This window comes from Staurois parvus, unplaced genomic scaffold, assembly GCF_062004578.1.
Source record: "Staurois parvus isolate SC_StPar_1 unplaced genomic scaffold, SC_StPar_1.0 ptg000610l, whole genome shotgun sequence".
Taxonomy (NCBI): domain Eukaryota; kingdom Metazoa; phylum Chordata; class Amphibia; order Anura; family Ranidae; genus Staurois; species Staurois parvus.
This window is the reverse complement of record NW_028318406.1, coordinates 711,314-999,671: the sequence shown is the minus strand read 5'-3', so window position 1 is coordinate 999,671 and position 288,358 is coordinate 711,314. Positions and strand designations below refer to the sequence as shown.

General features: G+C 45.5%; 2 protein-coding genes across 6 annotated transcripts; one reads left to right on the top strand and one right to left on the bottom strand.

Annotated features, from left to right (window-relative positions):
* The first annotated feature begins 56,667 nt into the window (after nt 1-56,667).
* LRRC71 (leucine rich repeat containing 71) lies at nt 56,668-195,332 on the top strand. Of its 5 annotated transcripts, none has more exons than XM_089693028.1 (18): nt 56,668-56,795; nt 73,127-73,218; nt 90,646-90,750; nt 110,084-110,119; nt 113,603-113,737; nt 120,963-121,097; nt 123,066-123,141; nt 123,904-123,978; nt 134,806-134,874; nt 136,678-136,837; nt 136,949-137,032; nt 137,112-137,201; nt 139,796-139,927; nt 144,951-145,065; nt 173,838-173,920; nt 180,302-180,410; nt 181,070-181,191; nt 185,185-195,332. In XM_089693028.1, exons 2-18 carry the CDS (start codon nt 73,146-73,148, stop codon nt 185,296-185,298), a joined length of 1,713 nt encoding a protein of 570 aa, XP_089549154.1. In that variant the 5' UTR covers nt 56,668-56,795; nt 73,127-73,145; the 3' UTR covers nt 185,299-195,332. The 5 variants fall into 5 exon arrangements, with proteins under 5 accessions (XP_089549154.1, XP_089549153.1, XP_089549156.1 ...); XM_089693027.1 differs by having other exon boundaries at nt 120,960-121,097; XM_089693030.1 differs by lacking the exon at nt 90,646-90,750 and having other exon boundaries at nt 120,960-121,097.
* SPINT1 (serine peptidase inhibitor, Kunitz type 1) lies at nt 193,781-263,973 on the bottom strand. The gene is made up of 10 exons (XM_089693033.1): nt 262,585-263,973; nt 230,779-230,933; nt 214,580-214,724; nt 209,814-209,984; nt 208,064-208,096; nt 206,831-206,956; nt 204,948-204,998; nt 203,469-203,639; nt 200,874-200,933; nt 193,781-196,301 (listed from the first exon to the last, which is right to left on the bottom strand). The coding sequence occupies exons 1-10, from the start codon at nt 262,979-262,981 to the stop codon at nt 196,102-196,104; spliced, it is 1,509 nt and encodes a 502-aa protein (XP_089549159.1). The 5' UTR covers nt 262,982-263,973; the 3' UTR covers nt 193,781-196,101.
* Between the last annotated feature and the right edge of the window lie 24,385 nt (nt 263,974-288,358).

Sequence of the window (288,358 nt, the reverse complement as noted above, 5' to 3'; positions counted from 1 at the left end):
AGTGCCCCATCGTGGGTGTCAGTGGGAGGAATAGTGCCCCATCGTGGGTGTCAGTGGGAGGAATAGTGCCCCATCGTGGGTGTCATTGGGAGGAATAGTGCCCCATCATTGGTATCAGTGGGAGGAATAGTGCCCCATCATTGGTATCAGTGGGAGGAATAGTGCCCCATCGTGGGTGTCAGTGGGAGGAATAGTGCCCCATCGTGGGTGTCAGTGGGAGGAATAGTGCCCCATCGTGGGAGTCAGTGGGAGGAATAGTGCCCCATCGTTGGTGTCATTGGGAGGAATAGTGCCTCATCATCGGTGTCAGTGGGAGGAATAGTGCCCCATCATTGGTGTCAGTGGGAGGACTAGTGCCCCATCATTGGTATCAGTGGGAGGAATAGTGCCCCATCGTTGGTGTCAGTGGGAGGAATAGTGCCCCATCGTTGGTGTCAGTGGGGGGAGGAATAGTGCCCCATCGTTGGTGTCAGTGGGGGGAGGAATAGTGCCCCATCGTTGGTGTCAGTGGGGGGAGGAATAGTGCCCCATCGTTGGTGTCTGTGGGGGGAGGAATAGTGCCCCATCGTTGGTGTCTGTGGGGGGAGGAATAGTGTCTCATCGTTGGTGTCAGTGGGGGGAGGAATAGTGCCCCATCGTTGGTATTAGTGACACAAATGATGGGGCACTATCCCTTCCACTGACACCAATGATACTTACCTTGCTGACTCCTGCTCCAGCCTGGGCTCGCTCTCTCCCTCTCCCATCTACAGCCTGCATACATGGCTGCAGCAGCAAAATTTGCACTTACCTGTCAGCTGTCTTCCTTCTCTGGCCTCTCTCTTCACTCGCTCCTGCAGCTCCCTCGATCTTCTTCGATCTCCGCGCGCTGCCGCTCGGCTCCTCCTCTCCAAGCTCCACCTCCTCGCCGGTGATTGGCCGCCTGTGTGCCTCTCCTGAGCTACAGTTCCGGTGGCCAATCAGCGGAGAGGAGGCGGAGCTGTTGAGTGATCCCGGAGGTGTGGCCAGGTTACAGGGGCAGCATATCATCCCGCCCACAGATCGCCTGAGACAGGAGCTGTGTCTCGGTTCCTAAGACCATCGGAAATATGTGTTTTCCGATGGTCTTAGGCGACCCCTGTGAAATGGTCGTTCGACCCCCAAAGGGGTCGCGACCCCCAGGTTGAGAACCGCTGGTCTATGGAATATTAGTTTTACTGAGGATTTCATCAAAGTCCCCATCTCCACAAACCCTTTTCATTATTTGAAGCAAATCACCCCAATTTGCATTGTAGCTTGCCTGGATGTCCAGAAGCTCTTTGGCAAATTTAATGGGATCAGTCCTTGGATGGGGGATAACGCTCAGAAATCCCTTCATCGCAGGAGTCCACGGTACATGATGTGTCATCTTTCCAGTGGAACTCCCACTGTTATCATAAACTACCTGTTCTCTTACAGGATATACAGATAGGTCATCTGAAAAAATATCAACTGTTGATTGGTCTTTTGGGGTTCTGTCACAGCATCCCAATAAGAATAGTGGTGATTGTTGCTGCCAGGTAGGGGCACTTTATCCAAGTGCAAAGTGCCCTAAAGGATGGCATTAACAGTCCCATGGTATACAGGTGTGCCCACGTTGGGTGTCATTTCCTTGTTAGAGTGACACCACACAGGTCCTTGCTGAGGGGTCCCAGTAATAAGTGCGAATGCTGTCGACTCCTTGCTCATAGGTGGATATACTATATGCACTCACCAGAAGGCGCATAATTTGCGCATTTGAGTTGTCAGACCACTCCTGGTACTAGAAGGCTGAGGCAATGTGGGTCATCTAGCAGGCTGTCACTCTGATGGAGATTCTCCTTCCTCTAACCAGCAGGGGGTCACCAGGCATCCAGCAACGGTTGTCATACAGCTAGTCAGGACTCCTCAGAGCAGGGCGCCCAAAATAGATATCCACCTTGAAAGGGGGGGGCTCAACCATACAGACCACCCCAAAAAAGCACTGATAGTGTAGTATGTACAGACGTTTTTTATTTGAACACAATGCAGTACACTCACATAGGGTAGCCCAGAAACAAAGATGGCCGCCAGCCTCCACGAGGTGCGGGGCGGCGTGACGTCACCGGCTAGGCTCTACCCTGACGCGTTTCGTGCGGAAGAGCACGTTATCAAAGGGAGCGCACACTAGCCGGATAAAGATATATATAGAAAATTCCGCGCATGCGCGGTAAACAATAAGTGCCGGTGACGCCATCTTGGCCCGCTCGCGCATGCGCAATGCATACGACCGTGGCCATTTTATTGGTTATCTCGGCTCAAGATAGACGGTGTCATGTCTCTACATAAAATAAATAGTCTCACATCTCCTCCTTGGCTAAAGCAATGTGCAAACCACAGGAAGCTAAAAAACATTGATTGATTCAATGGATAATTACAGTACAAACAGTAAATAATGAAGATATATTTTCTATATATATCTTTATCCGGCTAGTGCGTGCTACCTTTGATAATGTGCTGTTTGGAGTACAGCAGGCAGTAATTGAGGCACAACTATGTGCAGTATGGTTTGTAGCAGTTACAGTATACCGTATTTTTCGCTCCATAAGACGCACCTGACCATAAGACGCACCTAGGTTTTAGAGGAGAAAAACAAGAAAAAAAATATTCTGAACCACTGGACTGCAGACACAGTACAGGAGAAGACCAGAGACTGCGGACACAGTACAGGAGATTACCAGAGACTGCGGACATACTACAGGAGATGACCAGAGACTGCGGACACAGTACAGGAGATGACCAGAGACTGCGGACATAGTACAAGGGATGACCAGAGACTGCGGACAGTACAGGGGATGACCAGAGACAGCGGACACAGTACAGGGAATGACCAGAGACTGCGGACACAGTACAGAAGATGACCAGAGACTGCGGACACAGTACAGAAGATGACCAGAGACTGCGGACACAGTACAGAAGATGACCAGAGACTGCGGACACAGTACAGAAGATGACCAGAGACTGCGGACACAGTACAGGAGATGACCAGAGACTGTGGACACAGTACAGAAGATGACCAGAGACTGCGGACACAGTACAGGAGATGACCAGAGACTGCGGACACAGTACAGGAGATGACCAGAGACTGCGGACACAGTACAGGAGATGACAAGAGACTGCAGACACAGTACAGGAGATGACCACAGACTACGGACACAGTACAGGGGATGACCAGAGACAGCGGACACAGTACAGGGAATGACCAGAGACTGCGGACACAGTACAGAAGATGACCAGAGACTGTGGACACAGTACAGAAGATGACCAGAGACTGCGGACACAGTACAGAAGATGACCAGAGACTGCGGACACAGTACAGAAGATGACCAGAGACTGCGGACACAGTACAGGAGATGACCAGAGACTGTGGACACAGTACAGAAGATGACCAGAGACTGCGGACACAGTACAGGAGATGACCAGAGACTGCGGACACAGTACAGGAGATGACCAGAGATTGCGGACACAGTACAGGAGATGACAAGAGACTGCAGACACAGTACAGGAGATGACCACAGACTGCGGACACAGTACAGGGGATGACCAGAGACTGCGGACACAGTACAGGAGATGACCAGAGACTGCGGACACAGTACAGGAGATGAACAGAGACTGCGGACACAGTACAGGGGATGACCAGAGACTGCGGACTGTGGTGGTTTATGTAAGGATATATTTTATTTATAAAGGGCGTGTCCCTTTCCCTTAGATGAAATATTACAGTGCCTCCAGCCGTTAAAATACGGCAAATATTTAGTAAACCAATAATTTGGACACCTTGATAATTTGATCACCACTTATTATTATACCTTGAATTCTTTTAGCCAATATGATTTCGTACCATACACACAAAATTTGCCTTATAATAGATAAATATAAAAATTTATTTATGTACAAAAATTATATATATATTAACACAAAACGCAAAAGACTGGTGATAGATGAATATTGATACACACAATCAAAGATATATCCTACCAATGTAATACACAATACTAATGTTTCCAAATAATTAAATCAATATCACAATTTCTAAATGATCTGATTAAAAATTAAATTTATTAATAACTAATAATTTCGAGTATCTCAAAGGTTATATTCTCACAAGCCGTGGCCATAGGATTGTAAGAAGCTATTCCTTGATAAATTATACTCTGATTATTAATATTTAATAAATTATGAAATATGAAAAAAAATTATAATATGGCACCAAACAATTTTTAACAGTAAAACAGGATCTCTCTACATATATATATAACTATCCAATATTGTTGTGATACACTAAGGTAATTCTATGATTCCACACAACAGAGAAAATAGGTAATGCAAAATCAAATAAACAATCTCACCACACCCGGAATTCAGACTAGGAAACTCTCCCGTGGATTTAGCTGGCAATGGAACGCCTTCAGAATGATGACCACAGGGGAAAGTGAGATAGAGTTCAATAGTGTGGGAGAATGTAGGAAGTTAGAAGGACAGAGGTTTAGCAATTTAGTAAAGTTTGGAAGTTTGAAAGGATGGAAGAGGGGTTATAGAGAGGTCTCTTCAGATGTCTTCAGAATCAGGTCTTTCTTCAGTCAGGTTTTCTTTCTTTTGATCAGTTTTCTTTTGATGAGGTTTTTCTTTTGATGAGTTTTTTTCTCTTAAAGGTACAAGGGCTTTTATACCAACTAATCCATTGTTCTAAGATACCTTCCCACCAGGCTTCCTGATTGGCTAGTTGAGAAATGTGTGTACATAAGCTATTTCTCACCTGCCCGCCAAATGGCAGTCATGTATCATAGAACAATTTGAGTATTTGAGATGACTCATACCTCGGGTGGAATTTTAAGGTAATTACAGGGATTAAATATACGTCTTTCCAGATATATGAGTGATCATACCTATAATATTCTAAATAGGGACCATGGAATATTGGTGTATATTCAGTTATTCCTTCTTGAAATACCATCCTGTCTGTTTCCTGATAAGACATATAACTACTGCTAGTTTATAATACATCTTACTTTCCATCATCTCAATACTCAAGTTAGTGATATATAGTTCCCATTGCTGAATATTTGGTGGTGTGTTCTTTATAACATCTCTAGATACTATGTTTTTGTAGTTAGATACATTCAATTTTTAGTCTTAAATGTCCTGAATTTAACTTCTTTGTTTTAGAACCAACATTTTCTATGTGTAGGGAAAAACTCTCTGTTTGCCTGGCTCTTGTATTGGAGTCACAGTAAACAACTATTAATACTTTCACCCTTGGTGGACAATAGTATATTGTGATAGTTTCAGAGGTCTGTTGGTTTATCACCCTCTGCAAGGTTTGGGTAAACTTTCAGCCAGTTGAGTTCCCGTCTCATTATTGTTAAAATGTTTGAAAGTCGAAGTCCTATCTGGCTATCTGTTTGACTTTTTGTGTATGCATTCTTCTCAACCTCAATATACAAATAGTACTTGTTGACAGTCCAAACAGTCTTATTGTCTTGGAAAAGTCTCACTTCCCCCATTCTATCCATTTCTTAACTAGAGTCCTTCCAGGGTTCAACCAAGACAAAATTAACTCTTAGCATCCGGCTATACTGAGCTGCTTGTTATATAATGTTATGTCTTGATAAAGTCATGTTTTTGAGACATAATTCAAAAGGTCCACAACAAATCCCCCTTTTTTTGGGGTACAGGCACGTGTAGATGGGTGTCTGTGTCGCAAAACATGAGTGGGACTTTTGGCTAGAGTGATCATTCGTCTTCTCCGGTGAAGTGAATGAAATTCAAAAAAAAAAAAATTTTTTTTTTTTTTTTAATAATAAAATGGCAGCGGTGATGCTGGTTGGTCCTCAACTTGACTCGGCGTCTTTAGATGGACACTCCTGATGACGATCCTGGTCTTGTGATGAGGCCGGCCTGGCCTGGCACATCCACCTTGGGGTCCATGGGTCCTCCGCACGACAGGTCTCTTAGACGGTCTCCTAGGCGGGTCTTTTCCTCTGGACTGGCCCTTGGTGGCCTGGGACATCAGGTTATCGTCTCCGGATCGATCTCTGGCATCTGGTCTTTCCCACAGGACATTATAGCTTCCTTCTAGGGTCTGGTCATTGACACCTCCGATCGCCGGTCTAGTCATTGTCTGGGTCTTCCTTTCTAAATTATTAAAATGAACAGTTTAAGTATTGGATATACATAAAATTATATTACTGGATCCTGTAAGGAAAAAGATGAATTATATGTTCAAAGGAAATTTAATAATGATCTCAATATCTCCAGATAGGAACTGGTGGGTTAGTCTTCCAACAACTGCAATTGAGACTTTGGATGGCAAGCACGTAATTGGTTGATGTGCACCCATCTATCACTGATTTCACCATACCGGGTAACCTGCAATTTATATGCGACCGGAGAGATTTTATCAATGATAGAGAACGGACCTTTCCAAGATGGAAGGAATTTCCGTTCCTTGATCTGGTCTCTTGCAAAGTTGTATAGATAAACTTTGTCACCAATCTCATATTCCTTCTTGGAGGTTTTGAGATCATAGTATGTCTTAGCACTAGTTGCAGCTCTTTCCAAATTTCGCTGGGCAAAGGCAAAAGCATATTGCAGATGTTTACGTAAATCCTCTATGTACTGGTGTGTGGTGGTAGCATTGATCAAATTTTGATCTGTAGTGCGATACAATAAGTGCTGGGGCAGTACCATCCGTCTACCTGTCATCAGTTCAAAAGATGACATTTTTGTAACTGTATTCGGAGTAGCCCTCAACGCCATCAGGACCAGCGGGAGTTTGACATCCCAATCTTTGCCTGTTTCCTTAACAAATTTCTTAAGGATGTTAACGATGGTCTGATTGTATCGTTCTACACCACCACTAGAGGCTGGCCGATAGGCGATATGCAATTTCCTTTTAACCCCCAAAATTTTCCACAATTTGGCCATCACTTCGCTAGTGAAGTGCGATCCTCTATCAGACTCTATCCTCTGTGGTAGACCAAAACGTGAAAATACATGATTTATTAGCAATGCAGCACATGTCTCGGAGCTATTATTTGGTGCTGGTATACACTCGACATACTTGGTGAATAAACATGTAACTGTTAACATATACCGATTTCCTCGTGAAGATTTTGTTACGGGCCCAATAAAATCCATTTGAAGGTCTGACCAAGGCATACATATCCCCCTTTTCTGGAGAGGTGCTCTGTGAGTTGGCTTGGTAGGTTGAAATTGGGGACATATTAGGCAACCTTGGCAGTACTCCTTCACATCACGTAACATATGAGGCCAGTAGGCATAATCCCGCAGGATCTCATACGTGATCTTCTCTCCGCGATGACCGGAAGTAGGAGCATCATGGGCATGCTGTAGCATCAAACCTCTAAATTTAAGTGGGACGACCCATTGTTGTACGCCACCCTTTGAGGTTCGTATCAACAATCCCTGGTATAAAGAGAATTGGGATTTGGATTTCATTAAGATACGTAAATCCTCCTTCCCACTACATACTTCCTTATTTATGGGATTTTGGTTGGGATCTTCTATATGACTATAAAACAAGCCAATTATTGGGTCTTCTTTTTGGGCAGTAATTAAATCCTCACTAGGAGAATCGTGACTCCACTGTATTGCATTTGGATCACCAGCTGTTCTGGCCTGTTGCCTGGTGACAGCTTCAACCTGTACGGTACCTAAAAATTGATCAATGTCTAACAGTTCACCAGTGATTGCTCCTTCCTTGGCTAGAGAATCGGCCAGATCGTTCCCTTCTTTCTCGGCACCTAGAACCTTGAAGTGGCCTTTGGTCTTCTTGAAGTGCAGGGTGAGATCATTGGACCTTACCAGCTCATCGATGTGACAAAAGAGCTTACCATGTTTCACGGGTTTGTGATTACTCTTGTTCATGTTGTTTCGCTTCCACCTAGGAAAATACTCCACAAAACTATTCCTGACATAATTGGAATCGGTTATGATGGCACACTCTTTAATGTTGAATTCTATAGCCATCTCAACTGCTCTAAGAATTGCAGTAAGTTCAGCAACCTGACTGCTTTTTGGTCCAAGTTTGTATCCCACAGAAATTGGGGTGACACCTTGGGTCCAAACGATTCCAATACCTGCCACTAGTTGGAGCTGTTCCCCATCCTTGTGATGAAAAGCACAACCATCCACATATACACAGGGCAGCTGTTTACAGTATTCTTCATCATAAACCTTGTAGGGAGAGAACAGTTGTTCTTCCAGAAAGTCAGTGTCCGGGGCCTCCATAGCAGGCGTAGTTGCGGAACAATCATGGAGCTCGGCTAGGCCCTGGGCTACTGGACTTTCCTTGTTCTGTTTGTACCGAATTTCAAGAGGCCACCCTTGCAAAGACAAAGTCCAAGCAGTGATGCGGCTATTAGACACATTTCCTCCCTTGATACGTTCACTCTTTAAATACTGTAAAGGCTGGTGTGCCGTTTCAACAATGATTCTCTCTCCCTGAATGTAACTGCGGAAATTCTGTAATGCCCACACGGTGGACAATAGAGCTTTTTCACAGTCACTGAACTTTACTTCAACCGGGGACAAAGTTTTACTGGCATAGGCAATCACCTTACTGACATCATCACGTTTCTGGTAAAGAACGGAACTCATACTTACCTGCGTAAACCCTGTCTCTAGATAGAAATTTTTACCCCCTTCGGGATATCCGAGACACGGGGCTTGTGTAAGACGTTCTTTTAACTCCTTCATGGCGTCCTCCTGTTTCTTACCCCACGACCATCCGACATCTTTCTTCAGTAGGTGAAGCAACGGCTTGCTTATCTCGGCGTAATTATCAATAAACTTACGCGAGTAGTTTACCATACCTAGGAATGATCTCAATTCTTTAAGGTTAGTAGGGACTTTACAGTTCAGAACCGCCTCAACCTTCTTCTTTTGTGGGTTCAAACCTTCAGCAGTAACTTCATGGCCTAGGAAGTTTACCTTCGTGCGACACCACTGGGCTTTTTGTAAGGACAGTTTTACTCCTGCTGCTTTTAATTGGCCCAGGACATGCCGAAGTTCTGTAATGTGTTTGGCCATATCAGTACTTTTGATCATGATATCGTCCACATATGCCAACGTCCCCCTTTCAAAGGCGTCTGGCATGGCCTTGTGCATGAACACAGCAAATTCATGTCCGGAATTTATGAATCCGAAAGGCATTCTCACCCAACAATATTGTCGATTCCCAAAACTGAAAGCCAGTTTGTATTGGTCTTCCTCACTCACCTTAATGGTCCAATACCCTTGTGCACAATCCAAGGCTGTAAAAACTTGGGATCCTTGGAGCTGGGCTAGACACTGGTCTATGTATGGGACCGGCCATCCTGACATGTACACACGTTTGTTCAGCTGACAGAGGTCAGCGCACAAACGCCATTGTCCATTGGGTTTTAAAATACCCAGGATCGGGTGGTTGTAGAAGCTGTGGATGGGCCTAATTATACCCCTTTCATGTAACTTCCTGATAATCTCAGCTAGAGATTCATAGGAAGCTAATGGTAACCTATACTGTCTTACGAATACTGGTGGGGCATCTGGATCTGTTTGGATCCTAGCGATGTGTAGGTTGGTAGTCCCACAATCGTAAGAATCCTTGGCAAAGATCTCTTGGAATTCAAGGAGAAGCTCTCGGAGCAATTGTCGGTCGAGATCACTGGAACACGCATCGGCGAGGGCCACCATCTCTTCCACTAACTCCTTGAATCCAGGAAAGCTTTCCGGCTGACCTATCTCATATGCCTCTTCAAGTTTTGTGGTGAGGTCATTGGGTATGTGATGTGTGTGTGTGTTCTCTTGCCATCCAGGTTCTTTGGGGTACTCTTGTTCTTTGATTGGGTGATCAAAGACAATTGATGTCTCTTCGATTCGACAGGTGCCATCTTTAGAATCGAATGGATAAATGGACTCTATGGTGAAAATACCCTCTGGTAATGAATGGAATGTTTGTTCAATTAATTGTTCCTCCGACAAATATTCATCGGGGATGAGTCCAATCACCTGGTTAGTGACCCCAAAGGTGTAATATTCAGTCTCTACCGCTAGACCAATAAGGGTCTCTTTGGGTAAGACGATGTCCTGATTGGACAGATTATGTATGTAAATGTACATCGGGGATTGATGTGTGTTGACTAGGGGCGTGTGTGTAATGTTCAGTCCTTCCCCCTGCATTTTATGGGAGAGGCATACCAATGCATCTGACCCCTTCAGTCTATGTCCCTTTTTAACTTGGATGGGGAGTATGAAATTATTTATGCCCTTAGGAATTGTAATCTTTTGGGCTACCTGGACTTCAACAGCATAAGGCATCTGTTGCTGGGATTTTAAAGCTAAGTCCAGATTTTGGTATTTTTCGGGGTCCCCCTTTAGTCGACTCCATAAACAGTCATTAATTAGGTCGACTTGCATTGCAAATCGATGTAACACGTCGTTGCCAAAATAAATTTTAGTTTGGGGATTATCCAAGACTAGGAACACATGGGTGGCTGTTTTGTTTCCTACAGTGACGTTTAAGAGACACCTAGCCATTGAATTGTAATCATCAGAGTCATCAATGGAGTCTGAAATCCAATGACGCTGAGGTGTGGAGAAACGGATCATTTCCATTTCGGTCAGGTGTTTTATCAGCCCATGGCTTACAAAGCTGTGTTCCTGTCTCAAATCTAGTTTGGCATATTTTGACCTATTAAGACCATTTATCCGGATGGGGATAAACAAGTCGCTGTTAACCCTTTCAATACCTGTCAAGAATTGGGTGTGATCTCCCCCTTTTCTTGGTTTATCCTCCTGATGAAAAGATATCGTAAGGATGTCATCTTGGAGGGAAATATCTTTTATTTTATCTTGGGGAATTCTAAAAATGTGTTCCTCATCTCTTCTGATAGGGTTATAGTCATCAGGTTTGATAACCGTTACATCAGGAAGTTGGCTGTTCCTGAAATGGATTTCTAATGATCCAGGCCTTTCTTCCACCAGGTGGCAGTGTTGTCGGGAATGGGGAATTTTAAGTTTCCCATATTTAATCGGGGTATTTACCTGTGACCACAGTACTTGGTTCACACAGTCAACTATTGTGTTCAGCCTTTTTAGGAAGTCCATCCCAATTATCATGTGGTGCTGGGAGATGCTGGCAATGATGATGGGGTGTCTCAGTTCCTTATTACCCAGTTTCAATTTAAGCCAGGCGGTACCCATGACTTGTAAAGGGTCTCCACCTACACCAATCAATGAGCTGTCAAAACTTTTAAGTCTCGGCTTGGTGGGCATGACATTCGCCACTTTATCAAAATGTTCCTGTGACATGATGGTTGCTTGGGATCCAGTGTCTATTAGGCCGACAATAGAAAGATCACTGGCATCCTGCACCTGTACTGTGGCATAATATCTCCCATCAGATTCAGTCAGCTCACACATGAAATTGGTGTGGTTGAAGATCTGTGGGCCCTTCAATGACATATGACTGGCTCTTATCTCACCGCATGTGGTGGACACATCACCCTTATCCTCCCTGGTGGGATTCTTGGACTGTCTCAAGACAGAAGCACAACTAGAAGTTGGTGCTCCGTCTGGCTTGTCAATCCCGACGACTTCCGATGCCGCGACTATATTAGGGGCAATAGATGGACACTGAAAAATAGGAGAATCGTTAATAACCAACAAATGGTCCCCCTTTGCCTGAGAACTAGATTCTCTATTAGTAGGCGTGTCAGGGACGGGACACACATCTCCTGTCATTTGACTCAGTGTTCTCCCCTGTTGGTTTAAGGCTTGGTTGTCTGTTAATTCTGTGACCCTTGGTTGGTCACAGGAGCTGCTCCTAAAAAAGGATTGGATGAAAATTGAGTGACAAGCCTGTCCATTTGTTCAGCCATTTTGCTGACCTGTGCCTCTATTTGCCCAATACGCTCAGAGGAGTCATTTTGTTGATTCTCCCTCTTCCTATACTTACGCTTGTATTTTGGACGGGACTGGTAATGAGACTCAGAGTCAGAACTACTGCTCTGGTCCCGACGCCATTGTTCTCTCTGAGGTTTCGGGGTCTCCCTGTCATTAAAGGGAGCCTGGGGTACTGTATCCCCCCTTTGAGCTTGAGGGTGTTCTTGGCGTGGAGGAAATCTTTGGAAGTCGGAGTTCTTATTAAAATTGGGATTCTTATTGTAATTATGGTTCCTGTTGAAATTGGGGTTCCCATAAAAATTCCCATGTTGGTTTTGGCGAGGATAATAGAACCTCCGAGGATACCATTGACTCCTTTGATTCTCATCACTGTACTGACCCTTACCATACTTTTTATTCTTCTCACTTCCACTACTAGTTCCCTGGCTTTTGTCTATCCTTTCTCACCCACTGGTTTTTAGGTGCAAAGTTATGGACTTCCTTCACTTGCTGGGTTTGAGGTACAAATCTAGGGGAACCATTGGTTTTACCCCCACGGACTACTTCCGCATATGATTTCTTCTCTGCCTGCAAATTTGGATTTGGAGGGGAAACGGTAGTGGTTGCTACTATCTTGGGGCTATTTTTAGGTTCTCTTTTTATCCCGCCCTCACTGGACTGTTGGATCGAGAATAAATAGTCACTCTCTCTCACCAACCAATCAAGAGAGCATCCCTTTCTGTAATCCTTTGCAAGTCCCAATTTTATGTAAGCAGGTAATGCTTCATAGAATAGGGTTTTGAATTCTGGCTGGTTAGGATTGGGATCCTTTTCAGCCAGGAAATAGGCATTTCTGAGGACAGCCAGAAATTCTGCAGGGCTTTGGTGAGGACCACACTTTAAATTGTAGGCCGCAGCCTTGGCAGAGGTTACAGTTTTATAAGGCCCAAATTCCATGTGGCACTTATGTTTAACCTCTCTCCAGGACTGATTGGAATAGGCCCTCAAGGCCTCAAAGAATTGCCGGTATTTCTCTTCAAACACCCATGGCAGCAATTCTATTTTGGTGTAGTCATCTCTAATGCCCAGAATCTCTAACGTCTGTTCATATGTTTTCATGTGTTCGGTGATCTCAAGGGACCCTTTCTTAGAAAACATAGGAACAGTGTCCTTCAGGAACTTAATGACCTTTGGGGTGTCATATCTCCTGAATGACCCCTGGGATTTCCCTTCCTGCCTATATGAAACCTCATACTTTTCTTCTGAGCGCTCTGGAGTGTATCTTAAAAGCCTAGGAGGCGACCTATATTCTGACCCTGCCTCACTATCAGATACTTCGCTGTAATGCGGGTATCTCCGCTCATCAGCCTCCGGCTTGACTGGGTTGGTCCGGTTTTTGACCCCAGAATTTATTTGGGCCGTCAACCTCATAATCTGCTCCTCCAGAGTTTTCTGCTCAGATTTTATCAATGTAAGTTCTGACTGGTCATGCTTATCCCCTGGGTGAACTTTAATTTTGACAGGAGATAACCTCTGTGATCTGAAGTACTCCACCTCATCTTTTAAGTCCTGATACTTCTCTTGAAGTTGTTTTAATTCCTGAAAGTTTCTTTCATACAGGTCCTGAGCACTTCGAAAGTCTCTGACCAATCTATCATAATATTTCTGGGATTCGTCTAAACGAATACCGGCATGACCAAGCTTCCCTTTCAAAGACTCAATGTCCTGATTTTTGCTTTCTATCAAGAGGCGGGCCTCTGACAACTCTTCCCTTAAAGTCATGGTTCGCTGGGCAGCTCCAGCGGTCATGAACCATAACATGGGCCAAGCTTCTAGGAGAAGTCTGTCACGGCTTTTATCACTTTCTGCTCCAGCAAATGCTATTAAAAACCCAACAACCTGGCCCTTTTGGTTGAACAGGTCCTCAAAGGTGCTCATAGCCTGCCTTTTCTCGTCATCCACAAATTCATTATTGCTATCCCCCAGACCTAATCTCTTGCGGAGATAATCTATTACTCCACATTCAACATAATTCTGCCAAGCATTGACAGCTTTCCGGGCTGGCCTCGGAGTTTCCTCCCCAATGCCTTGAGCCGCCATATTTTCCTCGTTATGCTTGGAAGAGGTGGATCCGTGATTACTGGATGCCATTTTGATATAAAATATATGTTTGACAAAGTGTACAAATATACAATCACCAGTGCGTTTTGTATTATGGTACGATTTCTATGGATCTCAGCAGTGCCTCCAAATTTATCCTGTGGTGGTTTATGTAAGGATATATTTTATTTATAAAGAGCGTGTCCCTTTCCCTTAGATGAAATATTACAGTGCCTCCAGCCGTTAAAATACGGCAAATATTTAGTAAACCAATAATTTGGACACCTTGATAATTTGATCACCACTTATTATTATACCTTGAATTCTTTTAGCCAATATGATTTCGTACCATACACACAAAATTTGCCTTATAATAGATAAATATAAAAATTTATTTATGTACAAAAATTATATATATATTAACACAAAACGCAAAAGACTGGTGATAGATGAATATTGATACACACAATCAAAGATATATCCTACCAATGTAATACACAATACTAATGTTTCCAAATAATTAAATCAATATCACAATTTCTAAATGATCTGATTAAAAATTAAATTTATTAATAACTAATAATTTCGAGTATCTCAAAGGTTATATTCTCACAAGCCGTGGCCATAGGATTGTAAGAAGCTATTCCTTGATAAATTATACTCTGATTATTAATATTTAATAAATTATGAAATATGAAAAAAAATTATAATATGGCACCAAACAATTTTTAACAGTAAAACAGGATCTCTCTACATATATATATAACTATCCAATATTGTTGTGATACACTAAGGTAATTCTATGATTCCACACAACAGAGAAAATAGGTAATGCAAAATCAAATAAACAATCTCACCACACCCGGAATTCAGACTAGGAAACTCTCCCGTGGATTTAGCTGGCAATGGAACGCCTTCAGAATGATGACCACAGGGGAAAGTGAGATAGAGTTCAATAGTGTGGGAGAATGTAGGAAGTTAGAAGGACAGAGGTTTAGCAATTTAGTAAAGTTTGGAAGTTTGAAAGGATGGAAGAGGGGTTATAGAGAGGTCTCTTCAGATGTCTTCAGAATCAGGTCTTTCTTCAGTCAGGTTTTCTTTCTTTTGATCAGTTTTCTTTTGATGAGGTTTTTCTTTTGATGAGTTTTTTTCTCTTAAAGGTACAAGGGCTTTTATACCAACTAATCCATTGTTCTAAGATACCTTCCCACCAGGCTTCCTGATTGGCTAGTTGAGAAATGTGTGTACATAAGCTATTTCTCACCTGCCCGCCAGATGGCAGTCATGTATCATAGAACAATTTGAGTATTTGAGATGACTCATACCTCGGGTGGAATTTTAAGGTAATTACAGGGATTAAATATACGTCTTTCCAGATATATGAGTGATCATACCTATAATATTCTAAATAGGGACCATGGAATATTGGTGTATATTCAGTTATTCCTTCTTGAAATACCATCCTGTCTGTTTCCTGATAAGACATATAACTACTGCTAGTTTATAATACATCTTACTTTCCATCATCTCAATACTCAAGTTAGTGATATATAGTTCCCATTGCTGAATATTTGGTGGTGTGTTCTTTATAACATCTCTAGATACTATGTTTTTGTAGTTAGATACATTCAATTTTTAGTCTTAAATGTCCTGAATTTAACTTCTTTGTTTTAGAACCAACATTTTCTATGTGTAGGGAAAAACTCTCTGTTTGCCTGGCTCTTGTATTGGAGTCACAGTAAACAACTATTAATACTTTCACCCTTGGTGGACAATAGTATATTGTGATAGTTTCAGAGGTCTGTTGGTTTATCACCCTCTGCAAGGTTTGGGTAAACTTTCAGCTAGTTGAGTTCCCGTCTCATTATTGTTAAAATGTTTGAAAGTCGAAGTCCTATCTGGCTATCTGTTTGACTTTTTGTGTATGCATTCTTCTCAACCTCAATATACAAATAGTACTTGTTGACAGTCCAAACAGTCTTATTGTCTTGGAAAAGTCTCACTTCCCCCATTTTATCCATTTCTTAACTAGAGTCCTTCCAGGGTTCAACCAAGACAAAATTAACTCTTAGCATCCGGCTATACTGAGCTGCTTGTTATATAATGTTATGTCTTGATAAAGTCATGTTTTTGAGACATAATTCAAAAGGTCCACAACAGGACACAGTACAGGAGATGACCGGAGACTGTGGACACAGTACAGGGGATGACCGGAGACTGGGGACACAGTACAGGGAATGACCGGAGACTGCGGACACAGTACAGGGGATGACCGGAGACTGGGGACTCAGTACAGGGAATGACCGGAGACTGTGGACACAGTACAGGGAATGACCGGAGACTGCGGACACAGTACAGGGAATGACCGGAGATTGCGGACACAGTACAGGGAATGACCGGAGACTGCGGACACAGTACAGGAGATGACCGGAGACTGCGGACACAGTACAGGAGATGACCGGAGACTGCGGACACAGTACAGGGAATGACCAGAGACTATGGACATAGTACAGATGGCCAGAGACTGCAGACAGTGCAGGGGATGACCAGAGACTGCAGACAGTAAAGGAGATTACCAGAGACTGCGTACCTTTGGGGAGGGAGGGGGAACGGGTACCTGAATTTGACAGGTACCCGCTCCCACTTCCGCGGAGTCGTCCTTCCTTCTTCCCGCGGTGGCTTCTGTGACAGCCGGGTGCCCAATGCACATGCGCGAGAAGCGCTGCGCTTTGTGAATGGCCTTCTGGGACCTGTCATGTGTCCCAGAAGACACCGGACCATTCACAAAACACAGCGCTTCTCGCGCATGCGCAGTGGGCACCCGGCTGTCACGGAAGCCGCCGCGGGAAGACTGCAGCGCTGGAGCGAGGAACAGGTAAGGTCCTGCAGGAGAGATGAGCTGAGCGGCTGGCCCGGTATTCTGACATGGTGGCGGCAGAAATACCAGACCAGCCGCTTTACATTCGCTCCATAAGACGCACTGACACTTTCCCCCCTTTTTTGGGGGGAAAAAAGTGCGTCTTATGGAGCGAAAAATACGGTAGCTATTGTTCACAGGTCTAACTACACGCTTACAAACCCCAGTTAGTAAATTACAAAGGACAGATTTGTACACAACAAGATCATTCCATGTGATTTAGGCCCACAGATGCATTTCAATCACAAGGATTGGGAAGCATCTTGACCCAATCTCATTTGAGGGTCAACTGTAAACAGCTTTTAGGCAGAATGGCACAGATCCTATGTTTTCTTTCACTGCCTCTTAAGAGTCCAGTCAGAACCCTTTTCTTTCACACTCACACCCCGCTGCAATAGGCGCAACCGAGCAGTTAGGATGTTTCCTCATGCACTCTCGGTACAATTTTATTTCAATTATACTGTTCATAATCAGTCTCATCAAAAGTGTTAGTGCAGACAAAAAGGTTAAGAAAAAAAAAAAAAAACAATGTTTGAAGAAGCTTACTTGTCCAGGTGTTCAGACGGGGGAGACAGAGGTGAAAACATTCAAAAGGCATAAATAAATGCTTAACGTTCTGAAGTTAGAATTGCTTGGCTCAGCTCTGTCTTCCACACAAGAAGTACCAATCATCCAAACGTTGAGACTTCCTCACACGGGGCACCAAATGTTTTGGCAACTTTACTACCTCACTTAGAACCAAGGGAATATCTAAGATCATAAATGTAACAAGTGATTAACACCTTTTGTCCACATCAGAATCAGGCCTTGTTGAATCTCTCTCAGTTATAGATTATTATTAGAGATGAGCGAATCGAAGTAGCCGAAGTGGAATTCGAGTCGAATATCGGAAAAATTTCGATTCGCACCGAATCCGAAAAATAGCCTACTTCGGACGCGCGAATCGAAATTTTTCCGAAAATGGCGGCGGACATGTGCGGCGACGGAGCGGGGATGTCTGGGAAGGCGCGCAGACAAGGCGCGCTGACCCATAATGCATTCCTCAATGACATGTGATCGCATCAGCCAATCAGCAGCCAGCCAGCCAGCACTGTGTAATGGTCGAGCTATAAATAGCGGCCATTTTGGAATTCTTCATTTGCCTGCAGTCATTGAACAGAGGCAGACCGCTCTGTATTAGGGACAGAGTTAGGGCCACAGAAACGATACTTGGGGACAGAGAAACGTTACTTAGGGACAGAGAACCATTACTCAGGGACACAGAATTGTTAGTGAGGGCAACAGAATCGTTACTTAGGGACAAAGAAACGCTAGTTAGGGCCACAGAATTGTTACTCAGGGACAGACAGAATTGTTACTGAGTGCCAGAGAATTGTTACTTAGGGCCACAGAAACGTTATTAGGGCCACAGAATTGTTACTCAGGGACAGACAGAATTGTTACTGAGTGCCAGAGAATTGTTACTTAGGGCCACAGAAACTTTAGTTAGGGCCACAGAATTGTTACTCAGGGACAGACACAGAATTGTTACTGAGGGCCACAGAACTGTTACTTAGGGCCACAGAAACGTTATTAGGGCCACAGAATTGTTACTCAGGGACAGACAGAATTGTTACTGAGTGCCAGAGAATTGTTACTTAGGGCCACAGAAACTTTAGTTAGGGCCACAGAATTGTTACTCAGGGACAGACACAGAATTGTTACTGAGGGCCACAGAACTGTTACTTAGGGCCACAGAAACTTTAGTTAGGGCCACAGAATTGTTACTCAGGGACAGACACAGAATTGTTACTGAGGGCCACAGAACTGTTACTTAGGGCCACAGAATTGTTACTCGCACAGACACAGAATTGTTACTCAGGGACACAGAATTGTTACTGAGGGCCACAGAACCGTTACTTAGGGCCACAGAATTGTTACTCGCACAGACAGAATTGTTACACAGGGACACAGAATTGTTACTGAGGGCCACAGAACCGTTACTTAGGGCCACAGAATTGTTACTCAGGGACACAGAATTGTTACTGAGGGCCACAGAACTGTTACTTAGGGCCACAGAATTGTTACTCGCACAGACACAGAATTGTTACTCAGGGACACAGAACTGTTACTGAGGGCCACAGAACTGTTACTTAGGGCCACAGAATTGTTACTCGCACAGACACAGAATTGTTACACAGGGACACAGAACCGTTACTTAGGGCCACAGAATTGTTACTCAGGGACACAGAATTGTTACTGAGGGCCACAGAACTGTTACTTAGGGCCACAGAATTGTTACTCGCACAGACACAGAATTGTTACTCAGGGGCACAGAACTGTTACTGAGGGCCACAGAACTGTTACTTAGGGCCACAGAATTGTTACTCGCACAGACACAGAATTGTTACTCAGGGCCACAGAACTGTTACTTAGGGCCACAGAATTGTTACTCGCACAGACACAGAATTGTTACACAGGGACACAGAGTTGTTACTGAGGGCCACAGAACCGTTACTTAGGGCCACAGAATTGTTACTCGCACAGACACAGAATTGTTACTCAGGGACACAGAACTGTTACTGGGGGCCACAGAACTGTTACTTAGGGCCACAGAATTGTTACTCGCACAGACACAGAATTGTTACTCAGGGACACAGAATTGTTACTGAGGGCCACAGAACCGTTACTTAGGGCCACAGAATTGTTACTCGCACAGACACAGAATTGTTACACAGGGACACAGAACTGTTACTGAGGGCCACAGAACCGTTACTTAGGGCCACAGAATTGTTACTCAGGGACACAGAATTGTTACTGAGGGCCACAGAACTGTTACTTAGGGCCACAGAATTGTTACTCGGACAGACACAGAATTGTTACTCAGGGACACAGAATTGTTACTGAGGGCCACAGAACCGTTACTTAGTGCCACAGAAACGTTAATCAGGGACACAGAATTGTTACTGAGGGCCACAGAACCGTTACTTAGGGCCACAGAATTGTTACTCTCGGACAGACACAGAATTGTTTCTTGAGGGACACAGAATTTTTAATGAGGGCCACAGAACCGTGACTTAGGGCCACATAAACGTTAATCAGGGACACAGAATTGTTACTGAGGGCCACAGAACCGTTACTTAGGGCCACATAAACGTTAATCAGGGACAGAGAATTGTTACTGAGGGCCACAGAACCGTTACTTAGGGCCACAGAATTGTTACTCACGGACAGACACAGAATTGTTTTTTGAGGGACACAGAATTTTTACTGAGGGCCACAGAACCGTTACTTAGGGCCACAGAAACGTTAATCAGGGACACAGAATTGTTACTGAGGGCCACAGAACCGTTACTTAGGGCCACGTAAATGTTAATCAGGGACAGACACAGAATTGTTACTGAGGTACACAGAATTGTTACTGAGGGCCACAGAACCGTTACTTAGGGCCACGTAAACGTTAATCAGGGACAGACACAGAATTGTTACTGAGGTACACAGAATTGTTACTGAGGGCCACAGAACCGTTACTTAGGGCCACATAAACGTTAATCAGGGACACAGAATTGTTACTGAGGGCCACAGAACCGTTACTTAGGGCCACATAAACGTTAATCAGGGACACAGAATTGTTACTTAGGGCCACAGAACCGTTACTTAGGGCCACAGAATTGTTACTCACGGACAGACACAGAATTGTTTCTTGAGGGACACAGAATTTTTACTGAGGGCCACAGAACCGTTACTTAGGGCCACATAAACGTTAATCAGGGACACAGAATTGTTACTGAGGGCCACAGAACCGTTACTTACGGCCACGTAAACGTTAATCAGGGACAGACACAGAATTGTTACTGAGGTACACAGAATTGTTACTAAGGGCCACAGAACCGTTACTTAGGGCCACATAAACGTTAATCAGGGACACAGAATTGTTACTGAGGGCCACAGAACCGTTACTTAGGGCCACATAAACGTTAATCAGGGACACAGAATTGTTACTTAGGGCCACAGAATTGTTACTCACGGACAGACACAGAATTGTTTCTTGAGGGACACAGAATTTTTACTGAGGGCCACAGAACCGTTACTTAGGGCCACAGAAACGTTAATCAGGGACACAGAATTGTTACTGAGGGCCACAGAACCGTTACTTAGGGCCACGTAAACGTTAATCAGGGACAGACACAGAATTGTTACTGAGGTACACAGAATTGTTACTGAGGGCCACAGAACCGTTACTTAGGGCCACATAAACGTTAATCAGGGACACAGAATTGTTACTGAGGGCCACAGAACCGATACTTAGGGCCACATAAACGTTAATCAGGGACACAGAATTGTTACTTAGGGCCACAGAACCGTTACTTAGGGCCACAGAATTGTTACTCACGGACAGACACAGAATTGTTTCTTGAGGGACACAGAATTTTTACTGAGGGCCACAGAACCGTTACTTAGGGCCACAGAAACGTTAATCAGGGACACAGAATTGTTACTGAGGGCCACAGAACCGTTACTGAGGGCCACAGAACCGTTACTTAGGGCCACATAAACGTTAATCAGGGGGACACAGAATTGTTACTGAGGGCCACAGAAACGTTACTTAGGGCCACATAATTGTTACTCAGGGACAGACACAGAATTGTTACTGAGGGACACAGAATTGTTACTGAGGGACACAGAACCGTTACTTAGGGCCACAGAATTGTTACTCAGGGACAGACACAGAATTGTTACTCAGGGACACAGAATTGTTACTCAGGGACACAGAATCGTTGAATTAAAGAGTATGTCAGACAACATGCAGAGGAGTGGCAGAGGAGGCAATGTTTTAGGAGCGAGCAGACGTGGCAGCAGAGGAAGGGGTCGAGGCAGCACTATTCGCAGCCAGAGGCCAGTGCTCCCGGTGTCATCCAGCGGTCGTGTCTCCACCGACAACCCTGCCGTCATCGATTGGTTGGCTCGGTCGTCTTCCTCTTCCCAGGTCACCTCTGACACCTACAGCCAACGGTCGGTGGGTACGTCAGACACAACCGTTAGTTGGCATGGCCCGGGAGCAAGCCCACTGAAATCACGTGTCCTCTACCTGCCCCTGTCCTTTGGTGTTCCCTCACCAAGCGAAGTATCGCATGCTGTGGGCTCAGCCCCACTGTACAGTGAGGAAGAGCTAACAGAGGGCGGTCAGGAACGGGGGGAGACATCCGCCTTTTCAGCAGCCAGGCGAAGAAGTAGTGGCGAGGAGAGTGGCCCGGTAGCCGGTCTAGAGACAGGTCTGTCTCCTGACCCAGACGCAGCCGAGGGGGCTAGTAGTGAGGCGGAGACCCTACTTGATGATGAGGAGGTTGATCGCACTTGGCAGCCTCGTCGTCATCAGGCAATTTCTTCCGCATCATCAGGAGAAGAGGGTGGCAGCTTGGCAGTGAGCGAAACAGTCGTGGGTTGCCCAGGAGACAGCAGCAGGGTCGCAGCAGTGTCAGTGGAAGCAGTGTCAGTGGAGCCAAACGGCCACGGAGTAGAGCACCAGCTCCACTGCAGCCTACCACCACGGCCAGTAGTGGTGCCGGTGTGCACGGAGGAAGCAGCAGTCAGCCAGTGAGGAGTATCGGGGGCAAAGTTTCCTACTCGGCGGTGTGGCAATTTTTCGTCAAGCCGCCCGAGGAAGTAAACGTAGCCGTATGTCGACTATGTGGCCAGAAAGTCAAGCGTGGCCAGGGGGCCCATGTTGGGACTACAGCGTTGCGGCAGCATATGCAGCGTCGCCATTTGGTGGCCTGGGAAAACCGTGATAAAGATACGGCGGTTCTGCCCGCCCCAGCCCCCGCTCCATCACCCGCTCCGTTACTTGCTCCGTCACCCGACGTCAATCGCCCTCCATCAGCCAGTCAAGGCTCCAACACCTCTGCTGAGGGGAGTTGTCGCTCGTTGGCATCTTCCGCTCGTTCAGATGCTCCTTCTCCTGCTACTCCTCTTCACGGATTCCGTCAGCAGTCTTTCTTGGAATCCGTTTCCAAGAGACAACAGTTTGCGAGCACGCACCCGACGGTGCAAAAGCTGAACGTCCTCCTGTCCAAGTTGCTGGTGCTGCAGTCCCTCCCTTTCCAAGTGGTGGACTCAGCACCTTTCAGAGAAATGATGGCTTGTGCCGCACCGCGGTGGAGAGTGCCAAGCCGTCATTTCTTCGCCAAAAAGGCAGTGCCAGCCCTGCATTCACATGTAGAAGACATGGTGGGCCAGTCTTTGAGCATGTCGGTCTCTACCAAAGTGCGCGGCAGCGCCGACGTGTGGAGCTGTAACTACGGTCAGGGACAGTACATGTCATTTACGGCCCACTGGGTGAACGTGGTGCCGTCACAGCCGCACCAGCAACTTGGACAGGTCACACCGCTTTTGCCTCCACGTTTGCACGTCCTTGGTCCGGCAAAGATGTCCGCCTCTACCACCTCTTCTTCCGCCGTGTCTTCAGCCGCCACCCCCGTGCCAAGTCCCATTACCCGACCGGCATATCACATGTGCAGGGCGCAACGGTGTCACGCTGTTCTGCACCTGGTATGCCTTGGCGAACGTAGTCACACAGGGGAGGAACTTCTGAGTGTAATGAACAGAGAAATCGACAGATGGCTGTCTCCGCGCAAACTGAAAATCGGAACCATGTTGACCGACAACGGAAAGAACATGGTGTCTGCTCTGCGTCAAGGAAGGTTGTGCCATGCGCCATGCATGGCTCACGTGTTCAATCTGGTTGTCAAGCGGTTCCTAAAATCCACCATCCCACTGCAAGACATCCTTAAAATGTCACGTAAACTTTGCATGCATTTCAGCCATTCCTACACCGCAAAGCACACCCTCCTTGAGCTGCAGCGGCAGAACGGAATTCCACATCATCGCCTGATCTGCGACGTTGCAACAAGGTGGAATTCAACCCTACACATGTTAGACCGCCTTTACGAGCAGCGAAAGGCCATCACCGATTTCCTGATGTTACAAGCGGATAAAGGTACTCCCCTGTGTAACTTCGATGTCAGCCATTGGCAGCTCATGCGTGACACCTGCCGCTTGCTCAGGCCCTTTGAGGAGGCCACGCTATTCGTGAGTCGGCAGGACTATGGGATGAACGACGTCATTCCTCTGTTGCACGTCCTTGAACAAATGCTGTTAACAATGGCTGGTCAGGGTGCGGTAGACGTGGCGCACAGATCTCAACGCCACATGACCCCTGTGGGGGCAGGACAGGAAGAAGAGGAGGAGGTAGAGGAGGACATTTGTGCTCAGGAATTATTGAGTGAAATGGGTGGTTTTTCCACTCAGCGGACAGGAGTGGAGGAGCAGGAGCATCTGGTAGAGGAGGAGGAGGAGGAGACAGAGGACCCAGACGCACCGTGGCAGTATGCTGTGGAGATGGAGGCAGGGAGTCCCTCGCATTCCTTGGCACAAATGGCCCATAGCATGCTCGGTTGCTTGCGTAGCGACAGCCGAATAATAACCATCAGACAGAGGGATGACTTTTGGCTGTCCACCTTGTTGGACCCTCGCTACCGTTCAAAAATGGTGGCCTTTTTCACACCTGCTGAGAGGGAGGCCAAAATAACGTACTATAAAAACCACCTATGTAGTCAGTTGGTCTCTGCCTTTGTGCGCCAACGTCCATCCTCAGACACTGTGGGCCCTGTGCGCTCGCGTTCCGCTGCCATGGCAGCAGGGAAGGGGTGGGGTGGTAGGAGCAGTGGCAGGTCCACCAGCAGCGGCTGCCTCAGTCTGCAGTCGATGATGAGTAGCTTTCTTCACCAGCGCAGTGAGGAAACTACTAACCAGCCGCAGCAGCAGCAGCAGCAGCATCAGGTGGACCTGGAGCAGGAGCTCAAACAACAGGCTTGGGCCTACTTGGACAGCACCCTGCCAACCGAGGTAGACAATCCCCTTGACTACTGGGCAACGAAACTTGACCTTTGGCCCCAACTAGCTGAATTTGCCCTTGAAAGGCTGTCATGCCCGGCCAGTAGCGTGGCATCGGAGCGCGTGTTTAGTGCGGCAGGAGGTATTGTAACTCCGCGGAGGACACGACTGTCCACCCAAAGTGTGGAGAGACTCACGTTTGTGAAAATGAATCAGGCGTGGATTAGTCTGGATTTCAAACCACCAGTTCCTGACACAACTGACTAAATCCGCCATGAATCATGCCTCAAACATGTGCCACTTTCAGGTCTCCTCACACACTGCTGGTGTGTTCCATTTTTTGTCATAGGGTGCTGGCAGATTATGGGCCTCCCATAGCTGCTGCCAGGCCCCTAATCTGCCATAGGCCCCTATATACCGCCTCCTCATGCTGCTGCCAAGTCCAGAGTCTCTCATGGGTCCCTATACGGCCTCCCATTGCTGCTGTCTCCATCGCCACACTCTGCCATGTGCCACTTTCAGGTCTCCTCACACACTGCTGGTGTGTTGAATTTTTTGACATAGGGTGCTGGCAGATTATGGGCCTCCTATAGCTGCTGCCAGGCCCCTAATCTGCCATGGGCCCCTATATACCGCCTCCTCATGCTGCTGCCAAGTCCAGAGTCTCTCATGGGTCCCTATACGGCCTCCCATTGCTGCTGTCTCCATCGCCACACTCTGCCATGTGCCACATTCAGGTCTCTTCACACTGCTTGTGTTTTCAATTTTTTGACATAGGGTGCTGGCAGATTACGGGCCTCCCATAGCTGCTGCCAGGCCCCTAATCTGCCATGGGCCCCTATATACCGCCTCCTCATGCTGCTGCCAAGTCCAGAGTCTCTCATGGGTCCCTATACGGCCTCCCATTGCTGCTGTCTCCATCGCCACACTCTGCCATGTGCCACTTTCAGGTCTCCTCACACACTGCTGGTGTGTTGAATTTTTTGACATAGGGTGCTGGCAGATTACGGGCCTCCTATAGCTGCTGCCAGGCCCCTAATCTGCCATGGGCCCCTATATACCGCCTCCTCATGCTGCTGCCAGGTCCAGAGTCTCTCATGGGTCCCTGTACGGCCTCCCATTGCTGCTGTCTCCATCGCCACACTCTGCCATGTGCCACTTTCAGGTCTCCTCACACACTGCTGGTGTGTTGAATTTTTTGACATAGGGTGCTGGCAGATTACGGGCCTCCTATTGCTGCTTCCAGGCCCCTAATCTGCCATGGGCCCCTATATACCGCCTCCTCATGCTGCTGCCAAGTCCAGAGTCTCTCATGGGTCCCTATACGGCCTCCCATTGCTGCTGTCTCCATCGCCACACTCTGCCATGTGCCACATTCAGGTCTCTTCACACTGCTTGTGTTTTCAATTTTTTGACATAGGGTGCTGGCAGATTACGGGCCTCCCATAGCTGCTGCCAGGCCCCTAATCTGCCATGGGCCCCTATATACCGCCTCCTCATGCTGCTGCCAAGTCCAGAGTCTCTCATGGGTCCCTATACGGCCTCCCATTGCTGCTGTCTCCATCGCCACACTCTGCCATGTGCCACTTTCAGGTCTCCTCACACACTGCTGGTGTGTTGAATTTTTTGACATAGGGTGCTGGCAGATTACGGGCCTCCTATAGCTGCTGCCAGGCCCCTAATCTGCCATGGGCCCCTATATACCGCCTCCTCATGCTGCTGCCAGGTCCAGAGTCTCTCATGGGTCCCTGTACGGCCTCCCATTGCTGCTGTCTCCATCGCCACACTCTGCCATGTGCCACTTTCAGGTCTCCTCACACACTGCTGGTGTGTTGAATTTTTTGACATAGGGTGCTGGCAGATTACGGGCCTCCTATAGCTGCTGCCAGGCCCCTAATCTGCCATGGGCCCCTATATACCGCCTCCTCATGCTGCTGCCAAGTCCAGAGTCTCTCATGGGTCCCTATACGGCCTCCCATTGCTGCTGTCTCCATCGCCACACTCTGCCATGTGCCACATTCAGGTCTCTTCACACTGCTTGTGTTTTCAATTTTTTGACATAGGGTGCTGGCAGATTACGGGCCTCCCATAGCTGCTGCCAGGCCCCTAATCTGCCATGGGCCCCTATATACCGCCTCCTCATGCTGCTGCCAGGTCCAGAGTCTCTCATGGGTCCCTATACGGCCTCCCATTGCTGCTGTCTCCATCGCCACACTCTGCCATGTGCCACTTTCAGGTCTCCTCACACACTGCTGGTGTGTTGAATTTTTTGACATAGGGTGCTGGCAGATTACGGGCCTCCTATAGCTGCTGCCAGGCCCCTAATCTGCCATGGGCCCCTATATACCGCCTCCTCATGCTGCTGCCAGGTCCAGAGTCTCTCATGGATCCCTGTACGGCCTCCCATTGCTGCTGTCTCCATCGCCACACTCTGCCATGTGCCAATTTCAGGTCTCCTCACACACTGCTGGTGTGTTGAATTTTTTGACATAGGGTGCTGGCAGATTACGGGCCTCCTATAGCTGCTGCCAGGCCCCTAATCTGCCATGGGCCCCTATATACCGCCTCCTCATGCTGCTGCCAGGTCCAGAGTCTCTCATGGGTCCCTGTACGGCCTCCCATTGCTGCTGTCTCCATCGCCACACTCTGCCATGTGCCAATTTCAGGTCTCCTCACACACTGCTGGTGTGTTGAATTTTTTGACATAGGGTGCTGGCAGATTACGGGCCTCCTGTAGCTGCTGCCAGGCCCCTAATCTGCCATGGGCCCCTATATACCGCCTCCTCATGCTGCTGCCAGGTCCAGAGTCTCTCATGGGTCCCTGTACGGCCTCCCATTGCTGCTGTCTCCATCGCCACACTCTGCCATGTGCCACTTTCAGGTCTCCTCACACTGCTGGTGTGTAGAATTTTTTGACATAGGGTGCTGGCAGATTACGGGCCTCCTATAGCTGCTGCCAGGCCCCTAATCTGCCATGGGCCCCTATATACCGCCTCCTCATGCTGCTGCCAGGTCCAGAGTCTCTCAGGGGTCCCTGTACGGCCTCCCATTGCTGCTGTCTCCATCGCCACACTCTGCCATGTGCCACTTTCAGGTCTCCTCACACACTGCTGGTGTGTTGAATTTTTTGACATAGGGTGCTGGCAGATTACGGGCCTCCTATAGCTGCTGCCAGGCCCCTAATCTGCCATGGGCCCCTATATACCGCCTCCTCATGCTGCTGCCAGGTCCAGAGTCTCTCATGGGTCCCTGTACGGCCTCCCATTGCTGCTGTCTCCATCGCCACACTCTGCCATGTGCCACTTTCAGGTCTCCTCACACTGCTGGTGTGTAGGATTTTTTGACATAGGGTGCTGGCAGATTACGGGCCTCCTATAGCTGCTGCCAGGCCCCTAATCTGCCATGGGCCCCTATATACCGCCTCCTCATGCTGCTGCCAGGTCCAGAGTCTCTCATGGGTCCCTGTACGGCCTCCCATTGCTGCTGTCTCCATCGCCACACTCTGCCATGTGCCACTTTCAGGTCTCCTCACACACTGCTGGTGTGTTGAATTTTTTGACATAGGGTGCTGGCAGATTACGGGCCTCCTATAGCTGCTGCCAGGCCCCTAATCTGCCATGGGCCCCTATATACCGCCTCCTCATGCTGCTGCCAGGTCCAGAGTCTCTCATGGGTCCCTGTACGGCCTCCCATTGCTGCTGTCTCCATCGCCACACTCTGCCATGTGCCACTTTCAGGTCTCCTCACACACTGCTGGTGTGTTGAATTTTTTGACATAGGGTGCTGGCAGATTACGGGCCTCCTATAGCTGCTGCCAGGCCCCTAATCTGCCATGGGCCCCTATATACCGCCTCCTCATGCTGCTGCCAGGTCCAGAGTCTCTCATGGGTCCCTGTACGGCCTCCCATTGCTGCTGTCTCCATCGCCACACTCTGCCATGTGCCACTTTCAGGTCTCCTCACACTGCTGGTGTGTAGAATTTTTTGACATAGGGTGCTGGCAGATTACGGGCCTCCTATAGCTGCTGCCAGGCCCCTAATCTGCCATGGGCCCCTATATACCGCCTCCTCATGCTGCTGCCAGGTCCAGAGTCTCTCATGGGTCCCTGTACGGCCTCCCATTGCTGCTGTCTCCATCGCCACACTCTGCCATGTGCCACTTTCAGGTCTCCTCACACACTGCTGGTGTGTAGAATTTTTTGACATAGGGTGCTGGCAGATTACGGGCCTCCTATAGCTGCTGCCAGGCCCCTAATCTGCCATGGGCCCCTATATACCGCCTCCTCATGCTGCTGCCAGGTCCAGAGTCTCTCATGGGTCCCTGTACGGCCTCCCATTGCTGCTGTCTCCATCGCCACACTCTGCCATGTGCCACATACAGGTCTCTTCACACTGCTTGTGTTTTCAATTTTTTGACATAGGGTGCTGGCAGATTACGGGCCTCCCATAGCTGCTGCCAGGCCCCTAATCTGCCATGGGCCCCTATATACCGCCTCCTCATGCTGCTGCCAAGTCCAGAGTCTCTCATGGGTCCCTATACGGCCTCCCATTGCTGCTGTCTCCATCGCCACACTCTGCCATGTGCCACTTTCAGGTCTCCTCACACTGCTGGTGTGTTGAATTTTTTGACATAGGGTGCTGGCAGATTACGGGCCTCCTATAGCTGCTGCCAGGCCCCTAATCTGCCATGGGCCCCTATATACCGCCTCCTCATGCTGCTGCCAAGTCCAGAGTCTCTCATGGGTCCCTATACGGCCTCCCATTGCTGCTGTCTCCATCGCCACACTCTGCCATGTGCCACTTTCAGGTCTCCTCACACACTGCTGGTGTGTTGAATTTTTTGACATAGGGTGCTGGCAGATTACGGGCCTCCTATAGCTGCTGCCAGGCCCCTAATCTGCCATGGGCCCCTATATACCGCCTCCTCATGCTGCTGCCAGGTCCAGAGTCTCTCATGGGTCCCTGTACGGCCTCCCATTGCTGCTGTCTCCATCGCCACACTCTGCCATGTGCCACTTTCAGGTCTCCTCACACTGCTGGTGTGTTGAATTTTTTGACATAGGGTGCTGGCAGATTACGGGCCTCCTATAGCTGCTGCCAGGCCCCTAATCTGCCATGGGCCCCTATATACCGCCTCCTCATGCTGCTGCCAAGTCCAGAGTCTCTCATGGGTCCCTGTACGGCCTCCCATTGCTGCTGCCAGGAGGCAGCAGGGTCGCAGCAGTGTCAGTGGAGGCAAACGACCACGGAGTAGAGCACCAGCTCCACTGCAGCCTACCACCACGGCCAGTAGTGGTGCCGGTGTGCACGGAGGAAGCAGCAGTCAGCCAGTGAGGAGTAGCGGAGGCAAAGTTTCCTACTCTGCGGTGTGGCAATTTTTCGTCAAGCCGCCCGAGGAAGTAAACGTAGCCGTATGTCGACTATGTGGCCAGAAAGTCAAGCGTGGCCAGGGGGCCCATGTTGGGACTACAGCGTTGCGTCAGTATATGCAGCGTCGCCATTCGGTGGCCTGGGAAAACCGTGATAAAGATACGGCGGTTCTGCCTGCCCCAGCCCAGGGTTCCATTTTGTCATAGGGTGCTGGCAGATTACAGGCCTCCCATAGGTGCCGCCAGGCCCCAAATCGGCCATGGGCCCCCGTACCGCCTGGTCACGCTGCTGCTGAGCCCACAGTGTGACCTGGGTCCCTGTACGGCCTCCCATTGCTTCCACTCTGCCATGTGCCACTTTGAAATCTCCTCACACTCCTGCGGTTGTCCATTTTGTCATAGGTTGCTGGCAGATTACAGGCCTTCCATAGGTGCCACCAGGCCCCAAATCGGCCATGGGCCCCCGTACCGCCTGGTCACGCTGCTGCTGAGCCCACAGTGTGACCTGGGTCCCTGTACCGCCTCCCATTGCTCCCACTCTACCATGTGCCACTTTGAGGTCTCCTCACACTGCTGGTGTGTTCAATTTTTTGACATAGGGTGCTGGCAGATTACGGGCCTCCCATTGCTGCTGCCAGGCACGTAATCTGCCATGGGCCCCCGTACCGACTCCTCATGCTGTGACGTTGCAACAAGGTGGAATTCAACACTACATATGTTAGACCGCCTTTACGAACAGCGAAAGGCCATCACAGATTTCCTGATGTTAAAAGCGGATAAAGGTACTCCCTGTGTAACTTAGATGTCAGCCATTGTCAGCTCATGCGTGACACCTGCGCTTGCTCAGGCCCTTTGAGGAGGCCACGCTATTCGTGAGTCGGCAGGACTATGGGATGAACGAGGTCAAATCGGCCATGGGCCCCCGTACCGCCTGTTCACGCTGATGCTGGTCCCACAGTGTGACCTGGGTCCCTGTACCGCCTCCCATTGCTCCCACTCTGCCATGTGCCACTTTGAGGTCTCCTCACACTCCTGCGGTTTTCCATTTTGTCATAGGTTCCTGGCAGGTTACAGGCCTCCCATAGGTGCTGCCAGGCCCCAAATCTGCCATGGGCCCCCGTACCGCCTGGTCACGCTGCTGCTGGGCCCACAGTGTGACCTGGGTCCCTGTACCGCCTCCCATTGCTCCCACTCTGCCATGTGCCACTTTCAGGTCTCCTCACACTCCTGCTGGTTTCCATTTTGTCATAGGTTGCTGTATGGCCTCCCATTGCTGCTGCCTCCACCGCCACACTGTGGCTCCAAACACTGGTTTTGGCCCCGTGACTGGCCAAATGAGTGAAGTGTGCGGTGATTCTAAGATCGACGGCACTCATCTGCATGTCATACTGAGTGACAGTATTATTTCTCTTCCCCAGCAGACTCCAAGGGCATTTAAATTAAAGGTACAGTGTTCTGCACTAATATTAAGTCTCTCTGAAGCCTAGAAACACCCTTTTTTAAGTTAAATTCACAGCGAATTTATTCGACTCGAATCGAATATTGTCCACGAATTCGCCGAATCAGTCGAATCGAATTTTTCATTTCTTCGCTCACCTCTAATTATTATTAACCACTGTGCTGAATAAAAAGAATAAAATGAATAAAAAAAGAAAATAAAAATCTAATTTATTTACACAGAAGAAAAGTAGTTGTTAATAATATATATACTGAAATACAAAAGATAGGATACTACAAAAAAAAATTTGATGTTACAGTATACCAGTATATTACCAGTATAGAGAGATGACTATAGGAAAGAAAGTTACAGGAAAGAAACAGAGCAATGGTGGTACATTACATAGACATCCTGATGTCTGGAGGCCTGGGCTCCGACAGGGGACAAAGAGACAAAATGCCATACCTATTTACCCCCTCCCACTACATTCCAAGTAAAGACTTTGTTCTGTCTCTCCAAATTGAAAGCATTGAAAGTTTGATCTCGGTAACTTACAGTTGTGATGAGAGAACGATAACTCCAATCTCAGTTGGATACTACAGTCAGTAACTCAATCAAGATGATATCTTGTAGATCTTGTGAAGTTTATTCCATAAACTGAGAGAATCTTACAATGAACATCTGATAGGTCAAAAGATCATAATTAGAGATGAGCGAATTATTCAAAAATTCGATTCGGCTGATTCGGCGAATTCGCGGAATAAATTCGATTCGAGTCGAATATATTCGCTGCGAATTTAACTTATAAAAAGGGTGTTTCTAGGCTTCAGAGAGCCTTTATATTAGTGCAGAACACTGTACCTTTAATTTAAATGCCCTTGGAGTCTGCTGGGGAAGAGAAATAATACTGTCAGTCAGTATGACATGCAGATGAGTGCCGTCGATCTTAGAATCACCGCACACTTCACTCATTTGGGCAGTCACGGGGCCAAAACCAGAGTGTGGAGCCACAGTGTGGCGGTGGAGGCAGCAGCAATGGGAGGCCATACAGCACCCTATGAAAAAATGGAACCCACCAGCAGTATGAGGAGACCTGAAAGTGGCACATGGCAGAGTGTCGCGATGGAGACAGCAGCAATGGGAGGCCGTACAGGGACCCATGACACACTCTGGACCTGGCAGCAGCATGAGGAGGCGGTACAGGGGCCCATGACAGATTACGGGCCTGACAGCAGCATGAGGAGTCGGTACGGGGGCCCATGGCAGATTACGGGCCTGGCAGCAGCAATGGGAGGCCATACAGCACCCTATGACAAAATGGAACCCACCTGCAGTGTGAGGAGACCTGAAAGTGGCACATGGCAGAGTGTGGCGATGGAGACAGCAGCAATGGGAGGCCGTACAGGCACCCATGACACACTCTGGACCTGGCAGCAGCATGAGGAGGCGGTACAGGGACCCATGACAGATTACGGGCCTGGCAGCAGCATGAGGAGTCGGTACGGGGGCCCATGGCAGATTACGGGCCTGGCAGCAGCAATGGGAGGCCGTACAGGGACCCATGACACACTCTGGACCTGGCAGCAGCATGAGGAGCCGGTACAGGGGCCCATGACAGATTACGGGCCTGGCAGCAGCATGAGGAGTCGGTACGGGGGCCCATGGCAGATTACGGGCCTGGCAGCAGCAATGGGAGGCCCGTAATCTGCCAGCACCCTATGACAAAATGGAACCCACCAGCAGTGTGAGGAGACCTGAAAGTGGCACATGGCAGAGTGTGGCGATGGAGACAGCAGCAATGGGAGGCCGTACAGGCACCCATGACACACTCTGGACCTGGCAGCAGCATGAGGAGGCGGTACAGGGGCCCATGACAGATTACGGGCCTGGCAGCAGCATGAGGAGTCGGTACGGGGGCCCATGGCAGATTACGGGCCTGGCAGCAGCAATGGGAGGCCATACAGCACCCTATGACAAAATGGAACCCACCAGCAGTGTGAGGAGACCTGAAAGTGGCACATGGCAGAGTGTGGCGATGGAGACAGCAGCAATGGGAGGCCGTACAGGGACCCATGACACACTCTGGACCTGGCAGCAGCATGAGGAGGCGGTACAGGGGCCCATGACAGATTACGGGCCTGGCAGCAGCATGAGGAGTCGGTACGGGGGCCCATGGCAGATTACGGGCCTGGCAGCAGCAATGGGAGGCCCGTAATCTGCCAGCACCCTATGACAAAATGGAACCCACCAGCAGTGTGAGGAGACCTGAAAGTGGCACATGGCAGAGTGTGGCGATGGAGACAGCAGCAATGGGAGGCCGTACAGGGACCCATGACACACTCTGGACCTGGCAGCAGCAAGAGGAGGCGGTACAGGGGCCCATGGCAGAGTGGCGAAGCGTAAGCAGCTTAAATTGAAGGCCATACAGAGGCCTATGTTAAAAATAATAACATGTTTGGGGCATGATTCATGGCGGATTTAGTCAGTTGTGTCAGGAACTGGTGGTTTGAAATCCAGACTAATCCACGCCTGATTCATTTTCACAAACGTGAGTCTCTCCACACTTTGGGTGGACAGTCGTGTCCTCCGCGGAGTTACAATACCTCCTGCCGCACTAAACACGCGCTCCGATGCCACGCTACTGGCCGGGCATGACAGCCTTTTAAGGGCAAATTCAGCTAGTTGGGGCCAAAGGTCAAGTTTCGTTGCCCAGTAGTCAAGGGGATTGTCTACCTCGGTTGGCAGGGTGCTGTCCAAGTAGGCCCAAGCCTGTTGTTTGAGGTCCTGCTCCAGGTCCACCTGATGCTGCTGCTGCTGCGGCTGGTTAGTAGTTTCCTCACTGCGCTGGTGAAGAAAGCTACTCATCATCGACTGCAGACTGAGGCAGCCGCTGCTGGTAGAGCTGCCACTGCTCCTACCACCCCACCCCTCCCCTGCTGCCATGGCAGCGGAACGCGAGCGCACAGGGCCCACAGTGTCTGAGGATGGACGTTGGCGCAGAAAGGCAGAGACCAACTGACTACATAGGTGGTTTTTATAGTACGTTATTTTGGCCTCCCTCTCAGCAGGTGTGAAAAAGGCCACCATTTTTGAACGGTAGCGAGGGTCCAACAAGGTGGACAGCCAAAAGTCATCCCTCTGTCTGATGGTTATTATTCAGCATTTGTTCCAGGACGTGCAACAGAGGAATGACATCGTTCATCCCATAGTCCTGCCGACTCACGAATAGCGTGGCCTCCTCAAAGGGCCTGAGCAAGCGGCAGGTGTCACGCATGAGCTGCCAATGGCTGACATCTAAGTTACACAGGGGAGTACCTTTATCCGCTTGTAACATCAGGAAATCGGTGATGGCCTTTCGCTGTTCGTAAAGGCGGTCTAACATATGTAGGGTTGAATTCCACCTTGTTGCAACGTCGCAGATCAGGCGATGCTGTGGAATTCCGTTCTGCCGCTGCAGCTCAAGGAGGGTGTGCTTTGCGGTGTAGGAATGGCTGAAATGCATGCAAAGTTTACGTGACATTTTAAGGATGTCTTGCAGTGGGATGGTGGATTTTAGGAACCGCTTGACAACCAGATTGAACACGTGAGCCATGCATGGCGCATGGCACAACCTTCCTTGACGCAGAGCAGACACCATGTTCTTTCCGTTGTCGGTCAACATGGTTCCGATTTTCAGTTTGCGCGGAGACAGCCATCTGTCGATTTCTCTGTTCATTACACTCAGAAGTTCCTCCCCTGTGTGACTACGTTCGCCAAGGCATACCAGGTGCAGTACAGCGTGACACCGTTGCGCCCTGCACATGTGATATGCCGGTCGGGTAATGGGACTTGGCACGGGGGTGGCGGCTGAGGACACGGCGGAAGAAGAGGTGGTAGAGGCGGACATCTTTTCTGGACCAAGGACGTGCAAACGTGGAGGCAAAGGCGGCGTGACCTGTCCAAGTTGCTGGTGCGGCTGTGCCGTAAATGACATGTACTGTCCCTGACCGTAGTTACAGCTCCACACGTCGGCGCTGCCGTGCACTTTGGCAGAGACCGACATGCTCAAAGACTGGCCCACCATCTCTTCTACATGTGAATGCAGGGCTGGCACTGCCTTTTTGGCGAAGAAATGCCGGCTTGGCACTCTCCACCGCGGAGCGGCACAAGCCATCATTTCTCGGAAAGGTGCTGAGTCCACCACTTGGAAAGGGAGGGACTGCAGCACCAGCAACTTGGACAGGAGGACGTTCAGCTTTTGCACCGTCGGGTGCGTGCTCGCAAACTGTTGTCTCTTGGAAACGGATTCCAAGAAAGACTGCTGACGGAATCCGTGAAGAGGAGTAGCAGGAGCAGGAGCATCTGAACGAGCGGAAGATGCCAACGAGTGACAACTCCCCTCAGCAGAGGTGTTGGAGCCTTGACTGGCTGATAGAGGGCGATTGACGTCGGGTGACGGAGCAAGTAACGGAGCGGGTGATGGAGCGGGGGCTGGGGCAGGCAGAACCGCCGTATCTTTATCACGGTTTTCCCAGGCCACCGAATGGCGACGCTGCATATGCTGACGCAACGCTGTAGTCCCAACATGGGCCCCCTGGCCACGCTTGACTTTCTGGCCACATAGTCGACATATGGCTACGTTTACTTCCTCGGGCGGCTTGACGAAAAATTGCCACACCGCCGAGTAGGAAACTTTGCCCCCGCTACTCCTCACTGGCTGACTGCTACTTCCTCCGTGCACACCGGCACCACTACTGGCCGTGGTGGTAGGCTGCAGTGGAGCTGGTGCTCTACTCCGTGGCCGTTTGCCTCCACTGACACTGCTGCGACCCTGCTGCCTCCTGGCAACCCACCGACTGTTTTGCTCGCTGCCAAGCTGGCACCCTCTTCTCCTGATGATGCGGAAGCAATAGCCTGATGACGACGAGGCTGCCAAGTGCGATCAGCCTCATCATCATCAATTAGGGTCTCCGCCTCACTACTAGCCCCCTCGGCTGCGTGTGGGTCAGGAGACAGACCTGTCTCTAGACCGGCTACCGAGCCACTCTCCTCGCCAGTACTTCTTCGCCTGGCTGCTGAAGAGGCGGATGTCTCCCCCCGTTCCTGACCGCCCTCTGTTAGCTCTTCCTCACTGTACAGTGGGGCTGAGCCCACAGCATGCGATACTTCGCTTGGTGAGGGAACACCAAAGGACGGGGGCAGGTAGAGGACACGTGATTTCAGTGGGCTTGCTCCCGGGCCATGCCAACTAACGGTTGTGTCTGACGTACCCACCGACCGTTGGCTGTAGGTGTCAGAGGTGACCTGGGAAGAGGAAGACGACCGAGCCAACCAATCGATGACGGCAGGGTTGTCGGTGGAGACACGACCGCTGGATGACACCGGGAGCACTGGCCTCTGGCTGTGACTAGTGCTGCCTCGACCCCTTCCTCTGCTGCCATGTCTGCTCGCTCCTGAAACATTGCCTTCTCTGCCACTCCTCTGCGTGTTGTCTGACATACTCTTTAATACAACGATTCTGTGTCCCTGAGTAACGATTCTGTGTCCCTGAGTAACAATTCTGTGTCCCTGAGTAACAATTCTGTGTCCCTGAGTAACAATTCTGTGTCCCTCAGTAACGATTCTGTGTCCCTCAGTAACGATTCTGTGTCCCTGAGTAACAATTCTGTGTCCCTGAGTAACGATTCTGTGTCCCTGAGTAACGATTCTGTGTCCCTGAGTAACGATTCTGTGTCCCTCAGTAGCAATTCTGTGTCCCTGAGTAACGATTCTGTGTCCCTTAGTAACGATTCTGTGTCCCTCAGTAACGATTCTGTGTCCCTGAGTAACGATTCTGTGTCCCTGAGTAACAATTCTGTGTCCCTGAGTAACGATTCTGTATCCCTGAGTAACGATTCTGTGTCCCTGAGTAACGATTCTGTGTCCCTGAGTAACGATTCTGTGTCCCTGAGTAACGATTCTGTGTCCCTGAGTAACGATTCTGTGTCCCTGAGTAACGATTCTGTGTCCCTCAGTAACGATTCTGTGTCCCTGAGTAACGATTCTGTGTCCCTGAGTAACAATTCTGTGTCCCTGAGTAACAATTCTGTGTCCCTGCGTAACAATTCTGTGTCCCTCAGTAACGATTCCGTGTCCCTCAGTAACGATTCCGTGTCCCTGAGTAACAATTCTGTGTCCCTGAGTAACGATTCTGTGTCCCTGAGTAACGATTCTGTGTCCCTCAGTAACGATTCCGTGTCCCTGAGTAACGATTCTGTGTCCCTGAGTAACGATTCTGTGTCCCTGAGTAACGATTCTGTGTCCCTCAGTAACGATTCTGTGTCCCTGAGTAACAATTCTGTGTCCCTGAGTAACAATTCTGTGTCCCTGAGTAACGATTCTGTGTCCCTCAGTAACAATTCTGTGTCCCTGAGTAACAATTCTGTGTCCCTGAGTAACAATTCTGTGTCTGTCCCTGAGTAACAATTCTGTGTCCCTGAGTAACAATTCTGTGTCCCTGAGTAACGATTCTGTGTCCCTCAGTAACAATTCTGTGTCCCTGAGTAACAATTCTGTGTCCCTGAGTAACAATTCTGTGTCCCTGAGTAACAATTCTTTGTCCCTGAGTAACAATTCTTTGTCCCTGAGTAACAATTCTGTGTCCCTGAGTAACAATTCTGTGTCTGTCCCTGAGTAACAATTCTGTGTCCCTGAGTAACAATTCTGTGTCCCTCAGTAACAATTCTGTGTCCCTCAGTAACGATTCTGTGTCCCTCAGTAACAATTCTGTGTCCCTGAGTAACCATTCTGTGTCCCTGAGTAACCATTCTGTGTCCCTGAGTAACAATTCTGTGTCCCTGAGTAACAATTCTGTGTCCCTGAGTAACAATTCTGTGTCCCTGAGTAACGATTCTGTGTCCCTGAGTAACGATTCTGTGTCCCTCAGTAACGATTCTGTGTCCCTGAGTAACGATTCTGTGTCCCTCAGTAACAATTCTGTGTCCCTGAGTAACAATTCTGTGTCCCTGAGTAACAATTCTGTTTCTGTCCCTGAGTAACAATTCTGTGTCCCTGAGTAACAATTCTGTGTCCCTGAGTAACGATTCTGTGTCCCTGAGTAACAATTCTGTGTCCCTGAGTAACGATTCTGTGTCCCTCAGTAACAATTCTGTGTCCCTGAGTAACAATTCTGTGACTGTCCCTGAGTAACGATTCTGTGTCCCTGAGTAACAATTGTGTGTCCCTGAGTAACAATTCTGTGTCCCTGAGTAACGATTCTGTGTCCCTGAGTAACGATTCTGTGTCCCTAAGTAACGATTCTGTGTCCCTAAGTAACGATTCTGTGGCCCTAAAGTCTCTGTGACCCTAACTCTGTCACTAATACACAGAGGTCTGTCTCTCTTGAATGACCGGAGGCTAATGGAGAATTGTAAGATGGCCACAATTTATAGCTCCACCATTACACAGTGCTGGCTGGCTGCTGATTGGCTAATGCGATCACATGTCATGAATGAATGCATTATGGGTCAGCGCGCCTTGTCTGCGCGCCTTCCCAGAGATCCCCGCTCCGTCGCCACACATGTCGCCGCCATTTTTGGGAAAATTTGATTCGTGCATCCGAAGTTTGCTAATTTTCGGATTCGGCGCGAATCGAATTTTTCCTGATCTTCGAAACGAATTCCACTTCGCCATGTTCGATTCGCTCATCTCTAATCATAATGTGACCTACTTAATGACATGAGGCTAGAGCTGCAATGCATTTCTGGGAAAAAGGGTGGGCTATCTATACAGCATTAACTAAACCAGAGGAAAGGGAAGAGCAGAGACACTTAGGTAGAAACACTTAAAAGGCATATGACAGTCAATATGACAGTCATGTGAAACATGACAGGCACACCCTTCCACATATCTGGGCTCAGAGCACTGGTCAGTTTAGTAAAAAAAAAAAAAAAAAAAACACACAGGAATTCCCAGCTGCCTTCCTTCCCCCTCACCTCAATTGAGTCTTTTGAAGTGACATTCCCCACAGTTCAAAAGTTCACAATAATGTTCATGAAGGTGAAATTATAGGCCCAAGAAGTTGAAATTATAGGTGCAAAATAGCCATTACACTAGTCACTATAGGGCATTGCCACCAGATGTGACACAGTTCCCACCTGGCCGCAATGCCCGAAACAGGTGAGCGATGCGGACCGGTGCATTTTTTGCAGCCTGTGTAGGGACTAAGTACCATCATAGTAGTGTTTTATAGTTAGCTTCTATTAATTAGTTACATAGTTAGTCTGGCTGAAAAAAAAGTCAAAAGTCCATCCAGTTCAACCATAATAAAAAAAAAAAAAAAAAGAAGAAAAAAAAAAAGTTATAATCCTATACCCACAGTTGATCCAGAGGAAGGCAAAAAACCCCAGCAAAGCATGATCCTGCAGGGAAAAAAAATTCCTTCCTGATCCCCCGAGAGGCAATCGGATATTTCCTGGATCAATTTTACCTATAAATGTTAATATCCAGTTATATTCTGTGTATCTAAGAAATAATCCAGGCCTTTTTTAAAGCAATCCACGGAGCTGGCCAGAACCAACTCTTGAGGGAGTCTATTCCACATTTTCACAGCTCTCACTGTGAAGAAACCTTTCCGTCTTTCGAGATGAACGTTCTTTTCCTCCAGACGTAAAGAGCGCCCCCTTGTCCTCGGATGACCTCAGGGTGAATAGCTCTACACTGAGTTCACTATATGAACCACTGATGTATTTATAAATGTTGATCATATCCCCCCTTAAGCTCCTCTTCTCAAGAGAGAATAAATTAAGTTCCTCTAATCTTTCCTCATATCTGAGCTCCTCTGTAAGCCATGTACTGGGATGGGCTCCCCAGGATACAGTGAAGTCACGAACGAGGAAAGCAACCCCAACACCAGCTTTTGCCACAACAGAATTTTACTTAGATGTGGCAAGTAAACACAACCACAAATGCTTGGAACATACAATAAAGTTACATACACCCAGCCCAAAGGCTGAGACCCTTGTGCTGCACATCACGGCGCCTCCTGATGGATGAAGGTAGAGAGTGTAGTAATTTACCTACTGGCGGGCACAATTAAGCTGCCACACCTTACCCATTATTACCCTACGAGAGCAGGAATCAGTGTATGGGTGTATGGTATGGGCTAGCCTGCGGTGCAGCACAACAGCTTACAATCATACACAAATCTACGGTATTCCCCCTCCCATAACTGGTCCTGTAGCACGTGCCTGAGTATTCCTTCTGAGCAAAACGCCAGTCTGGCTTGAGTTTGTAGGATTTTATCAGCTCTCCAATGTGAAATGTCACTTTAAGTTGTGGAGTCCTTCCAATAATCGGTAACAACACTTGTGGCCGGACACAAACAGAGACCCTAACTATAGGCCTGGACTCAGTCTATAGGCGCCAATACTGAAATGAGGTGTGTGCACGATCTTACCGACCCGGGTCTGCTTTGCATCCGCTGGTGAGTCTGAACAGAACCAATGTCTCTCCAACAAGCTTGCGATATTGCAGTGTATGCTGCGTTGTTCCTCTGCTCTCATCAGCATTACTGGCAGCAATCTTCCTTTCTCTGAACAGGATCAGTGTCTTGGACACGATCAGCTTCACTTAGCCACAGCTCTGGCTCCCACACCTGGATGTCATCGGATTCTCAGCTCACATGGCCCCTTCATTCAGCACTGTTCCAAACATGGCTGCAGTCTCCTCTTCCTGTTCACTCCAACTCTGTGTGAAAACTCCACCTCTTCATGAATATACAAATATCTATGCAGTCTGAGGCTGTGTTAGAAAAACAGTGATATCTTGCGGCTAAACCGCAGAATGTCAGTCAAACATAATTTACTTCCACACAATCAGTGTTCAAACAATGAGAGCCGTTTCCCCATCTCACACCTCCATGCCTCTTATCAGTTTGGTTGCCCTTCTCTGTACTTTCTTCAGTTCCCCAATGTTCTTTTTATGAATTGGTGCCCAAAACTGAACGGCATATTCCAGATGAGGTCTTACTAATGATTTGTACAGGGGTAATATGATATCTCTCTCTCTGGAGTCTATACCTCTTTTAATACAAGAGAGGATTTTGCTCTCTTTAGAAACCGCAGCTTGGCATTGCATGCCATTATTAACCACTTGCCTACCAGGCACTTATACCCCCTTATTTACCAGGCCAATTTTCAGCTTTCAGCGCTGCCGCACTTTGATTGACAATTGCGCGGTCATGCAACATTGTACCCATATGAAATTTTGATCATTTTTTTCTCACAAATAGAGCTTTCTTTTGGTGGTATTTAATCGCCACTGGGCGCTTTACTTTTTGTGCTATAAATTAAAAAAGTGCAAAAAATTAAAAAAAAAAAAAAAAGTTTCTTTTTTCTATTATAAAATTTTTCAAACCGGTATTTTTTCTCCTTCACTGATGTGCGTTGATGAGGCAGCACTGATGGGCACTGATGGGCGGCACTGATGGGCACTGATAGGCAGCACTAAAGGGCACTGATAGGCAGTACTAATGAGGTGGCACGGATAGGCGGCACTGATAGACAGCACTAATGAGGTGTCACGGATAGGCGGCACTAATATGCAGCACTGATAGGCGGCACTGATAGGTGACACTGATGATGGGTACTGATAGACGGCACTGACTGGCATCACTGCTGGGCACTGACTGGCGGCACTGACTGGCACAACCCCTGGGCACTGACTGGTGGCACTGACTGGCAGCACTGCTGGGCTGCACTGGTGGGTGGCACTGGTGGGCAGCACTGGTGGGTGGGCACAGGTGGGTGGCACTGGTGGGCACAGGTGGGTGGGCACAGGTGGGTGGCACTGCTGGGCACAGGTAGGTGGCACTTCTGGGCACAGGTGTGTGACACTGCAGAGTGGCACAGGTGGGTGCACTGCTGGGCACAGGTGGGTGATCTGCTGGGCACAGGTGGGCGGAGCTAGTGGGCGCACTGCTGGGCACAGGTGGGCGGAACTTGCGGGTGGCATTGCTGGGCACCGATCATCAGGGCACTGATCATCAGTGCCCTGATGATCGGTGCCGATCCCCGCTCTGACAACTGCCGGTTCTCGGCAGTACTTTCCTCACGATCTGACAGCGTGAGGAAAGTGCAGCCGAGAACCGGCACTTGCATTTCCCTGTGATCAGCGTGTCACTGGACACCGCTGATCACGTGGTAAAAGGCCGGTACGATTGGCCTTTTACCACATCACGTGATCAGCTGTGTCCGTAGGACACAGCGATCACGGAGATCGCCGGGTGCGCGCCCCCTGGGGCACGCAGGAGAGCGCGTTCTGGGAGGACGTCATATGATGTCCACTCAGAACTGGCCGGCCGCAGTTTAGCCGTCATTCGGCTATCTGCGGTCGGCAACTAGTTAAGCTTGTGATCTACCAGAACTCAGAGATCCTTCTCCACCATTGATTCCCCCAGCTGTACTCCCCCTAGTATGTATGATGCATGCATATTCTTAGCCCCCAAGTGAATAACCTTACATTTATCAACATTAAACCTCATTTGCCACATAGTTGCCCAATTAAACAGTGCATTGAGGTCAGCTTGTAACTTGAAGACATCCTGTAAAGATGTTATTGCACTGCATAGCTTGGTGTCATCTGCAAAGACTGAAATTGTATTTTTAATCCCAGATCCTATATTGTTTATAAGTATATTAAAAAGTAAGGGTCCCAACACTGAACCTTAGGGTACACCACTGACAATCCTAGACCATTGAGAGTATGAATCATTAACCATTAATCTTTGAATACGATCTTTTAGCCAGTTTGCTATCTATTTACATATGGATTTGTCCAAGCCCATAGGCTTTACCTTACACATTAGCCATGCGTGGGGAACTGTGTCAAATGCTTTTGCAAAATCCAAGTATACAACGCCCACCGCCACCCCTCTGTCCAAGGTTTTGCTCACCTCCTCATAAAAAGAAATCAGATTTATTTGACAACTTCTGTCTTTCATGAACCCATGCTGTCTATTTAAAATATTTTTTTCCAGCAAGAACTCAGCTATGTGATCTTTTATTAAACTCTCCAGTATCTTCCCAACTATAGAAGTTAAACAGGTCTATAATTGCTTGGTGAAGATTTTGACCCCTTTTTAAAATATTGGCACCACATTGGCCTTGCGCCAATCCAGTGGTACTATGCCAGTCATTAAAGAGTCCCTAAAAATTAGAAACAATGGCTTTGAAATGACAGAGCTCAATTCTTTAACCTCTCTAGCAGCATGATTATGTCAGTATTTCTGTGCTCAAAGCTGTACATGGTTTTCAATGGAAATATTTTTTTTATTGTAGGCCTGTAATTCTTAGGAATAACTCACTGAAATCTGTTTAAACAAGAGTCTAGTAGACATTCTGAGCGCAATAAAGTTTAATAAATTAAATCATAAAATTATAATATAATAAATAGTTATAAAAAGAATATAATAAATTAAATAATGTAATAAAATCAAACACACGGAACTCTGCCCAAACAAGGGTGCAATATTATATAGACACTGCATATTGTTCTAGAAAACATCCCGGGTGTGGTATATCTTGAAATACGAGACTGCACAAAGTCTGACATCACAATCAGGACAGTGGAACCTCATTTCTTTGTGGATTTTTTTTCCACTCTCATCTCGCCGAGAGCAACATACCATGCACATTCGCGTAGGTGCTGCCTTTTTTTGAGTTGGTGGGATGTGGTCCATAAAGTGACGTCCAGTCAGGCGTTCTGGGTTGACAACTCCCACAGCACGTCATCTGGATCTACCTACAGACATTGATGGCGTTTGGTGTTTCAGGAAGATGGATTCCGCAACTTTCCAAATAAAGTCGGCATGAAGCACAGGCTTGTCACTGTTTTTGTGGAACAGAATGTAGGCATTCCACAAGCACTGTTCTAGAAGAATTGGAATATTTCCTCTGCTGCTTTCTCATTGATGGATAGAAAGTCATAGCTTGGTCAGCTCTGTTGACACCTCCCATGGTGTTATTGTAGTCAAAAACTACCTGCGGCTTCTGAATGTTTTTCCCACTTTGATTGTACCATCACTGTGAATGGTACTCATTAGGCACACATCCTTGTCCCACCATTTCAGTGCCATCATTTTGCCTGCCAGGCAACTATTTCTCCAGACTTCAGTTTGCTTTTTCCAAACATTGATGGCAGGTTGTGCCGGTTAGCCCTAACAGTTCCATAGGCATCCGTTTTGTGCATCAGAAGAACCTTGTAAAGTTCTGGAGAGGTGTAGAAATTGCCCATTGTTACACAGTAGCCTTGGTTTAGCAGAAGCTCAATTAGGTACAGAACAGAAGATGTTGCCATTCCATAGTTGCTGTACTTTGGATCAAATTTTGTTCCTTTGCCGGTGTAAATAATTGTGTTCCAGATGTAGGCAGTAGAGGATTCGCACAGCAGGTAGGATTTGACACCAAATCGTGCTCTCTTGGATGCGATGTACTGTACCCAGCTAAGCCTTCCCTTGTAGGCCATTAGACTTTCGTCTATACTGATGTCTCTCTTTGGAATGTAGCTCTGCTGGAAATTCCTGACAATTATTTGGGAGACTTCCCAAATTTTCTTTAGTTTGGGGGCCGGATGAGTCAATTCGTCAAAATCGTCATTGTTTGCGAAGTGCAAAAATTTCATGATGAGTGAAAAACAGTACTCCGACGTTACTGTGCTAAAGAATGGTGTGGCAAGCATTTTGTTGGTGGTCCAATACCACTTCTGCAGCGGTTTCCCCACCACTCCTTGAAGAATAATTAGGCAGAGAAACAGCCAAATGTCCTCTTTGGCCACAGGTTCCCACTTTCTGCTTCATGAAAACCTGCTGTATGGAGCAGCTAATTGTTTCGCTGCGTACCTGTTTGTACTGTCAGAATTATTTCAATAACCTCATCAGTCAGAAACAATTCTAAGTATGCCAAGGGGTTGTCACCTTCAATGTGGACTTTCATACCAGGTGTGCCAGTAAACGGGAATGTTGGCGGCGCTGGTGTACAGCAATCAATAGTACACCACGTTCGCAGATCACTGACGTCAATTTCAGATTCAGCGCTGTCTTTACTGTCGGTGTCTGAAGACAAATTTCCATATGAGTCACTATTGCTCAATTCAAGTAGCTCCTTCCTGTTCGCTAGCTCATCAAAAACAGCTTTGGCGCAAGCGAGACGCTTTTTGGAAGCCATGAGTGCAGAACTGTTTTTTCTCACAAACTGAAAAACTGCACTATGGATATATCTGATGTAATGATAAAATGTATTCACTTGAGTAACACTTTATTTTTACACAGGTCTAATTTTAATATTCCCACCGCCGCAGCGCGGCTGTGTCATGCTGATCACACAGATCAGCGTGAGACAGCTGGAAAAGAGACGGGATGGTCGGAGCGGATGGCTCGAGGCGGCTGCAGGACCCGGATCGCAGGACCAGGTATGAATTTTGCGGTGACCCAGAGTCTGGCTCAGGATTACCACTTTTGACAGCTAGATTTAACCCTGATCCAGACTTGGGAAAACCACTAGGGGGGTCACTAACCCATGGGTGTATGCCATCCGCTCTAGGTGCTTTATTCACCTTTATTCTGTCTAAATATGTTTGGATCATATCAATTGTGAGCCAATGTAGATCATCTGGAGCTGTGTCAATACCATACCAATTATGGACAAGAGCTCCCCCATACTCCTTTGTATACACAGAGCTGAAGAAGGTATTTAATAAATTTGCTTTCTCTTTGTCCCAAGTCACCCACTCTAAATTATTTTGTAAAGAGCCTACATGTTTGGACTGGACTTTTTTACTATTAATATATTTGTAGAATTTTTTGGGGTTTGTCCTGCTATCTTTTGCAATCTGTCGTTCCTTTTCAGTTTTTGCGGCCTTTATTTCCTTTTTGCATATTCTGTTATACAGTATTCTTTGTAATGTTTAAACAATGATAGCATTCCTTCATTTTTATATTTCATAAAAGCTCTTTTCTTATCTATAGCTTTTTTAACTTTTATCGTAAGCCACATAGGTTTCATTTTTAGCCTTTTAAACTTGTTGCCCATGGGAATATATTTTGCACTGTGTTCACATGCAGTCTTTTTGAAGAACTCCCATTTCTATGCTGTGTTCATTGATGCCAATATTCCCACCCAATCTAAGTCTTGGAGAGCAGATCTCAGCCTTGGAAAATTAGCTCTTTTAAAATTGAGCCTTTTTATTTTTCCCATATTTGCTCGCTGTTTACAGCTAACAATAAATGAAGTCATGTTATGGTCACTGCTACCCAGATGTTCTTTTATATGGACATTTGTAGTAAGCTCTGCATGGTTTGAGATTACCAGGTCCAGCAGAGCATCATTCCTAGTAGGGGCCTCTGTGAACTGTACCATAAAATTGTCCTGCAGCAGGATTAAAAAATTTTGCCCTTTAACTGTTCCTACAGTACTATTACTCTAGTCAATTTCCGGGTAGTTAAAGTCCCCCATTATTATCACTGTCCCAACCCTTTTGATCTGTGCAAGGAGCTGAGTCTCCACCTCCTCATTAACACCTTACGATTACCTTCGTAGTATACACCCCCATGGGTGCAGTTCTACCCATCATCACACTCTCCATCAACTAGGTCCTCTTTCACACTCGCTCTGAAATCACTTCTCACAGAGACAGACACCTCACCACCTTTCCTTTTTACCCTGTCTTTCCAAAAGAGAACATAGCCAGCAATATTAATGGCCCAGTCATGTGAAGAATGAAGCCAAGATTCAGCAATACCAATTACATCATAGTTCTCTTCATGCACCAAAGCTTCCAACTCACCTATTTTGCTTGGCAGACTTCTGGCATTGGTGAACAAATAATTTAATGCATTGACACCTTGTTCACATGTATTTTGCATATTTTTTATTTTCATACATATTGTACCAATTCCACTGGTTGTATGTAACATGGGAACCTTCTTATCTGCCATAGCCTTCCCCTCATCTTTACCCATTCTACCCACCAATAAGTACTGACCCCTGTCTGATCTGTCTACCCCATTACAATCTACTTCTCCCTCCCCCCTCAATCCTAGATTAAGTATTCCTCCAGCCTTCAAATAAATCTCTCCCCTAGCACAGCAGACCCCCTTCCATTTAGGTGCAAACCATCTCTGGCATGTAGGTTGCACCCCAATGAAACGTCAGCCCAGTGCTCTAGAAACCCAAATCCTTCCCTCTTACACCAGGTCTCCAGCCATGCATTGAGTTCTCTAATCTCCCCCTGTCTTTCCTGAGTTGCGCATGGCACAGGTAATATTTCAGAGAATATCACCTTGGAGGTCCTTCCCTTTAACTTGCAGCCTAGTTCTTTAAATTGATTCTTAAGGAGCCTTCCATGTATTTTGTCATTAGTTCCAACATGAACCAAGACAGCTGGGTTGTGCCCAGCCCCTCCCTGTAGTTTATCAACCCGGTCCACCACGTGCTGAACCCTGGCACCAGGGAGTCAGCAAACCATTCAGTTGAGGCGATCCTGGGGGCAAATTATTCCATCAGTCCTTCTGACTATAGAATCCCCTACTACCACCAGCTGTCTAGGCCTTCCTGCACTACCCTCACCACCCCTCCCAGATGGTCTGCCCTCCAAGTTGTTAGGGATAGCAGTGACATCCAGGGCTGCCACCCCTGTGCTTGCCACCCCATCATCTTCACCCAACTTGGCAAGTCTGTTTGGGTGTACAAACCCAGGGCCAGCCTTCTTTTTCTGTGAGCCCCTACCACTCCCTCTAGTTACAGTAACCCATCTTCCTACCTGTCGGTTCTGCCCGGTGTTGCAACTTGCCCTTCCAGATCTCTAACGCAAGTTTCCAGAAGGGCAACCCGCTCACATCTGTTGCAGTGGTATCCATCCTGTAGCTGTTGCTCCATACATGCGGCACACTGTGCACTGTACAAAACCTTCCTCTCTGTTAGCACACATTATCCCAGTTACAATATTAATAGGAAATATCAGTTGTCACTTACAGGTTAGTAGACTCCTGTTATAATCTCCGTTTTTTTAACTCCACTCATCAAAGGTCAAGCAAGCAAAATACAGGCAAGCTCAGAGTGAGCTCTACAGCAAGTTATATCGGACCTGTATCACCTGTGACCAATTAACCCCTCCCCTTAATAAGCAGACTGAAGGAAGACAAGGAAAGGAAGAAAAAAAATGCTATTTAAAAAGTGACAGAAAAAGGGATTTAAAAAAGTAAAAGCTTTTAGCAAGACCCAAAGAAGAAAATAAAACAACTACAAGCACCAGCATATCAAAACCTTTTCTTTCACCCTTCACCCCAAAACCTAATACCCTTCCTTTGCTTCAAAATATTCCAAATACAATTCAAAAATATCATTCAAAAATAATCACCAAATGTCCCAAATAAAGTTCAAAAATAAAGTCCAAAAGTAATCCGCCCAATGTCCACACTATTCAATCTTCCAAACGTAATACGATGTCCAATTTGTTATTCCAAATCCAAGATACCTCAAAAAATATAAACTAAATATAGTGCATTACCTCTCAAATATTATTCTGTGATACCATGCACACACTCGTGGAGAAAAAAAAAAAATGATAGAAATTAAATAAAAATACGAAATTCTATGTGACTATCAAATATGAATAAATAAAGTGAATAGAGTAAATCCCCCTATACACCCCCACTCGTGAAGTGGGTATAGTTCACAGCAACTGGACTAGTGATAATACACAATATTTGAAGATGTCATCACTCTAGCCAGGTGAAATACACAAAAACCACTCAAACTGTGATTAGTGCACCATTCCAAACAAGTGCCACCACACTAGTAGGATAACATACTATTACCCTCTTGCAGCTTACAAAAGCGTTTCCAACATTCCAGGATACAAAAAGAATATCCAACATTCCAGGGTACTATACACCTTTCCCCTTGTGGATCAATCCAATGGAGTCTTCCCCGCTCCTCATAAGGCAGAGAAGACAAGATTTAGTGGAGTGTACAAGTAAAAACACAGATTTTATTAACTGCTTACATTGAAAGCACGTCTCACTTCCCTTGAGAAGAAGTCGGAAGTGACGAAACGTGTCAGGGTCGTGACGTCAAGACGCATAACCGGAAGGAGCAATGCGGCCATCTTTGTTGTGGGACTTTGTATGAACTGATGGAACAGGATGGACGTGCTTTCAATGTAAGCAGTTAATAAAATCTGTGTTTTTACTTGTACACTCCACTAAATCTTGTCTTCTCTGCCTTATGAGGAGCGCGGAAGACTCCATTGGATTGATCCACAAGGGGAAAGGTGTATAGTACCCTGGAATGTTGGATATTCTTTTTGTATCCTGGAATGTTGGAAACGCTTTTGTAAGCTGCAAGAGGGTAATAGTATGTTATCCTACTAGTGTGGTGGCACTTGTTTGGAATGGTGCACTAATCACAGTTTGAGTGGTTTTTGTGTATTTCACCTGGCTAGAGTGATGACATCTTCAAACATTGTGTATTATCACTAGTCCAGTTGCTGTGAACTACAGTGAGGAACAGAAGTATTTGAACACCCTGCAATTTTGCAAGTTCTCCCACTTAGAGATCATGGAGGGGTCTGAAATTCACATTGTAGGTGCATTCCCACTCTGAGAGACAGAATTAAAAAAAAAATTCAGGAAATCACATTGTATGATTTTTAAAGAATTTATTTGTCTTGCACTGCTGAACATAAGTATTTGAACACCTAAGAAACAGCAAGAATTCTGGCTCTCAAAGACCTGTTACTGTGCCTTTAAAAAGTCCACCTCTACTCCACTCATTAATCTAACTTAGTAGCACCTGTCTGAGCTCTTTAAAGACACCTGTCCACCCCACAGTCAGTCAGACGCCAAATACTACCATGGGCAAGACCAAAGAGCTGTCAAAAGACACCAGAGATAAAATTGTGGACCTCCACAAGGCTGGAAAGGGCTACGGGGCAATTGCCAAGCAGCTTGGTGAAAATAGAGTAACTGTTGGAGCAATTGTTAGAAAATGGAAGAGGCTAAAGACGACTGTCAGTCTCCCTCGGACTGGGGCTCCATGCAAGATCTCACCTCGTGGGGTATCACTGATGATAAGAAAGGTGAGGAATCAGCCTAGAACTACAAGGGAGGAGCTGGTAAATGACATGAAAAGAGCTGGAACCACAGTTTCAAAGGTCACTGTCGGTAGAACACTATGCCGTCATGGTTTCAAATCATGCATTGCACGGAAGGTTCCCCTGCTCAAGTCATCACATGTCCAGGCCCGTCTGAAGTTTGCCAATGACCATCTGGATGATCCAGAGGAGGCATGGGAGAAAGTCATGTGGTCAGATGAAACCAAAGTAGAACTTTTTGGTCTAAACTTCACTCGTCGTGTTTGGAGGAAAAAGAAGGATGAGTTGCATCCCAAGAACACCATCCCTACTGTGAAGCATGGGGGTGGTAATATCATGCTTTGGGGATGCTTTTCTGCAAAGGGGACAGGATGACTGCACTTTATTAAGGAGAGGATGAATGGGGCCATTTATTGTGAGATTTTGAGCAACAACCTCCTTCCCTCAGTCAGAGCATTGAAGATGGGTCGTGGCTGGGTCTTCCAACATGACAACGACCCGAAGCACACAGCTGGGATAACCAAGGAGTGGCTCCGTAAGAAGCATATCAAGGTTCTAGAGTGGCCTAGCCAGTCTCCAGACCTAAATCCAATAGAACATCTTTGGAGGGAGCTGAAACTCTGTGTTGCTCAGTGACAGCCCTGAAACCTGACAGATCTAGAGGAGATCTGTGTGGAGGAGTGGGCCAAAATCCCTGTTGCAGTGTGTGCAAACCTGGTCAAGAACTACAGGAAAACGTCTGACCTCTGTACAGTTGCAAGAAAAAGTATGTGAACCCCTTGGGATTACGTGGAGTTTTGCATGAATTGGGCATAAAATGTGCTCTGAACATCATCTAAGTCACAACAATAGAAGAACACAGTCTGCTGAACATAATACTACACAAACATTAGATGTTGCCATGGTTTAATTGCACATAACATGTAAACATTCACAGTGCAGGGAGGAAAAAGTATGTGAGGCCCTAGCTTAATGACTTCTCCCAGAGCTAATTGGAGCCAGGAGTGAGCCAACCTTGACTCCAATCAGTGTGATGATATTGGATGTGTTGCTGACAGCTGTCCTGCCCTTAAAAAACACACACCTGTTTTGGGTTTACTGATTTCAAGAAGCACTGTCTGATGTGAACCATGCCTTGCAGAAAAGAGCTCTCAGAAGACCTACGATCAAGAATTGTTGACTTGCATGAAGCTGGAAAGGGTTACAAAAGTATCTCCAAAAGCCTTGATGTTCATGTGTCCACGGTAAGACAGACTGTCTACAAATGGAGAAAGTTTAGCACTGTTGCTACTCTCCCTAGGCGTGGTCGTCCTGTAAAAATGACTACAAGAGCACAGTGCAGAATGCTGCATGAGGTAAAGAAGAATCCCAGAGTGTCAGCTAAAGACCTACAGAAATCTCTGGCACATTCTAACATTTTTGTTGACACATCTACAATAAGGAAAACATTAAACAAGAATGGAGTACATGGGATGACACCACGGAGGAAGCCATTGCTGTCCAAAAAGAATATTGCAGCACGTTTGAAGTTTGCAAAAGAGCACCTGGATGTTCCACAGCACTATTGGCAAAATATACTGTTATACAGATGAAACCAAGATTGAGTTGTTTGGGAAGAACACACAACACTATGTGTGGAGAAAAAAAGGCACAGCACACCAACATCAAAACCTCATCCCCACTGTAAAACATGGCGGAGGGAGCATCATGGTTTGGGACTGCTTTGCTGCCTCAGGGCCTGGACGGATTGTTATCATTGATGGGAAAATGAATTCCAGAGTTTATCAAGACATTTTGCAGGAAAACGTACGACCATCTGTCCGCCAACTGAAGCTCCGCAGAGGATGGGTGATGCAACAGGACAATGACCCAAAGCATACAAGTAATTCAACAAAACAATGGCTGCAACAGCACAGAATACGCCTTCTGGAGTGGCCCAGTCAGAGTCCTGACCTCAACCCAATTGAAATGCTGTGGCATGACCTTAAGAGAGCGATTCACACCAGACATCCCAAGAATATTGCTACACTGAGACAGTTTTGTGAAGAGGAGTGGTCCAAAATTACTCCAGATGGTTGTGCAGGTCTGATCTGCAACTACAGGAAACGTTTGGTTGAGGTTATTGCTGCCAAAGGAGGGTCAACCAGTTATTAAGTCCAAAGGTTCACATACTTTTTCCTCCCTGCACTGTGAATGTTTACATGTTATGTGCAATTAAACCATGGCAACATCTAATGTTTGTGTAGTATTATGTTCAGCAGACTGTGTTCTTCTATTGTTGTGACTTAGATGACGTTCAGAGCACATTTTATGCCCAATTCATGCAAAACTCCACATAATCCCAAGGGGTTCACATACTTTTTCTTGCAACTGTAATTGCAAACAAAGGCTTCTGTACCAAATATTACCACTGATTTTCTCAGGTGTTCAAATACTTATGTTCAGCAGTGCAAGACAAATAAATTCTTTAAAAATCATACAATGTGATTTCCTGAATTTTTTTTTTTAATTCTGTCTCTCAGAGTGGGAATGCACCTACAATGTGAATTTCAGACCCCTCCATGATTTCTAAGTGGGAGAACTTGCAAAATCGCAGGGTGTTCAAATACTTCTGTTCTTCACTGTATACCCACTTCACGAGTGGGGGTGTATAGGGGGATTTACTCTATTCACTTTATTTATTCATATTTGATAGTCACATAGAATTTCGTATTTTTATTTAATTTATATAATTTTTTTTTTTCTCCACGAGTGTGTGCATGGTATCACAGAATATTATTTGAGAGGTAATGCACTATATATAGTTTATATTTTTTTGAGGTATCTTGGATTTGGAATAACAAATTGGACATCGTATCACGTTTGGAAGATTGAATAGTGTGGACATTGGGCGGATTACTTTTGGACTTTATTTTTGAACTTTATTTGGGACATTTGGTGAATATTTTTGAATGATATTTTTGAATTGTATTTGGAATATTTTGAAGTAAAGGAAGGGTATTAGGTTTTGGGGTGAAGGGTGAAAGAAAAGGTTTTGATATTTTGCACTTTCAAGGGTGAAAGATTTACTTTTCTTGGGAGATATACAGAGATTTTAGTTGAAATACAAGCACCAGCAGTCAAAAGTAAAACTTTTTCACTCTCCATTCAAATATCCCACTCTTTTTAACTATCATCCAGCAAAAAAATGCCAGACACAAATGTGTGCTCTACAGCAAGTTAAATAGGACCTGTATCACCTGTGACCAATTAACCCCTCCCCTTAATTAGCAGACTGAAGGAAGGAAGCTTTTTCACTCTCCACTCAAATTTCCCACTCTTTTTAGCTAACAGCCAGCAAAAAATGCCAGTCTGTATTAATAGACACTTTAGATAAACCACAAGCAAAATCTTGCCACTCAGACAAGTCAAAAGTAAGATTATTATTATACAGTATCTATAAAGCGCCGATAGTTCGCTCAGCGCTGTATATTACAAAGGGGGACAGAACATGTGGAAGAACAACAACAATACAATGCAAAACATGAGGGGATCGAGGGCCCTGCTCTTTGGAGCTTACAATCTAGGAGGGAGGGGATGGTGGTACAGGAGGAGATAGCTGTGGGGGATGGAGTGGTCGGAAGAATGGAGGAGGTCGGCAAGTTAGCAGGGGGTGGGGTAGGCTTCCCTGAAGAGATGGGTTTTCATGGTGCGCCTAAAGAGGAGGAGAGTAGGTGATAATCTGATGGGTTGGGGCAGGGAGTTCCAGAGGATGGGTGACACCCTGGAGAAATCCTGGAGGCGGGCATGGGAGGAGGAGACCAGGGAACTAGAGAGAAGGAGGTCTTGTGAGGAGCGGAGTATGCGTGCTGGGTGGTACTTGGATATTAGGTCAGTGATGTAGTTCGGGGCAGTGTGGTGGACGGCTTTGTACGTCAGTGTTAGGATTTTGAATTTGATCCGTTGCGCAATCGGAAGCCAGTGGAGGGATTGGCAGAGGGGGGGTGGCGGAGATGGAGCGGTTGGAAAGGTGAATGAGTCTGGCAGCCGTATTCAGGATCGACTGAAGCGGGGATAGCCAGCGGCGAGGCAGGCCAGTGAGGAGGGAGTTGCAGTTGTCCAGTTGTGATATGATGAGGGAGTGGATGAGCTGTTTAGTGGTTTCTGGGGTTAGGAACGTGCGGATTTTGGCGATGTTGCGGAGGTGGAGTCTGCACGAGTTAGTTAAAGATTGGACTTGGGGCTGGAAGGATAGATTGGAGTCCAGAATGACACCAAGTACTCTGGCCTGCAGGGCGGGTTTGATGGTGGCGTTGTTGGACATGATGAAGAAGTCAATGGGGGGTGGTGTCCGGGCTGGGGGGAAGACAAGAAACTCGGTCTTGGGGAGGTTCAGTTTAAGGAAGTGGAGCGACATCCAGTCAGATATGTCGCTCAGTAGGTGTGTGATTCGGGCGGAGACTGAGGGGGTGAGGTGGGGGGTTGAGAGATAGATGTGTGTGTCGTCGGCATATAGGTGTTAGTTGAAGCCGTGAGAGTATATGAGTTGGGCAAGGGAAAAGGTGTAGATGGAGAAGAGAAGGGGCCCGAGGACGGAGCCTTCAGGGACCCCAACAGAGAGGGGGAGTGAGGGGGAGGTGGTAGCGTTATAGGTATCGCTGAAAGAGCGTTGTGGCAGGTAAGATAAGAGCCAGGAGAGAGCAGAATCTCTGAGGCCAAGTGAGTGTAGTTTTTTGAGGAGGAGGGGCTGGTCGACTGTGTCGAAGGCCGCAGAGAGGTCAAGGAGTAGGAGCATTGAATAGTGGCCATTAGCTTTGGCAGTTAGCAGGTCGTTGGAGAGTTGGAGATTCAGGTCTCATTCCCATTAACTCATATAGGGAAGCTTGGAGGTTGGATCAGTGAGGGAGGTATATGGCGCAGATACTCATAGCCTCAAAAGGCCCCTGGATTGGCAAGAAAGTTCAAAAGTTGTAAGAGTTAGAGGTCCACCTAATAAATTGAATTTAGATTGTAGGAAGGTTTTGGTAAACCTAAAGGAAAATTGTACAAGCAAACTGCATAAAGTTTGGTCAGACTTACACAAACTTCTATGATTCCGTCAGTGTAGGGGTATTCATGGTAAATGGTGGGAAGGCATCCCATCTTCTTTCAACGTGCTTCACTAATACTACTTAGTTACTCTGCTTCATCAGGAGAAGACGGTGATAGATTACAAATATGAATATGTAAAAATACAACCAATTATTACATTCAGTATGTAAGTGAAAACAGAAAAAACAGTTCTAATGTGAAAAAAAGAAAGAAATGGTATCAGGGAGTGGTGACAAAAACATACTTTATTAAATCACATGATGGTATGATCTTGAATGCGAAAAAAAAGTCCTGCTATGGTAATAAAATGTCAGAGTGTTGTCACCCCCCCCCCAAAAAAAAAAAGTTTATGTGCTCCTAACACCAGTACAAATCAAGGATTGATAAATGAATGACATAAAATAAAGGAATACAGTGTGAGAGTTCTGAGTTGCTACAGACAATCAGCATGGCAATAAGAAGAGTACTGCAGTTTAAAAGAATGCAGAGAAAGGGCTTGTTCACACTTGCGCTTTGGGGGGGGAGGGGCACCACTCCTTGAGCCACGGTATTTACTGTCCCCCAATAGCTCCCCCTTTACCACTGGGACCACACTGCAACCGTGCGCATGTATTAACTATGTATCTCGCATTAACTATATATCGATGCTATTGCCAAAGGATTGCAAAGTTCAAAAAAACTTTTTGTGATATATATATATATATATATATATATATATATATATATAAAACGAAGTGCAGAAGATCAACCAGCAAAACCGATTCTGCAAATCACTGTATCAATCTGTATCAATGTACCTATCAGAGAGACACACCTGCACATGCGTAGTAAACAGTAGACGACTCAGCGCGCCATCTCCAGGAAGTAACACAGTGGCATTGGAACGCACTTTGCCCGGAAATTCCATGAGGCTGTGGAACGCACAACGGCTGTAAACAAAGCGTCTCCAGGCACCGCTTACATTACTTCTCAGAGCTCGGACAGCTGACAGTGAGAAGGTAATAAACATAAAAACTAATACTGACCATTATGAACAAATGAACGTTATTTCATGTTTATGTATGACGTCACCAGTGATTGCTTCCTTATTATTGGTCAATGATTGATTTGACCAGAACATTATGTATTGGTACACACAGGGATGAATATTCCATTAGATTATATAGAACTGTATAGATGATTTCAGTAGAACTAATGGACATGTTTCAGATGGTTGAGGTACATGCACATGGACAATTGCAGCTGTATGGTAAAACTCCCCCTATTTGTTGGCACCGGGGAGCCATTCGAGTTCATGGCTGTATGCTCTGCTACTCATGTAAATGGAAACGCTCTTTGACATGGAAGCTTCTGTGTGTGGGGAATACATTATATTTGAATGTGCAGATGCAAAAGAGCATTAGCGTTTACACGAGTACAAGCGCTTACCGCTACGCACTTCAATGGGCGGCTGTACACACCTGAGGATCCCTGACAACGGCAACCTGATGGGAGATCCTTTACACCTGCAAACATCCAGGTGCATGTATGGTATATACTTCATTTTATGCAACCGTATTTATTGAGTTATTATGTATTCTTATTTATGGATTATATTCTTATTTACATGAAGACATTTTTTGTTCACAGTTGGGTATAAGCAGTCATTTTTCTGTCATTTATTAAAAAAAAATAAAACTATTTGGAGAATTAATTTGTAACTTTACAATGTAGCGCTACCCCCTAAGGAGCTGCTGGATTTTGGGTCCCCCTTTGTCTGCACAGCCAGGAAACCTGCATTTCCACGTTGCATCCACAGTCAATAACCAATCCTTTGGTTTGTTTTTATGATTTATTGGGGATATATAAACTTGGATGGGGATAAAGGACTATGGGATGCCCAAACTGAGTTCAACAACAACTTGGAGGAAAACTTCTCTATGTACAACTTGCAGCAAAAATGGATCCTAGACTGTACTCCCTCCAGAATAATGTCAGTCCTTAATGGATGAGTAGCAAATATCCCATTTTTTTAGGAGCGCTACATCCCCTTAATAGAAGCAGCAAAGTCCCAACTGTATGCAAGAGCCCTATGTCCCCCTAGTAGAAAATGCCAGCGCACCTGGCCGAAACTGAGAATTCCCCAAGCAAGGGTGAGGGATAACAGTATGCTGTCCCTCTGAAAGCTAACTGAATATTGCACTCGGCTGCAATCTCCCTTGTAGGCTTTGGGGGGTGAAAAGTGTAGAAAAACTTTCAGGACTACTGTGCCTACACTGCCTTCTTAGCACAAAACTCCAGACTGTGTTTCTCGGGTAAATCACTTTCAACAAACTGGCAGAGCACGTCTGATACTAATCCCAGCACATCAGCACAAGATTTTCCCAAGCTGGGTTGAAGGTTGGCAGTAGCTGTCCTTCCCAGATGGCTAGCTGGGTGTTGCACCTGGCTGCCTCTCCCCTGTAGGCTTTTGGTGGTGAAAGTAGAGGTACTCACACTCTCCCTTGAAATCCTGCTGTTCGGTAAAGACTGCTGTTCATGCCTCCTGCTGTACAAGTCCTCTCTTTTAATACAGGGTGTCTCCTGGATGAGACTGAAGGGTGGTGAAGATACCTGTGATCAAACTGCTCCTTTCTTTCCTTCCTGAGCTCCTGCCTCTCCCAGGGTCCCCTCCAGGCTTAACAAACTTCAACTAAGCACTCCATCCTCTCAACCAGCAACAAACCCCTGCTGGCCAGGCTCTTAAATATTTATGGGCACAACTCACCACCTTGCCATGCCTCCTGCCTGGGGAGTGGTTAAACTCCCATGAATTTTCAGATCCCTGCCCCTGTACCCCCGCCCACTAGCTTCTAGACATTTCTGGAAGCATCCAAAACCAGGGGGAGGTGACTTGGTGAGGTGACCTGAGTTTGAACCCCACGGATATGCTCACTTTAGCTACTTGTGAGCCAATACTAAATTTACCCAACTGCGTATACTAGAGGGTGATACAATAACATAATGTAAGGACTGAAGAGGTATGTAATCTTACTAGTCTGCCAGTGTTCAGTATATGTATAAACAAATGATTGATGTATTTCATTTTCAATAAGCTAGTATGTTCCATTTGTAGTATCAATGCACCATACTTGATCAAGTGGTCAAGCAGCTATGAAAGTGTAATGCAGCGACCTGTTGCATCAAAGATAATTTACTACTTTCACAAGAAAAAAAACCCTAAAAAGGAGCACCTCAGCACATTAAAGTGATTGTAAACTTTTTTTTAAAATAAACTTGTCGTGCTTGCTTGCTCTGTGCAATGGTATTGCACAGAGTGGCCCCAATCCTCCTCTTCTGGGGTCCCCCACCATTACTCCTGGCTCCTTCTTTTAAGAGAGTACCCCCATAGGAAGCCATTTTATATGGAGGCACTTGTGTGGGTTAGATCATGAGATGTGTTGCCTGCATCTAAAGACACAGACATCACTGCTCTGCCCCCCCCCCACTTCCTCATCATAGAATTTGATTGACAACAATAGGAGCCAATGGCTGGGGCTGCTATCAGTCTGCCCAGTGGGGAAGGAGAGAGACGCTGCTCTAGGCTCTTGCGCTGGATCGAGATCGGGCTCAGGTAAGTATAAGGGAGGGCTGGGGGATCCTGCAGCACAGAAGGGTTTTTACCTTAATGCAGAGCGTGCATTAGGGTCAAAATCCTTAAGCCTTTAGAACCACCTTAAAGTATTTCAAGGGTGTCTTTTTTTTTCCTTCTACAACACAAGTTTTTGCTACTCTATCCATAACACTAAGAGTTTTGACAAGGTGTGAGAGCAACACACCCTATATCCACTCTGGCCCTTCCCCTGAAAAATCTGAACACTGGCTCCCTGCATTTGAAAGCTGGGAATTCTCAACTCTCCAGTGGGCAGTGAGTCCAAACTCTACTATCTTCCAGCGCTGCAATTGCTGGTAGAGTGTTTGAAAAGGTGGATGTGCGGCTGTGCCTGTTAGTCAGAGAGCATTGGTTAGGTTTGATGTCTAAACCTTGTCAGCTCAATGACAAAATGTTACCCACCCCCTCTCCAAAGAGGGCATTGGCCTTCACTGACAAATCTAAGTGAAATCTAAAAAAAAGAGTGCCATATGAATGGCTTAAAGAGTCCATAGTTATTTACTGCTCATAAAATTTAGATGACTGGAAGACACCCTTAAGATGACCTGCTAGTGCTCCTTTTTGTTATATTCTCTCCAGTAAATTGACATCAACCCTTCCAAGAGTGTCAAATTCCTGCATCACCAGCACACTGTGATTCTTTCCATCACCCGCCATTTCATTACAGAATCCTGTAGCTAAATGGGGGTCAAAGAATGAAATCACAGTGCATGGTGGGGGACCCAGTCATTCAACAGCACCATAACCGTTTCAAATTAAAGGTTTGCCAGTCTGCAGCACTGGAAGACAGCGCAGGTCAGACTCAACACCCTCCAGGGAAGTAAGTATTCACAGTCTTCTACAGCAGGGAGCTACTGTATAGTTTACTGCATTGTGGTGCCATTCATGTTAAATGGTACCCCAACACCCTAAACTCTATCTTGCATTGAAGCGCATTGCTAAAAAAGAGACAGGTGTGGTTTAAGGTTCGTTTGAAGCCCATTCAAAATTAATGGACTGCATTAACAAAACACACATCATAGCATCACATAATGTTAACACTCTGCATTTCACTGTGTGAAGTCCAAGCGTTTGTGTGCAGAAAGACACATTTTCTACATGTACGGGTATCAATTGATGAACACTGGTTTGAACACTTGTTTCAGTTGTCTTACGGAAATAAGTCTTTTGGTCTTTGCTGAAATGCAAAGAACTGAAAGAGCTTGACTGATCTACACTATCAGTATTACTCCGCAACTTAAGGCTGCCTGAAAACTATGTAAGTAGGACTGGTTGTTACAAAAAAAAAAACCCCAGAAGTTTTTCAGTATTTATTGTGGATTAGTGCATGACTGAATGCCAACTCACTCTACCTTTTTCCTTACTATCCCTGATATTTCTACTCAGTAATGTTGCAAATAAACACAAAATACTCAATTTGTTCGTAACCCAACTGTACTTTCAGTATCAGCTAAATACATTTCTGTTGCATCAAACAAGTGGTGTGCAAAGTCATACAGTTTGATTTCTTCAGCAAGCAGCATCAGCCTGAGTAGAAATGCCTCTCCCTTGTCAACAGGCTGTAGAGAAAGTCCCTTGCTCTTTGTGTGGAAGCAGTGGCTTCTATGCAGAGGAATGAAACATCCCCTGCTAAGTCACAGCTAGAGCTCCCCAATCATCAGGGAGTGTAAGCTCTGTACACCTATTGTTTTTTATGCACTTCTGCATAGTGTTTACATAGGACGTACAGTGACATATTGAGTGATGTCACTGCAGTTCAAGTCATTACAGATGCTTGGCCAGAGCTGTCTCAGCTCTGTCCAGCCTCTCCCTGCAGTAGTAGATCATTGGTATAGTGATCTATTGCTAGCTGATTGCAGTCAGCGATAGATCATTATTGTAGTGACTTGAGGCTGCATGTGGGGGTCTAGATTGCCAACCCAGATAACTGGCTTGTTCCAAAGTAGTCCAACTGAGGGGTGGGCAACACAGCAAACAAAATGCTAACAGGCCCACAAATGACAAAGCTAGGTGCAGCAAGGGAAATCTAAACCTCAGACTGGAAAACCTTCTTCTCAATCTACAAAGAATGTCTTTTGTTTCTTCCAGACCTCTTAAGTCAAAGGCCAAGAAAGGGACACAGTTTGCAAACCTTAGACTTCCAAACCTTCAAAACCTGCTAGTAAGTCCAACTTAAAGTGAAGGGGCACCCAATTTCTCACCGTGGGGGGACAACTGTTTTTGTGACTCCTTGGACCCAAAACATTTCCGATACATGGGTAAAAGATGTGGTATCCAGGAGCTACAAGCTAGAGTTTCAATCTGTGCCTCCTTCCTTCTTCATTTCATCAAATCTTCCAACCTTTCCGCAAAGAATAACAGGCCTCCATACTGCTCTGGCACAACTACTTTCTTAAAGCGGAGTTCCAGTTGTTTTTGTGTTTATTAAACGTTAGCGGCTACAAAAACTGTAGCTACTGACTTTTAATAAACACATAATCACCTGTCCCAGGATCCAGCAATGTGCTCACCCACGCCGTACCTTCTCTCCCTCTTCTCCCCCTGGCATCTCAACTGTAGGCACCCGGCTGTGACAGCTTGCGGCTTCACAACCGGGAGCCCACTGCGCATGTGTGGGTCGCGCTGCTCCTCCTGAATGGTCCGACAGTCTTCTGGGACCTGTGAAGTGTCCCGGAAGACTGTGGGGGGAAGGAGGGGGGCCAAACTTCATCTCAGTTCGCTGCGGTACCCGCTCCCCCCAAAAAGTGGCAAATGTGGCTGTGGAGGGGGGGGGGGAGGCAGACAAGTGGAGCTTTCCCTTTTGGGTGGAGCTCCACTTTAAGGAGTCGTTGCTATTGGTCAAGAGAAGGAAAGACTTTGGGTGCAAAATATTTGCATGTGGTCCACCAAGTAGGTCTTTGGTTCTCTCCGTCAGGGAGAATTTCTTGCCTCTGTGAACATCAAGGATGCGTTCTTGCATGCCCCTATCTTTCCAGCTCATCAGTGTCATCTACATTTTGCTGTGGGCACACAACACTACCAGTTTGTTGGCCTTCCCTTTGATCTTTCCACTGCACATCGAGTATTCACTAAGGTGCCTGCTCTGCTGCATTCACAGGGCATCCCTATCGTGGGATACCTGGACAACCTCCTTCTGAGAGAACAGTCAGCTCATATCCTATTGGTCAATATCCAAAGGACTACTCAGTCCAGGGTTTTTTTCTGTAGAACCAACTCCTGACTTTCCCCTTTCAAGTTTAGACAGTCCAGTAGCTGTCTATAATAATTCAAGGTCCTCCTGCGCTATGAGAGTGAAAGTATTCAACCTATTGACTAGCTGCCAGCACTCAAAACTGATACCAATCCACAGTGTCAATAAAACATAAAAAACAGTGCAGCACTCTAAGAAATTAAATAATAATAAATCAATAGCATAAATAAAATTAGTATATTAATAGTGCCAAAACACATATAAAAAATTAGTGCCAAACCATGATAGAGAAATAAAAATAAGGTGCCAGACCATAACCATATAAATGGTGTGTACACAATTAATAATAATAAATCACACTCCAAAAATACCATCCAATATAAAAAAACTTAGCAGTGCTCACATAGTGCCATAGTGTTGCATTCAATATCACTATTGCACGTCGCATGATTTATGTCATTTTGCACTAAAAGGACATTGGTCTGGATGCATTTATTTATGTATATTTTTTGTTTTTGTGGCACTATGTGAGCACTGCTAAGATTTATGTCATTTTTCACTAAAAGGACATTTGCTTTGGATGCATTTATTCATGTTCATTTTTGTGGCACTATGTGAGCACTGCTAAGTTTTTTTATATTGGATGGTATTTTTGGAGTGTGATTTATTATTATTAATTGTGTACACACCATTTATATGGTTATGGTCTGGCACCTTATTTTTATTTCTCTATCATGGTTTGGCACTAATTTTTTATATGGTTTTTGGCACTATTAATATACTAATTTTATTTATGCTATTGATTTATTATTATTTAATTTCTTAGAGCGCTGCACTGTTTTTTATGATCCAGTAGCTGTGTAACTGTCCACTTTTGCATTCAAGTTCCTCCCACATGCTCAATTCCGCATTTTGGTTGTTGAGTTGCAAAAGAGAGAAAAAAAAGTTTCTGGATTCATAGATTACCCTGACACCCAACACCAGGTTGTCTTGTTGGTTTTACATTCTCACAATGAATGTCCTTAATACCTCATCAGTGTGGGAGACTAGGACACTGGCGAAAGCTTTTCTCCTAATCAACAAACTGGAGCTGCAAGCCATACGGTTGAATGCTGGACTCTCGACTGCAGGGTCTTCCAATTCAGGTTCAGTCAGTCAATGCCACAGCAGTGGTATATATCAATCATCAGGGAGATACTAGAATTCTTGCAGCTCAAAAAGAAATATGACCAGATTCAGACTTAGGCAGAAGTTCACATTTTAGCTCTGTCCATTGTAAAAATTCCAGATGTGGAAAATTGGCAGGTGGAATTCCTCTGTTGACGGTGTCTGGACACTTCACTTAGTGATAATTCAAGACCTTTGCCACAGGTGGGGAGGGAACACCATACATGAATATCCTGGTTTTTAGATTCAACAGCAAGCTAAGTAAGTTGGTCTCCATGTCCAGGGATACTCTAGTCCAGTGTTTCTCAACCCGTTTGCCTTCGGGGAACCCTTGGCAACAGGTTTGAGATCTCTGAGAACCCCTGAAAAACAATTTCACATCTACAGTGCGTGGAACATTGGATCTGATCAGCGAGCTGTGGATATACCAGCAATTAAGAAACCGTATCAAATAATAGAATAGGTATTAAAAAACTTACCTCCTTAATGTGAAACTTGGGCTTGCTTTTTTCTGCACAGATGCTCAATTCTAGGTTGAACTTGAGATAAGCACACACGAATGTCATCTTCAGCTGAAGTTAAATGTTTCATTCCTTGCTCTTCATGCTTTTTAAATAGCTTGCTCACAAATGTAGTAAGTAGAAAACTGCAGCAAAACATTTAAAGCCTTTCTGTAAATGGCAGGATACTCTTCTTTGACTGAAATCCAAAATTTGTTCAAGGACACATCATCAAACCTCATCCTGAGGGTACGATCAGAATGCAGATCACACATTTCTTCCTGTTCTTTTAAACTCAAGTTATCTGACTGAACAGAAGACTCAGAGAAAGGGCTCCTCACCCAATCATACATTTGTGTTGAAAGAAAAGGAAAACAATATTCAATTTTTCTCTGCAGTACATCCAAGTGGCTTTCAATTAGACTTGAAACTTGCTGGTATCCTTCCTCACTTCCAAGGGCAAGCAACATAGGAAACATCTCCAGATTTCCTTTAACAACATTGCTTTTCCAAAGATTACATTTCCTTTTAAATCCAAGTATTTTGTCATTTGAAGTCAGGTAATTTTCTCCAGAACCTTGCAGAGACTTGTTCAGCAGGTTTATGTGGTTAAAAATGTCAGCTAAAGTATGCCAGTTTCTGCAGCCATTCTTCATCTTCTTTGCAGTCAGCAAAATCTGACATACTCATTTCTTGAAAGTACTCTATTGAGAACTCGTCCGATGCTAAGCCACCTGATTTCTGTATGTAGCAAGAGTTACATGGTCTTTCTTCATGCTTTCACAAAGGTTTTGAAACATTCTTGAGTGAACTTTGTTTAATAAAGTTCACCATTTCTGTTGCATCCTCCAGAACACTTTTCAGTTCAGAGCAGTGTGTTGTGACAACATTAGGGTTTTCTTTTTTTACAGGTTAGCCTTTTTATGGAGACAACAATTGATGGGGCAACATTAGTACAGATTCCAACACAACCATTCCAAGACAGGCCTTCTGATTCCAGATAGGCAGACAAAACATTAAATATATCTTGACCCCTGGTTGTTTTAGGCAGCTCTTTGCAGTATAAAACGTTTTCTTGAATTTTACCACTATTTTCAAAACGTACAAATGCTACAAGATGGCATGCATTGGTGATATCAGTGGACTTATCAACCTAGATAGAGAAGCAGTTTTCAGGATATCACACAAGACCTATTTCACATCATGTGACATGTCATCAATACGGCGACTTATTGTACTGTCTGAGAGTGGAACCTTTTCAATTTCTTTTACTGCTGCCGCATGTGATTTACAATAATTTTACATCCTGGCATTATCATATTCTCACCAACTGTGTGACTTTTTCTTTTTTGGGCAGTAATTTCTGTCTTTTTACTAATGGAGACTTTTTTTTTTTAACAAAAGCTGTACTTTGCTTGCTTTGAGATTCCAATAGCCGTTTAAAATAATCAGCACCAAATGGTTGTGGTTTGTAGTGTCTTTTCAGTTTTGTTGGAGTCATTGCTGTATTTGTAAGTTATTTGCCACAGATAAGGCACAGTGGACATGGACATTGGGTATCACCTGTCCATGAAAGACCCATAGTTAGGTAACTTTCACTGTAAAGGCAGACTTTTTGGGGGTCAAGTACTGCGCTGGTGCATGCAAAGGACTCAGAATGTTGTAATACCTCCTCACTAGCCTTATCAGAATTTTCTGTAGTACAAGGTGTACTATCCTCCTCTTGTACCTCACTCCTCCTCCTCACAAAATGCCACACTGGACCCTGAGCCATTTTGTTTTTAACACAACTGATAAAAAAACACAATGGGATACTTCTCTAAGGCAACCACACTATCACTAATATCAGCAACAGTGCATTATATAGCAAATGTCTTTCTGCACATTTTTTTTATTGCACATATCTGGTCCTCAGTGCTAAACCTACACTGCAGTGCAAAAATGTCAAACTCCACTTATCTCTACCTATCTCTGCAAGGGCACAAATGCAACTTTTTTTCTGTGTGCATAGGCACAGTACAATGTGGAGGTCATCAGGGTACAGTACAATGTGTGTCTGTTCAGAGCACAACACTGGTATCATGTATGCATTTTTTTCTGCACAGAAATCTTCAACCCATATGCATTTTTCTGATTAACCACTTCCCTCCAGAGGATTTACCCCCTTAATGACCAGGCCTCTTTTTGCTATTCGGTGCTGCAATAATTCAACTGATAATTGTGCGGTCATACAATGCTGTACCCAAACGAAATTTAGGTCCTTTTTTTCACACAATTAGAGCTTTCTTTCGATAGTATTTGATCACCTGTGCGCTTTTTATTTTTCGCGCTATAAACAATGAAAAAAAATAAAATTATGAAGAAAAACTATATTTTTTTACTTTCGGCTATAAAAAATATATAGTAAACTCAAAGTTACCTTGTGAGAAAATACTCACCTTGCTTCTTATCAAATTCCTTTGGGTGTCTACTTTCCAAAAAGGGGTCATTTGGGGGGGGGGGGGGGGGGGTTGGTGCCATCCTGGCATTTCAGGGCCTCCAAATCTGTGATAGGTAGTCAGGAAGTGTAATGAGGAAATAAAGCCCTTTGAAAACATGAAGGTGCTTATTGGATTTTGGGGTCCTATACTTGGCTAGACTGCCACAAAGTCTCTCACATGTGGTACCCCCCTACTCGGGAGAAGTAGCAGAATGTATTTTCGGGAGTAATTTCACATATACCCATGGCATGTGTGAGCAATAAATAATTTAAATGACAATTTTGTGAAAAAAAAAAAAAATATTTTTTTTTTGTCATTTTCCTAAAGCTTGTGGTAAAAAATAAATTCTTCTATTGACTCAACATGCCACACAGCAAATAGTTTGGGGTGTCTACTTTCCAAAAAGGGGTCGTTTTGGGTGATGGGGGCATTTTATGCCCAGCAGAAGAAGTTTATGCCATACTTTATTCAATCGTCTAACCACCTGAAGACCAAGCCTTTTCTGACATTTTTTGTTCCCATGAAAAAAATCTGTATTTTTTGCTAGGAAATTACTTTGAACCCCAAAACATTATATATTTTTTAAAGCAGACACCCTAGTAAATAAAATAGTGGGTGCTGCAATTTTTTATGTCACATAGTATTCGCGCAGTGATTTTTCAAACACAAATTTTTTTAGAAAAATACACTTTTTTTACTTTCAATGCACAAATACACAATATATTGGGCAATTATTTGGTAAAATATAAAAGATGATGGTATGCCAAGTAAATAGATACCAAACATGACATGCTTTAAAACTGAGCATGCTCCGTGCAATGGCGACAACCTGCATACATTTTTAATATCCATAGGTTGCCAAGCCTTTACAAACTACCATTTACAATTTAGATTTACAGAGGAGGTCTAGTGTTAGAATTACTGCCCTTGATCTGACGTTCACGACGATAGCTCACATGCATGGCGCAACTGCTGTTTACATACCGGCACAGGGTCAACACTTGTGTGTGCACGGGGGGGGGGAGAATGAGGGTGCTTTTTTTTAAGAATTTGATTTTTATAATTACATATAATTTTACACTGTCCCTTTCATTTTTTCAACACTTTTGTTGCTATCACAGGGAATGTAAATGTCCCCTATAACTTCAATAGGCATTGTGATATATTCTTCTTTGAGAAATCTGGGGTCTATTAGACTCTAGATCTCTCCTCTGCCCTTACATTATCTAATCTCACCAAGATCGGTGTGACCAGATACTTTCCCAATTTACAAATGGCGCTGCTTATATCCTGCGAAACGGAAGTGATGAAATGCTAGCAGCTTCAGATTTCTTAGATTATAGAGATGATTGGCACCAATCCGGTCTCCAATCAGCTCTATGGTCAGCTGGCAGTAACATCGGCTGCATTCTCAGGTTCCCCTGATGGCATGGGACTGCCCAAGAAGGCCATGGAAGGCAGCGGGGGAATGTGTTCATACCAGGACAGGAAGAGAGGTTTTTGTCAGGAATACCTGGTGAAAATTAAAAATAGGTGCACACACCTCATCTAATGCCTGTGTGCAAATTCTTAGTGGCTGTGGGATACTACTTATGCTTGCCACCGCACCAGCTTGTACTGCACTTATGGGACTCGCCACGTCACCAAATGATACTGCAGTGCTGGTATGGGAAAGACCAGGGTGTACTAGGCCGCTGGTGCTCGCCAGTTCACCAAAAGGTAGAGGGGCACTAGTACTGGCACTCTGCTGCATATGAGAGTCATCAAAATTTACCGGCAAGTGCTAACAGAGATCAGGCCTGATTCTGCGAACACTGCGGTTTTGTGTGCAATGTATCAAGTGACAGTGACCTACTGACACTGCACTTGCTGGGGGAGAAGGAGTGGGGGGGATAAGCATAGAGGCTAAACGCAGGTGCTGGGGCTGATCCCACGAACGCTGTGCTTTTGGGGACACTATAATGATGTGAACGCTAGTATAGTGCTGATCTGATCAAAGATATTGATCCGTTCAGACACTTTACTAGCAATGGAGGTTTATTGCGTATGTGAGAGTGTTACTGGCAATCAAGGGGTTATATATGATTACTGGTGTACTGACGGGCAATCTGAGGCTATCTGGGAGGGGCGTGAAAACTGCGGGAGCGCAAATCACGTATACAGTGGGGCAAAAAAGTATTTAGTCAGCCACCAATTGTGCAAGTTCTCCCACTTAAAAAGATGAGAGAGGCCTGTAATTGGCATCAAAAGGTAGACCTCAACTATGAGAGACAAAATGAGCAAAAAAATCCAGACAATCACATTGGCTGATTTGGAAAGAATTTATTTGCATATTATGGTGGAAAGTAAGTATTTGGTCACAAACAAGCAAGATTTCTGGCTCTCACAGACCTGTACCTTCTTCTTTAAGAGGCTCCTCTGTCCTGCACTCATTACCTGTATCAGTGGCACCTGTTTGAACTTGTTATCAGTATAAAAGACACCTGTCCACAACCTCAAACAGTCACACTCCAAACTCCACTATGGTGAAGACTAAAGAGCTGTCGAAGGACACCAGAAACAAAATTGTAGACCTGCACCAGGTTGGGAAGACTGAATCTGCAATAGGCAAGCATCTTGGTGTGAACAAATCAACTGTGGGAGCAATAATTAGAAAATGGAAGACATACAAGACCACTGATAATCACCCTCTATCTGGAGCTCCATGCAAGATCTCACCCCGTGGGGTGAAAATGATCACAAGAACGGTGAGCAAAAATCCCAGGACCACACGGGGGGACCTAGTGAATGACCTGCAGAGAGCTGGGACCAACGTAACAAAGGCTACCATCAGTAACGCATTACGCTGCCAGGGACTCAGATCCTGCAGTGCCAGACGTCCCCCTGCTTAAGCCAGTACATGTCCGGGCCCATCTGAAGTTTGCTAGAGAGCATTTGGATGATCCAGAAGAGGATTGGGAGAATGTCATATGGTCAGATGAAACCAAAATGGAACTGTTTAGTAGAAACACAACTCGTCGTGTTTGGAGGAGAGAGAATGCTGAGTTGCATCCAAAGAACACCATACCTACTGTGAAGCATGGGGGTGGCAACATCATACTTTGGGGCTGTTTCTCTGCAAAGGGACCAGGACGACTGATCCATGTACAGGACAGAATGAATGGGGCCATGTATCATGAGTTTTTGAGTGCAAACCTCCTTCCATCAGCAAGGGCATTGAAGATGAAACGTTGTGGGGTCTTCCAACATGACAATGATCCCAAACATACCACCCGGGCAATGAAGGAGTGGCTTCGTAAGAAGCATTTCAAGGTCCTGGAGTGGCCTAGCCAGTTTCCAGATCTCAACCCCATAGAAAACCTTTGGAGGGAGTTGAAAATCTGTGTTGCCCAGCGACAGCTCCAAAACATCACTGCTCTAGAGGAGATCTGCATGGAGGAATGGGCCAACACACCAGCAACAGTGTGTGCCAACCTTGTGAAGACTTACAGGAAACGTTTGACCTCTGTTATTGCCAACAAAGGATATGTAACAAAGTATTGAGATGAACTTTTGATATTGACCAAATACTTATTTTCCACCATAATTTGCAAATAAATTCTTTCCAAATCAGCCAATGTGATTGTCTGGATTTTTTTTCTCATTTTGTCTCTCATAGTTGAGGTCTACCTATGATGCCAATTACAGGCCTCTCTCATCTTTTTAAGTGGGAGAACTTGCACAATTGGTGGCTGACTAAATACCTTTTTGCCCCACTGTATATATATGTGATTTTGCACACCCGTGCTGCCCTGTAGCAGTTTTTCTGCTATAGGGTGGTCAGGAAGCAGTTAAAGAAGCGGTTTGCGTTATGACACCGCATTTACTTTAACTGACAATTGCGCGGTCATGCAATGCTGCACCCAAATTAAATTTACATCCTTTTTCCCCATGAATTGAGCTTTCTTTCGGTGGTAGGTATTTGATCACCTGTGCGTTTTTTATTTTATGTGCTATAAAAAAAAAGACCAGCAATTTTGAGAAAAAAAACTATATCTTGGACTTTTTGCTATTAAACATCTCCAGTAAAAAAATTTAAAAATCAACTTTAAAAACTCTTAAATTTAGGCCAAAATGTATTCTGCAACATGTCTTTGCTTAAAAAAATCCCAACATGTGTAAAGTAATTAGTTTACATGAAAGTTATAGCATTTACAAATGGCGGTATAGATACTGGAATTTTTTTTATACTAATAATGGTGATCAGGGAATTATGGCGGCAATCAGCGACTTATAGCGGGACTGCGGCGGATATTCTGACACTGGAGGGGAACTGACTTGGTGTCACTGACATTCCCAGTGACACCAATACAGTGAACAGTGCTAAAAAAAAGCACTGACACTGTACTAATGGCACTGGGCAGGAAGGGGTTAAGATTTGGGGGCGATCAAAGTGTTAACTAGGGGGTGGGGGTGTGTGCTTCACTGTAAGCAAACTGATGGGGATGGCTGTCCTCAGCCATCCCGAGCAGTGTGCCCAAACTGACAGGGGGGAGGGCTCACCAGGCACCGGCGGGTAATCACTGGTTGGGACCCAGTAATTGACACCCGGGACCGGGACCACTGTCGCGGGTAAGTCGGCTGCACGCCTTGTGCGTCCCCCCTACCAGGAGATGCAAAATCACGTATAATTACGTGATTTTGCACAGAGGGCCCACTCTGCAGCAGTAAATGTACTGTGGGCTGGCCTTAAGCAGTTAATGAATTTTAGTGCACGCAAAAACAATATAATGCCCATGTCACACTTTAAAATTGTATACATAGTTACATAGTTAATCTGGCTGAAAAAAGACAAAAGTCCATCCAGTACGTCCGTGGAACAGCACCAAACTGCATTCAGATTGCTCTTCAGAGAGCATTAACCTCCCTGGAGGTATTCCCGAGTGTAGCTCGGGGTAAAGTTTCAGTACCACAAGCGGTAACCCCGAGCTACACTCGGGCTTACCATGTGGCGCTGCTCCGGGATCTGTTCTTCTCTTACCTTGTCCTGCGCTCCCGCGATGTCCCTCCTGCAGTGTCCCTGGCAATGTTCTCCGGCGGATGCCGGCATCTGTCTTCAGGGTTCTGTCCCCTGCGAGCGTCGGGATGTACGGGGGACGGAACGGTGGGAAATTTGAAAATGACAAAAAGTGACATTCACTAAATTCACTAAAATCACATAGTAAAACTTTACTGTATCAAACCATTTCACATACATTTTGTCCCGAGTGCTTTGTCCTGTGCCCTGCCTGCATTTTTACTGTTCTTTCTGCCTGGAAACTGAGAAACGTCCATGGCATCCAAAAAGCATCCCTTTAGGTCAAAATCAGTTTTAGACCAGCTAGAGAACAGCGATAGTAAATCAGAACCACTTGCAGAATTGAGTGATAATGATTCGTGGGGAAATTCGTTATCAGACACTGAAAACGATTTTGCGACTTTGCTCAGTGTTGTGCGAACATGGCGCTATATTTCAAATTTCAGTGTTTTTGGTTTGATTATATTATTGAATTAAATTTATTATTATTATATTATTATTTTTTGTGATTATTTATTAAATTATAATTTATGATTTCGTGTTTCAAATTTTAACATACCCAGGATGTTTACTAGACTCTTGTTCGGACAGATTTCAGTGAGTTATTCCTAAAAATTACAGGCCTACAATAAAAAAAATACATATTTCCATGTAAAAAAATGTACCACTTTGAGCACAGAAATATGGACATAATCAGACCGCTAGGGAGGTTAAAAACAGTTTCAACACCATAAAAGCTGGTCTGCATTGTGCACAGTTATGTGGCAGTTACAGCAATGCCGGTTTTAACTTGAACCAGTTACAGCCAGTTGGAGGTAATAGGTTTGGGCATTCCCCCAACCAGAAGTGTAAACAAGCCCTTACACATTCACCACACCAGTGCAGCTAGTCATAGTGACCTTGAACACCAGTCCCAGTGGGACTGGTACAACTTTCATGCAATTTGAGTGCCATAGACTGCAATGTAAACCCTCAAAAGTTGTATGAAAGTTGCACCTGAAAGTTATACATGCAACAGTTAGCCATTATCATTAATTAATGCCAAAGTTGTACCCAAGCTGCACCCATCCAAAGTTGCATCAAACTTGCAGTCCAAAGTCATACGACTTTGGAGTAGCACAAGTGTGAATGAAACCTTAGTGAATGTTTTCATACCAGGACAGGAAGAGAGGTTTTTGTCAGGAATACCAGGTGAAAATTAAAAATAGGTGCACACACCTCATCTAATGCCTGGTAAGCTGTAATACATTACATTTTTGTTCTTGAGTTTGGATACACTTTAAATGCTTCCTATGCCACTTGCAGGATCATCAGAACTGTGGCCATGGGAAAGAAAGCCGAGAAGTTGCTGAAAGACAAGGCACTGAAAGAGAATGAGAATGACTCCCAAAGTGCAGGTACTACATTGAACCCCTTAAGTAATCAAGGGTTATTTGAATGTTAGTGTGCTGAACGAATATATTTTCCTTTTAGGCCAAAAGATAAATGTTGGGTGTTTGAGCACAATCAGCTATGGAAAGTTCAAATCGCAAACAGTAGATGCTTGCTGGTATTGAGCATGTGCACAGTATTGTACGACTGTGTGCTATAAATCTGCTGTATCTGCTGTAGTGTAGCAGGACTGATACAGGGCCATTGTTAGTAATAAAACTTTCAATCCCTCTGCTCAAGCCAGGGTACTAGGTGTAATCCTAGACTCTAATCTTCTTTTCAGCTCCAAATCCAGTCGCTGTCAAAATCTTGTAGGCTTCACCTCCATAACCAGGACACCAATCAGAAATTTTGGAGCCCCTTAAACAGCTTTAGGCCTGCGACCCTTCCCGGGCCTGGCCACCAACATCCGCAAGGACGGCCTTCTGGCTGTCCTACTGAATCTGCCCACTAGCCATCCCACCAAGTCCTTCAGTGCACCCACGTCTACAACTCTTACAACTTAACCACTTGCCCAGGGGCATATCTACCACAAGGCAGACAAGGCATTTGCCTAGTGCGGCATCTTTCAGGGGTGCGGCGCTGCCCCCCCAGAAGAAGGGACACACAGGTGTGAGTGGTCTTCAGAGCAGAGCAGCTTAGCAGCTCCCAAGTTCATTTTCCTGCAGGTCCACTGGCTCCTCTGGGCTGGACTACTGTCACAGCCAAGCTCCATCTCCCCTGAGGATGGCTGGCTCCGCTGCAGTCCTCGCACAGACTGTCATTCTTTGCCCTCGATCCATCTCTCTTTTTTCCTCTCTCCCTCCTGTCTGTGATCTGCTTGTTGTGGCAGCTCCGCTTCCCACTGTATAATCCACACCCCCCCCCTTCCTCACCCATAGTTACATAGTTAGTCTGGTTGAAAAAAAACAAAAGTCCATCCAGTTCAACCATTAAAAAAAAAAAGTTATAATCTTATACCCACAGTTGATCCAGCGGAAGGCAAAAAAACCCAGCAAAGTATGATCCAATTTGCTCCTGCAGGGAAAAAAATTCCTTCTTGATCCCCAGAGAGGCAATCAGATATTCCCTGGATCAACTTTACCTTTAAATGTTAGTATCCAGTTATATCCTGTATATCTAGGAAAGAATCCAGGCCTTTTTTAAAGCAATCCACGGAGCTGGCCAGAACCAACTCTTGAGGGAGTCTATTCCACATTTTCACAGCTCTCACTGTGAAGAAACCTTTCAGGAAAGGAGATATTTTATTAAAAATAAAATCTCGCAATCAGCATTTTTTTTTTACAAAAGTACAAAAATACAAAAGAATAAATACAAGACTTCATACAGCAATCAAATAACTGGAAAAAGGATACTGAATATACCTCCATACAGTTAGATTACACCAATAAAGATGGGAAACAAAAAACGTAGGCCCTTATGGCCCTAATATCTGGAAAAACAGCAATTTTGTGTATAAGGTCTACCTGACCCAACATCATCATCACAAAAAAATACAAACACAATAAAATAAGGGTAAAAATAAAAAACCTGCGGCTTCTACTGCCCCATAAATATACTTATTTTCGTTATAGTCCTTGTGGCCTCTATCAGCCACCAAAGGAACACACATAATGCTGGAAAAACAGAACATACTTAGGCCTTTAAGGCCTACTACTAGGCATTAGTTCAACATCCCTCTGTAGGGAAAACAAACAACGGCTTTTATAGCCTATAAGAAAAAACTCTACATATCTACTCAACCAAAACTAAGAAACCAGACCTTCAGGTGCACATAGCCATTCTTCAAAAGACCTTCCAACCAAAATCTAGGGGAGTGAAGGAAGAGGAAAAACAGGAAAGCAACCTCACCAAGAGATCAACAGTTCGCAGCTACAGGCCTGATATTCCTCCACGCCTCTATCCAGGCCCTTCACCCCAACCTGTCTTTCTCTAGACCCCGAATCTTCCCTACCTCACCAAGGATGTCACACACCACCACCTGGACAGGAAGGACTTTCTGCCGCAGGGAAACCTGACACCGTGCATTCCATATGTAGTAGTGGGTCACTAGACAAACAAGAAAAAGAGTGTTCAAACCAAAGCCAGTATGACTTTCCAATACCCCATATACCCACTCTGCATAAGACATGCAGTGCAGAAAGGGGATGTCTAGAGCCATCCCCACCTCTTTACACACTTCTATGTTGAAGGGACACCAAAACAAGAAGAGGTTCATAGATTCCACCTCGCCCCCACACTCTGTCCTCGGACAACCACGGTCATCCAGAGAATGGTACTTCAGGTTTCCCCTCACATAGAGCCTGCCATGGAACTCAAGCCAGGCCTGGTTCCTAAACTTCAAGGAAATCCTTTCCATATTTAACAAACATAGCCCTTCCCGCAAAATATGGCCTGGGCAATCCTTCAAGGCCAATGGTGCATGAAACGCAGAGGTCACGACCCTCTCCCTCAGGAGTCTCCCAGGGAGTGATCTGACCTCCTCTGCAGTCACACACCACCACATCAGTATCTTCAAGCACGAAGCGACATGAGCCGGGAGCTTACCATGCTTGACTCTCAAGCTTCTCAATGGCCCGCCTCTCTCCCAACGGTTCAGAAAAGGCTTAAACCAGACTTGGAAAAGGCCTACCCATGCAGTCGGTCTCTCTTTTAATATGCTACCAAGATTATGTTTAATAAACATCAGAGAGAAGAAAACAACTGGGTTGACCATACCTAGGCCACCCTCTCGCCTGGATCGATAAGTTACATCCAGCTTCACAAGGTTCAGTCTGTTCCCCCATAATAGCTGGAAGAAACAGCTGTAAACCCTTGTGTAGAGAGACTCTGGCAAGAGACAAACGAAACTGACGTACAAGAAAACAAGGACCAAGTAAGTCTTGATTGGGTCAACCCTTTCCCTTAGGGACAGCCGCCACCCCTTCAAGCATCTCACTTTAACATCAGCATCTGACAACCTGGACTCCCAGTTTGTTTTGCTGTAGTCATCAGGGCCAAATTCGATGCCTACCAATTTTATCTTCTGTCGGGGCTCAGGGAAGACATCCGGAAGCTCGAAGCCTTCACCTTCCCTGCCCATCCAGAAAACTTCACACTTGTCATGATTAATCTTGGAGCCTGATGCCTCCGCATACTGCTCCATCACCGAGACCACCTCCTGCGCCTCAGCGGTCCCAGAGATGAATACAGATACGTCATCGGCATAAGCCACGACCCTCAAAGGCGGCTCACCAGTAGTGCCCACCGGTACCCCACCCAACACCCCACCATCTAGCCTTCTAATGAAGGGGTCGATGGCAAAGGCATAGAACAGAGGGCTCAGCGGACACCCCTGGCGCACCCCCGAGCTGACCCCAAAGGGCCGCCCAATCCAACCATTGATCAACATGAAGCTCTCAGCCCCTTTGTACAAAGCCTGAAGCCATCCAATGAACCTCCCCTCTAGGCCATACCTGTTAAGGAGATGCCAGAGGTACTTGTGGTCAACCCGATAAAAAGCCTTAGCTTGATCCAACGCCAGCAAGTACTTCCCACAGCCATCAGCCCTGCACTGCTCCAGAGCCTCCCGAACAGCTAACACCGCTGAAAAAGTACTCCTGCCCTGGACCGAGCAGTGCTGCTGCTGTGAAAGTAGACCATCTGCCACTGAGGACAAGCGCCAGAAAAGGATCTTGGCCAGGATCTTTCTATCGACATTGAGCAGGCTAATGGGGCACCAATTCTCAATCATCGAAGGGTCCTTACCTTTTGACAGCAAGATCACAGCTGACTTCCTCATGGAGGGAGGGAGCGAACCCTCATCCACACAGCAGTTAAACACCTCCGCTAGGTGAGGTGCCAAGCTAGATTTGAAAGTCTTAAAAAAACTCAGCTGTCAAACCATCTGGCCCTGTTGTCTTTTTAATGGCCAGACTGTCGCTTTGGCAACCTTTTCAGCTGTGATCTCACTTGTCAAGCTTGCGGACAGGGTGTTATTCTCCAAACCTGGTGTAGAGTCCAGGAAGCTTGACATCCCTGCCTGGTCAAGGTGCTTCTCTTTCAAAAGATCCTCAAAAAAGGCCCTTGAGACCTCCAAGATCCCTGACCTGGATTTCGTCAGGGATCCCATACTATCCCTCAGACCGCTGATCGTCTTAATTGCTATGCTCTGTTTACAATTCTGGTAAGGGTAGGGTGAATGGTACTTCCCATAGTCCCTCTCCAGAACCAAAGAGGCACGCCGATCATACTGATACTTTTTCAGAAGAAGCTTAACCTCCGAGATTGCCCCAGAATCTCCACCCTCTGAGACAAGGCGATCAAGCTTCCTCCATAACTGCTGCTAGGCAATGTATTTATCAAGTTGCTTCCTCTTACCTAGCGCCTTGAAAAACTTGCCAATCCTTACTTTGGTAAGCTCCCACCATTATGACTTACTGCCGCAAAAATCCAGGATGGTCTCCTGAGCTCGAAGAAACTCCTCGAAGGATCGTCTCACCAGTTTGTCCTCCAGAAGAGCTGAATTCATCCTCCAGAAACCCCTTCCCTTCAGCGGCGTATCTGAAGCATTCAAAATCACAGTTAACATAAGGTGGTCGGAAAACTCCACCACCTGACACTCAGGTGCCGAGAAAGCGGAGTCCCCCTTTAAAAAAAAACTTCTCTCACTTCTACCTCTTCTAAAAGTGAACCCCGTGCTGTCTGGGCTGCACTTAACCAAGGCATCCTCCAGGGCAGCCTCCCTGATTATCGCATTTAGAAAAACGTTATATCCCGGCCTGTCATTGGAGCCTTTCGTGTCTTTGGGCCTAGTGATGGTGTTAAAATCACCTCCAAAGACAACTTTCCGGGATGTAAAAAGGAACGGCTTAATCCTTGTGAAAAGGCATTTTCTGTCCTACTTAGATTGAGGACCATAGATGTTTATTAAACGTAATTCTTGCCCCTTCACAATGACGTCCAGGACCATACACCTTCCAATCTCTACCTCAATGACCCGCCGACACGTCACCATGCCGGAAAAAAGTACGGCTACTCTGCTGTAAGGCTCAGCCGCAAGAGACCAAGGAAGGACCACACCTCCACTCCCTTTTTGCTAGATGGACATCAGCTAGGCTGTTAAGCCTGGTCTCTTGCAAAAATAAAATGTCAGCTCCAATACTGCTGAGCAAAAATAAGGCCGTACTCTCGGCCACATGCCTGATTCCCTGGCACAATGAACACTTCAAAACCTCACAGCTGCCACTAAGGTAGTTGAGATGAGCGTTTATTAACTTTGCTTTTCTCAGCTTTTGCAGGGGGCCTAGTCCTTTTAAGGGACCCCCCTGCCTCCTCATCTTCCATGGGGGAAGGAGACTCTCCAAAAAACCCCAAACTTGTTTTCAAGAGGCATTTCATCTACCTCTAATGAAGAAATCGAGGAAGAAGAAGACAATACTTCCCTATTTCCACCTCCCTTCCCCACCAAGGACCACCCTCCCTCCCTATCTTCCTTAACCAATCCATCCTCCCCAGGGGCCGAGCTCTCTTGCCCAACCTCCACCTGACCCTTAGATGCCACAGGGTCTCCTGTATGGCCCTTACGGCAATGCCATTTAAATTATGGAGTGCTTCAGGGCATTGATTGTAAGAATGCCCTAATAACTGACAGAGGTTGCACCTTATTTGGTTGCAATCTCGGGCCACATGCCCGATTCCCTGGCACAATGAACACTTCAAAACTTCACAGCTTGAGGCAAAGTGCCCCTTATTGCCACAACGGTGGCAGACTTTCGGCTGCCCAGCATAGAACACAATTAATCTGTCCTTCCCAAGGAAGGTCGAAGAGGGTAGATGCTTTACCATATTATGCTCAACTTGTAGCCTTACAGTCGCCAACCATCCCCCGGTCCAGATCCCGCGGTCGTCCTGGATCTTTCTAAGTGGGCCCAATACCTCCCCAAATCTTTTTAGCCATACTACAATATCCGCCTGGGGGATCGATTCGTTCGTGACAAGAATCGTAACGGCTTAGATAAGGGGCTGCCTTGACACGACTTTTGGGGTGAGGCCCTGCACCCGATGCTTGATTTCCTGTGTATGACCCCGGCTAGCCCTGACTACGCTTTTGTTCTGTATATGGATATATTGGGTGAAGGTTTTGGTTATTTGGTTTTTGTTTGCACTGTGCGTTTTTGTATACTGGTGTATTTCACAATAAATTATATTATCCACATCACTCCTGAAGCCTGATATTCCCTGTGTCAGTCCACACATCTCTGGTCATATCCAGATTACTGACAAAACCTTTCCATGTTTGGAGATTAAATTTCTTTTCTTCCAGACGTAAAGAGTGCCCCCTTGTCCTCTGTGATGACCTCAGGGTGAAGAACTCTACACCGAATTCACTATATGAACTACTGATGTATTTATACATGTTGATCATATCCCCCCTTAATCTCCTCTTCTCAAGAGGGAATACATTTAGTTCCTCTAATATTTCCTCATTGCTGAGCTCCTCCATGCCTCTTATCAGTTTGGTTGCTCTTCTCTGTACTTTCTCCAGTTCCCCAATGTTCTTGTTGTGAATTGGTACCCAAAACTGAACTGCATATTCCAGATGAGGTCTTACTAATGATTTGTACAGGGGTAATATGATATCCCTCTCTGTGGAGTCTATACCTCTTTTAATACAAGAGAGGATTTTGCTCTCTTTAGAAACCGCAGCTTGGCATTGCATTCCATTATTAAGCTTGTGATCTACCAGAACTCCCAGATCCTTCTCCACCATTGATTCCCCTAGTTGTATTCCCCCTAGTATGTATGATGCATGCATTTTCTTAGCCCCCCAAGTGCATAACCTTACATTTATCAACATTAAACCTCATTTGCCACATAGTTGCCCAATTAAACAGTGCATTGAGGTCGGCTTGTAAATTGAAGACATCCTGTAAGGACATTATTCCACTGCACAGCTTGATGTCATCTGCAAAGACTGAAATTGTATTTTTAATCCCAGACCCTATATTGTTTATAAATATATTAAAAAGTAAGGATCCCAACACTAAACCTTAGGGTACACCACTGACAACCCTAGACCATTCAGAGTATGAATCATTAACCACTACTCTTTGAATACGATCTTTTAGCCAGTTTTCTATCCATTTACATACGGATCTTACCAAGCCCATAGACTTTACCTTACACATTAGCCGTGTGTGTGAAACTGTGTCAAACGCTTTTGCAAAATCCAAGTATACCACGTCCACCGCCACCCCTCTGTCCAAGGTTTTTTTCACCTCTTCATAAAAAGAAACTGGATTTGTTTGACAACTTCTGTCTTTCATGAATCCATGCTGTCTGTTGCTTAAATTTTTTTTTCCAACAAGAACTCATCTATGTGGTCTTTTATTAAACTCTCCAGTATCTTCCCAACTATAGAAGTTAAACTAACAGGTCTATAATTACTTGGTAAAAATGGTGACCTCTTTTTAAATATTGGCACCACATTGGCCTTATGCCAATTCAGTGGTACTATGCCAGTCATTAACTGTCTCCCGCCCGCTATATAAGGTAATGATGGGAGCAAGGCGGTTCTCTTGTTCTGGGAGTACATCATGTGACGTCCTTCCACTCTAACTGCGTGTGCGCGCCCCCGGGGCGATCGGTGGTGCGCTGGGACACTGTGGATCACCGATGAACGGAAAGAGCTGAAGACGTCGGCTCTGTCATGTGATCAGCTGTGTCCAATCACAGCTGATCGCATGTAAATAAGGAAATTATTGGCATTCCTCTCCTCACGAGCTGTCACGCTGATGATCAGTGTGCCCTGATGATCAGTGTAGCCCCATCAGTGCCACCTGTCAGTGTCCATCAATGCCACCTGTCAGTGCCCATCAATGCCACCTGTCAGTGTCCATCAATGCCACATATGAGTGCCTACCAGTGCACATCAATGTTTTATCAGTGCCCATCTGAGCTGTCTATCAGTGCCAGTCAGTGCTGCCTAACAGTGCCAGTCAGTGCCACCTAACAGGGCCAGTCAGTACCTCCTATCAGTGCCAGTCAGTGCCACCTATCAGTGCCATATATGAGTGCTGCCTTTCAGTGCCCATCAGTGATGTCTGTCACTGCCCATCAGTGCCACCTACCAGTGCCTCCTCATCAGTGCCGCCTATCAGTGCCCACCAGTGAAGCCTATCAGTGCCCATCACTGCAGCCTCATTAGTGCACATCAGTGAAGGAGAAAAATCACTTATTTACAAAATTTAATAACAGAAACTAAGCATAAACTTTTTTTTTTCAAAATTCCCTGTTGTTTTTGGTTTGTTTAGCAAAAAATAAAAAACCCAGAGGTGATTAAATACCACCAAAAGAAAGCTCTATCTGTCTCAAAAAAATGATAAAAATGTTATGAGTACAGTGTTGCATGACCGTGCAATTGTCATACAAAGTGCGACAGCACTAAAAACTGAAAATTGGCCTGGACAGGAAGGGCGTATAAGTGCCCTGTAGGCAAGTGGTTAAAGAGTCCCTAAAAATTAGAAACAATGGCTTTGAAATGACAGAGCTCAATTCTTTAAGGACCCGTGGGTGTATGTCATCCAGTCCAGGTGCTTTATTCACCTTTATACTGTCTAAATATTTTTGGATCATATCAATTGTGAGTCAATGTGGATCAGTTGGAGCTGTGTCAATACCATGCCCATTATGGATAAGAGTCCTTTGTATACACAGAGCTGAAGAAGGTATTAATTAAATGTGCCTTCTCTTTGACCCCAGTCACCCACTCTAGATTATTTTTTAAAGGGGCTGCATGCTCGAAACCCATGCAAGTAATAAATCTGGAGTAACGTCAGGGACTAAAGCTGTGCGGAGCTCCACTGACACACACACTGTGCCGTTTAGACATGGTTGGCTCACTGTGTCTACTGCACTCCAGCTCTAGTAAGGAATTGAATGGGAGTGTGAGCACAGGGGGTTGTACAAGGTGTATGTGACTGTCGACACTGGGGCAACAAATAAGATCTGCAAAATACTCACGTGCCTCTTAGCAAATACCTTGGAGTGCCTACTTTCCAAAAAAGGGTCATGGGGGGTGGGTTGTGCTATTTTTGCATTTCAGGGCCTCTGAAACTGTGAAAGGTATTTAGGGAGTGCAATGAGGAAATAAAGCCCTTTAAAAGGTGCTTTATAGATTTGGGGTCCTGTACTTGGCTAGACAGCCAAAAAGTACCTCACATGTGGTACCACCATACGAGAGAAGTAGCAGAATATGTTTTTGTGTGTAATTCCACATGTATCCATGGTATGTGTGAGCAATATATCATTTAAGTGACAACTTTGTGTAAAAATGTTTCTTGTGTCCTTTTCAAAAACTTGCAGGAAGAAAAACATTCTTCTATTGACTCAACATGCCTCTCAGCAAATAGTTTGGGGTGTCAACATTCCAAAAAGGTGTCATTTGGGTGGGTCTTGTGCTATTCTGGCATTTTATGCCCAACATTAGCACACATCAACTACTCTTCCAACCACTTGAAGACCAAGGTTTTCTAATAATCTTGGGTCACATGAAAAAAATCATTATTTTTTGCTAGAAAAATATTAACCCCCAAACAGTATATATTTTTAATGCACAAAAACACAATGCAGAAAAACACAATGTACTGGCCAACTGGTGAAATGTAAAAGATGATGTTATGCCGAGTAAATAGATACCAAACATCACATGCTTTAAAACAATGGCGACAAACTACATACATTTATAATATTCATAGGCGACGCTTTAAAAGCCTTTACAGGCTACCACTTTAGATTTACAGAGGAGGTCTAGTGCTAGAATTACTGCCCTCAATCTGACATTCATGGCAATACCTCACATGCATGGTGCAACCGCTGTTTACATATTGACACAGGGTCAAAACTTACGTACACCTTTGCAAGTGAGCACAGGGGAACAAGGGTGCTTTAATTTTTTTTTTTAAGTATTTATTTTGCTGTTTTTTATTTTTACACTGTCCATTTTACTTATTTATTTGTATTTTTGATCACTTTTTTGTATTATCAATGGGAATGTAAATATCCCCTATGAAAGCAATAGGCAGTGATAGGTACTTTATTTGAGAAATATGGGGTCTGTTAGACTGTAGATTTCTCTTCTGTCCTTAAAGCATCTGATCATACCATGATTAATGTGATCAGATGCTTTCCTATTTTAAAAATGGCGCTGTTTATATTCGACAAAACCGAAGTGATAAAATGATCTGATCTTCTGGTTTCTTAGACCATAGAGTTGACTGGAGCTGTTTCCATCTCTGATCAGCCCTAAGGTTAGCAGGCAGAACCACCAGCTGTATTCTTGGGTTCCCTGGTGGGACAGGATAACCCAAGAAAGCCATAGAAGGTGGAGAGGAGGGGCATCCCCTCTCACTACTTGTAAAAGCAAGCCAGTGGCTAATTAGCTGCTCGGATTGCTTTTACATGAAAGCCGACCGTTGTCTGAAAAAAACAATACCAGAATGATGCCTGTAGCTGTTCTTTTTTTTCATGCAACCTGTGGGCTGAACGAAAAACAGAGAGCCTAATAGATTTCTCCATTCACATCGATCGATGTGGATAAAGAAGTCTTTGCTAGAAAAAGTGTGTGGTATGCCCACCATTAGAATATACCTCTCTGCATCCACTCACTTCTAATGTTGGGCATACATGTACATTTCTTTTACAGAACCTAAGAACCTAAGAAATTCCTCCATTCACATCAAGAGCCTAAGAGATTCCTCCATTCACATCGATCAATGTAGATGAAGAAATTTCTGCCAGAAAAAATTATAAATATATGCCGAAGCATAGGGGCAATCCTTCCACTGACCACTACAGGCCCCCATGCTTGGGTATATATGTTCTTTTTTTTACTGTAGATGAAAAATCTCATCCAGCAGCGCTGCACGCACTGATATATATTCTGAGAACAAGACCCTGTTGGTGTCAGAATAAACAGATCGGTGCTGCAGCTGAATGGTGTTTCTGCAAAGCAAACAACAATGGTTAACAATAAAACACAATACTAATAGAACATTAACTCAGTAAAACAACTGAATGGTGTTCCTGCAAAGCAACGTTTTTTTATTTATTTTAATTTACTTTTTTTATGGGGGGTTTTTTGTAACTTTTAAGATCAGCCTCTGATTTTATGGTCTCTCAAAATGCGATAGACAGTTTACTGACAAACATCTTTCGAGACCCTGTGTCACGTACCTGATTGGAGACTAAAATGACGAGGTCGGCCTCACTTGTGTCACTAGCCCTGACCCCACTGGAAGTGGAACAGAGGGTGTCTAGGGACCAAGGGGACAAGAGCGCCAGCAGATGTTATTTGCAGCTCTTGCAGTTGGAGACTTTGGAAGACTGATGAACCTCCGTTTCAGGCACAGTAGTAATATGCAGAGCTGGTATGGTAGATCGCCAGGTGTGCACCAGAGTAAGGCAGGAAGCAGGGATGGGAGACAGGAGCGGTGTCAAAGGAATAGCTAGGGTCATCAATGGGCAGACAGCGAGGTACCAAATCATAAGCAAGCCAAAGTCAGCAGCAGAGCCGAAGTTTGGAACCAGTATCAAGCAGGAGAGTAATCAGAGTCAGGTCAGGAATAAGCCGGGTCAGCAACAAGGAAATCACACAGGAAACAAGCAGGAAACTGGGAACAGCTGAAGACCAGTCAGCACAGGCACATTTTAAATAGTCCGTCTGGCGCCAATCTTCATCGCGCGTGATCGTGCATTTCTGTGCACATGCGCATGTCTATTCACCAGCCGTCTCACGGGAATTCCCTTACACCCTGTGTGAGAATGGTGAATATGTGTTGTAGACTGTGCCGTGCTGTACCCTAAACTAATACTCCACTAGTGTGTGGTAGTGATGGAAGCAGTCCTTGAGGCAGGGACCAGGTTGCCCAGGACAGGAGGGACAAAAAAAGCAGGTGTCAAGTCCTAATCCGTGTCTGCTACAGACACAACATTTTCTATGTGGTGACCTATGGGTTGGGGTACCAGAGAGGACATAATGAACATGCATCTCATGCAACCGGCTCACTGCGTCTGGATTTGGGAATTGGGCCATAGCACCTTCTGGATACAAAAAGGCCGTGATGATTTCTTCCTGAAATTTTAGGAAGGAACCACTTCACCCAGGTGCTTTATAGACACCTTTTTGTACCAATCTCAAACTTTGTGGGAAGCTAAATACGGATTCATCATTTGGTCGTTGAAGCCCACCCCTCCCATGTTAAGTTTATAGTCGTGGATACAGAGGAGTTTCTCAGCAATGCCAGGTGCCATGCTAATTTGGGTCATCGTGTCTGTGTGAATGGAAGACAGGACGAAAACATCCCGTTTGTCCTTCCAAGTCACTGCAAGCAATTCATCATTTCTCAATAAGTCTTTCTCCCCTTTTCTAAGTCAGGTGTTTACAAGCCTTTGGGGGAAGCGATTAGGTCGCACAGTGCCACATGAGCTAATTCCAAGATTGTACAAATTTCTAAGGTGGCATGCTTGTATAGAAAATGTCCACATATAAGTGGTACCCCTTGCGGAACAAACACAACACCAAGTCCCATAATATCTTGCCATTGCTCTCCATGTAGTCGTGCAGTTGGGGGGCTCTACTTCACTGTCTCTTCCCTCATAAATCCTAAAATTGTATGTATAGCCTGTTGCCCTGTTTGAATGCAAAGTGGCCAGTAAAGTGAATGAGGAACTTATCCACACATGTGTTTTGCTGGGGCGTATACACATCTGAAAATTTCTCATTTGGTTTATGAGGGGCCGAATTGTGTAGAGCCAGTCATGTTCAGGATCACCCCAAAGATAAAAGAGTGTGTTATCACTGAAATGCATGAAACCGCATTATCATCTCATATCTACGCCTGGGCATGGCAGCAGAGAACATGGGCATATGATGAATTGGGCCTGTCGACCGATACGACTGCAACTTATTCTTTTTTGTAATGCCCATGTTGAGGGTTAGGCCCAAAACATTTTCAAATTCAAAAACTGTAATAGGGTTCCATGCGAATGGTTTGGCAAGAGCTAAATTTGGGTTGGCAGCGATATATTGTTGTGCGTATAAATTGCAATGGCCCAGAATCAAATTATACAAATCTTCCGTGAAAAACAGCTCCAAAAAATCAAGGGGAGTAGTTATATTTGCTGTTTCCATCTGAATTCCTGGTTGGGCAGTAAATGGGGACGTACGGCAGCTGCATATCTGTGGTCTGCCAATCAGGATTTGCAACACGTCCGGAAAGACAGTATGGACTCTACAGGCCTATGTTTGAATTCCTGTTTGCTGTGGGACACTACTTGTGCTTACTACCTCACCAGCTTGTTCTGCACTTATGGGACTCGCCACATCACCAAGTCACCAAGGGATACTGCAGTGCTGGTATGAAAAAGACCAGGATATGGGGGAGTGTCCAAGATGGCGACCGGAGCGGACGTCTGTTCATGAGCTCCGGCGCCCTGAAGTTGAATCCGCTGCCATCCGGGTGACAGCGGGCCCTGCACCGGAGGCTCTGCGGACCCTGCCTGACATCTGAGGGGGGGTATCGGACGTTTTTGTCCCCCCTCTAGCCATTCGGAACGCCGGAAGAGTTGCGGCCTACCGCGGAGCGTGAAGCCGCAGTCTTTCCTGCTGCCGCGGCCAGAACGCGGTCGGGACGCTGCCGCGGCCGGGTCGGGATGCTGCCGCTCTGCCCTCCGACCCCCTGCTATAGGGCCAGCTGCTGGGACAGCCTGTGTGGGTCCCCCTGGCTTCTGTGTTGGTCCCCGGGACCGACACCAGGCCTACCTGGATTCCGATAGGGCTTGGAGGCCCATTGAAGTGGCTGAGCGGCCCTTGATAGGGGTGGAGGCTTTTCCCATCAGCCCCCCTTCCATAGAGGGTGAATCAGGGGCTTCTATGGCCCCCCCCCAGGCAGGCCTTCACTGTTCTTGACCACCTGGTTTGATTGGCACAGATCCTCGTGCCCCACTGGTGTCAGGGAGCGAGGAGCCAGACACACAAGGAGGTGCAATTAAAGGTAGGTTTATTAACCACTTCCAGACCGGACACTTTTACCCCCTTCCTGACCAGGGCAATTTTCAGCTTTCAGCGCTTTCACACTTTGAATGACAATTGCGCAGTCATGCAACACTGTACCCAAATAAATTTTTTACCATTTTTTTGAGACAGATAAAGCTTTATTTTGGTGGTATTTATTCACTGCTGGGATTTTAATTTTTTTTGCTATGTAAATGAAAAAGTCCAAAAATTTTGAACAAATATTTCATCATAAATCTTTGCCAAAATGTATCCATTATCTTTTTAGTAAAAAAACAAAAAAAACAAATTAGTTTAAACCAAAAATTATAATTTTTAAACATTTTCTTTTACATTTTTATTTTATTTTTTTATATTATTATTTTTTATTTATTTTTATTTTTTTACATACTGTAACCCTAGCAGTACAGTGTCACCTTGGTGACACTGTACTACTTGGGGTTGATGAAGATTTTTTTTTTTTTTTTACAATGATTGCTTTTACACCCATATAGGATGTAAAAGCAATCATTTCTCTTTCTCTCTGTGTGCATTCCTGCACTCATTGAGAAGTACTGAGTGAGCTGTGATTGGTCACAGCTTGTCACATGGTACAAGGCTGTTGTGAATAGCCTTGTACCATGTGACCTCTGTGATCATTCACAGATTTCACACGTAGTAAGCAGTGATGTCACAAGTGACATCTTGCTTACTACTTTGCATGTGATTACTGATTGGCCAATCAGTGATCACATGATCGGGACCTCGTACAGAGGTCCCGTCCGACGATCGGTGTTTCACTGTGTCCGGAGGACACAGCGGGCACCGGATCGCGGTGCTGCACGCTCCCAGGAAGTGCGCACAAGCAGGGTGCGGGGAGGCCGTTCATAAACGGCCACCCGACCCTGTACTGCCACCGTCCGGCCGTTTATATGCAACGGCCGGTCGGGAAGTGGTTAATATAAAAATAAGACAAGAGTCTATGCAAGTCCAACAGCGGAAATTGTAGCCAAAACCTGGGTCAAGAGCCAGGAAGAATCGTCGCCAGAGCCGGGATCAGGAGCCAGGAAGAATGGTCGTCAGAGCCAGGGTCAGAAGCCAGGAGGAGTCTTAGCCAAAGCCGAGTCGGTATCCAGGAAAGCAATGAGTAGCTAAACAGGAGCTTGCTGTTGTGCAACAGACAGGATACGAATGCAATGGACAGCCACAAACAGCAGACTTATATGTGATAAGCCGCCGCCTCCTAGGGGAGGAGCCGCAGAGGGCTGAAAGCATAAAGGATCCCACAATGCTTTGCAGACACCTAAGATGGATGCCAGCACATGGAGCAGCACAAGGTCTGAGTCAAGGTAGGACCTTGACAACCGGCTACTGAGATCTTAGGGCCTACGCTCGTTCCACCTGGGATTCCATCATCACTCTATAGAGGGTACCGCTACAGCTACATCAGCAGTCTGTTTCTACTCCTCCCTTCCCAGTGTAATAATCTTTTTTACAATTTATTGGCAGCAGCGGGACACATGATGTGTTCCGCAGTAATGGATCTTATGTGAAAGTAACCCCGTCCGGGAACACATACACATACTCGGGGAATATGATCAAGTGATCTCCCTGTGCCGTGCCACCGGAACATATCTCTCGGCAATTGGGCTTCTACACCCTGGCATATAATTCCAACCGGTTGAAGGTGTTTGTGAACTACCTGGACTTCTCCAACAATGCATCGTACCCCACGCACCAAACCCAAACACCGGGCCCAGCAGCAATCCCCTCCGCATAGCCACACTAGCAAGCTAACGCCCAGCCCCCCAGAGCCTGATGGCACAACGCAGCTTACAGGGAATCCTGAGTCAGATGGCGATAGTCAGCAACAGTTCCCATCTGGCCTGACCGGCCCTCTTGAACAAAACCCTGAAGCCTTGCTACACAAATTCCGCGCCATAGTGCGCGAGGAGATTACAGTTGCCTCTCGTAAATTATCTTCTGATCTGGTAAGAGGCCTAAAAGAATTGGGCCATCGTGCCCATCAACTAGAACAACGTATGGATCTGGCGTCCACGGTCTTGGAGGGCCATGAACAGGAGGTGGATGATTTGCATGCTGAGCTGGACACTTTAAAAGACAAATTGGAAGATGCTGAGAATAGAGCCCGCAGAGATAATCTCCGCATCCGCGGGATCCCTGAGGCAATCACCGATCTACAGGGTACTGCTACTGCTCTATTCCAGGAACTGGCTCCCGAGATCCCCTTGGGACGACTGGAGTTTGATCGTATGCATAGAGCTTTAGCTCCTAAGCCCACGGAGGGCCCTCCCAGGGACATTATCATTAAATTCCACTTTTACCGCACTAAAGAACGTCTATTACAGGAGGCTTGGAATCGTCCGGCTTTGGAATTCCAGGGTCACTTTGTTCAGCTGTTTGCGGATTTCTCCCAAGTCACGATTGCCAAACGTCGTACCCTGAGACCATACCTCCAGATTTTACAATCAGCTGATATTAAGTACAGATGGGGCTTTCCTTTCAAGCTCTCTTTCTCCTTCCAAGGTCGTCAGTTCCAATCTTCTTCACCAGCGGATCTTCGCCGCCACTTTCAGGAACTGAAATTGGAATTACCACACTCCCAGAACGAGGAAGCTACAGTTTCTACACGCCCTCGGAGTTCCCAGTCTTCATGTAAATCTTCTCCAAGTCAGACTAGCTCTCAGGCTCTTCGATCTCTACAGGCCCAGCGTTTCCAGGAGGTTTCTGAGACTTGACATTCTGTGCCCGGTTGGATTTTTCACATTTGTTTTTTTCTTACTCTTTGAGATGTGGGCGATGTCACCCATATGTGTTTCTATGCAGTTATGCCTTGTAGCACTTTCTCCACAGTGGCTAGTGCCTAAATAACCATGTTAGTTCTGTATAGAGACTTCTACTTATGTCATAGTTGATGGGCGGATCTCAGGCCGCAGGTCTGACCCTCCGGCTATTTTGGAGCTTCTTCATTTTTGAAGTTCGAGCCTACTGAGATTCATATTGCCTTACTAGCCATTTATAGGTTAATTGTTCCTGGGTTTATTAGCCTAAATTGTTTGTTTGGTATTTTCTTGCCTTAACTGAGTCGAGTAGTTCCGGTGGACTAAGGTGTCCCCCTTCAAGCTGGTTAGTGGACTGGATTGGTTTCCTGCCCGCTATCCAGCCTTTTTGTGGGTATTTCACCCACAGTGGATTATTAAAACTTGTTTGTGCTAATCTTACTGTTTCATATGAATATTGCTTGTATACCAGATGGTTTCTTGTTTTCTTCCTTTTTTCCTGTCTTTTTTTCTCTGTTTCTTGTCATGTGTGTTTTGTGTTTTTATACATTTTTTTTCAGGGCTCTTGGGGATTGTGGCGAAGATGATCTCTTTCCCTTCCGATTGCCATGTCGCTAAAGTGGTTATCCTTGAATGTTCAGGGCATGAACTCTCCGCAAAAACGGGTAAAGATTTTTAAGTTTCTCCGGGCTCGCCATGTCGACATTGCTTGTCTGCAGGAAACTCATTTTTCAAATACCTCTGCCCCTAAATATTTAGATGCACGCTACCCTCAGGTTTTTCAGGCTACTGGCCCTACTAAACAAAGGGGAGTCCTTGTTGCTTTTCATGGCAAAACCCCATTTGTTTGTGTGAAGCGTATTGCTGATCCAAGCGGCAGATATCTTTTATTACAGGGCACGATTCAGGGTATCGATGTTACAATACTGACCTATTATGCTCCTAATGTTAACCCTGGACCCTTTCTATCACATATCTGCTCCCTCCTGGCTGTCCATCAATGTCCATCTGTTGGCAGGAGATTCTAATTTAGTATTAAATCCATCCCTAGATAAATACCCTGCAGAAACTTCTAATTATTCCGCGTCGGCCAAATCTTTCAACCGTACGTTAAGTACCCATGACCAGGTAGATCTATGGTGTGTATTTCACCCCCGGGGAAAAGATTATACTTACTACTCTCGCCCTCATCATTCTCATTCAAGAATTGACCATGCTTTTGTGTTGCGTAAACATCTTCCCTCAGTACGCTCCGTCTCTATCCTCACAGTCCCATGGTCCGATCATGACCCCATTTTTGTGGTTTGTCGATCTCTCCTCTGTAAGCCATCCTACTCCTCTTGGATTATGAATGACTATCTACTTTCACTGAAGGAGATTCAGGCGGAACTAGTGCGTAAATCCCAAGAATATTTTCAGCTAAACTCGGGTTCTGTCTCTTCTTCGGTGACGTTGTGGGAAGCTTACAAGGCTGTTCTACGGTGTCATATTATTCAGATAGCTTTGAGGCGGAAGAGGGATAGACAACGTAAACAGAGTCAGCTGGAATCAAAGTTAGCTTCTGCATCGGCTCACTTTAAGCAGGTACCAACCCCATTGAACCGTAGGTTGTTAGATCAGGCTCGCCTGGAACTAGATCTCTGTTTGACTGATGAGGCTGAGCGTTCTTTGCGATGGACACGCCAGAAATGGTATAGTAAAGCAAATAAACCAGATTCCATGTTAGCACGTAGATTGCGCTCTTTCGCGCACCATCTTAAACCGATTTCTCTACGCACACGTCAGAATGTTCTCACCAGTAATCCTGTAGCGGTATTGGAGGAGTTCCAGCATCGACTAGCCAGACTTTATGCGGATCCTACACGGGATGATAATCAATCTATCTCTGACTTTCTAGCTCATTTGTCCTTACCTACTCTGACCCAGGCCCATAAAGACCTGATGTACCGTGACATTCAGGTATCGGAAGTTCTGCAATGCATTGCAGACCTGAAGATGGGCAAACGCCTAGGTCCAGATGGATACACGGCTTCATATTACAAAAAATTGGCTGATGTGCTTGCCCCTCACCTTGCTGCTATGTTCAATGCGGTGAAGAGAGGTGCAAACTGTTCCCCTGAGTCTTTGACTGCTAACGTGGTTATGATCCCCAAACCAGATTGGGACCATTCCTCCTGGGCAAATTACAGACCAGTTTCTCTTATTAACATTGACATGAAAATTCTCACTAAGATTTTAGCCACTCGTTTGAATTCTTTCCTTTCTCGCTTGATTAAGAAGGACCAGGTGAGTTTTGTCCCCCACAGACAAGCTGGAGATGCCATCAGACTTATTATACAGTTACAACATTTGGCCCATACTCGCAAAATTGATATGATGCTCCTATCTTTAGACATCAATAAGGCCTGGCCTTATCTGATGTCAGTCCTCCATCAATTTGGCTTTGGTCCCTCCTTCTTGCGTTGGATTTCCTTGCTATATACTTCCCCTCAAGCAAAACTCAAATATTATGGTTTTGAGTCTCTGTTTTCGATTGGCAGGGGAACTAGACAAGGTTGCCCACTTTCTCCCATACTATTTATGTTGGCTTTGGAACCGTTGGCGGAAGCCATTCGTATACATCCTGATATTAAGGGAATAGACGTAGCTGGTTCCCAACACAAGTTATCTATGTTCGCAGACAATATATTGTTATCGGTTACGAACCCGGGGTTTACTTTGCCAAACTTACTGGCGGTTTTGGATTCCTTTGCAGGTCTCTCAGGCCTCCAGGTTAACCCTGCCAAGTCCAAAGCTATGTGGATTACCCTCTCACCATCACTTTTGGAGACTCTGAAACATTTGTTTCCTTTTCAATGGCTTTCTGCCTTGCCGTATTTGGGAATCAAGCTTACTCTGACTTACAAAGGTCTTTACCGGGCTAATTTCCCCACTGTTTTTAATGACTTGAAGGAGTTGTTATCCTCCTGGTCTCATTATCCGCTTTCGTGGTTCGGTAGAATCAATGCGGTCTGCATGACTTACCTTCCCAAATTATAGTACGTGTTTCGAGTTTTACCAGTCCCTGTTCCTTCACATTGCGTATTCATCACGAAAACTCCTGTCTTTCATCTGGAGCTCCTCCCGACCCAGAATCAGTAATCAAATCTTTTTTGCTTGTAAGACCGAGGGTGGGTTATCTGTCCCAAACCTTCAGTCTTACTATCTGGTGGCCAATATTGCCCCCTTAGCCCACCTCCATGCATCTCACCATTTTCCCTTGTGAGCTACTGTAGACTTGATGGACTCCCACCCGATTCCGCTCTCTTCTTTACCATGGCTTCCTTCTAATCATTGACCCTCATCCCTTAGTCCGACGTTGATGCTAACGCTCCGTCCTTGGGACTCCATTAAATATTCTGCTGGACTTATTTCTGCCCATCTACCGTTACTACGGTTGCTACACAATCCATTATTTCCCCCAGGTCGTGACAATCCTGGACAGTTTGCTTGGTGGCAAGCAAATGGCTTCCATGATATTCATTCTATGCTCTCTCCCACTCGGATACTCACCTTTGAAACTCTGTGCTGTTCTTACAATATCCCGTTGCGGGAACATTTTGGATACCTTCACTTTATCAGTACTTTAATACAGACACGTTCGGGACCCTATAGGTTGACCCCCTTTGAAAGTCAATATAGACATAGACCCCATGCTCCGGGCTTAATTTCCCTGGTCTACTCTTCCATTATTTCCCATAGAACTCCTCAGGTCCGTTTTTATCATCAGTTTTGGCAGTCGGAACTTGGGGGCACTCTAGATCAGCAGGATTCGCGGATCATGACGCAACAATTATCTAAATGTTCTAGGAATGTTATCATTCTAGAAAATGCCTACAAGGTTCTTTATGGATGGTATTACACGCCTGCTCGTCTGGCTCATTTTATTCCCACATATTCCCCGACTTGTTTTCGAGGTTGTCAACAGACGGGTACCATGGTCCATATTTGGTGGTCTTGCCCCAAGGTGTGCAGATTGTGGATCAGAGTTTATGCCCTTCTTCGCACTATGTTTCACTCAGACATTAAACGCAACCCGTACGAAGCGCTGTTATTTAAACCATTATTATTATTATTACATCGAGTTTATATAGCGCCAAAGGGTTTGCTCAGCGCTGTACAATAGAGGGGGGGACAATACATGAAACAGTACAGCAACAACAACAGCACACAAGGGGTTAGAGGGCCCTACTCTTTCAAGCTTACAATCTAGGAGGGAGGGGGTAGTGGTACAGGAGGAAGTGGCTGTGGGGGATGGAGTGGTAGGAGGAATGAAGGAGAACGGCTGTTAGGTGAGGGTGGGGTAGGCTTCCCTGAAGAGGTGGGTTTTCAGGGAGCGCCTGAAGGTGAAAAGGGAAGGTGACAGTCTGATGGATTGGGGTAGTGAGTTCCAGAGGATGGGGGAGGACCTGGAGAAGTCTTGCAGTCGTGCGTGGGAGGAGGAGACCAGGGAGCAAGATAGAAGGAGGTCCTGTGAAGAGAGAAGGGTACGGGTAGGGTGGTACCTGGGAATCAGGTTGGTGAGGTAGTTAGGGGCAGTGTTGTGAATGGCTTTGTAGGTCAGAGTGAATAGTTTGAATTTGATGCGTTGGGCAATAGGGAGCCAGTGGAGGGATAGGCAGAGGGGGGTGGCAGAGGTGGAGCGGCTGGTGAGGTGGATGAGTCTGGCCGCTGAGTTCAGGATGGTCTGAAGTGGGGAGAGCTTGCACTGGGGTATGCCGGTGAGGAGGGAGTTGCAGTAGTCGAGGCGTGAGATAATCAGGGAGTGTACGAGTAGTTTAGTGGTGTCTGGGGTAAGGAAGGAGCGTATCTTGGCGATGTTGCGAAGGTGGAGCCTGCATGTGTTTGTAAGTGATTTGACATGAGGTTGGAAGGAAAGGTTTGAGTCCAGAATGACGCCAAGGACTTTGGCTTGCGGGGCGGGATTGATGGTGGTGTTGTTGGTAGTGATGGTTAGGATGGGGGGGGGGGGCACGGGGAGGGGGAAAGACGAGAAGCTCGGTTTTGGAGAGGTTAAGCTTGAGGAAATGGAGCGACATCCAGTCAGAGATGTCGTTTAGAAGGTGAGTGATGCGGGCGGAGAATGTGGGGGTGAGGTGAGGGGTGGAGAGGTAAATTTGAGTGTCATCAGCATAGAGGTGGTAGTTGAAGCCATGGGAGTGTATGAGTTTGCCAAGGGAGGAGGTGTAGATGGAGAAGAGAAGGGGTCCAAGGACAGAGCCCTGGGGGACCCCAACAGAGAGGGGGAGGGAAGGGGAGGTGGCATCGTTGTAGGAAACGCTGAAGGAGCGTCGGGATAGGTAAGAGGAGAACCAGGAGAGAGCGGTGTCTCTGATGCCAAGGGAGAGTAGTTTATTAAGGAGGAGGGGGTGGTCAACTGTGTCGAAGGCCGCGGAGAGGTCCAGGAGAAGGAGGACAGAGTAGTCGCCTTTGGCTTTGGCGGTTAGTAGGTCGTTGCTGATTTTGAGGAGGGTGGTTTCGGTGGAGTGTAGGGGACGGAAGCCGGACTGTAGTGGATCAAGGAGGTTGTTGTCAGTTAGGTGGACGCTTAGGCGATCGTAGACTAAGCGCTCGAGGAGCTTGGAAGTGAGTGGCAGCAGGGAGATGGGTCTGAGGTTGTTTGGGTCAGTGGGGTCCAGGGAGGGCTTTTTGAGTATGGGGGTGATGTGCGCATGCTTCAGAGGGGTGGGGAATACGCAGATAGAGAGGGAGAGATTGAAGATGTGGGTGAGGGAGCGGATGAGGGAAGAGGGGGGTGACCGGAGGAGTTGAGAGGGGATAGGGTCCAGGGGGCAGGTAGTGAGGCGGGCTTCTGAGAAGACTCTGGTGACTTCCTCAGTGGTAGTAGGGCTGAAGGAATGCAGTGCTGGGGGGGTTACGGTAAGCGGAGCCTTGGGTGTGGTGGGGGGCAGTGCGGTTGCGAGGTCAGAGGAGGGGAGAGATGAGGGGGTGATGGGGGGGGGGCTAGGTGGGGAGGTAGATTGCGAGTTGATTATGTCCTTACAGATTGCGTCAATCTTGTTGTGGAAATGAGTGGCAATCTTGTGGGCGGTAAGTGAGGTACTGAGTGGAGGAGGGGGGGGGGGGGGAGAGCAGGGAGTTGAAGGTGGAGAAGAATCGGCGAGGGCAGGTGGAGAGGGTGTTGATCAAGTTAACAAAGTAGGCCTGCTTGGCGGTGTGGAGGGAGGAGGTGTAGGTGAGGAAGGCAGATTTGTAGAGGGAGAACGCATGAGGGGACCTGGTTTTGCGCCATAGTCTCTCCAGTGCGCGACTGCGACGTTTGAGGCATTTAGTATGGTCGTTCTGCCATGGTTGGAGCGGTCTAGGTTTGATGTTGCGTGTGGTTAGGGGTGCCAGAGAGTCTAGGGTAGCTGATAGTGAGTCGTTGTACGCGGTGGTGGCTAGGTCAGGACATGACAGTGGAAGGATGCTGTCGTGTAGGCAGTCGGCAGTCGAGTGGAGGGGGGCCGGGTTCAGGTTGCGGAGGTTGTGGCTGGTGAGGGTTTGGCGCTCTGGGGGGGGGGGAGTTAAGGGAAGGGGAGATGGGGAACATGAGGAGGTGGTGGTCGGAGAGAGGTAAGGGGGTGTTAGTGAAATGGTTGAGGGTACAGAGGTGGGAGAAGACGAGGTCCAGGGTGTTCCCATTGATGTGGGTGGAGCACTGAGTGTACTGTGAGCGCGAAGGAGGAGGTTAGGTGGAGGAGTTGGGAAGTAGCCAGGTTGTTGTCGTTGATGGGGATATTGAAGTCCCCAAGGATGATGGTCGGTAGCTCAGAGGAGAGGAAGAAAGGAAGCCAGGCGGCGAAGTCATCCAGGAAGCAGGGTATGGATCCGGGGGGCCTGTAGATCACTGCGATCCTTAGGGGGGTGGGGGTGAAGAGCCGGATGCAGTGAGCCTCGAAGGAGGAGAAGGATAGGGAGGGGGGGTTAGGGAGGACCTGGAAGGTGCTCAGCGGTGATAGGAGCAAGCCGACACCACCACCTCTGTGACCGCTCAGTCTTGGTGAATGGGACCAGACGAGACCTCCATGGGAGAGTGCCGCAGGTGAGGTAGAGTCAGTGGCCTGTACCCAGGTTTCGGTGATGGCTAGGAGGTTGAGGGAGTGGGAGATAAAAAGGTCATGGATGGCGGTAAGCTTGTTGCAGACCGAGCGGGCGTTCAGGAGTGCAACCGAGAGAGGGGGGATGGATGCGGGGAGGAGGGGCACAGGTATGAGGTTGAGGGGGTTGCGGCTGCTGGCGAGAGCAGGGGGGACCCTAGAGGGGGGGTGAGGTGGTGAGGGGCCAGGATTCGGGGAGATGTCCCCAGCGAATAGAAGGAGAAGGGTGAGGAAGGTGGCATGGGAATGGGAAGTGCAGGAGCGTGTGGGTCTGATAGTGGTGGCACGTGGATCGATGGGGGAGTGGAGTAGCAGGAGAAGGTGGTGAGTGCCGTAGTGGGGAGAGGGGAGAAGTGAAGGGGCAATGTAGAGCTGTTTTGAGGGGGTAGGCGGGTAGAGGGAGGCGATTTTTGGGATGGAGGAGAGGAAAACGAGGAGGAGGAGTGCAGGTGGCATGTTGGGGTGAGTGGAGTGCTGGTCGGGTCGGTTCCTGGTGGTCAGGGATGGACTCAGGGCTAGTGAGGAGGGCCCTGGGGAGGCTGGCAGGTCAGTGGGGATCGGGGGACGGAGCGGCGGTGGCCCGGGCCAATTCCTGGCAATCCGGTTCGGCCGTGACTGAAATCGAGGCCGCGGCTTCGGGTGCGGGGTAGGCCGCAAGTCCCGGAGCTCTGGGAAAAAGGTCCAGTGGCCTTCCCTGGCCGACGAGCAGGGACTGGAGAGTCGTGAGGGCCCCGCTAGGGTCTGCTGCCGCCCAGATGGCAGCGGATTGGGGCCAGGGGCGCAGGAGCTCGCCGCCACACGTCCGGTCCGCCGGATGTCCGGAAATACTATTAGTGGGCCTACTTCATCCTGAATGGCAGTTAGCATCGCACTTGTTCATGGCCACCAAGCTGACGATTGCAAGAGCTTGGAAGACTCCCCTCCTCAGCTTCGAGGCTGTCAAAAACCGGATTAACTTTATAATGGTCAATGAAAAGTTGATAGCTATACTGTTAGACACCCATACAAAATTTTTACAGACATGGCATCCTTGGCTTGATATAGCTCAACCGTCAATATTCAACCAGTCCCTCTTGTCGATATAAAACTTATATATCAGCTTATTTTTTCACCTTTGGTATAATTCTTTTCTCTGCCGTGGTCCCCTGGAGCCCCCCCCTTTTTTGTTTTTTTGTTGTCTCTTTGTTTGTCTTCTTTCTCTTCTCTAGTCATCTCCTGTACTGTCTGCAGTCTCTGGTCATCCCCTGCACTGTCCACAGTCTCTTGGTCATCCTCTGTACTGTGTCCGCAGTCTCTGGTCATCCCCTGTACTGTCCGCAGTCTCTGGTCATCCCCTGTACTGTCCGCAGTCTCTGGTCATCCCCTGTACTGTCCACAGTCTCTGGTCATCCCCTATACTGTCCGCAGTCTCTTGGTCATCCCCTATACTGTCCGCAGTCTCTTGGTCATCTCCTGTACTATGTCCGCAGTCTCTGGTCATCTCCTGTACTATGTCCGCAGTCTCTGGTCATCTCCTGTACTGTCCACAGTCTCTGGTCATCTCCTGTACTATGTCCGCAGTCTCTGGGCACATCTCCTGTACTGTGTCTGCAGTCTCTGCTCATCTCCTGTACTATGTCTGCAGTCTATTGGTTCAGAATATTTTTTTTCTTGTTTTCCGCCTCTAAAATCTAGGTGCGTCTTATGGAGCGAAAAATACGGTATATAGCAAAGAGACAGCCCAATCCAGCAAAGAGACATCCCCATAAGTTCATCAAAGAGACAGCCCAATCCAGCAGATGGCCCAATCCAGCAGAGACATCCCCGAATATTGAGCAAAGAGACATCCCAGTTCAGCAGATACATCCCAATAGTTTTAGCAGAGACCTCCCCATATATTAAGCAAAGAGACGTCCCAATCAAGCAAAGAGAAATCCCCATATTTTCATCAAAGAGACATCCCCATATATTCAGCAAAAAGACAGCCCAGTCCAGCAAAAAAGACAGCCCAATCCAGCAGAGACATCCTCATATTTATAGCAAAGAGACATCCCCATTTAGCAAAGACACATCCTCATATATTCAGCAAAGAAACAGCCCAATCCAGCAGATGGCCCAATCCAACATAGACATTCCCATATATTCAGCAAAGAGACATCCCAATCCAGCAAATAGACAGCCCAATCCAGCAAAGAGACTTCCCCATATATTCAGCAAAGTGGCATCCTTGCATATTCAGCAAAGTCACATCCCAATCCAGATAAGAGACATCCCCATATACTCAGCAAACGGACATCCCCATATATTCAGCAAAGAGACAGACCAATCCAGCAAAGAAACAGCCCAATCCAGCAGATGGCTCAATCCAGCAGGGACATCTGCATATATACAACAAAGAGACAGCCCGATCCAGCAAAAAGACATCCCCATATATTCTGCAAAGAGACATCCCAATCCAGCAAATAGCCCAATCCAGCAAAGAGACTTCCCCATATATTCAGGAAAGAGACATCCCCATATATTCAGCAAAGGGATATGCCCATATATTCAGCAAAGACACATCCCAATCCAGCAAAGAAGCATCCTCATACAATCAACAAAGAGACATCCCCATATATTAAGCAAAGAGACAACCCAATCCAGTGAAAGGCCCGATCCAGCAGAGACATCCCTATATATATAGCAAAGAGACATCCCAATTGCAATTGTTTTCCCCCTGATGAAGCCACGTGACCCTGTGGCGTAACGCGTAGGGGAGGGGCTCTGACGTCACGACGCCGCGGTGGACGAGCGGCATTTACAAACACAGGATCTGGGCACAGCTCTGTTGGATACAGCTCTGTGGGAGACAGCACAATGTAAGTGGCAACTTATTCATAATAAAAGATTTAACCTCACAAAGGATAAGGCACTATTGTGGCTCTTTCTTACATGGTATCCCAATTTACTGGGAGGAGGAAATACTACTGATAACCATCCCTACTATCCATTGAGGCTCAGTGTGGAAGGAGGAAAAAGGGAGACCTCTGGTGGCAGGAAAAAGGCAATATAGATCCATGGCATGGATGGATATATATACATAATATGAAGATTACTACCTAGTCCTGAGAGGACAAAAAGCGCTGTTAGCCACTGTGTTTGGCTAAATAAGGAGGTGAGCGCACATCTATCTATAGAGCACGGGGAGTGTGGCACAGCACTGAATTTGTCACCGAATAAATTTAAAGTATAAAGAGGACTATTTTTTAGTATTGAATCAGTATTTATTTTGTTGAGCACTATATGTTGCACTGATTTGAAGCACAAAAAGTTTTTTCATAGCACTATTTATATGATCACTTGTATATATGGAGCGCGGCACCTGTATATGTATCTGAAGATATATATACACATTTTGTTATATATTACATGTTTCACACAGATAATGAGTATTGTGTAAAGTGTTGATGCACCATTTATTTGATTTAATAGTTTGGTAGATAATTTATTGCACAAGGGGAGTATCACATTTTGGCTCACGAGTATTACTATATATTCTGCACTATTTCAACTGGTAATTGCACTGTCATGCAATGCTGCACCCAAACAAAATTATGTCCTTTTTTCACACAAATAGAGCTTTCTTTTGGTGGTATTTGGTCACCTGTGCGCTTTTTATTTTTTTGCTATAACCAAAAAAAGACTGAAAATTATGAAAAAAAATGATAGTTTTTACTTTCGGCTATAAAGAATATATAGTAAATTCAAAGTTAGTCATAAATTTCGGCCAAAATGTATTCTGCTACATGTTTTAGGTAAATAAAGTCCCAATAAGTGTATATTGATTGCTTTTTGTGAAAGTTATAGAGTCTACAAACTATGGTATAGATACTGCAATTTACATCAATTTTTGCTGTACAGCGCTGCACTAGTTTAACTGATAATTGCGCGGTCATGCAATACTGTACAGAAATTACATTTATGTCCTTTATTCACACAAACTTTCGGTGGTATTTGATCACTTGTGCGCTTTTTAATTTTTGCGCTATAAACAAAAAAAGACTGAAAATTTTGAAAAAAAACCCAAAATGATATTTTCTGTCATAAAAAATATCCAAAAAAACCCTCAAATTTCATCATACATTTAGGCCAAAATGTATTCTGCTACACTTTTTTGGTAAAAAAAATCCCAATAAGTGTATATTGATTGCTTTGTGTGAAAGTTACATCATCTGCAAACTATGGTATAGATAATGGAATTTACACAGCTTTTACTTTCTGACTGCCCATCACATTTCTTTAGTTGCTAAAATACCAGGACATTACAAACACCTCCAAATGACCCCTTTTTGGAAAGTAGACCCTAAGCTATCTGCTGAGAGTGATATTGAGTCCATGGTAGATTTTGTTTTCCCACAACTGTTTTAAAAATGACAAAAACTTTTTTTTTTTACACAAAGTTTTCACTTAAATGATATATTGCTCACACAAGCCATGAGTATATGTGGAGTTACACCCCAAAATACATTCTGCTACTTCCACCGAGTATGGGGATACCACATGTGTGAGACTGTTTGGGAGCCTAGCCACATACAGGCGCCTGAAATCCAATGACCACTTTGAAAGCCTGAAGGTGCGCAACTTCCTCATTTCACTTCTTCACTACCTATCACGGTTTCAGCCCTGAAATGCCAGGATAGCACCAACCCCCCCCAAATGACCCCTTTTTGGAAAGTAGACACCCCAAGGAATTTAAAAACAGGCATGGTGAGTAGTTTGCAGATCTCATTGTTTCTCACAAGGTTTTGAAATATAAAAAAAGAAAAGAAAATATATGTTTTTGTTTTCTTTCTTCATTTTCCAAAAACTTGTGGCAACAAACGAGATCTTCAAAATACTCACCATGCTTCTTATCAAATTCCTTGGGGTGTCTTTCCAAAAAGGGGTCATTTGGGGGGGTTGGAGCTATCCTGGCATTTCAGGGCCTCCAAAACTGTGACAGGTAGTCAGGAAGTGTATTGAGGAAATAAAGCCCTTTAAAAGCCTGAAGGTGCTTATTGGATTTTGGGGTCCTGTACTTGGCTTGACTGCCAAAACGCCTCTCATATGTGGTATCCCCATACTTGGGAGAAGTAGCAGAATGTAGTTTGGGGAGTAATTCCACATATACCCATGGCATGTGTGAGCAAGAAATCATTTAGGTGACAATTTTGTGTAAAAAAAAAAATAATTTATTTTGTCATTTTCCAAAAACTTGTGGTAAAAAAATTAAATTCTTCTATTGACTCAACATGTCTTTCAGCAAATAGTTTGGGGTGTCCACTTTCCAAAAAGGGGTCAGTTTGGGAGGGTGGGGACATTTTATGCCCAGCATTAGAAATTTATGCCACACATCACTCACTCTTCTAACCACCTGAAGACTAAGCCTTTTCTGACACTTTTTTGAAAAATCTGTATTTTTTGCTAGGAAATTACTTTAAACCCCCAAACATTTTATATTTTTTTAAAGCAGCCACCCTGGTGAATAAAATGCATGCTGCAATTTTTTATGTCACATAGTACTCGCACAGCGATTTTTCAAACGCAATGTTTTTTTTAAAATACACTTTTTTTAGTTTTAATGCACAAAAATACAATATATTAGCCAATTATTTGGTAAAATATAAAAGATGATGGTATGCTGAGTAAATAGATACCAAACATAACATGCTTTAAAACTGCGCATGCCCCATGCAATGACAACAAACTGCATACATTTTTAATATTCATAGGCAATGCTTTAAAAGCCTTTACAAGCTACCATTTTAGATTTACAGAGGAGGTCGAGTGCTAGAATTACTGCCCTTGATCTGATGTTCGTGTCGATAGCTGACATGCATGGTACAACCGCTGTTTACATACTGGCACGTGCGCGCGAAGGGCGAGGGTGCTTTTCTTTTTTTTTAATGTTAATTTGATTTTTTTAATTATTTTTACACTATTTTTTTTATCACTTTTAATGCTATCAAGGAATGCAAATATCCCCTATAACTTCAATGGGCATTGTCATATATTCTTTTTTGAGAAATCTGGGGTCTGTCAGACTTATCTGGGGTTTATTTACTGAAGCTGGAGAGTGCAAAATCAGGCTCACTTCTGCCTAGAAACCAATCAGCTTCCAGGTTTTATTGTCAAAGCTTAATTGAACAAACTGAAGTTAGAAGCTGATTGGCTACCATGCACAGCTGCACCAGATTTTGAGTGCTCCAGTTTTAGTAAATCCCCCCTATATCTCTCCTCTGCCCTTACATTATCTAATCTCACCAAGATCGGTGTGATCAGATGCTTTCCCAATTTAAAAATGGCACTGTTTATATCCTGCGAAACTGAAGTGATGAAATGATCGTAGCTTTCAATTTCTTAGACTATAGAGATGATTGGCACCATTCCGGTCTCCATCAGCTCTACGGTCAGCTGGCAGAAACACCGGCTGCATTCTTAGGTTCCCCCAATGGCACGGAACTGGCCAAACAGCTTCAAAAAATCAAGGGGAATATTTAAATTTGCTGTTTCCACCTGATTTCTGGGTTGGGCAGTGAATGGGGGAAGTATGAGTGCTGCAGAATTTGTGAGCTACCAATCGGGATTTGCAAGCAAATCAAGAAGGATACTAGGGGCCTGTGTGCGAATCCTTGGTGGCTGCGGGACTCGCCACCGCCCCAGCTTGTACTGCACTTATGGGACTGCACTGCTGGTATGTGAAAGACCAGGATGTACTAGGCCACTGGTGCTCACCAGTTCACCAAAAGATAGAGCGGCACTAGTACTGGCACTCTGCTGCATATGAGAGTTATCATGTGGTTGTAACATCTCAGCAACTGGGAACGGGGTCGGGTACGCCTGATCTTAGCAGGGACCTCTGCTCCATCATCTGAGCTATCTGTCAGGGTGACACTGCTTTCATATTCTGAGGCTGATTGTGTCAGTGAGTCTTCCCCTTCGCTCTCACCTGACATACTCAGAATCCTGTAGACCTCTTCACTAGAGTACCTTTCCATTGACATTTTGGCCACTAAATTTATAGGTACCTAGTGCGACTCACGGCAAAAAGAGGACCTGGCTGTCAGTACCAAAAAATTTACCGGCAAGTGCTAACAGAGATCAGGCCAGATTCTGTGAACACTGCAGTTTTGTGTGCAATGTATCAAGTGACAGTGACCTACTGATACTGCACTTGCTGGGGGAGAAGAGGTAGGGGGGGGGGTAGGTGTAGGGGCTAAATGCAGGTGCTGGCAGGTGTCTATACTATACTAGCAATGGAGGTTTATTGTGTATGTGAGCATGTTCCTTGTAATCAAGGGGTTAATTGTGATTACTGGTTTACTGGCAGGCAATCTGACGCTATCTGGGAGGGGCACTAACTGACGCTAATGCTATCTGAAGTAGCCAGCGACACTAATACAGTAATCAGCAAAAAAATCTGTACATTATACTAATGACACTGGTGACAGGGCAGTTAAAGGGTTAACTGGGGGGGGCGATCAAGGGGTTAAATGTGTCCTAACGTGTTCTCACTGTGCAAGTGTGCTGTTTTACTCATTGTGTCTTGATAATTCTCTCTCTGGGACGCCATGTGACCAGAAAAAGAAGATGTCATCATTTCATGTACCTGTGTAACTGTAAATACAGGTACAGGAAGATCCCTGATCTGACAGGGATCGATCATCCAACTTAGGCCTACTATCACTGGCCTAAATCGGATGATTGATCTCTCAGGGATCAAATCATGGTACCCGGAGGTCGGCGACCGTGAAAACCGTGGAAGTGCAAATCATGTATATATACGTGATTTTGCGCACCCGTGCCGCTCTGTAGCAGTATTTCTACTGTAGGGAAGAGGTTAAACATGTCCATTAAAAAAAAATTTAAAAATCAAGTTTCATCATAAATTTAGGCCAAAATGTATTCTGCTACATGTCTGCTAAAAAAATCCCAATACGTGTAAATTAATTGGTTTACGTGAAAGTTATAGCGTTTACAAATGGCGGTATAGATACTGGAATTTTTTTTTACTAATAATGAGTGATCAGCGACTTATAGCAGGACTGCGGCAAGCATTCACACACTGGGGGGGACTGACTTGGTGTCACTGACATCCCCAGTGACACCAATACAGTGATCAGTGCTAAAAAAAAAAGCACTGATACTGTACTAATATCACTGGGCAGGAAGGGGTTAACATGAGGGGTGATCAAAGGGTTGACTGTGTGCTGGGAGTGTTTTACTAGGGGGCTGTGTCAGTGTGCTTCACTGTAAGCACACTGCTCTGGATGGCTGTGCTGTGCATCCAGAGCACTGTGCCCAACCGACATGGAGGAGGACTATTAGTAAACAAAGCAGCCCTCCTCCCCATCAGTGATTTTCGGTAATCACCGGGCACCGACGGGTAATCACTGTGCGGGACCTGGTGATTTACAGCCGTGGCGTGTGCGCCCCCTACCCGGAAATGCAAAATCATGTATATATATATGTGATTTTGCGCACCGTGCCGCCCTGTAGCAGTATTTCTGCTATAGGACGGCGCATAAGAGGTTAAAAGAGGTATAGACTTCAGAGAGAGAGATATCATTTTACCCCTGTACAAATCATTAGTGAGACCTCATCTGGATTATGCATGTCAATTTTGGGCACCAATCCACAATAAGAACATTGGGGAACTGGAGAAAGTAAAGAGAAGAGCAACCAAACTGATAAGAGGCATGAAGGAGCTCAGCTATGAGGAAAGATTAGAGGAACTGAATTTATTCTCTCTTGAGAAGAGGAGATTAAGGGGGGATATGATCAACATGTATAAATACATCATTGGTTCATACAGTGTGTGGTGTAGAGCTATTCACCCTGAGGTCATCACAGAGGACAAGGGGGAACTCTTTACGTCTGGAGGAGAAGACATTTAATCTCCAAATACAGAAAGGTATCTGCACAGTAAGAGTTGTGGAAATGTGGAACCAACTCCCTCAAGATTTGGTTCTGGCCAGCTCAGTGGATTGCTTTAAAAAAGGCCTGGATTCTTTCTTGAATACACAGAATATAACTGGATACTAACATTTATAGGTAAAGTTGATCCAGGGAATATCTGATTGCCTCTCGGGGGATCAGGAAGGAATTTTTTCCCCTGCATGAGCAAATTTGATCATGCTTTGCTGGGTTTTTTGCCTTCCTCTGGATCAACTGTGGGTATAGGATTATAACTTTTTTTTTGGTTGAACTGGATGGACTTTTGTCTTTTTTCAGCAAGACTAACTATGTATATACTTACCTGCTGTGTGCAGTGGTTTTGCACAGAGCAGCCTGGATCCTCCTTTTCTCAGGTCCCCCTCAAGCTGTCCTGGCCCCTCCCTCCTGATGAGTGCCCCACAGCAAGCAACTTGCTATGGGGACACCCTCTGCTCCATGTGTCCATTCACACACAGAGCTGTGGCTTAGTCCCAGCCCCTCTCTCTTCTCATTGGCTCACTAGCTGTGATTGACAGCAGTGGGAGTCAATGGCTCCTGCTTCTGTCTCAGCCAATGAGAAGAGGGAGTCTGGGGATAGCCGAGATTCTAGTGCACATCGCTGGATTGAGAGGTGAATTATGTGAGTGTTAGGGGGGTTGGGGATGCTGCACACAGGTCTTTTACCTTCATGCATTGAATGCATGAAGGTAAAAGACCTTGAGCCTTTCGAACCACGATAAGTAAATTATTAAGGGGCATAACCAGAAATCACAGGGATCCATAGAAAAATATGGGCCCCACAACAGAAAAAACATTATTTTACAGGGCTCTATATGCCACAGGAGGTGAGAGGGACTGAAAAGAATGCGGCAGTAATAATGAGGTAAATACAGATTTGTGTTTCCATCATCAGGTATAAAACAAGGCAGTGTAAAATAGGAAATGTGTAGCATGCCAAACAGAGTAAACCAGTGTTCAGAAAGGATTTTACAGCTGAGTGTTGTGTGGAATATAAATGTAGTACCCTCCTAGTTTAGTTAGGGGGAGCTAGACTCCAATGGTTAGACAGGGGTTGAGCAGCAGCTCAGGTGTAATAGCCAGGGAGGGCTCAAATTGTGGTCAGGGCTTTAAGGCCCTGCAGGCCAGCCCCTCTGGAATTTCCCCCTGCTCTAGGGCTTTTGGAGGATAGCTCTAGAGGCAGTGGGTGGATCTGAGGAGTGGCTGGATGCACCCTTGAGGGATCCTAGCCAATCCCCAAAAAGAGGTTGGCAAGGGGCTGGACATCCTTAAAAGTGTTGGAGCTTGCTCAGTGGCAGGAGAGTTGGAGGGAGAATTCAGGTGGAAGTTGTGAGGCTGAGAGCAGGAGGCTACGAGGAGGCCAAGTGTATTGGGGCCTACCTGCAGGCCTGGAGCTGGAAAGGAGGGAAACTCAGAGCTCACTGGCCCCCTGAGAGAGGACCACCTGTATGACAGGAAAGGAGCCGCGCAGCTGATAGGCCTGGTAGCAGCTACCAACCCACAAGCAGTACAGGAGAGGATCAGAGCAGCCACCAACCCACAAGTGTTACAGGAGAGGATCTGAGTGAGTACGCCTACATCCCCTGAGCGGATAGGGGAAGGTGCACTCTGGTGGAAAACCAGATTAGCTATCTACCAGTGTTCATTTTTTTAAAGTGGCAGTAACTGGATCCCCTGTTCAGGGACACCTCCAGATTGCTGGGTGAAGAAGAGATATTCATGTAGGGTCTGGGATGGTATACATAATTAAGCGGTGCAGACAAGGGTACGTAAAGCATGGTATACAGAATGAGGTGATGGGGAAAGGGAACATACAGCAGAGTATATGGAAGTAGGCATTGCAGAATAGGCAACATACAGCATGGAATACAGAGTAAGGTACTGCAGAATAAGGAAAGTATAGCATGGTTTATGGAAGGATGTGCTGTGGAATAGTGGAAATTCAGCCTGGCAGACATTATGAGGCTTTGTAAAACAGGAAACATACAATATTACAAATGGAATAGGGTGGTAAGGCATAGGGAGTGTACAGCATTGCAGGTGATATGATGGGTTGCAGAATAAGCAATGTACATGGCAATTGAAATGCATGGCACAGCAAAGGGAATGTACATCAGAGTGAGACGGTGAAGACTATTTTCAAAGCATCTTGGCTTATGTCTGCTGCTGCGTCTCAGGATGGCCAGATCTCCATTCGTAGTAGGGGAAGGGGGGGTCGGAACCCCAGGAATGAGATAAGAAGTATCAGGTGGAAGATCTCATTTTCTGCCAGTCACACTGGACTGCTGGACCCCATTCATACCTCTACCAGTGTGGCATCTGCACAAGATACAACACCCAACACACAGGGGTGTATTTGCTGTGAGGCAAAAATGGCGTTTGTCTAGGGTGACACTTTTCAGGGGGGGTGGTGTCAGTGGGAGGAATGCTTTCCCATCATTGGTGTCAGTGGGACTAATAGTGCCCCTTCATTAGTGTCAGTGTGGGAGGAATACTGACTCCCACTGACACCAATGATTGGACAGTATTCCTCCCACTGACACCAGTGATGGTGCACTATTCCTCCCACTGATACCTATGATGGGCACTATTTCTCCCACTGATACCAATGATGGGGCACTGTTCCTCCCACTGATACCAATGATGGGGCACTGTTCCTCCCACTGACACCAGTGATGGGGCACTATTCCTTCTACTGACACCAATGATGGGGCACTATTCCTCCAAATGACACCGATAATGCAATTAAATAAGAGGTAGAGCTCTAATAGGAAGAGGTGGAGCCTAAAGAGGAAGTGTGGAGTTTACAGATGAAGGGGTGAATCTTAAACAGGAAGTGGTGGGACAAATTTAGATAGGGGGGTGCCCAATTTTTGTCTAGCCTAGCGCAGCACAAAACCAAAATACACCACTGCCAACACAAGATATAATACCCAACTACTCATCCAATTACTGCTGTCATTTGTAAACACAAAAGCCTGCAGAGGAAGTCTTCCATGATTCTTACCCCTCTGTCAGAATACAGTAGCTCAGGAGTCATTCCCCCAACTACATCGAATGTGTGGATGGGGGAATCGGGTCAGTTTTTTCTTTATGTTCAATCTGCCGATTGAACTAAAAAAACTGACCCATCTTTGGACAGCTTAAAGGATAGGTTCACCTTTTAAAACATGTCACACCTGTATTTAGGACATAATATTTAACATGTTCCAGCATCTCCCCCCACCTGACATTGCTCCCTCAACCCACTGTTTGTGGGTGCAATACATTGCAGGCTTCTGTGTAAAAAAAAAATAAACTTTTTTTACCTGCAAAAGTATGTGCATTTATTATGTTTAAGTTAAAGGTAAATTTAGCCTTTAACTATATCCAGCCAAAGCTTTTGTTTTTAAAAAGAACCCTTATCAACTTTTTGTTGCTGTCTGTGTTCCTGTTGCAGATTTCCCCTTATTTCCTTGTGTTGAAACTGTAGGCACCCAGGCAATAAATAGGGGCTATTTTTGTAACAAAGTCCTGGGTAGCAGTAACAATGTGATAGGAATTCTAATCCTTATCTGTTTTATTTAAGATTAAAAAATGTTTATTCTGGACATACACCTTAAAAAGGTTTCTTTTTAAATTCCACTTAACAGATTCTTAATATTATACATATAAATACTCATATATCATATGTAGATTGTATGAAGAATAGAATAAAGAATGTAAAAAATACTGAAATAAGTATGACTAACAAACCTATCTTGTTGAAATTTACCATTATGCATTATGCCCTTACCAATATGAAATGTTCTTCATGGTTATTTTGATATTACTTGAATTTTTCAGGGCTATGCTGGCAAAGTACCATCCTGCTATATAAGTATGCAAAATATTTTGTAATGTGTTTTTTACATATGTTTTGTTTAAGGTGTTGGTCCCCAAGACAAAACATCACTGTCAACTGGTAAGAAGAGTGTGTAGTTTCCATGCTTCTCAATATTTTAATATTACTAGCCCTGGGTGTCCAATAATAAACAGAGGTATTTTGGGATTAGGTGGTACATTAAGAGGTATATAAAGCAGTAATATGGGTGGAGTGCACAACGATGATCAGTCACAGTGGATAGCAATCAGGCCCTCCCAAAGGCCATATATAGAAAAAAGAAAATTGGATTGCTGCACATAAAAAACTTTTATTGTTGAAAAATCACCATACAAAAGGGTGATCCAAAAAAATGAACAAAGCCATACATAATAGTGTTCTACATTAAGAGGTATGTGTAGTCGCAATCACTAAATCACCTACTCATGTAAGCCTTAATATATTAAGGTTATTTCAAAAGTCATTTTAATATTCTTCCATTTTCATTTCAAAATAACACTGAATGATTCTGCCATAAAGACCTTTTTCCAAGCAGTTCTGGTTTTAGGTTGCAATGCTCTGTGCCAACACACATTGCACATGCACAACACAACACATCTTGTTCTTTGGTATAAAAGGAGATAAACCCTATCTCAGCAGCCCTACTATATGCAGATTTTTTTGGATGATTGTATTATAATTGTGGTTTCATGCATAATTTTCTTATATTTTTACAATTTTTATGCTATAATTTATATTTGATGATATTGCCAAAAGTATTGGGACACCTGCCTTTACACGCCCATGAACTTCAATAGCATCCCAGTCTTAGTCCGCAGGGTTCATTATTGAGTTGGCCCACCCTTTGCAGCTATAACAGCTTCAACTCTTCTGGGAAGGCTGTCCACAGACAGAGAACCTTGATTCGTCACTCCAGAGAACATGTCTACACTGCTCTACAGTCCAGTGGCGGTGTGCTTTACGCCACTGCATCCTACGCTTTTCATTGGACTTAGTGATGTAAGGCTTGGATGCAGCTGTTCAGCCATGGAAACCAATTTCATGAAGTTCTCTACGCACTGTTGTGCTAATCTGAAGGCCACATGAAGTTTGGAGGTCTTTAGTTATTGACTCTGTAAACAGTTGGCAACTTCTGCGCAGCATGCACTGACCTTACTCTGTCATTTTATGTGGCCTACCACTTTGTGGATGAGTTGCTGTTTCTCCCAATTGCTTGCACTTTATTATAATACCAGTAACAGTCGACCGTGAAATAATTACTAGCAAGGAAATTGACTTATTGTACAGGTGGCAACCTATCACAGTACCACGCTTGAATTCACTGAGCTCCTGAGAGCGACCCATTCTTTCACAAATGTTTGTAGAAGCAGTCTGCATGTCAAGGTGCTTGCTTTTATACACCTGTGGCCATGGAGGTGATTGGAACACCTGAATCCAATGATTTGGAGGGGTGTCCCAATACTTTTGGGAATATAGTGTATATAGTAATTTTTTGGTTTCACTGTCCTAGCGTGGGTAGGCTTTGTATTTTTTGCACATGCATAGTCCAGCCATGTGAACTATGCATGGGATTCTTGTTGTTGTTAATGTTGTTCTTTTTTCTATCCTTTAAATGACTCCACCATTTCCCTTTACTATGCGAGCTACATCGTTTTTGCAGAAAAAAATTCCCAATTGCATCCAGAGGCATTGTATTCATCTGGATGGCTGGCGGCCGCCATGTTAGTCAGGTTGAAAAAAAGACCAATAATTACACTTCCATCTAGTTCAAACCAATCTGTTTGGACCAGCCTTGGGAATTTTTACAAGAAGTGGTAAGTATGCAGAGTAGGAGCTAGACAATGCCTGGACATTTTTCTGCAAAGGCTATGTGGCATTATGTAGAACCACACACTGGAGAACTCAGGCTGAAGATAGGGGGTATTGAAAGCATTTGAAGGACAGTTTGTTTCTACCTAATTGGAGACTCCCTACCCCTCCTTCTCTCTCTGTCTGACATGCCACTATCAACAATTTGCCTATATATAAACTAACATATAGAGTAGAAACTGCCCAAAGACAGTCAATAAGTTTTGGAGTGCTTGGATTGACATGCATGGCCAATAACTGCTGTTTGGAAACTGATTGGTTATGAACTTAGAACCCCTACACCCCCCCCCCCATCTGCCTACCCTATGGCATACTCAACTCGTTCTCTTTCTGTGCCCCCCCCCCTTTCTTTTCCACTTCCCCTTCCTCTTTGGATCTTCCTAAATGTACTAAGAGTGAAGCTGTCCTTTAAAGAGAACCACGTTCAGCCCAAACCTCCAGGAAGCTGTTACATGATAGCAAGCAACCAGCCCAATAGGTTATGTGGTCATATTATGTGCGTTATGATACCAGCATCCTCACCCTTTGTTATATGCAGCTGTGTGTCTGTAGGGCAGGGAATTCGCTGCATGTAGCTGAATGGGCCAGCATGTGACAGCTTCCAGTGGGTTCATCCCATACCTTAGTTCATCACTAGTCACAGGCTTTGGTTTCCTTCTACAGCAGCCTTTTGCAACCTTTTCGGCACAGAGGAACCCTTGCAATAACTTTCTGGTCTCAGTGAACCTCTGATAAAAAAATACTATATCTACAAGTCATGATACATTAGTGTGATGGTCAGTGGGAAGAATTGTCCCCTTACACTTAGCTAAAAATATCAATGGTGTCAGTAGGAACTTATCTGAGAGGCAGAAATTGCTCATTGCTCAAGGAACCCCTAGCAACCTCTGGAGAAATCCTGATCTTCAGCCTCAACTCTATCAAGTAAATAATGTTCTATCCAATGCATCTTAATGTTCTGAATAACTTATGGTTTCTTATTAATTAGGCATTATGCCAGGTTATTGGGGGTTTAGAGGACAACCAAGCTTTTGATATGGTAGCTCCCATATTTCTACATTCAAAAGTTTTCTCTAAAGTTTAACCTGTCCATTCTTCGGAAAACTATCAGGTTCATTTTACAAGATAGAATATACTGTATGCAGGCTGTACTTGATAAGTAAATTAAATCTTAAACTGATCAAACTCATTTCAAGCTCATCATACAGTCTCTGTCTAGTTCCCTTTAGATCTAATGTGAGGGTCTACCTTAATCTGTATCCAGTAAGGGAGGCCTTCGGGCTACATGGATTTTGGTAGATATAAAAAAGATTGTATAATCATTTGTAGCCAGTTTTTAGAAAAGGCTGTACATGCTGTCTTCCATTTGCCAGCCCCTACTTGACAGCAATTGGGCCTGACAATGGGCTGTCCATGCATTGAGCAGTGCATTATGGGGAGATGTGTCCGTGTACCAGGAAGTACTGGGTGTTTCTTTGGTGATGTGGTGGTACACATTGACTGTGGTACTGACTGTGTTGTGTGTCTGTGCCTTTTCCCATTATTAACAACAAAGTCAAGAGTGGCTCTTTATTATTAATTTTTTTTTACTCTTCACTGTGTGTAAGCATTCTGCAGAAAAGTGGGAGGTGAAATTAAATATGGGATTGCCTTTAATTATTGTGTCTATTTTACTGTTGATGCTTTTGGTTTTAGATGACTACCAGTGCACTGGCAACCTTGAACAAGACTTCACTGAGCTCTGTAGCCGTTTGGGCTATACAGAATTTCCCAGAGTTTTGAACAGACCGCGACTGCCCAGTACACCGACATCTGAGAAAACTACCTTTGGTGAGTTCTGATTTTACCCAGCAGGATCTATGCAGAGGGAAGTGCAGCAGAATGGTTTCTCCTGTTCAGCAAGCAGCTGTGGGCTGAACATTGGAATGCAGTGAGTCAGTGCAAAACAGCTGACTATTTAGAGGAACAATAAATGTGTACTGAGCTGTTCAGCTCTCATATTTGCCAGTTTGGCCTTGTTCATAGGTGTACATAAGCATATGCCCATGTGAGGGCCATGTGTTGCCCACACAGGGATGCATAGATGCATCCTCATGCAGAAAATCCCATTCATGTCAGTTGGGATGCAGCCGCTGCACGGACACAGCCACTGCTTCTAATTTGACAGCCATGTGAGTGTGGGTGCAAAGCCCTGTTCACAGACAGTATGTGCTTAAGTATGTCTGTGTGAACAAAGCCTTAGGGTTAGTAAACACATGAATCAGACTCAGAAGTCAAAGTAGTGTTAATTTAAAGTATTTTAAGGCATAAACATGTGTTTAAGATGCAGTGGTCTCCCTGAGACCTTTTTTTCAGACAGGTTGGACAGTGAAGATAGGAGTTTTAGTACTGGCATAACAAGCCACTGTAGGCAGGCACACTATGTAGACAAGAATGATCAGAGATGGCTGTGGACAAATCATGAAACAGATCATTAGTGTGGCTATAGAGAGAGTAAGTCTGGATAAGGAGCCAAGTGTCTGCAATACAGGGTTTACATTTTTATTTTGAGTCCTTCCCGATGAATACAGCATATCCTAAGGCCTGATGAAGGGGACAATGTACTGTCCCTGAAACACATTACATGTAGCACCATTTATAGGTTTGGTATAAAACCTAATTTTCCTGTGACCCATTTTCAGCTGACAGCACACTGACGTCTGCTGTCGGCTGACATCACCCAGCTGGTTCAGGCTGGGGAAAGATCCTGACTTTAAAGTCAGGATCCATTCCAGAGTCTGAAGCGGCACCTGGCTCAACCTCGCAGCAAAGCTCTGAGAGCCTGAGCCAGCCACTCCTCCCCCTCCACAGCCCAGCGCTCCAGTGAGTCTTTGGGATACCAACAGTACAGCCGTGGCCAAAAGTTTTGAGAATGACACAAATATTAATTTTCACAAAATCTGCTGCCCTAGTTTTTATGATGGCAATTTGCATATACTCCAGAATGTTATGAAGAGTGATCAGATGCAATTAATTGCAAAGTCGCTCCTTGCCATGAAATTGGACTTAATCCCAGAAAAAAAATTTTCACTGCATTTCAGCCCTGCCACAAAATGACCAGCTGACATCATGTCAGTGATTCTCTTATTAACACAGGTGTCAGTGTTGACAAGGACAAGGCTGGAGATCACTCTGTCATGCTGGTTTAGAATAACAGCATGACAGAGTGACAGCATGATAGCTTTAGTTAGAATAGCAGACTGGAAGCTTTAAAAGGAGGGGGGTGCTTGAAATCATTGTTCTTTCTCTGTTAACCATGGTTACCTGCAAGGAAACACGTGCAGTTATCATTGCTTTGCACAAATAGAGATTCACAGGCAAGGATATTGCTGCTAAGATTGGACTTAAATCAACCATTTAACGGATCATCAAGAACTTCAAGGAGAGAGGTTCAATAGTTGTGGAGAAGGCTGCAGGGTGTCCAAGAAAGTCCAGCAAGCACCAGGACCATCTCCTAAAGTTGATTCAGCTGTGGGATTGGGGCACCACCAGTGCAGAGCTTGCTCAGGAATGGCAGCAGGCAGGTTTGAGTGCATCTGCACACACGGTGAGGCAAAGACTTTTGGAGGATGGCCTGGTGTCAAGAAGGGCAACAAAGAAGCCACTTCTTTCCAGGAAAAACATCAGAAACAGACTGATATTCTGCAAAAGGTTTAGGGATTGGACTGCTGAGGACTGAGGTAAAGTCATTTTCTCTGATAAATCCCTTTTCCAAATGTTTGGGGCATCCGGAAAAAACCTTGTCCAGAGAAGAAAAGGTAAGCGTTACCATTAGTCCTCTGTCATGCCAACAGTAAAGCATCCTGAGACCAGCCAAGGGAGTAGGCTTAGTCACAATTTTGCCTAAGAACTCATCCGGTTGGTGACGAACAATGCATTTTCCAGTATGATGGAGCACCTTGCCATGAGGCAAAATTGAGAACCAAGTGACTTGGGGAACAGAACATCAAAATGTTGGGTCCATGGCCAGGAAACTCCCCAGACCTTAATCCCATGGAGAACTTGTGGTCAATCCTCAAGAGGTGGGTGAACAAAAAAAACCTTAAATTCCGACAAACTTCAAGCATTGATTATGTAAGAATGGGCTGCCATCAGTTAGGAGGTGGCCCAGAAGTTGATTGAGAGCATGCCAGGGTGAATTGCAGAGGTCTTGAAAAAGAAGGGTCAATACTGGAAATATTGAATCTTTGCATAAACTTAATGTAATTGTCAGTAAAAGCCTTTGACACTTATGAAATGTTTGTAATTATACTTCAGTATACCATAGTAACATCTGACAAAAAGATCTAAAAACACTGAAGCAGCAGGCTTTGTGAAAATTACTGTATATCTACCTAAGGTTCCAGTGCCATCATTGTACTATTTTAAAATGAAGAAAGCCTACACAGGACAAATCAGAAAACACACACGATCAGAAGAGCAAAGCCTAATGCAGAAACACATTATAGCTATGAGGTAGCTATGAAGTTGAGTTAGGATATGCTAATATTGATAGTTAGACTAAAGTGTTACTAAAAATTTTTTTTTTTTTTATTAAAATAACAAACTCGCAGTCTCTGCTCTAATTCATCCCAAAGATGTTCTTTCGAGTTGAGGTCAGGGCTCTGTACAGGCCAGTCAAGTTCATCAACCCCAAACTTGCTTATCCATGTCTTTATGGACTTTGCTTTGTACACTGGTGCGCAGTCAAGTTGGAACAAGAAGGGGCCAACCCCAAACTGTTTCCACAAAGTTGGGAGCATGAAATTGTCCAAAATGTCTCTTGGTATGCTGACGCCTTAAGAGTTCCCTTCACTGGAACTACAGGCCAAGCCCAACCCCTGAAAAACAACCCCACACCATAATACCCCCTCCACCAAACTTTACATTTGGTACAAAGCAGTTAAATACCGTTCTCTTGGCAATTGCCAAACCCAGACATGTCCATCGGATTGCCAGACAGAGAAGCACGATTCGTCACTCCAGAGAACAAATCTCCACTGCTCTAAAGTCCAGTGGCAGTGAGCTTTACGCCACTACATCCGATGCTTTGCTTTGCACTTGGTGATGTAAGGCTCGGATGCAGCTGCTCAACCATGGAAACCCATTCCATGAAGCTCTCTATGCACTGTTGTTGTGCTAATCTAAGGCCACAGGAAGTTTGGAGGTCTTTAGCTATTGACTCTGCAGACAGTTGGCAACTTCTGTGCACCGTGCGCTTCAGCATGCTTTTAATTTACATGGCTTACCACTTCGTGGAAGAGTTGCTGTTGTTCCCAGCTGCTTCCACTTTGTTATAATACCATTAACAGTTGACCGTAGAATATTTAGTAGCAAGGAAATTTCAGGGATTAGCTTTATTGCACAGGTGGCAGCCTATTATGGTACCACACTTGAATTCACTGAGCTCATGAAAGCAACCCATTCTTGCACAAATGTTTGTAGAAGCAGTCTGCATGCCTAGGTGCTTGATTTAATACACTTGCGGCCATAGAGGTGATTGGAACACCTGAATCCAATGATTTGGAGGGGTGTACCAATACTTTTTGCAATATAGTGTTATACTTACCTGCTCTGTGCAATGGTATTGCACAGGGCAGCCCCGAACCTCTTCTTTTTGGGTCCCATGATGGCGCTGTCCACTCCTCCTCTTCTCTATATGCCCCTATAGCAAGTGGCTCCAAAGCCTGGCTGTATGTGTCCATAAATAAAAAAAAATACCCCCGAAGCTGGGGTCTCTGGCTGGTGCGTGCAGGTGGGAGTTGGAGGAGAGAGACACAGTCCAGTGTCCCAGCTATATCCCTCCCTGTACTGCCCCTTCCCTGCCCTGGCAATGGAAGCTGTTTTTTTTTGTTTGTTCATTTTATGCAACACCCGGACTCATTTATCGGAATCCTGGGTAAGTACAGAGCAAAGTCATATACCTACTTCTACCCAGGACCCTTACTGGTGATTTTGGGGAACCACACGCTGTTATTTCCTCATTATTTTATTTATTATTAATGTTTAGTTCTGTATGTTTAGTTTGCTTCCTTTTTATTCTTGGTGATCTTTGTTCATACCTCAAACTTATGGATACTCAAAATTGCTATGTATGACTTGATAACTTTGTTATTAAATACTTATTGTGGAAAAAAATACGCCTAACTAATTTCTACACCAAAACAAATAATTTATCTATGGAGCAGCGCAAACACTTCTGTAGAATCACCATAAACACAGATAGATACAAATATAAAACACAGTGTAGTGTTCCTAAAAAAACTGTAGCAACTCTTAATAAATTACATATAATAATAAGTACAAATTCATCAAAAGTGCAATAAAAACATAAGTGCAGTTTGTAATGAGCTATTAATAAATTCCCTGTAATGTCCCTTTTGACCCGTGCACATAACTTCCCAGTATTGTAGCATATACAAAACCAAAGTGCTATAGTTCAAATTCATCAAATATGCAAAACATTAAATGTACAAATCCATTAAGCATGCAAATAATTGTGTCCATATACAGTCCAATAAAGCCTGCTGTGCTTCACAATCTTTGTGTGTGCATTTATGCAAATCCTTCTGCCAGTGAACCAGTCAGTCTCCACAGTGATTGTAGCTCAACCACCTCTGTGCCCCTTTTGCATAGTTGCCAACAGTCCTGAATTGCCTGGGACATTCACAATTTTTTGACAGCTGTCTTGATGTGATCTTGTCCTGGGCTGAGTCCCTCAAACGAAGGTCTGTCATGGACAGCTGAGCTTCTCACTCTGAACTTAGTGCATGATGGTGCCAAAACAGAGTTGCTGCCAGGCGGAGGAGGATAACAGATATAACATGCAGTACACAGATCCCTCCCCCCTACCTTCTCAGGCTTCCCCAGCAGCAGAGCTGTTTAATGGCTCAATATTGGGGACTCTAATTGATGGGAGGAAGTCAGGTGGTGCCTACCTTCTTGTGTGATTGAACAGAACTTGTGAGAGGGCATGGCCTGCTGTGTGAGGAGCACAGAAGGTAGATAGTACCTAGTTTGGGAAACAGTTCACACAGATTAGGGCTACCAGAGTGGGTGGGGCAGGGGGTGTGGCCAGTTCCTCCCATCATAGCACAGATGGCTGCTTCATTTGGCTCATGTAGCAGCTGAAGATGTGAAGTGGAGTAGACATACCAGCCTTGGAAGTCTTCCGAGTGCAACAATGTGGTAAATGACTGATGGATCATCCTGCTCAGTGACTGGCCTTCCCTACTGCTTAATGACTGTCCTGTCATACCGCTCACTGACTGTCCAATCATACCACACACTGACTTTCCTGCCATACCAATCACTGACTGCCCTGTCATACGCTCACTGGCTGCCCGTCATACCGCTCACTGACTGCCCTGTTGTACCACTCACTGACTATTCTGCCATACTGCTCACTGACTGCCCTGTCAAACTGCTCACTGACTGTCCTATCATACCTCTTACTGAGTGTCTTGTCATACTGCTCACAGACTGCCCACCCCTGACATACTGCTCACTGACTGTCCTTCTCTGACATACTGCTCACTAATGCAGGCCATAGACGGTTCGTTTTACGGGCCGAAAAAAATGGCCGTTCTGTTGCCACCAATGCTTACAAAAATCGGCCATTTTTCGTAAATTTTCCAGCATGACTGATAAAAGAAATGAGAAGGAACTGCGAAAATCGGCCGACGACATTGCCCCACTAATGGTGCGAATATCGGCCGATTATTCTTTCGGACGAAAATTCGGCCGATAAACGAACCGTCTATGGCCTGCATTAGGCTACTTTCACACTAAGGAGTTTTTGAAGCATTTTTGCGTTAAAAAAAAAAGCACCTGAAAAGCTCAAGAAAAATGCTGCCCTATGTATGTGAATATATATTTATGTATGTTTTCACACTAAGGCATTGCACTTGCGGTGCGTTGTAAAAACTCCTGCTTGCAGCATCTTTGGGGCATGAGTTAAAATAAAAACGCCCTCAAAACGCCTCTTCCCATTGAAATCAATGGAAAGCACCTGAAAAACGCCCGAAAAGTGCCTCAAAAATGCTTCTGGGAAGCATTTTTGGTGCAGTTTGTCACATGTCCTTTAAAAATGCTCACTGACTGTCCTACCCTGACTTACTGCTCACTGACTGTCCTGCTGTGACATACTGCTAACTCACTGTTCTGTCCTGACATACTGCTCACTAACTGTCTTGACATACTGCTCACTGACTGTCCGACTCAGACATACTGCTCACTGACTGTCCTGCCCTGACATACTGCTCACTGACTGTCATGCCCTAACATACTGATCACTGACTGTCCTGACATACCGTGCACTGACTGTCCTGCCCTAACATACTGCTTACTGATTTTCCTGACATACCGCACACTGACTGTCCTGCCCTAAGATGCGGCTCACTAACTGTCCTGTCCTGACATACTGTGCACTAACTGTGTTGACATACTGCTCACTGACTGTCCTACCCAGACATACTGCTCACTGACTGTCCTACCCAGACATACTGCTCACTGACTGTCCTACCCAGACATGCTGCTCACTGACTGTCCTGCCCTGACATACTGCTCACTGACTGTCCTGCCCTGACATACTGCTCACTGACTGTCCTGCCCTAGCATACTGCTCACTGACTGTCCTGCCCTAGCATACTGCTCAATGACTGTCCTGCCCTGACCTACTGCTCACTGACTGCCCTGACATACTGCTCACTGACTGTCCTGACATACTGCTCACTGACTGTCCTGACATACTGCTCACTGACTGTCCTGCCCTGACATAATGCTCACAGACTACCCTACCACTGCATACTGCTTACTAACCTCCCTGTGACTACATATACTCTCAATAGCTCTGCACTGCCATTTTGCACTGCCCTGCATAATTTTTTGGATACTTTTGTATTTCTTTAGCCCTATAACTATAGCTGTCTTACATATGCTTAATTAAAGTGTGGCACTAGATTAAATATATGCTTCTTGTGAAACCATTATCACTTTACTAACTGTAACAATAATGTGGAATTGTGTTTACCAGCAGATGACACAGACTTGACTTTAGACAAAGACAGCCAGATTGCCCATATCACAGACCGCTTCTCTTACTTCAAGCCAAGCATCCAAATAGAGGTGGACAAGGAAGATGGGAAGTCTGTGCGAGAAATTTCTATCAGAGGTGACATTCCCAGTTTTTATATTCTATCCTTTGATCCAGGTCAGTTTATGGAAAACTTATCAAAGAATTAAGGTATGGAAGAGTTAAAAAAAAAAGACAGCCTGAGGATGTGAAATAATGAAACCTGTCATGAACAAAATACGTGGAATGCCATTTCGACCCCTCCAGATACCAGTTCTCTGCTTGCCATGCTGATTGAATGGCTTCATTGCTTGTTGTGTTATTAACCTAGACCAGCTCAGCCTAAGTGATTTGGTTACCGCCCCCCAAACCACAAATGTAAACAAACCCTTACTGTCCTGAGCCCCCTATAAGGCTGCTTTTACACTGATGCACTGCTGTTTACCCACACCATGGGTGCAGCACAGTGCACCTGAGGCTTTCCGAGTTAGTTGCATTTTGCTATAGACATCTATTATACCTTTTGGGTGTGGAGCACTTTCTGAAAGCGCACCAAACCAGCAGGATATATTAAGTCTATGGCTCAGTGCAGGTAACCCACAGGTGCACTGCGCTGCACCCGCGGAAAGCTATTTGTTAACCCTTTTATAGGTGCTAATATGTCCATTGCAAAAGTGCAGTGTATGTGTTGTTAAATACTTCTCTTCCAACTTCTGCATTGCCCTCCAGGCTGCTAGAAAGGTCCCAGGCAAAGTACAGTTGGTATCACTCTGCCTGGGACAGAAGCCTGTGCAACAAAGGAAGCATCGGCTTATGTGGCTCCCAATCCCACCTCAGCTACTTGCTTCCTCCCCTGCTGGTGTTGGCTCTGATGCTCCGGGGTGACAGTTCGGCAAGCCCAGATCGCAATCAATGGGTTGCCAATACTGGGCATACCCTTCCTTGGTTTGAGGGTGAGGGCCACACATAAGGTCCACATGTTGAGCACCCCTGAACTAGACCAAGTATAGATAGAAGAAATGCTGAGATTTCATGACTCAGAATTGTCAAAGTCAGACACATCCAGACAACTAGTATTCTCGGGAGGTTGCCAGCAATATCTGTCCAGCAATGGCAGCACCATACTAATTGGGTTGCAGGCAGTTTGCAGTCTAATTTGGTTGTAGCACTAATAAAGACTTCTACTGTTTATGAATTTGGCCATCTTAATAATAAAACAGCAAGAACTGGAGCTGGGCCATTAGAAAAAGATTAATTCTTCTTTAGAGTTTTCATACTGATTGAAACCCCTTTTTTCCTTTTCTTTAAATTAAAAGCAGAACTCTGATCCCCTGTAAGGGAGTTTGTTTATAGCCTGTTGTCTTAGATCGTCTCAGATTGTCTGAAACATGCTAGTACTTTTTCGTATATTTCTTATACAAAATTAGCAGATACCCCCATCCACACAGGAGAAATAGATGGAGGAATCCCCCGTTAGACACTGTATTTTGACAGTGGGACCCTCCATTGTCAGAGTACACTGGTTAACAGCTGCAGCCGCTAATGTAGAAACATTTTCCAAAACGTCCCTTTTGACAGAAGTTGTTCAAACTATCAATTTCTGTTAAGCAGAGACAGCCACACAGAGAATGAAATTGATCAGTGTATGGCCAGCCTAACCCTTGATCCATTGTCTCTTACATATACTCATCCTACTTATATTTCTTCAGCCATTGAACTCTGGATATATACTGCAGTGAGAATCACTGAAATATTTTACATAAAAACCAGGGTTTGGGGCATGCCACAAAGAAATATGTTAGCAGGTGGTAGGATGAGTTGTACAGAATTTTTATTAGTAGGATTATCTTTAAAAAGCAAATTGGAAATGAAAGGAAAGTCAAAAAAGGACACAGAAGAGCATATTTGATAGTAAGCACTTATTTAAAAGTGGACATATACATTTGTATGGTATGTACATACCTGCCTTTATAAAGTTTTTCATTTGGTGGCCTGCACCAAGAAAACCGTAAAATGGCATTGGATTACAGTACAAAGTAAAATTAAATTTTTTTGCTTTGACTACAGGATGGAAAATTGATGATAAAATGATGGGTATATTCTCAAAATGTTTACCTGCTCTCACCAATCTCCACAAAATCAGGTGAGGTAAATTTTATATTCTGTGTTGAACCCCTAAAAGTAATATTTTAGTTTATAGATAAAAAACAGAATTCAAATCACCAGCCAAATATATTCATTAAACCAATAATACACCCTAAACTAAATGTCCCTAACCTGTTACAGACTGTCCCTAACTTGTGTTTAGTAGTTTTTTTCGGTTACCCAGTACTTATGCTTTTAGCTTTAGAAGTTTAGCTAGCTCCCCTCAGTCGATTCTGGTTTTCTGCCCATGCCATATGCAAGAGCTGTTACCTCTCTGGTGATAGCAAATTCCCATTATGCCTCAGTCTACCTGCAGGCACCTTGTGTGTCATTATGTTACTTTGAAGTCCACAAGAAACAAGGATCCTAGGGTAACGGCACTGCTCCTGCTGCTTAGGGAGCTGCTCAGAGAACATTATTATTCTTGAATGGACATACGGGAACTGGCAGGATCACCAAGTAAAAAAAACAATTGAGTTTCAGAATTTTTCTATATCCAAGTTACACGGTCCTCTGTGTGAGGGAATTGCCCTGTTCCTGTTGTATTGTCTATTTATGGAGAATGCAGCAGGAGGAGTAGTGATCCATGGTGGAAAGAGACAAGAATCTAGAACTCCAGATGGGGATATTATAGCCCATTGCTCAATCCCCTCAAGATACAAGAAGCTAGAGGAGTCCACTTACAGGAGCACTGAAATATATCAGATTTAGCTGTAATGACTCTTTAATTAGCCACTAATCTTTATTTATGTTCTTTCAGCCTGTGGAACGTTGGCCTCACAGATGCCACCTTCTCTTCTTTCCTCACCATCCTGCAGTGCTGCCCAAGCATCAGGTAGGCGTTGACCTAGTTAAATTTTATTTAATACACATCAGTCAAAAGCATGTGTAGCCCATTGAAATGTTATTACTTGCAGTACATTAACCACTTGCCCTCCTGAGGATTTACCCCCCTTCCTGACCAGGCCATTTTTTTGCGTTATGGCGCTGCGTTATTTAACTGACAATTGCAAGGTCATGCAACACTGCACCCAAATGAAATTTACATCCTTTTTTTCCCACGAATTGAGCTTTCTTTTGGTGGTATTTGATCGCCTGTGCGTTTTTAATTTTTTGGAAAAAAAAGACCGACACTTTTGAGAAAAAAAACAATATTTTTGACTATTTGCTATTATACATGTCCAATAAAAAAATTTTTAAAATAAAATTACGTCATAAATTTAGGCCAAAATGTATTCTGCTACATGTCTTTGCTAAAACAAAATTTCAATACGTGGAAATTAAATGGTTTATGTGAAAGGTTTAGTGTTTACAAATGGCTTTATAGATACACTGGTGGGACCTGACTTGGTGTCACTGACATCCCCAGTGACACCAATACAGTGATCAGTGCTAATAAAAAGCACTGACACTGTACTAATGGCACTGGGCAGAAAGAGGTTAACATGAGAGGCGATCAAAGGGTTAACTGTGTGCTGGGAGTGTTTTACTAGGGGTTCTGTGCCAGTGTGCTTCACTGTAAGCACAGCCATCCAAAGCAGTGTGCCTGAGCTGACAGGGAGGAAAACTGTTAGTAAACAAAACAGTTCTCCTCCATGTCAGAGATCATCGGAAATCACTGGGCACTGGCAACTAATCACTGGCCGGGACCCGGTGATTTACAGCCGCGGTCGCGAATGGCGGTGTGGGTAGGGCTCGCATGCCCCGTACCCAGAAATGCAAAATCACATATATATACCCGTGCCACCCTGTAGCAGTATTTTTGCTATAGTGCAGACGGGAAGCGGTTAAAATAGATGGCGGTAATCTACCATTCAGGGTCACTCACAATCGACAGAACAGCCCTCTGGAACTTGTATGCTGTATATCAGGACTCAGCTGGTGATCAGGGTAGTCAGGGACTACATTTCCCAAGAGAGGTAGCGTGAGGGTGGGACATATAAATATCAAACCCCGGGAGATTGGCCAGGACAGTGCAGGGAGAGACTGAAGGAGAAGGAAGTGTGCTGACGGCTGAAGTGCTGAACTTGGCTGTGGAGCCAGGGTTGGAGAGAGAGAGAGCAGAAAGAGCCTACTGACCCCCCGGTCTGCCACGCTGCCCAGCAGGCCAATCTGACAGCAGGAAACCAGATGGGATGCCGAGTCTGAGCCGGTGAGTCCGTGGACTGACCTCGTTTACAGAGAGAGAGAGACATACGATCTGCTGGACTATTTAATCGGATGAGAGAGATCCATGTATCCACTAGCCAAGTGAATACTGACAGTTTGCCACCTCAGCTATCTACCTACATATAGTTGTGAACATTACATGTAGTTACTTCAGTTTGTGGCCTAGATCTCATAGCCGCCATCGTTGAGATACATCTACATTGCAGTTTCCTGTACAAGCTGATTTCAGGACATACAGTTGCAGGCCAGAATACAGTAGAATCCACTGAAACAACAAGTTTCTCTTCTTCAACAAAGCAAGATTCCTATTACTGTTAGCTTTCACCTCTGAAGTACAAAGGGAGCTGTCTTTGCCTATAGACATTTATGACAATTGTGCTATCCATCACTTCAAGCCTGCCCCATGTTAGTGCTTTAAAGGGGACCAGGCCTTAATTCACTACCATCAAGAAGGAAATTATTAATTCTCCCCTTGTTCCTTCGTGATCTCTGTGTCACCATCCCAAGGAACTATATTACACACCTCATCTCAACCTCATACCAACTGGGCACCAACTAGTGTGCAGAAGACACTGTAGTGTACTTAAAGGGACAGTGCTTTGATTCCAATATAAACTCCATATTGGTTTACATTAACTTGGGTGTGAGTCCATTTTACAGTTGTGATTTACTTTGGTCTCGGGAGCACTGTGGTGTCAGAAGAGGTTGGGTTTGCAACCAGAAGTTCAAATTGACAGGGAACACAAAATAATTACTAAGCAACCCTTAAGGGGGTAGTGCTACATGTGGAGGCTAGTCTGGGATATCTCTGTTAAGAGAATCTGTGGCCATGCAGAGAGAGAAAGTATGGAACCATCTGAGATCGTTGCCTGTGCCAAGAGGAGAATGGAAACTCAGAGTACTGTGGGCTGAAGAGCAGGTTATGCAGATGTTAACAGCCCGCATACCAGACCATAAAGGGAGCAACCCAGATGCACCCAATGCATTAGTTTTGACTAAATGGGCCAAAGGGATCCCTTCTGTGCTTGAAGAACATAGTATACATCTGACTGACACAGTAATGACACAAGTGTTCCGATCCTGTACTGTTGAATGAAGTGGAGAGAGTTTACGGAAAGGTACCCCTGAGCTAGAGGCGTCCACTTCCGCTGCAGCTGGAGGAGGCATATCTGTCACTTCATGAGCTGAACTAGGAAAGTTTATAGAGACCTTGCTGAAAAACTCTGCCTCGATTTCTAGTCACAACTATCGGAGGGTGAAATTCTTTTCTGGAAAGACTGCTCCACCACTAGGGGAAGATGTAGAATAAATCATAAAAGCGCCAAACCAAAGAAATTTACATAAACAAAGAATAAATCTAAATATACAGCAGTCCTAAACCCAAATTGGTATAGATATTAGATATATATAGGAATGCGCTTAATAATTAAATAAATAAATAATAAAAACAAAAAAAGTTTCCAAATAATTCAGTGTAAAAAGTCCAAACACCATACAGATGCTGGAAAATCATGTGGAAACCATAACACCGTGATAAATCCACCACCAAATAAATTGGATAAACTCCCCAGAGCTATATGCTGATCAAATTATAAATCAGCATAAGCGCTATTGCTCTGGGAGTGATGAATGTAGGGGATATCCAGACTTTAGAAGCAATGCTCTGCAGCTGTAGACAATATCCAGACTCTAGGAGCAATACTCTGCAGCCAATCATTCAGCATGGACGAAACCTTTCATATAACCCTCGTTTCTCCATACATATTGGAACCGCACTCAGGAATAACTGTCCGACTATGTTCAAAGATTGGGCAAGATTCTGCACCAAGTGGTTCAGGGAGGGGTGAAGGCGGAAAGCACCAGTAAGGCCCTATGGACCCAAGTAAAAAAGGGAGCTCAACTCCTTGAGCCAATTGTACACATACTTAGAGTCAGTTATCCCTCTGGTGCTGTGACGTATTCAAAGCTGCTGAAGACCATTAGAGAAAAAGAAGCTCTGATGGTGGCCAAGGCCAGGAAGAGTGAAGTCTAAGGTGGACCCTGGCCCATGTCTTCTCTTATGTCATTCAAGCTTTTCCAAACAGAGAGGGGTTGTCTGAGGCACAGGTCATGATCACCATGGACAGTATAGTGCAGACCCTGTCCCAGTTGGCTTAGGCCCAAGCCGTGATTCAACAATCTTTCTGTGAAGTCCAAATACTGTGGGACAGGTCATGGAGACTCACATCACTATGCAGAAGACCATGTCAGATATGGCACAGACAGTGTCAGCCATGTCAGCTGGAAGAGGGGAATCCAGTCTAGGGTGCCCTAGACCTCGTTTCCAGTGCAGAGAACTGGGACACTTTCGGGCTCAATGCCAGACAGAGCCAGCAGCCGACCTGACAGCTGAAGTGATCCAGGCTTTGAGGCATTGTAGTGGTCCGCAAGATGAATGGTACCTTGTGGATGTGTATCGACTATAGCACCCTGAATAAGCAGACTGTCCAAGACCAATATACAACCCCCCCGTGATTGCAGATTCTTTGCAGTGTCTATCAGGAGCCAAATGGTTTAGTGTCCTGGATTTGAAGAGTGGAAAACAGCTTTTATCACCTCGCTCGGGTTCTTTGAATTCGATCATATGTCCCAAGGCTTATCCAGGATGCCTACCACTTTCCAGACATTGATGGAGTGCATGGGGGGAGACATAAATCTAATCGAAGTTCTGGTCTATCTTTATGACATAATAGTGTTCAGAAGAACTTTAGAGGAGCAGCTGTAGAAGGTGTTCCAAAGGCTTCATGATGAAGGCTTGAAGCTGTCTCTGGAAAAGTGCCAATTCTACAGGAATTCAGTCACCTATCTGGGTCACGTGGTCTCTGCAAAAGGGGTGGCTACAGATCCAAGCAAGATTGAAGCCTTGACTACCTGGCCTCAACCCAACAATATCACAGAAATGAGGTAATTCCTGGGATTCTGCTTATACTATCGTGGTTTGCGGAGGGATTCGCAAAGACAACTGCCTCCCTCACTGACCTGTTGAAGAATATGGAGGGAGAAACAATTTTGCCGCGCAAGAACCCCCCCCCAAAAAGGGGTTTAGCAGATCTCGGGAGCCCATCAGTAGTCAGTGGACCCAGCAGTGTGAGCAAGCTTTCATCAAGCTTAAGCGATGTTTAACACAGGCCACTGTGCTGACTTATGCCGACTCCTCCAGGCCATATGAAATTCAGGTGGATGCCAGCTGTGAGGGACCGGGGGTGGTTCCCTATCAAGAGCATGCTGGGCTATTGTGGCTGGTGGCTTTCATGAGCTGGAGCCTCTCCCCCGCTGAAAGGTGTTACCTAACACATAAGTTGGAGTTTCTTTCTTTGAATTGGGCCAAGGTGGACAAGTTGAAGGATTATTTATATGGGACTGAATCCCTTGTGAAGGCAGATAATAATCCTCTAACCTACATGCTCACCACAGCTAAACATGGATGGTTGGCTGCGCTATCTGGCTTTTATTTCAGACTGAAATACAGATCTGGAGCAGGGAATAAGGATGCAGATGCTCTATCTAGAAGACCTCATTGTCGCCATACCACTGGACCAGACTGGTTGTAGGTATCCCTCAAGGTGGTCTAGGCCATGATTCAAGGAGCTGAGTATATAGCCAAGGGGTAGTGTATGCTACAGTAGTGGGAGCCCGGAGTGCCTGCATCCCACCATATTACTGCAACATATGTCAATTGAAAGGTGAAGAGTTACCAGAGCTCACCACCAAGGATATGCAAGAGGCTGAGGATCAAGATCCCCTCTGTCAGTTGATGAGAAGAGCCCTCATGAAGAAGCAACCCATTCTCTTGTGGGTGGAAGATCCCCCTGATGCTGAGGTTGTCCATTGAGAGTACGATAGATTGGAAATGAGGGAGGGGGTGGTCTACTAAAGGGGCCCCTCGGACCGAAGTGAAGATCTTTGACAGCTCTTTCTACCCACAAAATTCAGGAAAAAGGTGCTGATGTCATTGCACAGCGATCATGGGCACCTGCGGCATGAAAGAATCTGCTTGCTGGTGAGAGACCGGTTCTATTGGCCATGTATGAAATCCGAGGTGGAACAGTACTGTTGCACCTGTCTCAGCTGTATAAAAAGGAAGACATTATCAAAATAATCTGCCCCCTTGGGCCACCTCCAGGGCATTCCCTAAAATGAACCAGCAAGCATCTACTGTGGAAAATGTGTTAGTATAAATGTTCTTTGTGCACTATGGGCTTCCGCAGAGAATCCAGTCAAATCAGGGCAAGGATTTTGAAAGCAAATTAATTAAGGAATTATTGACCTTGTTAGGACTCAAAAAGTCCAGAACTACTCCTGACCACCTGCAAGGTGACCCCCAGCCAGAACGCTTCAACGGAATTCTTCTGAACATGCTGGACACCCTGCCGTTGGAGAAGAAGCAACAATGGAGTCAACACATTGCTGCAGTGGTAAACCCCTTTAAAAGTACTGAGAATGTGCCACAGGATTTTCCCCCTATCGTCTGATGTTTGGGCGAGAGGCCAAGTCGCCCGTGGGATCCCAGGGAAACATACAATTGCAGCTTGCTGGAAATCTCAACCATTCATTGTCTGTCGGAAGTTACCTGATCTACCTGTTTATCAAATTCGCCCAGAGGGGAGGAAGAGCCCAGTCAAATCATTGAATCACAATCATTTTCTGCCTTTATCTGATGCTGTGTGAGTTCCAGTCCAGATAGATGAACCACCTGTTGGCTGGCTTCGGACTCACAGATCTCCCCCATTCCCTCCTCAGCCCATCCCAGTCTCATAGAAGGAGGGGAACGAAGAGGAAGAGGGGGTGGAAATGGGAATAGATTGGCGATCAATTCTAACTGTAAAGGATTCTATAAAGGATGGCCTTTTGGCATCCACCCCTGTCTCGAGTTCAACTGCCCCTTCTACAAGTTTCCATCCAAAAATGTCATCTTCTTTGGAGACAATTCCTACATGACTTGCTGAGCCTACTTCTTCATCAAGCTTCAGTATTGATGACTTCCTTCTCCCGGAATTTAAACTTGATTCTCCAAAGGATTTTAGAAAAGAATCTGAAAGCAAGGAGGCTGCTGAACTCTTAAACCCAGAAGAGGCAGAGAGTGCTTCCCTTCAGGAATAGTCTAGTGAAAGAAGGGAGATAAGGGCACCCAAAAGACTGACCTACGAAGTTCTGGATGAAAGCTCTGAAGAAGTATTCCATGACAGTCAAAGAATCTTAGAAGTTCCCATTTACAGCTTGTTGAAGCAGATGGGAATTTGGTGCTTGGGTACAATACTTTTGCTCTTGGTGCACTATAAACTGTTTTATTATTGTTTTGTTTTTTTTTGTAAATAAAGAATATAGGGGGTACACCAATTATGGAGAGTTTTTTTTTTTTGCTGCTGCAAAAAAAATTTAAATAAGATAAATAAAAGTAAAGTAAAAAAAAAGACAGGTGAAACAGGAGGAAAAACACCTGCGACTCAGAAGTAGGAACAGCAATTATGGAATATTTTTTTTTTGCTGCTGTTGGAAAAAATAAAAAAATTCAGAAAGCCAAAAAAGAAGGGAACCATTGCTGATGCAGAAGGAAGAACACCTGCAATGCAAAAGGGGGAACATCAATTATGCCCTAAATAATTTTGCCACTGCTGCAGCAAAAAAATGTATAATACATTATTTTCAACAAATTAAGAAAGCAAAAAAAAAAAGTGAACCACTGCTAACGCAGCAGGAGGAACGGCAATTCTGAAGAAATTTTTTTGCTGCTGCTGGAAAAAATTAAAAAATAATTAAAAATAATAAAAAATAAAAAAATGTAGAAAGCCCAAAAAAAAGGGGAACCACTGCTGATGCAGATGGAGTAATACCTGCAAAAAAAAAACTAAATGCAAGCATAGATATTTGTGGGTACCACTAAATTAAGTAGATGCTGTGCAGTAACCAAAAAAGGGTTGATAAAGTAATAATCTTAAAGTAAACAAGAGAAAAAAGATAACCAATTATCTGATTGATATATACATATTTATCCCGTTGGTGCACCCCGATGTGTTTGCTGTCTTGGCAGAAGACAGTCAAGTCATTGCCCATTCAGCATACCATGCATTTTGGCCTAGCCATGATGTCTCTTTTTTTATTTTTGTTTTTAGGTTGTATTGTCCCGCTGTCTATAGGTGAGGTGATGTCTACTGTGCAGTTTTGATTAAATTGCTTGATACTGCAAGTTTGCTAATAAAAGTATTTCACGATTACATTTTGGTGTACCGCCTTGTCCTTTATGTAATCGCTTTCTTGTGGACACACTGTTCACACTCTTCTCTTTATATAGGAACAGAAATTACAGTATGCCCTAAATATTTGTATTGCTGTTGTTACGGCAAAAAATAAATAAATAAATAAAAATATTAAGAAAGCAAAGAAGAAAAAACGAAACCACTTATGATGCAGGAGGAACACCTCCGACACAGAGGGGGGAACACTAATGATGGATTTAGCTGTGAGTCATGATTTTCCAAAGTCACCGTGACTTTGGCCAATCACGGCTCTCAGTGCATTGTGCTGTGATTGGCCAAAGCATTGCACCTGACCTGTGGTCGGATGCATTGCTTTGGCCAATCACGACTCTCACAATGAACTGTGAGAGCGCAGTGCATTGTGGGGCACTTGGCGGGCGAACAGCCCCCGAACGCTCTTACCGTTCGTGTGTTCAGCAAACACACGAATGGCCGATGTTCAACTTACGTTCAACTCAAACACTGAGCCCAACACTAGTGGTTTGCACTTCTACCTAGCAGCATAGGGTCGTCAGTTCAAATCCTAACCACAGCTGTTCTCCCTGTGTCTGCTGGTAGGTTACTTGGCTCCTGTCTAAATTGACCCTAGTATGTGTATGTACTGTATAAATGTGAGTTAGGGACCTTAGATTGTAAGCTCCTCGACGGCAGGGCCTGATATGAATATATAATAAATATCTAAAGTGGTGCATAAATTGTCAGCGCTATATTAGTACCTGTAATCAATAAGTAAAATAGGGTGACAATACTCTGTAATCACCCAGTTGTGCTCCAGTCCTTTCACCCTGTCACATGAGCTTACGATGTATACTAGAAGTGGCAAATTAAGGACACATTTTGACAGCTCTTACTTAATTGTTTATACATGCTTCAGTGAACTAAATGTTATTCAGTTAGGGTTTATATTTATATATACTGTATTATATTTTTCGTTTAGATACAATTTACATAAATAAAATTCCCATTATTGATTTGCACACTTTACAATTTTTTCTTATCAAATAACTTTTTATTAGCATAAAGCATTGCACACATGACAGATATCACAACACAATTATATAGTTGGCAAGGCATTTAATAATAAATGCATGTGTCACGGGCAGACTGAAACAAAGTACATGTATACAGTCGTGTAGATCAAACAGTACAAAATAGGAAAAGTACAACATTTACAACCTGGAATGGCAGAATGAGGGTTGAAAACAAATTGCAAATATGAAAAAGGTATGTACATGTACCTTTGGTATGAGACAATACAATCTCGTAAACAAAAGGAAGCCTAGTAGTGGGGACCGTACGATGAAAATTATGGGTAGAACCCAATACACACACAAATAGAGGCGACAATACCTGTGCTAGATTTGCAGCAAACTTTGTTGCGTTAGCTGTGCGAGGGGCTAAGTCTGGTGTGTTAGGCAATATATTCATGAATTTTTGGGGGGAATTCTGATGTTAGGTATTTTTTCCTCTATTAAATAGTTCACTTGTTCCTATCTATTTGCAGCAACTTTTACAATTTATCAATTTATTATAACACCAAGATGGATAAAACGGACACAAATCAAATTACGTGGGAGCTGCTGGCTGACTAACCTAATTCCTACAAAAATTATTTTTAACTTTTTGTTTTTCATTTTTTAGGAACTTATACAAGGTATTGGTAGCCTTACAGTAATATAACAGTCATATTCCAGACTATACAATACCATCATGTAAATTGTAGGTTCCCATAAAAATCCAGGAACCAAGAAATCGGCATGCAAAACAACATATCTTACATTGTGTAATATGCACGACAACCACTCTGTATAAAACTCAAAAGTGCTCACTCACCTGTGAACAAACTGTTGTTACCATGCAAACAGTATACAAAAACAGCACTTTAACAGGTGTATAAAACTTAGCCCAATGTGTGAGAAGGAATCCATGCCAAAAAAATCAGCTGTAGCCAGGAACAGCACTCAAAATGAGCAGCAAAGCCCCTTACTGGAAGTGATGTGTTGGGTGCTGTTCCTGGCTGCAGATGATTCTTTTGGAAAGGATTCCTTCTCACAGATTGGGCTTTAAGTATTATAAACCTGTTGCAGGGTCATATTGATAGTATGTGCATGATCGCAATGGTTTCTTCACAGGTCAGTGAGCACTTTTTTATTCTATATAGAGTGGTTGTTGTACATATTACACTATGTGGGATACTTTGTTTTGCATTCCGATTTCTTGGTTCCTGGATTTTTATGAAAATCATAATTTGGAATTATCTCTTTGAAAATCCACATGGGTCACTTAATTAATACGGAGTGCTTTTTGACCACTGATAATTACAAGGGCAATCATTTCTGGTAATTGATGAAGTGTGTTTACCTGTTTTGTATTTTGGAGGTGTTATGATTTCCTTGGAATTATGTAATGGACTTGATTCTTGAAAAGTTGTGATATAAATTTTTTTCTTACGTTGGTTTATAATAAATTTTACTTTAGTTATGCTTTAGTGCTGCACTGTTTTTTTGGTTTTTTTTTTCATATTGGACATCATAATTTAAAGGGTAAGTTCACCTTTTGACCAAAAATAATAAATGCATATTTTTCTTGCAGGTAAAAAAATGTGCATGATTTATTTTTGGTTGCAAGAGCCTATTAAGCATTGCACCAGCGATCAGAAGATAACAGGTGCCTTGCAGGTCTCCTGCAGACTGTCATTATATCTGCCTCCCTGCATGAGATGTACGGTCAAGCTGATATACTGACAGGAAGATTCAATGAACTACCACAGTGCTCCACAGCTCTGTGGTAGTTCATTGAGAACTGCAAACCGACAAACGCCAAGGCTGTCAGGACTTATAGTTCATGCATTCACAGAACACTGTGAAGGAATGACACGATGGATCGACTTGGGTATAATTGGCTTGCCCGTAGATGGATCCGATCTCGGCCAATCCCTGTTGAACCTGCTGAGATTTGATCCATCTATGGCCAACTTAAGTGTACATATATACAAGATATTGGGCTTCTATCTTATCAATTCACCACTCAGAACTCAACAATCCTTGTGCTGGTGACTGCTGAAACATACTTTTAGTAACGGAGTCATGTTTTGAACATAATACAAATGTGCATAAAATGTAAATATTGTATGTAATACAAATGTGTTGTTTTTGTATTATTCAAATATTGTAATGAAACATATTTGATTGTTTTACCAGGGTATTTGCACTGGAAGGTAATCCACTGCCTCAACAGTCTTATTACAAGCTGATCTCAGATGATATAGTGTAAGTAAAATATATTTATTTATTATTAACGCTAAATAAGCTGTACCGTTACTTACCACTAAACAGACAGAGTACATTAATATTTTAGCCTGCAGAGGAAAAATTAGACAGAATCTGATTGGCTATTATGGTTAAATCATCGATATAGTTCACTTCAATTATATAGTCGTGCTGTCTTGTGTACCATTAGGTGCTCTTCTAGTGCTGGTCATAAACACGGCGATGCAATGATCATTTCAATGAAGGAATCATATCTTTCAGAAGTCAAACAAACCAAATGAACAGTTTTCAATAAATAATTCCTCTCACTGGCAGCACGAGACTAGAGGAAAAACCAATCACATTTAATGATGTCAAATTTTTACGCTTGCTGCCCTAAGAGTACAAAACTACCAGCTTCCTAAAGAAATTTTAATCTGTCATTTTGCATAAAAAAAATACTAGCCTGCAAGTCTTGTAGTACTGCTCCGATGGAAATGCCCTGATTCACAGTAATGCAACATAGGATGATTTTCCATGAATGTTTATTTCTGCTCACAAATATCTTAGTTGATTATGTGCTTAGTTTAAACCTGCCAAAATGTGATTTAAATCAAAGTGACAGGGCATATGTATAGCAGACATCTTCATGTGTTATATGGCACTTTTGCCATATCATACCTTTAGCGTTCTTGGCTGACTCCATTTTGTGCCACAGTACCCTACCTACAACTCCAAATTTCCAAACATGGGGCAGAGTACTTACTCCCTCAGCCAGCTCTAGCAGGGGTTCTCAATGCCTGACTGCTGTCACATGGAGAGCAAAGGACATGGCTACCATATATTACATAGCTAGTTAGGTTGAAAAAAGTCCATCTAATTAAATACATAGAATAAAAAACAAACAAAGAGAAAACCTCTGTATACACAATCCTAAACTCACAGTTGATCCAGAAGAAATAAAAAAAGACAGTAAAGCGTGATCCAGTTTGCTCCATCGGGGAAAAAAATCCTCCTGACCCCAGACAAGCCAATATTCCCTGGATCAACTATCCCTGACCTTTACTGACTTTTCAGAAAGTCTTTACTTTGCACATGATTGGACATTTGAAGTACAGATGTTTAACTCCTTTAGTGAGTCAGCTTCACTGTCTCCCATCTTCAAAGTGTGCAAGGTATGAGCTAAGGCAGTTACGCTTGTAAAGTCCAGCTTAAGCATGACCCTACTACACCTCAGTGTTCCTTCTTCAGTGTGATGGACAGCTTTAATGATTAGGAGGTAAGGTCAGGCGGGCTCTGGCAGAGCTTGACTATACAAACTGAAGTCCATATTTGTATAACTGGGTACTTTTGAAAATTTCAAAGGGTACATGCAAATACTGCTTGATGACTGTGTTTCATTTATATTAGCAGTATAATATCTTTATAGAGACATCATGTTGCTTAAATATGGCAAATGTGTTTAATTTAGTAGCAGTGCTTTAAAAGAATGAGTTGCAATAGGCATATGTAATAATTGAAATATTCAGTTTTTAGTTTTTATAAATGTGGAGACTTACATGTAAAGCATTTTTAGCTTCACTTACTAATTCTGCGTCTGAGGCTTTCATTTGAGTTTTAGGTGTAAGTGGTTACTTGAATGCTACCAACTTCCTGACCTCACACAATGTCTCCCATCTTCTAAGAGTACAAAACACTGTTCACCTAGTCAACAGTTGTTACATTCCTATGGTTCTCTGTAACTATTACCAAGCTTCTGAGTAGCAGAAACGTTATTTGAGACTCAGATGGATAATATTATTGTACATCTTCTCATAAATACAGGCTTTCCCATATATTCTTGAGAACCAACAAAATTAATGAAGAGGGGGCAAGACTAATTAGTCAAGCTTTGCGAAACCTGAAGATGACCAACAAAAACCTGGCTTCTCTTGTGCTCAGCTACAATCATATCACAGACGAGGGAGCCCTTCACATTGCTCAGGTAAAAATTTAACTCCGTTAATGATCACATGAAAGAGAATTGAGATGTTAGTTATTTCTAAGCATCTACAGCCAGAAAGTATAATCATCTGCTTGTTTATATTATTTTTAGGCCTTAAGATTCAACCGATCTCTACTTTCCCTAAATCTTTCAAGCAATCAGATTAGTGATGATGGGGCTTTGGCTTTGGCAGAGGTTGGTAGTAATTTTGATGCCACTATAAATGAACTTTCTGGAGATGTTTACAGTATCATGGTGTAATGTTTTTGAATAGGTGCTGGGCCTTTTCTCATTAACACATGCTGAGATTGTACAGAGGAGACGGCTACTACTGGAGAAGGAAGCTCAGGAACAGCCACGATCGGTAAACATCAATAGATATACTTTTGCCTGTTATTAATTTTTGGTGAATTCATAAACTGGATAATGATCTGTCCTTCATAAGAGCAGACTCAGCATGTCCTATTTATTTACTTATTTGCCCCTTTTTTAGTTTATAATGCAGCAAAAGATGCCACTCAACCCACATACCTTCACTATAAAATAATAATAAAGTCCAAAACATAAAGGCCAAAGTAATAAGATCTTACACCAAATTATCCACATGTCCCAATATCTCTTTAAACTAATATCTTCTATAACTGATCACCCTTTCTACTCATGCATACACTCCCATGAACAGTATATGCTGTTCTCCAGACTAGACCTTGATGGCTAGTCAAGGGTCACATGCGCTTGTGCCCCCTGTACGGGCTGCATACAGAATGGCTCCAGATTCGCTCTCACTGTTCCATGGATCCTCCACTCACATAAGAATCATTATTTCATTCATGAAAGAACAGGGACTGAATGCTCCCCGTACAGTAAAAACATTCAATATTTAAAATAACACAAGTCAGTCCCTACTGAGGGTCCTACAATGTATGTTGGGTGGGAAGTGGCTGACAGCATCACCCAATGAGCAAACATCGGGTAGTTCTTTAAGAGCCAATCTAAATTCACTCCATGAATAGCCAGCTTTAGAGTTTAGCTCTTTCAGCTCTGCCCAGTGTTTGACCTCCTGCCAATTCCAGAGTGTGCTTGTGGTTGGTTGTTGCTTACATTCCTCTCTGAACTTATTTTGTGATACTATTAGGCACTCTCCGGAGTTCACAAAAGGTTTGTTATAAATGAAAAATGAGGGATATTGTTCAAAAACTGCAAAAAGATTATCTGTCCCAAATCTTCAGTCTTACTATCTGGCGGCCAATATTGTCCCCTTAGCCCATCTCTATGCATCTCACAATATTCCCTTGTGGGCTACTGTAGACTTGGTGGATTCCCACCTGATACCACTCTCTTCTTTGCCAAGGCTTCCTCCTATTCATCGCCCTTCATTCCTTAGTCCGACGCTGACGCTAACGCTTCGTCTTTGGGATTCTATTAAATATTCCGCTGGCCTCATTTCCGCCCACCTGCCGTTACTACGTTTGCTACATAATCCATTATTTCCCCCAGGTCGTGACAATCCCGGACAGTTTGCTTGGTGGCTAGCCAATGGCTTCCACGATGTACATTCCTTGCTCTCTCCCATTCGGATACTCACCTTTGAAACTGTGCACTCTTGTTATGATATCCCATTGCGGGAGCATTTTGGCTACCTTCAACTCCGCCACTTTATCAATACATTAATACAGGTGCATTTGGGACCCTACATATGCAGACATAGACCCCATGCTCCGGGCTTAATCTCTCTGGTCTGCTCCTCCATTATTTCTTATAGAACGCCTCTGGTCCGTTCTTAGCGTTGGCAGTCGGAACTTGGGGGCACTCTGGATCAGCAGGATTTGCGGACCATGACCCAAGCATTATCTAAATGTTCTAGGAATGTTATCATTTTATAAAATGCCTATAAGGTTCTTTATAGATGGTATTACACGCCTGCTTTTCTGGCTCGTTTTATCACCACATACTCCCCGACTTGCTTTCGGGGTTGTCAACAAATAGGCACCATGGTCCATATTTGGTAGACTTGCTCCAAGGTTTGCAGATTGTGGATCAGAGTTTATGCCCTTCTCCGCACTATGTTTCACACAGACATTAAACGCAACCCGTATGAAGCGCTCTTATTTAAACCATTAGTGGGCCTACTTCGTCCCGAACGGCAGCAGGCATCGCATTTATTCATGGCTACCAAACTGAGGATCGCGAGGGCTTGGAAGACTCCCCTCCTCAGCTTCGAGGCTGTCAAAAACTGGATGAACTTTATAATGGTTAACGAAAAGCTGCCGGCTATACTCTTAGACACCCATACAAAGTTCCTGCAGACCTGGCTTCCCTGGCTTGATATAGCCCAACCGTCGAGATTCGACCAGTCCCTCTTGTCGATATAAAATTTACATATTATTATTATTTTTTTTTTTTCCGTCGCAGTCCCCCTGGAGCCCTTATCTCTTTTTTTTTTTTTGTCTGCTTTTCTCCTTGTTCCTCTCTTTCCTTCTGTTTAGTCTGTTTTTACGTTATTTGTGCTGATTGTGATTTCTGCTTTGAGTGCCGTACCAGCAATACTATATCCATATGCTGGTCTCCATTGAGAGCCCTGTATGTGGAGTACCTACTTGCATTCAGTGAGGCTCCATTTCTCATCTTCCCCGCCTTCTGTATGCTGATATAGTGACAACTGTTTCTTATAGTTATTATGTCATTGGTTTCTAAATGTCTACCATTTTTGCAACTTATAGTTTTGTTTTCCTTTTTTATATACGACACTTGTGTACGAAGTTTATTTTCTTGTCTACATACTCTGTATTATTCAGAAAAAACTTGTATGTTTTATTCCTGTCGGTCAGTGCATCTGCCTTTGACTGATTCTCTGCTGTTATCTATTCTGCAATAAAATCCTTTGTAAAAGAAAACTGCAAAAAGAAATATGTCCTTTCTAATGACTGCTGTGGTTCCATTTTATGTCATCTTCAACAGCCAACAATCTCAAGACACACTGATTCCAAAAGTGAGAGACCACCTAGCCACCATAGCAACTCAGCTATCGAGAAGGGGGACAAAGCCCAGGCACAGAAGACAAAACAGAGCATAGCAAAGAAGAAGGAGAAGGTATGACATAAGCTTCAAGTTTACACATAATGACATGAGTAGCTGCCAATGTGTGCTTTTTATCATCATACAAAATGTCAGTGCAGATCACTGTTGGTGCATATGTCCAGCGTATTCTTCTTATTGGTAGGTGAGATAAGAATTTCACAAAAGTCTACATCTTTCTATCAATATTAGTTGTTTAAAGAGACACTGTTCTTTTGCCCAGTCAGGACAAAGTGACAATATCTGCATTTGACCGCCCCCCCAGGCTTTTATACTTGGCAGGCATTGCTCCCTAGCTACCTCCTTGCGGCAGCATTCCTGCCCATCTAAGCTCCTGTATCAAATGTTTAGACAGGGGGATGATGTCATGACCCCCCTTTGTAACATTTTGAGGTCACATGCTGCCTGCCTTAGCAAGGGCTCCAACAGCGCAGAAGCTGCATGGATCAGAAATTATGACTGAATGCAGGGATGAACTTTTTAAAATACAGTTTTATTGATAGGGTTTAAACTTTTTTCTAAAAGAAAAAAACATTGCTGTAATTGCTTAAAAAGTGTTAGCTGGAGTTTGGCATTCATTTGTCACTTTAAAGTCCATTTAAAGATCCATTTATCCTGGAACTGTCCAGTTATACAGTCTTTTGGCTTCAAAACACTAAATGTATCCATGGCCATATGGGCTGTCTAGTCTTACATGACCTCAAACTTTGTCTATTAGGCATCACCTCTGTTTTTGCTTTTTATATTAATCATTCAGTTCTCACTGAACATGATTATACAACAATTTCAGTTGCAATTGATATTTTCTGTTCATAAATCTGTAGCACTGTGTTATCTACTTCTCTGGCATTTGAGAAATGACTTGCACTTTTGAGTAACTCCTTACCATAAATAAAAACTAGTATATTCTCATAGAGGGCATCCTGCAAAACTTGCTAAGATCTGGTCTTTCTGGACTCAAGGCACCACTTAAACATGAATCTCATGCAATAAAATTGAATAACATTTATTAAATGAAATCAAAGTGACAACTCACTTTTTTTCAGTTTGGACAGTGTTCATCCAGGGAACAGACAACACATTTCAAGGGTAACCTCTTGAGGCTTGAGAAAGGTTAATCCTCAAAACATATTGCCTGTTCTCTGGACATCCAATGGGGAAAACCTGGTAGCATGCCTTTTTTTCTCCAAGGAAGAACTAGATCTTGACTGCTGCTGCTAACATCAGGAATGCTACAGAAGATCCTCCTGGCAGAGGTGACAGGTGCAAGAACACATTCTCAGCCCTGCTACTGGCCAAGGCATGTGGCACTATCCAAGTGGCACTTGACCCAATTATATACTGCACAAGTCCTGTACACGCTTTCTGTTTCCTTTTATTTACTTTGGTCTGTGGAAATCCTCCATTTAATTTGATGCTGCTGGGCTTAATTGGAGAAGAGGAGAGAGTGGTGCAACACCCTTAAATCATGGACTGTCAATCAATGGAAGACTGTAATATGGTCCAATGAATCAAGCGTTACACTGTTTACGCATGGCAGACACTGACCCAAGCTTATGTCCGGGACTGTCTTGTGCCAATTGTAAAGAATGGTGGTGGCACAATCATGGTTTGGGCAGCCATATCTTGGTATTCTGCAAGCCCCATCATCACCTTGAAAGGTAGAGTCACTACCATCAAATATGTTCAAAATTTTGGCCAACCATGTACACCTTATGGTGCAGACATTGTTTCCTGAAGACAGCGCCATTTACGAAAACAATAATGCTCCAATTCACACAGCTGTTTGAAAATTATGGTTTCATGAGCATGCAGACAAAGTCTTGCACCTTCCCTGGGTGTCCCAGTCACCAAAACCCAATATCATAGAGCCACTATGGTCAATTTGGGCTTGTTTTCCGTCTCCGGCATCTCTGCAATAACTGGAACAATTTTTGCATGAATAGTGGTGTCAGATTCCATTATCCACCACCCAAGACTTATATTTGTCAATTCCCAAGAGAATTCAGGCCATCTTGGATGCCCAAGGTGGTCTAACACCTTATTAAGTAACAATTTAGTTCTTTTACCTGGTGTTTCCATAATTTTGTCCAACTGTCCAACCCCTGTATTTCAGCATGTTTTGCATTATATATGTCTATACAGATTTCTTAATCAGATCATTTTTTGTGAATCTGTGGCAAAGTTTACCAGTAATAGAACTACCTGTTGCAGGCTAACCTGTTGCCCCTTAGTCAGTAACAACATTGTCAGAATTCTGTGTGTGCTCCTTTGGTTAGCTGTTGAGCTGCAGACCTGAAGTACAACTGCCAACGGAATTGTATTTTATTGTGTGTAATATATATATGTGTGTTGTGTATGTGTGTGTGTGTGTATTGGGACACCCCTTTAAATCAATGGATTCAGGTGTTCCAATCACCTCCATGGCCACAGGTGTATAAACTCAACCACCTAGGCATGCAGACTGCTTCTACAAACATTTGTGAAAGAATGGGTCACTTTCAGGAGCTCAGCCAATTCAAGCATGGTACCGTGATAGGTTACCACCTGTGCAATAAAGCCAATTCGTGAAATTTCCTTCCTGCTAAATATTCCACGGTCAACTGTTAGTGGTATTGTAACAAAGTGGAAGCAACTGGGAACAACAGCAACTCAGCTACGAACTGGTAAGCCACGTAAAATGACAGAGCGGGGTCAGCGCATGCTGAATCGTACAGTGCGAAAAAGTCACCAACTGTCTGCAGAGTCAATAGCTAAAGACCTCCAAATTTCCAAACTTCATGTGGCCTTCATATTAGCACAACAACAGAGCTTCATGGAATGGGTTTCCATTTCCGAGCAGCTGCATCCAAGCCTTGCATCACCAAGTGCAATGCAAAGCGTCGGATGCAGTGGTGTAAAACTCGCCGCCGTTGGACTCTAGAGCAGTGGAGACGTGTTCTTTGGAGTGACGAATCACGCTTCTGTGTCTGGCAATCCGATGCACGTGTCTGGGTCTGCCAAGAGAACGGTACTTAACTGCTTTGTACCAAGTGTAAATTTTAGTGGAGGGGGTATTATGGTGTGGGGTTGTTTTTCAGGGGTTGGGGTTGGGCCCTTATTTCCAGTGAAGGGAACTCTTAAGGTGTCAGCATACCAAGACCTTTTGGACAATTTCATGCTCCCAACTTTGTGGGAATAGTTTCAACATGACTGCACGGTCAATGAGAAAACTCAGACCAGAGGACTAGTATTACTGGATCTACACTATATTGCCAAAAGTAAGGGGACATTTGCTTTTGCACTCACATAAATTTTAATGGAATCCCACTCTTAGTCTGTAGGGGTCAATATTGAGTTGGACCACCCTCTGCAGCTATAACAGCTTCAACTCTTCTGGGAAGGCTGTCCACAAGGTTTAGAAGTGTGTCTATGGGAGTGTTTGACCATTATTCCAGAAGCCCATTTGTGAGGTCAGGCACTGATGTCGGACGAGAAGGCCTATCTTGTAATCTCCACTTGAATCCATCCCAAAGGTGTTCTATAGGGTTGAGGTCAGGACTCTGTGCAGGCCAGTCCAGTTCCTCCACCCCAAACTCATCCCTGTCTTTATGGACCTTGCTTTGTGCACTGTTGCGCAGTCGTGTTGGAACAGGAAGTCAGGCAAGTACCGTTCTCCTTGCAATCGCCAAACCCAGACACATCCATTGGATTGCCAGTGTCAGGGACTGCGAGTCTCGCCACGGCGCACAGGTCTGCGAATGCGCAGATTGCCTAGGTGCACTAATGTGCAGGCACTAGGACCTGGGCGTCCGCGGTGGCTATTGTGGCCGCGCATGCGCACTCACACGCCTGGCACCAATGACGGTGCAGGGCGCACTATTTAAACTGGCCAGGCGGTGACCAGGTTGCCGCAAGGTCTAGTTCCTGTTCCTGTGTTTCTGAAGACGTTCCTGTTGCCGATCCTGCTTGTCCTGAATTGTGTTGACCTTCTCCTGCTCTGACCCCCAGCTCCTCCCTGACTACTCTTCTGCCTGTTGTTATATTATTACTGGACCTCCCGTTGCTGAACCTTGGCTCGTGACCCGGCTACTCTCTGTCTGCTGCTTGGTACCTACCTGCCTCCACTGTTACTGACCCGGCTAGTCTGACTATGCTCACTCCTGACTGTCATCCATTCATCCCGTCCGGGACCTGGACTTGTCAACCTCTTCACTTCAGGCTCACCCCTGGCACATACCCTCAGCAGGGACCCCTCTACCACAGTTGGGTGCACTCAGGGGTCACGACCTGGTCTCAGTCTTGCAACAAGTCCATCCCCACTATCAGGGGTTCTGGTGAAAAGGCAGACTGGGACTTAGTCTCCGCGTCCTGGGGAATCCCGTTCTGTGGATCACTAGATATCACACTGGGCGGTGTCTGACAGCCAGACAGAGAAGTGTGACTCATCACTCTAGAGAACACGTCTCCACAGCTCTAGAGACTCTAGTGGCAGTCTGCTTTACACCACTAGTTTGACACTTTGCATTGCACTTGGTGATGTAAGGCTTAGATGCAGCTGCTCAGCCATGGAAACCCATTCCATGAAGCTCTCTAAGCACTGTTGTTGTGCTAATCTGAAGGCCACACAAAGTTTCAAGGTCCTTAGCTATTGATTCTGCAGAGAACTGGTGACTTTTGCGCACTGTGCGCTTCAGCATGCGCTGACCCCGCTCTGTCATTTTACGTGGCCTACCACTAACAGTTGACCGTGGAAAATTTAGTAGCAAGGAAACTTCACGGATGGACTTATTGCACAGGTGGCAACCTATCATGGTTGATTTTATACAGCCATTGCCACAGAGGTGATTGGAACACCTTAATCCAATGATTTGGGGTGTCCCAATCTCTTGGCAATATATTGTATATACAGTATATTTATTAAACTGGCAGGAGAAATGCCTATCCTATGAACTTCCAATTAAGTATACAAGTTACACAGTGACTCAGATTGCAGGTAAAATTGGGAAATCCAGATCTACCCAATGTTTACTTTAAAGTAAAGAATATTCTGTCATAGGAGACACTGAAAAAGGAGGAGAAATCAACTAACAACATGACAAGTGGAACCTCCAATGCAGCTGCCCAAGCTGGTGGAACAACCAAGAAAGACGACCTCAAAACAGCCAAGAAACGTAAGTTGTAATAAGAGCTATCAGGGGTGTGAAATCTGTAGATCCTCATACATTATTAGGTCACAAGATGTGAAAAAAAGTCGGAAAATTGTATACTTACCTGACATTAATTTTCCTTTCCTGACGCAGATGCTTAAACATGAATGGGTATAGGCTTCGCCCCTTGCCCAATCCCAGGACAGGTTATACTATATAAACAAGTCGGCTTCCTAATGACAGCATTCTCTTAACTATACTCAATGCAAAGCCTAAACTGTATGCTGTCATGTTTAAGTGGCAGGAAAGGAAAATTAAGTTAAGTATACAATTTTACTGTTTCCTGACAGTATACACGAATGGGATGTAGCACGATAACTAGAGATGAGCGAATCGAACATGGCGAAGTGGAATTCGTTTCGAAGATCAGGAAAAATTTGATTCGCGCCGAATCCGAAAATTAGCAAACTTCGGATGCACGAATCGAATTTTCCCAAAAATGGCGGCGACATGTGTGGCGACGGAGCGGGGATCTCTGGGAAGGCGCGCAGACAAGGCGCGCTGACCCATAATGCATTCATTCATGACATGTGATCGCATTAGCCAATCAGCAGCCAGCCAGCCAGCACTGTGTAATGGTGGAGCTATAAATTGCGGCCATCTTACAATTCTCCATTAGCCTCCGGTCATTCAAGAGAGACAGACCTCTGTGTATTAGGGACAGAGTTAGGGCCACAGAGACTTTAGGGCCACAGAATCGTTACTTAGGGACACAGAATCGTTACTTAGGGACACAGAATCGTTACTCAGGGACACAGAATTGTTACTCAGGGACACAGAATTGTTACTCAGGGACACAGAATCGTTACTCAGGGACAGACACAGAATTGTTACTCAGGGACACAGAATTGTTACTGAGGGACACAGAATCGTTACTCAGGGACACAGAATTGTTACTCAGGGACACAGAATCGTTACTCAGGGACACAGAATTGTTACTCAGGGACACAGAATTGTTACTCAGGGACAGACACAGAATTGTTACTCAGGGACACAGAATTGTTACTGAGGGACACAGAATCGTTACTCAGGGACACAGAATTGTTACTCAGGGACACAGAATTGTTACTCAGGGACAGACACAGAATTGTTACTCAGGGACACAGAATTGTTACTGAGGGACACAGAATCGTTACTCAGGGACACAGAATCGTTACTGAGGGACACAGAATCGTTACTCAGGGACACAGAATTGTTACTCAGGGACACAGAATTGTTACTCAGGGACACAGAATTGTTACTCAGGGACACAGAATCGTTACTCAGGGACACAGAATTGTTTCTGAGGGACACAGAATCGTTACTGAGGGACACAGAATCGTTACTCAGGGACACAGAATCGTTACTCAGGGACACAGAATTGTTGCTCAGGGACACAGAATTGTTACTGAGGGACACAGAATCGTTACTGAGGGACACAGAATTGTTACTGAGGGACACAGAATTGTTACTGAGGGACACAGAATTGTTACTCAGGGACACAGAATTGTTACTCAGGGACAGACACAGAATTGTTACTCAGGGACCAGAATTGTTACTCAGGGACACAGAATTGTTACTGAGGGACACAGAATCGTTACTCAGGGACACAGAATTGTTACTCAGGGACACAGAATTGTTACTCAGGGACACAGAATTGTTACTCAGGGACAGACACAGAATTGTTACTCAGGGACACAGAATTGTTACTGAGGGACACAGAATCGTTACTCAGGGACACAGAATTGTTACTCAGGGACACAGAATTGTTACTCAGGGACAGACACAGAATTGTTACTCAGGGACAGACACAGAATTGTTACTCAGGGACACAGAATTGTTACTGAGGGACACAGAATCGTTACTCAGGGACACAGAATCGTTACTGAGGGACACAGAATTGTTACTCAGGGACACAGAATTGTTACTCAGGGACACAGAATCGTTACTCAGGGACACAGAATTGTTACTGAGGGACACAGAATAGTTACTGAGGGACACAGAATCGTTACTCAGGGACACAGAATCGTTACTCAGGGACACAGAATTGTTACTCAGGGACACAGAATTGTTACTGAGGGACACAGAATTGTTACTGAGGGACACAGAATTGTTACTCAGGGACACAGAATTGTTACTCAGGGACACAGAATTGTTACTCAGGGACAGACACAGAATTGTTACTCAGGGACACAGAATTGTTACTCAGGGACACAGAATTGTTACTGAGGGACACAGAATCGTTACTCAGGGACACAGAATTGTTACTCAGGGACACAGAATTGTTACTCAGGGACAGACACAGAATTGTTACTCAGGGACACAGAATTGTTACTCAGGGACACAGAATTGTTACTGAGGGACACAGAATCGTTACTCAGGGACACAGAATTGTTACTCAGGGACAAACACAGAATTGTTACTCAGGGACACAGAATTGTTACTGAGGGACACAGAATTGTTACTGAGGGACACAGAATCGTTACTCAGGGACACAGAATTGTTACTCAGGGACACAGAATTGTTACTGAGGGACACAGAATCGTTACTCAGGGACACAGAATCGTTACTCAGGGACACAGAATTGTTACTCAGGGACACAGAATTGTTACTGAGGGACACAGAATCGTTACTCAGGGACACAGAATCGTTACTCAGGGACACAGAATCGTTACTGAGGGACACAGAATCGTTACTGAGGGACACAGAATCGTTACTCAGGGACACAGAATCGTTACTGAGGGACACAGAATCGTTACTGAGGGACACAGAATTGTTACTCAGGGACACAGAATTGTTACGCAGGGACACAGAATCGTTACTCAGGGACACAGAATTGTTACTCAGGGACACAGAATCGTTACTCAGGGACACAGAATCATTGAATTAAAGAGTATGTCAGACAACACGCAGAGGAGTGGCAGAGGAGGCAATGTTTCAGGAGCGAGCAGACGTGGCAGCAGAGGAAGGGGTCGAGGCAGCGCTAGTCGCAGCCAGAGGCCAGTGCTCCCGGTGTCATCCAGCGGTCGTGTCTCCACCGACAACCCTGCCGTCATCGATTGGTTGGCTCGGTCGTCTTCCTCTTCCCAGGTCACCTCTGACACCTACAGCCAACGGTCGGTGGGTACGTCAGACACAACCGTTAGTTGGCATGGCCCGGGAGCAAGCCCACTGAAATCACGTGTCCTCTACCTGCCCCTGTCCTTTGGTGTTCCCTCACCAAGCGAAGTATCGCATGCTGTGGGCTCAGCCCCACTGTACAGTGAGGAAGAGCTAACAGAGGGCGGTCATGAACGGGGGGAGACATCCGCCTCTTCAGCAGCCAGGAGAAGAAGTACTGGCGAGGAGAGTGGCTCGGTAGCCGGTCTAGAGACAGGTCTGTCTCCTGACCCACACGCAGCCGAGGGGGCTAGTAGTGAGGCGGAGACCCTAATTGATGATGATGAGGCTGATCGCACTTGGCAGCCTCGTCGTCATCAGGCTATTGCTTCCGCATCATCAGGAGAAGAGGGTGCCAGCTTGGCAGCGAGCAAAACAGTCGGTGGGTTGCCCAGGAGGCAGCAGGGTCGCAGCAGTGTCAGTGGAGGCAAACGGCCACGGAGTAGAGCACCAGCTCCACTGCAGCCTACCACCACGGCCAGTAGTGGTGCCGGTGTGCACGGAGGAAGTAGCAGTCAGCCAGTGAGGAGTAGCGGGGGCAAAGTTTCCTACTCGGCGGTGTGGCAATTTTTCGTCAAGCCGCCCGAGGAAGTAAACGTAGCCGTATGTCGACTATAAATCCGCCATGAATCATGCCCCAAACATTTTATTATTTTTAACATAGGCCTCTGTATGGCCTTCAATTTAAGCTGCTTACGCTTCGCCACTCTGCCATGGGCCCCTGTACCGCCTCCTCTTGCTGCTGCCAGGTCCAGAGTGTGTCATGGGTCCCTGTACGGCCTCCCATTGCTGCTGTCTCCATCGCCACACTCTGCCATGTGCCACTTTCAGGTCTCCTCACACTGCTGGTGGGTTCCATTTTGTCATAGGGTGCTGGCAGATTACGGGCCTCCCATTGCTGCTGCCAGGCCCGTAATCTGCCATGGGCCCCCGTACCGACTCCTCATGCTGCTGCCAGGCCCGTAATCTGTCATGGGCCCCTGTACCGCCTCCTCATGCTGCTGCCAGGTCCAGAGTGTGTCATGGGTCCCTGTACGGCCTCCCATTGCTGCTGCCAGGCCCGTAATCTGCCATGGGCCCCCGTACCGACTCCTCATGCTGCTGCCAGGCCCGTAATCTGTCATGGGCCCCTGTACCGCCTCCTCATGCTGCTGCCAGGTCCAGAGTGTGTCATGGGTCCCTGTACGGCCTCCCATTGCTGCTGTCTCCATCGCCACACTCTGCCATGTGCCACTTTCAGGTCTCCTCACACTGCTGGTGGGTTCCATTTTGTCATAGGGTGCTGGCAGATTACGGGCCTCCCATTGCTGCTGCCAGGCCCGTAATCTGCCATGGGCCCCCGTACCGACTCCTCATGCTGCTGCCAGGCCCGTAATCTGTCATGGCCCCTGTACCGCCTCCTCATGCTGCTGCCAGGTCCAGAGTGTGTCATGGGTCCCTGTACGGCCTCCCATTGCTGCTGTCTCCATCGCCACACTCTGCCATGTGCCACTTTCAGGTCTCCTCACACTGCTGGTGGGTTCCATTTTGTCATAGGGTGCTGGCAGATTACGGGCCTCCCATTGCTGCTGCCAGGCCCGTAATCTGCCATGGGCCCCCGTACCGACTCCTCATGCTGCTGCCAGGCCCGTAATCTGTCATGGGCCCCTGTACCGCCTCCTCATGCTGCTGCCAGGTCCAGAGTGTGTCATGGGTCCCTGTACGGCCTCCCATTGCTGCTGTCTCCATCGCCACACTCTGCCATGTGCCACTTTCAGGTCTCCTCACACTGCTGGTGGGTTCCATTTTGTCATAGGGTGCTGTATGGCCTCCCATTGCTGCTGCCTCCACCGCCACACTGTGGCTCCACACTCTGGTTTTGGCCCCGTGACTGCCCAAATGAGTGAAGTGTGCGGTGATTCTAAGATCGACGGCACTCATCTGCATGTCATACTGACTGACAGTATTATTTCTCTTCCCCAGCAGACTCCAAGGGCATTTAAATTAAAGGTACAGTGTTCTGCACTAATATAAAGGCTCTATGAAGCCTAGAAACACCCTTTTTATAAGTTAAATTCGCAGCGAATATATTCGACTCAAATCGAATTTATTCCGCGAATTCGCCGAATCAGCGGAATCGAATTTTTGAATAATTCGCTCATCTCTAACGATAACGAACAACAAGGGTGGGTAATGCTGAAAGTGTTTTATTTAATCCAAAGATCTGTCCAACACTGAACGATTGAATCACTGTCATTAAGGCAGCGGGATCCATTTTTCAATGGGCCAGAAAAAATGTTCAATGTAGACCAGGTCACTTCTCTGCATATCAGTTCAGGAGATACTCCTCTGAACTCTGCCCAAGAGGCCGCCATACTTCTAGTAGAGGTGGTTCTAACTTCTTTGTTTGATAAGCCTTCCTAATAACTTTGACCAGCCATGAAGCCAATGTCCTTTCAGATGCGGCACTCCCTTTCCTTATCCCTCCTGGAATGATGAACAGATTTTCTGCTTTCCTAAAGAAAGTTGTCTTATTGGTGTATAATTTTAGTGTAAAACCAACATCCAAATTGTGAGACGTCGCTGACGACTCATTCTGAAATGATGGAAGGACGATAATCTGTTTGAGATGTAATCATTTATTTATTTTAGGATGATGATGTGGAAAAGTCCTCAGTACTACCCTATCAGGGAAGTAGCAGCAATAAATAAGCTTATAGCCTAAGGCTTGAATGTCCGACACCCTTCTCCCGGAGGTAATGGCTGTCAGGAACACTGCCATAAAACATTACATTCCGTACTGAAGAAGAATGATCCAGTAAAAACTGAGACAACATATCCAGCACTACCCAAAGATCCCACAGAGGGATGAATGATCTTTCTGGAGAATGGATTCTGGCGCAGGCTCTCACGAACTGACAAACTAATTGGCATGTGGCCCACCTTATTCCTGTTAGCGAGGACAAAGCTGAGACTTGCATTTTAAGCGTGCTCACTCCTAAGCCCTTTTCCAGGCCTGCCTGCAGGAAATTTAGCACGTGTGGTTTTGATGGTGACATAGGACTGAAGCCTTGAGACCCAGCAAAGATGACAAACCTCTCCCATACTTTAGAATGAACATGATTTGTGGTAGGTGCTCTTGCCTTGAACAAGGTTTTGATTACAGAGGATGAGCTTTCAGCTTACCCTAATCTTCACCTCTCAACTTCCATGCTACCAGGTGGAGCTTGGCTGGGTTTGGATGTAATACTTGCTGTTGCTGGAGCAGATCCGCTATCCCTGGAAGCAGGATCGGTGGTTCCAATTAGAGATGAGCGAATCGAAGTATCCGAAGTGGAATTCGAGTCGAATATCGGAAAAATTTCGATTCGTGCCGAATCCGAAAAACAGCCTAATTCGGACGCGCGAATCGAAATTTTTCCGAAAATGGCGGCTGACATGTGCGGCGACGGAGCGGGGATGTCGGGGAAGGCGCGCAGACAAGGCGCGCTGCCCCATAATGCATTCCTCAACGACATGTGATCGCATCAGCCAATCAGCAGCCAGCCAGCCAGCACTGTGTAATGGTCGAGGTATATATAGCGGCCATTTTGGAAATCTTCATTTGCCTGCAGTCATTGAACAGAGGCAGACCGCTCTGTACTAGGGACAGGGACAGAGTTAGGGCCACAGAAACGAGAATTGGGGACAGAGAGAAGTTACTTAGGGACAGAGAACCATTACTCAGGGACACAGACTTGTTAATGAGGGCCACAGAATCGTTATTTAGGGACAAAGAAACGCTAGTTAGGGCCACAGAATTCATACTCAGGGACAGACAGAATTGTTACTCAGTGCCAGAGAATTGTTACTTAGGGCCACAGAAACGTTATTAGGGCCACAGAATTTTTACTCAGGGACAGACAGAATTGTTACTGAGTGCCAGAGAATTGTTACTCAGGGACAGACAGAATTGTTACTGAGTGCCAGAGAATTCTTAGGGCCACAGAATTCATTCTCAGGGACAGACAGAATTGTTACTCAGGGACAGACAGAATTGTTACTGAGTGCCAGAGAATTGTTACTCAGGGACAGACAGAATTGTTACTGAGTGCCAGAGAATTGTTACTCAGGGACAGACAGAATTGTTACTGAGTGCCAGAGAATTGTTACTCAGGGACAGACAGAATTGTTACTGAGTGCCAGAGAATTGTTACTCTCACAGACACAAAATTGTTACTTGCACAGACACAGAATTGTTACTTGCACAGACACACAATTGTTACTCAGGGCCACTGAATTCATACTCAGGGACAGACAGAATTGTTACTGAGTGCCAGAGAATTCTTACTCAGGGCCACAGAATTCATACTCAGGGACAGACAGAATTGTTACTCAGGGACAGACAGAATTGTTACTGAGTGCCAGAGAATTGTTACTCAGGGACAGACAGAATTGTTACTGAGTGCCAGAGAATTCTTACTCAGGGACAGACAGAATTGTTACTGAGTGCCAGAGAATTGTTACTCTCACAGACACAAAATTGTTACTTGCACAGACACAGAATTGTTACTCGCACAGAGACAGAATTGTTACTCAGGGCCACAGAATTCATACTCAGGGACAGACAGAATTGTTACTGAGTGCCAGAGAATTGTTACTCAGGGACAGACAGAATTGTTACTGAGTGCCAGAGAATTGTTACTCTCACAGACACAAAATTGTTACTTGCACAGACACAGAATTGTTACTTGCACAGACACACAATTGTTACTCAGGGCCACAGAATTCATACTCAGGGACAGACAGAATTGTTACTGAGTGCCAGAGAATTCTTACTCAGGGCCACAGAATTCATACTCAGGGACAGACAGAATTGTTACTCAGGGACAGACAGAATTGTTACTGAGTGCCAGAGAATTGTTACTCAGGGACAGACAGAATTGTTACTGAGTGCCAGAGAATTGTTACTCTCACAGACACAAAATTGTTACTTGCACAGACACAGAATTGTTACTTGCACAGACACACAATTGTTACTCAGGGCCACAGAATTCATACTCAGGGACAGACAGAATTGTTACTGAGTGCCAGAGAATTCTTACTCAGGGACAGACAGAATTGTTACTGAGTGCCAGAGAATTCTTACTCAGGGCCACAGAATTCATTCTCAGGGACAGACAGAATTGTTACTCAGGGACAGACAGAATTGTTACTGAGTGCCAGAGAATTGTTACTCAGGGACAGACAGAATTGTTACTGAGTGCCAGAGAATTGTTACTCAGGGACAGACAGAATTGTTACTGAGTGCCAGAGAATTGTTACTCTCACAGACACAAAATTGTTACTTGCACAGACACAGAATTGTTACTTGCACAGACACACAATTGTTACTCAGGGCCACAGAATTCATACTCAGGGACAGACAGAATTGTTACTGAGTGCCAGAGAATTCTTACTCAGGGCCACAGAATTCATACTCAGGGACAGACAGAATTGTTACTCAGGGACAGACAGAATTGTTACTGAGTGCCAGAGAATTGTTACTCAGGGACAGACAGAATTGTTACTGAGTGCCAGAGAATTCTTACTCAGGGACAGACAGAATTGTTACTGAGTGCCAGAGAATTGTTACTCTCACAGACACAGAATTGTTACTTGCACAGACACACAATTGTTACTGAGTGCCAGAGAATTGTTACTCAGGGACAGACAGAATTGTTACTGAGTGCCAGAGAATTGTTACTCAGGGACAGACAGAATTGTTACTGAGTGCCAGAGAATTGTTACTCAGGGACAGACAGAATTGTTACTGAGTGCCAGAGAATTGTTACTCGCACAGACACAAAATTGTTACTTGCACAGACACAGAATTGTTACTCGCACAGACACAGAATTGTTACTCGCACAGACACAGAATTGTTACTCAGGGCCACAGAATTCATACTCAGGGACAGACAGAATTGTTACTGAGTGCCAGAGAATTGTTACTCAGGGACACCTAATCGTTGAATTAAATAGTATGTCAGACAACATGCAGAGGAGTGGCAGAGGAGGCAATGTTTTAGGAGCGAGCAGACGTGGCAGCAGAGGAAGGGGTCGAGGCAGCAGTATTCGCAGCCAGAGGCCAGTGCTCCCGGTGTCATCCAGCGGTCGTGTCTCCACCGACAACCCTGCCGTCATTGATTGGTTGGCTCGGTCGTCTTCCTCTTCCCAGGTCACCTCTGACACCTACAGCCAACGGTCGGTGGGTACGTCAGACACAACCGTTAGTTGGCATGGCCCGGGACCAAGCCCACTGAAATCACGTGTCCTCTACCTGCCCCTGTCCTTTGCTGTTCCCTCACCAAGCGAAGTATCGCATGCTGTGGGCTCAGCCCCACTGTACAGTGAGGAAGAGCTAACAGAGGGCGGTCAGGAACGGGGGGAGACATCGGCCTTTTCAGCAGCCAAGCGAACAAGTACTGGCGAGGAGAGTGGCTCGGTAGCCGGTCTAGAGACAGGTCTGTCTCCTGACCCAGACGCAGCCGAGGGGGCTAGTAGTGAGGCGGAGACCCTACTTGATGATGAGGAGGTTGATCGCACTTGGCAGCCTCGTCGTCATCAGGCAATTTCTTCCGCATCATCAGGAGAAGAGGGTGGCAGCTTGGCAGCGAGCAAAACAGTCGGTGGGTTGCCCAGGAGACAGCAGCAGGGTCGCATCAGTGTCAGTGGAGCCAAACGTCCACGGAGTAGAGCACCAGCTCCACTGCAGCCTACCACCACGGCCAGTAGTGGTGCCGGTGCGCACGGAGGAAGTAGCAGTCAGCCAGTGAAGAGTAGCGGGGGCAAAGTTTCCTACTCGGTGGTGTGGCAATTTTTCCTCAAGCCGCCCGAGGAAGTAAATGTAGCCGTATGTCGACTATGTGGCCAGAAATGCAAGCGTGGCCAGGGGGCCCATGTTGGGACTACAGCGTTGCGTCAGCATATGCAGCGTCACCATTCGGTGGCCTGGGAAAACCGTGATAAACATACGGCGGTTCTGCCTGCCCCAGCCCCCGCTCCATCACCCGCTCCGTTACTTGCTCCGTCACCCGACGTCGTCAATCGCCCTCTATCAGCCAGTCAAGGCTCCAACACCTCTGCTGAGGGGAGTTGTCGCTCATTGGCATCTTCCGCTCGTTCAGATGCTCCTTCTCCTGCTACTCCTCTTCTCGGATTCCGTCAACAGTCTTTCTTGGAATCCGTATCCAAGAGACAACAGTTTGCGAGCACGCACCCGACGGTGCAAAAGCTGAACGTCCTCCTGTCCAAGTTGCTGGTGCTGCAGTCCCTCCCTTTCCAACTGGTGGACTCAGCACCTTTCCGAGAAATGATGGCTTGTGCCGCGCCGCGGTGGAGAGTGCCAAGCCGTCATTTCTTTGCCCAAAAGGCAGTGCCAGCCCTGCATTCACATGTAGAAGAGATGGTGGGCCAGTCTTTGAGCATGTCGGTCTCTGCCAAAGTGCACGGCAGCGCCGACGTGTGGAGCTGTAACTACGGTCAGGGACAGTACATGTCATTTACGGCCCACTGGGTGAACGTGGTGCCGGCACAGCCGCACCAGCAACTTGGACAGGTCACGACGCTTTTGCCTCCACGTTTGCACGTCCTTGGTCCAGCAAGCATGTCCGCCTCTACCACCTCTTTTTCCGCCGTGTCCTCAGCCGCCACCCCCGTGCCAAGTCCCATTACCCGACCGGCATATCACATGTGCAGGGCGCAACGGTGTCACGCTGTGCTGCACCTGGTATGCCTTGGCGAACGTAGTCACACAGGGGAGGAACTGCTGAGTGTAATGAACAGAGAAATCGACAGATGGCTGTCTCCGCGCAAACTAAAAATCGGAACCATGTTGACTGACAACGGAAAGAACATGGTGTCTGCTCTGCGTCAAGGAAGGTTGTGCCATGCGCCATGCATGGCTCACGTGTTCAATCTGGTTGTCAAGCGGTTCCTAAAATCCACCATCCCACTGCAAGACATCCTTAAAATGTCACGTAAACTGTGCATGCATTTCAGCCATTCCTACACCGCAAAGAACACCCTCATTGAGCTGCAGCGGCAGAACGGAATTCCACAGCATCGCCTGATCTGCGACGTTGCAACAAGGTGGAATTCAACCCTACACATGTTAGACCGCCTTTACGAGCAGCGAAAGGCCATCACCGATTTCCTGATGTTACAAGCGGATAAAGGTACTCCCCTGTGTAACTTAGATGTCAGCCATTGGCAGCTCATGCGTGACACCTGCCGCTTGCTCAGGCCCTTTGAGGAGGCCACGCTATTCGTGAGTCGGCAGGACTATGGGATGAACGACGTCATTCCTCTGTTGCACGTCCTGGAACAAATGCTGTTAACAATGGCTGGTCAGGGTGCGGTAGACGTGGCGCACAGATCTCAACGCCACATGACCCCTGTGGGGGCAGGACAGGAAGAAGAGGAGGAGGTAGAGGAGGACATTTGTGCTCAGGAATTATTGAGTGAAATGGGTGGTTTTTCCACTCAGCGGACAGGAGTGGAGGAGCAGGAGCATCTGGTAGAGGAGGAGGAGGAGGAGACAGAGGACCCAGACGCACCGTGGCAGTATGCTGTGGAGATGGAGGCAGGGAGTCCCTCGCATTCCTTGGCACAAATGGCCCATAGCATGCTCGGTTGCTTGCGTAGCGACAGCCGAATAATAACCATCAGACAGAGGGATGACTTTTGGCTGTCCACCTTGTTGGACCCTCGCTACCGGTCCAAAATGGTGGCCTTTTTCACACCTGCTGAGAGGGAGGCCAAAATTACGTACTATAAAAACCACCTATGTAGTCAGTTGGTCTCTGCCTTTGTGCGCCATCGTCCATCCTCAGACACTGTGGGCCCTGTGCGCTCGCGTTCCGCTGGCATGGCAGCAGGGGAGGGGTGGGGTGGTAGGAGCAGTGGCAGCTCCACCAGCAGCGGCTGCCTCAGTCTGCAGTCGATGATGAGTAGCTTTCTTCACCAGCGCAGTGAGGAAACTACTAACCAGCCGCAGCAGCAGCAGCAGCATCAGGTGGACCTGGAGCAGGAGCTCAAACAACAGGCTTGGGCCTACTTGGACAGCACCCTGCCAACCGAGGTAGACAATCCCCTTGACTACTGGGCAACGAAACTTGACCTTTGGCCCCAACTAGCTGAATTTGCCCTTGAAAGGCTGTCATGCCCGGCCAGTAGCGTGGCATCGGAGCGCGTGTTTAGTGCGGCAGGAGGTATTGTAACTCCGCGGAGGACACGACTGTCCACCCAAAGTGTGGAGAGACTCACGTTTGTGAAAATGAATCAGGCGTGGATTAGTCTGGATTTCAAACCACCAGTTCCTGACACAACTGACTAAATCCGCCATGAATCATGCCTCAAACATGTGCCACTTTCAGGTCTCCTCACACTGCTGGTGTGTTGAATTTTTTGACATAGGGTGCTGGCAGATTACGGGCCTCCTATAGCTGCTGCCAGGCCCCTAATCTGCCATAGGCCCCTATATACCACCTCCTCCTGCTGCTGCCAGGTCCAGAGTCTCTCATGGGTCCCTGTACGGCCTCCCATTGCTGCTGTCTCCATCGCCACACTCTGCTGCCATGTGCCACTTTCAGGTCTCTTCACACTGCTGGTGTGTTTAATTTTTTGACATAGGGTGCAGGCAGATTACGGGCCTCACATAGCTGCTGCCAGGCCCCTAATCTGCCATGGGCCCCTATATACCACCTCCTCCTGCTGCTGCCAGGTCCAGAGTCTCTCATGGGTCCCTGTACGGCCTCCCATTGCTGCTGTCTCCATCGCCACACTCTGCTGCCATGTGCCACTTTCAGGTCTCTTCACACTGCTGGTGTGTTTAATTTTTTGACATAGGGTGCTGCAAGATAACGGGCCTCACATAGCTGCTGCCAGGCCCCTAATCAGCCATGGGCCCCTATACCGCCTCCTCCTGCTGCTGCCAGGTCCAGAGTCTCTCATGCCATGTGCCACTTTCAGGTCTCTTCACACTGCTGGTGTGTTTAATTTTTTGACATAGGGTGCAGGCAGATTACGGGCCTCACATAGCTGCTGCCAGGCCCCTAATCTGCCATAGGCCCCTATATACCGCCTCCTCATGCTGCTGCCAGGTCCAGAGTCTCTCATGGGTCCCTGTACGGCCTCCCATTGCTGCTGTCTCCATCGCCACACTCTGCTGCCATGTGCCACTTTCAGGTCTCTTCACACTGCTGGTGTGTTTAATTTTTTGACATAGGGTGCAGGCAGATTACGGGCCTCACATAGCTGCTGCCAGGCCCCTAATCTGCCATGGGCCCCTATATACCACCTCCTCCTGCTGCTGCCAGGTCCAGAGTCTCTCATGGGTCCCTGTACGGCCTCCCATTGCTGCTGTCTCCATCGCCACACTCTGCTGCCATGTGCCACTTTCAGGTCTCTTCACACTGCTGGTGTGTTAAATTTTTTGACATAGGGTGCTGCAAGATAACGGGCCTCACATAGCTGCTGCCAGGCCCCTAATCAGCCATGGGCCCCTATACCGCCTCCTCCTGCTGCTGCCAGGTCCAGAGTCTCTCATGCCATGTGCCACTTTCAGGTCTCTTCACACTGCTGGTGTGTTTAATTTTTTGACATAGGGTGCAGGCAGATTACGGGCCTCACATAGCTGCTGCCAGGCCCCTAATCTGCCATAGGCCCCTATATACCGCCTCCTCATGCTGCTGCCAGGTCCAGAGTCTCTCATGGGTCCCTGTACGGCCTCCCATTGCTGCTTTCTCCATCGCCACACTCTGCTGCCATGTGCCACTTTCAGGTCTCTTCACACTGCTGGTGTGTTAAATTTTTTGACATAGGGTGCAGGCAGATTACGGGCCTCACATAGCTGCTGCCAGGCCCCTAATCTGCCATAGGCCCCTATATACCGCCTCCTCATGCTGCTGCCAAGTCCAGAGTCTGTCATGGTCCCTGTACGGCCTCCCATTGCTGCTGTCTCCATCGCCACACTCTGCTGCCATGTGCCACTTTCAGGTCTCTTCACACTGCTGGTGTGTTAAATTTTTTGACATAGGGTGCAGGCAGATTACGGGCCTCACATAGCTGCTGCCAGGCCCCTAATCTGCCATGGGCCCCTATATACCGCCTCCTCATGCTGCTGCCAAGTCCAGAGTCTGTCATGGTCCCTGTACGGCCTCCCATTGCTGCTGTCTCCATCGCCACACTCTGCCATGTGCCACTTTCAGGTCTCTTCACACTGCTGGTGTGTTTAATTTTTTGACATAGGGTGCAGGCAGATTACGGGCCTCACATAGCTGCTGCCAGGCCCCTAATCTGCCATAGGCCCCTATATACCGCCTCCTCATGCTGCTGCCAGGTCCAGAGTCTCTCATGGGTCCCTGTACGGCCTCCCATTGCTGCTGTCTCCATCGCCACACTCTGCTGCCATGTGCCACTTTCAGGTCTCTTCACACTGCTGGTGTGTTTAATTTTTTGACATAGGGTGCAGGCAGATTACGGGCCTCACATAGCTGCTGCCAGGCCCCTAATCTGCCATGGGCCCCTATATACCACCTCCTCCTGCTGCTGCCAGGTCCAGAGTCTCTCATGGGTCCCTGTACGGCCTCCCATTGCTGCTGTCTCCATCGCCACACTCTGCTGCCATGTGCCACTTTCAGGTCTCTTCACACTGCTGGTGTGTTAAATTTTTTGACATAGGGTGCTGCAAGATAACGGGCCTCACATAGCTGCTGCCAGGCCCCTAATCAGCCATGGGCCCCTATACCGCCTCCTCCTGCTGCTGCCAGGTCCAGAGTCTCTCATGCCATGTGCCACTTTCAGGTCTCTTCACACTGCTGGTGTGTTAAATTTTTTGACATAGGGTGCAGGCAGATTACGGGCCTCACATAGCTGCTGCCAGGCCCCTAATCTGCCATAGGCCCCTATATACCGCCTCCTCATGCTGCTGCCAGGTCCAGAGTCTCTCATGGGTCCCTGTACGGCCTCCCATTGCTGCTTTCTCCATCGCCACACTCTGCTGCCATGTGCCACTTTCAGGTCTCTTCACACTGCTGGTGTGTTAAATTTTTTGACATAGGGTGCAGGCAGATTACGGGCCTCACATAGCTGCTGCCAGGCCCCTAATCTGCCATGGGCCCCTATATACCGCCTCCTCATGCTGCTGCCAAGTCCAGAGTCTGTCATGGTCCCTGTACGGCCTCCCATTGCTGCTGTCTCCATCGCCACACTCTGCTGCCATGTGCCACTTTCAGGTCTCTTCACACTGCTGGTGTGTTAAATTTTTTGACATAGGGTGCAGGCAGATTACGGGCCTCACATAGCTGCTGCCAGGCCCCTAATCTGCCATAGGCCCCTATATACCGCCTCCTCATGCTGCTGCCAAGTCCAGAGTCTGTCATGGTCCCTGTACGGCCTCCCATTGCTGCTGTCTCCATCGCCACACTCTGCTGCCATGTGCCACTTTCAGGTCTCTTCACACTGCTGGTGTGTTAAATTTTTTGACATAGGGTGCAGGCAGATTACGGGCCTCACATAGCTGCTGCCAGGCCCCTAATCTGCCATGGGCCCCTATATACCGCCTCCTCATGCTGCTGCCAAGTCCAGAGTCTGTCATGGTCCCTGTACGGCCTCCCATTGCTGCTGTCTCCATCGCCACACTCTGCCATGTGCCACTTTCAGGTCTCTTCACACTGCTGGTGTGTTTAATTTTTTGACATAGGGTGCAGGCAGATTACGGGCCTCACATAGCTGCTGCCAGGCCCCTAATCTGCCATAGGCCCCTATATACCGCCTCCTCATGCTGCTGCCAGGTCCAGAGTCTCTCATGGGTCCCTGTACGGCCTCCCATTGCTGCTGTCTCCATCGCCACACTCTGCTGCCATGTGCCACTTTCAGGTCTCTTCACACTGCTGGTGTGTTAAATTTTTTGACATAGGGTGCAGGCAGATTACGGGCCTCACATAGCTGCTGCCAGGCCCCTAATCTGCCATAGGCCCCTATATACCGCCTCCTCATGCTGCTGCCAAGTCCAGAGTCTGTCATGGTCCCTGTACGGCCTCCCATTGCTGCTGTCTCCATCGCCACACTCTGCTGCCATGTGCCACTTTCAGGTCTCCTCACTGCTGGTGTGTTAAATTTTTTGACATAGGGTGCAGGCAGATTACGGGCCTCACATAGCTGCTGCCAGGCCCCTAATCTGCCATGGGCCCCTATATACCGCCTCCTCATGCTGCTGCCAAGTCCAGAGTCTGTCATGGTCCCTGTACGGCCTCCCATTGCTGCTGTCTCCATCGCCACACTCTGCCATGTGCCACTTTCAGGTCTCTTCACACTGCTGGTGTGTTTAATTTTTTGACATAGGGTGCAGGCAGATTACGGGCCTCACATAGCTGCTGCCAGGCCCCTAATCTGCCATAGGCCCCTATATACCGCCTCCTCATGCTGCTGCCAGGTCCAGAGTCTCTCATGGGTCCCTGTACGGCCTCCCATTGCTGCTGTCTCCATCGCCACACTCTGCTGCCATGTGCCACTTTCAGGTCTCTTCACACTGCTGGTGTGTTTAATTTTTTGACATAGGGTGCAGGCAGATTACGGGCCTCACATAGCTGCTGCCAGGCCCCTAATCTGCCATGGGCCCCTATATACCACCTCCTCCTGCTGCTGCCAGGTCCAGAGTCTCTCATGGGTCCCTGTACGGCCTCCCATTGCTGCTGTCTCCATCGCCACACTCTGCTGCCATGTGCCACTTTCAGGTCTCTTCACACTGCTGGTGTGTTAAATTTTTTGACATAGGGTGCTGCAAGATAACGGGCCTCACATAGCTGCTGCCAGGCCCCTAATCAGCCATGGGCCCCTATACCGCCTCCTCCTGCTGCTGCCAGGTCCAGAGTCTCTCATGCCATGTGCCACTTTCAGGTCTCTTCACACTGCTGGTGTGTTTAATTTTTTGACATAGGGTGCAGGCAGATTACGGGCCTCACATAGCTGCTGCCAGGCCCCTAATCTGCCATAGGCCCCTATATACCGCCTCCTCATGCTGCTGCCAGGTCCAGAGTCTCTCATGGGTCCCTGTACGGCCTCCCATTGCTGCTTTCTCCATCGCCACACTCTGCTGCCATGTGCCACTTTCAGGTCTCTTCACACTGCTGGTGTGTTAAATTTTTTGACATAGGGTGCAGGCAGATTACGGGCCTCACATAGCTGCTGCCAGGCCCCTAATCTGCCATGGGCCCCTATATACCGCCTCCTCATGCTGCTGCCAAGTCCAGAGTCTGTCATGGTCCCTGTACGGCCTCCCATTGCTGCTGTCTCCATCGCCACACTCTGCTGCCATGTGCCACTTTCAGGTCTCTTCACACTGCTGGTGTGTTAAATTTTTTGACATAGGGTGCAGGCAGATTACGGGCCTCACATAGCTGCTGCCAGGCCCCTAATCTGCCATGGGCCCCTATATACCGCCTCCTCATGCTGCTGCCAAGTCCAGAGTCTGTCATGGTCCCTGTACGGCCTCCCATTGCTGCTGTCTCCATCGCCACACTCTGCTGCCATGTGCCACTTTCAGGTCTCTTCACACTGCTGGTGTGTTAAATTTTTTGACATAGGGTGCAGGCAGATTACGGGCCTCACATAGCTGCTGCCAGGCCCCTAATCTGCCATGGGCCCCTATATACCGCCTCCTCATGCTGCTGCCAAGTCCAGAGTCTGTCATGGTCCCTGTACGGCCTCCCATTGCTGCTGTCTCCATCGCCACACTCTGCTGCCATGTGCCACTTTCAGGTCTCTTCACACTGCTGGTGTGTTAAATTTTTTGACATAGGGTGCAGGCAGATTACGGGCCTCACATAGCTGCTGCCAGGCCCCTAATCTGCCATGGGCCCCTATATACCGCCTCCTCATGCTGCTGCCAAGTCCAGAGTCTGTCATGGTCCCTGTACGGCCTCCCATTGCTGCTGTCTCCATCGCCACACTCTGCCATGTGCCACTTTCAGGTCTCTTCACACTGCTGGTGTGTTTAATTTTTTGACATAGGGTGCAGGCAGATTACGGGCCTCACATAGCTGCTGCCAGGCCCCTAATCTGCCATAGGCCCCTATATACCGCCTCCTCATGCTGCTGCCAGGTCCAGAGTCTCTCATGGGTCCCTGTACGGCCTCCCATTGCTGCTGTCTCCATCGCCACACTCTGCTGCCATGTGCCACTTTCAGGTCTCTTCACACTGCTGGTGTGTTAAATTTTTTGACATAGGGTGCAGGCAGATTACGGGCCTCACATAGCTGCTGCCAGGCCCCTAATCTGCCATGGGCCCCTATATACCGCCTCCTCATGCTGCTGCCAAGTCCAGAGTCTGTCATGGTCCCTGTACGGCCTCCCATTGCTGCTGTCTCCATCGCCACACTCTGCTGCCATGTGCCACTTTCAGGTCTCTTCACACTGCTGGTGTGTTAAATTTTTTGACATAGGGTGCAGGCAGATTACGGGCCTCACATAGCTGCTGCCAGGCCCCTAATCTGCCATGGGCCCCTATATACCGCCTCCTCATGCTGCTGCCAAGTCCAGAGTCTGTCATGGTCCCTGTACGGCCTCCCATTGCTGCTGTCTCCATCGCCACACTCTGCTGCCATGTGCCACTTTCAGGTCTCTTCACACTGCTGGTGTGTTAAATTTTTTGACATAGGGTGCAGGCAGATTACGGGCCTCACATAGCTGCTGCCAGGCCCCTAATCTGCCATAGGCCCCTATATACCGCCTCCTCATGCTGCTGCCAAGTCCAGAGTCTGTCATGGTCCCTGTACGGCCTCCCATTGCTGCTGTCTCCATCGCCACACTCTGCTGCCATGTGCCACTTTCAGGTCTCTTCACACTGCTGGTGTGTTAAATTTTTTGACATAGGGTGCAGGCAGATTACGGGCCTCACATAGCTGCTGCCAGGCCCCTAATCTGCCATGGGCCCCTATATACCACCTCCTCCTGCTGCTGCCAGGTCCAGAGTCTCTCATGGGTCCCTGTACGGCCTCCCATTGCTGCTGTCTCCATCGCCACACTCTGCCATGTGCCACTTTCAGGTCTCCTCACACTGCTGGTGTGTTGAATTTTTTGACATAGGGTGCTGGCAGATTACGGGCCTCCTATAGCTGCTGCCAGGCCCCTAATCTGCCATGGGCCCCTATATACCGCCTCCTCATGCTGCTGCCAAGTTCAGAGTCTGTCATGGGTCCCTGTACGGCCTCCCATTGCTGCTGTCTCCATCGCCACACTCTGCCATGTGCCACTTTCAGGTCTCCTCACACTGCTGGTGTGTTGAATTTTTTGACATAGGGTGCTGGCAGATTACGGGCCTCCTATAGCTGCTGCCAGGCCCCTAATCTGCCATAAGCCCCTATATACCGCCTCCTCATGCTGCTGCCAAGTCCAGAGTCTGTCATGGGTCCCTGTACGGCCTCCCATTGCTGCTGTCTCCATCGCCACACTCTGCCATGTGCCACTTTCAGGTCTCCTCACACACTGCTGGTGTGTTGAATTTTTTGACATAGGGTGCTGGCAGATTACGGGCCTCCTATAGCTGCTGCCAGGCCCCTAATCTGCCGTAGGCCCCTATATACCGCCTCCTCATGCTGCTGCCAGGTCCAGAGTCTCTCATGGGTCCCTGTACGGCCTCCCATTGCTGCTGTCTCCATCGCCACACTCTGCCATGTGCCACTTTCAGGTCTCCTCACACTGCTGGTGTGTTCCATTTTTTGTCATAGGGTGCTGGCAGATTATGGGCCTCCCATAACTGCTGCCAGGCCCCTAATCTGCCATGGGCCCCTATACCGACTCCTCATGCTGTGACGTTGCAACAAGGTGGAATTCAACCCTACATATGTTAGACCGCCTTTACGAACAGCAAAAGGCCATCACAGATTTCCTGATGTTAAAAGCAGATAAAGGTACTCCCTGTGTAACTTAGATGTCAGCCATTGGCAGCTCATGCGTGACACCTGCGCTTGCTCAGGCCCTTTGAGGAGGCCACGCTATTCGTGAGTCGGCAGGACTATGGGATGAACGACGTCATTCCTCTGTTGCACGTCCTGGAACAAATGCTGTTAACAATGGCTGGTCAGGGTGCGGTAGACGTGGCGCACAGATCTCAACGCCACATGGCCCCTGTGGGGGCAGGACTGGAAGAAGAGGAGGAGGTAGAGGAGGACATTGGTGCTCAGGAATTATTGAGTGAAATGGGTGGTTTTTCCACTCAGCGGACAGGAGTGGAGGAGCAGGAGCATCTGGTAGAGGAGGAGGAAGAGGAGACAGAGGACCTAGACGCACCGTGGCAGTATGCTGTGGAGATGGAGGCAGGGAGTCCCTCGCATTCCTTGGCACAAATGGCCCATAGCATGCTCGGTTGCTTGCGTAGCGACAGCCGAATAATAACCATCAGACAGAGGGATGACTTTTGGCTGTCCACCTTGTTGGACCCTCGCTACCGTTCAAAAATGGTGGCCTTTTTCACACCTGCTGAGAGGGAGGCCAAAATAACGTACTATAAAAAACACCTATGTAGTCAGCTGGTCTCTGCCTGTCTGCGCCAACGTCCATCCTCAGACACTGTGGGCCCTGTGCGCTCGTGTTCCGCTGCCATGGCAGCAGGGGAGGGGTGGGGTGGTAGGAGCAGTGGCAGCTCCACCAGCAGCGGCTGCCTCAGTCTGCAGTCGATGATGAGTAGCTTTCTTCACCAGCGCAGTGAGGAAACTACTAACCAGCCGCAGCAGCAGCAGCAGCATCAGGTGGACCTGGAGCAGGACCTCAAACAACAGGCTTAGGCCTACTTGGACAGCACCCTGCCAACCGAGGTAGACAATCCCCTTGACTACTGGGCAACGAAACTTGACCTTTGGCCCCAACTAGCTGAATTTGCCCTTGAAAGGCTGTCATGCCCGGCCAGTAGCGTGGCATCGGAGCGCGTGTTTAGTGCGGCAGGAGGTATTGCAACTCCGCGGAGGACACGACTGTCCACCCAAAGTGTGGAGAGACTCACGTTTGTGAAAATGAATCAGGCGTGGATTAGTCTGGATTTCAAACCACCAGTTCCTGACACAACTGACTAAATCCGCCATGAATCATGCCCCAAACATGTGCCACTTTCAGGTCTCCTCACACTGCTGGTGTGTTCCATTTTTTGTCATAGGGTGCTGGCAGATTACGGGCCTCCCATAGCTGCTGCCAGGCCCCTAATCTGCCATGGGCCCCTATACCGCCTCCTCATGCTGCTGCCAAGTCCAGAGTCTCTCATGGGTCCCTGTACGGCCTCCCATTGCTGCTGCCTCCATCGCCACACTCTGCCATGTGCCACTTTCAGGTCTCCTCACACTGCTGGTGTGTTCCATTTTTTGTCATAGGGTGCTGGCAGATTACGGGCCTCCCATAGCTGCTGCCAGGCCCCTAATCTGCCATGGGCCCCTATACCGCCTCCTCATGCTGCTGCCAGGTCCAGAGTCTCTCATGGGTCCCTGTACGGCCTCCCATTGCTGCTGTCTCCATCGCCACACTCTGCCATGTGCCACTTTCAGGTCTCCTCACACTGCTGGTGGGTTCCATTTTTTGTCATAGGGTGCTGGCAGATTACGGGCCTCCCATAGCTGCTGCCAGGCCCGTAATCTGCCATGGGCCCCCGTACCGACTCCTCATGCTGCTGCCAGGCCCGTAATCTGTCATGGGCCACTGTTGTCGCTTGTTGGCATATTCCGCTCGTTCAGATGCTCCTTCTCCTGCTACTCCTCTTCACGGATTCCGTCAGCAGTCTTTCTTGGAATCCGTTTCCAAGAGACAACAGTTTGCGAGCACGCACCCGACGGTGCAGAAGCTGAACGTCCTCCTGTCCAAGTTGCTGCTGCCAGGCTCGTAATCTGTCATGCGCCCCTGTACCGCCTCCTCATGCTGCTGCCAGGTCCAGAGTGTGTCATGGGCCCCCGTACCGACTCCTCATGCTGCTGCCAGGCCCGTAATCTGTCATGGGCCCCTGTACCGCCTCCCCATGCTGCTGCCAGGTCCAGAGTGTGTCATGGGTCCCTGTACGGCCTCCCATTGCTGCTGCCAGGCCCGTAATCTGCCATGGGCCCCTGTACCGACTCCTCATGCTGCTGCCAGGCCCGTAATCTGTCATGGGCCCCTGTACCGCCTCCTCATGCTGCTGCCAGGTCCAGAGTGTGTCATGGGTCCCTGTACGGCCTCCCATTGCTGCTGTCTCTATCGCCACACTCTGCCATGTGCCACTTTCAGGTCTCCTCACACTGCTGGTGGTTTCCATTTTTGTCATAGGGTGCTGTATGGCCTCCCATTGCTGCTGCCTCCACCGCCACACTGTGGCTCCACACTCTGGTTTTGGCCCCGTGACTGCCCAAATGAGTGAAGTGTGCGGTGATTCTAAGATCGACGGCACTCATCTGCATGTCATACTGACTGACAGTATTATTTCTCTTCCCCAGCAGACTCCAAGGGCATTTAAATTAAAGGTACAGTGTTCTGCACTAATATTAAGTCTCTCTGAAGCCTAGAAACACCCTTTTTTAAGTTAAATTCACAGCGAATTTATTCGACTCGAATCGAATATTGTCCACGAATTCGCCGAATCAGTCGAATCGAATTTTTCATTTCTTCGCTCATCTCTAGTTCCAATGTTAGAGATTGCAGCAATGGGAATTGAGGCCTGTGGGGTGATTGCAATCACCATTCCTGGATGTCTGAGTATCCTGTTGAGTAATTTTAAGATTAGCGGTACTGGTGGAAACACGTAAGCTAGTTTGCAAACCCATTTGGAATTGAGCGCATCCACTGCTTCTGCTTCTGGGAATTTCTGGGAGTTGCCATTAGATTGAGATCCGGACATCCCCATTGGCTGCATATCCATCGTTGTCCAAAGGCTTGCGACTCAAGGTATCTGCCAGGAAATTCTAGGGGGCTGGAATATACAGTTGTGTTCAAAATAATAGCAGTCAGACATCACTAACCTGATCAATCACTGTTTTTGGTAGAAATGATATTTCTACATGGCAAATAATTTACTAGCAGGTGTAGCAGAGTAATAGAAATCCAACAGACCCAACAGTCATGACATGCATGCTGCTGATTCTGTGTAATTGAATCACTAATTGAAAGGGGCATGTTCAAAATAATAGCAGTGTGGAGTTCTATTAGTGAGATCATTCATTCTTTGAAAAACAGGTGGCAATTATTGTCCTTATTTTAGGAAGGAAGGCAGCAAATGTTGTACATGCTGGTTACAGTGCATTTCTCTCTGAAATTCTGAGGAAAATGGGTCATTCCAGACATTGTTCAGAAGAACAGCGTACCTTGATTAAAACGTTGATTGGAGAGGGGAAAACATAAAGAAGTGCAGAAAATGATAAGCTGCTCAGCTAAAATGATCGCAAATGCTTTAAAATGGCAACCAAAACCTGAAAGATGTGGATGAAAGCGAAAAACTACCATTCGAATGGATAGAAGAATAGCCAAAATGGCAAGGACTCAGCCAACAATCAACTCCAGGAAGATCAAAAAAGGTCTAAAGTTACCTGTGAGTACTGTTACAATTAGAAGACGCCAAGCTATCTGCAAGAAGCCCCCGCAAAGTCCCACTGTTGAAAAAAAGACATGTGCTGAAGAGGTTACAATTTGCCAAAGAGCACTTTGAGTGGCCTAAAGAGAAATGGCGCAACATTTTGTGGACTGATGAAAGTAAGATTGTTCTTTTTGGGTCTATTGGCCGGAGACAGTTTGTCAGACGACCCCCAAACACTGAATTCAAGCCACAGTACACTGTGAAGACAGTGAAGCATGGTTGCGCAAGCATCATGATATGGGGATGTTTCTCATACTATGGTGTTGGGCCTATTTATCGCATACCAGGGATTATGGATCAGTTTGAATACATCAAAATACTTGAAGAGGTCATGCTGCCTTATGCTGAAGAGGAAATGCCCTTGAAATGGGTGTTCCAACAAGACAACGACCCCAAACACGCCAGTAAACGTGCAACATCTTGGTTCCAGACCAACAAGATTGACGCTATGGAGTGGCCAGCCTAATCCCCGGATCTTAATCCAATAGAAAACTTGTGGGGTGACATCAAAAATGAGTTTCTGAGGCAAAACCAAGAAATAGAGAAGAACTGTGGAATGTAGTTCAATCATCCTGGGCTGGAATACCTGTTCACAGGTGCCAGAAGTTGGTTGACTCCATGCAACACAGATGTACAGCAGTTCTCGATTCTGAGTCCTGGCGACACAAATACGCGACCACTGACCTGTTGTCCAAATGTAGCACCATATGAGTTCTGCAAATCTGTCTTTGGAATGCTTTCAATGCCTGAAAGGCTGCTCTTAGCTCGAACACGTTGAAAACCTCACTCTGCCTGTATCCCCATTGGCCCTGGGCTAAGAGGCCGTTGAGGTGAGTGCTGCATCTGAGGGCTTCCAACGTGAGCACCAGTGGGGGGTTCAGATTCAGCTGGTGACAGTTGTTCAACAGTTCCTGCCACTAGTCAAGGGACCGCCTCATTGCCTGGGTCAGCCTGATCTTCTGTTGTGTAGAGCAAGTCTTCCATTGTCTCAGGAATTCTACCAAAAAAGGGTCCCATCTGCCAATGAGCCCACTTCACCATCGGTATCGTAGAGAACAGAGGCCCCAAGAACTTCAGACATTGAGATGCTGAAAAGTAAGACAGGGCTGCCACCCTCTTTAGATGGGAATTAAGATTCGATACCTTCTCTAGTGGGAGATCTATTGCATTTCTGCAGATGTCCAGGACTGCGCCTAGAAATTTTCTGTGTAGGGACTGGTTGGCTCTTTTCCCAGTTGATGATCCATCCAAGTTTCAGCAAGGTTTCGACTAGATGGCTGGACAACACCTGAGGATTTTGTGCTATTAACAAAATATTGTCCAAGTAGTGTCTTGGAAATTCGCTTTAACGAATTTCCCCTTACCGTGAGTACTCGCAGTTGGATGCGCAGAAATCCCCCTTAAAGCTGTGCGAATCTTGCTTACCACGACTGCAGCTAAACTACACGATTCCTGCCCATCCAACTACTTTTAGCTCTGTTGAGATGTGGGGGTGGAGCTCCGTTACCCTAGAATGATCAAACGACACTCTCAGGATGGTGTTGCAATTCACATAAGGGCTGGTTTCAGACCCAGCTCTCTGTTTTATTAAAAATACACACATGCCCCCCACATGAATAAAGTCAATCCCCTCCCACCGAACAATGCAATGGGGAGTGCCTATACACAGGATGTACATTCCAATTGGAGCATAGCCTTTCCTATTATCTATCACTGGTCCTCCCCCATGAGTCTTCTGAGGTCAGCAGACTTCCTCCCCTTCCCCCCCATGAGCCATCTGAGGTCATATTTCCTGTCCTACTAGCTTCTATTGGTATGTAAATTCTTTGTACAAGCATTCCCTAAAAATATTAGTCTGTACCTGGATGGGCCCGATACGATCTTTATTAAAACACATCCATCCAAGATACAGTTTCAAGTTGGTAATGGGTTGTAAGATATGCATAAGCCTACACGTGGAGTTCGTACCGCTTGGCGCCTTGCGTTATGAAGCCCATGTGGTACTATGCTGCTGATATGTGGATACAGGCCCACGGTCTACTGCCAGCGACATTCGCATCGAATGCCGTGGTGGTATACACGCCGGTCTATAAGCGCAGATCTGCCATCTCATCCATTACCAAGCTGAGTACTGTAATACATACATTGTACATGCGCATGGCCCAATTGCAGCCTTCAGAGCTTTAATTAAGCCACACGAGAGACATATGAATAACACGAATATGTGACACATTTAAAGTTCGACCAACAATACAAAATTTCCATGACAGTAGTGGAACACTTGCAGGTCCTGCTTGCACAGGAGTACAATAGCTGGAAGTAAATTTTGGAAAATGTCCTGGGTGAGGTCTTTCCTGAGTTGCACATGGCACAGGTAATATTTCAGAGAATATCACCTTGGAGGTCCTACCCTTCAACTTGCAGTCTAGTTCTTTAATTTGATTCTTAAGGAGCCTCCACCTTCCATGTATTCTGTCATTGGTTCCAACATGAACCAAGACAGCTGAATCATGCCCAGCCCCTCCCAGTAATTTATCAACCCGGAAATGAAGCTGTAAATAAAACAACAGCTAAGCAACCAAATTATATGGCCTAATAGATATGAATAGAGTGTAGCCTACCTCTGATTAGACAAGTCCCACTGTGGCATGGACAGGTAACTACTGCAAAAAAAAAAATTGCCAGTAAGTCTCAAAGACTCCATCAAATAGAAGATACAGCAGTGGTTGCTAAGTATGTTGATAGTGCAGCAAAATACATTAATAGCACAGAAAAGTATAGTGATAATGCCACAGAGTACAGCAAAATATAGTGATATTACAACAAAGTACAGCAAAGTATAGTGTTAGTGCAAGAAGCGGTACCATGTACTCCATACTCATTCACACGGGGGGGCAGGATCTGGGGGCCCCCCTGCAAAAGGGGGCTTCCAGATTCCAATAAGCCCCCTGCCTGCGGACCCCCACAACCAAAGGCCAGGGTTGTGGGGAAGAGGCCCTTATCCCCATCAACATGGGGACAAGGTACTTGGGGGGGAACCATCCATGTTGAGGGCATGTGGCCTGGTATGGTTCAGAAGTGAGGGGAGGCGTTCGAGCACGCCCCCCCCCTTTCCTGACCTGCCAGGCTGCATGCCTCGGATAAGGGTCTGGTATGGATTATGTAGGGGAGACCCACGCGCCATTTTTTTTCATTTATGGTGCCAGTTTTTAAATGTAATTACCGCCTTTTTTTTTTCTTCACTATAGCTCAGAAATTCAACTGTCACTTTCCCCCCAGCTCAAAGAAAGAAAGTTTTGTTTTAGTTTATTTCCCCATGTTTCCTTTTAGATTCTTAAAAGAATAAAAGAAACAAAGTTTCCGTTAACTCCGGAGAAAGTGACAGCTAATTCTGTGAGCTACAGTGAAGAAAAAATCAACACTTCGTATTGCGAAATAAATTTGTAAAAAATTTGTAAACCAAGGCATTATTTTAAATGGATTACGTTAACTGAGGCGTTTGTAAACAGAGGTATTACTGTACCACCAAAAGAAAGCTCTATTTGTGGGGAAAGAAATTACATACATTTAATTTATGTACATCATTGCATGACTGCACAATTGTCAGTTAAACGAGCACGGTGCCATATAGCAAAAAATGGCATAAATTCCAGTATCTATACCATAGTTTGTAGACGCTATAACATTCACATAAACCAATTAATATACACTTATTGGAATTTTTTTTTACCAATGACGTAGGAAAATACATTTTGGCCTAAATTTATGATGAAACTTGAGTTAATTGGATATTTTTTGTAGCAGAAATGAGTAAAAAAATTTTTTTTTTTTATTTTCAGTCTTTTTTTTTTTGTAGGAGAAAAAATAAAATACCCAGAGGTGATCAAATACCACCAAAAAAATCTCTATTTGTGGGGGAAAAAATTTTGGTTTGGGTACAGCATTTCATGACCATTGCAATTATCAGTTGAAATAGCGCAGTTCCAAATAGCAAAAAATTAACCGCATCCAATTAGCATGAAATGTGAAATAACATTGCTTCCTATGGTGCCTGTTCACATATGTCTGGTGCACGGCCAGTGCAGATTCAATGCGGTGTTAAAAAGAGTCATGTCCAATTTCTGAGCAGTGCAGTCCAGTTCAGGGGCAGAGCTGGGCAGGGGCTATTGACTTTTATGGGAACCGCATATGTCTGAACAGGTTTAGATCCTGAGCTAATCCTGTCCTGAACCTGATCTAAACCTGACGTGAACCTGTGAACAGCTGCTGTATCAATTAGTTGTGATCCTGAGCTTCAATCTGCACCGCATATGTGTGAATCAGCTCTAAATCTTCCGGAGGGTAAGTGGTTAAAGGGTGCCTTGACTAGGAAAAGGTTGAGAAATACTGGTCTATGCCACTTACAATATAAAGAAGAAATAAGTGCTTATTTGCAGTTTTGTTTCTTTTAAAAAATGTAGGTTAGAAGACTGGCAGTTGTCAGCTTTGGTTAAGGCCCAACTGAATTTTTCATTTTAAATTAAATAAATACATTCTGGGTGCTTCAATGCAACAGCTGTACAAAGCTTACTTTAGAATCTTTTTTTTAAAGCAGCAACAGCATGGGTAAAAAATTCTATCCTGCAAATTGTAGAGAAGGACCCTTCCTCTTTGTGTGGAAGCAGTGGTCTATCTGCATATTTGGACCCACCTGCTACTCAGTCACAGCTAGAGCCCTCAAATCAGCAGAGAGCATGAAGTTTGCTGATTATAGAGCTATCAACAGAGGTTATGTTGGTCCTCTGCAACCAGACCACTGCTTCCACACAGACAGCAAGGATCCTGTTGTACAGCCTACAGACAGGGAATGGACTTCTCCAGTTTGACGTCTTTGATTCAGCTCCCAGGCTTAGTAATAGATCCCTGGTAAAACCATTTGAAGCTGCTGGCAGTCAGTGTGCAAGTGTCTCCAGACGTGCTCCAGACATAATTAAAGGCTTCGAGAGGTTCTCCCTAATGCATGTTATTACTTTATTTCTTGTAGAGATAGCCAATCCTGACCAGAAAAACATACGAGGAGAATCTGTTAAATCTGCTACAAGACGCGCTCCTCCACCAGAGCAAGAGGTAAGATGGAGACTTCTTAAAGAGAACTTGTAGACAAAAAGGCAAAACAATCTTTTTAGTGTTTCCTAATATGAGGTGCCGTCCGTTTGTGCAGATATTTATTTATATTTATTCATTGGCCTTTTCTTTTGAGCCACAACCAAATATGGTTCCTTTTCATAGGCTACTGAAGCTCCCACTTTGGAATAGCAGCGGCGTGCTAGGGCTCAGTTGAAGACACTCTAGGATTCAGGATTTGCAAGGGTAAAGGGACATACACCAGATGATTTAATTTAACATAAGTAATGAGAAAACTATAGGAGGTTAAAATAAAAAGAATGTGAGCACTTGACTCTGTCAGAAGGGGGAAGTGCCTGTGTCCAAAGAAATGTACTGTACCACTGCAATCTCTATGCAGTTGGAATGTTACTTGAAGGCTCTGGGAAAACCAACTTGTTCTGGGGATCTGCATACCTTTCATCAGCACTAATAATAAACATGTTTGAAAATAAAGAGGTATTAAACCCAAAAGCAAACAGTTATTATGTTGCAGCTTACCAATTCTTAGATGTGACCACTGTATTCATTTTCTTTACTTTCATCTGGAGATCTGGCCACAGGGTCGGATCTACCCTGTCTGATGGGGGGGCGCAGTAAGAAATGTCAGGGAGCAGAGGATGGGAGGTCAGCAGGGTAATGTACAAGGAGTCAGCAGGACAAAGGATAGGGTCAGTAGTTCACAGAGCATTGTACAGAGGTTATTAGTTTGTAGGGTAGTGTACAGGGGTCAACAGGGAGTAGGACAGGGGTCAGCACGGTGGAGGACAGGGATCAGCATGGTAGTGTACAGGGTGTCAGTGGGCCAAAGGATGGGAGGTCAGCAGGGGATAGTACAGGAATCAGTAGTGTACAGGGGTCAGCAGGGCCAAGGACAGGCGTCAGCAGGGAGGAGGACAGAGGTCACTGCTGGAAGGGCACTCGGCAGAGCTCCTACTCTCATGCCTGCACTGCACACAGCCAAGACACAAGCAGCAGAGCTCCTCCTTCGCATACAGCACATAGCTGAGATTGTATTCCTTTACACACATCCTCGATCTGCACAGTGTGTAACTGGCTACTGCAGCTGCACTGTCATTTCAACCAGGAAATATCACAGGTCAGAACTGCAACATAGTAGCCAGCTACACACTGTGCAGATCATTGTTGTGTATAAAAGAGTCTCATTTTAGCTATGTGCTGTGTGGGGAGGAGAAGCTCTGCTGCCTGTGCCCAGGCTGTGTGCAGTGCAGGGATGGGAGAAGGAACTCAGTGGCTGTGCTGCACAGTATTTTAGTTGCAAATTACTTACAGGGCAGAACCCAAGGACACAACTCAAGAGAGGCTAGAATTTTATGTGGGAATACACGCATTTATTGTATAGCCCGTCCATTTTTATGCTTGAATTTTCTGCCAGGAATCTATTCATACATCAGTACTGTCTTCATGTACATTCACATGGCCATAAAATGGCTGTAAACTTTTACTGAACAATTGACAAGGAAAAAGGTTTCTGCATAAATGATCCATAAAGAGATGAGTCTTTAATGCTTTTTTCCCAGGGGGGTTCCGTTTTTTTCATCAGTTCAGTCATGTTTTTCCAAGAAAAAACGTTTCAGTTTACGTCAGTTTGTCATCAGTTTACGTCAGTTTGTCATCAGTTTACATCAGTTTTTCATCAGTTAACATCCGTTTTTCATCCGTTTTCTGTTCATTTACATCTATTTTTGGTCTGTTTTCATCTGTTTTCAGCTGTCTTTTGTTCATCTACTTCCGTTTTTTGTCCGTTTACATCCATTTTTATCAGTTTACATCTGTCTTTTGTCTGTTCCGTTTTTTTAACACAAGAAAAATAGGGTTTTCTTCCATTCAAAAACATGGATGTTAATGGATGCGGACATTAACGGATGTAAGCAGCTGATCATCCATTTACATCCGCTAGTCCATAGCAATACATGGGTGTCCGTTTTTCATCTATAAACAGACAGATGAAAAACAGACATACAGAACACCCGTGTGAAAGGAATCTTAATCTGTAAAAATTGTCATGTTTTTTTTCTCAATGGCATATATGCCTACGCATGTCTTCGGACACTGTTTTATTTTTACAGCCCTATAAGGACTTAAAGTATCAGCAGTTTTTGCAGTGCTTTACAATATGGCTACCTGCACATGGGTGCAAATATTTTACTGATCTTATTATCATCCACTCCCTCATCATATCACGACTCGAATACTGCAACTGCCTCCTCACTGGCCTGCTTCGCCACTGGCTATCCCCGCTTCAGTCGATCCTGAATACGGCTGCCAGACTCATTCACCTTTCCAACCGCTCCGTTTCCGCCACCCCCCTCTGCCAATCCCTCCACTGGCTTCCAATTGCGCAACGGATCAAATTTAAAATCCTAACACTGACGTACAAAGCTGTCCACCATACTGCCCCGAACTACATCACTGACCTAATATCCAAGTACCGCCCAGCACGCACACTTCGCTCCTCACAAGACCTCCTTCTCTCTAGTTCCCTGGTCTCCTCCTCCCATGCCCGCCTCCAGGACTTCTCCAGGGTGTCACCCATCCTCTGGAACTCCCTGCCCCAACCCATCAGATTATCACCTACTCTCCTCTCCTTTAGGCGCACCCTGAAAACCCATCTCTTCAGGGAAGCCTACCCCCTGCTAACTTGACCGACCTCCTCCACTCTTCCTACCACTCCATCCCCCACAGCTATCTCCTCCTGTACCACCATCCCCTCCCTCCTAGATTGTAAGCTCGAAAGAGCAGGGCCCTCAATCCCCTCATGTTTTGCATTGTATTGGTATTGTTCTGTCACATGTTCTGTCCCCCTTTGTAATGTACAGCGCTGAGTGAACTATTGGCGCTTTATAAATACTGTATATTAATAATGTGTGTTTTTTCTAGCACAAATGTTTCTGTGCATATGTGTATACATATGTCTCAGAGGCAGATTTTTGGATTTTGTGTTATGGATCTAAATGCAGTGCATGTTTATGCACCTGTGTGACTTCATTGAAAACAATGGAGCTACGTTCAGATCTGTAAATAAAGGTGCTGGAAATGCGTTTTTTTACAGCCATGTGAATAAAGCCTATAAAAGAATAAAGGGCAGTTACAATACAATTCAGTGCAAGAGGATTAGGCGTTATAACATCAAGCTTGTAACTACAGACATGTCACCTAACAGCCGTTCTCCTTCATTCCTCCTACCACTCCATCCCCCACAGCCACTTCCTCCTGTACCACTACCCCCTCCCTCCTAGATTGTAAGCTCGAAAGAGTCGGGCCCTCTAACCCCTCGTGTGCTGTTTGTAGTTGCTGTACTGTTTCATGTATTGTCCCCCCCTCTATTGTACAGCGCTGAGCAAACCCGTTGGCGCTATATAAACTCGATGTAATAATAATAATATTCACTATAGGGAATTACATACAGATGAGTTATAGCACTTTAGGGCTGAAGACATATCAGGAAGTTTAGATCCTATATAGAAAAATACAAGAGCTAAGGACACTATAGGATATTCCATATGGGCATCGCAGTGGCTTAGGGATTAGCATGTCTGGCTTGCAGCACTGGGGTCTTTGTCTTGAATCTCTTTGTGCTTGGTGGCACATGTTGGTAGATTTATTGGCTCCTGTCTAAAAATTGGCCTGTGTAGGTGATGTAGAAGTCATAGATTGTAAGCTCCTTGGTGGCAAGGACTGATGTTACTGTATATAGCACTGACAGTTTACATATATCGTACATTAAGTACCTATAAGAAACAATATACAGATGAGTTATAGCAGGGGTTAAAATTTGGAGTCCAGACCTGCTAGCCAGTCACAAAACTTACTCTCCACCAGTTGCCCTACCCAACCTTGCCCAGGAGTCCCCCGCGGTGGTGGAGAGGGTGTCTCCTCTCAGTGGAGGAGAGCGGACCTCTCCTGCACCTGTCCCCTCGGCGGCAGTGCCGCAGAAGCCGTAAACCGGAAGTTGCAAACCTTCACAATGAGGCTTGGAGCGCAGGTGCAGTTGCTCCATGCTTCATCTGTGCTCGTTGCTCGCCGTTCGTCACAGAGGAATTTCTCCTCGCATTTGGCGAGCGGCTTTTTCAAGCCCTGAGTTATAGCATCATTCTATAACATCAGGAATGTTAGATTCTTTACAATAGCTGGGGACACTGTAGGAATTATTACATAATGGAGTAATATAGCATCACCCTCATGTTATAAGTGAAGATAAGTCAGGGAGGTGAGATGACATATAAGAGGATATAGCATATAGAGAGGTTATGACAGCAGAGTGATGTTATAACTACAGATATCAGGAAGGTTGCATGTGTATCACAGCTTCTTGGACAAAATACAACTCCACACTTACACCATTGGGGTGAGAGCAAAAAACTTGAAGAATAATCACAGAGGAGGAACAACTTGTCTGACTGAACACAGACAGTATTTCTGGTTACTGACAACTGTCATGGCTGTGATCTGTCCGCACAATGGATGTGATGATGGCTGCCCCAACTCAACATAAGCCCCCATACATGACCAGCTCACCTGAGCTCCGCTCTCCACTTTCATCCTTTACTCCTCCTCCTAAAATGTGTCCAGCTCACAGCACTGAGCCGCCTCCTCAGGTCCTGTCCATCAATTTTCTCCAACAATTCTGCACACTTCTCATAACTATTTTTCTACTGTTTTCATGCCCGCACATTACATTGTGCCGATCGTGGATGTATGTAAAGGAATCCAAGCTCAGCTGTGTGGGGAGGAGAAGCTGTGCTACCTGTTCTCCTCTGCAGCGCAGAGATGAGAGCAAAAGATCAGCAGCAGGCCACAGAGTACGGGGTGGGTGGGCAACTGAATTCTGGGAGGCACAGCCCACCCCAGCACCCTGCTAGAGCCAGCCAGCAAATCTTTTGTTTTATAAAAGCTCAAACTCTACAGCAGAACGTATCAGTTTATTTGGAAGAGAGAGTCCATTTTACACGGGCAGGGTCTTTTATTTATTCATGTAAAATCTTTATCCAAAAAGGAAAAAACGGTTTGCTGTAATTGATTGTAAAGTGTTAGCTGGGGTTTGGCTTCAGTTAGTTACTGTTCTTAAAGCTGCTAGCACATGTAACACTCCACTCCTTCCAGATTGACAATGCTGCTGTCTGCTGTGCTTCTTGTCTTCATTCCTCCAAAGTGGTGTCTTACTAATACAGGAGGTGTGTTATTGCTCAAATCAGCAGGTGAAAACAGAGGGAAAAAGCCAAACAAAAAAAAACTGATGCAGCCACCACATCTGAGGATCAGTAAGCTGCAATAAATTACATTTTTGGTTTAATACCGCTTTAATTAATAAACTTTGAACATATATAGAAATATGTAACCCTTATGATTAAAGCTAAACTCCAGAAATAGATTTTATTGCACAGTTACATTGGTCCATCTTGGCCCATTGTAAGTATGCATATACCATACTTTAACTCTTGACCTGCTGTGACATGGAGAATCACTGTAGTCGTGGCTGCTACTACAGTGATCTCCGCTGTCTTCCAGGACCTGTGCTGAGTGGCTACCTTGCTTCATAGTAACTAAAGGGGTCGCTTACTTGGCACAGGTGCTATTCAAAAAACATATTCCATTTTCCCCAGTGAATGCAAGGTTTTCTGTGACTGGAACGAGGAGGGCAGTGATGTCACAATTTCCACCTTGTCCAATCAAAGAACACTTTACATTCATTTAGGGGAATACATGGTGTTCTGTGGATGGAGGCTTGATGAGCAAACAACTCCCTGAGGTTACTATGCAGCTGGGCATTTGCTTGGCAAGGGACCTGGAAGACAGTGGTGATCAATAGTAGTGGCCACTACTATGATTCTGTGCTTCCACAGTGGTCCCACAGTTATGACATATGCCAACTTACATTGGTCCAAGCTGGACCAGTGTAACTATGCAATAAAATCTATGTTCAACTTTAAGCTTCAGATGGCGTAAACCATGTCATAGGAGGTGAAGTAGGGTCTGGCAGAGGGCATTGTGCTTGACTTTGTCAAAACATTTATGGAATGGTTGTTTCCTGGGATAAGAAAGTATTTAGCAGAGCTTCAGCTGTTTGGATTTTAATTCTCTATATTGGGGGAGGGCAGATCCTGTTTGAGTGGGCACCCGTCGGCAGTGAAGGTGAGCCAGAAGTCTGCTCGGAGTGGTATCATTTACAAATAGCTTGATATCTTTTGGGAAGTTAAAAGTTGCCAACACCAACCAGTCAGAAGAAGCAGCCAACTGCTTGCTATATGCAACACAATAACTTTACTTTACCTCCAGTTTATATAAATAAGTCTTATTGTGATATGTCTTTTTACTACATTGCAGCTGGCCGAGCCCATGGAAGTAACAAATCCGTTATTGGAACAAGCAGAATTCCGTGATGGGAAAGTGCTTCTCCCAGGAAACAAAGTTCTTATCAGTTTGAACATCTCACGTGAGTTGCACACAGTACAATATGTTGGAGCTGGTAATGCAGCTCTTCTCAAACTGGAAAGTCAGCAAATTTTTACAGTGAGGTGCAATAAAAATTCCAAAAATTAATTGAAATATTCTTTACAAAAGTGTTCGATAACCTTCTCCCTCCCCACCCCAAACACACCTTTAGTATACTGGACTCTACCCTTTGATTCTGTACTATAAGCTAAGTCTTCAACAATGGCAGCCTTCATACTTCTTGGTACAGCTTTCCTTTAAAGGGAACATTTTCTGAGAGAAATATAGAGGCTGCCATTGCTACCTGCTTCTGAAAATTCTAGTTACTGGCTTCACACTTCAATAGTTAGTATGGCTGGTATGGCTATTGGATCAGCACGAAAGCCAGGTAGTTTTGGAAGAAGAGCTTAGCAATGGCAGCCTACATATTGCATCATTACAGCTGTCCTTCAAATGTATTGCATTATAAATATCTTGTGTTATAAGGTGGGTAGATACTGCATTTCAGTGTGTGTACAAAACATTCCCAACTACCTTGGGTGTGAAGAGGGTAAATTAGATTTTTTAGGCCATTTTAGCAAATCATTAATAACTTGAAATAAAGTTATATTGTAAGTAAATAATCACATGGATCCCAATGTTTTATGTTATTCTCTTCAGGGAACAAGATTTCAGAGCTTGGCCTGAAAGGCTTTCTGACAGCAATGGAGACCCAGATGGCAGAGACAAAGCCCATTCCTGGTACCAGGAGCCACACAGGACTGTTGAGGCTGGCTGTGGGGGTGAGAGACCTGTGTTCTGTATAATTTTGGTGAATAACTTCCAACTGTTCATCATTTGGAGGACCTGAATTTCTATTGAAATCAAATGCAACTGTCCCTCTTCATTCCTTAGTTGGTCCTCTTTTCAGTTTTATGCATAACCACCATAACTCTAATTGTTTTAAGCAATACTTTTTATTTAGTAATTCTTTGTGGTCTGCATAACTTGTCACATGACAGGGGTGTGTCCTTTACCTACATTTTTTTCTAAAAGGTGTCCCTCTTTTTCATCACAAAAAGTTGGAAGAGAGGTTGTGTAAAACTTAGTACAGTTCTTAAAGGGAACCTGACCTTTGATTATAAAGAGCATCTTAAAAATGTAAATTGCGCCATCAAGTCTGAAACAATCTACATTTTGCCTTAAATTTCTCCTGAAAAATAAGTACATCCTATGCCTACATATTCATAGCTAAATATCTGCTGTGTGAGAGGCACTGCTGGTCTCAGGAGATTTAAGCTGAGATGTGGTGATGTCACTGCTGTGCAGCTTAGCTTGCTAGAGAGAAAGCTGTACCTAAGAACCAGTAGTACAAGAGTCCCCCTGCTTCTATTGTATCCATTGGATGTGTTCCTTCTTAACCTTTCCTGATGTTTTTTTGAGAAAAGATCAACTGCAGGGAGACCACAGACAATACTGGTACCTGATCTTTTGACCTCTGCTTGCCTTTTTAGGGTACAGCTTCTACAATTCAGGTGGAACAGTAAATGTTCTTTAAGTGAATCTGTGAGGATTTAAATATAGAAGCACCCATTGCTTTTTAAAGGTGAAGTCTCCAGAACGGTCATGGTGTTCCTGCGACGGTATCAAAAGTCTTAAAAAAAAAAAAAAAAAGTTTTGTGCTGCAAGGTAATATCATAATGTACTAATATGTAACGCATACTAGCACATTATGAAAGATTTATGTCAGAACAAAGCCCTCCAGTGGCACACTGTTACCGCTGCAGAGGCTTCCATCCACACCCAGTCTTCCTTCCAGGTTCACGGGCTATAGGCAAGCCACTGATGACATCACTCTCGCGGCTACGCCCAGGAGTCTTGACCATGTCACACAGCTCTGAAGGCATGGCCCAGGTATGCTGTTCCTTCAGAGTGCATGCGTCGGTGATGTCACCAGCTACTGCTCCATTGAATATCTGAATACGGTGAACATTTAGGAGATATTAATTTTAAAGTGCTGAGAAGCAGTAGCCAGAACAATAGATTTAAGCCACAAGTGCAATTTTTCAGTCCAGGCACTGCATCTTGGTAAAGCTTAACATACAGTATCTCACAGAAGTGAGTACACCCCTCACATTTTTGTAAATATTTTATTATACTTTTTCATGTGACAACACTGGAGAAATGACACTTTGCTACAACCTAAAGTAGTGAGTTTACAGCTTGTATAACAGTGTAAATTTGCTTTTCCCTCAAAATAACTCAACACAGCCATTAATGTCTAAACTGCTGGCAACAAAAGTGAGTACACCCCTAAGTGAAAATGTCCAAATTGGGCACAAAGTGTCAATATTTTGTGTGACCACCATTATTTTCCAGCACTGCCTTAACCCTCTTGGGCATGGAGTTCACCAGAGCTTCACAGGTTGCTACTGGACTCCTCTTCCACTTCTCCATGACAACATCACGGAGCTGGTGGATGTTAGAGACCTTGCGCTCCTCCACCTTCCATTTGAGGATGCCCCACATGTGTTCAATAGCGTTTAGGTCTGGAGACATGCTTGGCCAGTCCATCACCTTTGCCCTCAGCTTCTTTAGCTAGGCAATGGACGTCTTGGAGGTATGCTTGGGGTTGTTATCATGTTGGAATACTGCTTTGCGGCCCAGTCTCCGAAGGGAGGGGATCATGCTCTGCTTCAGTATGTCACAGTACATGTTGGCATTCATGGTTCCCTCAATGAACTGTAGCTCCCCAGTGTTGGCAGCAGTCATGCAGCCCCAGACCATGACACTCCCACCACCATGCTTGACTGTAGGCAAGACACACTTGTGTTTGTACTCCTCATCTGCTTGCTGCCACACACGCTTGACACCATCTGAACCAAATAAGTTTATCTCTCATCAGACCACAGGACATGGTTCCATTAATCCATGTCCTTAGTCTGCTTGTCTTCAGCAAACTGTTTGCAGGCTTTCTTGTGCATCATCTTTAGAAGAGGCTTCATTCTGGAACGACAGTCATGCAGACCAATTTGATGCAGTGTGTGGTGTATGATCTGAGCACTGTCAGGCTGACCCCCCCACCCCTTCAACCTCTGCAGCAGTGCTGGCAGCACTCATACATCTATTTCCCAAAGACAACCTTTGGATAAGATGCTGAGCACGTGCACTTAACTTCTTTGGTCGACCATGGCGAGGCCTGTTCTGAGTGGAACCTGTCCTGTTAAACTGCTGTATGGTCCTGGCCACCGTACTGCAGCTCAGTTTCAGGATCCTGACAATCTTCTTATAGCCTAGGCCATCTTTATGCAGAGCAACAATTCTTTTTTTCAGATCCTCAGAGAGTTCTTTGCCATGAGGTGCCATGTTGAACTTCCAGTGGCCAGTATGAGAGAGTGAGAGCAGTAACACCAAATTTAACACACCTGCTCCCCATTCACACCTGAGACCTTGTAACACAAATGAGTCACATGACACTGGGGAGAGAAAATGGCTAATTGGGCCCAATTTGAACATTTTCACTTTTGTTGCCAGCGGTTTAGACATTAATGGCTGTGTGTTGAGTTATTTTGAGGGGACAGAAAGTTTACAGTTATGCAAGCTGTACACTCACTACTTTACATTGTAGCAAAGTGTCATTTCTTCAGTGTTGTCACATAATAAAATAATATATATAAGATATAATAAAATATTTACAAAAATGTGAGGGGTGTACTCACTTCTGTGAGATACTGTACATATTACGATCTGGTCATATAAATTTTGTACAGCAAAAACATATCATATGTAAAGCGCTGAGCAAACTGTTGGTGCTATATAAATCCTGTATTATAATAATAATAATAATAAACTTACCTGATCTATTCAGTTAGGCAGGCCCTTGAACTACCTAGTTGTTGGTTAGATCTAACGGAAATCTATTATCAGACTGCACAACATAACATGAGATAAGCTTAAAAGAAGACATACTGTATAGGTAGAAGCAACAAAAGTCCATCAGGTTATTGAAGAGGTCAGATGGTTTGCAGATTCTTGCATCTGCAATGAGAGGTGCATGCAAATAGCCACAGCCACTCAGTATAATATTGACAGTAGCTTTTCTCGGTTCATAAGTAGCCACGTGATAAGCGGTCACTTGCTGTTAGGCACAGTTGTCTGAGCCTGGGTACATCAGACTGTGTGCACAAGCTTTTGTTCCCTTTATGCGGGTCTTGCATTTTCATAAAAATCCACGGGAATGCAAAACCCACTTGAAGCTGCTAAAAGGCAGGCCAGAGGAATGTCAACTGCAGGTCAAACACACATCACTGAATTCTGAGCAAAAGCATGCAAACTGATGTCATGGACATATGCCCATTGATGCAGACCTTTTTACACAACTTTCTCCCTTGAAGAGAGATTTCAGAAAATGCTTTAGCACAATACTGAGCTGTTTCAAATCAAATATATACATATTAGTTGGCAGCTGTTTACACCTACCAGGCCTATTTGCACCATTTAAATCTGAAGTATCCCTTGCACGTACAGGGCGGTGTACAACCACTTGAAAAATACAGCACTCCTCGTGTATTAATGTGCCTGACTGCCAGTCTTTGCTGCCCACATCAGCCATTCTACTTATCCTTTTCTTACCATTTGCCGAATGGGAGACTGAAAAAATAAATCTGATTGCTTTAGGATGCATAGACTGAAAGTCATTGATGAATGGGGTCAAATGTGTTTTGATATTATAACTAAGTTTCTAGCATGCAATACATGATAAAATGGCCCAGTTAACATTAATTCTTAAATTCCAGAACAACAACTTTCCTGCTGACTGTCCAACTTTAATGAAACTCCAGGAGATCCTGCTGCCTCGAGATCCCATACTGAAATCTTGCAAATCTGCTGAAGAGGAACAACCAATGTGATCAGATACAAGGTGTATGGTGTCAAGCCTTAAAGTGCACCTGTAAAACCAGAACAGCAAAAAAAAAAAAAAAAAAAAAGCATGTGTCATACTTAATGACCTTGAGAACTGAAAAACAGCCCACACAGTAACCACACTGTGACAAACAGGTTAAATGGATACATAAACACATAAGAAACTGTAACACACTGGGATGAATTTTATAATAAATACCATATGATAAAAGCAGTAGTGCAGAAGTGAGAAGAAATGAGAAATCTCATATCCTGTAAATTATGCTCATAACTATACACTGATAACTGACAAAAAATAATGGCTGTGCTGCTGCCTTTTGGGGTGGCTTGGGAAAACAATAGATAAAAGAGGGACAGAAAACAGCTTCATAGCTTAGTAAGCTTGATCACTGTAGACAAAATTAAAACAATAATATTCACAAGAGAAGGAGAACAGGACCAGCACGGAACAGAGCAGGGATCATTCTGAGGTTCAGAGCCTCAAATCTTCAGCTTCTGTAAGGGACAGCACCAGAGACATGATTAGTATTGTAGCCAGAGCTTTGTTTTTATTCAACCCTCTCTTTGGCCAATTCTTTACTTTTTTCTTTAAGCTGGAGTTGGCGATTCTGGTGATAGGTATTACTAAGCACTGTATGTTAGCGAGCAGTGGCTGCACAGATCTGCCTCTACACAATCTCTGGTGATGTGCACTGCATAAATGCATATGTGCAAGATTTTGCCTCCTTTTAGTTCAAACCCCAAAGAAACAAACCCCACTTTAAGAAGGGGCAGCTTCCATGGGCCCAGTCGTTATTGTGGAGCTCAAAGCAGCTGCCCCATACTTGACAACTGTCTCAGTTTACATTCCCTTGTCCCTTGAAGTCTTCATCACTTGCTGTGCCCAGGTATCTGTGTGAAGTGCTGTCACTTATGCTGCCCTATTGGCATGACTCACATGCAGTTCATGTCATCATTCAATTTCTAAATAATTGCCATTCATATGTAAATATAGATGAGCCAGCTGCATTGATATGTAACTAGTGGGGTCATTCAAATGTAAATATCAGTTGTATTCTTATGTATATTATGCCCTCCTGAGGTTCCAGCCATTACTTTTTTCATTACATTGGTGGTCAGTGTCAATTTCCCTTTTGCATTGGTGGTAAATGCAGAATTTCCCTTACACTGGTGGCCAGTGTAAATCCCCTATTACATTGTTGGTCGATGTAGAAATGTCATCTCCCATCCCCCCACCAGCACTGTCACTCATCCCATCCCCACCACTGATCCCATCAAACCCCCAGCCCTGGCACTGATTCCAGGAGTCCTAGAATTCCTAGGAGCTTGCTGTCTATTAGTGGATCCCATCACCTTCCCATTCCATGGTGTGCAGGCAGTGGGGAGATGTGCTGTATCCTTCAGCATCCAATCAGTGAGGGATAATTAAGTGCTGTAGCTTCTATCAGCCAAATCAGTTAGCTGTAATGATGTTCTGTAGCCTTTAGCAATCAATAGGTGGTAATGATGCACAGTAGCCATCAGCAGCCAATCAGTGATTAAGGATGTACAGTAACTTCTAGCAACCAATCAGTAACCAGGAATGATGTGCAGTAACCTCTCGCAACCAATCAGTAAGCAGAAATCATGTGCTCTAGCAAATAATCAAGGAACCATAATGTGTGCTGTAGCCTCCACCAGCCAGTAAGTGAGCTGTAATGATATGCTGTAACCTCTGGTAATCAATTGCAGTTGCTGCCTGATCAACTGATATTAAGTCTAGCAGCTATTTATTGTATGTCTCAGAGCAGTTGGAGATTGAAATTGCATGGTGGAGCCCATGAAAATGTTTGCCCAGGGTCCAGTCAATATTAAAAGATGGCCCTGGCCATATTTTTTTCCTAGTACATGTAACAACATGTCTGGTGACCTTTGCAGATATAAGAGACATGTCAAGTTCTCCCACTCCTCAGAGGATAGGGCAACTGAGCATCTTGTTATGTGGGTGGTGGCTAAGACTGGATACAATTGGATTGGACCGGAGAAAGTTCCATAATATATAGTTGTATTCAAAATAATAGCAGTGTGTTTATTAAAAAAAAAAAATTGAGAAGAGGGTAAAGCTCACAATCCTTATAATTGCTTTTATTTCTATACACATATTAGGAACACTGCACAGTCTATTCCGATTTAAAACATGAAGAAAAATGTTTCAGATTTGGTATTACATTACAGAAAGTGAAGAATACAGAATATTAGGCTGTTCAAAAAAAAATAGCAGTGTCTGAATTTTTCTTTACAAACTCAAACATTTATTTTATAAACTGAAAAAGGCTTGAAGATTTAGCTTTCCTGTGACTCGCTGAATATTTAGTTGTATAACCACCATTTCTGTATTGCATGGAGTTGACCAACTTCTGTCACCTGTGAATAGGTATTCCAGCCCAGGACAATTGCACTACATTCCACAATTCCTCTGCATTTCTTGGTTTTACTTCACAAACAGCATTTTTATGTCACCCCACAAGTTGTCTATGGATTAAGGTCAGGGGATTGGGCTGGCCACTTCATAACAATCTTGTTGGTCTGGAAGCAAGATGGTGCTCACTTACTGGTGCGTTTGGGGTCGTTGTCTTGTTGAAAACACCCATTTCAAGGGCATTTGCTCTTTGGCATAAGGCAACATAACCTCTTCAAGTATTTTGATGTATTCAAACTGATCCATGAACCTAGTATGCAATAAATAGGCCCAACAACATAGTATGAGACACATCTCCATATCACAATACTTGCACCATCATGCTTCACGGGGCACTATGGCCCCTAGACCCAAGAAGAACAATCTTGCTTTCATCAGTCCACAAAATGTTGTGCCATTTCTCTTTAGACCAGTCAGTGTGACTTTGCTGGGGCTTCTTGCCAATGGCTTGGCTTTACATAGGCATCTTTTAATTGTTACAGTAGTCGCAGGTAAAAACTTTAGACCTTTGAGCACCATGGAGCTGATCATTCACTAAGTCTTTGCCATTTTGGCTATTCTTCAATCCATTCAAATTGTAGCTTTCCATGTCTTTCTGGTTTTAGTTGCCATTTTAATGCATTTTGAGAACATTTTAGCTGAGGAGCCTGTTAGTTTCTGCACATCTTTATAGGTTTTCCTCTCTCCAATCAACTTTTTAATCAAAAGTACCCTGTTCTTCTGAACTATGGTGTCAGTTTAAGAGAGAAAAGCTGAGATGCTGAGGATCACAGCTGATCTCTCAGGTCTGCCAGTTCATGAAGCGAAGGTGAGGCATGGAGAACATTTTCTTCACAGGACACACCCTTCTGTCATTCACTTTTATACAGATATGGCCAGTTTATGAAGGTGAGACCTGAAGAGCTCACTAGCCATCTCTTTAAAATATCTCCATCCCAGATTCTCCAGCACAGAGCTGGAGAATCTTGGTGAGAAGCTGCTGAGATGTGAGGAAGAAGGCTTCTTTCTTCCTAATATCATCACCACCGAGGTTAAACATGGATATACATTTTAACCATATATGTGTATGTATATTTGTGTTCTATATAGTGTACATATATACACATACAGTATAGTCATAAGGTATTGTCATTTAGGACACATTCATACCTGAGCAATGAATAATTCCAAATTGTGCTAAAATTGCATTAAAATACATAGTGCGCTTTTGGGTGCCATTCATTGTTAATGGCACCCCAAATGCTGTGAGTAGACACACATTTTGTCATTTGACAAATACGCTTTCAAACAAACTAAAATACGTATTGAAAAACCACACAACACGCCATACCCAAAAAAAAAAAAAGTGTCAGTTTGGCTTTTTGGGGCCTTTTTAATGCACATTTTGGTGAAGTTTTTAACAAGCATTTTGCTGCTTTTTTCAACACACATTTTTTAAAAAAAAAGTGAGCTGAAATTTAGTATGTGCATTTTGGTGCTTTTTAATGTTTTGGCTCCTTTATCTCAGTTTGTGTGTGTTCTGGAAACACATGCCATGTTTGTGGTGCCATTATTTGTTAATGACACCCAAAAGTGGCTAGCAGATGTGCAGTTCGCACATGGGAAAAAAAAAAAAAAGCAAAATGCACTTTAAAAAAGTGCCAAAATGTGTGTTACAAACCACACCAAAATACATGTTAAAATAAAAACTGTGCCAAAATGTGCGTTAACCTGCATAGGTGTGAACCTAGCCTTAAGCACTTTGAGTTTGAGCCATTCCTGCATCATGCTTTTGATGCATTTTGCGTTTTTTTTTTTTATTGTTCTTGTTGCTAGACAGATTTAAAATGGAAAAAGCAAAATGCATCAAAAGAGTGGCAAAAAATGCAATACATGCTTTTCTGCAAGGTTTCCATCGAAGTTTATAGAACCAAAAATTTTTGCATTCAAAAAAGTCCCTGACCCTTTCCAAAAAAATCACCAGGTGAAACGCACAGGTGTGAACAAGTCCCATAGAAAATCATCTTAAAATGTCCATACTGCATTTCTGCAAAATGCTGCGGAAAATGCTTAGGTGTGAACCTAGGGTAAATGTGTTTTTTTTTTATGTGCATTTTGGCACTTTTCTAAACACACATCAAAATGCATGTTTAAAAAAAAAAAAAAAAAAAAAAAGAGCCAAAATACACATTTATAGAATGTGCCAAAATGTACATTAAAAAATACCAGTGGTCAGTGCTTATTATTTTCATGTAATGGTCTATTTAACTTTGGTTTCACTGTTCAAGCTCAGGTGATCTGTAATCACACAATTATCTCAGGAGATCACATTCAGCCCTCCCTCTTCTACATAGATCTCAGCTGTTCTCAGAGGAAAAACTTCCTTTGTCCCCGTTTATGAAGCCGAGAACATTTGTTCTCAGATTTTTTTTTTCCCTGAGAACTGTAGAGAACTGAAATGAGATCATTTATCTCTGCTTAATAAAAACGTACACCAACGTCTGGAATGGCCAAATTTTTACTCAGATTTTTAGAGAGAAACGCACTTTATCCAGCATGTACAATATTTGCTGTCTTCTATTAAAAAAGGGCCATCTGTTTTTCACAGACTGAGTGGCCTCACTAATAGAACTCCACACTGCTATTATTTTGAACACACCCATTTCAATTAATGATTCAATTACACAGAATCAGCAGCATCCATGTCATGATGGTTGGGTCTGTTAATTTTCTATTACTTTACTACACCTAGTGAATTATTTACCATGTAAAAATATAAATTTAAACCAAAAACAACGATTGATCTGGTTAGTGATGTTGGACTGCTATTATTTTGAACACAACTGTAGATAAGGTGTTGGGAAAACAGAAGGTCATTCTGCTATACAGAAGCAAAGAGTGTAAAGCAACCAATGTGGAAAGAGCTGTAACTGGAGATTTAAAGGGTGTGCATGAGAGATTTGATCTTGGAGTTGGTGCATGCCTTGTTCATCTAAATTCTCTACTGAAAACAGAATCCACAGGGAAATAAATTAGAAGTTGCAATCTTCTTTTATGACATACCAGCCCATTGATCATCGAAATGATGGCGAGTATATACAGTAGTTTGGGACCCAAAACATGCAGTTATGAATGACTGACTGGTCAGATTATACAGTAATACAAAACTGTCATCCTCTTTTTGATGGCAAAGGGTTACTAAACCTACAACAGTAAAAACAGTCTGTATATGAAGTAAAGCATGCTTGTTCTCACTGTGGAACCTAAGGGGTTAATCTTCCATTGTGTAAAAAGGCTGTTAGATCCTGACTTTTCTGATCCTCCCCCTTTTCCAGTGTCCCCCTCTTATCTCCTAATAAGACATATCATATGAAGTCACTCTGCACATGCTCAATTTGGTGTGCATTGCTAGAGGGTTTTTTTTTTTTTTTGTTTTTTTTTTTTTAATACTTGGGAGAGTGCATATGATCAGCACTTTCCAGAGATCAGGGGTTCTGCATCCTCCTAGAGCAGAATGAACTAAAAACTTTAACATGTGCCCTGCTGGACACTGATAGAGCAGTCTTGTGACTAACTGCTGATGAGAAAAGGAATTTTGCAGTTTATGATTTACTAAAATAATTGCATTTCCATGTTCTGTGTACTGTGGGAGACCAGATATAGTGAGTGCAGGGTGCTGGGTTTAGTAACACTTTATATGTAGTCCTTGGCAGACAACACTGTTAAAGTATTAATGGTACTGGTGTTTTGGTAAATTTATTACATTTATCAATTCTGTCTGTACAGCAAGGTTATGCTAAACAGAAGCAATGAGAGAGTGCAACATATTTAGTAACTGCAACAAAATGAAACCTGACTCTTAACCACTTCCCGTCTGGCCATTCATATAAATGGGCCAGACAGTGGCAGTGCAGGGGTGGGTTGCCATTCATAAACGGAGTCCACCATTTTGGACTGTACGTGCGGCACCACGATCTGCCCGCTGTGTCAGGAGGACACCAATCGCTGTGCGGGACCCCTTGTGAGGTTCCCCTCATGTGACTGGCCAATCCGTGATCACGATTAGGAGTAATCAAGATGTCACTTCTGACATCATTCACAGATTTCACAAGTAGGAAGCAACGATCACAGAGATCACATGGTACCAGGCTATTCACAACAGTCTTGTACCATGTGACAAGTTGTGACCAATCACAGCTAACAGTATTTCTCCATTGCTGCAAGAAAGCAGCCAGAGAGATGATTGCTTTTACAGCCGTTATGAGTGTAAAAGCAATCAGTGTAAAAAAAAAAAAAAAAAAACACCTTCATCACCCACCACAAGTAGTACAGTGTCACTATGGTGACACTGTACTGCTAGGGTAACAGTATGTTAAATATTTTTTGTTATAAACTAATTTGGTTTTTTTTTTTTAACTTTTTTTTTCTTACTTTAACTAAAAAGATAACTGAATAAATTTTGACCAAGATTTATGAAGAAAGATTTGCAAAATTTTATAAGAAAAACATTCAAAATTTTGGGACTTTTCATTTACTAAGCAAAAAAATAAAAACAAAAATCCCAGTGGTGAATAAATACCAAAATAAAGTTTTATCGGTCACAAAAAAAATGCTAAAATATTCATATGGTACAGTGTTGCATGACCGCGCAATTGTCATTCAAAGCGTGACAGCACTGAGAATTGGCCTGGACAGGAAGGGGGTAAAAGTGTCCAGACAGGAAGTGGCTAAGTGTGCTTCTGTTTACAGAAAAAAATCGGTCTCATCTAAATTAGTCTCATCTTCAGTATAAAACAAAAATAAATAAATACTTTGCTAGCTGTTGCACTTGGCTGCCCAGGAATACATATGCACAGGTCTGTAAAGCTATCTGAGACATCACAAATAGTCATAAATCAGGCTGCTTTTTTGTAACTAACTGTGATGCCAATTGCTTGATAAAATGTTTCCAATAGTGTCTTCAGTAACCAAACTACTGACATCACTTTTGATGGAAAGCTGTATACCCTCGCCAATCACCATTACCTGACCCATCAATCTGCAGGCTAATGATGACTGCTGTGTTCTGCCAGTGATTATCAATGAAAGGGGTCTTCTTTAAAGTGTCCCCTTACATTGGAGAACAGTCACCATTGTCAGTGTCCTGCACTGGAACAATGCAGAACAGCTTATTGGGGGATTGATCTGGCGGCCGAATGAGTACCAGTATAAGGGTGCATTTTACTACTGACCATTAGGTTAAGGGGGCACATTAAGTAATTGTGTGCTAAAAAAAAAACCCCAATATAAGGAGGCACCTTTTTTAGTCAGCTGGAGATACAGTGGGAGGGTTACTTAATCAACTGCTGGTCCCACCCATTTACATAGGTTGGGGAAAAAAAAAAGTCCATCTATTTCAACCAATAGAAAGAAATAAATATAATTAAATGATGTCCACACTATGCAGCACTCAATCACTTAGGAGACTGATCTGCCAGGTGATTGGGATATTTCCAGTGCTGGAGCTATAAATATCCAATTTTCTTTGGTGAACCAGCTTACTATGATGTAGTATATTTGTGTTCCAGACATAAGCAATTGACGTCTCCCATCAACACAACAATCTGCTGTGATATTGTTGAGGACACCATGTGACCCGAGCAGTATGGCAGGGAACAGCATTGTTGATATAAAAATGTCCTCGCTGCACAGACATGTGGGTTTGGGCACTTAGCAACTGAAGCCACAAGTGCTGCTGACACTGCAGAAAGCAGAAATCAAGGAAGTGAGAGAGAGAGGCAGAACTAGTGCTTAGTCTCACTTCCTAGAATTTAACCTTAATCTAAACATAGAACAAGATGGAGCCCATTTGGGTGGAAGGGCGAGCACAGCAGACAGAATAAAATATAGAGACATCAATACGTATGCAAACAAACCTTTTAAAAATTACCCATAGGCTACACCTCTCACTCAGGCCAACAACATCATCCAGGAGTGTGAGCCAAATATTAACTCGATAACAGGAATAATTTGGGGGAAAAAAGTACTTTGCATCAATTAAAATGTTTTCAATTTATTCCACAGCTTTAAACAATATGGAACAATACCTTTGTTAAAGCAAAAAGGCATGTAGAAATTCACATAGCAATAATAAAAAGTACTTCAAAAGAAACAAAAAAATACACAATGTATCTTTTTTAAAAACTTCAGCAGCACTTAAATAGTTCAGATATATTATAGTACATTGACATACTTCAACATGAGGGTGATAATGCAGCCACATTAACATATCCACTACCAGAATAGGCAAATCAATGCATTCAAAGGAGTGTTAAACCAGGGTTTCTTTATATCTAAGACTTTAGTGACTACATCAAAGATTCATTTTACTCATTACCATCATGTTTTCTTTCACAAGAACAGCAAGAATCCCTTACACAGTGGCGTCCCTAGGGGGGTGCAGGATGAATCGGGTGACACTATCACAGGGGGTGCAGGAGCTGAACCCGTGGATCACTATGGGTTGCAAGATCAGTTAACCGTGTATAGGTTCAACCTATACTATTCTATGCAAAATACATGGCTACTGCTCTGCAGAATGCTGAAGATTTTGGAGAAAACTTGTATTGTGCTGGACAGGCTACATGATGAAGGCCTTGGAGGAGTAGGAAAGTAGACAATTAGGGGTTTATTTACTAAAGCTGGAGAGTCCAAAATCAGACTCCCTTCTGCATAGAAATCAATCAGCTTCTAACCTCACCTTGTTCAATGAAGCTTTGGCAATGAAACCTGGAAGCCGATTGGTTTCTATGCAGAAGTGAGTCTGATTTTGCACTCTCCAGCTTTAGTAAATAAACCCCTTATTGTCTATTGTAAGTCTACTGGGAGAGGGATCCAAAAAAGGATAAAAAGGACACTAAGGGGGAAAGTTACTAAAACTGTTGCACTCAGAATCTGGTGCAGCTGTGCATGGTAGAATCTGGTGCAGCTGTGCATGGTAGCCAATCAGCTTCTAACTTCAGCTTGTTCAATTAAGCTTTTGCACTCTCCAGTTGTAGTAAATAACACCCTAAAATGTGCTATTAGCTTTTAATGAGGCTTATTAGGTGGCTCTGAAATAATCCAAGCAAGTTAACATTGAGCTGGGAACTTAACATCTGAATTCCCTCTAAAATTAAATAGGCTAAACTATAAAATATATGTGCAAGTAAAAACAAGTGAACAATAAGGGCCCAAATTTTACAACAAACAGTTAAAACAAGAGGAGAGTTAACAATTCCACAGATTACAAATGCTGGTTCTCAAAAATGGGCGTTTGAAAACCAGACTTGCATTGACCTTTTTTGTACCCATAAAGATCGCTCTGGCAGATCTAAAAGAATCAGCTGGCAAAAACAATTAGATTGATTGAGTACAGCCTTCTATGCCCCCGACGATGTCATTTGTGACTAAATGTGTAGGGCGAAGCTTATGCTCATGATGTCATCACACTCTTTACTCCAAGAATACAACTCAGATCAGCTCCCTGGACCAATATTGTATATATACACACAAGCACGTTTAGGTTCTGTGGCAAGCGAATAGAATAAATGTTTTTCTAACAAACATGCATCTATGTTTTTACGCTATGCGAGCTTCCTTGCTTCCCTTCCATCTTGGATGCCGTATCTTAAGTACAAGGAGAATTGTGGAGGTTTTTTGAAACATGGTATTTACCCTTGGTCATATATGGAGATGTGGAGGAAATAAGAGTTCCAGTGTAGATGTTTCAACCATACGCCTTCCTGACTTTTTTTTTTTAGCGAAAAAAACAAAAATCCACATGTTCCAGTAAGAGTCTTCTATACCTATGGTGGCAGTACACCCCGGTGTTTGGAGATGTGTGGCTACACAAAAGGCTTTCATTATGACATTGTACAGCATCACTGGGACTTTTCTATTGAGTTTTTAGGTTTAGGATAGCGCTATATTTTTCCATTTATTTTTTATGCACGGTTTCTTTTTTTACATTGAACTTACCAACCAGATTGAACCAATTCGCTCAGGTTACAAGCAAGACAAGGAAATTCTAAATCTTTTCAGTATAAAAACACCAAAGTCTGCTTGTGTATTAAAAAAACAAACATTCAAACAATACATTTTCACCAAAATCTATCTACAGTATTTTTAAAAACTGAGAGAAAAAAAAAAATATGAAGAACTCCCATCAACTGGAAAATCCACTTTATGTACAAATTAGTCTTTTCTGTAAAGGTTGCCAAGCCCACGTTGGCTAATGGATGTGTGCATTCAAGTCTTGTTTGTGTTAAAGCACAATATGGAGTGTTGAAGTCTATAAATCAAAGCTGGATCTCATTGGGAGAAAACGGGCCACTCACACAGGTTTGGTGGTGCGGTTATATACAAGGTGCTCAGTGTCTTCAGTGGTGGGGATGGCAGTGCTGTTCACAGTAGGCTGCCGCCTGCGGCTACTACTACTACTCTTCTTCTTCTTCAGATAACAGTATCCAATGACAGCTAAGACTACCAGAATACAGATTCCCAGAAACACTGCAATGGCCACTTCAGCAGAGCCTGAGAATAGGAAACACATAGCAAATCATTAGCTGGTTGTCCACTGGGCATGGCACAGAATTCTGTACATTTAGACACTTTAATAACTCAATATGAATTCACAAAAAGAACATTGGAGAACTTGAAAAAGTACAGAGAAGGGCAACTAAACTGACACGAGGCATAGAGGAGCTGAGCTATGAGGAAAGATTAGAGGAACCAAATGTATTCTCTCTAGAGAAGAGGAGATTAAGGGGGGATATGATCAACATGTATAAATACATCAGTGGTTCATATAGTGAACTCTGTGTACAGCTATTCACTCTGAGGTCATTACAGAGGACAAGGGGGCACTCTTTACATCTGGAGGAAAAGAAATTGAATTTCCAAAACACGGAAAGGTTTCTTCACAGTGAGAGCTGTGAAAATGTGGAATAGACTCCCTCAAGAGTTGGTTCTGGCCAGCTCCGTGAATTGCTTCAAAAAAGGCCTGGGATTGTTTCTTAGTATCCAGTTATATTCTGTGTATCTAACATTTATAGGTAAAAGTTGATCCAGGGAATATCCGATTGCCTCTCGGGGGATCAGGAAGGAATTTTTTTTCCCAACTGGGTTTTATTTTTTTGCCTTCCTCTGGATCAACTGTGTCTATAGGATTATAAAACTTTTTTTTTTTTTTTTTCGATGGTTGAACTGGATGGACTTTTGTCTTTTTTAGTCAGCCAGACTACCTATGTAACTATGAGGAGGACAGTCTATTTTAAAGTAATACATCACATTTAAATGGTCTCTGAGCTTGGACATCCTGAGAGTGGTCTATTTACTTGTGCAGCACTACCCCCTTAAGAGTTGCTGGATTATTTTCAGGCTCCCTGTTGCTCTGGAACCTCTGAAAACCCAACCCCTGCCGACACCACAGTACACTCTTAACCGGATTAGATTACCGCAAGGAAATGAACTCACGCACTAATTGAAATCTGCTATAAACCTCTTACCAGTTTACTCCAATGTAGCTTGGTTACACAGCATAAACAAAATTGGCATATGCAGTGTCAGTTGTTACTTGTGTTAACTTTAAACAAAGAAACTACAACACTTATCACAGAACTACAAATTGTGTTGGTAGGCCTGCTTTTCAGAAACTAACCCAATAATTTCAACCTGAGGTAGCTTCATAGTCCACATTGAGCAATGAGAGCTATCAAAACAGGCAAGGCTAGCCAGCTCTGGGCCCTCTGTACCCGATGGCCGGGATGTAGCCTGAAATGAGAGCTCTTTATCTCTAAAGTAACTAATGTCCCATTAAAGTGCAATGAAGAATGACTTCTGTGCGCATGATGGGGCCCAGTTGGTGCACAATGAGAAGTGTGAATAGTGATTCTCTGAAGAACAATGCAATAAGGCAAAGGAGAAACAGCACTCCCTTTGAAAGTGGTAGTGAACTGGTGTAATATCCCTTTAAGTGCACAGGTCACTAGTAAGTAGACATGAAGTAGAAAGATTGTTGGCTTGGCAGAAGTGGTTTTGATGCAGGGTAGCTCTCTGGACTCTAAGACTATTAGCACAATAGGAAGAGGTCTCTTTAAAAAGGGTACATTTATTATAATTGTGACATGGCCAGGGTTCGGCTTGCGGGATTATGGTCCTGCTATCCATGGTGGTATCAAGGCTTTGTCAAGTGTAGTTAACCAACAGCAGCTGAAGGAACTAGGCTGCAACTTATAGTAACTGTATACGATGCCTGCAACTGTGCGGAAGAAATAGCAACCATGGAGCACTCTCTCACCCGAGAAATGGCACCTGGTGGATCCTTGCAGTCTCTCTCACTTTCCAGATCGGACCCACTCAAACTCTCTGGTCTCGCCTGCGGCATTACATCTGGTCACCTGCTGGCAGATCAGTTCTCTGCATCAAGCAGTAGCGTCAGCAGATTCTCTTTGCCTCCCTTCTCTCTCTCTCCCCCCCCCCCCCCGTGGCCTGGTGTGGTCTGGCTCTCCATTTCTCTCCCCTCTCACTTCCTGTCCAGTCTCCATATATATGGCCCCGCCCTCATGCCAGCTCCTCTGGGAAATGTAGTTTCTAATTGCACTGCTCCTTTAGTAAAGTCCTTCATAGAACTGTTCTTCAGCATCAGAATGTCACTGTTCTGCAGGACACGGCTATCTTGTGTTGGCTTCAACATCCTGCATCAAACATTTATAGCAGGGTGTTGCACTTGGATTACTGAATTTTGAAGTGGCAGTCTTGGGACCAGACACTGGTGCTGGGATGGATGTGGACTGGTTTTCCCTAGGAAGTAAATTTGTCTTTGGATGAAGAGTTGCCTTAACCATTTCAGAACTAGCAATTTTTTAATTTTTTGCACACATGTAAAAATCTGCATTTTTGGCTATAAAATTACTTAAAACCCCCAAAGCATATTTTTCTGAAAGTAGAGGCCCTGTAGAATAAAAAGATAGTGGTTGCAATTTTTATATTGCATGATATTCGTGCAACTGTTTATCAAATGCATATTTTCAGGAAAAGATCAAAATGAATGAAGTGCACATAATCCTAATGTTTTGGTTGCATCAAGTAAATTGATACCAAACACTCCAAGTCTTAAAACTGCGTGCACCCATGATCAGGAGTGTAGAAATTTGTAACCTTGTCCAGGGGCTACATCGGTGTCCCATTCTACTTGCCCCCCATGACAATCTATTTGTCCTGATAAAGCAGATTTAAATACGGTTTTGGTTAAAATTAATTTTTTTAAGTAATGTTTGGGGCTTGTAAGAACAAAAAAGGGGTTTTATGGCAACTTAAATGATTAATACATTTAATATTTTTAACATTCCGCTCTATCTCCTCCTCCCCTCCCTGCCTGTCTCCAGCACCAAACCCGGGGACTAGCAGGGAGGAGAGAGACCTTGCAGTGTAATGAGCAACGATTGGGTGCTCCTCAGGAAAGGGGAGTGTCAAGCTTATCCTTTATGCCTTTTGCTGCCAGAGCGGTTTGTGTTTTTTGCATGTTTAAAAAAAACATTTAAGGCCTGAATATTACATAAACCCCCCAATGCTATATATTTTATGAAATCAGAGACCCTAAAGAATAAAATAGCAGTAGTTCCAATTTTTTATGCCACACAATATTATCACAAAGGTCTAGGAAACGCAAAATTTCGGTAAAAAAATACACTTAAGTTAATTTTAGAGCACAAAAAGCAATAAATTATCCAATTTTTTTTGTAAAATATAAAAGACGAGGTTGCAGAGAGTAAATAGATATCCAACATGTCAAACCTTAAATTTGCGTGTGCTTGTGAAATGACAACAAACTTTAGTAACCCTATATTTTCTATAGGGGGAAGCTTTTAAAGCCCCTTAGAGGTAATCAGTTTAGCTTTACGGAGGAGATCTGGTGCTAGATCTCATTCTGGTGTACACGGCGATATGTAATGTGTATCTCAATCATTTTCATGCATAGGTGCCCCAGCAAATGCTTTTACATTTGTACGTGTGTACATTTGTGGGGTGGGGGGGTTATATGCTTGGGTGTCACTTTAATATTTTTTTTTTTTAAATTTAAAAAAAAAAAAAAAATTTTTTTTTATCAAAATAAGTCCTCTATGTGATGATTTTTGGTGAGAGGTTCTCATTTTTTGAGACATCCAGGGTCTAAAAGACCCTGGATGTCTCCCCTGTGCTCCACTAAATGTAATGCACTGCATTACATTCTGTCCCGGCCTCGTTGGCTGGAAATCTGTCAACAGGGACCCAGAAGAGACGTCCCATCACTTCTAGGCCAAGACAAGAAGGGGGGGGGAAGGGGGAGTGGATGTGTCCACTCTCCTCCCTCCCCTATAAAATCACTGAACCGGTCCCAGGCCTACAGATGGGCAGGCAGAGCCCAAGAGACATAGCGGGTGGGGGAAGGGGCGGAGGCTGGCACCACTGTGGGCTATGTGGAAGCAATTGGGTGGCAGTGCTACCACCCAAATGCTTCCACCCGACAGGTAAGCCCTGCTGGGCAAGGTAAAAAAAACAAAAAAAACAACAAAGAACAAAACTACCTGCCCAGTACCCAGAAAACTACATGTCCCTAAAATGAACGTCCCTGAATTATCATGAAAAACAATGGTACCCAAAAATCTTCAAAGGCTACACTTTAAAAGTCTTTACAGCTCATTAATTTTAAGGTAACTGAGCTCTGGCACTAGAATTATGTCTTTCAGTGAACTGAGAATCTTTTATGCACTGAACATCAGACAACAAAAAACACCACTGGGCCTGGTGTGAGGAGGACCATTTATGGGGTCCATCAAGGTTTAACTGCAGTGGTTTATAGGTAGCTACAGCAGCACTGATTCTTATGGGGTTGCCAGCCATTTGCAGCGCCAGCAGGCAAGCATTTAAGTGTTTATATACTGTAAGGACCACCAGAGTCCATATTGTATGTAGAGATCTGATAAATATGGCAATTAAAAATACATGAAAAAATAACCAATTTGCAAAACCATAGCAAGGAACAAAAGGAACACACACACACACACACACACACACACACACACACACACACTTATTAGCATAGAATTATGTACTTGTAAACCTCACCTGAACCCCCTTCTTCTTGAGCACTCTTGTCTCCCATTCTTGTATCAAAAATATCTTGCTCTAGAAATTTTTTTAAAAATGGGTTGAATTAGACAAGGCAGGTACATTGACATACACTCACACCTTAGTTGAAACCTTTTACATGGCACAGGGTGCACACACCACCCATATAGTACAAAAAGTGGAGTTACCATGGATTCATTGGTGTGCATTTAGTAATCGAGACAGCATAGTTTTATAACCCTAATTAAACAAAACACAGTTCACAGAAGCAGCCAATTGCTGTCACAATGTATTTCCTGTATAATACCCACACAGAAAATTGTACTTTTGTGAGTGTTTTGAAAAGGTATTTTTCCATTATCCATTGAGAGACACAGGATCCAACAAACTGCCATGGTTTATATAGCACCACCTTCAGGTGAAACTGGATTTGCACCACCTTCCCTCTGTGGATTTGCTGCCTACAGGACCTTGGTCAGCATTAGCATCGTGCATTATTTTGGCATTGTGCTCAGTTCACCCTCATAATTCTAAGCAGCAAGGGTGTTGGCAGCCCAGCTCCCCTTCCCTGGAACCCTCCGACTGTCTCATCTGTCAGACAGTGTAGTAGTGAGGCCCTCCCTAATGGCCTCCAGGATTTTTTCGCAGTCCTGCCCAAGTAGAGGTTGGTGGTTAGTGGTCTATTGCTGTGACTATTAACACCCCTAGGCTTTTTTTTTTAGTACTGTTCTAGCCTTAGGTCTTATAGGCCTGGGCATTCTAACCGGGGTAAGTCTACATTCTTCTCTACGATTTAACATTAAGGTTTATGGTCATATAGGGCCTTTAAGGAAGTGCCATTCACTACGTTTTGAGACAAGAGGTCTACAATGGTACATCCTCTCAATGTAACAATAATATCCTGGTCAGATGATGTATCCAAATCTGTCTATGAACCAAGGTAGTCTGTCATTGATTTCTCTCCCAGGCAGTAACTTCAAGCAGGTCCCTTCTCCATCTGATTTGAAAGTAGTGACCACCCATACCGGTCTGCAGGACTGGGGAGGGCTCCTAGACACCCAATCAACACCTAGGTTACGGTTCATCACAGAAATCTATTGAGCTATCTTAGAGTTACGGGCGATTTGCAGGTCTCTTCCCTGCTGCATGATGCTTCCGGCAGGTAGTCTGGTCCAATCAGATCATGTCACTACAATGTTCATGTGAATCAACAAGAAGGAACAAAGCGTCCCATGGCAGAAAGAGCTCAGGTTTGTCCTGACCTTGTCAGAGTATCCTATTCAGGTTTGCTCTGTTGTGTACATTCTCTGCAAGGAAAACTGACAGACAAAATTTTAGTCAACAAATGCTTGGATTCCAGGGAATAGCCTCCTCACCAAGGGAGGGTTTCTGTTCCTCTGTTTCCAGGGAGGGGATGCCAGAATTGGCTCTTTCCACATTGTAATTAAGCAAAAAGGTGAAGAGGTTGTGTCCATTCCACCTGGAGGTGCACTGTATAACCCATGGTAGTCCATTTAATCCCATACTCCTAAATGGACCCAAGAAAGGAATTTTAAAGAGTAACTTTTTTTGGAGAAAAAGTATCTCACCAAAAATGAGATTTTGTTGCAGAGGATACCCAAAATATGACTTGTATCTTAGTGCAGAGTTCTGGGAAAATCAGTAAGCCAAACACATAAGCAGGAAATTACACTTTCAGGGGGCGCTGTGTACAGAGCCCCTCCAGGTAGCCATATTGCATTTTACAATGCTGTAGATTGAAAAAAGGAAAAGGTAATTTTTAATAACATTCACTTTTAATAGGACTTAAGTCGCAATTGTATGCACTATTTTATGGGTTTTTTTTGTGTTTGCTTATTTGTTTTTCCCCACGAAAAGTAGTTACCTTTAAAAAGTACTTTCTGCGACAATACAATAATGAAAAACAACAAAAACCCTAAATATTGGAATCAATTCACAAAGCGGTTAATAATGTACCTCAGTAGGAGTAATTAACAAAAGATGCACTCAACCTCAAATTAGTACCTCCACCCCACATAACACAATAACACAGCAGAACTATATACACCTGGGAGGTTGCTATACCGGTTGTCTTAATTAAAGCACTGTGAAATTACACCGATTGTCAGAGACCTCTCTAATTTACAACCAGCCCCAAGATGGAATCAGACTTAGGTGAAATGCCGTTCAGCTGGCTGCAATATGGCATGCTCATAAGCACCTGCACAACTTAAAACTGATGGTGGAGGATGCCATTCATGGTGACCCCATGGGACCAGTACTACAGTGAAGGGGGCTTGTTACATGTCAGTTCAAACTGCAGTCAGCACATGCTTAGCTTTGACTGGCTGGAATGACCCCCACGTCACACCAGTAGGTTATCCATCTTGGGTCTTATTTCTGGTGCCCTGTCCACCTTTATGGAGCTAAAATTTGGGACAACAGGTGGACCAATACCCAGCAACCAGAAAAACAACTTGGGATATGGAAATTATTATATAAGCAAAAGCCATGGATCCCTTTTTTCTGTGAACCCATGAGCGATAAAAATCATTGGTCACTAGTATCATTGTTTTTCTCATATAAACTCACCAGAGACACCTCTGCAAAACTCTTCACATTCTTCTTCATACATAAAGTTATTTCCATTTCCATTACATCCTCCATAAGTAAAGCCCATACACTTTTTGGAGAGAGGATCATAGTACCAGCGAGAGAATGAGGCTCGACACGAACCAGTTTCTGGCATCTCCACACAACGGGCTGCAGGAGGATGGCAATAAATAAAGAAGTGTCATCACATTTTTTACAGAAAAATTACATTCTGCACATCAAAAGCCAAACAAATTGCCACTGAATGAATCGAAATTTGTACAATATGTACAGATAATTTAAAGTCTTCCTAGGATACTAGATCAACCCTTTAGGTAAAAGGGTGCAAGTCTAGTCAGAGGGAATAACTTCAATTGGAGTGTTATTGCAGCTCCTGTCCCCAAGGGCAGTTTTAAGCTCCCTTCCTTTCCCAGGTGCCTCAGAAAGTAAAACAAAATCTCCCCATAGGGTCACAAAGAAAAAACCCTGGCCTGACAGGAGTTCTAACTAGAGCAAAACATAAGGGGGGGGGGGGGGGGGGGGAAGAAAAAAATTCAACCCCCTTAGCAGTTTACCAGAAGAGACTACATTATTTTCTTATTTTCTTCACTAGCGATTTGGCCTTCCCCCCTGCATCCAAAATAAAACATTTTGGTAGAATTCTACTTTAAAACTGTCCTGCTCTCTTCAGGTACCACTGTAAACAATGAAGTTCCAACGCAAATAGTGACTTTCCAAAAAGTGTTTGTGTAAACCTATCACTGGGCAACCTGAGCCAGGGGCAATGAAAATAACTAGCTTAATGAAGCAACAGGCTCAGATCTGGTGATAGGTTGTTCAGACACGGAGCCACACCACATTCCTGAAAGTTGGGCCTCTGAGGCATCTAGTAGAACTTTCAAGATCAAAAACAGTTTACCCAACAAGTTACCATGTTCAAGTGTATACTGGCTAGAGACATGGGTACAACTAGATTAGCAGATGTAGGCACTCTGAAAGTTTGCTTTAAAATAACCAGAACTGCTGCCATGAAGGCAATAGCCTCAATTCAGTAAGCTAAAATGATGGTTATGTGCTGTATTGCCCATTACTCACAGAAATGAGACATTAAAAAATAGTCAAATGGCTGAAAATAGAAAGTTATGGCAAGAAAACGGCGTTCGCGCAAGGAATTGAGCAAAACGTATGCTATTGACAACAGATTTCAGAAAACACCACCAGCAGATAGATCTGTGCACTGAGGACATAGATATGTATTTGCTAGATGTACTGTAAGTCTATGTTCTGATATGGAGAAAGAAATATTGTTTGGTGGTTGGACAGTGCTTGTCTGTTCAACTGCATTCAGTGTTTATGGATAGCTTCACCTTTGCAAATTTTTATGAACTCCAACAAGCTTAACCTTCTGGGAGAGGAGGAGGGAGGAGGAAATTTTAATGTGTAGTTAAACCTTCAAGCACCATTCCATTAAACACATACCTCTACTATTGGGAACTTCCAATTCCTGCAGTTTCCTAAAATCTCTAACATCTAAAAATTGAAAAAACAAAAACACACTTTAAAAAAATATATATTTGATTACTAAATAGTCATTTCTTCTCTTTCCCAACCAGGACAGCAACAGACACAGCTCTGCACAATGGGCCTGCATCCACCTCAGTTTTCTTTGTGTAAATTGTCATTGTTAAAACAGGAATAAAGGCATTCACCAATGTAAAAGTTATGGCACTTGTTCCAATTCGGCCCACAGGCCTTGTGTTTGACACATGTATTGTAGGTAGAGCCCATAGTGAACACGTTTTCTCTGATGAATTAGCTGGAGATCCATCAGGAGAACATGTATCTGAAGTCTTGCCTGAGAATCATACAGAGAATGAACTGTGTGCTGACCAGAACTATATGAAGGAAACAAGGCTGATCACTTGAGTAAGAATACTGTAAACTACACATTAAAGTTGAACTCCAGACACACCGATGAAATACATATAAAAAGAGGCTGCTTTAGCAGCCTAGGATATGTACTGCTGTCTATCCAGACTTGAAATGTACACAGCTCTTTCACATAGTACTGCCATATCTGGCAGGCCAGAGAGACCCGATCTCTGCTGAAGTTTGGTGACACATACAGGTCTCCTCCATACCTCCATCCCGTGACAGGATAGTGAAAGTAGAAACAATACACCGGTAAGATCATTTCTTCTGTCACTCTGTTTTCCCTTCCTATCAGTAGGTTCTTCGCACTGCAGCACAACGGATTGGATGCTTGTGTTGCTTCTACACCGACCATCTGAGTTTTGCTGTACAGAGACTACAGGAGGCTGATACCCAAGTCAAATTCAAGACCATAAGCTGCTTGCATTTAAAAAATAAATCTAGGAAGTATTCATGAATACAGCACTATTTTATATCTTCCTGGAATTCAGCCTTAACAGAGCCTGTATTCAATGGCTTGAACACCCTGGTATGATAAAAGACATGGAAGCCTAGAATTAGAAACAAATATGGACTGCTAGTTGTCTGGGTGTTCTAATACTGTAATGCTTGAGTCACTGATCCAAAACCAAAATGAGTTCAGCCTGATATTTCCTAAACAGAAAAAGATTCCTTTACCCACACTATACAGCACAGACAGGCAAATCCTCCTGCTGGGGCAGCGGCAGTTGTCAAAATGACCAAACAGTGGCCACTCCCAAATGAAAGTGGCCACTGTTCCACCGGCCATTTTCCACCCAGCTTCTTTGATTTTTTTTCAATGGAAGAATGTCAGGTGGAAGGGGACTGACTAGACCAAAATTCAAACAATTTATAGCCAGCTTAAGTGCTTGGTTTAAGATTGTAATATAAAATGATACCTGTATTATAAGTAGTAGTACAGAGTTTATGCTTTGCATGAAGGTTACTTTACGGTGGTTCCTAACCCCCAATTATCTTCGACTGACCTCACAGCAATAAACATGTGCCTTAAATTTGTACATTGTGTACTCACTAGAGCAATGCAAGAATGCAATGCCGGATTTCATCAACTAAACACTAATCAGATCAGACACAGAAGTCAGTTATTGCCGATTCCTAAACTTGCATCATTGGTCAAACTTGGTCATTGCATCAAAATGGTTAGACATCAGTAAGCAATATAATGTAGTGTCCGCAGGGCTGCCATGTTTCTGAATGGCTGGACATCAGTAGGAGAAGAAGTAATGACAAAACTACTACACATTAAGCTACAAATTAAAAGAGCAATATGCAGCAAAGATCAGAATGACAACTTACTTTACTGAATGTTCCTTCTCTAACCAAGTAAAAGGAGTGTCCAAATCAGAGCAATGCTGATAGATTTCAAATTTCACATGAGTCCTACTTACCTTTATCACAGGATGTCTCATCAGAATGATCGGCACAGTCTGGAGTATCATCACACTCAAGACCTCCATTAATACAGCAGCCATCAGCACAGCGGAACTGGGTTGGTTGGCAATGCCCGTCACACACTATGAATACAGAAACGCCTGTTAAATATAAAGGTGTTCTGAAAAAAAAAAAATGGGTGAACTTCATAGAAGGTGCAATGATTGCATGAATTATATGCAGACAGACTTAAGCTGCCCATAGATGGATCCAAATTCAACCGGTTCAGTAGTCCCGTCCTAACTAACTTCGATCCATTTATGGCCATTCCCAATCGAGAGAAGTTGATTTAACAATTTACTCCAGACAAAAACGGGATTGTTGGAAAACATCTGTCAATCTTGCAGCCAATCAGCTGATCAGTGTATCCTGGCACTTATGTGGATGGGCAAATATGGATGAAAGGTCCGTGTCTGCTCTCCTTGTTCAGAGTGGACACTGACACAGCCCACTGTTCTCTACTGGGTGATCAGATGTAAACTGACTGCCTGCCCGATAGATAGGAAATGGACCCCCCATCCGTCTGTTTTTAGAGGATCGGATGCAGATGGGTGTATATGAACACATGTGCATTTACATCTGCCTCTCCAAAGAGAACGATGGGTGGTCCACCTGTGTGAAAGGTCCCTTACTCTTAAAGCTATTAACAGGTCAGCTACTTTTATCACCGAATTACATAAGGTGGGAGGTAAGGAGCTACAAGAACTAGCAGCTAGCTTTTTCTTGAGAAAAGAGAAATGGCTATAGATGAAATAGTCATTTACTGGTGGGGTGCAGCTTCAATCACAGGAGGGTGGAAGTGTAAATAATCAAAGTTCCAGGATAAAGGAAATATGGAATTGGTCAAATGGATGGTCAGTAAAATGTAAACACTCTACAGAGAACTAGAATTAATAAGTGGTGCAATTGCATACCAATTGATTCATCTTTTACAACATGCTTTCCTGTCCAATGGCAGTAATCCTGTAATATAACCTCTACAGTAGACAGACTTGGTTGCAGTAGCAGAGCATCTTGCAATGCACAATCTGCATCTGCAAGTCTCTGTTTAAAAAAAAAAAAAAAAGGAGGCTTCACCAAGTTATTGTCAGTATGCACAATAATCAAATAAATCAGCATATCTTAAATCTATTGTGCGAGAAATAAAAAAAAAAAAATAGAGAAAAAAAATAAAAATAAATAAATTGTACCTGGCTGCATCCTCCTTCCTTTGCCAGAACGATCTGAAAAGAGATAAAAAAAAAAAGACAGATGAAAGCAGCTTTACTTGAAAAAAAATCCTCCATGAATTAATTGGAAGACATTTCATATTTAAAGATTAACTCCACTTTTGTGGAGAAAAAAAAAAAAAAAAAAAAAAAAAGAAGAAGAAAAAAAACACACAAACCACATTCCCCTCCAAGTGATCTATGTACATTGCAGGGATTTCAACAAACTTTGTTGCAGAGTGGGTTAACCGTGATCAATCAGCTGCTGCCCTTGCAAGGCTCTAATAGGGAAAGTGGCAGGGTCTGCATCCCTTTCTAGTCTAGTTCAGCATGTAATGCACACATTTCATTCAGGATCTAGTAGAAACATATATTAAATGTATATGTGCACCCATTCATATGAGACACGCCCGTCAGCCTTTTAGAGCCAATTCACACCAGAACACTGTGCAGGAAACCCATGCTCAGGGGGCCTTTCCGGCACCATGTTAAAAAGACGTAATATATTACCAGTCATTAGATATTGTGGCTACATTAGTTTTCGTTTTGGTCTTTTTTCCTCTGTTTTAACCTGGTGATCTAGTCAGTAACACCTCCTGTATTAGACTGCCCCCACTCTGGATGAAGGAGCACAGGGGGCACCTTTAGACAGCAGCATAGTCAGTCTGGGCAGAGGGGAGTGTTAGATGTACTAGCAGATTTAGATAGACTAACAAACTGAAGACAAACTCCAGCTAATACTTTATAAGCAGTTACAGCAGACCGTTTTTCCTTTTTGCATACAGGTTTTACATAAATAGAAGCCGATTACTGTAAGCACCCCTGCTAGTTTTTAATGGTTTGTCTCATCCCTGTTACTTTTACATTTGTAGGACAGTTAGTTCTTTTGAAAATCAGACTTACTGGGTATAACACCAGTTGAAAATAAAAAAAAAGCCTAAAAAAGAAAAAAATGAATGCAGCCACCACATATAAGAAATGGTAAACGGCTATATAAAATGTTTGCTTTTGGGTTTATTACCACTTTAATATGTATAAGAACAAGCTGACTGCCTACTCTAACACCTTTGCAAAAACTCATACAGCAATAGTCAGTTTAATAATGTCTGGTGGGCTGGTTTAATGCTGAATATAGCAACAGACCATATTGCTTGCAAAATCTTTCAGCTGGACCAGAGGTTCTCGAAAGTGAATCCCTGGTTGTCCACTAATGTGAACCAAACACTGGTCCAATTTCCTTATAGGATTTATCCAGTTTGGACACAAGCTCCATGGAAAGTGGAGTTCTATACTGGACTCCCCTACAAACCATATAGTGTAAATAGGCATATCACTATAGTTAAGAGCCATTTGTGTGATGGTCAGAGCTTCTAATCTGCATACTTCTTTCAGGTTGGAAGACTATACAAAAAAGTACCAAATCCATCAGAACAGCATAACAGCCACAAAACAATTTTCAGTATTTTCAGAAGAGTTTGCAATGGCAAATGGAGGCTGCCATTGCCAAATTTCTTTTAGGGGCTGCAAACCCCTGGGTACTTAGGGACCCTCCCACTTAGACATCTATAACCTTAGCTTTCCTTTCCAGTCGATTCAGTTATCTGTAAAAACGTGAGAATCCTATGCTGAAACAATTTCCATGTACCAATGTATCTGAATACTTTCCAAAAATGACTATCACTGACACAGTTGTGGAAATCCAGCTTGAGAAACCAAGTACACATTCACTCACCAGACAAATTGACACAGGTCTGCCTACAGTCCTCTTTTTGGACATAGTTGTTCTTGTTTGGTTTGCATCCTCCGAACACAAACTCATCACATTCATTAATATCTGGGTTGTAGTACCATCTCCGGAAGGACCCACGACATCGACCCACTTTCATAGGAGCTAGACAGTACTCTGCAATCGACATGAAAGATGTTTATGATTTCTGGTATTGATTTCTTTATTTGCATCAGTCGCTATTCCTCAATAACCCCACAATCTAAAAATTCAGATTGACAAAGTGGGGAAAGTTATCATTTGATCTTGCTGAGCAGCCAAATTAAGCCCAGGGTCCACATCATTAAAAAGGAAAAATTCACCTTTATAAAAAATGAAAAATGTGCATTTATTTATTTTAAAAGGAGCCTGGAAAGCATTGCACCAGCAATCAGCAGATCGCTGGTGCAATACAGGACTCCTGCAGACGGTCAGTGTAAGCCGTCTGCCCATATATTGTATGGGCAGGCGGTTTCACACTGAACAGCAAAAAAAAAAAAAAAATCAACAAACTATCAGAGAGCTCAAACAGGAGAAAAAAAAATAAATACCAAAATTTGTCACTGTTGAAACAAAGTAATAATGTACAGACTACATAGACAATTTCATTCACAGACATTTCAGCTAATTCTTGCAGGCTGCATTTTGAATATTTTGCATTTTCATACCACATGCAGTTTCACAGCCCAAATATCCAAATTAATTTAATATATAAGGAAATAATATTTTAGTCCATAGACCATATTTAAACATTTTAGGTAGGCTGTCTTTTAAACAGGAGGGACAGCAGTCCACTTTTAATGGGGAAAAATAAATAAATAAATATCAGCTTTAGGAGTATATTTATTTCACAACTAAATATTGTACTGACCCCATACACAGTATTTTAAAAAGTTTTACTTGGCCATTGGAGTACACTACTACTTCAGAGAGACAAAACATGACAAATATTCTTGATTACTGGAGCAGTGGAATAGGCTGAATGCTAGGAGACACAAAGCATAATTTACCCTGCAGTAAACACGAAGCTTTGCAGCGGAGGAAACATTGTGTGTCTCGCCTTAACCGTGCCTGGATATACTAGACACTGAGGCACATTATAGATGGACACTGCAAGGGGGGGGGGGGGGGGGGGGGGGGGGGAGTGCACAACTGGCAGCTGAGGTCTAGTGGTACCTTTGCAGTGCCAGAGCCCCATAATAGGGCAGTAGAAACAGCATAAGATGGCAATGGCGGGAGATGGATAGGTGTCAGGACAGCAGCATTAGAAGAAGCTGGTAATGGTGCCAGCATAAAAGCAGTGGCAGAAGGTGGTAATGCTATGAAAAAAAAAAAAATTATGTTTTTGGGGCCAGATTCAAAGAAAATATGTATTCATTAGCATCCGCTGCAGGACCAATTCATTTTATTTTTTTTTTATAAAAGTGATCTGTGCCAGGGGACAGGTAGATTTGTTTTTCTGTTAGAAGGCCGCTCATTGCCCCAAATGCCCTCTCAGCATAGCACAGTGGCCGCATGGCAGGTCAGCAGATTTATTGATTACTTGGCAAGTTCTGGCCAGTGGTCGAAGCCTGGACACCCAAGAGTGCAGGAGGTCATCAGTTTTGAAGATTGTCCCCATCCACTCTGGATCCCAGGTAATCCGAGACCACCTAGTTAAGGTTCTGCTAGTACCTGCATAATTCATCCAAAAGAATGACTTTAAAGCTTTGCTGAGGCAACCACCAACATTGTCGATCCTCCTTTCACCAACCTGAAGGTTCAAGGCACGCTGGCCATAAAAGGGGATCCCGTTACACTCTGGAACCATGACCAAGAGGTTCTTCTGCAGCAATTCTTCAAAAGTGGTACATGTTTTGTTCCAGATTTGTACTGGGCATCTAAAAAGCTAGCCAAAAAGTAATGGTCCCTCTTCTTCATTGCCAAAGTCTTGGGGTCCTTGTGCAGGACTACAGAATTAATGAGCCAATTAACCACACGTTTCTGGCACTGTTCTTGGTGTCACTAAGGATAACACTGTCCTCAATGATCTCATCCAGCCCACATACAACTCCTGGGGTTTGGGAGGGGTTAAACATATCCCTGGGAAAGAGAATCCTCTGACTGCTGAGACTCTTCCCTTATTCACACATCATGTTACAGGCAGTGTAATCAGTGAAAGAACTTTTCCTAGTGCTGGAGGAGGAAGGAGGAGGCGGGTCCCCATCCAATCATCTGTAATGCTGTTCTGTCTGAAGACCCAAAGCGGTTAACCATTGCTGCACCAGAAGTAGACCGAAGAGAACTGGCATCCCTGCAGTGAAGATTTCTACAGGAACAATCCAGTAGTCCATGCATGACGTGACTAAAGCTGTAGGGATATTTTTCTTAGCCAACTTCAAAATAACTTTATTGCCAGAAGTATTGGGACACCACTCCAAATCATTGGATTCAGGTGTTCCAATCCCCTCCATGGCCACAGGTGTACACAATCAAGCACCTAGGCATGCAGACTTTCTACAAACATTTGCGAAAGAATGGGTCGCTGTCAGGAGCTCAGTGAATTCAAGTGTGGTACCGTGATAGGTTGCCACCTGTGCAATAAGTCCATCCATGACATTTCCTTGCTACTAAATATTCCACAGTCAACTGTTAGTGCCATTATAACAAACTGAAAGCAACTGGGAACAACAGCAACTCAGCAACAAAGTGGTAGGCCATGTAAAATGACAGAGTGGGGTCAGCGCATACTGAAGTGCACAGAAGTCGCCAACCGTCTGCAGAGTCCATAGCTAAAAAGACCTCCAAACTTTGTGTAGCCTTCAGATTAGCACAACAGTGTGTAGAGAGCTTCATGGAATGGGTTTCCGTGGCCGAGCAGCTTCATCCAAGCTTTACATCACCAAATGCAATGCAAAGCGTCGGATGCAGTGGTGTAAAGCATGCCACCACTAGACTCTAGAGCAATGGAGACGTGTTCTCTGGGAGCGACAAATCACACTTCTCTGTCTGGCAATCCAATGGACATATCTGGGTTCGGCAGTTGCCAGGTCAACGGTACTTGAAGACGTCACAGATGGCGAAACGTGGTGGGAGGAGTCAGAACGCGTGACACCAGCACGCACCGGAACGTGCTATTCTTTTACTACTCACCCCCCCACTTTTGTTTTTTAAACACATGCTAAAATTGCATCAGAGGGAGATTATTCTGTGAATGAAGGCACACAAATATTGTGAAATTATGAAAACATTCTAGTGTGCCATTCAAAAGACGATCTCCTTCTAGAGCAATGCTACAAATAAACGATTTACATTACTAAGCCAAGAGCATAAGGCCCCTTCCACATGAGTGGACTGATCAGGTCTTCCTGTCAGTTTTTCAGGCGGACCTGATCAGACCCTCCATTCTCCACTATGGCAGTGGCAAGTGAAAACAGACACGTGTCCATTTACACTCACCTACACCTAATCCGAGCCGTTTCCCTTCCCCCAAGATCGGATGGCAGTTGGGTGTAAATCAGACAGGCTGTCCATTTACATCCGGCTGTCCATTTACATCCGACTGCCCATAAAGCAGAGCAGGCTGTGTGTATGTCTATGCCAGGGGTGCTCAACCTTTTGAAGAGTGAGAGCCACTTAAGTGATTTGGTAACCAGTCACAGGCCACAATGAAATTAAAATGGTCTTACATTTTTTACTTTAAAATAGCATAATGAACATTTTTACCCCTGAAGTCACTGAATGCCAGTGGGTAGAAGGAGAAGAACCTGGCTTTCAGCATTTACAGGAGGAAAATGGAGAAGATCGGTTTCTGTATATGCCACCCCTCCTGTCTAAGTGGAAAACAGAATGCGACAGGAAGGCCACACAGGCCCCTGAATCATGGGTCGGGGGTTGTCATTGCAACCCCTGATGCTACACCAACCAGTGGTTTGGGGGGGGGGGGTTAAAAAGATGTCTCAGCTGTATCTTTTTACTGCCCCCCATGCTGCAAATGTAAACCAAGCCCTTACTGCCCTGAGCCCCATATAAGGCTGCTTTCACACTGATACACTGCAGTTTAGCAGCACCACGCAGTGTATCTGCGCTTTACCGTATACTGCCATTATCTCTTGCGAGTGTGGTGCTGTAATGTAGCATAAACACAGCTCTGTATAAAGCAGTAACTATAGCCCTCTCAAGACATTCTGCCAGTTGTCAGTGTGTGTGTGGAGTCAGTACATAGGGACACATGCTTAAGAGAACCCTGACTTTTATTGGGAAGGGGCTGTCACATTAGAAAGCCACCATTGTTGGCCCTTATATCACCAGACCCCAATTCAAAGGCCTGGAATTGCATGATTAGTAAGTGGTTGCAGTGGATGGTCCCATCTCTTCCCTACACACGATGGCGATAAGATGGCTCATGTCTCACATTGCAGTGCCTCTCTCCTTCGTGTCCCAAGCTGGATGGAATGTGAATTTTATTTTTTAGGATCTTTAACATGCCCTACTGTATACAGTAGTAACCAAATTTGTTATGAAACAATTGCAATGGAAAGCCTACCGTACCATTACTTCCTGTAGACTGACAAGAGGGAGAGTAGAGTAGAGAAATTTTCAATTTCCATAAATACCAGCAGCAGATAAAAATAAATAATTTAGTGCAATATATTGGGAGCTAAAGCCTGTTGCCAAACCATTTTTTTTTGTAAGAAAAGGGGAAAAAAAAAAAAAAAAAAAAAAAAAAAAAAAGAACAAAGGCCAACACTGACCTTCAGTCTGTTCCTTTGTCAACACAGTGACCGTGACTGTGGCTGAACTCTGGTGATCTGCAGTGTCAGTGACCACCAACTCAAAGACATACAATCCATTGTGGAGATTGGAAACGTCCAGAAACGCTGGCTGATCTAGCGTTCGCTGAAAAAAAACAAAAAAAAACAAAAAACAATGCATTATGCAAAAAACAACTAGCATACCAGCATTCTGTGATTACTTAGAAAGAACTAAAGATGCGGACAGAATTAGGGATCCGAGATATTTTTCATCAAATCGCTTCACTGCATATATCATATCCACACATTGGCTGAACAGCAATTGGCTTTGTGATGAAAGGCAGATCTGTCCCCCTTAGTCATGTACAATAAGATGTGCCTATATACATTTTTTTTCCCCCACAAAAGTCACAATTTAACCAGGATTCAAAAGTTTCTATAATTGGATTCAATTGAGAAAACTTGTAGAGCCTGTGTTAAAGTTGTGTGAATCTTGGAAGAAAACACAAAAATAGATCCCTTAGTACATTTGGCATTACATATAAACACGTACAATACATGTAACCATACCATATTGTGCAGTTTGCAGTTCATTCAAATCCAAAGTCTCTACGCTTTAATATGCTGGGATATTTCACTTTACATACTGTACATCAAGAGATTGCCCAGAGAAGATACACAAACCAGGCACAACGGTTAGACAAACTATTTCTTTAAAAAAAAAAAAGTCAAACTGCAAATGTAACCCTAATAGACATACCTCCATGGTGTTAATTACAAACACAAAATTACTTTGAATCACAGTTTTGGTCATATGTACCTCACCTCAGCTTATCACAATATTTCCCATACCAACACCAACTCTACTTTGATTCATGACCATGGATGCAATAACCTGGGACTGGTCCAACGATGAACAATGCAACCCCCTACTTCAGACATATGTACACAGACCACCTATCACTGGACAAGGACAGCATAACCTCAGCCCACACACGCCTCTCTGGGGACTGATGAGCACCAGAAGTAAAGATGCGATCCAATTTCCACCCCTCCCTTGTCCCAAACTGAAAAGCACCCACACCTTGCAGCACCTTTCACCATTTCTGTTGCCAGTGTCTGGACCCATTCCATCTCATCAATACTTTTTTGTGTGGTCTCCCGAACTGCACGCAGTTTTCTATAGGAGGTCTAACTAAAGATCTATATAGAGGAAACAGGACCTCCTCTATTGCTGGTGACCCCTCCAATGATGCATCCTAGAATTCTATTCACTTCTCCCACTGCCTGGCCACACTGCTCACTAGGCAATCATCTGAAATAAGTACCCCCATGTTTCATGTTACAGACACTTTGGGGTTGATTTACTAAAGGCAAATAAGCTGTGAACCGATAGTGCACTCCAAGAGCACTGAAAGTGCAGATGCTCTAGATCCGCAAGGAAAGAAAACACACATACACACACAATTTTTGCTCTCACATGAGTGGATGAAAAATCAGCAGTGCTTCACCTAATTTCCAAGCTCCCACTTGGATCTAAAGCAACTGCACTTGCAGTGCACAGCCTATTTGCCTTTAGTAAATCACTCACTTTGTGTCATCAGCAAAAACTTAGTACAGAGCCCTGTGGTACACCATTTATAACCACACTCTGGTATCTATCCTTTCAGACAACTGTATATCCACTGAAGTCCTAGCTTGTACAATATTTTTATTAGATTATGTGGAACTGTATCAAATAATTTGCCTAAATTAAGCTATGTCCACAGCACCACTCTGGTCCAAAACATTCAAAAAAAATAAAAAAAATGCAATCAGTCTGACATGATCTGCTCTTAGTAAAGCCAAGGTGCATTGGGTCCAACAAATAGTTTTTTTTTTTTTCAGTGATCAATTATCCTCATTTTTAAGAATGAGATTCCATTAACTTTAAAATGGATGTTAAATTCACTGGCTTGTGACTGCCAGCTACTACCTTGCTACCCATTTTGTGGATAGGTACAATTTTAGCTGTGCATCAGTCATGGGGAACTTCTCCTGTTAAAAGAGACCACGGGTTGCAAGAAAGAAAAATTGCATCATCTAAGTCACTCTAATTAAAAGATCTCCTTTCATTGCCATTTGAGTTATCTCATCAATCAACAAGTTAACAATCTTTAGACTGTCCTGCGGTCTGTGTACTACAGCAATTCTAAAGGTAGATCCCTCTCTGGTTAGAAGGAAAACCCAGAGGGTTTCAAGTACACTGCTCAAAAAAAAATTAAAGGAACGCTTTTTATTCAGAGTATAGTGTCAAGTCAATTAAACTCCTGGGATATTGATCTGGTCACTTAAGTAGCAGATGGGTTGTTAATCAGTTTCAGCTGCTTTGGTGTTAATCAAATTAACAACAGGTGCACTAGATGGGCAACAATGAGACAGCCCCAAAAATAGGAATGGTTTTACAGGTGGAGGCCACTGACATTTTTTCCCTACTCATCTTTTCTGACGGTTTTTCACTAGTTTTGCATTTGCCTAGCGTCAGTGTCACTACTGGTAGCATAAGCCATACCTGGACCCTACAAAAGTTGCACAAGCAGTCAAACACCTCCAGGATGGCACATCAATATGTGCAATTGCCAGAAGGTTAGCTGTGTCTCCCAGCACAGTCTCAATAGCATGGAGGAGATTCCATGAGACAGGCAGTTACTCAGGAAAGCTGGACAGGGCTATAGAAGGTCCTTAACCCATCAGCAGGACCGGTATCTGCTCCTTTGTGCAAGGAGGAACAGGATCAGCACTGCCAGAGCCCTACAAAATGACCTCATATAAACTACTGAGTACCATTGTGAGTTGTTGCAATGAAATTTCAGAAGAAAAAAAAAAATGGACTAGCCTGCTGCATAATTTTTTCCACTTTGATTTTCGGGGTGTCTTTGAATTCAGTCCTCTAAGTTGATAATTTTCATTTCCATGAAACGATGGGGCATCCTTACGTTCCTCACACATTACCCAGTCCATATCAGTATAGATATCCAGCATGATATTTTTTCCCCATTGAGATCTGATGTGTTTTCAAAGTGGTCCTTTAATTCTTTTGAGCAGTGTATTTTATTCTGTCTGCTTTGTTCACCCCTCCACCCAAATGAGCTCCATTTTTTCTAGGTTTAGATTATGGTTAAATTCTAGGAAGTGAGACTAAGCACTAGTTCTGCTGCGTTTCACTGTCAGCAGCACTTGTGGCTTCAGTTGCTAAGTGCCCAAACCCACACGTCTGAAAATTTGAGGACATTTTTATATCAATAATGCTGTTCCCTGCCATGCTGCTCAGGTCACATGGTTTCCTCAACAATATCACAGCAGACTGCATTGTTGATGGGAAGAGTCAATAGCTTATGTTTGGAGCACAAATATACATCATCATAGTAAGCTGGTTCACGGTAAAAAAAAAAAAAAAAAAAAAAAAGAAATAAAATTGTATACTTCCAGCGCTGGAGCTATAAAAACAATGGGGCATCCTAACGTTCCTAACACATTGCCCAGTCCATATCAGTATAGATATCCAGCATGACATTTTCCCCCAAAGTGTTCCTGCAGTTTTTTTGGAGCAGTGTATTTCATTTGTTTTTTGAATGAATGTCAGTCTTATGCCATTTAGACATATGGCAACTCCACCTCCCCTCTTTCCTACTCTATCTTTCCTGTATAGTGTGTACCCCAATATAGTTATATCCCAGTCATCTGAATCCTTGAACCATGTCTCTGTGGTCTCAACAAAGACCAAATTGTCCCTAGACCTCACGGCTATCAACTCACAAAGCTTGTTGCCTAAACTATGAGAACTAGTGCACATGACTTGACAACCTCTGCCCCCATTTCTCGGGTTAAATGCTTGTTCAAAAACTCCTAAATTCCATACCAAGAAGCTCAGTGACCTTCAGTGATCACCACAGGTAATCGCTGGTTGTGTTAACAGCAACGAACAGCTATGGCCGCTGGCAGCTTGATATAAAAGTGTACTGTAAAGGCTCAGTGGCTGCAGCTAGCAGTTCACAAGTGTCAAATACAGCAGAATCCTGCTGCTGCCATTCAGTGTGACATCCAAAATAGAAGGAACTACTACTTTAAAACAAAGGTTTGGCAACTACTACTTTAGAACTTCTATTGGGAACTACAACTTCAGAACAGATATTGGTAACTACCACCTTAGTTATAAGAATCTCGGGAACTGCAGAAATTGGGACTATTCTCCAATTCTACTGCATGGTACAGGCAGTACTGTTTTGACTGGAGCATTGGCTGTTGTTCATTTCAGGAGCATCTTTGTGGAAACAGCTTGGTCCATTTATGCCAGAAGGTGCATGAATCTGGGTTGATCTGAGGCCTGAAGGGGCAGAAACTGGGACTGATCTGAGAAGTAAGAGTGCAGGAATTGAGAGGAGGTGAGAAAGTGCATTAATTAGGTGAATGGAGGTGTGAAGGTGCAGGAATTGGGGCTAATCTGAAGTGTGAAACTGTGGGTTTTTGGGTGAGCTGAAGTGGGAAGGTGCAGTAACTGGGGTGATCTGAGCTGTAAGGGTGCATGAATTGGAGATGATCAGAGGTGTAAAAAGGTGGAGGTATTTGGGTGATCTGAGGTGTAAAAATGCAGGAATTGGCACGGATATGAGGCCTAAAGGCACAGGAATTGGGGCTGATCTGGGTTGTAAAAATGCAGGAATTGGGGTGAACTGAGGCTTGGATGTGCAGGGATTGGGGTGATCTGAGGTGTGCAGGTGCAGAAAATGTGATCAGAGTTCAAGAATTGGGGCTTATGTGAGGCACACAGGAGCAAGAATTAGGGCGGATCTGAGGCCAGAAGGTACAGGAAATGGGGTGTGATGGTGCAGAAATTGGGGCTGATCTGAGGCCTGAAAGAACAGGAATTGGGGCTGATCTGGGTTGTAAACAAACTGGAATTAGGGTGAACTGAGGTCTGGAGGTGGACGAATTGGGGTAACCTAAAAGGTGTGAAGGTGCAGAAATTGGGACTGACCTGAGGTGTGAAGGTGCAGGAATTTTAGGTGATTGGAGGTGTGAAGGTGCACAAATTAAGGCTCATCTAAGGCTTGAAGGTGCAGGAATTGGGGCTGATCTGAGGTCAGGAGATGCAGGGCTGGTGCTACCACTAGGAAAACTAGGCAGTAGCCTAGGCCGGAGCCACAGCCAGGCTGCTGACAGGGAAGTACAGCTGGCCCTGCTGCCGATAATTATATTTTCCCTGGGCCCAATCAGTTCACCAGAGGGACCCAGGAGGCAGCTAAAGCTGTGCTGTGTTTTGCAACTGGCCAGCCATGGCTTCTCACAGCCTTTTACTGGCGGAGCCATCATCTCTTTCTTCTCTGCATAGGGTGGAAGGCGAGGCTGTAGCCCAGCGATGGGAGGGGATTCAAACAGAGGTGGTTGAGGGCACAGGTAGCAATGGGAACCCGATGCACAGGCAAGCTCACAATTTCTGTTTTCTGAGGCACAGACAGATTTACAGCCATACCATTATGCTGCAAAGGCACTGCCACCATAGTATGGCAGTAGTAGCGGGGTGTTAAAACCCCCAGCTGCCATACTACAGTGGCAGTGTCTTTGCAGCAAAAAACAGGGAGCGTTTGGCTTAAAAGTGTGGCTCAGCCGCACATTTTAATGTCCCTCAAACACAAGTGTAAATAAGAACTAACAGGAAGTATCTCATGGAGTGTGTGTAAATCTGAAAGACTGGCTTTCAGGTGGAAATGATTAAGTATCTGTGCAGCCTCCGGATCACTTCCACACCCCCATGTGCCCTGCCATGCTTCCCAGGCTCCTTGCTCCCATCAGCAGAGCTGGGACCTGCCTGGTAGGTGCTACTGGTAGAAGGGAGGGAGATCAGCAAACACAAGCTGTCTCCTGCAAACTTCAGCCAATCCATGAAGAGGAGGTATCCAGCCAATGAGGTTCCACACAAGCCGTGCTGCGCGCAACATCACTTCCTCCCAGCTAACTAGTCTAGCACCGGCCCTGTCTGAAGGTGCATGAATTGGAGCCAATCTGAAGTATAAAGGTGCAGGAATTGGGGCTAATCTGGGGCCTGGAGCACAAAAGTGCAGAAAGTGGGGTGATCTGAGGTGTGAAAGCAGGTATTAGGGCTGATCTGAGGTTTGACAGTACAGGTATTGGGGCTGATCTGGGGTTTGACAGTACAGGTATTGGGGTTGATCTGAAGGATGAAGGTGTAGGAACTGGTGTGATTCAAGATGTAAAGGTGCATAAATGAGGGATGATTTGGGGTCTGCAGGTGCAGAGTCTGATTTGGTCTGATCTAAGATAACTTTATTAGGGTGCCCATTATCGCCTCACACTTCATTTCCAACTGTACATTTCGCAGAAGTCCTTGGTTGACATATTTCAACCTTACCATACTTAACTCACAGCACACGTTCTAGAAAAAGTTACCATTACTTGGAGGACCTTCCTCCCAAATGCTTGGTCCTGGCTGGAGATAAGGTTCAAAACAGTAATGCCAACCAAAAAAGGTAAAAAACCTCGACAAGGTTGCTGCCTTGCAAATTTTCTCCGGGGTAGCACCCACTTTCTCTGCCCATGCAGCCGCTGATGCCCTAGTAGAGTGCGATCTTAGAACTTTTGGTGGAGAAAGTTGAACGATTCCAAGCATTCTACGATCGTTTGCTTAATCCACCTACAGTGCCTTGAAAAAAAAAAGCATTCATACCCCTTGAAAATTTTCCACATTTTGTCATGTTACAACCTAAAACGTACCGTATTTTCCGGCGTATAAGACGACTTTTTAACCCATGAAAATCTTCTGAAAAGTCGGGGGTCGTCTTATACACCGGTATACGTCAAGCCGGTGTCAGGGCGGCACTTTTTCCCCCTTCCCCCTTTCAACGGAAGAGACACTAAGTACAGGGGCGGGCAGGGGGCTGCCGTTTCTTACCTGGCTCCGGTCACGGTCCCACGACGATCCGGTCCAGGAACCGCAGCTGCTCCTTCATTCTGTTCGGCCGCTCAATGTCCGCGCGGCTCCGCCTCCTCACCGGTGATTGGGTGCCAGAACTGTAGCTCAGGAAAGGCACACAGGCAGCCAATCACCGGCGAGGAGGAGCCGAGCCGCCCCGTGAAAAATCGAGTGAGAGAGCGGCCAGTAAGTGCGCAGCAGCACCATGCTGGAACACTATTGGCACTATTCCTCCCCCCACTGACACCAACGATGGGGCACTATTCCTCCCCCACTGACACCAACGATGAGGCGCTATTCCTCCCCCCCCCCACTGACACCAACGATGGGGCGCTATTCCTCCCACTGATACCAATGATGGGGCGCTATTCCTCACACACTGACACTAATGATGGGGCACCATCATTGGTGTCAGTGGGAGGAATAGTGTCCCATCATTGGTTTCAGTGGGAGGAATCGTGCCCCATCATTGGTGTCAGTGGGAGGAATAGCACCCCATCACTGGAAAACCATACTGAAATACCATACCATATTGAAATCAAATCTGATGTTTTTTAATTTTTATTTGGTGTACGTTGGAAGAGGGGTAGTCTTATACGGTGAGTATAGCCCAAACCCTATATTTTAAACAGGAAAAGTAGGGGGTCATCTTATACGCTGGAAAATACGGTAAAATGTATTTTATTGGGATTTGTGTTGGTCTATGTGATAGACCAATACAAAGTGGCACATAATGGTTTTCACATTTTTTTTACAAATAAATATCTGAAAAGTGTGGCATGCCTTTGCATTCAGCCCCGGAGTCAATACTTTGTAAAACCACCTTTTGCTGCAATTACAGCTGCAAGTCTTTTTGGGGATGTCCCTACCAGCTTTGCACACCTAGAGAAGCTATTTTGCAAAGAAGAATGGGCAAAAAATTGTCAAAGCTCTCTGATTGGATGGAGAGCTTCTGAACAGGAATTTAAGTCTTACCACAGAATCTCAATTGGATTTAGGTCTAGACTTTGATCTAAGCCATTCCATTGTAGCTCTGGCTGTATGTTTAGGGTCGTTGCCCTGCTGGAAGGCGAACCTCCACCCCAGTCTCAAGTCTTTTGCAGACTAACAGATTTTCTTCTAAAATGCCCTCCATCCATCTTCCCATCAACTCTGACCAGCTTCCCTGTCCCTGCTGAAGAAAAGCATCCCCACAACATGATGCTGCCACCACCACGTTTCACGGTGGGGATGGTGTGTTCAGGATGATGGGCAGTGTTAGTTTTCCACCACACAGTTTTGCTTAAAGGCCAAAAAGTTCAATATTGGGCTCGTCTGACCAGACCGCCTTCTTTCACGTTTGCTGTGTCCCCCACATGGCTTCTCGTAAACTGCAAACAGGACGTCTTATGGCTCTCTTCTTGACACTCTTCTATAAAGGCCAGATTTGTGGAGTGCACAACTAATAACTGTCCTGTGGACAGATTCTCTTATCCGAGCTGTGGATCTCTGCAGCTCCTCCAGAGTTACCATGGGCCTCTTGGCTGCTTCTTTGATTAATGCTCTCCTTGCTTGGCCTGTCAGTTTAGGTGGATGGCCATGTCTTGGTAGGTTTGCAGTTGTGCTATGATCTTTCCATTTTCGGATGATGAATTGAACAGTGCTCCATGAGAGGTTTAAAGAAGGGTTCGGTTATAAAAAAAAAAAAAAACGAAATATCCCAAGCTTTGAACTTCTCCACAACTCTTTCCCTGACCTGTCTGGCGTGTATTTGGCCTTCATGATGCCGTTTTTTTCACTAATGTTCTCTAACAAACCGCAACTGCTTCCATTAGATTTTAGTTAGGGGTATCAAAATAAAGGGGGCGGAGTACAAATGCACGCCACGCTTTTCAGAGATTTGTAAAATATTTTGAAAACCATTTATCATTTTCCTTCTACTTAACAATTAATGTGCCACATTGTGTTGGTCTATCACATAAAATCCCAATAAAGTACATTTTACGGTTTTGGTTGTAACATGACAAAATGTGGAAAATTTCAAAGGAGGTATGAATACTTTTTCGAGGCACTGTAGCTAAGGTGTTTTCGGACGCCTATTTGCCTTTCTGGTTGTAGCACAAACAAGGTCTCCGAAGACCTAAATTGGCTTTGTAACTTCTAGGTATGTGGTGATGGTCACCAGGAAGATCGTCTTTAAAGTCAGCCTGCGTAATGAGGCCTCTTGCAGCAGCTCAAACAGATTTGATGATACCCCTCAGCACTACTGATAAATAGCAACTAGGCCATTTCCAGGATTTGGACAGTTTGTTTTTACTCACTGCCTTACATAACCTCAGAGCACAGAGCGTTCAAGATAAAATGGACAGGGCCACTATTCGCACTTTAAGGGTACTCAGAGCAAGTCCCTTCTTGGCCCCCTGCTGTAAGAATTCCAAAAAATAGTTGAAGTGTCCATTCTCAATCTATTTTCATAGCGCCATGAGTTGAATTTTCTCCAAATCTTCTTCTTATAAATGGCTCTGGTATTCAGTTTCCAGACACTCAGTAGGGTTGCCACAACTTTATCCGAGAGCCCTTTTTGACCTCAAAATCTCCTCTCAGAAGCCAGGCTGTCCACTTGAAGCCTGGCTTGAGGTGGTGAAAAGGCCTGAGTCGCATCAGATCCTCCCTGCGAGGAAGCAACCAAGGTTGTTCTGCCAAAGGAAGAAGTTGTGAACAACACACCCTTTTGGGACAAAATGTAGTGCTCAAAATTAACGTGGTCCGTTCCTGTAGAACTTTGTACTTCCCAAAATTCCCGAGATTCTGAAGAGCATCGATTGCCAGGGCTGGATCTCACGGATTTAGCAAATAGAAAAGATCCACTTTTGCATTCCTGGCCACTGCAAAAAGATCTATTTCAGTCATTCCCCAATGCTCTGAAATCTCAGCAAACACTTCTGGGTGCAGCTCTCACTCTCCCTGTGACAATCCTTGGCAACTGAGGAAATCCGCCACTTGGTTGTGATCCTCTTTTAGGTGAACCACCAACTGGGATCAAATATTCTTCTCCATCCACAAGCAGATTTGGTCTGAAATCTTGATTAAGAATGGACTCCTGGTACCCCCTTGTTTGTTTAGATATGAGACTACTGTTGAGTTGTCGAGAGGGAACATGAGGATGTCCCCTCACCTGATCCTGAAAATAGGAAATGGCTCTTGTTAACGCCATTAACTCTCTCCAATTTGAAGAGGCCTGGGCTTCTTCTGTGGTCCATTTTCCTTGGGCTGGCTGCCCTTCTACAGTTGAAACTCGAAAAATTAGTATATCATGCAAAAGTTCATTTATTTCAGTAATGCAACTTAAAAAGGTGAAACTAATATAGGAGATAGACTCATTACATGCAAAGCAAGATAGTTAAAGCCGTGATTTGTCAAATTGTGATGATTATGGCTTACAGCTTATGAAAACCCCAATCCACAATCTCAGAAAATTAGAATATTACATGCAATCAATAAAACAAGGATTGTACATAGAACAATATCGGACCTCTGAAAAGTATAAGCATGCATATGTACTTGGTTTGGGCCCCTTTTGCAGCAATTACTGCCTCAATGCGGCGTGGCATGGAAGCTATCAGCCTTTGACACTACTGAGGTGTTATGGAAGACCAGGATGCTTCAATAGCGGCCTTCAGCTCTTCTGCATTGTTCGGTCTCATGTCTCATCTTTCTCTTGGCAATGCCCCATAGATTCTCTATGGGGTTCAGGTCAGGCGAGTTTGCTGGCCAATCAAACACAGTAATCCCACAGTCATTGAACCAGGTTTTGGTGCTTTTGGCAGCGTGGGCAGGTGCCAAGTCCTGCTGGAAAATGAAGTCAGCATCCCCATAAAGCTAGTCTGCGGAAGGAAGCATGAAATGCTCCAAAATCTCCTGGTAGATGGCTGCGTTGACCCTGGACTTAATGAAGCACAGTGGACCAACACCAGCAGATGACATGGCTCCCCAAATAAACGCAGACTGGAAACTTCACACTGGACTTCAAGCATCTTGCAGTGTGTGCCTCTCCATTCTTCCGCCATACTCTGGGTCATTGGTTTCCAAATGAGATGCTAAAGTTGCTCTCATCAGAAATGAGTACTTTGGACCACTGAGCAACAGACCAGGTCTGTTTCTTTAGCCCAGGTAAGATGCTTCTGACATTGTTTGTTGTTCAGGAGCGGCTTGACATTTGAAGCCCATGTCCAGGATCCATCTGTGTGTGGTGGCTCTTGATGCACTGACTCCAGCCTCAGTCCACTCCTTGTGAAAGTACCCAACACTTCTGAATGGCCTTTTCCTGACAATCCTCTCCAGGCTGCGGTCATCCCTGCTGCTTGTGCACCTTTGTTCCACACTTTTCCCTTTCACATAACTTTCTATTAATGTGCTTTGATACAGCACTTTGGGAACATCCAACTTCTTTTGCAATTACCTTTTGAGGCTTTCCCTCCTTATGGACGGTGTCAATGATGGTTTTCTGCACAACTGTCAGGTCGGAAGTCTTTCCCATGATTGTGATTCCTAATGAACTAGACAGAGACCATTTAAAGGCTCAGGAACCCTTTGCAGGTGTTATGGCTTAATTAGCTGATTAGAGTAGGACACTGAGCCTAGAATATTGCACCTTTTCACAATATTCTAATTTTCTGAGATTGTGGATTTGGGGTTTTCATGAGCTGTAAGCCATAATCATCACAATTATGACAAATCATGGCTTGAACTATCTTGCTTTGCATGTAATGAGTCTCTCTCATATATTAGTTTCACCTTTTTAAGTTGCATTACTGAAATAAATGAACTTTTGCACGATATTCTAATTTTTCGAGTTTCACCAGTAGATGGGCTCCCCAACCCCACCCGCTTCCGATCTGTCGCCAGCTTCTGTGAAATTGGAAATGACCAGAGCAACCCTTGACTTAAAATGTGTGTGATTTCTCCACCACTAGAACACCCCTTTCACAGCTGTTGGCAGATGTACCTTCCTGTCCTTTTGCCCCTGCATTCACAACAGAGAGACTTGCAAGGGCTTCAAATAGAGTCTGGCCTACTGAACGTCCAGAACTGCCGATGTCATCAAGCCAGTACCAACTTGAGTTCTTAGACGGACACTGGCTGATTGTTCTGTAGAGCCCCCACTCTCCTGATTAGATTCTGGACCTTCTCCTCTGGAAGCACAGTCTTCTGGTCTACTGATCTGAGGCAGTATCCTAGAAACAGGATATTCTGGGTGGGACAGAGATTTGACTTGTCCAAGTTGAGAATCCACCCCAGGGACTTCAGCCACTGTTGCACTTGCATCAGATTTTCCGCCAGCTGTGCTTCTGTGGGGGCCACGAACAGGAGGTCATCCAGATAAGGTGCTATTATCATGGACTTCAACCTTAACAATGCTAGAGCCTCTGTCAGAATCTTGGTAAATATTCTTGGTGACGAGGAAAGGCCAAAAAGGGGAGCTCTCTGCTCGGAAGTGACATTCCTTTCCATGTATCTCCACCGCCAGCCTCAGGAATTACTGGGAGTCTTCCCAAAAGGGGATGTGGAGGTAGGCATTCCTGAAGTTCACAAATCGCCATGAACACGTTTCGCTGAAGAATGTTTTTTCACCGAAAAAAAATGTACTCTATACGGAATATTTTGTAACGAATGGCTTTGTTCAAGGGTTTCAAATTTAGAATACAAAAAAACAAAAAAACAACAAACTTCAACGGCTTCTTGACAACAAACATGGGAATAGAATCCCCTTCCCCTTTCTTCCCTCAGAACTGGGATGAGCACTCCTTGGTCTACCATTTCCAACAGGAGGAGAGGAAGAGCTTCAGCCTTTTCCAGATCTCATGCAAGTTCCATCAAAGGAAATCTCTGGAGGGACAGTATTGAACTCCAGAGAATAAGCCTTGGCAGTGATATTGAGAACGTACTCCTTGGCTGTAATCTTCTGCCACTGGGGAAGGAAGGTAGCCTTCCTCTCTTTGGCATCCTGCAGTCATTGTTGTTTGGGGGTTGCACCAGAAGAGCCAAACAAGACATTGCTCTTTGATTTCCCTTTGTGGCCAGTCCAGTGCTTTTTTGGCAGTTTTTTTGGCCCCGAAAAAAACCTCTTCTGGAAAGGTTTTAAATTTTTTGGCAAGAAATGCCCCCTTGTCTGCTGTTCTTTCCAAGGCCCCATCCAAACCTGGCCTGAACAGCAGATCTCCTGAAAAGGGAAAATTACATAATCTTAACTTAGATGCCGTATCACCAGACCAGGTTTTTAGCCAGAAAGCCCTTCTGGGTGGCACTGCCAGAGCCCATGCTCTCGCAAAGAGTTTTACCAACTCAGCAGATGCATCCGTGATGTAACCGACCGCTTTAAAAAAGAACTGGCAAGGACTTAAAGTGATTTTTTTTGTTTGTTATTCTTTTCTTTAAAAAAAAAACAAAAACACAACAACAACAACACACACATCTATACTTACGTGCTGTGCAGTGGTTTTGCACAGAGCAGCCTGGATCCTCCTCGGGTCCCCCGCAGGCTCTCCTGGCCCCTCCCTCCAGTCGCGTACCCCCACAGCTTGCTATGGGGGCACTTGCTGCTCCGTGTGTCCATTCACACAGAGCCATAGCTCGGACCAACCCCTCTCTTCTGATTGGCTCACTGGCTATGATTGACAGCAGTGGGAGCCAATGGCTCCCACTTCTGTCTCAGCCAATAAGAAGAGGGAGTCCCAGGATAGCTGAGACTCCAGTGCACATCTCTGGATCAAGAGGGGGCTTACGTGAGTATTATGGGGGTTTGGGGGTGATGCACACAGGTTTTTTTTTTTATCTTCACGCATAGAATGCAAGAAGGTAAAAAACCTTGAGCCTTTAGAACAACTTTAGGAATCTCCTCTCAAGGAGTGCCACTGTTAACCCCTTGACGTCGAGCGCATGCAAATATGCGGCCTCTTGGCATCTGGGCCTTGACTACGAGTAACCGCATAATTGCGTGCAATTAGAAAATACTTATGTGCAGAGAGTGCGCTCTTTAGAGCACCACATCAGGCGTTACCTGGTGCACTGGAAATGCTTTAGATTTCTTTTTGTAAGGCCTGACACATCAGGTCGTGTTTTGAGGGTTGACCCTTCTCTTCCTCAATTTCTAAAGGTCTCGCTAAGAGGTCCTTCATATCATCTAAGGACAATTTAAACTTAGTGCCTTTACTTTCCTCTTCCATCTTCCTGCTCTAACTCCGAACTGAAACATCAGCATCACTAGACACCAGGCTTACTGCTCTGTCCACAGAGACATCTTGAGACCGTGAAGCCACCGACCCCGGTGAGGCTGTGGGTGAGTATTGACTAGCTGGAGCAATCCTGCTGCAATCAGCTTCTTAAACTCCTTAAAAGTAGAGTCCATTTCTTCCTTGACTGACCCAAAGAAGTTTGTTAAAAAAGGAGTCAGACACCCTTAATGCAAACGGGCAACACATTGTTTAAAGAGCGGCTCTGTGTATTCCGAAGCCATCTTCATTCCACACTTTGCACTTTTTTGAAATAGGCTTGGGCTCTGAGTGGCTTTGCCTGCCAAAGACATAAAAACACAGGAATCCTCGAAGGTCAAGAAACAACTAACCCACCATGGAAATGTGCTCACCTGGTGAACAACACTGCACTCCTGCTGTGACCCAGACCATTAGACATCACCAACCACTCAGGCGCTCTGACCCAAAGTCAAAAAGGATACCTACTGGTGCCTACCTGCATCTCGCTGGTACTTGCTTCCCCTGGAGCCTGTGCAGACAGCAGCTCAAAATCCCCCTGCAGCATGTGAGCTGTGTGGCGCTCATCTTATCCCCTGGAGTGGCATCCACATGAAAAAACTACTAGCCGGCCTCCCTTCCTCCCTGTGCCACTTCCCCTGGGAGCACGCCGATAATGTCATCCCATCTTGGAAGTGGCATGCCGGCATCTCTGGGTCAGTCCGGCTGCAGAGGCCCCCGCTGGAGCCATCAAGGAGATGACTACCTCACCGCCTTTATTCTAAGCCTGGGCACAGAGGGAGGGGGGGGGGGGGGGAACGGATCACCTCTCACCCGCTGCTAAGAAGGGATCACCGCGGCCTCCCCCCCCCACGAGAAAAACACTGGTCAGTGCTCTCAGCCATTGGCAATTAAAAGTCGATTGGCAGACCTTTTTTGGTCATGCCCCTTCAACAGTTTGTCTGTCTTCTGTTGGACCGGCTGCTGTACATGTGGGCTTAATATCGTCTGGTTTCTGTTGAGCTGGCAAAGACCGCCCAATATTCGGCCCGCGTATACTTAGCTTTAGCAATGCACAATACAAAAATTACTTAATTACCAAGTAAACAATCACCAATCGCAACAACCACAATACCAAAGATTAAAAAAAGTAAACAAATATGAGAAAAAAAAAAAAAAAAAAAAAAAAAGGGAAGAGCTTACTGTATCCAGCTACTGCTGTTCAAAATATGCATGCTAATTTCCAAGGCATACCTGTAGTCCATGTGCAGCCCCTTCCCCAGCCTGTCCACAAAACTCCTAGAGTGGGTGACCAAGGATGGGCCAGCCACTGAACATGCAGGGTTGTCAACTCGAGAAGCTCTCAGAACAGGCTGAGGAGAGGTCACACATGCCCTACAGGTACAGCATGTCTTGGAATTTAAGCATCTCTTTTTAAAAATCCTAAATAAGCTTGAATGCACAGATACAGAGATCAACCTCAAACTCTGACTTGGTGAAACCTTCATATGACACATTACCATCTGCATCCAACAGCCAATTTACACAAACACAAGGTAATTATGACTCAGCAATACAGAGAATAGTTTTAGAGTGACTCTTCGAATGAGAAAGGAATGAGTCACTGATATATTGCAGTTAGTGCTTTATTCAATATGTAAAATTCTATTTGTACAAAATTTCTGCGTTGGTACATTTAAAGAACACCCCTACCTAGGGTAGGAGTTGCATAGATCCCAACTATCCCTCATTGGAAGGGGCTCTTTGTCCCTTATTGGTATTTTGAAAAGCCAATATATTAAAAAAAAAAAAAAAAAAAAAAAAAAAAGGATACAAAATAAAAATTAGACTTTAGAAACCATTAGACTTTAAAACCATTCTAAGAATTTACAAAAATACATTATACAAGTCCATAGATTAGGTACCATTGCACCTAAAGAAGATTTTAAAAAAACATAACTGTTGCACCAAATGGTTCCTTTTTGTGGAGTACACCATGAATTTACCTCCATAACAACATCAGGGGCCCCTTCTAACAAGTTCCATTGGTAGCTGGCAATTCCTTCTCTGTCCCAGCTGTCAATGCCACTCAGCACCACATTCTGCGAGGGTTGCGTTTTTACATCTTTGCTTACTTTGGCTATAGGTGGGTCATCTTCCCCTAGAAGGAAAAGAAATTTGTAATATTTGTAAATATATTTTTTATTAAAATTTGAGATATCAGAGTGGAACAAAGTATAATATAATACAGCAGACACGCCAAACTGGTGATTTGTGGACCTCATGTAGCCTGTTCATTTCTCCTATACAGCTCTAAGATTTGTGAGGCCACAGGGGATTCCAGAGGTCTAATTCCTCTTACAGGAAACAGTTTTAGAGCTGAATGCTTCATAAAATCTTTCATTGATCCAGTCTCAGGGATAAAACACTGCAATGTACAGTTATGACTAATGTTAATTAATAAGGTGTCATGTCTTTATGAAATAACCTAAGAAATTCCTTTATTTTTTTTCTAGTAAATACACCAAAAAAGAAAATGCAAGTTGGCTAACCATATAGTTTTCCATAGGTGCAAAGGTGTGGCTGCATCCTTAAAGTTGAAACTCCGTCAAATACAGTTGGAATGCATGCTGTATAGGTAAACAGACTTACCTTACAAAAACTTTGAGGGTACTTTTAAAGTCATCCTTATCTGAGCAGTTACTTATTTTTTGTAACCTTATACCCCAGTTTTATACTCGGCTGACCATAGTCTGCTGAGATCAGAGCTCTGTGTCCTGCTAAGCACTTGCCAGAATCTTAAAAATGGGGGAAAAAAGAAAAAAAAAAAAAAAAAAAAACCTGTATAGGTCTGAAAATTGTGTTGAGCTGCAGGGACACAGGCGAGAAAAAAACGTGTGCAGCACTCCATATTCCGCACAGAAGAAATCTTGTGGTATGGGGAACAGGCAATTATAACCTTAGAATGTACATCCCTTGAGGGTTAGGGACCGATGTGAATGTACAATATATATGTAAAGAGCTGAGTAAATTGACGGCACTATACAAGTACCTGAAATAAATTATAACGCTGGCACTGCAATTACAATTAGGCCAAAACAAAGTTACTGCACTATTATTAATATTATTATACAGTATTTATAATAGTTCGCTCAGCGCTGTACATTACAAAGGGGGACAGAACATGTGACAGAATACCAATACAATGCAAAACATGAGGGGATTGAGGGCCCTGCTCTTTGGAGCTTACAATCTAGGAGGGAGGGGATAGTGGTACAGGAGGAGATAGCTGTGGGGGATGGAGTGGTAGGAAGAGTGGAGGAGGTCTGTCAAGTTAGCAGGGGGTAGGGTAGGCTTCCCTGAAGAGATGGGTTTTCAGGGTGCGCCTAAAAGGAGAGGAGAGTAGCACTACATAGTTCACTTTCCATTAAAGAGCAACTTTTAGGCTCCAAGCTTGAAAAAGGCTACTAACCTAAAATAGTGTGCATGGACACACAGAACAACACTATTTAGCTTCTAGGAGCAAAAAAAAAAATACTGATAACAAGGCGTCTGGGCACTTAAAGAAAATGCTAGTGTTTATGGGGCCTTAACATATAAAATCAGTGAAATGCAGTGCTATGAAATGCCCCAGTGCACACTAAAGTGGTTGTGGACTCAGTCGGTTCACATCTATGTGAACTGGATGCATTTTGAACTGCATCAAATTTGCATGCCAAGTGAAATTACTTTTTTTATTGTGCCTGTTCACATATACGGTATGTGGTACAACCAGAGTGCGAATTCAGTGTGAATTTAAAGAGTCCTGTCACTTTTCTGACCAGTGCGGTCCAGAAATTTAAAAAAGAAAAAAAAAAAACCAAACATAGCAGATCCCTCTATAGTGTTTACTAGCTTCAATCTATAGAACATAGTGTGGTTCCTATCTGATCTCTCCTCACTCTACTATGCATGAATCACTTCTGACAGTCTAGGGGCTCATTTACACTGTAGCTGATAAACTGACTTTCAGGAGCTTTTCTGTATTTTTTTGTCAGCAGCCCCTAAACTCTCCTCAATGTTTTCCTGTGTGTCCATGTATATGTCATTTACAGGCAGTTGAGTTTAGTCTTTTTTTAACGCATTGCGTTCAGGAGTAGATGTCATCAGCGTTTCAAATGCCAAACACTAGTAACAGCGGCTAACCGCGTTTATAAAAGAGTTTGCAAGTGTTTAACTGTTCCATGTCCAGAGCCTTTTTTCATCATCAGAAATGCATGCAAAGCATTTTCCATGTATTCAAATGGACCTAGCACACCAGCACAGTCAGTTCCAGGTTTTGCGTGAAAGAAAAAAAAAAAATAATAATATATGGTAGAACGTGCTGCATTGCTCATGATGGGATCCATAGTGATCACAACCAGAAAAGATAAGTAATCTCAACACATACTGCTCTCTCTCTTTCAAAATGTCTGAAATCGTAAATTTTTTACTGTTTTTCAGTGCATTTTGGAAGGTCTCCTGAGGTTAGCTTAAAAAAAACACAAACGCTCATAAACACGGTATGAAAACGAGGCTTAACAGACATTTACCCTAGCAGTCAGTTTCCATTGTTCAGAAGTGTTTTCCAAACGTCCCGTGTACATGGAGCCTAACCCGACACCAAGAAATCCCAGGAGATACCTACCCCCCATCCTCCAGTTTGCACATCATAGAGCTGGGTGTAATCTGACACCTGAGTGGAGGAAATGGACAGTGTGTGACCTCAGATCTCCACCCCCTGCCCTCTGGAGCAGAGAAAAAGCCTTTGATTTCAGAAGTTTGTAGAAGAGAGGGCTCAGATAAACAGGTACAGCTTGTGTAGAAGGATATGTTTAATCTCTGTACATCACCAGGGGCTAGTCACTTCAGTGGATATACTTTACAACCACTATGAAATGTCAACTGGGTATTCCAAATACATTTTACATGAGTTCATATAACACCTCCTTTCTCCAATGCCTGTACCTACACCATACGTACTGCTTAATCCTGTCACTAAGTTCCTGAGCTTCTTCTGCTTAGTTTTACCATCCAGGCCTTCCACTCTTCTCAGGCGACTGTTCAGAGGTGAAATCATTACCCAATTTCCAATTATTTACTGAAATTATTGAAGAAATCCATCCGCATTACAAAATCAACATTTGAAATTAGCTCAAGTGCTAACATGAGCACAGCCATCTCCAAAATGACAGGAATGTAAACCAACTGGTTCTGGAACCTGGTTCAACATGCTTGGTTACGATCGTTCTCATGTGCTTGGGTTTAATATATTCAGACAGGAAGATGGGAGAAAAAAAAAATGTATTCATGATCTCACAGAATAGAAGATAGAAATACCTCTGAAAGGTCTTGGCAAAATGCAACATGTGCAGTTAAACAGCAATTTTATGTCAGGACTAACTCCTTGGGCAGATTCATTCTCTGAAGGCACTCTGGGGCATGAACGCTCCAAAAACAACAATGCATTAGACACTTGAACGCACCTCAGTGCATACATATGAAATGCACAGTACAGTATTGCCTTGCATGGAGGCAAAAAAAAAAAAAAAAAAAAAGGAGGTGGTCAGGGTTTTTTTGTGAGTGTACCTATAGGAAATAAATGGGCAGCTGCAACCTGTGCTGACATCTCAAAATGTATCAAAATGGGTCCTAATATCTATTTTTGTTAGTAAGACCCATTCTCCAAGGCAAGCACTGAAAGATTTTGAAACACCCCTGCCATTTTGGATGCGTTGACCTCTAGTTTCCCATTTAACTCAAGTGAATGGAGGCCTTCAAAATCAAACTGCATCTGAAACTGCATGGCAACGTCATGCTGTATGCTTTTTCCAAGTACAAGTTATATGCCTGAGGCTGCTAACTGCTTTCCTGACTAATCATTAAAAGAGAATCTGTCATGATTAGGTTTAAGAGTCTGAAAATGTAATCCCTAATGATTATAACTGCAGGTTTACGTATTAAAAAGTAACCACTATGGAGTGGATTTACTAATACTAGAGTGAAAAATCTGGTACAACTGTGCCTGGTAGCCAATCAGCTTCCAGTTTTTTGGTAAAAGCTTCCAGCTTTAGTAAATCAAACCCTTTATGGTTTATGGATCCTAGATTTCTGAGTAGGGCTAAATGACAGGTTAGAAAAAAAAAAAAAAAAAAAACCCCACACACAAAAGAGGTGGCTTCACATACCTACAGCAACCTCCAAAACCTGGCAATTTAATTCCAACTCATTCTGACAGGCAACGTTCTCACGCCTCCACATTCCTACTGGCCCATTGAGATGATAGGCTGCTTCACTGGCCAATAGGAATAAGCAGAAGACAAGAATGGGTGAGCATACCGGCACCATCCAGAACTGCCAAAGCTGTGCCTGTCAGAGCAGCTGAGGATCTGGCTGTTAAAGACTTCAGGACAGAGGCGGCTCTAGGCTTTGCGAGGCCTTAAGCAAAGCTTAGACATGAGGCCCCACTCACACCCATCCATCTGTCCGTCAGCTATGCAGCTGGCCCAGATCCTCATGTGAAGGACATAGGTGCCAACATTTCAAAAACATTTTCAGGGACATTTCTTTTTAATTATTTGTAGGTCTAGAAAAGGTAGTATAGGAATGGTTTAAAATTGCACTAAATTACAAAAAGACTACAGACCCCCATAGGCAGCTACAAAGCCCCTCCCCAGACCATATGAGCAGCTGGAGCAGGCATTGGGAACAGATGGCGCTGGCTGCGGCTCTGTCTGGCTGAGTCAGTTGGTTCTGGTCTCTCTGCTGACCTCTCTGCTCCATCCATATGACTGGCTCGCCTCTGGCCTCCACAGTCCTCTGCTCCAACTCACGACACCCCCATGTTAATGAAGACTCAGGCCTCTGGTTGCCCTGCTCGTTCCGGGTCTCTCAGTGTCCATCCCTGCTCCTTGTTCTCAGTCAGGTCCCCGCAGCAGCCGCTGATACTGAAAATCTGAGAGGTGTGATCACCCTCGACTGGCCACGCCCCTCAGCACTGACCAATCCGCATTTGGACACGCAGCACCTGACTTCCTGGAGGTGGGGAGGAGGTAAGGGAGGGATGATAGTATTTTGATTAACCACCAGGCAGCCTGGGACATAGACAAATTATCCAGGACAGAGGTCAATTTTCGAGATTCTGCCTGGAACAATTGCACAGTGGGACATTGGTCAGATATTCAGGACTGTCCCGGGCAATTATGGACTGTTGGCAACTATGGCGGTGGATGGGAGAGCTGACGTGCGTGGACGCAACCTCAATCCTCATTGGCTGGCGAGCAGAACTCCAGAAGTCTTCGGGTACATGAGAGGAGTGTGACAGATCTTACCTGTGCCAAGCAGCGTCAAGGTGTCCTTTCACCTCTAAAATAAAGTCAGATAAAACAGCGGTCCTACTGCCGCCAGGCCCACTAAGTGACATGGGGCTCTTAATGCTGCCTGAGCACAGCGGTGATAACTCCAGAGCCACCCCCCCCCCCATACATGTAAAAATCTACATTTTTGGCAATACCATTACTTAAACCCCCAGAAGATTATATATTTTCTGAAAGCAGAGGCCTTGTAGAATAAAAAAAGGGGATATTTGCAAATTTTTATGTCAGATGACATTTGTATGACTGTTTATTAAGCGTAAATTATCAGGAAAAAAAAAATGAAATGAATTTTAGTGCAAACACACACAATAGAATACCCATTTTTGGTTGATTATAAAAGATGAGGTTGCATCAAGTAATTAGATACCAAACATTCCATGTCTAAAAATTGTATGCATCCATGATATTGGCAAAAACAATGATGTCCAAAAATCAGGTGATACTCTAAAAGCTTTTACAGCTCATCAGTTTAGAGCCAACTAGGAGTTCTTGGGAGGCACTAGCTCCATGAAAGTGATCGGCAACTGTGGAGCTGCCACATCACTATCACTTTCAAGCTAACTGCGGCAGGTAAATTAGGCAGCTGCGAGGCATTAGGCTACTGCCTAAATTGCCTAACTGAAGAGCCGCCTCTACCTCGGGACCAAGGAAAGGGCCAAATAATACTTCCTATTACATGTCCCCTAGAGGGGAAAGTTCAAACAAAACCTCACTAATGCTAAACCGACTTCCAGCCCCATTCTTAGCCTAATTGATCTAACCCTGTGAATAAGATCACTATACGTACCTATTCTGAAGCCACTCTGATTTCAGGCAGAGCTGTCAGAAGCAGCTTCTATGTAGAGCAGACAGCAGATGCCCAAAAGGTAAAGCCCCGTATACTCACGGGCCGAATATATGGCAGTATTCGGCCCGTCTGTGTGGTAGTGAGTCTGGCTTATGTCGAAGGGGCATGATTGAAAAAGGTCTGCCGATCGGTTTCAGTTCAATGCTCTCAGCCAATGGTTGACAGCGCTGACTGGTGTGTTCTGGTAGGGGGGGGCAGTCCCCCTGTCAGAACACAGTAGCAAAGTGGGGAAGTGATCGGTCAGGTTTTCTTCATTCAGCCCAACAGCTTAAAGTGTTTATGAGGCTTACGTCTCTGGGTGACGTGATCACCTCTTCATTTCCCAGCAGTTGTCAGCCAATGTTGGAGACCAGACCACAGCAGCTTCAGAATAGGCAAGTAGAAAGATCTTTTCTTCACAGGGTTAGATAGACTAGGCTTAGAATGGGGCTAGGAGTAGATCTAGCGGTAGTGAGGTTTTGGATGAACTTCCACTTTAACTAGCATCAGGCCTGTTCTCAACTACTGTTACTTTGTTCCTTGTGAGCACATCTGCATGAAACACCTGACTGACCAATTCAAAATCAGGTAGTTACACTAGGAAAAAAAAACAAAACAAAAAAAAACCACACGGATTTAGGCCTGGTTCACAAATATGCACTCCAGATCCATTACGGATGCATTTTTTAAATTTTATTTTTATTTTTTTAACACGTTTTTGATGCATTTCAAAACGCTCTCCTTTTTTCCGATCTTTTTTTTCCCACTGTAATGGAATTTGGGGCATTTTACTGCGTTCCAGTACATTCCAGTGCAGGAAAAAATGCAGCATGTTACTTTTTTTACCTGAACTGGAACACCCTGGAACTCACCGCACTGGTGTGAACTATTCTATTGCAAACCATGTAACCTACTTTCCATTTTCAGTTTTTGATGCAGGGGAGAAAAAAAAAAAAAAAAAAAAAGGCACTGGAATGCTTGTGATGTGAACCGGCCCTTAAAGTGGAACTTCACTCTCTTGGTCAAAATTGACTATTTTTAGTCCTTATGCTGCTAGCATTAGTAAATAGATAGGACCGTATATCATATCTACTTGTTTTGAACTTTTTTTTTCCCATTTAATCAGTTACTTCCTGGTTTTCATGCCTAGGCAAATTAAATCGTACATCCCAGGAGACTTCAGAAGGGGAGTAGGGGTTTTCTGAGCAATGCACACCTTCCTGCCTGCATGCCCAAGCTAAGTGCAGGTGGATTCTAGGAAGTAAATGCTACATGAATCATCTGCACTTAAGATGGCCACTGCCATAAATGCTAGGGGGTGGTTTTCAAAGTGATTTCTCAGTAAAATAAAACTGAGACATGGAAGGGTGGGCGAGTTTGCTTTTAATATGTTATTGATTTGTGGTGCTTAGATGCAGTGTAGTTTCACTTTAAGGTGTACAAAGTTAGTTTTACAGAATGTACAAAATAAAAAGGTCTTTATGGATAGGTCATGCACAGAGTAAATATGGTATTATAAACGAGGGGTGGGTAGAGGCATCTTTTGCCAGAGTGATTAGAAGTACAAATTCACAAGGGAAGAAAAAGCCTCCACATTGCACATAATCATACAGTAAAATGGTGGTATACTTGGCAAAAATGGTTGTGCAAGGATTGAGCAGAATTACAATTTTAAGGTTAGTAATAAATTAAGCTCAGTTGAACAGTAATGAGTCACCCACAGCAACCAGATTTTTCTTCTAATTTTTCAACCACATCACAGAGCATTTATTAAAGTGGAACTACACCGCATCTGAGCGCCATAAACCAAAAATGCTAGTTAGTTCATTTTTAATATCCAATGCAAACTCCCCCATCCATCCATGTCTCCGTGGTTTATTTTGCAGATAAATCATTTTGAAAAACACCCCCTGGCATTCGTGGCAGTGGCCATCTAGAGTAAGGGCAGATGGTTCATGTATCATTTACTTCCTGGAATCCATCTGCCCTTAGTTCAGGCATAGGCCGAGCAGAGAACCCTCCCTCTCCTCCTGAAGACTGATGGGATGTATGACATCATTTGCCTAGCCATGGAAACCAAGAAGGGGTTGGAAGAAATGTAAAAAAAAAAAAAAAAAAAAAAAAAAAAACTTTAAAAACACAAATATGATATACTTTCCGATGCATTTACTAATGCTAACAGCATATGGATTAAAATGGTCCATGTTGATTGGGAGAGTGAAGTTCCACTTTAAGTATCAGGTCATTTTTGCTTGACCTGGACCACACAACCATACCCTTGACAAGGTTTGTTTTGCAGCTGTTAAAATGAAAGAAAGTAGTGGAACTTTATTTTTTTGTGCAGTCAGGAGTCTAAGGTTTATAAAGGCTTTCTGGATACATCTACCCAGTACCCTGTAGACAAGTTGAAAGACTTTGGTTGAGAATCTTATACTTTTAGGACAGTTCCACCAAATGTATTTAAGCATCTCCATATCTCTGCACCCCCTGAAGCATACAGTAGGTTCGATATTTCAAGTCAGAATTTTGCTCAGTAATGGGAAACCATATACCACTTTAATAGTCATTTAACTGGTTTCCGCAAAAGCCGAATTTATTAAGCCCTGCGCTGTGTCCAATATTTGCCCTATTTATTCTATTTATTCCAGTAGGTCATATCATCTTTCCATTTTATGGCATATTCTGGAGGATGGAGGGAGCCAGCATTAAGAAGGATGTGTATACTAGCAAAACTATGCCTTTACTCAACCTGAGCAGGGGATAGTTAATATGTGCCAGTTCACATCAGAACGCAGTGTGGGAAACCTGCGTTCTGCGCGTGCTTTATGTATCACATTCAAAACAGACTGCCGTTGCGATCTGCAGTGGGTGCCAATGTTAACGACACCCCAAATGCAGCAAAAGCACTGTTTGCCTGCATTGGATTCCATGGTATAGAAGTACAATGGAATCTGGTTGCAGTGTGTTTTTTTTTTTGTTTTTTTTTAAAGTAGTGCATGCAGTACTTTTGGTGTGGTCCAGTGCAATGCAGCCCATTCAACATGAATGGCACTGCATATGAATCGCACAGGAACGTGCAGTGCATTCCTGGTGTGATGCAGCCCCCATATCACAAGATCTGATTTGAGATTAGAGGGAAACTGGAATTAGGATATGGTATCTTCTGGACCAGGTGTTGTGGGGTGGGAATAGGGAGTGAAAGCGGATTGGGATGAAGGTCCCTCCAGCTGTCCAAAAGGCAGTATTGCCTTATTAGGTTAGTGAAAGAACTATAGAAAATTGGTAATGTTGGTGGTTGGGTGGCTGATGCAAGAGCTTTTCTATCTAGCGCTGGGGGGAATTTAGTATTAAAATATCCACATATTAAAAAGGGACTCCCTTAAGTGTGTATGAATGAGATCAAGCAAATGGTGTATGTATGTTTTACTCAGTTGGCCTCTAGCTCAGCTGTTAAAGCTTTAGGTAGTTCACAGACTTAAAAATGCTCTATATTTATTACTACTACTTAAAGCCCAATTCTTGGCAAAATATTTTTTCCCCATGCAGTGGAGCTGTGCCCGCATGGCATGTGTTAGCTGCTCTTTTTTTTCTAGGGGAGAGGAGATTTACTTACCCGATTCTGCAATCCCCCCAGTGCAAGACCAGTTCAGTGCCCCCGTGATCCAGTGGAATAGCAGACTGTTCCTGACATGGTCTTTGGTCTGTGGAGCTTGCTCTGGGCATGATAATTTACCACTGAACCATGGGGGAACAATTTTCTAAAGGATCATTGGATCGGGTGAATATGAGCTTTCTAATTACCTGTAGACAAAACAGGCAGTTGACCCTTGCAGTGCAGGTAGAGCCCCATTGCATGGAAAACATTTTTTGCCCATATATAGGCTTTAAAAGTAGGACTATAGGCAAACCTTTTTTTTCTCCAGTTTGGATAGAATAAGGGATGGTTATAACCCTTGTCATTTTTTTTTTTGCCATCTATGTCTAATTGGGGGGATTTACATTCACTTCCTGTCCCATAGCCAAAACAGGAAGTGAGAAAAACACTGCAAATTAGGGGAATTCTTTGGTGACCCCCAGGTCACCAACACTAGTGTCCCCATTGGACAATTTCCCCTTTTACTTTTCTGGGGGCAACTTAAAATTTAGAGTTTTTTTACTTGCAATGATAAATGGTAAATAGAGAGGGTGAATCTCCCTAATGGGGGTACAGACAGCAATAAAATCCCACCAAAAAGGTGTTCTAAGCCATCTCCACTTCATCCAAAACAAAAAAAAAACGTTTTGCCTTCAGTTACACTTTAAGCTTGATATATACTCATTACTTAGGATTTTCTAATGAAGCTTTTTCTTTTTTGTTATTTGAGCGCATACCCAAAATTACTGGCAAATCTGCATAGATTTTCTGAGTTTTAAACAATTCTAACTGAAGCTTATTTATCCACTATTCTTTATGGTCATCTCTGATGCTCTGATTTAAGCCAACTAGAATAGGCTAGTAAGGGAGGGTTATATCCTGTCTTTTTTTGCCATCTTTCTCTTTGGGGAGATTCACCTGACCCATAGCCAAAACAGGAATTAAAGAATTCCCTAAAATTAAGGGAACCTCTTGGGGACCCCAGGTCACCAGAACTAGTGTCCCCATTGAAAGCTTTCCCCTCTATTACTTTTCTGGGGACAATCCAAAATTTGGGATTTTCTTTTACATTCAATGACAACGGTAAAAGGACAAATCGAGTGTGAAAGTTTTGCCTTTAGTTATACTTCCAAGTCTGACAGATCTTCCTATCAGCTGCCTATTGTCAAATATTTCCCAAATTTGAGTGTATAGTATGTGAGGATAGGCAGTTAAAAGCAGATTAGGCTGACAGCACAATGGGGTTGATTAACTAAAGGCAAAATATGCTGTTCACTTTGAAAAGGGACAATGGTATTTGCAAGGGAAAATTCCCCACAACTTAGTGATTGTGATAAGTTTTCACTTCACAAATACCACCCAAACAAGTGCAAGAGAGAAAAAAAAAAAAAAAAAAAAAAAGCACTTTTGATTGCACATAATTGGATGATGCAAATCAGCTGAGCTTCAAATCATTCACTAAGCTCTGGGAAAAATTCCCCTTTCAAAGTGAGCAGTCTAGACTGCCTTTGGAGAATCAACCCCAGTGTATCTGCTGAACTGAAATAGAAAGCACAATTTTCAGACCAACTTGCTGGACTACAGACCTCTTCCTAGCCCCCATCCTGTTCTGTACTACTCCACATTCACACATTGATTTCTTTCCCAACAAAACAATGCTAATGTCTTGGCTCCCAATAGCCTGCTAACACATTGGCGTTGATTTACCAAAGGCAAATAGACTGTGCACTTTGAAAAGAGCAGTTGCTCCAGAGATTAGTAAATGAGCAGAAGCTCCATTGACTGCCATCATCCAATCACATGCAAACAAAAATGTCCTTTTTTTCAATTATCCCTGCACATGATTGGGTATTTGTTGCAAAGTGAAGCTGCACCTCATTTACTACGCTCTGGAGCAAATGCACTTGCAGAGTGTAACTTCACTTTTTGCCTTTATTATTATTATTAGAATACAGTATTTATATAGCACCAACAGTTTGCTCAGCGCTGTACATTACAATGGGAGACAGTACACGAGACAGTACAGTAACAATACACAAGGGTTTGAGGGCCCTGCTCCTTGGAGCTTACAATCTAGGAGGGAAGGGATAGTGGTACAAGAGGAGATACAGTCAGGTCCATAAATATTGGGACATCGACACAATTCTAACATTTTTGGCTCTATACACCACCACAATGGATTTGAAATGAAATGAACAAGATGTGCTTTAACTGCAGACTGTCAGCTTTAATTTGAGGGTATTTACATCCAAATCAGGTGAACGGTGTAGGAATTACAACAGTTTGCATATGTGCCTCCCACTTATTAAGGAGCCAAAAGTAATGGGACAGAATAATAATCATAAATCAAACTTTCACTTTTTAATACTTGGTTACAAATCCTTTGCAGTCAATTACAGCCTGAAGTCTGGAACGCATAGACATCACCAGACGCTGGGTTTCATCCCTGGTGATGCTCTGCCAGGCCTCTACTGCAACTGTCTTCAGTTCCTGCTTGTTCTTGGGGCATTTTTCCTTCAGTTTTGTCTTCAGAAAGTGAGATGCATGCTCCATCGGATTCAGGTCAGGTGATGGACTTGGCCATTGCAGAACATTCCACTTTTTTCCCTTAAAAAACTCTTTGGTTGCTTTTGCAGTATGCTTTGGGTCATTGTCCATCTGCACTGTGAAGCGGCGTCCAATGAGTTCTGAAGCATTTGGCTGAATATGAGCAGATAATATTGCCTGAAACACTTCACAATTCATCCGGCTGCTTTTGTCAGCAGTCACATCATCAATAAATACAAGAGAAGCAGTTCCATTGGCAGCCATACATGCCCACGCCATGACACTACCACCACCATGCTTCACTGATGAGGTGATATGCTTAGGATCATGAGCAGTTCCTTTCCTTCTCCATACTCTTCTCTTCCCATCACTCTGGTACAAGTTGATCTTGGTCTCATCTGTCCATAGGATGTTGTTCCAGAACTTTGAAGGCTTTTTAGATGTCGTTTGGCAAACTCTAATCTGGCCTTCCTGTTTTTGAGGCTCACCAATGGTTAACATCTTGTGGTGAACCCTCTGTATTCACTCTGGTGAAGTCTTCTCTTGATTGCTGACTTTGACACACATACACCTACCTCCTGGAGAGTGTTCTTGATCTGGCCAACTGTTGTGAAGGGTGTTTTCTTCACCAGGGAAAGAATTCTACGGTCATCCACCACAGTTGTTTTTTTGTGGTCTTCCGGGTCTTTTGGTGTTGCTGAGCTCACTGGTGCGTTCCTTCTTTTTAAGAATGTTCCAAACAGTTGTTTTGGCCACGCCTAATGTTTTTGCTATCTCTCTGATGGGTTTGTTTGTTTTTTTTTTCAGCCTAATGATGGCTTGCTTCACTGATAGTGACAGCTCTTTGGATCTCATCTTGAGAGTTGACAGCAACAGATTCCAAATGCAAATAGCACACTTGAAATGAACTCTGGACCTTTTATCTGCTCATTGTAATTGGGATAATGAGGAAATAACACACACCTGGCCATGAAACGGCTGAGAAGCCAATTGTCCCATTACTTTTGGTCCCTTAATAAGTGGGAGGCACATATGCAAACTGTTGTAATTCCTACACCGTTCACCTGATTTGGATGTAAATACCCTCAACTTAAAGCTGACAGTCTGCAGTTAAAGCACATCTTGTTTGTTTCATTTCAAATCCATTGTGGTGGTGTATAGAGCCAAAAATGTTAGAATTGTGTCAATGTCCCAATATTTATGGACCTGACTGTAGCTGTGGGGGATGGAGTGGTAGGAAGAGTGGAGGAGATCGGCAATTAGGTGACGCCCTCACCTAATAGGCTTCTCTGAAGAGGTGGGTTTTCAGGGTGTGCCTAAAAGGTGAGGAGGGTAGGTGACAGTCTGATGGATTGGGGTAGCTTGTTCCAGAGGATGGGGGAAGCTCTGGAGAAGTCCTGGAGACAGGCATGGGAGGAGGAGACCAGGGAACTAGAGAGTAGGAGGTCTTGTGAGGAGCGGAGAGTACAATTTGGGGGGAGTGTTATGAACAGCTTTGTACGTCAATGTTAGTAATTTGAATTTTATGCGTTGGGCAATCGGAAGCCAGTGGAGGGAGTGGCAGAGGGGGGGTGGCGGATATGGAGCGGTTAGTAAGGTGGATGAGTCTGGCCGCCGAATTTAGTACAGACTGAAGCGGGGATAGCCTGCGATGAGCTAAGCCGGTGAGGAGGGAGTTACAGTAGTCAAGTCGGGATATAATAAGGGAGTGAAGGAGTTGCTTAGTAGTTTCCGGAGTTAGGAATGGACGTATTTTGGAGATGTTGCGGAGGTGGAGTCTACATGAATTTGTCAGCGATTGGACCTGGGGCTGGAAAGACAGATTGGAGTATAAAATGACACCTAGTACGCTGGCTTGTGGGGTGGGACTGATGGTGGTGTTGTTGGTCGTGATGAAGAAGTCGGGGGGGGGGGGGGGGGGGAACTAGGAGCACGGTTTTGGAAACGTTTAATCTGAGGAAGTGGAGTGATATCCAATCTGATATGTCGTTCAGTAGGCTAGTGATTTGGGCGGAGACTGAAGAGGTGAGGGGTAGAGAGATAGATTTGCGTGTTGTCGGCATAGAGATGGTAGTTGAAGCCGTGGGAGTGTATCAGTTGGCCAAGGGAGGAGGTGTAGATGGAGAAGAGAAGGGGTCCGAGGACAGAACCTTGGGGGACCCCAACAGAGAGGGGGAATGAGGGGGAGGTAGCAGCGTTATAGGTAACACTGAAGGAGCGCTGTGATAGATAGGAAGAGAGCCAGGAGAGAGCGTAGTCTCTGAGGCCAAGAGTGTATAGTTTTAGTAAATCAACCCCATTGTGTCCCAAAAGGGCTCTTGGGAGATGCAGTGCTGAGGGATTCTCTACTTCAGCAAGATCTGCCCCTGCATGAATTTTACGAGTATGGTGCTGATGCCACATGGGAAATAAAGGATACTTCTTGCTACAGTATCAAGATCAAAGAAAAAAAAAATAATGCAATGGAAGAGAGGAGGTTTAGGGTTAAATATGGGTAAGGCCTTCATCTATTAATTAGACCAACTGAAAACTAAACACTCTTTAGGTAGTTAGGACGGTCAGCAGATGATGACCAGGAAGGGTAAAAGGAACCATCAGACTAACCAACACCCAGACTAAAATCCTCAGAGTGCTCCATAAACAGGTTATATGTCTCTGAACAGGGAACATGTTTATGGTAAAAGAGAAGAGGGGAGGGGAGGGAGCGGATTATAAGAGGAAACAAAAGTGGTCAGAACATGAAGTATAATGGAAAGGATGAAATCAAAAGGTTCACATTTTAATTTAGGTAATCAGTTGTAAGAAGATGTGACCATGCAAGCCACATGGTGGCTTCTCTGTGCCTGATGCAAGCCTTATCGATGTTAGGGCATCATGCTGCCTTGATCAAAAATGGTTTGTTTTTTTTCCCCTTTCTTGAACACCATCAGGTATACTTTGCAAAGTGAAACCTCACCACATTCATTAAAGTGGTTCTAAAGGCTCAAGGAATTTTATGCATGAAGGTAGAAAAACCTGTGTGTAGCAGGCCCCCAGCCCCCCCAACACTTACCTGAGCTCCCTTTTTGATCCAGCGATGTCCACAAGAGCCTCGGTTCTCTGGGTACTCTCACTCCTGATTGGCTGTGATAGCAGCAGGAGCCAATGGCTCCCACAGCTGCCTTAGCCAGTGAGCCAATCAGGAGAGGGAGGGGTGGGGCCAAGCCACGTGTGTGTGTGTGTGTGTGTGTGTGTGTGTGTGTGTGTGTGTGTGTGTGTGTAGATCGGCAGATCCGCGGCTTGGGAGCGTACCTGTTTGGGTGCTCCCACAGCAAGCACTCAGCAGGAGGGAGAAGCCAGAAGCGCCGGAAGGGGAAGATTTGGGCTGCTCTGTGTAAAACCACTACACAGAGCAGGTAAGTATGACATGTTTATTATAATTTAAAAAAAAAAAAAAAAAAGCAAAGGACTTGAATGTCACTTTAACTATGGGACAAACTGTCTTGCAAAATAAATAGCTCATTTGCCTTTAGTAAATCGACCCCTCTGGTTCTATTTCCTAATACTAACCCACTAATCTACCAGTGACCATTCTTATCACTGGTACATGTGTACTAAATTACAAATGCACAAAAATTTACCATGAAATGCAACATTTAACTATTTTTGAAAAGCAAATTTCCCATTTTGGAGTTCATATTTTACTACTGGTTCAAGTGGAATCCCTTCCAAAATCCTCCTAACTACCTGACATTTCACATATTTTGTTTCAGTATCTACTACAAGGAACAGAGACTGCTTATATCACATGATAAATACTATGTGGCTTGTACTCTAATTTTTCTGTTAATTGGTTGTTACTGTCCATTATTTACACAATCTGGATCTTCAACTGAACCTTTAAATGACTGTTTGGTCAGACACTGTTTTGGTCACTGTATGAACTAGGACTGCTATTATCAGTGATGAGCACTGAAATGCATCATCTGTTGCGTTTATCTTATAACAGAATGTCTCTAGATTAATAATTAAATGAGTAAACTGTAAAAAGGTAAAACTTATGAGGAACTGGGTTTTGTCTGTTCACTTGATGTGTAGAATAGAAAAGGTCAGTTCTGATAGTGTCTGCAAACAAATGAAGTCATTCCTTGCAATGGCTATGACAATGTATTACTCATTATCCCCCAATTAGTACTACATCAGTGAACAAATCTCTTGGTCAATAAAATGTCTTTGCCAGAATAAACGGTGACATATTAGTTTCCTAATGCATACGAGTGTAGAAACTGTGTTAAAGATGGTTTATATTAACAGGTGTCTACAAACCAAAACAAAGGGCCAGTTCACTGGTCTTTAGGAGAGATGGACTGTGGCCACTGGAAGTAGAAATTGTCCTGGCGTTACCGGGATAGTGATATGGATAATGACACCATTATTGGTGTCAGTGGGAGCAACAGTGTCTTGTGTCAGTTGGAGCAAAGTGCTCCAGGGCAAGCAAAGGGCCAGATATAGCCCTCAGGCCGTAGTTTGGAGACCACCGATTTGAAAGACTGTGTTCTAACATGACATCAAAGAATGGCAATGACAGTTTCTCAGAATACGACCCAGCTAATTAGACAATTTCTAATTAAACATCTGTTTGTTAAAAACCTTAGGGTTTTGTTGAGTATGTTTGCTATGTTATAGCTCACAAATATCCTTCTTTTGAAAAGGCTGTTCCTCTTTAGAAACCAAATCCTGCTGTTTCTTCTTTTCTGCAATTGCCTCACATAAAAAATGCATCAAAACTGACTTACTGAACCACAGTAAACCTACTGTTTGTTATTTTTTTTGTTGTGAGGGAGAATGAAAACCATGATGCAGTGCTTGAACCTTGCAAACAATTTCTATGCCCAGGCAGGCAAGGACACACAAAACTCTTGTCCCTCTAGACTCCGACTTCAGGTATTTTGCCGATGGAGGAAAGAGTGGCAAGGGATGGTTGGAGAGGAAAGTACTGGTAGGTTGGGGAGTTGCTTTACACACGGTCACTTTGCCATAAAAGGGACAGTGTGTGTGTTTTTATTTTTATTTTGCTAGCTGTTTACCGGGTGCTCTACTGGTACTGTTCATGTCAGTGCTTCATGAATCGGGGTGGGTGGGTGCTTTGTATGCTAGCACTTTTTTTCCTTATGAAAGATCCCTACTTCTATTCATACTTGCCATTCTAAATAAAGAACTGGCATCAAGTACAAACCTTTCACAAGATTATTTCTAGGAGTTCCAACACAAAATGAAAACAGGGCTCAATGTATTCAATCCAGCAGCCGCCCCCCTCCATATCATGAGATGCACATGCCTGGCCCAAGTATTACTATGTGTGAAGCATAGTCAATTTCACACAGTAATCCAGAGTTTCAGCAAAGAAAACGTTAAAGTGCTGGTTGCAAATGTTAACTAAAAGACAAAATCAAGTCATTCCTAAACTAAAAAGTTTTAGAAGTCACACTTTCGGAAGCCGTTCAGAATGAAGAGCACTGCAGTGCACAAATGTGCATGCCACAGCAGTGTAACAGACAGCAAGATAAACATCTGAAAGTGACACCAAGTGACAATGCCATGTTTTCCAAGGGTGGGACATGGAAAGCCTTTCCAATCCTCCTTTTCAAACACCATGCTGCTTAAAGTCCCTGCCCCTGTTTAGGGCTGGGGGAGGAGAGGAACATGGCCCCAATGCTCACAAAACATTTTATTCCTGCAAAAAATTAGACTTGCTCTATGTGATATTGTCCAGGCAGGCCCGGTCATGTAACTCAGACCATTGAAGAAAGTGAAAAAAAGAGCACTGGACCCATAGGATTATCTTACTGGTATTGATATTTTAGAGTGTTGATGCTGTAATCTGGTTCCTGGGCAGACGGCCTCCAAACCCCAGAGGATCTATGGTCTTCTTGGCTTGTAGTGTAGCATATATGTAAATTGATGTACCACACCACTGTTATAAGATCCAGATACAACTTTATTCGAATAAACGTTTCCCCCATTCAGCCCACTTAGCACACACACACTTGCTGTGTGTAGCAGGCATTACCCTTCCACTTGTATAAATTATATATACACAAGTTCTATCTATGGTTCTCAGCAGTAATTCCTGATTTGTTTGGACCCTCTAACTGCCATCCAAGTATTTTGATCACAAGCAGCTGCTGGCCAACGGGAAGCCAAGAGATGGTAGGGAAGTGAAATCGTACACCTGAGAATATTCTCCAAAGTTTGAGTCACAGGAGGAGTGGAAGGTGTGGAGAAGAATGGCCAGCTGACTAATCTTTTTCACTTGTACACAGACACCGTCACCTTAGGGATTAATGACGTAGCCATGAAAATAAACTGGCTGAAACCAACCCTAGAGACTAGCAGGAGGCTCTGCCTCCATCACAGATCAGGCATCATTGTGCAGAAGTGAGGATTCCCAGCATGGTCATGTGGACAGCAGACTCTTCATCCTACACTTCCGCTGCTCAGAGTTCCCAGCATATCCCCCTAATTAGATGTAAGCCTTTGTGAGATACTAAGCTAGTTTTGCAGTTATTCAGACAAAACCGTTTTATAAGTTTGCCGTTTACATCTCTCTCTAGTCATTTGTGCTGAGAAGCTCACACAATTTACATATCTCTAGAGCTGCTACACAAAGAGCTCCTCACTCTGCGTTGGTATTAGATGTGGAAGGCTGGGCCCCTTGTCAATATTTAACCTGCAAAATGTCAAATACAAATGTGCCAAGTGTCTTCTATTGACTGAACTAGCGATCTCAAAGATCTTATAGGTTATGTGTGCTGTGTCACAGGCAATAGACAAGCCCTTCTTAATGGCCCTGTAAAGCTGAAAGGATAACTTTACCATTTAGAAAAAAAATATATAATAATCAAAAAAAAAAAAAGAAGTGCATTCATATTTTCTCCTGCAGGATCCTGCAAAGCATTGCACACGTGATCAGTGGATCACAGGTGTAATGTCAAGCTCATGCAGACACAAGCCCTACAGCTGTCAGTGTGAAGGCTGAGGGGCTTGTGAATGAAGTAGGAGTGCACTCACCAGCGCCCTTGCAGTTCATGGAGAATGACAAGTCATCTGCTTTGATGGCAGACGGGACTTGTAGTTCATTCACAGATCACGGTGATAAAGTTCTCAGTACACTCCCACCCAAAACCTTTTGTTTGAAAAATGAAAGCCAGATAAAAAATTGTAAGCCAAACAGTCTTCATCCAATTAGATGCAGGCACTATTCCGGTAATAGGACAGCCTGTGGAGCCAAAGCAAGTGATGAATCCATCTGTGCTGTTCCTTTTCTCTGTGCAGCTGTACCTTTATATAAGCAGTTATAGAAAAACGTTTTTTTTTACCTTTGGAATAAAGGTTTTGCATAAATATATAAAAGAGGATCATTGTAAGTACCCCTGTATGTGTTAAATGGCTTGATTCATCTCTGTAACTGATGCTGGAGAGCTTGTTTTGTTGAAAATCAACAGACTAAAGGCATCTTTAAGACGTGCGGGAGTAGGGAGGATTGAAGATGCGGAATTGCATGCTGGCCACCTCTAACTTCTTAAAAGAAAGGTTCGTGGGGAAAAAAGAAACACCCACACACCTTTTTTACATTTTCACCTAGGTGGATGCAGCATGGGGGTAAAACAGGCAGTGAGGAGGAATCACATTGCTTCCTCACCACCTGTCAGTAGCCTCTAAAGCAGGGGTAGGCAACCTGCGGCTCTCCAGCTGTTGTAGGACTACAAGTTCCATAATGCCTCTGCAAGTCATAGCTGTAACTGCAAAGTTTGCAATGTCTCATGGGAAATGTAGTTCAACAACAGCACGAGAGCCACAGGCTGCCTACCCCTGCTCTAAAGCATGAATGTCAAACTGGTGGCCCTTCAGCTGTTGCCAAACTACAAGTCCCATGAGGCATTGCAAGATTGACAGTTACAAGCATGACTCCCAAAGGCAGAGGCATGATGGGACTTGTAGTTCACCAACAGCTGAAGGGCCGCCAGTTTGATACCTCTGCTCTAAAGCACAATTTGAATGCAGGTCAGGCTTCAGGTGCATGCACCTGTCTAAAAATGCAGCTGCAGATAAAACACTTGGTCTTTTTGACCATGCAATTTCCCTGTGGTTCCCGCACCCACAAAACGCATTGCAGGCTGAGATGTGCGGGGGTGCCAGATCTAGAATTAACGGCAGCCCCACGCATCTTGTAAGAGCAGAGTGATTCGGCTGTGGATCTGGGAACACGTGCAATTCCCCTACCCACAACCAAGGCTTAAATGCACATCTAAATCTACCCTTACTGGCTTGATCACAGATGAAAAATGAGGAGACTAAAAATGAAAAGGCAACATCCCACAGAGTGAATGTTGCAAATGTAAATGAGTAAATTGCTATTCAGGCCTAGTGTAGAATACGAAAGCAATAAAAGTGAGCGCTCTTATGGGTAAGCAGCTAGACACTCAAGGAAACCAAATAAAGCCTTGTGGAAAACGCATTAAAAAAAATGTGCAGCGCTAATCAGTAAATTAAGGTGCAAAATTATTCATTTTATGACTGCTTCATTGCCTTTTAGTCATTTGGAATAATTCTGCACCTTAATTTACTGATTAGCGCTGCACTTTGTTTATGCTATTCAGGCCCAACTCACTTTTTTGATGCAGAAAAGCTAAAATTGTTGTCTGTGACTTCATTAAAAGAGATCCTATTATACCTCTACAGCTTAAAAACATCTCATCTCTTCATTGGCCCATTTATTTGGAGTACTCAGCAGTGACATGGGGGAAGGGGTGAAGAAAGGATAGGTATGCAGAAGAGGACACAGGCATCCAATATCCTGGAAATGTGGAATGCCGAAGAGGCTTTAGGGCTTGAATGGAGGAGAGGCAACAGAAACAGGCCAGGTGAGGATGTGGGTCTACTCTAGCAAGGGAGTAAAGCTTTCTAAGCTGCAAAGACAGAAGTAAGGGGAAATCTCATCCAAAAAAGGGACAGACAGCAATGAAAAGCCCTTCCCAACTTGATCGAAAAATAATTTATGGGAGGTAAACCGTGGCACTCACATATGAAAATAGAGGATATGCAGACCAGATAAATGCCCTTCTTCCCCCCCTTCACCTCACAGATCATCAATAAAAACTCAACTCTAGAGATATAAGATCTGTACACCATCCTATCAGTCACACCATTTCATTGGATGTGTGCAGGCTGACATCACTGTCCACGCCTACATCGGGGGCAGAGGCAATGACCTGCAACCAGAACAAAAAGTCATTCTAAAAGACACCCCCCTTTTTTAACACTTTCTATAACCCTTCACCAGGGGGGAAAAAAAAAAAAAAATCCAAAATTATGACATTTCAATGTTTTTAGTTGTGAACAAAAATCCAATATAAATATTTTTTTATGCAAAGAAAATTCTGTAAAAACCTCCATAAATAATTGTAATATTGTAAACAAACTAAAAAATCCCAGCGCCAATCAAGGAAAGTATACAATTATGCAGCTGTGCACCAGTGAAAACCACCAATAATGAACACAAAAAACAGCGCAAAAATTAAATAAATAAAAATAATCACAAATATATAAATGTCCGTGCAAAAATATATATATACAGTGGGGATCGAAAGTTTGGGCACCCCAGCTAAAATTTTTTATTAATGTGCATAGAGAAGCCAAGGAAAGATGGAAAAATCTCCAAAAGGCATCAAATTACAGATTAGACATTTTTATAATGTCAACAAAAGTTAGATTTTATTTCCATCATTTACACTTTCAAAATAACAGAAAACAAAAAATGGCGTCTGCAAAAGTTTGGGCACCCTGCAGAATTTATAGCATGCACTGCCCCCTTTGCCAAGCTGAGACCTGCCAGTGTCATGGATTGTTCTCAATCATCATCTGGGAAGACCAGGTGATGTCAATCTCAAAGGTTTTAAATGCCCAGACTCATCTGACCTTGCCCCAACAATCAGCACCATGGGTTCTTCTAAGCAGTTGTCTAGAAAACTGAAACTGAAAATAGTTGACGCTCACAAAGCTGGAGAAGGCTATAAGAAGATAGCAAAGCGTTTTCAGATGTCAATATCCTCTGTTCGGAATGTAATTAAGAAATGGCAGTCATCAGGAACAGTGGAAGTTAAAGCAAGATCTGGAAGACCAAGAAAAATATCAGACAGAACAGCTCGCAGGATTGTGAGAAAAACAATTCAAAACCCACGTTTGACTGCACGATCCCTCCAGAAAGATCTGGCAGACACTGGAGTTGTGGTACACTATTCCACTATACAGAGATACTTGTACAAATATGGTCTTCATGGAAGAGTCATCAGAAGAAAACCTCTTCTACGTCCTCACCACAAAAATCATCGTTTGAACTTTGCAAATGAACATATAGACAAGCCTGATGCATTTTGGAAACAAGTTCTGTGGTCCGATGAGGTTAAAATTGAACTTTTTGGCCGGAATGAGCAAAGGTACGTTTGGAGAAGAAGGGGCACAGAATTTAATGAAAAGAACCTCTGTCCAACTGTTAAGCATGGGGTTGGATCAATCATGCTTTGGGGTTGTGTTGCAGCCAGTGGCACAGGGAGCATCTCACGAGTATAAGGAAAAATGGATTCAATAAAATGTCAGCAAATTTTGGATGGTAACTTGATGCCATCTGTGAAAAAGCTGAAGTTCAAGAGAGGATGGCTTCTACAAATGGATAATGATCCTAAACACACCTCGAAATCCACGGGGGATTACATCAAGAGGCGTAAACTGAAGGTTTTGCCATGGCCTTCACAATCTCCTGATCTCAACATAATTGAAAATCTATGGATAGACCTTAAAAGAGCAGTGCGTGACAGACAGCCCAGAAATCTCAAAGAACTGGAAGACTTTTGTAAGGAAGAATGGGCAAAGATACCTCAAACAAGAATTGAAAGACTCTTGGCTGGCTACAAAAAGCGTTTACAAGCTGTGATACTTGCCAAAGGGGGCAGTACAAGATATTAACTCTGCAGGGTGCCCAAACTTTTGCAGACGCCATTTTTTTGTTTTCTGTTATTTTGAAAGTGTAAATGATGGAAATAAAATCTAACTTTTGTTGACATATATTATAAGAATGTCTAATCTGTAATTTGATGCCTTTTGGAGATTTTTCCATCTTTCCTTGGTTTCTTTACGCACATTAATACAAATTTTTAGCTGGGGTGCCCAAACTTTCAATCCCCACTGTATAATATAATATTTCAAACATAAGTCCTTATTTTCCCAAAAGGATTTTCAAGACAATGTTCCAAAATGTGCTTCCACCTAATCACCATGTGAAAAATAATATTGACCGCACTCACCAGATGGAGGTGAGTAATAAGCCTCATAGGATATAAGGGATCCTATAGCCCCTCAGGAGGAACTCAAATCGCCTTCACCCTGCTTAGATACAGCAATCGACTCCACTCTACTTCTCCATGGAATCCTCAATAGTGTGCAAGGAAAAAAAGGCTACATAGTGTAATACTGCCACTCAATACCATATAAATCGATAGAATAAGGACACTCACATGTTTCAATAAAATAACAGGCCTTGTTTAATAGCCTCAAAGGCTTCAAAGGAACAAGTTTCCAAATTGTAAATATAGGGATCTCACGCTTTAAGAATCACTGTAGAAGATGATTGCTGTATCTAAGCAGGGTGAAGAAGGCGATTTGAGTTCCTCCTGAGGGGCTATAGGATCCCTTATATCCTATGAGGCTTATTACTCACCTCCATCTGGTGAGTGCGGTCAATATTATTTTTCACGTGGTGATTAGGTGGAAGCACATTTTGGAACATTGTCTTGAAAATCCTTTTGGGAAAATAAGGACTTATGTTTGAAATATTATATATATATATTTTTTTTTTTTTTTTTGCACGGACATTTATATATTTGTGATTATTTTTATTTATTTCATTTTTGCGCTGTTTTTTGTGTAATTGCAATATTGTATTTCATCCTGCCCCAATTTTACCAGGGTCTAGTATGCCTTTTGATTGCTCTTCCTCTCTATGTAGTTTTTAACCTTTTTTTAGTAGTAGAGTCAAAATCTCAGATCTTTATTATACATTTTGCAAATTTTAGTGATATATTTTGACTTTATACCCTTTTGAGTGTTTGAAAATCTATGCTGCAATTGGTTTCCTGAGATGTTAGTGTGCCCAATTTATACTATGTGCCACAAAGGCATTCCAGCATGTACTACATGCAATTTAACTGTATGTGGACGCCAGGTCGTCACACCTAGGTGAGTGCAGTCCTGAATGGTCGCACCCTCGTTTTCCAATGAACATTAATATAAATATGGAGTGCCCCCCATTAGTATGATGTGTACCCCCATCTCCCCATAGACATTAATATGGAGTGCCCCCCATGGATGTTATTATGGAGTGCCCCAACTTCTCCCCACTTGCCCAATCCTCCAAGAACATTGTCATGAAGTATACCCGTTTACCCATAGATATTAATATTGAGTGCTCACCCATGAATGTTTGTATAGAGTGTCCCAGCTTCCCCTCCTGCTTTGCCCATTCCCTCATGGACTGCACGTGCCTTCCTTCCCCCTTTTTCATTTAAAAGGCAAGCAACTCGAGATCCTCCACAACAAGGGTTTTCCTAAACTGAACACATAACGGTTTTAAAATGTATGTTTTCACATCAACTATACCACTCAGTGGAAACCCTAGAACACATTTAGAGGGGGGGGGGGGGGCGGTTCATATATTTTTGGCCATAAATGTGATGGTCAGCTGACCACATACCTCTGGCCATATGGTAGATCACAGCACTTCTGAAAAGTATACACAATGATCTGCGTGGAGTCCAGTCTGGGGGGGGGGGGGGGGGAAGAAGAAGGACACACACAAATACAGGAGAGGGTCTAACCTTGGGAGAGTAAATTCCAGAATAGAAACCTAGTGTAAACATTAACCCCTACAGGAATCCACACAGACATGGATGTAAGCTGCTCTATTAGTAACCCATGAAATAAAAAAGGAATAAACAGAATGCAGTTTTAGAGACTGTCTTGAGAAGAGGAGATTAAGGGGGATATAATCACCATGTATAAATACATCATTGGTTCATATAGTGAACTCGGTGTAGAGTTATTCACCCTGAGGTCATCACAGAGGACAAGGGGGCACTCTTTACGTCTGGAGGAAAAGAACTTTAATCTCCAAATACAGAAAGGTTTCTTCACAGTGAGAGCTGTACAAATGTGGAATAGATTCCCTCAAGAGTTGGTTTTGGTCCGCTCAGTGGATTGCTTTAAAAAAGGCCTGGATTATTTCCTAGATACACAGAATACAACTGGATGCTAACATTTATAGGTAAAGTTGATCCAGGGAATATCCTCTCAGGGGATTAGGAAGCGATTTTTTTATGGGTTTTTTTTGCCTTCCTCTAGATCAGCGGTTCTCAACCTGGGGGTCGCGACCCCTTTCGGGGTCGAACGACCATTTCACAGGGGTCGCCTAAGACCATCAGAAAACACATATTTCCGATGGTCTTAGGAACCGAGACACCGCTCCTGTCTCAGGCGATCTGTGGGCGGGATGATATGCTGCCCCTGTAACCTGGCCACACCTCCGGGATCACTCAACAGCTCCGCCTCCTCGCCACTGATTGGCCACCGGAACTGTAGCTCAGGAGAGGCACACAGGCGGCCAATCACCGGCGAGGAGGTGGAGCTTGGAGAGGAGGAGCCGAGCGGCAGCACGCGGAGATCGAAGAAGATCGAGGGAGCTGCAGGAGCGAGTGAAGAGAGAGGCCAGAGAAGGAAGACAGCTGACAGGTAAGTGCAAATTTTGCTGCTGCAGCCATGTATGCAGGCTGTAGATGGGAGAGGGAGAGAGCGAGCCCAGGGTGGAGCAGGAGTCAGCAAGGTAAGCATCATCGGTGTCAGTGGAAGGGATAGTGCCCCATCATTTGTGTCACTAATACCAACGATGGGGCACTATTCCTCCCCCCACTGACACCCACGATGGGGCACTATTCCTCCCACTGACACCCACGATGGGGCACTATTCCTCCCACTGATACCCACGATGGGGCACTATTCCTCCCACTGATACCCACGATGGGGCACTATTCCTCCCACTGACACCCACGATGGGGCACTATTCCTCCCACTGACACCCACGATGGGGCACTATTCCTCCCACTGACACCCACGATGGGGCACTATTCCTCCCACTGACACCCACGATGGGGCACTATTCCTCCCACTGACACCCACGATGGGGCACTATTCCTCCCACTGACACCCACGATGGGGCACTATTCCTCCCACTGACACCCACGATGGGGCACTATTCCTCCCACTGACACCCACGATGGGGCACTATTCCTCCCACTGACGCCAATGATTGTACACTATTCCTCCCACTGACGCCAATGATGGGGCACTATTCCTCCCACTGACGCCAATGATGGGGCACTATTCCTCCCACTGACGCCAATGATGGGGCACTATTCCTCCCACTGACGCCAATGATGGGGCACTATTCCTCCCACTGACGCCAATGATGGGGCACTATTCCTCCCACTGACGCCAATGATGGGGCACTATTCCTCCCACTGACGCCAATGATGGGGCACTATTCCTCCCACTGACGCCAATGATGGGGCACTATTCCTCCCACTGACGCCAATGATTGTACACTATTCCTCCCACTGATACCAATGATGGGGCACTATTCCTCCCACTGATACCAATGATGGGGCACTATTCCTCCCACTGATACCAACGATGGGGCACTATTCCTCCCACTGATACCAACGATGGGGCACTATTCCTCCCACTGATACCAACGATGGGGCACTATTCCTCCCACTGATACCAACGATGGGGCACTATTCCTCCCACTGATACCAACGATGGGGCACTATTCCTCCCACTGATACCAACGATGGGGCACTATTCCTCCCACTGATACCAACGATGGGGCACTATTCCTCCCACTGATACCAACGATGGGGCACTATTCCTCCCACTGACACCAACGATGGGACACTATTCCTCCCACTGACACCAACGATGGGACACTATTCCTCCCACTGACACCAACGATGGGACACTATTCCTCCCACTGACACCAACGATGGGACACTATTCCTCCCACTGACACCAACGATGGGACACTATTCCTCCCACTGACACCAACGATGGGACACTATTCCTCCCACTGACACCAACGATGGGACACTATTCCTCCCACTGACACCAACGATGGGACACTATTCCTCCCACTGACACCAACGATGGGACACTATTCCTCCCACTGACACCAACGATGGGGCACTATTCATCCCACTGATACCAACGATGGGACACTATTCATCCCACTGACATCAGTGATGGGGCGCTAGTCCTCCCACTGCAAAATTACAGTTATGAAGTAGCAACGAAAATAATTTTATGGTTGGGGGTCATATTGGGGGTGTATTAAGGGGTCGCGGCATTAGAAAGGTTGAGAACCACTGCTCTAGATCAATAGTGGGTATAGGATTATGGGGTTTTTGGGGTTAAACTGGATGGACTTACGTCTTTTTTCAGCCAGACCAACTATGTAACTATAGCCTTGTTGACACATTTTATTTATAAAAGATCCTAGAAATTCAGGAGATGGGGGGGGGGGGGGGGGGGAACAAAAAACAAAAAAAACACGACTATAGTGTGTAGTAATAGAAGTAAAATAAAGTTAAGGTGGCGTTTGAATGGATAGACCGCATTCACTGGGTGAATTCAGATCCGGGAGAGTTTATGGGACAAATACAGATAAGTTGCTGGACTTTAATTCCAATTTAAAGAAACTTTAGAAGATATGAGAGGAAGTGTAAATATCTCCTAGATCCGGGGTCCTCAAACTTTTTAAACGGGGCCAGTTCACTGTCCCTCAGACCGTTGGAGGGCCGGACTATAGTTTAAAAAAAAAAAAAAAAAAAACTATGGTCATCTCCTGTACTGTGTCCGCATTTGTTCAGAGACTGCGGACATACAATAGCGGCAGGAATACTGGGCCGGCTGCTCTATAAGACACACAGACATTTCCCCCCAAGTGTGTCTTATGGAGCGAAATAGTGCCCCGCCGTTGGGGTCAGTGGGAGGGGATGGAATAGAGCCCCGCCGTTGGGGTCAGTGGGAGGGGGAGGAATAGAGCCCCGCCGTTGGGGTCAGTGGGAGGGGGAGGAATAGAGCCCCGCCGTTGGGGTCAGTGGGAGGGGGAGGAATAGTGCCCCGCCGTTGGGGTCAGTGGGAGGGGGAGGAATAGTGCCCCGCCGTTGGGGTCAGTGGGAGGGGGAGGAATAGTGCCCCGCCGTTGGGGTCAGTGGGAGGGGGAGGAATAGTGCCCCGCCGTTGGGGTCAGTGGGAGGGGGAGGAATAGTGCCCCGCCGTTGGGGTCAGTGGGAGGGGGAGGAATAGTGCCCCGCCGTTGGTGTCAGTGGGAGGGGGAGGAATAGTGCCCCGCCGTTGGTGTCAGTGGGAGGGGGAGGAATAGTGCCCCGCCGTTGGTGTCAGTGGGAGGGGGAGGAATAGTGCCCCGCCGTTGGTGTCAGTGGGAGGGGGAGGAATAGTGCCCCGCCGTTGGTGTCAGTGGGAGGGGGAGGAATAGTGCCCCGCCGTTGGCGTCAGTGGGAGGGGGAGGAATAGTGCCCCGCCGTTGGCGTCAGTGGGAGGGGGAGGAATAGTGCCCCGCCGTTGGCGTCAGTGGGAGGGGGAGGAATAGTGCCCCGCCGTTGGCGTCAGTGGGAGGGGGAGGAATAGTGCCCCGCCGTTGGCGTCAGTGGGAGGGGGAGGAATAGTGCCCCGCCGTTGGCGTCAGTGGGAGGGGGAGGAATAGTGCCCCGCCGTTGGCGTCAGTGGGAGGGGGAGGAATAGTGCCCCGCCGTTGGCGTCAGTGGGAGGGGGAGGAATAGTGCCCCGCCGTTGGCGTCAGTGGGAGGGGGAGGAATAGTGCCCCGCCGTTGGCGTCAGTGGGAGGGGGAGGAATAGTGCCCCGCCGTTGGCGTCAGTGGGAGGGGGAGGAATAGTGCCCCGCCGTTGGCGTCAGTGGGAGGGGGAGGAATAGTGCCCCGCCGTTGGTGTCAGTGGGAGGGGGAGGAATAGTGCCCCGCCGTTGGTGTCAGTGGGAGGGGGAGGAATAGTGCCCCGCCGTTGGTGTCAGTGGGAGGGGGAGGAATAGTGCCCCGCCGTTGGTGTCAGTGGGAGGGGGAGGAATAGTGCCCCGCCGTTGGTGTCAGTGGGAGGGGGAGGAATAGTGCCCCGTCGTTGGTGTCAGTGGGAGGGGGAGGAATAGTGCCCCGTCGTTGGTGTCAGTGGGAGGGGGAGGAATAGTGCCCCGTCGTTGGTGTCAGTGGGAGGGGGAGGAATAGTGCCCCGTCGTTGGTGTCAGTGGGAGGGGGAGGAATAGTGCCCCGTCGTTGGTGTCAGTGGGAGGGGGAGGAATAGTGCCCCGTCGTTGGTGTCAGCGACACCAACGATGGGGCACTATTCCTCCCACTGACAGCAATGACACTTAACTAGCCGACCCCTGTTCCAGCTTGGTGCTGCTGCAGCCAGCATACCTGGTTGTAGCAGTACCATCTGCATGGCACACTTACCGGGCGGTCAGCTGTCCTCCTTCCTTCACTTCGGCCTCTCCCTCCCTTGATTTTCATGGGGCCGCTTGGCTCCGCCTCCTCGCCGGTGATTGGCCGCCTGTGTGCCTTTCCTGAGCTACAGTACTGGCGCCCAATCACCGGTGAGGAGGCGGAGCCGAGCGGCAGCACGGACATCGAGTGAGGGATCCCCTCATGTTTTGCATTGTATTGGTATTGTTCTGTCACATGTTCTGTCCCCCTTTGTAAGGTACAGTGCTGAGCGAACTATTGGCACTTTATAAATACTGTATAATAATAGAAGAAAGGTATCATGGAACCCTTCAGTTTCAAATAAGCGTGGAGTGATAACCAAGGAGATATCCATTCAGACCTCAGACACTGGCAGATATAAATGCCACTTTAGAAGCATCATTTTATGCCTCTGAACGCAGCTCTATATTGTTCAATGTGTCCATGCTCACGGACATAACACATGCGAAGGCACGTAGTTTCAGTCTGGTGTCTAAAACAAATGGATATTCTAACCACAGACTAAAATTACACACAAATGCTGTATATACACGCTGGACTAAGCATTGTTATGCTAGATTTTTCTGCCAACTCCTGGCAGAAAGATCCAGCATAAGGCTCCATTCACACTAGCGCGACTCCAAATTTCCATTGTCACTTGGATGTAACTTTGGCTTCAACTGTAACACAACTGTCGCATTGATAGCATTAGGATGCAACTATCATGCAATTTTTGAGAGTTTACATTGCAGTCTACGGTACTCAAGCTGAATTAAAGTAGCGCAGGAACCTTTTTTAAAAATCGCATAGATTTGAACAGCTTCCATTGAAATACATGGGCTGAGAATTTTCATGCGACTGTGTCCCAAGTCGCAGGATAAGTCACACCATGTGACTAAAGCCATAATGATATTTTAATATCCCGGTGTTCATTCATCCTTAAAGTGGATCTTCATGCCGCAGACATAGATATTTTTTTATTTATTTATTTAGAGCAGGGGTCTCCAACCTATGGCGCCAGGCCAAATCTGACCCGCTGAAAGATTTTATCCAGCCCTCTGATGTAAGGAGGCTTTGAGGGGGACTTTGATATAGGGAGGCTTTGATGGGGACCCTGTTATATGGAAGCTCTGAGGGTCAGCTCACACCTGAATAGCACAGGAAAGCAGTCTGCGTTTCTGGGCGATGGGAATGATTGCGCTGAAATCGCACTACAAGTATTGCAGGCACTGCTTTTCAAATATGCACTGCACCAGATTGTATGGTACCATGCAATCCTGTGCAGGTAAACACACGGCGCTTGTGATCTGCGTTTGGGGTGTCAGTAGGATTACATTGACACTAGCAAAAGATTGCACATCCTGTGCGTTTTGAATGTGGTGTGGAAAATGTGCACGGAATATGGGTTTCCACACCGTGTTCTGTTGTGAACAGACCTTGATGGGCTCATTTATTTGGAATTTCTTTGCTTACTGAAATTTTTCTCAATTGTTATAAATCTAAAGAATGTAATGAGGATTCCAAAAATCTCCAAGTAAAATATTAATTTAAATTAGATTTTTTAATTTATAAAACTGATTTATTCAGCACTGTAATGTTAGTAAATGATGTGGCCCTCATATTGGGACGTTTGGAGACCCCCGATTTAGAGAATAGGGACGTTAATTGGGAGGTTTACCATAGTGAGAGAATGTTAAAGAATCAAACTATAGGAGGACCCAGAACTAGAATCAGGACAATGTGTCCACATTGGATACAACAAAGTAACCACTCACCTTCCATCACTTCCCATCGTTGGAAATACTTGCTGCTGACGCCTAACAGGACGTAACTGAGAAATCCCTCCTTCCTGGCCAGCTTACACACAAATTCCTGCTTGTAGATGCAGTCCAGCAGGAAACAAGAGTGAACGCGGTCATCCTGGTCAGGAACCATCTCCACCAAAGCCAGGTTACATCCAGGGGTCCTACAGCAAGCTTCCATACAGTCCCTGCCACTGTCCAGCTGGGGGGAGGACAGGAATGTGGCCCCACTGCTCACAGAATCATTGAGTTCCAGTACAAAGTTAGACTTGCCTTTGGTGAAATTATCCAGACAGGCCTGGCCATGTAACGCAGACCGTCCGATATGTAGAGCTCCTAAGAGAGCAGCAAGGAGGCACAGCCTGTACATTCTCCTGCTGGAAGAGGTCTCTGAACACTGGTGATAGCTGCCTCTGAATTCCTTCTGAGACCAGTGATCCCTCCAGAGGATCTCTGTGCCCCAATCCCCCTACAGAGGAGCCCTAAACCCTGGTCCCTAAAAAGGATCTGTGTCCTAATCCCCCTAAGCCCTGATTTCCCCCCAGAAAGGAGCCCTAAGCCCCTACAGAGGGTTCCTGCTCCCTACAGAGAATCCCTTTCTTTAAGGTCTGTGTCCAGATCCCCCTATAGAGGATCCCTGCGTCCTGATCCCTATAGAAGAGCCAGGAGTCCTGATCCCCCTACAGTGGGTCCCTGTGTCTCAATCCCTACAGAGGATCCCTGCTTCCCAATTCCTCTACTGAGGGTTCCTGAGCCCCAAACCCATCAGAAAGCCATACACCAAATAGAACGCCAGAGACCTGCCCTACCCCCTCCTCTAGTAGAGTTGTTTATAGTAGTCAGCACTTCTAGATTTCGATGGATCGGGTAGATCAGTCAATTGGTTGTCATAAACTGGGGCCCCTGTGTGAAGGACTCTCCGATCACCGGTGGTCTCCTTCTCTCCAGGTGTGGGGCTCCTCTCCTCCCGGACCCAGCAGTCCCTCTCAAGTCCTCCGCAGGTTTCAGATGAAACTAAAATGGGTGTTCCCGATCGCCAGGTATCCACCTTTAACCCTTCAGCGCCAGCCAGGTGCGTCAACTTACTTGGAGCTGCTGGTCAAGGAGGAGCCGGAGAGGGAGGAAGTGAAATGGAACACCTGAGGCCCGCCCACACCTGAGTCACGGAGGAGAGGAGGAAGGTGAGGAGGAGAGCGGTCATTGGGCTGGGCTCTATCACTTCTACACACAGCTGTCACCTGAGAGATGGATGACGTACCCGGAGAAGGAACTGGCTGGAACCATCCGGCTCTGCCGCCATCACACCCTGCATTGTGTGCTAGTGAGGAGGCCAGCCTGACAGTGCGGACTGCAGACGCCCCCCTGAGCTCCTCACCGCGCTCCTCGCCTTCCTGAACTCCTCGCCCCCCTGAGCTCCTCACCGCGCTCCTCGCCTTCCTGAACTCCTCGCCCCCCTGAGCTCCTCAGCGCGCTCCTCGCCCCCCTGAGCTCCTCACCGCGCTCCTCGCCTTCCTGAACTCCTCGCCCCCCTGATCTCCTCAGCGCGCTCCTCGTCAGACTTTGCTGACTGTAATCGATCCCTCCCGGCTTCTATATCGGAGGACAAGACTTCCATCTACAGAGCTGCCACCCAAGGCGAGCATCAGGCAATGTGGGCCGTGCTGTGAGGAGGACACATGGCTTCTCATGGATGGATTCCGAGTTATGCCAAATACTGCCGACATCACCCCCAGCATTTACAGCACATAATACACTTCAGACGGTCTGGGCCGGACTGACAACTCATGGGGCCCCCGAGCAACAGGGGGTTATGGTGCCCCTATGTCCTTGCCCACACTCACAGCACACCCAAAAAGCCTATAAAAAGGTACCAGGGACATTTCATGGGGCCCCCTACTGACCCTGGGCCCTCGAGCAGCGCTCGAATGCTCAGTCCGCCCCTGTTTAGACCCATTCACTTTCCAGTGTTATGTCCCAGCCCAATACTACAGGTGTTTACATTCATTTTTATCCTCATTGATCAGTGATCTCCAAACTGCGGAACACTGACACCAACGACGGGGCACTGTTCCTCCCGCTGACACCAACGACGGGGCACTGTTCCTCCCGCTGACACCAACGACGGGGCACTGTTCCTCCCGCTGACACCAACGACGGGGCACTGTTCCTCCCGCTGACACCAACGACGGGGCACTGTTCCTCCCGCTGACACCAACGACGGGGCACTGTTCCTCCCGCTGACACCAACGACGGGGCACTGTTCCTCCCGCTGACACCAACGACGGGGCACTGTTCCTCCCGCTGACACCAACGACGGGGCACTGTTCCTCCCGCTGACACCAACGACGGGGCACTGTTCCTCCCGCTGACACCAACGACGGGGCACGATTCGTCGCTCTGACACCAACGACGGGGCACGATTCGTGCCACTGACACCAACGACGGGGCACGATTCGTGCCACTGACACCAACGACGGGGCACGATTCGTGCCACTGACACCAACGACGGGGCACGATTCGTGCCACTGACACCAACGACGGGGCACGATTCGTGCCACTGACACCAACGACGGGGCACGATTCGTGCCACTGACACCAACGACGGGGCACGATTCGTGCCACTGACACCAACGACGGGGCACGATTCGTGCCACTGACACCAACGACGGGGCACGATTCGTGCCACTGACACCAACGACGGGGCACGATTCGTGCCACTGACACCAACGACGGGGCACGATTCGTGCCACTGACACCAACGACGGGGCACGATTCGTGCCACTGACACCAACGACGGGGCACGATTCGTGCCACTGACACCAACGACGGGGCACGATTCGTGCCACTGACACCAACGACGGGGCTTTATTCCTCCTAGCAATACCAACGACGGGGCACTATTCCTCCCACTGACACCAGTAATGAGAGCACTACTCCTCCCACTAATACCAATGATCTAGCTCTATTACTCCCACTGATACCAATGATCTAGCTCTATTACTCCCACTGATACCAATGATCTAGCTCTATTACTCCCACTGATACCAATGATCTAGCTCTATTACTCCCACTGATACCAATGATCTAGCTCTATTACTCCCACTGATACCAATGATCTAGCTCTATTACTCCCACTGATACCAATGATCTAGCTCTATTACTCCCACTGATACCAATGATCTAGCTCTATTACTCCCACTGATACCAATGATGAGGGCACTATTCCTCCAACTGACACCAATGATGAGGGCACTATTCCTCCAACTGACACCAATGATGGGTTATTATTCCTCCCAATGATGGGGAATTATTCCACCCACTGATACCTATGATGGGACACTAGTCCTCCCACTGACACCAATGATGGGACACTATTCCTCCCACTGACACCAATGATGGGGCACTATTCCTCCCACTGATATCAATGATGGGGCACTATTCCTACCACTGATATCAATGATGGGGCACTATTCATCCCCCTGACACCAATGATAGGGCACTATTCCTGCTACTGACACCATTGATGGGGCACTATTCCTCCCACTGTCACCAACGACGGGCACTATTCCTCCCACTGTCGCCAATGACGGGGCACTATTCCTCCCACTGTCGCCAATGACGGGGCACTATTCCTCCCACTGTCGCCAATGACGGGGCACTATTCCTCCCACTGTCGCCAATGACGGGGCACTGCTCCTCCCACTGTCGCCAATGACGGGGCACTGCTCCTCCCACTGTCGCCAATGACGGGGCACTGCTCCTCCCACTGTCGCCAATGACGGGGCACTGCTCCTCCCACTGTCGCCAATGACGGGGCACTGTTCCTCCCACTGTCGCCAATGACGGGGCACTGTTCCTCCCACTGTCGCCAATGACGGGGCACTGCTCCTCCCACTGTCGCCAATGACGGGGCACTGCTCCTCCCACTGTCGCCAATGACGGGGCACTGCTCCTCCCACTGTCGCCAATGACGGGGCACTGCTCCTCCCACTGACACCAATGACGGGGCACTGCTCCTCCCACTGACACCAATGACGGGGCACTGCTCCTCCCACTGACACCAATGACGGGGCACTGCTCCTCCCACTGACACCAATGACGGGGCACTGCTCCTCCCACTGACACCAATGACGGGGCACTGCTCCTCCCACTGACACCAATGACGGGGCACTGCTCCTCCCACTGACACCAATGACGGGGCACTGCTCCTCCCACTGACACCAATGACGGGGCACTGTTCCTCCCACTAATACCAATGGTGGGGCACTATTCCTCCCCCTGGCACCAATGATGGGGCACTAATCCCCCTAGTAATACCAATGATGAGTCACTATTCCTCCCAGTAATACCAATGATGGAGCACTATTCCTCCCACTGACACCAATGATGGGGCACTGTTCATCCCACTGACACCAATGATGGGGCACTGTTCCTCCCACTAATACCAATGGTGGGGCACTATTCCTCCCCCTGGCACCAATGATGGGGCACTAATCCCCCTAGTAATACCAGTGATGGGTCACTATTCCTCCCAGTAATACCAATGATGGAGCACTATTCCTCCCACTGACACCAATGATGGGGCACTGTTCATCCCACTAATACCAATGGTGGGGCACTATTCCTCCCCCTGGCACCAATGATGGGGCACTAATCCCCCTAGTAATACCAATGATGGGTCACTATTCCTCCCAGTAATACCAATGATGGAGCACTATTCCTCCCACTGACACCAATGATAGGGCACTGTTCCTCCCACTAATACCAATGATGGGACACTATTCCTCCCACTGTCGCCAATGACGGGGCACTATTCCTCCCACTGACACCAGTGATGGGGCACTATTCCTCCCACACTGACACCAATGATGGGACACTAGTCCTCCCACTGATACCAATGATGGGGCACTATTCCTACCACTGATACCAATGATGGGGCACTATTCCTACCACTGATACCAATGATGGGTCACTATTCCTCCCACTGATACCAATGATGGGGCACTATTCCTCCCACTGACACCAATGATGGGGCACTGTTCCTCCCACTGACTCCAATGAAGGGGTACTATTCCTCCCAAGACACTAAAGATGAGGGCACTATTCCTCCCATTGACACCAATGATTGGGCACTATTCCTCCCCCTGACAGCAATGATAGGGCACTATTCCTCCCACTGACACCAATGATGGGGCACTATTCCTCCCACTGACACCAATGATGGGGCACCATTCCTTCATCTGTCACCAATGATTGGGCACTATTCCTCCCACTTATACCAATGTTGAGGCACTATTCCTCCCAGTAATCCCAATGATGGGGCACTATTCCTCCCACTGATATCAATGATGGGGCACTATTCCTACCACTGATACCAATGATGGGACATTATTCCTCCCACTGATCACAATGATGGGGAACTATTCCTCCCACTAATACCAATGATGGGTCACTATTCCTCCCACTGACACCAGTGATGGGGCACTATTCCTCCCACACTGACACCAATGATGGGACACTATTCCTCCCACTGACACCGATGAAGGGGTACTATTCCTCCCAAGACACTAAAGATGAGGGCACTATTCCTCCCATTGACACCAGTGATGGGGCACTATTCCTCCCACTGTCACCAATGTTTGGGCACTATTCCTCCCACATACCAATCTTGAGGCAGTATTTCTCCCACTAATCACAATGATGGGGCACTATTCCTCCCACTAATACCAGTGATGGGGCACTATTTCTCCTACTAATACCAATGATGGAGCACTATTCCTCCCACTGACACCAATGACGGGTCACTATTCCTCGCACTGTCACCAATGACGGGTCACTATTCCTCCCACTGACACCAATGACGGGTCACTATTCCTCCCACTGACACCAATGACGGGTCACTATTCCTCCCACTGACACCAATGACGGGTCACTATTCCTCCCACTGACACCAATGACGGGTCACTATTCCTCCTACTGCTACCAATGACGCGGCACTATTCCTCCCACTGACACCAATGACAGGGCAGTATTCCTCCCACTGACACCAATGACGGGGCACTATTCTTCCCACTGACGCCAATGACGGGGCACTATTCCTCCCACTGACTCCAATGAAGGGGTACTATTCCTCCCAAGACACTAAAGATGAGGGCACTATTCCTCCCATTGACACCAATGATTGGGCACTATTCCTCCCCCTGACAGCAATGATAGGGCACTATTCCTCCCACTGACACCAATGATGGGGCACTATTCCTCCCACTGACACCAATGATGGGGCACCATTCCTTCCACTGTCACCAATGATTGGGCACTATTCCTCCCACTTATACCAATGTTGAGGCACTGTTCCTCCCACTAATCCCAATGATGGGGCACTATTCCTACCACTGATACCAATGATGGGACACTATTCCTCCCACTGATCACAATGATGGGGAACTATTCCTCCCACTGACACCAATGATGGGGCACTATTCCTCCCACACTGACACCAATGATGGGACACTATTCCTCCCACTGACACCGATGAAGGGGTACTATTCCTCCCAAGACACTAAAGATGAGGGCACTATTCCTCCCATTGACACCAGTGATGGGGCACTATTCCTCCCACTGTCACCAATGTTTGGGCACTATTCCTCCCACATACCAATCTTGAGGCAGTATTTCTCCCACTAATCACAATGATGGGGCACTATTCCTCCCACTAATACCAGTGATGGGGCACTATTCCTCCTACTAATACCAGTGATGGAGCACTATTCCTCCCACTGACGGGTCACTATTCCTCGCACTGTCACCAATGACGGGTCACTATTCCTACCACTGTCACCAATGACGGGTCACTATTCCTCCCACTGCTACCAATGACGCGGCACTATTCCTCCCACTGACACCAATGACAGGGCAGTATTCCTCTCACTGACGCCAATGACGGGGCACTATTCTTCCCACTGACGCCAATGACGGGGCACTATTCCTCCCACTGTCGCCAATGACGGGGCACTGTTCCTCCCACTGTCGCCAATGACGGGGCACTGTTCCTCCCACTGTCGCCAATGACGGGGCACTGTTCCTCCCACTGTCGCCAATGACGGGGCACTGTTCCTCCCACTGTCGCCAATGACGGGGCACTGTTCCTCCCACTGTCGCCAATGACGGGGCACTATTCCTCCCACTGTCGCCAATGACGGGGCACTATTCCTCCCACTGTCGCCAATGACGGGGCACTATTCCTCCCACTGTCGCCAATGACGGGGCACTATTCCTCCCACTGTCGCCAATGACGGGGCACTATTCCTCCCACTGTCGCCAATGACGGGGCACTATTCCTCCCACTGTCGCCAATGACGGGGCACTATTCCTCCCACTGTCGCCAATGACGGGGCACTATTCCTCCCACTGTCGCCAATGACGGGGCACTATTCCTCCCACTGTCGCCAATGACGGGGCACTATTCCTCCCACTGTCGCCAATGACGGGGCACTATTCCTCCCACTGTCGCCAATGACGGGGCACTATTCCTCCCACTGTCGCCAATGACGGGGCACTATTCCTCCCACTGACGCCAATGACGTGGGCACTAATCCTCCCACTGTCGCCAATGACGGGGCACTATTCCTCCCACTGTCGCCAATGACGGGGCACTATTCCTCCCACTGTCGCCAATGACGGGGCACTATTCCTCCCACTGTCGCCAATGACGGGGCACTATTCCTCCCACTGTCGCCAATGACGGGGCACTATTCCTCCCACTGTCGCCAATGACGGGGCACTATTCCTCCCACTGTCGCCAATGACGGGCACTATTCCTCCCACTGTCGCCAATGACGGGCACTATTCCTCCCACTGTCGCCAATGACGGGCACTATTCCTCCCACTGTCGCCAATGACGGGAACTATTCCTCCCACTGTCGCCAATGACGGGCACTATTCCTCCCACTGTCGCCAATGACGGGCACTATTCCTCCCACTGTCGCCAATGACGGGCACTATTCCTCCCACTGTCGCCAATGACGGGCACTATTCCTCCCACTGTCGCCAATGACGGGCACTATTCCTCCCACTGTCGCCAATGACGGGCACTATTCCTCCCACTGTCACCAATGACGGGCACTATTCCTCCCATTGTCACCAATGATGGGGCATTCTTCCTCCCACTGACACCAATGACGGTGTACTATTCCTCCCACTGACACCAGTGATGAGAGCACTGTTCCTCCCACTGACACCAATGACGGGGCACTGCTCCTCCCACTGACACCAATGACGGGGCACTGCTCCTCCCACTGACACCAATGACGGGGCACTGCTCCTCCCACTGACACCAATGACGGGGCACTGCTCCTCCCACTGACACCAATGACGGGGCACTGCTCCTCCCACTGACACCAATGACGGGGCACTGCTCCTCCCACTGACACCAATGACGGGGCACTGCTCCTCCCACTGACACCAATGACGGGGCACTGCTCCTCCCACTGACACCAATGACGGGGCACTGCTCCTCCCACTGACACCAATGACGGGGCACTGTTCCTCCCACTAATACCAATGGTGGGGCACTATTCCTCCCCCTGGCACCAATGATGGGGCACTAATCCCCCTAGTAATACCAATGATGGGTCACTATTCCTCCCAGTAATACCAATGATGGAGCACTATTCCTCCCACTGACACCAATGATGGGGCACTGTTCATCCCACTGACACCAATGATGGGGCACTGTTCCTCCCACTAATACCAATGGTGGGGCACTATTCCTCCCCCTGGCACCAATGATGGGGCACTAATCCCCCTAGTAATACCAATGATGGGTCACTATTCCTCCCAGTAATACCAATGATGGAGCGCTATTCCTCCCACTGACACCAATGATGGGGCACTGTTCATCCCACTGATACCAATGATGGGGCACTGTTCCTCCCACTAATACCAATGGTGGGGCACTATTCCTCCCCCTGGCACCAATGATGGGGCACTAATCCCCCTAGTAATACCAATGATGGGTCTCTATTCCTCCCAGTAATACCAATGATGGAGCACTATTCCTCTCACTGACACCAATGACGGGGCACTATTCCTCCCACTGACGCCAATGACGTGAGCACTATTCCTCCCACTGTCACCAACGACGGGCACTATTCCTCCCACTGTCACCAACGACGGGCACTATTCCTCCCACTGTCACCAACGACGGGCACTATTCCTCCCACTGTCACCAACGACGGGCACTATTTCTCCCACTGTCACCAACGACGGGCACTATTCCTCCCACTGTCACCAACGACGGGCACTATTCCTCCCACTGTCACCAACGACGGGGACTATTCCTCCCACTGTCACCAACGACGGGCACTATTCCTCCCACTGTCACCAACGACGGGCACTATTCCTCACACTGTCACCAACGACGGGCACTATTCCTCCCACTGTCGACAATGACGGGGCACTATTCCTCCCACTGTCGCCAATGACGGGGCACTATTCCTCCCACTGTCGCCAATGACGGGGCACTATTCCTCCCACTGTCGCCAATGACGGGGCACTATTCCTCCCTCTGTCGCCAATGACGTGGCACTATTCCTCCCACTGACGCCAATGACGTGGGCACTAATCCTCCCAATGTCGCCAATGACGGGCACTATTCCTCCCACTGTCGCCAATGACGGGCACAATTCCTCCCACTGTCGCCAATGACGGGCACTATTCCTCCCACTGTCACCAATGACGGGGACTATTCCTCCCACTGTCACCAATGACGGGCACTATTCCTCCCACTGTCACCAATGACGGGCACTATTCCTCCCACTGACACCAATGATGGGGCATTATTCCTCCCACTGACACCAATGACGGTGTACTGTTCCTCCCACTGACACCAGTGATGAGAGCACTGTTCCTCCCACTGACACCAATGATGGGGCACTGTTCCTCCCACTGACACCAATGATGGGGCACTGTTCCTCCCACTGACACCAATGATGGGGCACTGTTCCTCCCACTGACTCCAATGATGGGGCACTGTTCCTCCCACTGACACCAATGATGGGGCACTGTTCTTCCCACTGACACCAATGATGGGGCATTGTTCCTCCCACTGACACCAATGATGGGGCACTGTTCCTCCCACTGACACCAATGATGGGGCACTGTTCCTCCCACTGACACCAATGATGGGGCACTGTTCCTCCCACTGACACCAATGATGGGGCACTGTTCCTCCCACTGACACCAATGATGGGGCAATGTTCCTCCCACTGACACCAATGATGGGACACTGTTCCTCCCACTGACACCAATGATGGGGCACTGTTCCTCCCACTGACACCAATGATGGGGCACTGTTCCTCCCACTGACACCAATGATGGGGCACTGTTCCTCCCACTGACACCAATGATGGGGCACTGTTCATCCCCCTGACACCAATGATGGGGCACTATTCCTCCCCCTGACACCAATGATGGGGCACTAATCCCCCTAGTAATACCAATGATAAGGCACTATTCCTCCCACTGACACCAATTATAGGGCACTGTACGTCCCACTGATACCAATGATGGGACACTATTCCTCCACTAATACCAATGATGAGACACTATTACTCCCACTGACACCAATGACGGGGCACGATTCCTCCCACTGACACCAAAGATGGGGCACTATTTCCCTCACTGATACTAATGATGGGGCACTATTTTCCCCACTGATACTAATGATGGGGCACTATTTCCCCCACTGATACTAATGATGGGGCACTATTCCTCCCACTGATACCAATGATGGGGCACTATTCCTCCCACTGTCACCAATGATGGGGCACTATTCCTCCCACTGACACCAATGACGGTGTACTATTCCTCCCACTGACACCAGTGATGAGAGCACTATTCCTTCCACTAATACCATTGATGGGGCACTATTCCTCCCACTAATACCAATGACGGGGCACTGTTCCTCCCACTGACACCAATGATGGGGCACTGTTCCTCCCACTGACACCAATGATGGGGCACTGTTCCTCCCACTGACACCAATGATGGGGCACTGTTCCTCCCACTAATACCAATGATGGGGCACTATTCCTCCCCCTGACACCAATGATGGGGCACTAATCCCCCTAGTAATACCAATGATGGGTCACTATTCCTCCCAGTAATACCAATGATGGGGCACTATTCCTCCCTCTGACACCAATGATGGGGCACTGTTCCTCCCTCTAATACCAATGATGGGGCACTATTTTTCCAACTAATACCAATGATGGGACACTATTCCTCCCACTGACACCAATGACGGGGCACGATTCCTCCCACTGACACCAAAGATGGAGCACTATTTCCCCCACTGATACTAATGATGGGGCACTATTCCTCCCACTGATACCAATGATGGGGCACTATTCCTCCCACTGATACCAATGATGGGGCACTATTCCTCCCACTGACACCAATGATGGGGCCCTATTCCTGCCACTAATACCAATGATGGGGCACGATTCCTCCTACTGACACCAATGATGGGGCACGATTCCTCCCACTAATACCAATGATGGGGCTTTATTCCTCCTAGTAATACCAATAATGGAACACTATTCCTCCCACTGATACCAATAATGGAACACTATTCCTCCCACTGATACCAATGATGGGGCACTATTCCTCCCACTGATACCAATGATGGGGCACTATTCCTCCCACTGATACCAATGATGGGGCACTATTCCTCCCACTGATACCAATGATGGGGCACTATTCCTCCCACTAATACCAACGATGGGGCACTATTCCTCCCACTAATACCAACGATGGGGCACTATTCCTCCTAGTAATACCAATGATGGGTCACTATTCCTCCCACTAATACCAATTATGGAGCACTATTCCTCCCACTGATACCAATGATCGGGCACTATTCCTCCAACTGACACCAGTGATGAGAGCACTATTCCTCACACTGATACCAATGATGGGGCACTATTCCTCCTAGTAATACCAATGATGGAGCACTATTCCTCCCACTGATACCAATGATGAGGGCACTATTCTTCCCACTGATACTAATGATGAGAGCGCTATTTCTCCCACTGATACCAATGATGGGTCACTATTCCTCCCACTAAAACTTTTGATGGAGCACTATTCCTCCCACTGATACCAATGATGGGGCACTGTTCCTCCCACTGACACCAAAGATGAGGGCACTATTCCTCCCACTGACACCAGTAATGAGAGCACTATTCCTCCCACTAATACCAGTGATCTAGCTCTATTACTCCCACTGATACCAATGATGAGGGCACTATTCCTCCCACTGACACCAATGATGGGGTATTATTCCTCCCAATGATGGGAAATTATTCCTCCCACTGATTCCAATGATGGGGCATTATTCCTCCCACTGACACCAATGATGGGACACTAGTCCTCCCACTGATACCAATGATGGGGCACTATTCCTACCACTGATACCAATGATGGGGCACTATTCCTACCACTGATACCAATGATGGGTCACTATTCCTCCCACTGATACCAATGATGGGGCACTATTCCTCCCACTGACACCAATGATGGGGCACTGTTCCTCCCACTGACTCCAATGAAGGGGTACTATTCCTCCCAAGACACTAAAGATGAGGGCACTATTCCTCCCATTGACACCAATGATTGGGCACTATTCCTCCCCCTGACAGCAATGATAGGGCACTATTCCTCCCACTGACACCAATGATGGGGCACTATTCCTCCCACTGACACCAATGATGGGGCACCATTCCTTCATCTGTCACCAATGATTGGGCACTATTCCTCCCACTTATACCAATGTTGAGGCACTATTCCTCCCAGTAATCCCAATGATGGGGCACTATTCCTCCCACTGATATCAATGATGGGGCACTATTCCTACCACTGATACCAATGATGGGACATTATTCCTCCCACTGATCACAATGATGGGGAACTATTCCTCCCACTAATACCAATGATGGGTCACTATTCCTCCCACTGACACCAGTGATGGGGCACTATTCCTCCCACACTGACACCAATGATGGGACACTATTCCTCCCACTGACACCGATGAAGGGGTACTATTCCTCCCAAGACACTAAAGATGAGGGCACTATTCCTCCCATCGACACCAGTGATGGGGCACTATTCCTCCCACTGTCACCAATGTTTGGGCACTATTCCTCCCACATACCAATCTTGAGGCAGTATTTCTCCCACTAATCACAATGATGGGGCACTATTCCTCCCACTAATACCAGTGATGGGGCACTATTTCTCCTACTAATACCAATGATGGAGCACTATTCCTCCCACTGACACCAATGACGGGTCACTATTCCTCGCACTGTCACCAATGACGGGTCACTATTCCTCCCACTGACACCAATGACGGGTCACTATTCCTCCCACTGACACCAATGACGGGTCACTATTCCTCCCACTGACACCAATGACGGGTCACTATTCCTCCCACTGACACCAATGACGGGTCACTATTCCTCCTACTGCTACCAATGACGCGGCACTATTCCTCCCACTGACACCAATGACAGGGCAGTATTCCTCCCACTGACACCAATGACGGGGCACTATTCTTCCCACTGACGCCAATGACGGGGCACTATTCCTCCCACTGGCTCCAATGAAGGGGTACTATTCCTCCCAAGACACTAAAGATGAGGGCACTATTCCTCCCATTGACACCAATGATTGGGCACTATTCCTCCCCCTGACAGCAATGATAGGGCACTATTCCTCCCACTGACACCAATGATGGGGCACTATTCCTCCCACTGACACCAATGATGGGGCACCATTCCTTCCACTGTCACCAATGATTGGGCACTATTCCTCCCACTTATACCAATGTTGAGGCACTATTCCTCCCACTAATCCCAATGATGGGGCACTATTCCTACCACTGATACCAATGATGGGACACTATTCCTCCCACTGATCACAATGATGGGGAACTATTCCTCCCACTAATACCAATGATGGGTCACTATTCCTCCCACTGACACCAATGATGGGGCACTATTCCTCCCACACTGACACCAATGATGGGACACTATTCCTCCCACTGACACCGATGAAGGGGTACTATTCCTCCCAAGACACTAAAGATGAGGGCACTATTCCTCCCATTGACACCAGTGATGGGGCACTATTCCTCCCACTGTCACCAATGTTTGGGCACTATTCCTCCCACATACCAATCTTGAGGCAGTATTTCTCCCACTAATCACAATGATGGGGCACTATTCCTCCCACTAATACCAGTGATGGGGCACTATTCCTCCTACTAATACCAGTGATGGAGCACTATTCCTCCCACTGACGGGTCACTATTCCTCGCACTGTCACCAATGACGGGTCACTATTCCTACCACTGACACCAATGACGGGTCACTATTCCTCCCACTGACACCAATGACGGGTCACTATTCCTCCCACTGACACCAATGACGGGTCACTATTCCTCCCACTGACACCAATGACGGGTCACTATTCCTCCCACTGACACCAATGACGGGTCACTATTCCTCCCACTGACACCAATGACGGGTCACTATTCCTCCCACTGACACCAATGACGGGTCACTATTCCTCCTACTGCTACCAATGACGCGGCACTATTCCTCCCACTGACACCAATGACAGGGCAGTATTCCTCCCACTGACACCAATGACGGGGCACTATTCTTCCCACTGACGCCAATGACGGGGCACTATTCCTCCCACTGACACCAATGATTGTGCACTATTCCTCCCACTAATACCAGTGATGGGGCACTATTCCTCCTACTAATACCAGTGATGGAGCACTATTCCTCCCACTGACGGGTCACTATTCCTCGCACTGTCACCAATGACGGGTCACTATTCCTCGCACTGTCACCAATGACGGGTCACTATTCCTACCACTGTCACCAATGACGGGTCACTATTCCTCCCACTGCTACCAATGACGCGGCACTATTCCTCCCACTGACACCAATGACAGGGCAGTATTCCTCCCACTGACGCCAATGATGGGGCACTATTCTTCCCACTGACGCCAATGACGGGGCACTATTCCTCCCACTGTCGCCAATGACGGGGCACTGTTCCTCCCACTGTCGCCAATGACGGGGCACTGTTCCTCCCACTGTCGCCAATGACGGGGCACTGTTCCTCCCACTGTCGCCAATGACGGGGCACTGTTCCTCCCACTGTCGCCAATGACGGGGCACTGTTCCTCCCACTGTCGCCAATGACGGGGCACTGTTCCTCCCACTGTCGCCAATGACGGGGCACTGTTCCTCCCACTGTCGCCAATGACGGGGCACTATTCCTCCCACTGTCGCCAATGACGGGGCACTATTCCTCCCACTGTCGCCAATGACGGGGCACTATTCCTCCCACTGTCGCCAATGACGGGGCACTATTCCTCCCACTGTCGCCAATGACGGGGCACTATTCCTCCCACTGTCGCCAATGACGGGGCACTATTCCTCCCACTGTCGCCAATGACGGGGCACTATTCCTCCCACTGTCGCCAATGACGGGGAACTATTCCTCCCACTGTCGCCAATGACGGGGCACTATTCCTCCCACTGTCGCCAATGACGGGGCACTATTCCTCCCACTGTCGCCAATGACGGGGCACTATTCCTCCCACTGTCGCCAATGACGGGGCACTATTCCTCCCACTGACGCCAATGACGTGGGCACTAATCCTCCCACTGTCGCCAATGACGGGGCACTATTCCTCCCACTGTCGCCAATGACGGGGCACTATTCCTCCCACTGTCGCCAATGACGGGGCACTATTCCTCCCACTGTCGCCAATGACGGGGCACTATTCCTCCCACTGTCGCCAATGATGGGGCACTATTCCTCCCACTGTCGCCAATGACGGGCACTATTCCTCCCACTGTCGCCAATGACGGGCACTATTCCTCCCACTGTCGCCAATGACGGGCAGTATTCCTCCCACTGTCGCCAATGACGGGAACTATTCCTCCCACTGTCGCCAATGACGGGCACTATTCCTCCCACTGTCGCCAATGACGGGCACTATTCCTCCCACTGTCGCCAATGACGGGCACTATTCCTCCCACTGTCGCCAATGACGGGCACTATTCCTCCCACTGTCGCCAATGACGGGCACTATTCCTCCCACTGTCGCCAATGACGGGCACTATTCCTCCCACTGTCCCCAATGACGGGCACTATTCCTCCCATTGTCACCAATGATGGGGCATTATTCCTCCCACTGACACCAATGACGGTGTACTATTCCTCCCACTGACACCAGTGATGAGAGCACTGTTCCTCCCACTGACACCAATGACGGGGCACTGCTCCTCCCACTGACACCAATGACGGGGCACTGCTCCTCCCACTGACACCAATGACGGGGCACTGCTCCTCCCACTGACACCAATGACGGGGCACTGCTCCTCCCACTGACACCAATGACGGGGCACTGCTCCTCCCACTGACACCAATGACGGGGCACTGCTCCTCCCACTGACACCAATGACGGGGCACTGCTCCTCCCACTGACACCAATGACGGGGCACTGCTCCTCCCACTGACACCAATGACGGGGCACTGCTCCTCCCACTGACACCAATGACGGGGCACTGTTCCTCCCACTAATACCAATGGTGGGGCACTATTCCTCCCCCTGGCACCAATGATGGGGCACTAATCCCCCTAGTAATACCAATGATGGGTCACTATTCCTCCCAGTAATACCAATGATGGAGCACTATTCCTCCCACTGACACCAATGATGGGGCACTGTTCATCCCACTGACACCAATGATGGGGCACTGTTCCTCCCACTAATACCAATGGTGGGGCACTATTCCTCCCCCTGGCACCAATGATGGGGCACTAATCCCCCTAGTAATACCAATGATGGGTCACTATTCCTCCCAGTAATACCAATGATGGAGCACTATTCCTCCCACTGACACCAATGATGGGGCACTGTTCATCCCACTGATACCAATGATGGGGCACTGTTCCTCCCACTAATACCAATGGTGGGGCACTATTCCTCCCCCTGGCACCAATGATGGGGCACTAATCCCCCTAGTAATACCAATGATGGGTCACTATTCCTCCCAGTAATACCAATGATGGAGCACTATTCCTCCCACTGACACCAATGATAGGGCACTATTCCTCCCACTGACGCCAATGACGTGAGCACTATTCCTCCCACTGTCACCAACGACGGGCACTATTCCTCCCACTGTCACCAACGACGGGCACTATTCCTCCCACTGTCACCAACGACGGGCACTATTCCTCCCACTGTCACCAACGACGGGCACTATTCCTCCCACTGTCACCAACGACGGGCACTATTTCTCCCACTGTCACCAACGTCGGGCACTATTCCTCCCACTGTCACCAACGACGGGCACTATTCCTCCCACTGTCACCAACGACGGGCACTATTCCTCCCACTGTCACCAACGACGGGCACTATTCCTCCCACTGTCACCAACGACGGGCACTATTCCTCCCACTGTCACCAACGACGGGCACTATTCCTCCCACTGTCACCAACGACGGGCACTATTCCTCCCACTGTCACCAACGACGGGCACTATTCCTCCCACTGTCACCAACGACGGGCACTATTCCTCCCACTGTCACCAACGACGGGCACTATTCCTCCCACTGTCACCAACGACGGGCACTATTCCTCCCACTGTCACCAACGACGGGCACTATTCCTCCCACTGACACCAATGACGGTGTACTATTCCTCCCACTGACACCAATGACGGTGTACTATTCCTCCCACTGACACCAATGACGGTGTACTATTCCTCCCACTGACACCAGTGATGAGAGCACTATTCCTTCCACTAATACCATTGATGGTGCACTGTTCCTCCCACTGACACCAATGATGGGGCACTGTTCCTCCCACTGACACCAATGATGGGGCACTGCTCCCACTGACACCAATGATGGGGCACTGCTCCTCCCACTGACACCAATGATGGGGCACTGCTCCTCCCACTGACACCAATGATGGGGCACTGTTCCTCCCACTGACACCAATGATGGGGCACTGTTCCTCCCACTGACACCAATGATGGGGCACTGTTCATCCCACTGACACCAATGATGGGGCACTGTTCATCCCACTGATACCAATGATGGGGCACTGTTCCTCCCACTAATACCAATGATGGGGCACTATTCCTCCCCCTGGCACCAATGATGGGGCACTAATCCCCCTAGTAATACCAATGATGGGTCACTATTCCTCCCAGTAATACCAATGATGGAGCACTATTCCTCCCACTGACACCAATGATAGGGCACTGTTCCTCCCACTAATACCAATGATGGGGCACTATTCCTCCCACTAATACCAATGATGGGACACTATTGCTACCACTGACACCAATGACGGGGCACGATTCCTCCCACTGACACCAATGACGGGGCACTGTTCCTCCCACTGACACCAATGACGGGGCACTGTTCCTCCCACTGACACCAATGATGGGGCACTGTTCCACTGAAACCAATGATGGGGCACTGTTCCTCCCACAGACACCAATGATGGGGCACTGTTCATCCCACTAATACCAATGATGGGGCACTATTCCTCCCCCTGACACCAATGATGGGGCACTAATCCCCCTAGTAATACCAATGATGAGTCACTATTCCTCCCAGTAATACCAATGATGGGGCACTATTCCTCCCACTGACACCAATGATGGGGCACTGTTCCTCCCTCTAATACCAATGATGGGGCACTATTCCTCCCACTAATACCAATGATGGGACACTATTCCTCCCACTGACACCAATGACGGGGCATGATTCCTCCCACTGACACCAAAGATGGGGCACTATTTCCCCCACTGATACTAATGATGGGGCACTATTCCTCCCACTGATACCAATGATGGGGCACTATTCCTCCCACTGATACCAATGATGGGGCACTATTCCTCCCACTGATACCAATGATGGGGCACTATTCCTCCCACTGACACCAATGATGGGGCCCTATTCCTGCCACTAATACCAATGATGGGGCACGATTCCTCCTACTGACACCAATGATGGGGCACGATTCCTCCCACTAATACCAATGATGGGACATTATTGCTCCCACTGACACCAATGATGGGGCACGATTCCTCCCACTGACACCAATGACGGGGCACTGTTCCTCCCACTGACACCAATGACGGGGCACTGTTCCTCCCACTGACACCAATGATGGGGCACTGTTCCACTGACACCAATGATGGGGCACTGTTCCACTGACACCAATGATGGGGCACTGTTCCTCCCACTGACACCAATGATGGGGCACTGTTCATCCCACTAATACCAATGATGGGGCACTATTCCTCCCCCTGACACCAATTATGGGGCACTAATCCCCCTAGTAATACCAATGATGAGTCACTATTCCTCCCAGTAATACCAATGATGGGGCACTATTCCTCCCACTGACACCAATGATGGGGCACTGTTCCTCCCTCTAATACCAATGATGGGGCACTATTCCTCCCACTAATACCAATGATGGGACACTATTCCTCCCACTGACACCAATGACTGGGCATGATTCCTCCCACTGACACCAAAGATGGGGCACTATTTCCCCCACTGATACTAATGATGGGGCACTATTCCTCCCACTGATACCAATGATGGGGCACTATTCCTCCCACTGATACCAATGATGGGGCACTATTCCTCCCACTGATACCAATGATGGGGCACTATTCCTCCCACTGATACCAATGATGGGGCACTATTCCTCCCACTGACACCAATGATGGGGCCCTATTCCTGCCACTAATACCAATGATGGGGCACGATTCCTCCTACTGACACCAATGATGGGGCACGATTCCTCCCACTAATACCAATGATGGGGCTTTATTCCTCCTAGTAATACCAATGATGGGTCACTATTCCTCCTAGTAATACCAATAATGGAACACTATTCCTCCCACTGATACCAATGATGGGGCACTATTCCTCCCACTGATACCAATGATGGGGCACTATTCCTCCCACTGATACCAATGATGGGGCACTATTCCTCCCACTAATACCAACGATGGGGCACTATTCCTCCTAGTAATACCAATGATGGGGCACTATTCCTCCTAGTAGAACCAATGATGGGTCACTATTCCTCCCACTAATACCAATTATGGAGCACTATTCCTCCCACTGATACCAATGATGGGGCACTATTCCTCCAACTGACACCAGTGATGAGAGCACTATTCCTCACACTGATACCAATGATGGGGCACTATTCCTCCTAGTAATACCAATGATGGAGCACTATTCCTCCCACTGATACCAATGATGAGGGCACTATTCTTCCCACTGATACTAATGATGAGAGCGCTATTTCTCCCACTGATACCAATGATGGGTCACTATTCCTCCCACTAAAACTTTTGATGGAGCACTATTCCTCCCACTGATACCAATGATGGGGCACTGTTCCTCCCACTGACACCAAAGATGAGGGCACTATTCCTCCCACTGACACCAGTAATGAGAGCACTATTCCTCCCACTAATACCAGTGATCTAGCTCTATTACTCCCACTGATACCAATGATGAGGGCACTATTCCTCCCACTGACACCAATGATGGGGTATTATTCCTCCCAATGATGGGGACTTATTCCTCCCACTGATACCAATGATGGGGCATTATTCCTCCCACTGACACCAATGATGGGACACTAGTCCTCCCACTGATACCAATGATGGGGCACTATTCCTACCACTGATACCAATGATGGGTCACTATTCCTACCACTGATACCAATGATGGGTCACTATTCCTCCCACTGATACCAATGATGGGGCACTATTCCTCCCACTGACACCAATGATGGGGAACTATTCCTCCCACTGACTCCAATGAAGGGGTACTATTCCTCCCAAGACACTAAAGATGAGGGCACTATTCCTCCCATTGACACCAATGATGGGGCACCATTCCTTCCACTGTCACCATTGATTGGGCACTATTCCTCCCACTTATACCAATGTTGAGGCACTATTCCTCCCACTAATCCCAATGATGGGGCACTATTCCTCCCACTGATACCAATGATGGGGCACTATTCCTCCCACTGATACCAATGATGGGGCACTATTCCTCCCACTGATACCAATGATGGGGCACTATTCCTCCCACTGACACCAATGATGGGGCCCTATTCCTGCCACTAATACCAATGATGGGGCACGATTCCTCCTACTGACACCAATGATGGGGCACGATTCCTCCCACTAATACCAATGATGGGGCTTTATTCCTCCTAGTAATACCAATGATAGGTCACTATTCCTCCTAGTAATACCAATAATGGAACACTATTCCTCCCACTGATACCAATGATGGGGCACTATTCCTCCCACTGATACCAATGATGGGGCACTATTCCTCCCACTGATACCAATGATGGGGCACTATTCCTCCCACTAATACCAACGATGGGGCACTATTCCTCCTAGTAATACCAATGATGGGGCACTATTCCTCCTAGTAGAACCAATGATGGGTCACTATTCCTCCCACTAATACCAATTATGGAGCACTATTCCTCCCACTGATACCAATGATGGGGCACTATTCCTCCAACTGACACCAGTGATGAGAGCACTATTCCTCACACTGATACCAATGATGGGGCACTATTCCTCCTAGTAATACCAATGATGGAGCACTATTCCTCCCACTGATACCAATGATGAGGGCATTATTCTTCCCACTGATACTAATGATGAGAGCGCTATTTCTCCCACTGATACCAATGATGGGTCACTATTCCTCCCACTAAAACTTTTGATGGAGCACTATTCCTCCCACTGATACCAATGATGGGGCACTGTTCCTCCCACTGACACCAAAGATGAGGGCACTATTCCTCCCACTGACACCAGTAATGAGAGCACTATTCCTCCCACTAATACCAGTGATCTAGCTCTATTTCTCCCACTGATACCAATGATGAGGGCACTATTCCTCCCACTGACACCAATGATGGGGTATTATTCCTCCCAATGATGGGGACTTATTCCTCCCACTGATACCAATGATGGGGCATTATTCCTCCCACTGACACCAATGATGGGACACTAGTCCTCCCACTGATACCAATGATGGGGCACTATTCCTACCACTGATACCAATGATGGGTCACTATTCCTACCACTGATACCAATGATGGGTCACTATTCCTCCCACTGATACCAATGATGGGGCACTATTCCTCCCACTGACACCAATGATGGGGCACTATTCCTCCCACTGACTCCAATGAAGGGGTACTATTCCTCCCAAGACACTAAAGATGAGGGCACTATTCCTCCCATTGACACCAATGATTGGGCACTATTCCTCCCCCTGACAGCAATGATAGGGCACTATTCCTCCCACTGACACCAATGATGGGGCACTATTCCTCCCACTGACACCAATGATGGGGCACTATTCCTCCCACTGACACCAATGATGGGGCACAATTCCTTCCACTGTCACCAATGATTGGGCACTATTCCTCCCACTTATACCAATGTTGAGGCACTATTCCTCCCACTAATCCCAATGATGGGGCACTATTCCTCCCACTGATATCAATGATGGGGCACTATTCCTACCACTGATATCAATGATGGGGCACTATTCCTCCCACTGACACCGATGAAGGGGTACTATTCCTCCCAAGACACTAAAGATGAAGGCACTATTCCTCCCATTGACACCAGTGATGGGGCACTATTCCTCCCACTGTCACCAATGTTTGGGCACTATTCCTCCCACATACCAATCTTGAGGCAGTATTTCTCCCACTAATCACAATGATGGGGCACTATTCCTCCCACTAATACCAGTGATGGGGCACTATTCCTCCTACTAATACCAATGATGGAGCACTATTCCTCCCACTGACACCAATGACGGGTCACTATTCCTCGCACTGTCACCAATGACGGGTCACTATTCCTCGCACTGTCACCAATGACGGGTCACTATTCCTCGCACTGTCACCAATGACGGGTCACTATTCCTCGCACTGTCACCAATGACGGGTCACTATTCCTCGCACTGTCACCAATGACGGGTCACTATTCCTCCCACTGACACCAATGACGGGTCACTATTCCTTCCACTGACACCAATGACGGGTCACTATTCCTCCCACTGACACCAATGACGGGTCACTATTCCTCCCACTGCTACCAATGACGCGGCACTGTTCCTCCCACTGACGCCAATGACGGGGCAGTATTCCTCCCACTGACGCCAATGACGGGGCACTATTCTTCCCACTGACGCCAATGACGGGGCACTATTCCTCCCACTGTCGCCAATGACGGGGCACTATTCCTCCCACTGTCGCCAATGACGGGGCACTATTCCTCCCACTGTCGCCAATGACGGGGCACTATTCCTCCCACTGTCGCCAATGACGGGGCACTATTCCTCCCACTGTCGCCAATGACGGGGCACTATTCCTCCCACTGTCGCCAATGACGGGGCACTATTCCTCCCACTGTCGCCAATGACGGGGCACTATTCCTCCCACTGTCGCCAATGACGGGGCACTATTCCTCCCACTGTCGCCAATGACGGGGCACTATTCCTCCCACTGTCGCCAATGACGGGGCACTATTCCTCCCACTGTCGCCAATGACGGGGCACTATTCCTCCCACTGTCGCCAATGACGGGGCACTATTCCTCCCACTGTCGCCAATGACGGGGCACTATTCCTCCCACTGTCGCCAATGACGGGGCACTATTCCTCCCACTGTCGCCAATGACGGGGCACTATTCCTCCCACTGTCGCCAATGACGGGGCACTATTCCTCCCACTGTCGCCAATGACGGGGCACTATTCCTCCCACTGTCGCCAATGACGGGGCACTATTCCTCCCACTGTCGCCAATGACGGGGCACTATTCCTCCCACTGTCGCCAATGATGGGGCACTATTCCTCCCACTGTCGCCAATGACGGGGCACTATTCCTCCCACTGTCGCCAATGACGGGGCACTATTCCTCCCACTGACGCCAATGACGTGGGCACTAATCCTCCCAATGTCGCCAATGACGGGGCACTAATCCTCCCACTGTCGCCAATGACGGGGCACTATTCCTCCCACTGTCGCCAATGACGGGGCACTATTCCTCCCACTGTCGCCAATGACGGGGCACTATTCCTCCCACTGTCGCCAATGACGGGCACTATTCCTCCCACTCTCGCCAATGACGGGGCACTATTCCTCCCACTGTCGCCAATGACGGGCACTATTCCTCCCACTGTCACCAATGACGGGGACTATTCCTCCCACTGTCACCAATGACGGGCACTATTCCTCCCACTGTCACCAATGACGGGCACCATTCCTCCCACTGACACCAATGATGGGGCATTATTCCTCCCACTGACACCAATGACGGTGTACTGTTCCTCCCACTGACACCAGTGATGAGAGCACTGTTCCTCCCACTGACACCAATGATGGGGCACTGTTCCTCCCACTGACACCAATGATGGGGCACTGTTCCTCCCACTGACACAAATGATGGGGCACTGTTCCTCCCACTGACACCAATGATGGGGCACTGTTCCTCCCACTGACACCAATGATGGGGCACTGTTCTTCCCACTGACACCAATGATGGGGCACTGTTTCTCCCACTGACACCAATGATGGGGCACTGTTCCTCCCACTGACACCAATGATGGGGCACTGTTCCTCCCACTGACACCAATGATGGGGCACTGTTCCTCCCACTGACACCAATGATGGGGCACTGTTCCTCCCACTGACACCAATGATGGGGCACTGTTCATCCCACTGATACCAATGATGGGGCACTGTTCATCCCCCTGACACCAATGATGGGGCACTATTCCTCCCCCTGAAACCAATGATGGGGCACTAATCCCCCTAGTAATACCAATGATAAGGCACTATTCCTCCCACTGACACCAATGATAGGGCACTGTACGTCCCACTGATACCAATGATGGGACACTATTCCTCCCACTAATACCAATGATGAGACACTATTACTCCCACTGACACCAATGACGGGGCACGATTCCTCCCACTGACACCAAAGATGGGGCACTATTTCCCTCACTGATACTAATGATGGGGCACTATTTTCCCCACTGATACTAATGATGGGGCACTATTTCCCCCACTGATACTAATGATGGGGCACTATTCCTCCCACTGATACCAATGATGGGCCTCTATTCCTCCCTCTGTCACCAATGATGGGGCACTATTCCTCCCACTGACACCAATGACGGTGTACTATTCCTCCCACTGACACCAGTGATGAGAGCACTATTCCTTCCACTAATACCATTGATGGGGCACTATTCTTCTCACTAATACCAATGACGGGGCACTGTTCCTCCCACTGACACCAATGATGGGGCACTGTTCCTCCCACTGACACCAATGATGGGGCACTGTTCCTCCCACTGACACCAATGATGGGGCACTGTTCCTCCCACTAATACCAATGATGGGGCACTATTCCTCCCGCTGACACCAATGATGGGGCACTAATCCCCCTAGTAATACCAATGATGGGTCACTATTCCTCCCAGTAATACCAATGATGGGGCACTATTCCTCCCTCTGACACCAATGATGGGGCACTGTTCCTCCCT

What these genes read in the sequence shown, in the direction of transcription:
- LRRC71 (XM_089693027.1), top strand. Translation starts at nt 73,146, where the DNA reads ATGGGAAAGAAAGCCGAGAAGTTGCTGAAAGACAAGGCACTGAAAGAG. An exon ending in CTGATCTCAGATGATATAGT is followed by an intron (nt 134,875 to 136,677) that starts GTAAGTAAAATA and finishes TCATAAATACAG; the next exon opens with GCTTTCCCATATATTCTTGA. An exon ending in TAGCAAAGAAGAAGGAGAAG is followed by an intron (nt 139,928 to 144,950) that starts GTATGACATAAG and finishes ATTCTGTCATAG; the next exon opens with GAGACACTGAAAAAGGAGGA.
- SPINT1 (XM_089693033.1), bottom strand. Translation starts at nt 262,981, where the DNA reads ATGTACAGGCTGTGCCTCCTTGCTGCTCTCTTAGGAGCTCTACATATC. An exon ending in ACGATGGGAAGTGATGGAAG is followed by an intron (nt 230,934 to 262,584) that starts GTGAGTGGTTAC and finishes TTTTCCTTCTAG; the next exon opens with GGGAAGATGACCCACCTATA. An exon ending in TGAGACATCCTGTGATAAAG is followed by an intron (nt 204,999 to 206,830) that starts GTAAGTAGGACT and finishes TTCAATTTTTAG; the next exon opens with ATGTTAGAGATTTTAGGAAA.